Genomic DNA, 288,358 nt, shown 5'->3' with positions numbered 1-288,358 from the left:
TGTACAGAGTAGTTTGCAGAGTACGGGCCGGAAACATAATGTAGACACCAAAGTGAAAAGGCTTGTTTTAATGGAAAAAGAAAACAAAGAAAAAGAATTATAAATGTTTTGGGTTTTCTCTCCTGTTCATGTATTTCACTAGTTAGTGCAGGAGAATCAAGTCCCTAGTATGCTGCTGGAGTTGCACAAGTAATCAATTACAGAAAGAGTATTATAATATCAGCTTTAATGTGGCGCACAGTGTCTCTAAGAACTTGTGTTGGCATATCTGCACCACTCTTTCTGAGGACTATAGCTTTCAGAAATGATGCAGCTCTTAGTATTTTAATATTTATCAAATCATAAAACAAATATTAATTCAAATGCACTTACAAAACAAACCTGAACTTGGGAAAAACAACCACAAGATAGAAAAGTAGGTCTATATTCATTTTACAGATAAGTAGACCAATGCACAGGTGGGTAATGACTTGTTCAAGGTCACAGAAAAACATCACTGGCAGAGGCAGACAGAACCCATGGATGGTGAATTTCAGTCTCCTGCTCTAATCATTAAGATTTTCCTAGTCCCATTTCCAGGTTTTTTCAGCCTAGTTAAGTATTTTCCCCAGAGCTTCACTTGTTCCACTATTTGTCTTATTCCTTCAATGTTTCTTAGTATCAACAGTACCATTATATCTATATCTCTTTTTATTCTGCACGCTTCTCTTACTTTATTAGGTCCCCACATATTTGTCTTTCATTATTTGTCATTTCCAGTATTTGCCTTATTTTACTGTCACATGTTCAGCAGTTCATATTTTCATGATGTCTGTCATTTCCCTTTGTATTTAATTCCAATATTTGAAACATGTCTCTTCTTCTTCCCTTGACTCATCACTCATTTGCTCCCAGTGCATCTGCAAATGGCTGCAGGATATATTCATGTGTAATGCAGATTGTTATAAAGTTCAGGGAGACGGCTCACATTCTTATTAATGTACATCATCTTGATTTTAACTGAAAGGCACATGGGAGCAAAATAAAGGTACTATACAATGCAGCTTTTTAGATTACCATTAGATTATTGTTGTTGGATGATAGTTTTTGACCAATTTCTCATACTGCACAGAAGGATCTGTCAAGCCTTTGATACCTGAACATGCTCAGTACTAATTTTGAGTGTATTTCTACACTATTTCCTTGAATTGCCTGTGTAGGGGCCTGAGCCAAGGTATCATTTGGATAAACTTTTCTAATTGTGCATGTTATCAAATAGACTGAACAACATTTACAGAATTGTAACCATTCCCTGGAATAGAAAATGTGTAAACCCTGCTGCTTAAGGAATGATAGATTTGCTATCACCCTTAAATGAAAAAAGTACAGTTTTGCCCCCAGTTTACAGCACTACTCTCAAATTTGTACTGGTTCAAAGAGATGCTCTGTGTTATTTTACATGTGCATGTTATCAGGACACATTTTGTGTATTACATTTTTAGCTACAGGTTTATAGGTAAATATAATGTCAATATATCATGGAATCAGAATTTAAAATGAAAGAGATTTGTCAGATGATCCTATAATAATACTTAGCTCTTCTATGGTGTTTTTGAAGATCTCATAGCACTTCACTAAGGAAGGTACATATTTCCCCTATTTTACACAAGTGGAAACAAACACTGACAGGTGAAACAACTTGTCTTCACAAAACTGATCAGTAGAAGAGCTGGGAATAGAATCCCAGGAGATAGGGAGAGGGCCAAACAAAGCTGAAAACAGGGAAAGAAATTGTCAGCTTCCTCTGAAGACATCAAAGAAAAACTCAGGCTTTGCACACCTTTGAGAGACCCTTGGCTGGCTTTCAGGTGTTTAACTAACCCCCAGTCCGGTTTATTATAAAAGTGACACCCAAGTCTCATTTCAATGCTTTATAAGCCTAAAACCTTGCGTTGTACACTGCCAGCACATCCATCAGCTGTCTCCAATATTAGTCTTCTCCTTTTGTTACTCACAGTTGGCAGTAGAAGGAGAAGATCCCAAGTTCAACCCTCTTTCCAGCTTTGATTCCACTGAATCCCCCTTTAATTTGCTTCTGTGAGAATCATAATTAACAGGAATTACCCAGAAGAGAGAGATCCTCATTCATTTGGAGAATATATAATTGAATTTTGTCCATTTTGGAGGAAACCTCTACCATCTGAAACCAAAATTCCCAAAGCTACTAGCATTCTTATATTGCATGCATGAATTTCTAGTGTCATTTTGGCACATTTACTTTTATTGCAGTTTCATAAAATCTCTCAAACAGCAGTAGATGTCACTGCAGTCAAGAGAAAGTACACTAAAGCCTTTCAGTAGAAATAAAATTGTTTGGCTAATAAAATATGAATGTACCATTGTTCTCGTTAGACCTAGTCCCAAAGTCCTTACTTAGCTAGACAAAGCTCCCTAGAGGGAGGATTTGCCTCAGTAAGGAATTCAGGATTGGGCCCCATAGTCTTTAAGATTTTCCAAAAATCATCTTTGATGTCCTTTGTAAAGGTGCAATCCTTAAAGAATGAGGATAGTGTTGTTGTTAAGGCCCAGGGCTAGCTGTCAGGAGATCTGGGCTCTCTCTTCAACTTGGCCACTGACTTTTTATTTGACATTGGATTACTCACTATCTACACCGCAATTTCCTCATTGGTCACATGAGGATAAAACATCCCTTCCTCAAAGGACAGCTGCAAGGATTAATGTATTTACTTTTGTAAAGTGCTATGAGATCTTGAGGGGTCACATGTAAATGAAAATTATTATTGATAACACCATATCTGTATAGCAGAAGGACCTATGCTAGCTTCAGATAGATGCACTATATTATAGAAAAGCTCACTGTGGCACAGTATGCGGAAAGTATGTATACGTAACTAGTTTATGATGAGGCAGAGCTTATCTAACCATCTATGCTATCACTGTCAGCTAGATCATGGTTGGAACGAGTGATTAGCCAACTGGCCAACTAAATTCTAATGTCTTAATGATATAATAATTCTGCATTAATCTCATGCTGCAGATTATTTCTCATATAAAACAATTCAAAAACAAAAATATTCAAAACCCAAAATGGACACTTTCAGAATCAGGCTTCCAGACATAGCTTGATGGAAACTTAAATTGCAGTTTCCAATAGACTCAGGTGGATAAGTGAGATAGGAAGAAAAGATGGTGGCTTGTCTTAGATGTAAAAGAATGATTGGGCCCAATCCTCTTCTCACTTCAGGAGTAACTCAATGGAAGCCCAAATGGGTTTAAGTGAGGGGAGAAGCAGACCCTTAGTGTTTCAGTGGTTTAAAAACAACCACGTTTGGGCTTCACTGTTATTGTCATAAGCAAAAGGCAGCTTACTTTTCAGTTGGAGGACGTGGAATTGCACATCACAGCAGAAGGACTGCTGAGTGGGAAAAGGGTTAAGTTCCACATGCTTTCACATGGTTTTTGCCAGATGAATCTTACCATGTGACCGGTATCATTCTAGTAATGGGGGAGGTAGAGCGGGTACAGTGGGAGATCAGGCATATGGGCATGAAAAGAAATGTAAAGAGAAATATATGACCAAATATTATGTATAAATGGGCAGCAAGTTGTTGAACTCTCCTTTCACCTCAAGAGATGGTTGTCTTCAGGGCAGGAGTCTATTGGTGAGAAAATGAGAGGAGGAAACTCGCAGAATGAATGGACATGGAGGGGACCACTGTTCTTTTTCTTTCTGATAGACTCATAGACTTTAGAGTCAGAAAGGACCAATATGATCATCTAGTCTGACCTCCTGCACAAAGCAGGCCACAGAACCCTACCCATCCACTTCTATAACAAACCCCTAACCTATGTCCGAGTTATTGAAGTCTTCAAATTGTGGTTTGAAGACCTCAAGCTCCAGATGTTTGTGTTTTGGACAGATAATTAGACAGGGCTGGCCTTACAGGCAAAACCAGCATTGGTCTACAGCAGCGAAGCATGAACACTCAGTAACAGTGGGCTAGGTAGAGGTGGACATTTGCATGCCTGCTTAGTGCAGCTAAATCCCTAATATTGGCCATGAAATCAGAGGCCTGGAATTGTGAGAAGAGTAAGTGGGTTAAAAGGAAAAGAAAGGGGAAAGGGTAGATGTGGGCTGGAGAGGATGACATTTTCTTCAGCTTAAGAGAGGCACAGCAAAAGTAGAAATAGATGTTACCACAGAGAGCAGCAGGAGTAGGAATAGTTACTGTGTATAAGGACAGATGTTTTAAACAGCAGTTGCAGAGTCAAAGGAAGTTGTTGAAAAATACACTAACAGAAACCATAGTTAGCATTGCACATCTCCTGCTGGTCTCAGCAGAAGGAATGCATGCTCCTGTCAATTTAAAACAAGGTCTAGCACAAAAGTTAGTTCTAAACAACAGTAGTACTAACAACAGTATAGTGGCTTTAAAATTCAGACCAAAACAGATACATAGCCTTCACTTAGTGCATGACCCAAAGCTACTGAAGCCAATGGAAAGACTCATATTGACTTCAATGGGCTTTGGATCAGGGCCTCAACAAAAACGGAAAATGTCTCTGAGCATCCCTCCCAGGGGACCAAATAAAACCAAAAGCACACAAATATATCATGAACAGTCAGGCTATGTGAAGGAGCACTCATCAAGACTTACACACCCAGTGACGTTTCACCTATAAGTCAGAGGATGCCAGAAGTAAGCTTTAATTAAAATTTGACTTTTCCTTTTGCAGTTGCATGGTTAAGCTTTGCTTGTGGTGCTTTTGGAAGCATGCATCTACCACACTTCTTATTTTTATCCATACCTATTGCTGTCTCAACACATTTCATTTCCATAGAGTTTCTATAGAATGAGCACTGCAGTTGCCTTCTACTAACTTGCCAATATGAGAGTCACCCCTTAAGGTCATTTTTAATTACTCACATCTGCTTAATCAGGGGCTCATCATTAATTATCTTATGTAAATCTGACTCAGCCTTTATTCTTGTGCTGACTCATAGAACTGCTAACAAAGTGATAATGCCACAGTCAATAGGTTCAAAGTAAAAAAGACTAGTGGACAGCTCTTGCTGTGGAAGAAGCTGGATTTGTGGGTGATGATGCCCTATAATCAGCCACTTGCTAGGCTCCCCAGAAAATGAGAGCAAAGCTTTTCTTTCCTCTTTTTTCAAAAGAGTTACTGCTTTTTAAAATTTTTGTTGTTGTTTTTGAAAATTAACAAAAAATGCTGCAAAATTTATAAAATGTGTGTTGCCCTTCAGTGAGATGTGAGGAAGCTTTTACACAATATCTGGGGCACCGTTCTGTGTTTCAGTGATGTTTTCACTTTTTCCTATGATTCCCCATCTGCTGATTTTTCTGTTGTCAGATTTGCAGCTACTTTTTCTTTCCCCCAAGCTTCCAAGTCTGAGCTAGGAAACTATGGGTCTGACTGAACCAAAGCCTAATGAAGTCAATATACTGATTTCAGCTGGTGTTGAAACAAGCCCTAAAACAGCAATAAGGGTTGAAGTCTGAGTCCCTCCATCATACTGTGGTGCAGTTACGCATCACACTACAGTCGGTATGGGCTGCTCAGGTGAATACTGCTCACTGACCTGAGTTGGGATTCACAGTCTGGCCCTATGTGAGGAAAGGGAGGGCAGAAAGAAACAACAAGAAGGGAGAGAAAAAAGGAGAGTGCACTAACTGTTACAAGAATAATAATCAGAGTGAAGAATTACTATTGCACTGCGGACCTCCCAACTCACCATGCATCACAAAGGCGAGATTTCTTGAAATTGAAGTTGATTACGTTCAATTGCCCACTCCTCTTTGTTGGGCTCTTGCTTGTTTCCATTGTGGTATTGTCAAATATCACGTTCCTGACAGGTTGGGAAAACTGCTATTGGACTTGGCACTCCTTGTACAACTTTTCATTAGTGTACAGTACAAAATGGAGTGTAACAGTAGTTCCCTAATCCTCTGAGTTCACGAAAAGATGAATTACATGTACTGTATCAGAGGATTTGCCCTATTCTCAGAAGATGTGAAATTGGTTACTTTGAGGGAGTTAGGTAGTAAGGAGAGCTCAAAAACAAATAAAGAACCCCCCCCCCCCAAACACCAGCGGATAGAGATGGAAACAATGTTTAAAGAGATGGTCATTTCCTCTTTAATCTTATTTTAAAACTTACAGTGATATTATAAAAACAACTGAGGGACGAAATAACAGTTTCTGTGAAGGGAAAGGCGCATCAAGGCTTATGATTTTGCATTAGAGCCATAGGGAGCTGGACTTTAACCTAATTAATGTAAGGAATAACAGAAAAAACACAGAATTAATTCAGTAACGCATACAACTGTACATACATTCACAACTGTGTCACACTTTCCAGTGCTCAACAAGGTCAATGCTTTCCTAAGCACTTCTCAAATTGAATTCAGTTTCATGACTTTCCTGTTTTTCTTAATTTCCAGCATGTACTTGACTGAGCAATGACCTTTATTTATTTAAAACAAAACCTCCTTCTCAAAAATCGTATAGACACATGACTCATGAAAACAACCTGTCCCCAGTGAAAGCACAGAGCATCTAAAATCAAAATCACAATTATCTATGCTGACATTTGGGAAGAGATGCCCTGAAGTATATAATTGCCAGAGGACAGCCATCCAGAGGAAAAATGCTAGCTGCCAGTATTCACAGCAGGGTCAGTGTGGCTTAATGACAAAGTTCTCCCAGCATTCAGCAACATACAGACTATTATTCTGATATGAGGGGGGAAATGCTAGACTCGTGCTATGTTTCTATTAGTATAAATGACAACTCACGTCTGGAAGCACTTAAAATAATATTTCTGTGGGACTGTCTGGAAGAAGGGACGGATGATGCAAGTTTTTACATCTGAAACTTTATATTAAGTGGTTCATTTGTTATTTTAATATTGCTTCCCAGTCTTTGCCTCTTCATATTCTGTCAAAATAACCCTCCATCAGCACTTTACAATAAGAGCAGAAAACAATCTTTTTGTTCTCAGTATATCAATATTTAAGGACACTTTCCACCACTTTCTTCCTCTACTGACACAGACAGAAGATTTATCTTCATAGTATGGGCATTTTCCTAATTTATAGACAGCCATCTACTATCAAATGATGATCATATATCTCAGTTGCCAAAATGCACTAATGTCAAGGCCTAAGTCCATTATCAAGCTACCAGAGACTGTGGAAAGCAAGAGTTGTCACAGTATAGCGAAAACCTACGTGAGTTTAAATGGTGCATGATTTGCTATGCTTGGGCTTGACATGGCTAAAAGTCCATTTTACCCCCCTCTTTGTGAAATATAATCAAACTACATCACTTACAACAATACAACCTCTCATGATTTTCAGAGAGCAGTGGCCATCTTTTGAAATCAGAGAGGGCCTTCCACGCCAGGACAAATTCTAATTTGAAGGTCAGATGTTGCACAGATATGGCTGCACTACTTAACATATTTTCCCTTTGTGCAGAATGCAGAAACTGTGCATGGCCTTATACTGAGGCTAAATACTTCTCATGCATAATTCTCTGCTTATTTTACCAGGATGGTCTTGAGGCATCAGCTGTTTTAATGTGCTTGATGGTTCATGGGTGAGTGGCTTGTAATTTGTAACAAGTGAGAGAACAGCCAGCTAAAAACAACTGCCAATGCTGCAAAAGTTTGATGATGATGGCTGGTCAGGATTTTTAGAAATTCAAAATTTTGGTAAAAAGTTCCATCAAATCATTGAATTTAGAGCAAGGTGATTATTTTTGTCCAAGACTTGTTTGAGAAAAATTCTGAAATTTTCATTTTCTTTCCAACCTGTCCTAGAGTTGGATGAAGTTTAAAAAAAAAAAAAAGTCAACTTAAAATTATGACAGAAAAGAGGAATGTCTGTTTGTAGGATTGTGAAAACTTTTCCCAACTCCATTTTTAGACCAGCTTTAGTGGTGTGCACTGCTCATTGTTGGCTACATCATCCATCAAAAACGTTACCCAGCCTCCTAAGCCATGTCACAGCTTGGTAGCTTGAACTACACATATGACATGTTGCATTCTGCTCTAGAATCCAAAAAGACCTTTTAAAGTCCCATTTAAAAAGAAGGCAATTAGATGCAACTACCTATGAATGCAATGTCAAGGCTGAGATTTTAAATCAAATTAAGATGACTGGTTAGAACAGAAACATTTTCACACACTCACTCGTCATGGGGCACTACTGTCAATCTCATCTCACTTTCTCCACTGCCTAATTGTTAGCAATTAGGTAGTGACATGCAGTACACAGGTCTCTGAATTTGATACGCTTTTGCATTTTAAACTGTGTGGGCTACATTTGGAAGGGAGGTAATTGATGGTATGAATGAGTTCAAGCTGGTTTATATTGGAGTCACAGAGAGAGAGAGAGAGAGAGAGTGTGTGTGTGTATGGGGGGGATGGATAAGGGGTGGGAGGATGGATGTAGAGTAATTAGGGAAAGTAATCAAAAGTCATCATTCTTATCAAAGTCTTTGCTCTTCATATCTTCTCCAACACACTAGACAAAATCACTGCCTTCCTTGACCTCATGCTCATACCCTTGGTGCCAGCTTTTACTCCTTTCTTCTGCTCTGCTCACACAAATATTGTCAATAAATCCTGCTGCTTTTTCTGTACAAAAATCTCCAAGACCTGTTCATTCTTTTCCATTGCTACTGCCCAAAGTCTTTTCCAGGACCTGATTATTTCTTGCCTTTGTAACTACCACCAATTGGCTCTATACCATCCCAGACTATCACCTTTCCCCACTTCAATCTATTCAAAATACTGCTGCAGAAACCATGCAACTGGCATGCCACTTTCGCCACGTCCAAACCTCCAAATCCTTCCACTGGCTTCCCTTTGAATTCTGTATCAAAGTTAAATTCTTTGTCCTAATCTTCAAGAGCCAGAACAACTTAACTTTTGCCTACTTCTCCAATTTCATCTCCTTTTGATCCCCCTGCATGGTCCCCTCCTTTGCTTGGTCCAATCTGCAAGCAGACTTTAATTAAAAAAAAAATCTGCACACCTATGCCGCTGCTGAGACTTACTCCTGGAGCACTCATGGCAATCAGGGTCACCTCCTTTGAATCTGACCTTTGTCCTTTATGAATGATGGAAGAGTGTGGTAAACATTTGGGGGCCCCTTTTAACAGAGATTGTCAGCACCTTTGAAGAAACTCTGCCACCCACGCCAACCAATACTAAAGAAACCATTATTCAGTGCCAGTGACATCACACATTAAACAAACTGTTTACAAATCTCCCTTTTGGTGGCAAGGTAACAAATATGCTGGCAAAAAACAGTCCCCAACACCACCTGTCAGTGTTCTTGACCTCTCTCAGTCATGGCATACAAATAAAAGAGAAAAACAACATGAGGATGTGAGACGACAAACTGGTGCTGCTACATTACCTTACTACTTCTCACACCCTTGAGGAGGTCACTTCCTATTGTAAACCTATCCTTCCATCCCAACCTACTGTCACACCAGTTTATGGAAGCATAATATTCACCATCATGCACATCTCCTGTGAATTTGAGTCATGTCTGGAATCATAGCAGTCAGCTGACTGCAATCAAAGCAGTGGAAGGAATCTGCCAACACCCATTCTTGCCTCAGTCGATAGGACGATGAGTTGATGGTGTTTTATTTCAAATGAGGATTTTTTTTAAGTCCAGCTGCAGGAGTCTAGACTTAATTAATTAAACTCTGTATTGGTTCCTCTCTGGGCTGCAGGCTCAAAAGGCACAAGGAAGTGAGGCATTTGCTCACTAGTGAGCATGACTTCATTCTGTGACCCTCCATAAGAAGAACATAAAAATATCATTGACATGTCTGGTTTAGTGCTAAGAAAGAACCTCAAAGCTGAAGTGGGTTTTTCAAACAGCTTCTGATATTAAATTCTGCCCTTGTTCAGATTCAGACGCTAACACATCCATCTTATTGAAGTCTAAATGTACTGTTGGAAAACAACTCTGCAGCTTGAAAATGCAGATGAGCTTGCATTTGAGATGGTAAAGACTCTCTGTATGTGAGGGGAATTGGTAATGGACACTTTCATTTTTACCCTAAGTCCCTGGGTCAGCCCAGGTTGAGATTAGTAGAGCGCTATTAAAAAAGGTGAGTAGCACAAGTCAGTAACATCAATGGAGTGCAACCCAGAGGGCTTGCTCCTGCACTCCTGACCCAGGCATAATTCTCACTTAATTCAGTTGGACCCAAATTTATTAGAGGCTAACTCTCTCACCCCCAGAGGTAGTTCCTCAGGCTCAAGATTGAAGTCATGTTACAAGAAGTCTGCAATGCCCATGCTCTACCTTTTCTGTCGCTAAGCAGAGAACTTCAATCTTTAGGGCTGGCAGGTGAACTCTGTTCACTAGCACGTGAAACCTACACTCTTCCTGGGTGTGGTGCTCTGTCCCATGTAGTGGCACCAAGACCACTTAGAGATTAATAAGTCTGCTACAGCCTTAGCTAAGGGCTGCGTGGCTTTTAGCTCATACAGTAGAGGCTCATCCATTTAGCTTCAGAGTTCCCAGGTTCAATCCCGCCCACCAATGACCAGGATCTGTCAGTATCACACACGCATGCACTCCCCCCCTCTACCATACACAAAAGAGTAAGTCAGTTTCAAGTGTTAGTGTAAACCAGAAATAAATTACTAATACATTCGTAGCTAAATATATGCCTAAAACCCAAATATGCTACTCAAGGTTGCATGTGCAATGACTGGATTTTTTCTTCTTCTTTACTAAGAAAATTCCAGTATTTGGACTCAATTTTATCATCTAAGCTTAGTTTAAATTGGCACTAAAAAGTTTTGGAGACTGTATAATAGTGTTTTCAAAGTGATTACTGCACCATTATGTTATTTAGATGCAGTGACAAACCTTGTTGAGGGACAAGTTAGAAATACTTAGAAAGAAACTAAAAACACATCTCTGCATTAAAGCTTTATTCTGACAGAGGGTGTAAATTATGGTAGTAAACTTGGGAAGAAAATTATTAATCAACACTCCCCAAAATAGTATGTGTTCGCTCTTGGAAGTTATAAAGCCACACATTTGGAGGAATATCTTTTGAATTACCATGATTTACAAGTTCGTACACCATTAGTCCTTTGCTGTAGGACACCACTCATGACACTATGACCTAAAAAATTCTCCAAACCAGTGGAACACTCAGTCCCATGCTTAGTTCACTAGACCATAGTAGAGATATAGACTCACTGTTGAGCTGATGCTTCCTGTGGCCCACAGCTTACAGCAGCTGCTCAGAAGAAGAGCCAGCGGACGGGGACAGGTTTTCCTACCTTGTGGTGTGGATTCTGTCCAGAGTCCTAGATACCATTTGACCATCCCTTTGCCAGCGTTTAAAGACAGAGCCGATTAAACTCAACTGAGAGTCATAGTTTCTGTTCAGTGATTACTAGAGCTAAATCACTGATAAGCAGGTCTAAGGGCTACACCTTAAACCTGGTGTGAGGACAGTGCAGGCAACCTATCAACAACCAGAAAAGAGCTTGCTGTCATCCTAATGCCACTGGTAGCACCCAGTATCCTCAAACTGGTTTAGGGTGCTCTCAAAAATAGAGGGACCCATAACCATGGATTTCACCGATCCTAAAGGACAGCCTTGGATGCCTGTAAGGCAAGCCGAGAATAACCCATGAATGTTAGGAAAAATCACTATGACGAACATTCACTCCTTGCAGTAGGTTTACATTCCCTCTGCAACAAAAAACTTGTCATTTTCTTTAGATGACAGCTGAGGTCAGCTGTGATGTTGATCGACTCCTCATAGTCGGGGGCCTGAAATCACAGGCTTCACAGGAGGCTCTGCAGGAGCACATCACAGCTTGCAGACCTCCAAGTCTGAAATTAGGCATGCAGTTACACTTACCAGTTATGACCATTTTGTACACATTAGCAATGGCCTTACCTGCAGCAGTTTCTTTAGCATAGGGACATATTGAATCCTGGAATAACTGGGTCACTGAATAGCACGAAATGAGACCACAACATGGCAAAAATAAACTCTGCTTGTCCTTTTAGTTAAAACAAAAACAAGACAAAACCCACAAGTGGATATTACTTTGTCTGGTATAATAAAGAACTTGTATGAGCTACAGTCTCTCTTCTGTGTTTCATTATAATTTGCAGTTTATGGCATTTATACCCAAAGACTCCCTGAGCAATTTGCATTTGCTTAATACATACAGGATATATAACAACATTCTACCTGTACAGCATTTTTCATCTTCAAAGTGCTTTAGGGTAATCAAGGAAATCCTCATATAACCTCTGAAGCAGGTAAATAAATATGATCATCCCCCATATCAGAGTCTCTAAGTGGCAGCCATTGCATTTGTACTGGACCCTCTATCCATGGTGTAAGTAGATATGGAATGGAATATCTTTTGTTTTCTCAGTACTGCACCTTTAGATTTGTAAGATCTCTTTCTGTGTGCCATGACAGAGTTGTCCTCAAAGTTGTGTCAGCATGTTATAGAGGAAAGACTCCCATACCACTTTTCTTTCTCTGCTTCTCTGAGGGCTTTACTTTAGTTCTTTCTTGTTGTTTTCCTTAACTAGGGAGTTCTCAGGAATTCATTAACTTTCTTCTAAGACATAAATCTCAGTAACCCCTAGTCACTTATGTAGGCCTTGAGACAGGATACCTGCCCCAAAGGCTTTGCTCAGACTCAGGTCATTAGCAGAAAGTCTCTATTCTCCTGCACTTTTCTTTGCATTTCTTTACTGTTAATAGTATTAATGAGCTATTATTGGCTCCTTTCTGGTAGGTTGAAAGACCCTTGGGTTTGGTCAAACCTATGTGTGCTTCTCCTCTGTCCCAAAATGGACTGTTGGTATTTTCCAAGGACCTATGGAAGATGTCACTAGACCCAAAAGGTAGTGGGGTGGAGAAAGTGAACTTCTCCAACTCACTCCCTCAAGCTAGTAATAAGAAATAGTGAGTCTGGGACTTGATGGAAGGGAGGCTCTTGGGATGTTCCCTTGAGGTTTACAGATTGGGAACTCAAGTATCTGAGCAAACACTTAAGGACTGTCCTAGGCCTTGTCTTCACTGCAAAGTTAACTCAAGTTATAACTTGAGTGTTGCCCTAGCTCAAGTCCCATCAGTGCACAAAAATACTTACCCTAACGGCAGTAGCATTTTTAATCCAAGCTGATGAGCCCACTGGCTGGAGATATAGGCTAAAGGTAGAGTAAGCACAATTTGTAAGCTCCTAACACTACCACCTTACAATGTAGATGAAAGCTAGCTCCGCTCCAATGCTGCTAGCCCTTTGGTGTACCCAGGAAGGACAGACAAGTTTTCTGACAATTAACTGGGAAAAGAATTCATCAAGTGGCTCAGCTATTGTAGCACAAAGAACCACGGGTGTGCCTCCAGAAGTCTTAGTGCCCACAGGTGAGTGCAGCAACTGAGTGAGTGTGTGTCATAAACAGATAGTTAAGGGTTAATGTCTCTCTTACCTGTAAAGGGTTAACAAACAGGGACCCCAAACACCTGACCAGAGGACCAATCAGAAGACAAGATACTTTCAAATCTCATGGGAGGGAAGCCTTTGTTTGTGGGTTTGGCTTTGTTCTCTCTGGGTCCTGGATGGGACTAGAGGTGCAACCAGGTTTCTGCCAATCTCCTTGCTACAGTCTCTTATCTATTCAGAATTGTGAGTAAGAAAAGGTGGTCATAGTCTTTTAATTTGTTTTTTTTTTCCATTTACATATGTGTACTTGCTGGAAGTAGCTTAAATTGTGTTTCTGCTGGAGAAAATTTCTTTCTATTGTTTACAAGTTGAAAGACCCTGTAACTGTTTACCATCTAAAGTGCAGAGATAAACCTTTTACTTTTTCTTTCTTATTAAAAGTTTTGCTTTTAAGACCTGTTTAAGTTTTTTTCTCCTAGTTAAGGTTCAAGGGAATTGGTGGGGAGAAGGGAAGGATAAATTTTCTCTTTGTGTTATATTCACGCAGCTTGTATTGCCTCTGGGTGAGGGGGAAGGTAACACTCCTCTCAGTGTGGTGATTCAAAAAGTTGAATCAGGCAATCTCCTAGTGTTCCCAGGGTGGGAAGAAGAAGGGATGGGGGAGGGAATGGCTTATTTCCCTTTGTTGTGAGACTCAAGGAATCTGGGTCTTGGGGTCCCCTGGGAAGGTTTTGGGGGGACCAGAGGGTATCAGGCCCTAAAAATTCTTGATTGGTGGCAGCCTATCAGATCTAAGCTGGTAATTAAGCTTAGGGGAATTCATGCTAGTACCCATATTTTGGATGCTAAGGTCCAGAATTGGGAATTATACTTGACAGTGTGGTCTCAACAACTCGACTGTTATTTCACAAAGTGGCTGTTCTCACTTGAGCTAAACTATATTGACAGCAACTTGACTGTATGTAACTCGAGGTAACTGCAGTGAAGCCACACCCCCACTGCTGATCCCTGGCAAACCAAACTGAAAAACTGTGGTCAGTTTTGAGAAATTCAGTGATTTCAAGAACACCTAATGATGAGCAATCAATATTTCTAGTGAGTGCCCCACAACCCCCCATCTAAAATCCAGATTCTAACAAATTATGGGCCTGATTTGCTGATGCTGTGCATCCTCACCTTCCCTTGAAGTCAGGGCCCGACTCGTTCTGAATCACTTCTGTGGCTAATGCAGTACTGTAGAGGACAAGTGTTTTTTTCCTGCGCCTTCTCCTGGTGAAACTTTTTAACTAGATAAATTGTTAAATTATTGAAGAACTTGTTAGGGAACAATTCCTTTTTGTAAACTGGTTCAGCAGTAAGCCATTATAATAAATCCATAGCAAACATGTTCCTTATGAGATGAAGAATATGTGTATAAGTAGCAGCTGAAGAGGACACAAGGCAGCTACTGGAACAAAGGCAGTCCTATAATGTGAGGAAGTAGGTTTGGCAAGTGGGTTCTGCTGGCAGATGTATTTCAGTGAGGTGTCTGAGTCATCTTATCACATATCTGTTCCACTCACATTCTTCAGAGGCACTTAGGGCAGTAGATGGTTTGTAATAGCCCTGGGGCTTTGGCTAAATTATACCCTATGGCTTGTACCCTTGTCTGCAGGATAGTAGTTCCACAGTTTGAGAGATTATTATGAGGTTTAATATATGAGTAATTAGAATATTCTTTTAAAATAATGTTGCTGGTTTAGTAGGTTCAATGAGTGGTTTTCATTGAGCCTTAAATGTAATTCTAGAGTGTGAACACTATGTGTGGCACTGATGATGGAAGCTCTGGACTGATGGCCAAGAGAGGTAACTTTTAGGTTTGAAGATGCTGATTTTAAATGCAATTTATACACTTATTTAAGTTTTAGTTCATGTCCTGGCTGCATTTCAACCATTAGATTTTTCAGATCTAATCATCCCTTCTTTGTTTAGTGTGGTCACCTACTAATTAGACCAGTCTTGGTTAAAGATAGTAATAGCTTAACCTTAAGTTTCTACTGCAAGACTTTGCATTTACAGCTGTACTTGTGGCAAACAGCAATACACATAGAACCTCTTGCTATCACTTGTAAAATTATCACATTTGGTTGCCTGCACATCTCTCCATTTCTTCTTTCAGAATTCTACTGAAAAATGAAGTGACTGTTTTTCACCTCATGTGCAATCCACTCCACCTGCATAAAGTCAGAGTAATTAGACCCTGTGCAGGTGGACTACGGAGCAACTGGAGAGAGGAAATTCATACACTTGACCCAGGACCGGGACCTATAGCTGCCCTTCCTCCAACACCTCTCTGCAACCTACTCCTGTTTATGAGATGGGATGGTCTCTGTGATGGATTCAGTCAGAAAGACTTGCCTTGAGACTATCACTCAATGAGTGGGGATACCACTGAGAACAACCCTCCTGCCAGAACAGCGTCCCTCCACTCCTGTCTTGCTGAGTTAGACACTCCAGTCAGATCCAGCACAAACCTAGAGGTTGGGCCATGCCTCTTTTGCAGTTCATTGAAATGGAGATTCACTCAGCCCAGGGGCTTCTCAGTTAACAGGGGCTTTCCCAGTGTTCAGCCTTTCTGGGAGCCTGAAACCCAAATAAATCCATTTTACTCCATATAAAGGTTATACAGGATAAATTCATAAATTGTCTGTCATCTATAATACAGGCAGAGAGATATGCACAGCTGTTTGCTCTCCCAGATATTAATCACTTACTTTGGGTTTATTGATAACCAAAAGTGATTTTATGAAGTATAAAAAGTAGGATTTAAATGGTTTCAAGGAATAATATATCTCACCCTCAGAGATGTTCCAATAAGTTTCTTTCACAGACTAGACTTCTTCCTAGTCTGGGCCCATTTCTTTCCCCTGGTACAGTCTTGTCAGTTCCAGCACACATCTCAGGTGGTAGCTAGGGTTATCTCATGACTGGCAGCCCCTTTTCTGCTCCACCTCCTTCTACAACTTTGGCACAAGGCAGGAATCTTTCATCTCTCTGGGTCCACACCCCTCCTTCTAAATGGAAAAGTACCAGATTTAAGATGGATTTCATTATCAGGTGACATGGTCACATGTCACTGTAAGAGCCCTAGAGTTTGTAAGAGCCCTACACTTGCAGCTGTACAGCACTGGGAGTTAAAGCTGTCTTCATACAGCTGTGTAGGGAAAGCGCTGCAGTGTGGCCACATTTGCAGCATTTGCAGCAGTGTTGGGAATGGTACATTATGGGCAGCTATCCCAGCATTCAAGTGGCTGCAATGTGCTTTTCAAAAGAGGGGTTGGGGTGGAGTGTGACAGGGAGCATGGGGGAGATAGAGAGAGTGGATTTTTGGAGCTGACACTGTGTCAGCTCCCTGCCTTGCAAGTTCTAAGGACTTGAAGAGACACAGCACCAACCTTCAATAATTTAAAAAGTTTTGACCCCTTCCCTCACCCCTTTCTCATTTACTAAATGCAAATAGCCTTCAGACCAGATAAGCAGCTGCTCTAAAATGGACCCCTCCGTCACTCCGGGCTGCTTCTCTTAAGCAAACACTAGGGGATCCCTCCTCCCTGCCTCTGCTCGAGCAAACAGTAGCTGTGTTCATTTTTTAGATAAGCAGCTCCGGGAGCCCCGAGTTCACAACAAAACAGAGTGTTATCTTTACTTAAAAGCATTATGGGAATGTTCCGGAGGTCAGTTACAGTGCAGTAAGATTAATCACTGTTTACACTGGCACCTCGGCACTGCAAGAGCAGCGCTATAGTCTTTATTCCTCAGGCCGAGGTGGAGTACAGCCAGCGCTGTAGCCAGGGAGATACAGCGCTGTATGTGCCTTGCCAGTGTGGATGGGGAGTAAGTTACAGCGCTGTAAAGCCACCACCAGTGCTGTAACTCTCAAGTGTAGCCAAGTCCCTAATCTCCATTCCCCATGGGCTCACCCACACATACATGGGAAGGCTTTCAAGTAACTAAGGCCATTTACAACTGATTGCTTCTGGAGCACCTTTAATGGTCTTCACTTAATATGTTTACATCAGTGATATAAATTTGTATTTTATTCTCCTAACTTCAGATATAGAAATAATATATGCAAACAAATAGGATGAACACACTTAGTAGATTTCAAACTTTTTAATGACACCATACAAGGGGTATTTAGCATGAAGCATATTCCAGTGGTCATATTCATAAGCATATTTCCATAAAGCATATGGAGTGCAACGTCACAGTCTCCACATCGGTCGTGCAGTGTTGGAACCACAGAATCCATGTAATTATCTACTCTGTGGCTCCTCAGCCTTCTAATCCAATCCATGTGGGGTTTGCATGAACATACTATTGCACAGACACCCCATCAGGGTACTCTTCACTGACAAGAGATGCCAAGTTTTGTGCATCTCAGTGGGTGGCATTTTGCACAAGTTACTGTAACAAACTCCACCATAGGGTCAACAAATCCTGCATAGGCTGTGGTAGAAGCAGGATGTGGAGCTGAACAAAACTTGGAAGTTGTGGCAGTGGTGGCTTTCTGGGAGGTAGCTGGGCAAGAGGACACTGAAAGGAAGCAAGGGAATAGCTGGCTGGGTGGTAGGGTTTTTTAGGAGTGGTGGGGTGCCTGGAGATATTGGATCCCTAGGATTGCTGAGGTATCCTGATGTTGTTTGGTGGTTGCTGAGGTGATTGTCTTTGGAGGGGCACATTAGGGTGACTGGTACTGAAAGGGAGGGAGCTACTCTTCTGGGACCGCTGCTGGGAGTTCAGTGGTTGGCTGCTGCGGGTTGCTGCTGGTGGGCTTAGAGTAAGTCCAGTGCACCTTGCTGGGGAAGACCTGAGGGATCCTAGTAGTAGTGCTGGACCCCTGATCTTTTGCTGCTGCTAGCATTGCTTCTTTTGGCTGCTGCCATGGCTTAACACTGCTTCTTTTTAGGTAGGAAGCACTGAGTGGGTGAGGAAGTGTTAGCCAGGGTTTTCAGAACCCAAAGCAGTGGCAACTTTATTGTTTCTCTCAAGGCACTGTCAGGAATAATCAGTGGGGACACAGTTCCTCTGTCTGATCTATGCTTGATACAAACCAGAGTGCTTTTACCTAAAACTACTTTATTAGGTCTCAAGCACACACCCACCCACACGCACTGTAGCAGTAGGTTTAGAGCATTCCAACTATTTATATTTATCAAAGTCTGAAATGGGTTTCAAGTGATCATCAGCTGGTTCTCTGGGGCCCTTCTATCCATCCAGCTGATAGGGAAATTTAGGTGTCATATCGTTGCCCAGAGAAAAGTTTCCTCAGACTACTCCAGAGAACTCTTCCTAACCAAACTTTTAGATGTTTTCTCTAGACAAAACACATAACTCATAATAGCCCTTAATAGGCTAGTACCTTCCCTTGCAACAGCCAATAAAATTCATTATTCTCCTTATCAGCAGAGCATTTCTAGTCACACCAACAATAAAACTTACATGTCAGAGGCACCTAAAACCAAGCTTGGCTGTCCAACCATTCCTTCTGTTTTCATGGCCCATTAACTCCCCATCCCAGTCTCTCATGCTGATTAGCACAGCTGCGAAGATGCAGCTGCATGGCCTTGCCTCTCATGGCCTAAGATTATTCCTAGCTAAGTGATGTTTGGTTTTCAGCTGGCAGTGGCTGAAAACCAACATGATGGCTGACTGCAGTACTGTCAAATTCCAGGCTACATGCAGGAATATCAAATTCAGGAGCTAGAGGAGCATTGAGAGAAAGGTGCCACTGCAGCATGTGGTGGCTGACAGGGGACAACAGCTCCTGAGTACAGCTCAGCAGAGATGCAAACAGGTGTGAATGACATGTCTGACAAATGCATGAGTGTCATGCAGGCCGTGCAAAACTTGGCAGCCCAACACAAGTCCATAATCAACTCAATTAACTGATGCTGGATTCACATAGTACCGTGGTTTTTAAATCTAATGTAGAATTAAAAAAAAATCTTTTACTACCATTCTAGTAACAATGACCAAAAGCCATAATATAACTAAGTTTATTAAAATATTCAGTGCTATTTGGATTTCTATACCGAGAAACGCTTTTAGTAGATTGTGCTTGTTCCTTCCCAACCTGCAGCAGGCATTATCAAAAAAATTGTTTCCTTTAAACAAAGATCGAATTTTCAAAACTGCCTAAATGACTTGTCTTAGGGTGTGTCTACGGTAGGGCTGGAAGGTGTGATTTTCAGCTTGAGTAGACATGCCAATACTTGCTCTGATTGAGCTACGGTGCTAAAAGTAGAAGCGTAGCCACAGCAGCCCAAGTGCTGGTAAGGACTAGCTGCCTGAATATGTGCTTAGGCTCTTAAGGGCTGTCTGAGACCTAAGTCCCTTTTCAAAAGTGACTTAGGGAGTTAGGCAACTACTGGGATTCTCAAATCTCTATCTTTGGATGCCTAAATACCTTTGAAAGTCTTAGCCACTTAAAACAATTAGGTACATTTGAAAATATCCAAAAATATTTTCCAAGTTTTGCAGTAACAAAAATCCTTAATACATTAGCTTTGAGGCATCAAAATAAGGCTGATTATTTTAACCTCTATCATGCCTTTGTAACACATGACCATTGTACTGCTTCTTCATTGCACTTGATTGACAATCTGTAAAGCTGTTATCAGAAGGATGTGTACAGTTTTACACACTGCTGAGGGCCTGATATAATGTTCACTGAAGTCAGTGAATCAGGCCCTAGTTGCACATATTTTATGCACTCCTGCCTGTTGTCACATTGCCTGGTATTGGACACAGCTAAGAGTACCAATTTCAGGTCAGACTGCCAAATACAGGGCATGTACCCCAAACTGGTAGTATATTCTATCATAAGATTTCACCAAGCCAGTAACAAAAGTGAGCTCTTGTGTCATTACACTAGTTCACAGAGAGCCACACAACAGTCCCCTAGGCACTCCAGCCCCTAGTTACCATCCAGACAACTGGACTTGGTGATTAAAATTTATTAGAACCCAAATTCATCACACATTAGGTTTTCCAATCTCAAAGGATCACACACTCAACTTCAGGTCAACATGTACTTTCAGGATCTCACCAAATACCACGCTGCAGAGAGTCATTAATAAACTAACTTTTATTAATAAAAAAAAGAAAAGGGAGTTAAGTGGTTAAAGGAATCATATACATTACAGTTGATTTCAGAGTCTGAAGGTCAGGATAATAGCAGTGATGGTAATTCTGCTAGCTTGCAAGAAGTCTCTCTGGATCACCCCAAAAATTGAGGGTCATCAGTCCTTTGTTCAATGCTTCCTTGTTAGAAAAATCACAGTCCAGAGAAATGGAGCAGGATTGAAGACAAAGAATGTCACTGTCTGCAATTCATACCTCTTAGTCCAGGTGCATGGAAAGTTACTGGCACAAACATGAAGTCTTGGGCCATGAGTGCTTTGCTGAGGCATGAAGCGTTTATTGCCTACATACTCCCTGAGGAATCTTCGGGAGGGGACCACTGGAAGAGCTGATAAGCCTTAATGGGCCATCAACACCTAGCTGGCCAGTCTATATATAAATCTGCCGTGTGCGTGTTACCCAGAAACACAAACAGGTTTGAGATACAAACATAGCAAATATTCATAGCTTCAGAAACAATGATGATACATGGATTTAAACAGGATAAAAATAGACTAACTTTTCTATTGATACTTTACAAGGCACACTTTGTACAAGATTTACCACAACTGTGCAATGATAATACATTAGTGTAAACATGGTCACCTTTCTTTTATACAGCATCGCACCTGTGCACACCAAATTGTCACATGCAAAATCCATCAGCTACATACATATGATAAAGCACAAAAAGTGCACTTGAAATTGTAAGACCACACAAGTGGAGGCTGGGCTGAAACCACATGTACGATATCTGGATTGTCAATTTGAGAATTATTGTGATGACTAAAATTCCAAGATAAAAGTATTATGTCAGCAGATTAATAAGTGGCCACTAGCCGTGTGTGAATCCTATTATAAGAACAACATGCACCAAGTACTTGACTTGGATCTATATTTTCACCTACAGTTGTAATGGATTCCATAGTATCTGACAATGTAGATGTCATTCAGAGGGTAAACTTGCTAGTCTTGCATTTATACTCCTCTAAGAATCAGTTTGGTAGACAAAGTGTTCTTATTAGCTGAACATACTATCCAGGAGGTCACAACAGTGGCTTCTTCAGCATCCAGAAGTCAACTAGATACGCAGTAAACTCAATTTCACTTATGCAGTGCTTGCTACTTCACTGAAATTCCCTGCTGTAGTTTTCAATTGTACTGATACAGAGTTGTCTCAATCAAGTTCAGTCCCATTGCTATTACAGTAGCCATACAAAAAAGTGTATCATATCTTCTTTTGTAGCCTGTTGAACGGAGATGTGCTAAGACACTGAAAACTGCAATTCCAGTTTCCTGAACACAGGGGAATTAACTGTCTAGCCAAACGCAGAAAAGGTAATAACCTTCTATACCTCTGATGAGAAGGACCTCTTATATGCATTACAGTACGTAGCACCTCCCCCAGGATCCCAGTCAAGAAGTAGACCTCTTTGTGCTAAGCATTGTATAATCATTTAGTAAGAGTTCTGCCTAGGGGCCTTCTCTAAAGTCTATTGAAGTCAATGGCAATTCTCCCATTGATTTAAAAGGAATATGGAAGAGCTCCTTGAAGAACTTAATATTTAAATAGACAAAAGAGACAAATCACTGGGGAAAGGAAGTAATATCCCTATATTACAGATGTGGAAACTAAGGCACAGAGCGATTAAGTGAACCCAAGGTCAAACAGGGTTTATCTTTACATGGGTGTTAACTTGTATGTTTCCACTATCTCAAGTCCTTTACACACACAAACCCCTTAGCTAGAGTATGGTGGTGATTTTAACTCAAGTTGACATAGACTAATGCTTGAGTGAGAACTCAGCAGCAACTAACACTCTGCAGAGTAGGCCCAGGTTAGTGCCATGTGAATGATGCTAATCCTCCCACAATTCCCTTCACATGCCCAGAAAGGACAGTCAAGTTCTCCCACAATGTACTGGGAAAAAATTCATAGAGTGGCTCAGCTGACTGGAGCATAAAGAACCAGGGGATATGCCCTGGGAAGTCTTTGTGCCACACACAAGCAACTGCAGTTGCTTCAAATATTCTTTCACACTGTGGCTGCTCTCACTTGAGTTAGGCTGATACCAGAGAAATAAGTTAACTCTACAGTGAAGACATACCATTAGAGAGTATGTAGTAGAGCAGGGAATTAATCACAGATCTCCTGAAACAAGTGGCCCTCACACTTCTCTCCCAGGCTAGTAGGGCATTGGCAGGGATTTCCCCACACCTCTCTAAATTCCCCCCCCCCCACAAGTAGTCAACTAGTTACATGCAGTATACCAACATGTATCTGAAGGTTCAAGTGGTGTATCTACATTCAAACAGCCTGAAGCACAAATACAGCTACCTGCTGAAGAAGTGTCCCCCACAGCCTAAAGGCAGTTCCTGATATTTGTCAGTCAAACTTTTCCCATTTACTGAAGTTAGATGCACCTATAGCCATCTTTTCTCTCTCATAAAAAAAAAAAAAAAAAAAAAGCTTACAAAGAAGGAAAGCTACCCTCTGCTACAATTGGTAAAACTGGAGGAGCCTGGTTTGCCAAACTGATCAGCAATCCACTGCTGACAAACTACGTGAAAAGGCTGCAAAAACACAAAGGCCCTGGACTACATTGACATGCAGAAAGCCTTATAAGCCAGTCACTGTCAAAGCCAATTTTAGAAATACTTAATAAGATTGTTAAGAATGCTGAAGACACAATACAGACTATGCGAACAAACATGGCTGTCACATCATACTTTCTATGTAAGCAAGAGATACCACACACTACAAACTGGAGGTCAGTGTTAAGTGCATTGTCATTGGTTAACCTTGAAGTTGGACACTGATTCCAACCCGACAAATGCTCACTATCTTTCTGCAAGCAACTCAGCCGACTAGTTAGAAGCATGCAGTGCAACCGTGAAGGACTCAGCAGTTGAAAAAGTGAAGAACTCTCTCACCACAATCAAAAAAATTGCATACGTGGCTGATGATGCCAATTTGCATTGGTGCATTCAAGTATTAAGTCATTATGTATGCTATCTTGATGTCAGTGATAGGCTAGTAGATGCATTTCTAGATATTCAGGTTATAGAAGACACATCAGTGGTATCTGTGACAACTCATATTTTAGAAGAGTTAAATGCTTGCAAACTGGACCCCAAACTAGGGTGACTAGATGTCCTGATTTAGAGGGACAGTTCTGATATTTGGGGATTTTTTTTTAAATATGGGCTCCTATTTACCCCTCCATCCCCCGCCTGTCCTGATCTTTCACATTTGCTATCTGGTCACTCTACCCCAAACAGATGGCTGCTTGTGCATTTGAAGGACCTGCAAACTTCTCTGGAAGATATGGTGGAGTACAAGCTTTATTCAGAGAACAGTGTAACACTAATCTCTTCTATGCACACTGCAGAGGCCACTTACTCCAACTAGCATGAGCTGCAGAATTTTTAAAAGACATTAAAAGCTATAAATATAATGTCATTGTTATACTTTTTTCAAAAAAGAGTCCAGAAAGACTGAATATCTTGGGAAAAAATAGAACATACCCTGCAACCGAAGTTCAAATTAAATCAAGCTGGGAAAACTTGCTGGCTCTCTCATGAGCAATCCTTGGCTGTTGTCTTAAAATTATCACAACCATTATTACTGGCTTTGGAAAATATTTACCAGGATGGGACAGATCTAAGCCATGAGGCTGGTGGACTACATTTGCTACTACGTTTAGAGAAGACAAATCGCCATTTTCTCTCATGTAAGCCTATCGTTGAAACCACTTTGGTCATTAAACAATTCTATCCAGCCATCTGCTACAACATTAGTAGATCTTTGTCCATCAATAGGAGTTACACTTGGATCAGAGAGATATCCATTGACAACGTACTTGGAGAATATCACTGTGCCTCAGTGAGAATACCAGATTCAGGACAAGTTGCTGAGAAATAGGGCAGACTCACTCCTAAACTAGTGGTTATTCTTCCATGAGATATACCAAATCAGTAACAAAAGTAAACTTCTGTCTTGCCACAATGGCTAACAAAAAGTCAGAAATGCAGTCTCCTTAGGTATCCCAACCCGTTTCAACATCCAGATACCAAATTTAACCAAATAAAGGGTTCTTCTGATCCCAAAGGACCAGCCACATACCCAGGTCAATATATAACTCACATCACCAGAGCTGACTTTCTGATTTCCCCAGGGGTGTTCGACCCCCACTCTGCCTCCAGCCCTCCCCCTACTCCACCCCTTCTTCCAAGGCCCCACTCCAGCCTCACTTCTTCCTACCTTCTTGCCCCTGCTTCTCCCTCTCACCCTTGTGCCTCCTGCCTGCCTCTGAATAGCTGATCAGCAGCTGATCAGCAGTGGGTGGGAGGTGATGGGGGAGAGGGAGGGCCCAGAGCACCTACAAAATCAGTGCCTATGACTTACATAGTACCCAATAATCACACTGTTTCCAAACCTTTAGTATGTAATAGCTAAAGGTTTATTTATAAGAGAAAAGAAAGGAGCGAGTTAAAATGGTCAAAGGAATCAAATACATACAATAATTGCAAAGTTCTTGTATCAGGTTTGAAACAGTGATGGAATAAAACTGCTGACTTGTATTCTCTCTGGTAACATCGAAAAGATTGGAATGTCCTCAGTCCATTGGTTGTGATGCTCCTGTTAGTGTAAGCTAATACTCCAGAGATCAGAGCAGGAAAGAGGCAAAATGGAGATGTTTCTAGGGCCTTTTATAGCTTCTCTGTTGTGAAGGGAAACTCATTGTTCCAAGCAAAGCCCCCAGCACAGTTTGTGGATAAGTACAGGCACAAGATGGAGTCCAGTGTCACATGAGCTGGTCACATGCCCTTGTATGCTTTGATGAGTCATAGCCAGGGTGATTACCCATATTCTGGCTAACGTCCACAGGAAAGTCCATTAGGTGGGGATAAGCTTCTTCCCTGACACATTGGTTTCCTTAATGGGCCATCAACCTGAACAGTTTGCTCACAATGTGCTGGCTAGACTGGATGTAAAATACCTTGTGGGTGTTACCTCAGAAGCAAATTGAAGTACAGTTATATAGTCAATATTCATAACTTCAGATGTAACAATGATACATGCATACTAATAGCACAGAGTGGAATGTCATCTGACAAATGAATGAAGATTTGACTTCAACTTCTTTTTTATCACTAGTGGCTCGACCTGATCTTTGCGGGGAATAAGAAAATAGGAATTCATTTCTTGCCACTCCCAGTCACAACAGCTATAGTTGAGCATTCTTTTTTGGTACTGAATAGAATTTTGTGTTCTGAAAGAAGTCACCATCTGCCTGATCATGTGAATGAACTAATAAGCATATGAACTGAAGGACTGGAAGTACCGGACATGTGAGAAGCCACCAAAGATGAATGCACTGCATCCGAGAAGTTCATTAACAGAGTTGTACAAAATTACAAGAAGAAACCAGATGTACTGCTACAGTAGAAGGCTTTAATTTGAGTGATGATTTTAAAACATGAATTAAATCTAATAAAATAGTCATGAAACATTTTTCAGTTTTTACTGTGGTGCTATACAGCTCACCTTCATCCTCACGGTCTCATCCCTTGGCCCTTGCCCCCGTGTAAATGCGAACACCATCTTCAATTTCAATTCCTGGGGAATATCCAGGTCCTAACTGCCTACCAGAATGGACCCTGCAGGCAGAATATTCTCAGACCCTGCCTAACTCCAGACAAAATGAGATGGGGAGAGAGAAAGAGAAGCAGCACAAAATGGGGATGGAGGAGGTGGCGGCGGCCTCCCTTATAACCTTTAGCCCAGCAATTAGCTATTCATCCTGGGGGTTCAACTTGCCCTCCCTGCCTGATGCAGAAAAGGGATTTGAATTTGGGTTTTCCTCCTCTTAGTAAAGTACCTCTAACTTTATAGTCTAGTGTCTGTCTCATGCTCTCTCCAATCCAATGCATATGTATCTATCTATCTACAGTGGAAGAGCTTTAACAAGAGAGACTGAGGCAGCCTCACACCAGGATATCCTAGAGCCCAAAGGAAACTAAAATTCAGATCCTTTCTCCGCATCAGGCAGAGGGGGAAAAAATATTAAACCGAGACCTCCCACAGCCTGGGTTAGCACTGAAGTCCCTGGGCTAAAAGTTGTAAAGGGGTGAGGGGGAAAACACGCTCCAATTTCCCCACTGTTCCTTGTAAAAAATAGCTTAGATACTCAACTGCATTAAAGGCTCCACAGCTGAGAATCCCAAGCAGACATCAGTACTTGCCTGTGGCCTGGATTTAGGCACCTAATTCCCTGAGGGGTGGGGTTTAGACCATGCCACTCTTCTCAGTCTTTCCTACTGGCTTAGGTCAGTGGTGTGTAAACTGGGGGGCACAAGAGGTTCTCTGTGGGGGCATGAAGAAACTGGGATCCTGTGGGTCCAGCAGGACCCTCTGCCATAAGAGAGGGAGCAGGATAACAACAGAGTGGTCTTTGCAGGGTGGAATGGTGTGGGATTAAAAAAAAAAAAAAAGTCCTTCCACACTGCAAACAACGTGAGTGCCCCAGGCAGCAGCTGCCGCCCTCCGGCTGCCCAGCTCTGAAGGCAGCACTGCAGCCAGCAGCAGCACAGAAGGGATTACTTCAGATTACAAGTAATAGGGAGGGAGACATGACAAATTCTGTGAATGGTAAGTAGGCACGACTGGAAAAGTTTGCACACCACCAGCTTAGGCGACTCCCTACTCAGTATTTTTGCTTTTGTGGATCCCATTTGCAGCACCTAACTCTCCCCATCAGGGCCGGTGCAACCATTTAGGTGACCTAGGCGGTTGCCTAGGGCGCTAGGATTTGGGGGGGCACCATTTTCTTCGGCAGTGACTGTGGCGGCCGGATATTCAGCTGCCCTGATTGTTACCGGCATTTAGGCGAACAGAGCTGGGGCAGGGGAGCTTGGGGAGGGCTGCCTGCAGCAAGTAAGGGGCAGCGGGGTGGCACGCAGGGGAATTCCCCGCCTCAGCTCACCCCTACCCCACCTCGGCTGCTTCACTTCTCCCACCTCCCAGGCTTGCGGCGCCTAAGCTGATTGGCGCCGCAAGCCTGGGAGGCGGGAGAAGTGAAGCAGCGACAGCGTGCTCGGGGAGAAGGCGAGGCAGGGGTGAGCTGGGGTGTGGGGGTGCCTCAGGGTGGAGGGGAGTCCGGGGGGAGGCGCAAGGTGGAAATTTCGCCTAGGGCGCGAAACATCCTTGCACCGGCTCTGCTCCCCATGCATTGCAGAGGGAGCCTGGGTGCCTAATTTAGAGCTGTGGATTCAAGTGGGTGGCAAAGCACTGAAGTCCCTTTGCGGATCTGGGCCCTATTTCTTCTTTCATCCCAGACCTCTTGAATTCTCTGCTATTGTAATATGGTTCCAATCGTTATTAGCAGCTTTTTTTTTTAAACTGTATTTATAAGCCTTGTGTATGTCACCTGAAGAAATGGCAATACAGAATAGGAGTAAAATTCATCTCTGTGCAGAGGGCCAGGACAAGACTCAGGGCACCATTTAAGTGGGACAGAGTTTTCACAGGGATGAATTTCACTGTAGAAATTTTCAGGCCTAATAGCCCATATTTAATGAAAAATTTGTACATTTCTTATATCCTTCTTTCCCACCCTAGTGTATTATCTTTGTCATAATGTCTTTTATTTAAAAGGCATAATGCTGATGAAACAAATATTTGTGGGTGGAAAATGGTGTGTGTATGTTGTTTAGAAAGAATTACAGAGATTTCTACTTCCCATGGGTGAAACACTATCAAACTCACAGCGATATATGACCGTCTTCATCTCACATTGGATAACTGAAAATATATTCTAGCACACACCAAGTGACAAGGGTAAGTTCATCTCCACTCACTTTCACAGTGATCTCCATCACAGTCTGTATTTGTAGCCAGCGAGTCATGGTTGACCTTGGCCAGCTGAAGCCCCAAATTTGGCATTTTCAAAGCTGACCTTTCCATGTTGTGGCAAATCAACCACAATCACTTCACACTTTATGCCATCTGCCATGTATTTGTATTTATTGTGCTTTAATAAGCAATACAACCTGCGTTTCTAAGTTCTGCTTTAAAAACCACCACAGTCTTTTCCCTGCTGAGCGTAATAAAATCCACAATGGAGATTTAAAGGAAATGAGTAAAAAAAAATTAGAAGAGAACACAAATAATGGTTGAAAATATAAACACATTTGTTAACTGCTGTTCCTTGCTGTTCCATAATGCTGATGAATTACTCAGCCGTGTTGTGTTGCTAGGTGCCCATCAACCTTCAGAAAATCCACACACTTCAGGCACTGCATGTGTTTTAATTTAGAAAGAAATATTTTAGCACCAGCATATCAGACACTTTTGTCTTTCCTTAATAGAAAAACAAAACGGTTCCACAAAGGTATTAAAATGAAAGGATTATAGTTCAAGGAGGAGAATTACAGGTGCGATTCAAAGCAAATTCCAAATGTACAGCATACTCACATTTTCATTTTGCCTTTACTGTTAGTTGTTGTTTTAAAGATAAGTGCTGCTCACTGAAGTGACCGACCTGCAAAAGCAGGACACAATGGAAAATAAGCTTTGTTTAGTTCATGGTTTTTCATAGATTTTTAACAGAGGCAGTGGAAGCTTGCTGAGAATGGTGGTACAGGGAGAGTCTGGGGCAGAGGCGGGAAGTTGGACATAGGTAGCTGTTTCTAGCCCAGGCCCAATCGCCTGGGTTCCTACCTGCTCCCTTGCTTTATCCTGGATGCTGCAACAGTTGCTCCAGACTTTCTGGGTCCTGCTCTCCCCTCAGCCTCCAGAAGCTGCAGGAGCCTAACTGGCGTAGCCTGATTGAAATGGTTTGTGACATGTGCAAGTGTATAAACACAGACCCACCCCACAGTATTCCCATTGCAAGGATGCTAGCAAACATTTCCCCCTCCCCGGGTTCTGCCACCCCTGGATTTTAAGGCCAGACAGGACCATTCTGATCATCTAGTCTGACCTCCTGTATGACACAACTTATAGAATTTTACTCAGTAATCAAACCCATAATCTTTGGATGAGCTACAGCATCTCTTAGCTTGTATTTATGCCATTAGCTCACCCTGTCAGGCGTGCATGGAAGCACTAATCTCAAACTGAACCACTGTTAGCCAGCTAGGGCCACATTTTCAAATTTGGACATAACGAGTTGATCTACAACAACATATGTGCAAACCTGCACATTTCCATGTGCAAAATTGTTATTTGCATGTACAAATCACTGAACTCTGACTACCTATTTGCATACAAACATAACAGATGGGTGTGTGGGGTGGGTTGTGCAACTATATGCCCATAGAAAATATGGTGTCAACAGGTGTATTTGCAGTTCTTGCAAACATCCTTATTGTGAGCACATTTGATGGTTTGCCCCCCACAAAAATGGCAAAATTGCTCCCATTTCAGGCTAGAATGGTAAAATGTCACGATGTCACATTAAGGGAACATGACCTAGTAGATTAATTACTATGCTAGAATTTAGGAGACTTGGGTTGTATTCCTGGCTCTGCAACCGGTCTGCTGTGATATTTTGGTCAAGTCACTTTCCCCTTGATGTGCCTCAGTTTCCCCATCTGTAAAATGGGGATAATGCTACCAACCTCCTTTGAAAATTACTTGAGCTCTACTAATAAAGAGTGTGATATAAGTAGTAGTTATTATTATTTATTTTTATTATATGCTTGTCCTGACTGTAATTGGCAGTCTAAGGCCCTATGCTAAGGATGCAGATGTGTTAAAGGAAAAGTCACTTTCATTCTAAATTTTTGATTTTAGTCATATTGGCTCAATCCAATGAGCACTTTTGGGTCCCAAAATATTATGCACCTCTCCCTCCACCCACAAACAAAACAAACAAAAATAAAAGATATTTGTCAGGAAGCACTAAGAGACTGCCTCTTGTTAGACTCAAATTTTCCTGTGCATTCTTTATCTCCCTGAAGCTTCTTACCCAAGTCCCCTACCCCACTAAGGAGCTGCATCAAAAACCAGTTGTACAGGAGATGGTAAAGTAACTGGTAAGTGTATTCACTAACTTGTGACTCATGATTCACTTTGCATTTGTGAGTCTTTGAGTTTGGTTTTCTGCACACATTCAGATGACTGGCTGTGTGTGCACGGTTAAGCTGCTACAGCTTCACAGTTAACTGCCTCAACTCCTGACTTGCACCTCACAATAGTTATGCTTCTGGCTGACAAGAAAATGTAGCGCACAATAGCTGGATTGTCACAAAATTAATGAAAATACATATATTAGAGAGGCAAGTATGTCAATAAAGATGTGCGGGAGCACCATGAGAATGAAAACACTGTAAGAATGCAGAAATGATATAATATTATGCAGTGTTCCATGTGTATTTTAAAGGCAGTAGAAAACTGGCTGACAGCATAGTGCGTTATTTGAGAAAAGGCCTGGGCTCATGTAACTAAACCATTTTGTAATGAATAAACAAGGCAGCAGAGTTAAGTTTGCATGTGCTGCCTTCACTTTGTTAGTTTGTGACTTTTGAATGCTTAACTGTATAAAGGTTACATTCTCTTAATATAGCATCCTATAGGTAACAAGAAGTGAATCCTCGCAGAGGCATATGAGATGTGGAGAGAGGACACATGCTCTGATGGGTAAAGCAAAAGGCTGAAGTAAGAAGATCTGGATTATGCTCTTTTCTCTGGCAATCAGAACTGGGCAAGTCATTCTGCCATCTTTTATGCACATTGAATTGTAGCTGCCTTGAGAAAGCTGATTGGTTGCAATGGAATGAGGCAGAGTAACATTTAGTTCGTGACCAGCTGCAGTACAAGTGTACCTCACACTAGCCTGTTGCACATTGAGAGAAGGTTTATTCTGCAATTAGACACTCGTGACTGGTCTGTGCCAGCTGACTTGGACTCATGGTGCTCGGACTCAGGGGCTGTTTAATTGTGGTATAGATATTCAGGCTTGGGCTGGGCTTTAGTACCATGTGAGGTGGAAGGGTCCCAGGACTCAGGTTGGATACCTGGGACTCTCCCACCTCATAGGTTCCTAGAACCCTGGCCCAATCTACACCACAATTAAACAGCCCCTGAGCTGGCTGGCACAGGCCACCTACTGTTTTTTAATTGCTGTGTATATGAACCTTAAGTGTCCATGTGGCCCCTGCTGGCATGCATTAAAAGTTCCCTAGTGTGCTTTAATCTACTCCTGTTTCAAAGGATTTCAAAGAGTTTCTTGAGAAAACATATCAAAATTTGTCTCTCTTTCTGTGCCTCAGTTTCTCAATCAGTAAAATGGGGATAATAGTTTCTTCAGAAGTGTTACACAGGATAAATTTAATAATATTTATAAAGCATCTTGAAATCCCCAGATAGAAAATCCAATGGTAGCACAGTATTACCTCAAAAGTAACGTCAGTAAAAAATGAATGAATATTTATATCAGTGATGACCTGGGAGATGTCAGACTTTACTCACATCTGAAAGTTGAGATTCTGTCGGATGGGACATGAATTTTTTAAAAAGTCCTACAGAAATATTGGATTTATAAGACATTCACATTACAAAGGAGCACCTTGTTTTGGACAGTTCTCAAAGTACCACAGGGGAGAAGAAGTACATTAACTAAAGACTCACATACTATGGCAATTTTTAAAGTGTGTATTTTTCTTCTACTTGACAGACTATCCTACCTCTGAAGAATGTCTATATACCCAGGTACTGTAGCATGATGACAGGCAATGGATCAGATTTCTTTATCTTGCTTGACCAGTGAACATTTTAATCAGTTTTAGAATTAATCTTTTCTTTATAAACCTTGAGGATGACACAAGAGCACTGAAACATGAATGAAGCCAAACATGTAGAGCAGCTGCAAAATACCTAGCACGAAATGTATTTAGAAATAAGAAATATAAGGGGGCCGGGGACAGGGTGAAGTATATTAAAGGGCCACACCATCAGATTTCACAAACTAAGAGACCCATGAATCCAACTTAACAGGTGAAAAATCATCATCAAAAAGAGTCATCAAATACTTTCTTGAAGGCTTAGATTTTTGCACACAAGCATGAGTAGGGAGTCATGGCTCATGGAGGACAATGTACCTCACACAGTAGTTCCTGCTTTTAGAACAGTCACCATGGGCATTCTAAGAGTGAAGGGTACTCAACGAGAATTAATATTTCCTTTTTATAGGTCAGTCGGTTAGTGACATCCCAAAACACATTAAACAATGTAAAATTCACAAATGTTGACTCCATCAAAAACAAAAATAGGCCATACATTTTTCATTCCAGTAGAAATGCTCTTATGTGATCTGAGGAAGGAGAAGTGGTCTGCTTCATCTAGTCTCGGGGATGGGGGTATTACCAGGCAGTTATTCAAAACTGCTATGTTTTGCTGTAGGATCAAGTCTGTAAGAGCATCTCTCTCTCTCTTTTTTTTTTTTTATTTTTTTTTATTTACTTACACTCATATCAGAGGGCTGGATCAAACTCTCAACAAGGATTTTATGAGGGATCTTTCTTTTCACTGCACCTCAGCTAAATTTTTAAGTCTTACATCTTTTTATAGTTGCTAGTTAAAAATACATATGCTACTCCCAACTTCAAGCTGGGGGAAAAAAATCTACTCTAAGAAGTGCCTTACTGTTACAAAAAAGACACAAAAATACCAGTGAAGAGCATGGAGAGGGCCAATTTCAGCTCACAGATTGCAGACTAAACCTTTGTCAAAGGCTATTGTGCAGAAAAGAACACAGAGAAAGACTGACAAAGACAATACTCATCTATGCAGAGCAATGCACTTCGATCACCTGTTGGCTAAAACCAAGTGACTGCAATGGGAATTCAGTATGCACCAGTTATGCAGGGACAGACCATGCATATGTTTTATTGGACACAGAACACTAATCTAATTAAACAAATGGTTCATATAGTATTTTTGTCCCAATGCAACATTTTTTTGGACTGAATAAATTCCAACATTTACAATAGCTAGCCACCCACATCTCCCTCAAGATTTTTAAAAATTGATTTATTAAGAGAATGATTAGTGTTTATGATAGTGTTTCCTGTAAAATAAACATTCAACATTTGGTTTGTCACAATACTAGCAAATTATTAAACCATAATCAAATGATACATTTGCCAAGAATGGACTTTTTTTTTTTTTTTGGTGTGTGTGAGGACATGATCAAATCACTCAAGTCTTGTAGTTTGTCGTGACTCATGATATTTGATTAAAAGAAGCAGTTTATTACCAGTCTAAAGTATATTAGGGAAGGCAGTGCTTCCTAGTGGATGGAGCACTAGAGTGGGACTGAGGAGATCTGGCTCAGCCTCTCAATGACACTGGTTAAGACATTTCCTCTTTCTGTATCTCACTTTCCACATCTGTAAAATCCTCTCTAAAGTGCTTTGAGATGTACTGACAAAGTGCACTCTGTGAAAGCTAGGTATCATTATACATTACAACAAAAAGAGACCTTAGCTCACTCTAATAGTTCTCTTGAATCAATGACACTTAAGTAAGGATTTCAACAGGACTAGGCCCTAGTTTCAGTCTGGGCTATATCCACTAATTACATCAGCTCTGGGTGTCTAGGCAGCTTCCACTTCCTAGCTTCAAAAATTGCTAGCAGGTACCCTGACAACAGCAGCAGTAATCTGCACCACCAACCAAACTGTTCATGAGAGAAAATGCATGACCTAGTATGTAGGGAAAAGTGCCTTGCTTGAGTAATTCATACTTTCTACTGGTATATTTATCTAAGGTACTTGTATGGCCTTCACTAGTGTAGTATTTGAGCACCTCACCATCTTTATTGTATTCATTCTCACAATTGCCACATGAAATAGCAAAGTTCTACTATCCCTATTTTACAGGTGGGGATCTGAGGCCCAGATAAATTAAAAAGCACTTGCCAGAGGTCACAAAGAGAGTCTGTGGCAGAGCCTAGGATTGAACTTCAAACTCCTGAGACACTCTCCTGTATTATAACCACAAAACCATTCATTCCTCCCAAATAATGGCAGTGATGTCACCATCAGTTATAGATATGGCAGGTGTAGTAGAAAGAGGGCCTGAGACATAAGGCCTTGTATCAAAGGCATGGTATGAGGCCTAAGCTAAAGTAGGAATCAAAGCTTTGCTGCTATAAAGTAAAGTTAAGTTGTGAGCAAGAGGCAGGCTCTGCCCACAGAATCTGGCAAGAACAGGGCTGATATTGCAGAAACATATATTCTTAAGCACTGCTAGATACAAGATTATACAGGCAAACACATTCCAAAAGGTGGTACCAGAACACTCTGATACCAGCACATTGGAATAAAGATAATAGGAACACACTGACCCATCTTAAAGATAAGGTCAGGATGACAGCATAATGGATAGAGATACTTTGGTTAAACCAACAGGTACAAGGCAATGAGTGGCACCCAAACGTCAGAGGGTGACACATAGATACGTCATAGGAGCAATACTTAATTTGTTTATATTGGTGTATGAAGTGGTTATCTCAGAGGGAGTGTCTCTGACCAGCTGAGGGCATAGTGGAAAGTCCCACCACAAACTTAGCTGCATTCACTGTCATGGGTATACATGCACTGAGTGTACCTGAAGCAAGTATAAGGCACCAATACTGTGCTTCATCGACAATAAACCTGACCAAGTTCCTTCGCTATGAGCTGAGTTTGTGGTTATTGGGCAATTCAATCAAAATCTGCTATCTGTGCAGAGTTGAGACAGCACGCTGAAAGAACACACACACAGCCAAAAATCTGACCACAGCCGGCAGCTAGAAGTTATGTCGAGAGGTATTGCTCAGTGATTATGGTTAACTTTACATTTTTACCTTCCTACCATGAGCAGCTAAGTAAGAAATTTCTTACTAAAAGAAGTCATGTATTGACCAAACGAAAAATTACCCTTTTCCCCTTGCATACTCACACAAATAGAAGTTCTATTTTTTACTTCCCAAAGTTTTCCCCATTGTGGAAGTTAGCCAGTAAAATGCCGATGCCTCTCAGAAAGCTCTGGAAGTTGTTATATTTAGAAAGAAAAAAAAAACTTCCCTATGTCATTACTCTGAAGGGTGTGGGTGGGTCCTTCTCCGTTTTTTGTTTTTAATTAATATCTAAACCATCTTGAGTGAAACCATCTTTGTTTCTGAAGGCTTACAGCAATTTGAAATTAGCTTTTGTGATAACTGGCACTTGGAAGCTCACCAAGAAAATGGTTCTTTAGATTCCATTTCATTATGAGATTTTTTTTTAAGAGTGCAGAATATATTTTATACATGATACCATGCTCTGCTGTGATATTTATCTTCATGGCTACCGAACACTGCTCAAGAGTTATCCTTCTCACTGTTGTGAAGATAAATGCAAGTGCACAATAATCCATCATGTATTCTCTCTCTAGCTATATGGTATAGATGCAGAGAAACATCGTGCACACTTTGCTGACAAAAGAGAATTTGAGAACAGGTATTAAGAATGCTTATTTCATCTGAAACCTGCACAGACTCTAAACAGCAAAGGCAGAGAATAGCTGGGACCAAAATGCAAGTGGCCAGACCTTGAGACCAGCAACACTTGCAGTGTGGGATCTGCAAGAACCACTCGGCCCATGAGGGCTGCATATCTGCATATGCTTGGGGTGGAGTGACTGCCTTCAGCAGGAGACTTAAATGGCTGATGAACTCCTTCCCCCTTCTTTAGTACCAGAGGCTGAGATTTCCTTCAGCTTGACTACCATGCATACACTGCAGTCAAGCATTGGGTCCTGATGGCAAAGGAGGCTGTATGCTTGCTATAGTGGCCTCTGCAGAGGGTCAGGGCCCAGGGAAGGGAGAGGATGAATAGAGTGTGCAGCCCACCGTCCCTTTCTGACAATACCAAACTGGAACTAGCTCATTCAAGGAGAAGAGACAGGAGTTTAATGGGATAATTAACAGTTCCCACCAAGTCAGTAGGGGGAAGTTGCAGCATTAGAGAAAAGGGTTTTAGTGGGAAATTGCCTCAGCACTTTAAAAAAACAGGTAAAAGCAAATAATACTATACACAACTTTAATATCTCTTCCCGCTTTCATCATCAAGGTTTGAATGCTAAATCTTCATCATTACTGCACAAAATGTTACCACTGCAACTACTGGATTAACTACAGTAGCTGGCAGCTATTATCTTGTGTAAACAAGCAACTAAAGGAGGATGCATAACACACAGGAACGGAGTTACCTGTAAACAAGGAGGTCTATTTTACAGGTAGCATAGCCAAGGACAAATACATGAAAGATTCTTTCTAAGCGGAAGTGACTAGGTCTTCAGTACAGAGTTAACTTGGGCTCTCATTCAGGTTTTTCTCCTCACCACCCTCCCAGACTCACACAAACTCCTCTCACCTGAGTTTGGTAGTTCTTTCAACCTGGGCTAGCTGGAATGGCTGAGGATATGCATTAAAGCCCAAATGAGGCTGTCACTTGGTCTGGTGACCTACCTGATTTGCAGTTCAGATATAGGCTACATCATTAGAGTGCTGGTAGTCCTCCAGTGCCTTCCCACAATTTCCCCTTTGTGCCCAGAAGGACAAGCAAGTTTTCTCACAATACACTTGGGAAGAGTTCTAGGATGACTTAGTTTATTTCAGTACAAAAAAAACATGGGATGTGCTCCCACACGTCAGAAGAACTCACATAACACCAGTTTCTAGCTGCACCTTTGCAGCATGGCTGCTCATAGCTGGTACAGGCTAATCATGGGACTGCTCAACTGAGTTAATGCTACAGTGAAGAGAAGAGGTCAGGGTTCTTTTCCCAACAGGTGTAACTTAATTGCTTAATAATGATTGTGAAGGGAACACAGTTAGCATCAATCAGCAGAAGTGGGTCTAGAACTCATGATGTCCTAATTCCCTGTTGTTGCTATTATTTGTATTATGGCAGCACCTGCCCTTATCAGGGATCTACCACAACTTAAGTAGTGGGGACAGGGCATCAAATATACTTGTGTGGGGTGGGTGAGATCATTTAAAAGAGGTATCTGCTCACAAGTAACTCCACATAAATAAGCATGCCCCCCTTCATCATTCCTTACAAACTGGCATGAACATACCCAGGATTGGTCAGGTATGATACATAAACAAAAACAATAAAAGTCAACAAAGGTTTAAAAAGCCACAGAACAGTACAGCAGATGTGCCTTACTATTTCATTGTGACCTTGATATTGCCATGACGAGACAGTGCTCCAAAAGTAATACATTTCATGCTTTCCTATGTTTGGTAGGCTCTCTGAAGAACCTGCATGCAAATAGGATCTTAAGTACTTGTAATCAAAATACTATTATCTTTGAATGGGCTTTCCATTCAGGCTGCTATTCTTGTAGTTTCTAAATTAAGAATAAAAAGGAAATGTTTCAGATTCAGAATATTTCACAAATTCAGCATATTCTAATTTAGCTACTAAGAAATTTCTGAGAAGAGGGGAAGACCTCATTCTACGAAATTGCATGGGGGTGAGGCAGGTGAGAGCAGTTGGCCAGATTGTTTGTTGTATAATCTGATTTTACATAAAGAAGCTTTCCTAGCTCAGCTCTTGTCTACATGTGGAAATTGACCAGCAGAGTAAAGCACAATAAATTATACCACTATCACTATTCCAGAATAACTCCCCATACGGACATGCTATTCTGGATTAATTACTTCAGAAGATTATTCTACTATAGCCCTACTGATCAATTTCCCCATGGAGATAAGCCCTGAAATAGGAAACCTTTGCAGTATGGATTTTATATAACAAAGAGACCAGCCAACCCCTCTGCTGCCCTCTTCCCCTTCTCCATTTTCCTGAAATTCCAAATAACAATTTGTTATTATTATTTTAAAGGAAAAAAAGGTAGTGTTTGCTGGTTAATAATGATACAACGAGCAAGCTTATAGCTCAACTGTTTTTCTCCCCTAATTTTCAATTTTTTAATTACATAAGATGGTAGGGTTAAAATATCCATTAATGCACTTTTGCAAAGGAAGATTTCTCAGAAATAAAGTATTTGCTTCTTCTGAAGAATTCTGATTCTATTCTTAATGCTGTCCAAATGCCACTTACTCTTGAGTATGTTCATTTTATATGCCCTGGGGATATTTATATGCAAGACTCTACAACTGCAAGTGACATTTCACGCACAAATTGCTACCAACAATCATCCTTAATATTGTCTATTTTTGGAGTTTGCATCAGAATATCCCTTCTGGATTAATACATTCATATTAACATGATATCTTTTCAGCAAATAAAGAATACATGTACACACTAGATAGCTGGCGTTTACACATTTACCAGTCTATTAGTATCTAAGACTATAGCACTATGCTACCTGTGAACGCTCCAAAAGAAGAAACAGGAAAAGAATATTTGTGTGAATTATAGCAAGAAAAATATTTAAAGCAAACATGAGCCTCTGAAAATGACAGATTTCTTCACTAAAAAGCTTATGCCCTAATAAATTTGTTAGTCTCTAAGGTGCCACAGGGACTCCTCATTATTTTCTGTAAAATGGATACCTTTGTTGAATGAGTATTGAACTTTGGGAACAGTAAGGAGAAGTTAACATTTATATGAATAATTTTCATCCACTACAAGACATTACTATTAATACATTTCTAGTCACATAGCACTTTGAGGATCTCAAAATATTTATAGAAATTTACAAAGCCTCACAATACACTTCTTGGATAGTTAAATATTACAAACATTTTTGGAAAAAAACAACCCTGAGTAACAATATGGTTGAATCGCATGTTAGAGTTTTGTCTACATGAAGCAGTAATGTGCTCTATGGGAATGTGATTTCTACAGTGTATTAATGTATTGCACATTAATTGGTCTGTCTAGATCCTGCTGGTGCACACTAAGGATTCCTTAGTGTGTTTTAATGTAATACTGTTTGAAACAGGACTATGTTAAAGAACACTAATGAACCTTCAGTGCATGCCAACAGGGTCTACATGGAACAATTAATGTGCAACATGTTAGTATGCTGTACAAAACACACACCTGTAGGGCACATTGTCGACTGTGTATTTGAGCCTTCAGTCAATGACAAAGATGGAAATAGAATCTAGGGGCCATAGCATGACATCAGTGGGGAGTTCTCCTTAAAACTAATGGCATGGTTTGACTCCCAGCCTCCTGCCTCTCATTGCAAGACAAAACTCACCCTTGTCTTTGGAAAATATTATTGAATAATAAATATTTTAGAAAGAAGGTGGATGAGGTAATCTTTTATTGGACCAACTTCTGAAGCTGAAGGTATTACCTCACCCACTTTGTCTCTCTAATATCCTGGGACCAACATGGTTACAACAACACTGCATACAAATAGGGTGACCAGACAGCAAGTGTGAAAAATCAGGATAGGTGATAAGGGGTAGGGGTGGGGTAATAGGTACCTATATCAGACAAAGCCCTAAATATTGGGATTGTCCCTATAAAACTGGGGCATCTGGTCACTCTACATAGAGCAATGTAAAATATTCTAATACATTAGAATGTAATAGGCTATTAGGGACCTCTTCAGCACAGAAATCCTTCCATCTTCTTGTCTTAATAGGCAGCAGGTTTAAAACAAATACAAGGAAGTTCTTCTTCACACAGTGCACAGTCAACTTGTGGAACTCCTTACCTGAGGAGGTTATGAAGACTAGGACTATAACAGCATTTAAAAAAGAACTGTATAAATTCATGATGGTTAAGTCTATTAATGGCTATTAGCCAGGATGGGTGAGGAATGGTGTCCCTAGCCTGTGTTTGTCAAAGGAAGGAGATGGATGGCAGGAGAGAGATCACTTGATCATTGCCTGTTAGGTCCACTCCCTCTGGGGCACCTGGCATTGGCCACTGTCGGTAGACAGGATACTGGGCTAGATGGACCTTTGGTCTGACCCAGTACGGCCATTCTTATGTTCTTATGTCTGCACTGTTTATAAGGAGCTTCTTCTGGCATGCCCAACATTAAACAGAGTTGATTTTTGGCTGGTTCAGAGCCTTACAGATTACTGTGTAGAGAAAATCTCAATATTTTCAGATCTCCTTTGTTCCCTACTTCTTTCTGTTCCTTGATAGCTCCTTCTAAATCAGTGTTTCCCAAACTTGGGATGCCGATTGTTTAGGGAAAGCCCCTGGCAGGTCAGTTTGGGCCGGTTTGTTTATCTACCTCGTCCATAGGTCCAGCCGATTGTGGCTCCCACTGGCCACGGTTCATTGCTCCAGGCCAATGGGAGATGCTAGAAGTGGCGGCCAGTATGTCCCTTGGCCTGTGCCACTTCCAGCAGCTCCCATTGGCCAGGAGCAGCGAACTGTGGCCAGTGGGAGCCACGATCAGCTGGACCTGCGGACGCGGCAGGTAAACAAACCGGCCCAGTCCTCCAGGGGCTTTCCCTAAACAAGTGGCATCCCAAGTTTGGGAAATACTGTTCTAAACGAATAAAAGCCTCATTTGAGGAAGTGGGCAAAATAACTAGACATTTAATAGGTTTTTAGAAACTGGAAGTGCTATGCCACAGAAAGAAAAAGGTTTTATTCCAACTATGAGATCTCAGCTCTTATCAAAAGATATAAGGACTGGATGGAATTTTGAAATTTCTGATTTACTTCCCACTTCACCGTTGGTTCATTTCATGCTGTACTGCTGATCTCCAGCAATGCTCTGTTGTCTAAGAAATAGAGGACCTTTAACAGTATTTGAAGAGGAGGCAGGAAGGGGTGCAACGGTGGCTTTAATGAACCTTTCTAACTCCACCTGCACTGCGAAGACAGTCCTGGCTAGTGCTTAATTTGTCATGGGTTCAAGCAATTATTTTATTTCATAACTGATGCAGCAAGGGCCTAGAGGTGCCAGGGCTATGAACTGCCATACCTAGAGGTGCTGGGGCTTAGCCCTGGCAAGCCCTGGCACAAATTAAGCACTGGTCCTGGGGCCATTTTACACCTATCTGGTTAAAGCATCTGATCTAGAGTACCTAGAGCAGCTGGGCACTGTTAGGGCACAAGGATGCCCCAGCCACATGTTTCTTCCCCCAGGCCTTGCCGTTTACACTGGTCTCAAAGTCACTGTGATATAAGAGTGTATAGGGATTGCAATGGAGATTATAATAATGACATTATATAAAACAATGACTCAGCCTCACCTTGAATACTGTGTGCAGTACTGGTCACCGATCTCAAAACAGTACAGAATTAGAGAGGGTTCAGAGAAGGGTGGCAAAAGTGACTGGTGACATGGAAAAAAATATGAGGGACCACAATAAAAAAGATATGAAATTATGAATGTCTAGAGAAGAATGATCAGGAGCATCTGTTCTCCCTATCTCATAATGCAAATACAAGGGGATGCTCAATGAAAAGTAAAGGTGGCAAATTCAAAACCAATACAAGGAAATACTTTCTCATGCAACATGTAATTAAACTGTGGAACTCACTGCCAGAGGAAGTCCCCGAAGCCAAAATTTAGCAAGTTTCAAAGTGGAATTAGACATTTATATGTACAACAAGAATATCCAGAGTTACAACAGTTAATGCTGACATTTTTGGAAGAGATATTAAACTTCATGCTTCAGGGTTTAAGTTAATCTCTAATTATTAGGGATTAGGAGGATACCTAATATGGAGGCAAATCATCCCATATCTGCCTAATGTGAAATTTCCTGCACCTTCTTCTGAAACATCTGGTGCTGGATTCTGTCAGAGACAAAATACTGGATTAAATGCACCACAGGTCTGTTCAAGTGTTCCTATGTTCCTGTGAAGGCTCTATGTGAGTTCAGGATCTCCCTATGCTGGAGTGATCCTCCTGTGGCCATTTATACTGGTTTTAGGACATCTTTATGCCAGCAAAGGATCTGGCTTCAAGAAACCAATTATCTGAAGTGATACTTTTAAAAAAATATTCTGATAGACCAGAGTGAACTTGCCATAGTAATTACGGCAGTGCTATATTCTAGATCTAATTTTCATCTGACTGCTCTAGTGAATAGGCATCCTAATTTTCTATATTCCTTGCCAGGAATTAAAAAAAAAAAAAAAAGACTGACCACAGACCCAATCTTCCTGTTGAAGTCAACAGGAGTTTGCTGTTGACTTTAGTGGGAAAAGGTCCAGGCCTAACTGTTCTAGAAAATAGTAATGTAATCTTCCCCATACTTAGAAAATAACACTGCACATTGCTGATGACCTTCTGAGAGAGCTGAAAGTCTTTCTGGGAACTGTATGGCATATGTCTTTTCCGAGAACTTTCCCACATTCTTGGCAAGTAGTGCACCTCCTTTTCTGGCCCTTTCTCCTCTGGAGGAAATGCACCAGGGACCTGATCCAACTCCCACTGAACACTTCCCATTGGTTTCAATGGGAGTTGCGTTGCCAGGATTGCTTCTAACATTCCAAATCTCTGAGCAAAGAGCTACCATTTTAAAATCAAAGACCGCCTTCTCCTGCAGGGAAAAAAACCCTCTCAGAAATAAAACATCCTGCCTGAGGATATTTTCTTCTTCCCCCCAAATATGGATTTTGCAATCAAAATGACACTGACTCAAAGACTGAGATTGGCAATATTCAGTTCTGGACCAGTATAAAATTTAAGGTCCAGTATCTCCCTAGCCATCGGAGCATGAAATGAATGCCTCATAACATTAGAAAGCCAGAATTGAACCTGATTATGTATGGAAAAGCTATGTTAGGGGAACTCTGGATGACATTAGCTCTGCTGTTAACAAAGCTGATAATATACAGATACTGGCAGGACAACAAACCTCCCAGAGAGGAACAGTGACCGAATGCAATGACTGATGAAATGAAACATTAAAATATTCCACACAGGATCGATTCTCAGAACCAAGTTATCTCATTTATTATTCTAGTCATCTAACCCTCCTAAAAACAGGAACTTAGATCTGTAAAATTGAAAGAATTAAAAAAATCTAATTTCCTTTTCATTCTTTGTTCAATTTGTACAGTTGACTCAGTTTGGGTACTGAAAATAAATTGGTCAGTTTCATTTCCTTTATATTGAGTGCTGGTGCAGCTTAATATTAAGATTCTATTGGCATTCATTTGGGATGACCTGCATAGCTCTTACATCATAGCTATTTACAAGTAATATGAGCTTGACAAATTTAAGCCAATAAAAACCCTCACAGCACACTGTATACTGTTTTGTGTACACACATACATGTATTCATCAGAAGAGTGAAGTGTTGTCCTTTTAGTACTGCAGCTAACAGCGGCAATATTTAGATTTAATCCTTTAGCACACACATATAGCCTGTAAGAGTAGGAGTGCACTGTCTGAAAAGACTACAGTTCCTGCTAGCTGAGCATAACTTAACCTGCATTGCACATTTAATTGCACTGATTCAGGTGCAAGTTTAGAACACAGGAATTGCCATCTAGCATCACATCAGTGGTGCATATAATCTAATGTCTTGTCTCTGACAGTGACCAGCAACAGCAGCTTCATGGGAAAAATCTTATGGGCTATTTCTCCTTGGGGAACGTTTCCTCCAAACTCCTAATAGTTCGAGGTTGACTTATGCCTCAAAGCTTGAGGGTCTAGCTCCTTTCCAAAGCTTTCTAAATTTTTAATATTTATTATTAGAACTCTGGATATTTGTTATCCAGCATTTGTTCTTTTTATCATAGCTTGTAGGGTGGAAGGGAGAGGGGAATAATATTACCTGCTCAGTATGAACAGTTATTTTCAGGTTTCTGGGTGGATCCAGGATTGCTGCTAGATTTCTCATTCTCTCTCTCTGTCTGTTTCAGAATATAAAACAGATACAAATATTTACCTTTAACACTTCATTTTGCGTATTTTAGTCCCAAACCTGGAGCCCAAATTCACCAAATGCATAGAGGAAGCTACTGTCAAAGTCAATGGGAGTTACATGTGCAACTGAAAGATAATCAGGACCCAGGATTGGACCTAATAAGGATAAAGATACTAAAAATAATAACAAGACTGCTAGCTCAGAGGTGAATCCCTGCCCCATTGAAGTCAAAGAGTTTTGCCACTGACTTTTATAAAACAAGGGTTTCACCGCACATCTCTTTAGACTATGCCAGATTTCCTTATTTTTATAAAATGAGTATATCAATATATATATTGGAGGTGGCGCTTATGCAGCCTTTTAAATTTTGATCTGCTAAAAATAAACAGTTTAATAGTTTATGCCTGTTTGCCTATTAGAAAAGATGGTTTATTTTTATTTATTTGGGAGGTGGGGTAGAGGAAGAGAGAGGATAGTGTGTGTCTGTGTGGGGGCAGAGATGGGGCTGTTGGTAGTTAGCTAAATCAAGTTGTAATGGGGTGTACCAAGCATTTACTTTCCCCTACTGGAGATCCCAGTGCATTGCTGCATCCTGCCCTAGGAAGTTGAGGTGAGACTATGACACAGTTATAAAGGTTACTCAGTTGCTTCATATTATCTGGAGCTGTCATAAACAGATAAGTAAGAGTTAATAGAACAGAAGTACTTCATCTCTCTTTTGCTTGTAAAGGGTTAACAAGTCCAGTGAGCCTGGCTGTCACCTGACCAGAGGACCAATCAGAGGACAGGATACTTTCAAATCTTGAGGGAGGGAAGTTTTTGTGTGTGCTGTTAGATTTTGGTTGTTGTTCACTCTGGGGGCTCAGAGGGACCAGACGTGCAACCAGGTTTCTCTCCAATCTCCCTGATACAGGTTCTTATAGATTTAAAATAGTGAGTACTAGGTAGATAAAGTGAGTTAGGCTTATTTTTCTTTATTTGCAAATGTGTATTTGGCTGAAAGGAGTTCAAATTTATATTTTTCTGAAAGGATTTTAATTTGTACTTGTATACTTAGGCTGGGAGGGTATTCCCAGTGTCTATAGCTGAAAGACCCTGTAACATATTCCATCTTAAATTTACAAAGATAATTTTTACTATTTTTTCTTTCTTTAATTAAAAGTTTCTTGTTTAACAACTTGATTGTTTTTTTATTCTGGTGAGACCCCAGGGGACGGGGTCTGGATCCACCAGGGAATTGGTGGGGAGAAAGGAGGGAAGGGGGAGAGAGAGGCTAATTTCTCTCTGTGTTAGGATTACTGTCTCTCTCAGGGAGAATCTGGGAGGGGAAGAGAGAAGGAGGGGGGAAGGTGCATTTTCCTCTCTGTTTAAGATTCAAGGAGTTTGAATCACAGTGATCTTCCAGGGTAACCCAGGGAGGGGAAGCCTGGGAGAGGCAACGGTGAGGGAAAGGGTTTACTTTCCTTGTGTTAAGATCCAGAGGGTCTGGGTCTTGGGGTTCCCCGGGCAAGGTTTTGAGGGGACCAGAGTGTACCAGGCACTGGAATTCCTGGTTGGTGGTAGTGCTATAGGTTCTAAGCTGGTAATTGAACTTAGAGGAATTCATACTGGTACCCCATCTTTTGTACGCTAAGGTTCAGAGTGGGGAATTATACCATGACAGGAAGAAACCAGAATCTTTAGAGTCTATAAAATGATCCCAAATATTCTGTTCTAGATTGATGGGGTTTAAACACTATACCACTGTCAAGAAAAATTATCTGTGCATCAATTTTCTAAAATTCAGTGCATAGCTTAGAACGAAACCTGACATTTTGCTCCTGGCATCCAAGGTTTTGTGTCACAAATTAGTCATTTAAGTTTAGCCAATAACCTATTGTACAAATGTCTGCAGTTAAACATAGTCATTGGTAGTTTCTCATAACAGCTTTTACTGATGCATTATTCTAACGGGCTTTTCATCTAGCATTCAAGAAAAGTCAGAGAATAATAAACATTTATGGGTCAAAAGCCTTCAATCATCCTGAAAGTATAATCTGTTTATAAAGGAGATAGACATTAGAAATTTGATCCAACACTCATTGAAAGACTCCCACTGACTTTACTGTGCATTGGATTGGGCCCTCATTTAGAAAAGAAAATCTGATCTAAAACTGAGTACAATTGGAGTTATTTTGCATTTACAATCCAATATTTCAAAGGGTCAGTACTTGGTAGTGTCTGTAACCCACACACTTTTCTGTGCTTCCCAAATAGCATCTATTTGTGCAGACCTATGGAGTCATAGAGGCATTTCTGAAAATTAGACCTTGCAGAATGCACCCAAGATGCTGACACACATGGATTTTAGGAGTATGAATTTTGAGAAGTTTTCAGTGTGCCAGGGTGCTTTGCACCATTCTAGGTCTGTGCCTATTTGGGAACAACCTTCTTCACTTTTCCCAGGGCTGTCTGGGTTGAGAGCAGTCAAGGTATCTAACTCTTTTAAAATTACAGTGTCTGACTCAACAGCCAAAGAAGACTGATTGGAGCGCACATTTACATGTGCCTTGTAATCTGAAGACAGGATCATGTTTATACACTAGGCCATACCCTAAACTTGGCCTTTTTGCCTAAATACAGCCTTCAACGCACACACATGGTGCCTTTGGAAATATTATGCTGTGTCACATTTGTGCCCCAGTATGCATGCACATATAGTATGGTATGTGGATTTGTCTGCACAAGTTTTAGAAAACTGCATATAGAAGTGGAGTAGAAATATTTTAACTAAGAATTAAAAAATACATGAAATGTGATTCTATTTCTGATGCTTTGTTAAATTATGGTTACACACACACACACACACACACACTTACTTCAATTTAGAAATGTCATTATGAATATCAATAGCCTGGAAGAAAGATGATGGGGAGTCACCTTAACTGAGAACGTATTTGTGTCCTTGACTACTTTATTTTCAGATCTGAATCGCTGTGCTATTGGAATTAGTTATGAAGCATTATGCATTACTTGAAGGGAAAACCTTACATTTTTATTAAAAGAAAAATACAATATGGATAAGTGCCAGCCTGTTCATTGTATTTATTTTACTGGATTAGAAAAATAAGTAACTTAAAAAGAAACTTCAGATTGCTCCGTATAAAACACACATACATCATGTTATTACACACTGAGAGCAGAGCTGTGCAGGAATTGGAATTTCCATTTTGCAGGAAATTCTGCAATTTCAGAATTGAAACTTTCCAGAGGATTTCAATTTTGTCTCAATTTTTACAAAAGTTTATTTAGAAAAAAACTCTCCCTCCAAAAGATTATAGTTTTTCAATAATGTTCCATTTTAACATTTTCAGAACAGAACATTTCAACCTTTTGTTGTCAAAATGACTTCTTGTTTTGAAATGTATTTTATTTTGCATTATAAAAAACTCAAAATCAAACCATTGAGTCAGGCTAGATTCTCCCCTCTGATACATGGACAAAACTCCCATTGGAATTGCATCTGGGTAAATAAAGGCAGATCTGAGTCTCCGTTTTTTAATGAGATATCACGATAGTCAATCTAGTAAACCAGCTAAACAACTTATTTTTCCCCCTACTAATAATGAATGAACTTTATAAGGCTGAATACAGACAAGCCCAGAAGAGGTTGGATACTGAGACAAAACTTTTGAGGTCTCCCCATCCAAAAAGTAAAATGTATCAGCAGACAGGCCATTAGCAATCGTGTTTTAAAGCTCATGTTTGCTTTGGACTTGTCTCTTGACCCTGGAGCTGGTAGGAGACAACACTATATGAGCCCATCCAGTAGCCTGAATGAAGAGCCCCACTTTTGCTTTGCCCCCAACCCCAACACTGAATGTTTGTGAACATCTCAGGTTGTATTAAATGAGTTCTCCCTTTTCCTCTCTGGCTGCTCCAGCACCACGCCCCAGGCTCCATATACACTGCTGTTATGCAGCTGTGTAAATGGCTGCAAACTCTAATTTTTTTTTTTGCAAAGATACCACATAAATCTGATTGCACTGCTTAAATCCACAGAAATGGTCATTTTCCTGCTATCTTCCAGCTCCTCAGCTTGTCTGCCTGCCTTTTTGTCTTTGGTCTCCATGTCAGTGTGTTTCTCTGTGTTTTCCCCACAAAGTGGATTCTGTGGGTTTCCTGCTCAAGCTCCTGTGTTGCTGCTGATTTACGATGAATGAATGACAGGAGGCTATTGGAGGGAGATCCTTCACAAGTCAGGACAAGGATAGGAGAGACCTTTCCCACTGGACTGTCTTTCGGGGGTGTGGGAGGGTACAAAGGAATTGAAGTACTGTTTAACTAACCACTAGAATTACTATTTTGCCTACAATCAGATCTAAAGAAATAGAACAAAAGCGCAGAATGAAGCATAAAATGCTTGCCTTGCCTTACGAGGGGAGGTAAAGGCCACATAATTCTTTATTACTGCAGTATCATTTGCTCTCCTACAGGCAAGGTTAGGTCAGCACTTGCAGTTTAAACTCATATTTTCAGAGGTTAACAACTCAGCTGTAAAGATTCAGTCTCAGCTTAATACCTGGCAAATAAAGTTGCAGCCTTGAAATAGTAGCTTCTGTTCATATCTACATCACTTCATCCCAGAGGATCACAAAGCATTTTAACACACTGAACCATAGATAGAAGAATTTCACCTACCACTGAAATACAGCCTTTTCTGAGGTGAAACTCAGCAGCTGTTTAGCAGCATATAACTGCCCTATACAACATTTTAGACAGAGAACAAAGACTATATTAAACTAAAAGAGGAGTTCAGGTAGTAAAAATGGAAATATAATGATATATAGTAATAGTCCTATTCTTCACATGCAAATACAAGTTCACCTAAGAGATTTGTGCTCCATTTCACAGCTTCTCTAGTATATTAGGTAAGGACCATGTTTATCATTTTCCATAAACATATTTTTGAGAAACATAACCATGGTGGGGCAAATGCAGACTTCTACTATATGTTTAAAGGGACATAGCCAGCTTTTCATTATTTTGAATTCTTCCAGTCACTCCTGTTTGTAAGTACCTTTCTAGTAGCTTTCTTTTCCAAGAGATTATGCTTTAGGTAGCAAATACTGCTGAGATGCTCACAGTACCTTTCAACAGTTTTCAATGTAGTCAAATCAGAATCAGATCGCAGAAACTGTAATTGAGCTAATAAACATTAAACTCAGCAAAAATTAGCATAGTTGTCTCTATATATTCTTTTGTTTTTACTGCCACAGTATCGGTGTTGTCACTGAACATACAGGAATAATATATGTCAATCTTTCACTGAGCCAGAAGGAGATAAACAGAGACAATTGTGACCAACATTTTCAAATCGAAGCGTCTATAGTTAGGCATCTAACTCCATATTTAGGTACCTAATTAAAAGTGGTCTGATTTTCAAGGATGTTGAGCCTAACTCCCAGTAAAGTCTGCAACTACAAATGCTGGTGTAACCTCACCTATAGGAGTACAAATAAGCGATTGATGTATTCTTCATTCTTGACCTTGATTGAATGTGCGTTCTTCTAAGTACCTGAAAGGGAATGAATTGATTTCAGTGGGTGTTGTGGGAACTCATCACCTCTGAAAATAAGGCCACTTTTATGTAGGTGCTTCAATACAAATGTGGGTGTCTAACTTCAGACAACCAGGTTTAAAAATATGGGCCTTCCATTTTATGTAATTGTTTTCCCAGGAGAAGACAATATATTTAAAATACTTAAAATGTTTGTTTCTGATCTTGCTTATACTGGCATAAATCAGAAGTAACCTTAGCTGCAGAAGACGGAATTATACTGGTGTAAGTAAAATCAGGATTTGACCAATAGCACTTAAGTACAGTACAACCCCAATCTTCTGAACATTGATCTTATGCCACCAAATGTGACTTCAGCCAATGTTCTAGTGGATGTACAGGTTTGAAAAGACAGAGATTTGGCAGCAAAGAAGAGTTTCAGTTCTCTCAAACAAAGAATAATCAGGCACATGGCTGTATATATTTGTGATCATTTGGTATGTCCACTGAGTGATTTATATATTAACTTACATACTGTACCTCCTATAATCTTGAGATGTTCAGTTTTATTTACTTTTCAATTTTATGAGCCACTCAAACCTCAATAAATTCATACAATAGTAGTTCTACCGTATCTGTAGAATTCACCCTGCCCCCCCACATCATACTAGTATAACTCCCAACATTTCCAATGACTAAAGCAAAACACAACTCCACCCAGTTTTGGCCCAACACCCCTCTGAAGCTGGAGGGGCAGCCAGACCAAACATAAGTGGTGCCGTGAATCCATGTACCAAGGCTGCAACAGCATTTTGGAACTCTGGGGCAAACTGCCCCTCAACTGGGACATGAGGGTTGGGGATCAAATAGAGATAGTTCTGTTGTGAATTTTGTAGATAGGCTGGATTCTGGGCTTGAGCCATTTGACAATGTCCCTTGAGAAAATGCTTTTGTGACTACTTTCTCAAAGAAGCTTTCTAGGCTCTGCAGCCATGGAACTACTGATTCTGAAGGCCTGAGGGGGGAGGGGAATCACCCCAAAACAGAATAGCGGATGGTTTCTAGTAATCTAATGTGGAATTGGTTCATCTCTGACAGACTAAGTCAGCATTAGCTGGGGAAGAATTTAAAGGGCCTTAGATCAAACTGAATTTGCCCTGGCTGATGGAGGTGGGAAAAAGAGATGATGATGATCTAAACTTTCAGAAATGACAAATGATTTTGGATAGCTCAGTTTCAAGATGCTGAACTTTAAACATGTTAAAGGGTCCTGATTTTCAGAGGGTGGTTGTTCAGCATTTTCCAAGAAGCAGGTCCTTTTAAAGTGTCATATTGCTACCCTCCACACTCCCAAATCAGACTAGCTAAATCAACAGTCACTTTTGAAAATGTGGGTCAATATACATGGACCAAATATCAGGATATAGGAAGTATGGAGCCTATTTGCATTATTTCTCCTTCCATTCCCACCAAACGTACCTGCACCAGCTCCTAACCAAGATTTTTGTTGTTGTTTCTTTGAGGCTTCTATGCCAGGCTGACCTGTTTCACTTAGTTTCTTAGGTTGGTCCACATGGAACAAGCTTGTTTACTGAGCTTGGAAAGTCAATGATTATTTTGTGCTGGATCTGGACCACTGACTGAAATTCTGTCCTCAACATGCCCTGTTTATGTGAGCAATTGCAGATGTCTCTGGAAACTATATGATCCCACAGTCAGTACCATATGGGATGCAATTACTAGGCTTAATGAGGTGCTTTCTGGACATTATCAACATTATATGGCTTTTGTTGATTTTTGTCATTTTTCAACATTTTTCAAAGACAGACTCATTAAGTTAAAAAAAAAAGAAAATTTCAATTTTAACCAAGATTTATTATGCCCCAGGTAGATAAATCTTGTTTTCGTATTTGAATAATAACATGATTTATTTCCAGTGTAGCTGAAAGGTCAAAAAAAGATCTGAATGAAAAATAATAGTGCCTCATGCAAAAAGACAAACCTTTTCAGGAACTCTGAAGGAAAAAAAAACCCCATCTTATTCAGTTCCAAGAATGACTAGATCAAACTCCCAGCTTCCTCAGTTTAATGATACACTTTGCTTACTGTTAAATACAGTTTAACAAGAAACATATCTTATCTCTTATTGTCAGCTTTCTAGGTGCCAAATATTCCTCTTGTATTCTGTTCTTGCTCTAGTAGAGGGCAGACCACCTTGGAATCATTGAAACATAGCTTAAATTATTTTTTCTTTTTGGTGGTGGGATCATAAACTTCTAATTTTATGTAACTCCACCGGGGCAATGAGGAATAGGCTGTGTGGAATCTGCTCAGGCCCCTGATGGAGTTCATTGGCAAAATTCTGGTAGTGGGCTGTAAGCAGGTGCTGGTACTTCAAATGTAGCTGACAGACTTCTGGTTGTGTCTGAGACTCTTCTCATGTTTGTACAGCACCCAGCACAAGTCCCAATTGTGCTTTTCCTATGGGTGCCACAAAAATATAATAATTATGAATTATAGGGAAGGAGAAACAGAAGTGGCAAGTAGAGAAAGTGGATATCTGGTTGCCTGGGATCTCAAATGTAAATGGGGCATGTGAGACTCTCGGAATCCCACCTAGAAAGTGTGTAAGGAATAGTTTATATGGGAATATTACAATTTTATGTTTAAAGTGGGTTGCAACTTGATTAGATTAAAGTTGATTAGATGAAAGTTGGAATTTCTGCTCCAAGAGAAATTCAATTTTTTTAAAATGTGTTTTGGAATGAAAAAGTATAGTTTCAAAATTTCCTGTGGAAGGGAAAAATCCAAAAAAAAATGTCATTTCAAAATAATAGAAATGTTTAGTTTTGAAACTTTCAAAACAAAATTCTGCCTGGGAGCCCAGATTCACTGCAGGGAGCCTGGAATCCCTGAGACATTCTAAGGTTTCCAGGCTTCCAGCTCCATGGCTGAAAGCCTGGACTCCTGCCATGAAGGGTTCCATCAGAAGACTAATCAAAATCAACCCATGTCTGTGGAATGTTTCATTTTTGATGAACTGGCATTTTCTGAAATTAAAAAAAAAATATTCCACTGGAAAATTTTCTGTCCAGCTTTCATGTTGATGAGTTTTAAGGTAACTTTCATCTGTCAAGATGAAGCTTTCAAAAGATAAGCTGTTTGACCGATAGGTCACTTCCAAAATAGGGAGTTACTCAGTCTCTTCTTAGATATAGGTGAAATTCATATGACAGAGAGCAGAGATTATAAATCCTTTTCTGTACCGGCAAACTCTGCTCCTTCCTAACCACACCTCAGTTTCAGACAGGAAAGTATGCTGCTCTGACCTTTTAGTTCCAACAGTGCTGAGTAATTTATCCCAATTAGCTCAGTGCTGTATCCAGTTTCAAAAGCCAGCATCACACAATACTGTAACCCTGTGGTAACCATAAACTACATCATCCAGGATCCTGCTGAGTACATCAGCATTTAACTAGTCTTTTTTTTCTGTGTCTATAACAGCAGAATTAATATTCACATTGAAATCCCCATCAGAATCATTCTGAATTCTGAAGATTCTCCTTGAATTCTTAACTGCAGCCTACGGTGTCTGAAGTAACAAAAATGGAGGACACACTTAACAAGTCTTTCTTTCTGCAGATCAAAAGCATTGTTTAGCCTTAGAGCTGTATGCAAGATATGGACAGAGGGACTTTCAGCTGAGGCAAACTAAATAACAGCTCCAAGCTGGACAGGTAGGTTGCCATTTGGCTTCTGCTATTAGACTACAGGATTCTTATATTTTGCATACATCAGTCCAGCCCCCAGTTGAAATAGTCAGATAAACAGCTAAAATGTAGCCTCCCATCTGGCCAACAACTGGAAGATATAACTCATTGGTACTTAAATCACAACTAATATTCAGGATGAAGTTTTTCAATCTAGTTGGGATTTGGGTGCCTATCATTTTAGGTTCCTTTGCAAATCCCACCCTAAACTCCCACAGCTATTTACTCTATACACAGATACAAACATACATCTAAAGAGGAAGGGAGACAGGGGAAGGTCTTATGCAGCACTTATGTGAAGAAATAGAAACAACAATACTTTACACTGGGCTAATCAGGCTTTTATTTCATCTATTTGCTTTTGTGCATATGAACCCCTGAAAATTACCTGTCTTACACTGGTGTATCTGTGAGCAGAATCTGGCCAATGAAGTCTAGAAGACAAATAGGGCTGTCAGATGATTAAAAAATAATTGTGATTAATTGTGTGATAAAAAAATTAATTGAAATTAATTGCACAATGAATCATACTGTTAAACAATAATAGAATCCAAGTTATATAAATATTTTTGGATGTTTTCCACATTTTCAAATATACTGATTTCAATTTTAACACAGAGTACAAAGTGTACAGTGCTCACCTTATATTTATTTTTTATTATAAATATTTGCACTGAAAAATATTATTTCTTTTATTTTTGCAGTTCACTTAATACAAGTACTGTAGTGCAATCTTTTTATCATGAAAGTTGAACTTATAAATGTAGAGTTATGTACAAAAAATAACTGCATTCAAAAATAAAACAAAGTCCACTCAGTCCTACTTCTTGTTCAGCCAATTGTTCAGACAAACAAGTTTGTTTACATTTGCAGGAGATAATGTTAACTGCTTCTTTTTTTACAATGTCACTTGAAAGTGAGAACAGGCATTCTAATGGCACTGTTGTAACTGGAGGACATGCGTCCATGCTGAAGATGGGTTCTGCTCAATAGCAAGAAGTGAATGTCAAATGTTGACTAAGTTGTAAAAAGTGATGAGATATACAATTAAATAGGTCTATAAATATTCATAAGTCATGACTTAACCATCTTACTTGATTGAAAACAGATATGTCCATGGAAGCAATAAGACTTGTATGTGAAAATGTGTACTTTTGTCTATATGGGTAAGGCTATTGTATTAAGGACATACAATAGAAGAGATGAAACAGATGGAAGGGAATGGTAGAGTGGTGGAAAAGCAAATGAATGGGGTTATAGGAAAATGAAAATGAACGGAAAATAAAAGTGGATGAAACAATGAAAACAGTGAGCCAGAAGAGAGTTGCATAATTCTAGACTTGTGTAGTTGCCGCCTCCAAGGTATATGAAACTAGAATCATCAACAATTGACCAAACTTTCTTTCTCCCCAAGCTGCAGGAGAAATAGGTTGATTAGTTTATGGATTTTTGACTTTTGTTTTTCCTTGTGTATGGATGTGGAGATGAGGGTCTAATTTCCCACTTGAGTAGACGTACAACACTAGCTTTAATTGAACTAGCGCTCTAAGAATGGAAATGTAGCCATGGCTAAGTGAGTAGCAGAACAGCTAGCCCTCTGAGTACCCATCCAAGACTCTAGATATGTACATGGGTGGCTAGTCTGCCCTACAGCTGCTGCTGTGGCTACACTTATTTTTAGTGTGCTAGCTCAATCAGAGCTTATGCAGGTACGTCTACTCAAGCTGCAAATTATTCATTCTAGCTCCAGTGTAGACATAACCTGAATCCTGGTCCTGCAAAATGTCTCCTACATCCCATTTACTTATCAGTAGTTTCATGGTTCCAGTGAAGCATAGCTGTCCAGGGTGGCCATAGCCATGGAAAGAGAGGGAGATCTCTCTCTTATTAGGGAGCCAAGTAATCATATCACCATAATATCTGGACCTCCTTCTGATAGTTACTGATCTGTCCAGATTTGAGTCTGATAAGGTGGGGCAGAATCTTTGGGCCAGCCACATATGGAAGTTGTTTTTCTGCCATGAAAACATCCAACAAAATTGAGGAGAGCCACTACCTAAAATGTTCACATTGGAGTTACTACTAAAGCTCTATGGAGCAAAGAAATTCTGTTTCAAAGGATTTCAAAAGTTGGTTTCATTTTGAGTAAGAATAAACCCCCAAAATCTTAACATTTTGAAATTTTTCCCCACAGGAAAATCCCCCCCCCAATTAAATTTTAGATCAATCAAAATATTTCAACGGAATCTAAACATTTTGATTTTGACTTTTTTAAATTTTACAGTATGTAGTATAACATAAAATAAAATTAAAAACAAAAAGTCATTTCAAAACAAATAAAAAATTGCAATGTTTCATTCCAGAAATGTCAAACATGGGATATTTTGACATTATTGGAAACTTTGACCAGTTTTTCTCCTCAACAAAATTTCTGTGAAATCAACACAATTTCATGACGTGTTTTGATTTAGATGGAACTGCATTTTCTGATGGAAAAAGGTTCCACTGAATTTTTCTGATCAGCTCTAGTTACTACCACAAATAAGGGGGAAAGTAGCTCCTCATGCAACAGCTATATGTGGAATATGAAAGATTTAAGTGAATGATTTATGCAGGATAATGTTCAACCACAGTCAATTTTCTTACAAAAATGTAAGTGCTTCTGAACAAAACCATCATACAACCCTAATGAGTGTAGCTATTAGCTCATATCACCAGTTATTGCAATGTAACTCTGATAATGAGAGGTCCAAATCATTTAGTAGCAGGGATTAATAAATAAAATTGTTGAAATAAGAGAAGAACCTGAATCAAAACCCTGTCTACAAATGCCTCCACATTTTGAAAGACGGTTTAAAATCTGTATCCAAATTATGCAGCTCAGGTCCATCTCTAATTTAAAAGCATTGAGCAGGAATTGATACAAGTGCCTTTACTTTATTTTCCAGTAGTTCATTAGGTTGATTTTCCTTGGTAATTGCACAAAGAGGATGTTAGTAGGCAAGAGGTTACTAGGAATTATGAATCATCCCAATCCTTTGTCAAGCATAGCCATTTATGTTAGAATTTGACTAGAAAGATGGCTCCATTTTATTTAGACACAGCTAACAGCACATAGATTCATAGATTCATAGACTCTAGGACTGGAAGGGACCTCGAGAGGTCATCTAGTCCAGTCCCCTGCCCTCATGGCAGGACCAAATACTGTCTACACTATCCATGATAGACATTTATCTAACCTACTATTAAATATCTCCAGAGATGGAGATTCCACAACATCCCTAGACAATTTATTCCAGTGTTTAACTACCCTGACAGCTAGGAACTTTTTCCTAATGTCCAACCTAAATCTCCCTTGCTGCAGTTTAAGCCCACTGCTTCTTGTTCTATCCTTAGAGGCTAAGGTGAACAAATTTTCTCCCTCCTCCTGATGACACCCTTTTAGATACCTGAAAACTGCTATCATGTCCCCTCTCAGTCTTCTCTTTTCCAAACTAAATAAACCCAATTCTTTCAGCCTTCCTTCATAGGTCATGTTCTCAAGACCTTTAATCATTCTTGTTGCTCTTCCCTGGACCCTCTCCAATTTCTCCACATCTTTCTTGAAATGCGGTGCCCAGAACTGGACACAATACTCCAGTTGAGGCCTAACCAGTGCAGAGTAGAGCGGAAGAATGACTTCTCATGTCTTGTTCACAACACACCTGTTAATGCATCCCAGAATCACGTTTGCTTTTTTTGCAACAGTATCACACTGTTGACTCATATTTAGCTTGTGATCCACTATGACCCCTAGATCTCTTTCTGCCATACTCCTTCCCAGACAGTCTCTTCCCATTCTGTATATGTGAAACTGATTGTTCCTTCCTAAGTGGAGCACTTTGTATTTGTCTTTATTGAACTTCATCCGGCTGACCTCAGACCATTTCTCCAATTTGTCCAGATCATTTTGAATTTTGACCCTGTCCTCCAAAGCAGTTGCAATCCCTCCCAGTTTGGTATCGTCTGCAAACTTAATAAGCATACTTTCTATGCCAACATCTAAGTCGTTGATGAAGATATTGAACAGAGCCGGTCCCAAAATAGACCCCTGTGGAACCCCACTTGTTATACCTTTCCAGCAGGATTGGGAGCTATTAATAACTACTCTCTGAGTACGGTTATCCAGCCAGTTATGCACCCACCTTATAGTAGCCCCATCTAAATTGTATTTGCCTAGTTTATCAATAAGGATATCATGCGAGACCGTATCAAATGCCTTACTAAAGTCTAGGTATACCACATCCACCGCTTCTCCCTTATCCACAAGACTCATTATCCTATCAAAGAAAGCTGTCAGATTGGTTTGAGACGATTTGTTCTTTACAAATCCATGCTGGCTATTCCCTATCACCTTACCACCTTCCAAGTGTTTGCAGATGATTTCTTTAATTACTTGCTTCATTATCTTCCCTGGCACAGAAGTTAAACTAACTGGTCTGTAGTTTCCTGAGTTGTTTTTATTTCCCTTTTTATAGATGGACACTATATTTGCCCTTTTCCAGTCTTCTGGAATCTCTCCAGTCTCCAATGACTTTCCAAAGATAATAGCTAGAGGCTCGCATACTGATCCTCCAAGAAGTCTGTTAACCTAAAATAAACAGAGCTTGAATGCTACAAAATAGTCATAATTAGAACAGGATGCACTTATCTTTTATTTGAGCATTTTAAAGCTTTTCAATAAGGTGGCTGAGTATTAGCCTCATTTTATGGATGGGGAAACTCAGATAGAGAGCTTAAAACCTAAATTTTCAAAAACTTTAGACACAAATCTTACGTGAGAGTTTGTTTTATAGTGTAGGAGGGACAGGGGCTTGCGTAAGATTTTTAAAAGGGCTTAGAAGGGTGAGCTTTGGGCATGCATAAATGGTCTGGGCCACAGGATAGGTGCCTTCAGAATTGTGAGGGGGCTACCCAGTTGAACTTAGGTGTACAGCAGCTAATTGTAAACAAGTCAGGAGTAAGCTACGAGGCATGTGAGGAGAGAGCCCAGCAGTGGGAGGACTGTACAGTGGCCTGATGCAATGTCTTTGAAAATGTATCCCTATGAGACTTGCATAAGGGCACACATCAAATCAGGGTCAGGAATTGAAATTTGTCTCCTGCCTCTGAAGCCCCTGCTCTAAGCACAGTGCTGTCTAGCTGGGAGCCTTTTTTCCTTTCTGTGCATATTTACTAAAATCATTTACTTTAACAAAGCAAAATGCTTTTCCACCCCTCAATTCTAGTCTTTCTCAGTTGACACATATGATTAGGATAGATGAACTCTCAGTTGACTTAGGCTGCACTGCTTTACTCGGTGAAAAGAAAGCGCTAAAATCGTGTCCAACTGTTGAAAGAACAGTTCATTTAAAGAAACATAACACTTTCTCTCAGCATTTGCTTCCATCAGCCTGGAGCCTTGATTCCTGAATTTTGCACGTAGTTGCCTCAGTGGATTTTGTTTTCATTGTTTGTGATGGCACTGTCACTGTGGCTGATCTGCCTGCAGCTAAAGATAGTGAAGAGGACCAGGAATGCATAGATACAAAGGGGAGATGCAAATTAAATGTCTTTTTTCTGTAAAATGTATGGTGTAGACACAGGGCCGGCTCCAGGCACCAGCTGGCCAAGCACCTTGGGGCGGCACCTTGGGGCGGGGCGGCACCCCGGGGTTTTTTTTTTTGTTTGGCGGGGTGGCACTGGAAGGTTTTTTTTGTTTGTTCGTTTTTGTTTTGGCCAGGCGGTGCTCAGAGGGGGGGGTGTTTCGGCAGCGCAGCGCTCGGGGAGGCGAGGGCTTCGGGCAGCACGGCGCTCGGTGGTTTTGGCGGCGCGGTGTGGTGCTAAGGGGGGCAGGTGTTTTGGCAGTGCAGCGCTGGGGGGGCGGGGGCTTCGGCAGCACACCGCAGTGCTGGGGGGGGCGGTGCTCTTTTTTTTTTTGCTTGGGGCGGCAAAAAAGTTAGAGCCGGACCTGTGTAGACATAAACAAACATCCTGAAAAGAACAGTTTTCTAACAGTAATTAAACATTAAACCATTCACCCCTCAGTATTAATTAAATACCCCATTATAACACTTGATGGAAAAGTTCTCTGATCTTGCTTCCAGCAGATGTTGATGAAATCTCATTATGAGCTCATCATTAGGTGCACTCTGGAAGCTTTTGCCTTCCTCTGAAACATCAGAGGCCTTTGCTGAAGGCAGGATACCAGATTAGATGAATCAATAGTTTGATGCAGTATGGTAGTTTCTATGTCCCAGTAACCTTCATAATACTTTCTTTATAGCACTTAAAATGCTTAGTCCCATAGGATGCTAGTTTAAAAGATAGTAAAATATCTGAGAAGCCTATGTATTTTATTTAGGGATTAGGTGGTGCTTGGCTTAGGCTTGTCCTTTGTATCAGGGGGAATTTCATCTTCACAGTCTACTTAGTCCTTATTCAGGCAAAAACTCCAATTGAGAGCTTCCTGTAGTAATGAGTTCATTGGAAGTTTTAGCTGACTAGGGCCAAATAAAAATTAGAACTTCAGGGTTTGGTCCAAAATAAGCGTAAGTGACTGTGCAAAGACATTTCTTTTCTTTTCTGTTTTTTTTTTTTTTTTTTTTTACCACAAGAAGTTATTAGACCAGCCTATGTGCCATAGATTATGCCCATTATAGGCCTGAGCCTGCTTGATGTCATTAGGACTAGTCCCCTGAGTAACTGGTAATTACTGTATGGGGGGCTGCAGATTCAGATTCTATGTGAGAGTATTATCTCAAGAGAGAATGGTGAAGGAAAGCTAAGTAATACTGGCATCTACTATAAGGTGTGAATGAGACAGAATTCTTATACAAGAGCAGAGCACAAGTTACATACATGCAGATACCTCTATGTGGCATAAAGAGGGAGATATTTTAATTTTTAAATATCTTTCAGTTTATATATATTATAGGTGGAGCTTGCAGTAATGCTGACAGCTAAAGTTGTCCAGCACTGTCCATTATAAGCCCCTGTTTTTACTTATAAACTTACAACATTTGGGCTGAAGTTCCCCACACCATCTGTCTGCCTCAGGCTGAAGTTTTAAGAAAGTTTCAGCAAAAAGGGTTCATCTGTTTCTCAGAACAAGGTTAGGGAAAAATAAGTTGTTTTGCCAATGTTAAAAATCCCTATAACCATCACATTGAGCACATTGAGCACATCCATGCTTTGGAGCAAGGCCTTGAAATTTGACAGAGGGATTGCTCTGATGTTAAGGATGTGCCTTTTGTCATCCCTGTGAAAATTAGCCCATTATAAATCTCTGTTCACACATGCTCAGTGGAGTTTTTGTTAGTTAGAATGTGGCAGCAAGATTCCCTGAAGATTCCCTCTACACTGAGCATGCTCCAGACCAGGGCTGCAGGTTCTGAGCAGGACTTGCCCTGCAATTGCTGCTCCTGGCAGCCAGAGGCAGTTGTGGCACTGGAATGAGGAACAGAAAGTAGTGGTGCGTCACTCTTCTGTGTTCTTAATGGTCCCACTGCTGGTGCCCAGGCAGCAACAAGGAGGAAGACAAAGTAGTGTCACTGGAATGCCATGTGAGGGGGCAGGGAACAGGCTGGGATAAGGAACAGGGAGTAGGGATTGGGACACGGAGATGGACGTGCAGGAAAACTGGAGCTAGGAAGTGGACCAGTAGGGGATTGTGAACTATGATTAGGACAGATTGGAGGGGCTAAGGCAAAAGAGGGCAGGCAGGAGCAGAGCAGAAAGTTCTGTGACCTCTAGAGAACACTCAGATCATGGGACAGACATTCCATCTGCTGTCAGAAAATATCTGTGAAACCCACTGCCAAAATGTGTGCCTCATCTCCCATTAGTGTTTGGCCCACAGATGGCAGCCTACTATTCCTCTCAGTTGCACTGTTAGCTCAAGTGACAGAAGTCTGTGCTGTGAAGCTAAAGGTGCTACCGTGATTCCACATTAAAATATATATTTAAAACCTCAGAAATTCTATAAAGAAAAACTTAGGAAATTATATTAAAAATCTTTGTTAGAAGTACATTTTTCAGGTTGCAGAGTCCAACACTATAAAGTCAGGAAATGCCAGAATTAAGGTTGCTTGTTCAACTTTAGTTTGCCCCTCCTTGTACATACGTGACGCAGTCTTTAATTACATGATCATATACTGTCCCTTTTCCACAGGACCCCTTCCTCACTTGGAGCATAGTATGGATGCTGCTCAATTAGCAACTATTCAATATTGCTTTTTGTCTTGACCGTTAAGTATGTGTCCCCCTGCATTATTTACTGCATTTTACAGATGGGAAACTGAAGCACAGAGACTTGAATATCAAAAGTGTACACTGATGCTTATACAAGTCTGTTGCATCTTAGACGCATTTAACATGCGTGATTTCAGCTTTAAGCGGATGGCAAAAACAAGAAGAAAAAAAAAAGAAAAAAATAATTTAAATACTGTTTCTGTAGTGTGGGCAATTCTGCCCACCATTACACTCAATGTAATTTTGACAATATGTGATTTTCGGTTAACACACTGACCGCGGAATGTAATCCCAGCGTAAGACGAGACAGACCTGTAGCCTGATTTTTCAGAGAATCTGGCATGCTATAGCACTCTATTTGTTCCAATTACAGATCCCACTGACTTCATTTGCAGTTGTGAGTACTCAGCACTTCTGCAAATCAGACTCCAGGTGTCTCAAATTGGGCACCCAGATAATGAGGAACACTGTTAGTGGTCACCTACCATCACGCAGAAACTCAGTATTACAGGCAGGGATCGAATCCAGCTCGCCAGGGCAGCATTCAACTGCCTAACCACGAGACGAACCTTGTTTTCCTGGAATCCCCTCATTCACTACATACCTTCCAACTTCTGCACCACATGAGGGAGGGGTCCTACAGACAACAGCCTAATTCACTACACAAACCTGACTAAGGCCCTGAGCAGGTCTATCTGGTGCACGGAATGAGGCAGGGGTCCCATGGAAAAAATGTGATCATGCAATGTAAGACTGTATTATAGGGAATATGCACAAGGGTGGCAAATTAAGTTGCACAGGCAACCTTAATTCTGACATTTTCTAACTTTTTTGTGCTTGACTATACAGCATAAATATTCTTTTTTTAATAGTTTTTCCTATGCAATACATAATGAGGAAAACTTACCTTCTTTCCTGCCAATCTGGATTTCTCAGTTTACAAAAAACAAATTCATTTAGATTACTGAATACTCCTGGATGTTAATTGTCTGGTTATATAGAACTAATTCATAGCACATTCTCAAGAGTGCTTTTTTCCACAGCTAACAAAAAGTTATCCTTGTTCTTGCACAACACTTCCTTGGAACTACTGTACAAGCCACTGAGCAAAATCAGAACAAAGGAGAGGAGTGAATCTGACAATTCTTTTATGAATGCCCCTTTTCCCTGCAGAACAAATGGTTTGTTACCAGCTATTAATGGGAAGTCAGCTGTAATAAGACTTTGTTTACCAGAATTTTTTAATATAATATATTATATTCAATTCTATCAATGCCAAACTGCTAATATCTGCCAGGTCTTTACAGTGGTACTCAGCACTTTGTTTACACAGGATTTTAGGTAATTAAATATTTTAGTTAAGTGTAACAATTCCTGTATCAAATATATTCCAGCTTTGATGGTTTTTAAAGAAAAATAGCCAGAAGAAATCTCAACTGTTAACTGTAAACATTTGATGACAGTATTTTCTGATATTGTATTTTTTACAGTGGGATACATCCTCAGCTGGGGTAAGCCATCATAATGCCATTGATCTCAACTGAGGACCTGGCCCAATATTTTTTAATACATCTTTTTATTTTTTGCACCTGTTTTTAGTCAAGAAAAAATCCAGGGTGCTTACAAATATGTCTGTACATAAAGTGAATTTAATGCTTATGAATATTACTGTTGACCCAAAAGAATAAATCCACGAATGGCCTTTACTCAGGCAAGCTTCTAGAATCAAAGAACTCCTCACAAATGTATCTCAGTTATGTTTTGAAAGAACCACAGTGACTGAGTAGTTCTCATCCTCCTCTTTCCCCTTCCCCATTTCAACTGCAACAAGGCCTCAGCTCAGCCAGACGCTCAAGTACAGTCTTAACTTTAAGCATGTAAGTAGACTGCTTGAAGCCAATGAGACTACTCATGTAGTGCCTTGAGTGCAGGGGACTGGACTAGATGATCTAGTGAGGTCATAAGTTTTACTCAAATAAACAAAACAAAAGCCATTGCTATGTGATACTGGCACAACTCTTGCCCTTCCTTCCTCCATTGGCCCACCTGTACTTTCTGCATTTGCTTGAGCCTCTGAGGGTTTGTCTATATGAACATAGTTCATGGGAAGCTGGGGTGTAAATCTACCACATGCACTAACCATGTGGACCCTGCTGCCATATACTAAAAGTTCTCTAGTGTATTTTTATCTATTTCCAGGGTAGATCAAAGTGCTCTAGGGAACGTTTAGTGTGCAGCACCAGAGTCCACCTGGACACTTAGTGCACGGCAACCTAGTGCAGGTAAGATTTACACCCCAGCCTGCCATGAACTAAGTGTTTGTACAGACCTGCCCTGAGCAACATCCTCAGCTGGTGTAAAGGTGAGTTGCTACATCAGCTCCAATGAGACGTAAGCATGTGCATAAGTGTTTTACTGGAACAAGAACTTGGGTTACACTCCATGCTCCTGGAGTCAATATATAATCATTGCACCCAACTGAGCACAGGCCGTTTGGTCCCCAAGGCCTCTGAAATAATTTTGTTAAATTGCATGAGAAAAAAAGTACTTTATTGACAAATGGAGCTAATGTGTTGATGGCAGAAATTACAAATAGGAAATCTGGTTTTTGTACATTAATACATTAGAAAAATCTGTTATCTGGCATATTATCAATCATGAGTGATGATTGCATCCTGGCGCTTTATGTGACAAAAATATTGCATACAGAGACTTTTGTACAGGTCATGTATCAACATTCTGTTAACAGCTGTATCTATATGAGCATACTGCTTGCTGACCATATGCAGTATTTCACCAACATGCACAGTGATGTGTATATTTTTATAATATCCCCTTTATTATTTAGAAAGGGAATTATAGAACGTGTTTACATTGGAAAAGTAACTGTTTTTAAGCTACAATGACATACTGGCTCTAAGCTTTTTTAAAGTAGGAGGTACTGTGTGCCATAAAGCTTTAATAGGATGTAAAATGCTTCATTAAGTATTATCTAACATGTCTAAACCAAAATGCAGGCTAAAGATGCGGTACTTTGAATTTTATTACACTCTCCCCGAGCATCATATGTATAATTACAGTCCCAAATGATTAATTTCCACGCTTAAATGTAAGCAGAAAATGAAGTTCGAGGGTTGACTTTGGAATATAAATGTGTTGCAGAGTTTGGAAACAATTAGAGTCCTGGTTTGCCAACCTGGTCTGTGCAGGCAGACTCTCGTGAATGCTTGGAGCCACATTAACTTCAATCTGGGAGTAAGATCAGACTGGCATCTTAGATATTGCCAAGCAGGAGGGCACCACAGTGGTAGATGGTGGTAAAGGGCATTCTCATGGGTACCTCTTGTTGGTTGGGTACAAACCTGCACCCCCCCCTCTGCTCCCAGTGCCCCCAGTCAACTGTTAACCTTGTCAGGTGGGCCTTTGGTGGCCCAGCCGTCCGGCCAAGTCAGACACAGTCAATATGTACAAACAATCCCCTTCCAGGGTAACAAAGGTCCAGCCAGGACTATTACTGAGTCCTTGTTGGTATCTGAGGCCCTGCCTCTAGGCTCAGTTCTCAGCCCCTTTGAGCTAGCTTTAAGTCTGTCCCTCCCTGTTACGGAGCAGCACCCCCAGAGCTTTCTCCATGGAGACTCTTCAGCTTTGTAATTTCCCAGCTTTCCAGCCAGGCCACTTCTTAACTTCAGTCCCCTTCTGGGGGGTAGGAGGGCAGGAGAGATAACAAAGTTCAACAAAGGGTTGACCTTCTTCAAGGTCTTCACTTGTCTTCAAAATGATCTGGACAAATTGGAGAAATGGTCTGAGTTAACAGGATGAAGTTTAATAAAGACAAATGCAAAGTGCTCCGCTTAGGAAGGAACAATCAGTTTCACACATACAAAATGGGAAGAGACTGTCTAGGAAGGAGTACGGCGGAAGGGGATCTAGGGGTTATAGTGGACCACAAGCTAAATATGAGTCAACAGTGTGATGCTGTTGCAAAAAAAGCAAACGTGATTCTGAGATGTGTTGTGAGCAAGACACGAGAAGTCATTCTTCCGCTCTACTCTGCTCACGCTCAACACAGGCCTCAGCTGGAGTATTGTGTCCAGTTCTGGGCACCGTATTTCAAAAAAGATGTGGAGAAATTGGAGAGGGTCCAGAGAAGAGCAACAAGAATGATTAAAGGTCTTGAGAACATGACCTATGAAGGAAGGCTGAAAGAATTGGGTTTGTTTAGTTTGGAAAAGAGAAGACTGAGAGGGGACATGATAGCAGTTTTCAGGTATCTAAAAGGGTGTCATAAGGAGGAGGGAGAAAACTAGTTCACCTTAGCCTCTAAGGATAGAACAAGAAGCAATGGGCTTAAACTGCAGCAAGGGAGGTTTAGGTTGGACATTAGGAAAAAGTTCCTAACTGTCAATGTGGTTAAACATTGGTATAAACTGCCTAGGGAGGTTGCGGAATCTCCATCTCTGGAGATATTTAAGAGTAAGTTAGATAAATGTCTATCAGGGATAGTGTAGACAGTATTTGATCCTGCCATGAGGGCAGGGGACTGGACTCGATGACCTCTCGAGGTCCCTTCCAGTCCTAGAGTCTATGGTTCTATGAATCCCTGGGCTGTTTAAACTCACAGCCCCTTTCTTGTGCTCCCAAAAGAAACTTGTCCCCTTCTCAGGGCTTTTGCCATTGCACCAGTGGAGGGATCCAGGCCTGCCCACTACTCTGGGTCTCAACCCAGGGACTGTACAAATAGCAGCCATGTGCTGCTTCCTCTGATAATTGCTGCTGCTGCTTTATCCTGGGCTGATTCCCATTCTGTCCCATTACCTTTACCTGTTACCTTAGGGTTATGGTCCTTGGATTCATTGTCTGTTCACTGCTTAAGCAAGTTTCCCAAGGTGTCCTCACCTGGAGAGTTTCAGAGTCTTCCAGTCCTTCCTCACCCTTTTGGTCCCAGCCAGCAACTGATCTGCTCAGCCCTTGCAACTCTTTATCTGAGCCTGCTGTGTTCTGATTGGCTGGTTCCCTGCAGCGTTTTTAGGCAGGCCTGGAGGACCCATCTTCACTGCTCCTTTTCTGGGGCAGGGTGTGATAGAACCATGAGGTCTCCAGCAGAGGGACTCAAAAGGCTCAGTATACCCCAACAGAGAGAGCTTGGGAGGCAATGGATCAATGGTGTTGCCACCTTCAATTATACCTGCTAGCTTGAAATGGCACCATATACCTAAAGCCACTGAGAGACAGTCAACTCCCATTAGCTCTGCCAACATATGCCCTTGTAACAATTGTACAGTTTTTCAGGTATAAGGGACAATGCTAATTCAAAATCTAGTCACTTGAAAAAAAGAGATAAATATGGCATTATTTGGGTGAGAGGGAATCTGGCATACTTGCAAAATCTGTAGGCCCAAAATGAGAGGCAGGAACGAGGCTGGAGGGAAATTGACTTGCCAGATCTATGCAAGGCACGTACAATATTCTTGTTAAAAATCAGTATTATGGCCAAGAGGTTGATTGTGCAAAACTGGAGAATAGCTAATAATTGAACAGTGCAGAATGGTTATTAGCAGTAAGTCATCTAGATAACGTAGAGCACATCTCATTAGATAATGCTGAGTTTTTGAGATATATGGTCTTGCTTCCTTGAATTATGATTAAGAATAGTTAGTAACTAAATATTTGACCTGACTTTTTCTCTTGTATTCATTGATATTCTTGTGTAAGTAAACTCACTTATTATGAAGTCAATTTTTCACTTAGAGCGGAGTTTCACTATATGTAGAATAACTGGGGGATGATGCCTCTATTCCTGATGCAGAGGTGAGGAGCATCCAGAATGCCTCTTCATTCTCTGCTCTAAGGATTCTCAGAATACAGCTCTTTACTGCCCAGCCAGGTAATGCTAGCATGTAGTTCCAGAGAGTAATTTACAATGGCTCTCCTAGGCTACTCTTAGTCTTGTGAATAAATTTTGACTCAGTTTTATCCCATCCACATGCACAAATGTGTTAGCAGAGAATGTTTTTTTAAAACTATGCCCCAGTATACATACACTGGTTTGTAATTCCCCTATTTAGCTATATTGTTTTCTGTTTTCCTTTCTGATTTCTTTTCAGGTCTATATTTTGATTTTATCCTTGCTAAATGTCTTTTAAATACTTCTCTATATTCCCACCCGGTGGTACTAAAGTCATGTCAGTTTTCTTTAACTCATTTCCCATTCCTTTGGAGTCTGATTTTCTATAATGCAATACTGTGTCTTTGTTATTGCCCATTCTGCAAAACCTTATCAGCACTTCAAACCTGATATTGTGATCATTAAATCTTCTAGGCTCCTAACTTTCACAATATTTGTCAAGTCTGGCTCATTTCCTGCTACTACATCCAGAATATCCTGTCATCTGGCCTGGCTGGTATTTGACACATAGTCTGCAAGGAAGCAATCCTGCACCCCTTCAGGTCATGCTTCCTTCCTTAGGTTTCCCACTGCCTTCTCAATCAACATTTAGGTAATCGAACTCCTAACATGATCGCTGCACTGGCATTGTTGTAGACTTCCTTTATCTGCAAACATTTCCTGGTGTGCTTTCTCATCCTTTCCAGAAGGTTTCTGGTTACAGCTAAAGAACAACTTTTTCCCGTATTTAATTCTTCACTTCACACCATAAGGTCCCTGCTGTGTTGGCCAAAATCCTAGTATCATTTATTTTTGTTTACTCAATATTCCCCCTACCCATTTTGCTGTCCCTCCACCTACTTTTATTTTACCCAGCCTATCTGTAAACTCTCTATGTTGGTAATTTAATCTTCCAACTGATAACTTGGTTTAACTAAGTCTCTGTCATTTCAATTAAGATCACACTTCTCCCTCAACATATGTTTCTAATTCAGCAACCTTGCTACATATGTTCCTAGCATTTGCAAAACACATTTATCTCATTCTTCTTTGTCCCATCTCCCCCGTTTTTCTTATAGCATTTGGAGTAAGAACAGCCTTCCCATTGCTTTTACTTCCCATTGTTCTCTCTTAGCCCATGGGACCATCACAATCCTTATCTTTTTGTGTGTATGAACTCTGGTTGTTTGAGCATTAAAATAAAATGAAGTCTCCTTCAGTTACTTGTTTCTTCACAATTTAAAGTTCTTCTTACAAACCCAGTCATTTTTGATCCTGAGAAGTTGCTAATCCTTCTGTTCAAGCAAAGATCCTCATCACATTCTTTCCTCTCTGAAACTTCTCTGAATTATTGGTTGGCCAACAGGATCAGTCCATTGCTTTCTTGATCCATAGCCGACCTTGGAAGGATACCTAAGAAGTTTACCTGTATCATTTCTGTTCTTTTCTTCCCAGGTCCTTGAAGTAACCCTTGATTCTGTCAAACCTCCTTCTGAGTTATGGTCTCAGCTAAGACTATAATTACAACATCCTTATCCCTATCTTGCAGGTGGTTGCCTTGAAAACAGCATACTTAATGTATTGGTCTTGGTTATATATGTCCCAGTTTCATTTTCTTCACTATTCAGTCACCAGTTGGCTTTAGGATTCTCTGTGTATTACAAGGCTATAACATTACCAACAAGTCCTTGTGAATAACTTATGAGAATAATCCTAAACTTAGAAGGAAGAAATTGTTCATCTGTAGTAGCAAAATATGTACAATGGTTGTCCAACTATTTTCCAGTGGCCTGTGGAAAGATAGGGGTTTAGGCCAGAACATGGGGATACTTGAAAGCTGACAATTTACTATTCTGAACTGGAGTAGTCTTAATTAACTCTTTTGGCAATGCTGCCTATCAGTGGAGCAGTATCTTTACTATCCAGATGACTGGTTATATCAGTGATTTACAACAGTTCCAAGGATACTAAGGGTCCAATCCATCTCCCATCAAAATCAATGGAAGGCTTTCCATTGATTTTCAGTATGGCCCTAAAGTAATTCCACTGAAAAATAAATCCAATGCATAGCTTCCCGTTTCATCTATTCCCTCCCCACACCCATCTCCTTTATTTTGTCCGTAGCTCTTTGCCTTCCATTTCCCTGTGTCTTACTTATACCTACTATTGCTCCATTTCCCCCACTTCTTTTCACATACTTGCTTATATCTTGTCTGCATCTACTCAGACACCTTCCATTTTCTTATCTTCTTCCCCTACTGTACTATTCCCATCTCTTCTAGTTCCATTCCTGAGGCATTTTGCAGTACACTTCTGCTTAGCTGCATTTTCCCAGAAGAGCACAACTGTCTTGGCAAGTCATAGATGGGGAGTTGGTCCATTGAGTAGCTGGGATGAAGTGCTGGAAAATTCCAGAGACTCTTTTCACTCTTCACATGGCTAGAACACCACTCACGAAATGTCTACTTAGGACACTAAGTTAAACATATCCCATCACAGGGAATTTAGGCAATATATATTTATCCAATTTGGAACATGCTCTGGACACTGGAGAGGAAATGCCTGTTCTTGCAAAAGGTGCTACTAGAACTGAAACCTGAATGGACGTATATTGTGGGCATAACACTGACACTTATTTGTAGAACCTGGGATCTTAATGGCCACAGATGATCAGATCTTCAATTTTATATATCATCTAAAAAGACCACCTCCAGGGGGCCTATTGTCCCTAGCATCATGCTGATTGCTTTGTTCAGTACTGGCTGAGAATCTGAATCTACAGAATCTTCAGCACTACTTTCTACAGCATCTTGGATATTCCTTGGAATGTCCCAATTACGTCCAAGTTGAGACATAGAGTATGTCTACGCTGCAATCAGGAGGTGTAATTTCAGCTTCTGTAGGCATAGTTTTTCTAGAGTAACACTATCAGTCCCTGCAGCAAGAGTAGCAAGAGGGGCTAGACTCTTAAGCACAAGGCTGCTGAGGACTCCGGGTACCTACTCAGGTGGCTAGCCACCCATTCTGTCACAGATGCATTGCTATTGTTACTTAAGCAAACTTTGATCTATCTAGATCAAAGCTATGTTGGATATGACTGCAGTAGATTTACCCATAGTTAAAGCAGAATTAAGAACAAGAAAGTTATCAAAGGGGGAAAAGGAACAAAAAATAGGTGACGATGAGCTACAGTACAGATGGGGTTATAGAAGAAAAAGTCACTCCCAGGATAGCAGGAAAGAAGAAGAAATGCATGACAGAACGAGAGAGGCAGACAATACAGAAAGGAAGTGAATAAATGTAGAGGAACAAACAGAAATAGAAGTAGAGCTGGCTGGAAAATTGAATTCCTCTATTGCAAAATATTCAATTTTTTTATAGTCTTGTAGAATAGGGAAAAAAAATCAAACATTCAAAACTTCAGGAGGAAAAATTCTGAAAAATTCCACTTCAGAAGAAACAAAAAGGAAATTTTCCATGCTCCCTGTGGCCTAACTCTACATGCTCTGCCTCCATGCAGCAGTCTTCTGGGGCTGCCTGATGCCCATGGCAGTGTAGGCAGGCAGCTCCCTGGACAGGCTGGCCAGCCTGCCTGCCTAGTTTCTATTGAAAGTTCTGATGGAATCGATATGTTCCTATGGAACATGTCAATTCCATTCAATCATCATTTTCTGATGAAAGTGTTCTGTCAGAAAAATTCCAACCAGAGCTCAATAGAAGAAAAAACAACAATCTATTTATTGTAGAATTGGAATAAAGGACAGAGGAAGATATGATCAGTTCCAGAGAATGAAAAGATGATGACTACAGAAAGGGAACATAATGTTTAAACACACGTGACTAAATAACCTAGTACTTTAACTTGACAAATAACATGGCAGCAGTGGCAAAAAGTAGTGTAGAACTGTTAGCGTATGTAGTGTTAAAAAGCATAATCACATCAATTGCTTATTTGCATGATTTCTAGTATCTACAAGAGCTGAAATGGAAATGATTCATTCTGTAGCAATAGTATTTTTGCACCTTTGAGAAAAGTCACAAGGCTTTTGCTGCAAAGAGTTCTGTAATAATTCAGTGAGTGACCTGTGAAATGGTTGTATCACTGGCTCTTTTGTGGATTTTACTCTGCCTTATAAAGATTTTGGAGTGCTACATGATTTGGAGTGCACAATTTGGAGTGCTACATGATTATTTAAAAATTATTTGTGCTGGTTTAGAATCTCATCTCACTCCAACAATTAAAGATCTTGAAAGTAACAGTTCTGGCCCAGTGTGTCTGCACAATCACCTTTGGTGTCACCCTACTGAAATTAGTGCAAGCTGAGGGAGCTTAGCACCTTCCACAAGGGGCTCAGTATCTCAAAGGATCAAGCTCACAGTGCATAGGTGATAGTCAGAAGTGAGGTGAAAATATGCAATACTAGTTGATATTACTTGCTAAGTTCACTACTTTCTGTGTAATCATTACAGCCTTTGAAAATAAAGAAATCCAGCCATACAAGTCAGTATGGGCAGGCAATACGTGCACATAGGGCAAAATGTTGCCCTTCAATATGAATGTACATTTATATTTTAGTCTCAATGGGAGCTGCACATACTTTACTTAGGGCAAACTTTGGCCTATAGTGTATCAAGGATTTGCTCACATAAGCAGTTCTTTGGAATATTTAGCCCACTCTGAATGATCTGCATGAGCATTTAGAAGAAATACAGCTTGTCTTCAAAGTTTAGTTAACATTCTATATAGGTTGCTTGCCATGATGACTAATGTACAGCAATCTTGCTGCTATGCATTAAACATCATGAAAACGTACATCTGCATTGGATTTTCTCTTTCCTTTGTTTCTAAAGTGCTGAGTTCTGCTAAAAAAATTGGATGGAAATAAAATCTGAGTAGCCTTGCCAATTTTAGTGAAATAATAGCAGAATTATATTATCCCTTAATGAAACAAGCATAGAGGGCTAATTGATTTATGGAGCAATTTTTTGCATCATTACTTAACTTGATTGTGTACAAATAGTTTTCTACATTCACTACTGTAGTGTCCCTGTATTTCTTTTAATATGTTTATTTCAAGTTCTGATGTCTTTATATGCAGGACTGAAAGATCTGAAGCTTTTAAACTAAACTGTGTTGATACCAGGTGAAGCTGTTTATTAAGTTTTTAAACATTTTAACAACAACATCTCCAAAGATGGCAGACAAATATATATATTTTTTAATTATATGACTCAGTGGATCATAGAGGGAAACTTTAGATGCTCTGAGTTTCTTTCCTTGCCTTTAGGCCTTGATCTTGCCAAAAAGCCTATTAAATCAACTGAGCTCCACATGGATGCAAAATTTGCCTACCTGGAACTCACTGCAGGATGTCAGGTGATCTAGTTACAACAGGGTTAAAAATTGTAGTGTAGTTAGTAACTAACTACATCCTCATAACTAAGCTAAACTTTGGACTGCCCAAAAGTTTTAACCCTGTTAAAAGTATGGTTATGCCCTATCCACTATCATTTAATACTTATATTCCCATAATGGTAAGAGGCCCAATCAGGATCAGATCCCCTTTTTGCGAAGTGTTGCATAAACGTGACAGAAGACAAAAATCACTGCTCTGAAGAATTTAAAGTCTCAGCTAGCCCTTTAGCCACGAGTTATCCCTTGATTTAGTTATAGGTACAGTACAGATGGGTCTTCATTTGTTTTGTCATTTTTGAAAACATATTTTCAAAATTCCAAGATATATAATTTTGATTAGCACATGATTGCTGATCCCTTGCTGTGTGGGCCTGATTCTAATTTATATCAAAGCCACCACTTTACACTACTCTGCTAGAATCAGAGCAATAGATTCAGGCCACGTGCATAAGTGAGAAAGAAATCATTTAAATGAATGGCATGGAGGAATTGTTCACTTCCACAGGAAACACCTCAAAATGTTTAAATATAATGGGCCAAATTCATCTCCAGAGTAATTACATTGTCATTAAAATCTATTATTCAGGGCTGACTTTGGCTTGTTGTAGAAAAAAGTAGGAAGTGCTATTGACATTTTCTACCACTGGATAGTAAGTGTCAAAATGATTCACACGTTCACAATTTACAGTATAGTGTGTGTGGGAATTATTTGTCCTTTGAATTTGTTTCAAGTGTTCATAAATATATCCTTTTCTATATGGAGCTATAATTTCTACCTTGATTTGGGTAGATTTTTAATTCTGAAGGGAGTCTCCTGGACTTGAAAAAGGGACCCCTCTAGCTTCGAAATGGAGTTGGTAAATTCCACAGCAAGCCACAAGCACATGTAGGGTTCTATTCTGAGTGGCTATTGCACAGGTGCTCCAGCAGGAAGCATTCTCTGCTTGTCCTGCTCTCATAAGTGTCAGACAACATCACAGTCTTTTCCATCCCTGTGGAGTGCTCAAAAGAGGGTGGGAGGTATCTGTCCAACAGTCCAACCACTTCCCCAGCAGCGAGTGGGGAGGACCCAAGCCTGTCCACCACACTGGACCCAACCGAGGGACCCTGTAAATAGCAGCCTCTTGCTACTCCTCAGAAACCTCTGTCAATGCTGTTCTGTTTCCCTGGGCCCCTTCCCCATTGCCTCAGCACCTTCTTTGCCCTCACCTCAGAGCACTCAGACTACTGAGTCCCAGGAGCCAGCCACTGCTCTGTTCAAGGTACTTATAGTGCTCTCAGCCCTCTAGGGATTGAGTTCTTACTGGACTCTCAGCAGCAACTGATCCTACCCTGCAGCTTCCTTTTATCTAAGCCTGCTGGGCCTGGACAGGTTGCTCTCTGCAACTCGTTCCTGACTGGCTGCGCTTTATGCAGCCTCTCTGTGTTGCTAGAAGGACTCATCTCCACTGCTGCTTCTGGGGCAGGGCATGATTAACCTCTTCTATGCCTGTGTGCTGTAGGCATCCCATCACAACTGGGTACAAATGAAAGAATAGAAGAGCGCACTTACAGTATGCAGGCACACCACCTTCATATGTCATTTTTTACTCACAAGTACCTTTTATATTGCATAATTTAGGCTGCAAGTCATATAGCCCCAGACAGGTGAACGTGAATCACCTGGTTGTTGCTGCTTACTGGATGTGCTTTCATTCTTCTGAGCTTGGGAGGCCCATGCTCTCACAAGGCCAAGGAGAAAGGCAGCATTGTTTCACTTGGTTTTAAAAATGAGCACACAAACTAATACCTATGGCTTGGCAGCCAGAAGCAGTTTAATAAGTCGTTCACAGCAAGGAGCAGGAAACCAGGCTTCTTTCTTACAGAGGGAAGTAGGAATACTTTGATAGTTTGCAGTGAGGACAGAGGTGTCTTGCTGTGCATATTGCACAAACCTGTTGGTCAGGGATTCTCTCAACACTAGTAGGATGGCCTAATTGGCATTGGCAAAATAATCTGCTGACACTTTTCTCATATAGTAAAAGCCAATAAAAACACTAAAGCTTTGCTAGAGTGGAAATCTCTCACAGAAAGCTAGCTGGAGAAAAAAAAGATGTTGCCAGGAAACTGAATGCTATGTAGAGTATTATATGCTGGAGAGGCTCCAGAGGCAGCAATTGACCGTGTATGATTACCCACAACCAACAAGCTGCTAGTTGCGGATATTACAGCAATTTCAATCTGTATAGCACCTTGCACATCAAAGAAAGACCCAAAGCTATTCACTACAACATGTTCTAATACTGGCACAGTACATTGTGATTCAAGGCAAATAAGATTTCAGTGCACGCTGGCTCTGGACTCAAGCAGGCATTGAAATAGTTGCTAGTCCCTCCACAGCATCAGCATCAAAGGTTAGGTTCTTTAGGGATAGCTGGGAGCCTGGTTGGGTGAATAGGAGTGGTGGAGAGATGGTTGCTAAGGGCCTGGGCAGAGGATCAAAGTGCACTGGGTTCTATGCAGCTGAGCCGTGGGCTTGATAACTGCTTTTTGACATGACTGCAAAGAGAAAGAAGCCTACATATATATGTGGAGGAGTTGATATATGGAAGTGGAAGCGTAAAAGAAGCAGTGAGATAGGTCACAGAGTGTGGGAAAGGGAACTATCAATTCGGTCCAAACAAGATTCAGATGTGCATTTCATTTTTAATGCATTTCATTTGTGTGTGTGTGTGTGTGTACGTACGTACGTGCACATGTGCATTAGTAATATTTTTTTTATGGAACATCTTGAGTTTCATATATCACTGGTCAGGCTATACAAGATGTGGGGATCTGAAGGTAGGGTAGGAGCTGTGATAGGTTGGTAGTGCTTGCTATGCTCACATAGCCCCAGAGCTACTTAGCAATAATATCCTTCCAGAACTGATTATACTCACTTTCTTCGCAGTAAAACAGGAATAAACATCGCTGCTTTAAGAACATGACCTGTGGAAGCTAAAGGGAGTATACATTTAGCCAGGCAGTTTTAAGAAGTCTAGATCATAAAAAACCCAAAACCCATAATCAATCCTGCAAGAAATAGAGGTACACATCTGGGTCTCTGCAGCAGTAGCATCGGCATCTAAATAAGGATATGATCTCATGGGATTTAGCCAGTGGATGTGCTGTACTGTACTGCATGTTGTCTTAGAAACAGAGCAGATAAAGAACTGACTGATTTTGATATAATAAGTGTTAATAAGCATGAGTATGAGATTGTCATTAGAACTGCTCAGGAGACCCAATTAAAATATCCTCTGTGTTTCCAAAATTGTACTACAAGAAAGTAACACTGCTGAAGATGGGGTAGAGGCAATATCTGCAGATCTATGTGAAAAATGGAATTGCTTATGATTATCAACACATGGGGAAACCAACCAAGAGTAATGGCAATGGCAGCCGGATCTATAATAAGTTATTAGAGGCAAATAGTTCATTAAATTATCAGCAATGGTACACAAAAATCTCAGAGCTCCAAATGCATTCATGTATTTCCCCTCACCCCTGTCATAAACAGATAGCTAAGGGTTAATGTCTCTTTCACCTGTAAAGGGTTAACAAACAATGACCTGCAACACCTGACCAGAGGACCAATCAGGAGACAAGATACTTTCAAACCTCGATGGAGGGAAATCTTTGTTTGTGTTTTTGGGTTTGGCTTTGTTCTCTCTGAGGCCTGAAAGGGACTAGACATGCAACCAGGTTTCTTGCCAATCTCCCTGCTACAGTCTCTTATATATTCAGAATAGTAAGTATTTAGTAAGGAAGGCGGTTTTAGTCTTTTAATTGTTTTTTTCCTTTATTTGCAAATGTGTATTTGGCTGGTAGAGTTCTAATGTGTATTTGGCTGAAAGTATTTTAAATTGTATTTCTGTTGGAGGAGGCTTTTTTCTCCAGTTTCTATAAGCTGAAAGACCCTGTAATATTCCATCTTGAATTTACAGTGATTTTCTTTATTCTGTTTTCTTTTTATTAAAAGTTCTGTTTTTAAGACCTGTATGATTTTTTTCCCCCCTTGTTGAGGCTCAAGGGAATTCAGTCTGTACTTAACAGGGAAGAAAGAGAAGGGAGGGGAGAGGAGTGGAATCCCTTTGTTTTAGGTTCACGGAGCTTGAATCTGTATTGCCTCTGGGTGAGGGAGAAGGGGAGGGGGGAAGGAACATCCCTCCCTGTTTTAAGATTCAAGGGGTTTGAATCACAGTAAGGGAGGGAAACCTAGGAAAGGCACTGGTGAAGGAAAGAGTTTACTTTCCTTGTGTTAAGATCCAGGGGGTCTGGGTCTTGGGGGTCCCCAGGGAAGGTTTTGGGGGGACCAGAGTGTATCAGGCACTGGAATTCCTGATTGGTGGCAGTGCTACAGGTTCTAAGCTGGTAATTGAGCTTAGAGGAATTCATGCCGGTACCCCAACTTTTGGACTGTAAGGTTCAAATTGGGGAAAAATACCATCACAACCCCCCCCACAGAGAGTTAACTGCTGTTGTTTCCACCTCAGCTGCTGCCATGCAGTCATGGGGATGGGTGTTTAAATCAAAAGCAGTATGGAATGGGTGGGGAGCAGAACAAAGGCTTTGTGATCTGTAGGCCTGAGGTTAGCTCCCCACAGATCTTTGGCTTTCATTAGTGTGCAGGCCTTTGACCTCTGACTTCTCCTCAAACTTCCCATTCTCACTCAAGGATCATATGAAGTTAACATCATAGGGTTCACCTCATGGCATTTCCAAGGCCATTTCAGGTACAATATGGCCCCATATTATTAGTTCAATCCATGGCAGGTTAAAATGGTGCCTAATGATACATTTCTTCAAATCTACTTTCCAACAGTCAATTTTTTGTTCTGCTTCCACTATTTTAGTATTTACTTTTGCATATATCAAATATAATAAAAATAGTCATTAAGGCCCGAATCCACAAAGGTATTTAGGTTGCTAATTTCATGTATCAGTCTTTTCAGTTTTATTTATCATTTCCTAGATAAAGGTCCAGAATAACCTCTGTCTGTACTGTCTATTTAATAAATACTCTTTAAAAAACCTTATCCCTGCACTCTGGGCTATACTTCCTCTAATAAATTGTCACCTCCTTTGTCTCTGGATAATTCTTATTATAATCAAATATGTCAATAACTAAGTCTAAACTAATCAAGCTCCCCTAATCAGAGTTCTAGCCTTTCTGTAGAGATCACCTTCATATAGCTTGGTCTGATAAAGAACTATATAAACCAAAATTGTTGATGGCCTTCTAGGCTTCTCTTATCCGCACGGCTATTTCCCAGTCTATTTTCTCCAGCTGCTCTCATTTAAATTATCCTTAATTTTCAGTCAAACTGTCTTTGCTATGCCAGCCATAATGCTTGTATAATTTCTTTATTAACATTTCTCCTCATCAGTACTGTTGCTATTTCTGTTCCTGCTTCATTTTGTTTGAACTCCTGTCTCTTGGTAGTTTACTGCCAAATTCTACTTCCTTAAAATCAGTGGGGCTACAGAGGTGTGTGGGAGACAGCAGAATTTGACCTTTGGTTATTTTCTGGGTTCAACCATGTATCTGTTTTTCCAACATTTCCAAATTATTCATTGAAATTAAGCAGTTCAGTTCACATTTTACAGTATTTTCCCATTTTACTTTAGTGCTAACTAGAACTGGTTCTGGAGCCAAATATTTATGAGTTAAGAATATTTATGAATATATTAATTTAAGCAAATAGTTGTCTGCACAAAAAAAAAGTCACATATCATTCCTGATTTGGGGAATGTATTGAATACTCATAAGTATTTCATAGCTTAGACCGGGTTTTCAGAGTATAGATGGATCTTGAAGTGTTCACTACAAATACTTTGGAAACAAGAGCCTGTGCTTTGGAAACAAGAGTACCTGAGTTCTCTCTCCAGTACTGCTGTGACATTCTGAGTGATCATGGTATTGAGCATGCATACTTTTAACAATCAGTTCTGACTATATAGCACCCCTAATATATAAAGGAATGTCTTAGAAAGCATTAACACAAACTAATTGCTGTCTTATTTCCCCTTTATTCAATAGAACTGACCTCCATCTTCTATGTAGGCAGCCCATCATCCCAGGGAAAGTTTCCTCTACACACTTAAGGACTGGTTCAGTCCTTTTTTTTTATTTTCTCATTTGAATAAGGGTGGCAAAAGTAATATTTTGTTCTATGGTCACTGAAATTATGTAATATCTGATGGGAGGGTTACTGTTCTACGTATGATTCAAATGGTCAACAAATGACAACCAATGATCGCTTTAATTGGTGCAAAGACCACAATAAAGAAAATTGACACTGAAAGTGACTGATCATTAATCAGGTTTATTTGTCTACAGCTATTCATCTCAATGGATGTCATCGTCTTCTGACAATTAAAACTGTAACATATGCATAAATCACTCTCCTTTTTTCCCCTTCTCCTCAGCATTTCTGCAAACTCATAAGGGAATATAAATGGTTTTATTGCTCCATGGCATATAACTATACTACATAATAATCTGTTCACTGCAGCTATTCTTCCACTACTCTTTTGTTCTATTTATCCTGTTGTTATTACAGTACATTTTTCATCTGTGTAATATTCCAGTGGGACAGACCGTGTTGTTCACATTCCAATTACATATAGTCCATAAATTAAAGCTGTTAAAAGCAATTGCCACAAATTTGGCATGATCGGTATTCTTGTAGTTGGGAATTTACAAATGTTTAAGGCTAAGCATTTGTTCACTTTCTCTCCAATTCACTTAATTAATTAAAACTAAAAGCCAGGGAAGAATTAAAAAAACTGCAAGATACAGCAGGGGTGAAGATTTTGAGGAAAAAAGGAGGAGTTAAAGTATAATTATCAAAAGCTACTTACTAAACCAATGCTTCTCTCTTCCCTAACAGAAAAAGAGGGCTAGAGAGTTAGGGTCCATTTAGTATTCTTAATACATTCAGAGAACTCCCACAGCCACTAATATTAATACTTGGCTCAGAGAAATTGTTCAGATTAAGGGCCAGATTTATGTGCACACACAGCCTTCAGGTGCATGACTGCAGACCTGTCTCCACACAGATATTTGATTTGCTGGCACATATTTACAAATATACAAGTTTGGCATCTACAAATGTTTGCATGCTCCTAACTTTGAAAATCTGGCCCTAAATTACCTGTTCTGTGTGACCCAGAAAGTCAATGGTCAAGCTGTGAGTGGACACTATGGGCGAAATCCCAGTTCCACTGAAGTCAAATGTCAGTGGGGCCAGGATTTAAACTGCGGTCTCTGTCTCCTTTCCCCATGTTCCATACATAGTAGCCCACTCCTCCCAACAGAAGCTGCAGACATGGAACAAGAGCAGTATATGCAGTATTGCCAAAATAACTGAAAATTCCTGGGGGGAAACGGGAAGAGAAAAATCCAAGTTAAAATATTGTTTCTACATGTGTTCCTTTAGCTGTAGTTTGAACAAAATCAAGAAGACCGGGGAGTGTAAAAATATAAATCTACAGATCATGCTTCTTTAACTCCTGTGACTTGCTATGGAACTGTGTTGTGGCTTCTGCCATGGAGAACCTGTCCATCTGCCTCTCTATGTACTTTGTGTGGAGAAAGAAACAATCTATCCCATGCTTTCCAGGCTTGGTCCCCCTTGCGACTGCTTTATCTGAATTCCATTGCCTTGTGGATTCCTCATATGATAGATTTCAACTTGCTCCAGCAGAAACATTATTCTCTATTGTATAGATGCAGCTGCTGGGCCTGAAGGCAGGTCTCAGCCCAGTTGCTATGCTATACAACGGTATACACTAATTCATTTTATGTTATTTTTATATATAACTTTTGAAAAGTTCTGACACTTTTCTACTTTAAATCAGGCAGCCATTTTAAAACTGACATAAAATTCTCCATGAAGGTTCTAAATCTAGGTTATGCCTAATAATCTACTCTACAAAACTGCAGCTGAAATACAATATTACAAAATATGCTACTAGAATGGTACTTTTTGGGGTCTGTAAAAGATAAAAAAGGAAAAAAAAAGTTTTTATTTATTTTTTTAAATTACTGCAGGCTCCTAAATGCATACTTTGTAAGCCACTTTTAATGTCTACATTATAAATCCGAGACCAGAGATCTTAAAAAAGAAGCTCTGAGAAATTCTTCCATGTGTCTGCATATTCATATACATATCTGTCATAGACAAAGATACAAATAGCACTATTATAATAAAGCTACAGGACCCTGAGCTCCTGCCTCCACTGAGATCCATTAATTCTAAGTGTATCCTTTTTAACACACACCACACTATGACTCAGGTATCATGGTCTCCCAATAGCAGATGAAGCGAGTGGTGTACTCTACGTAATAAGCTCATAACTGGAATATAAAACTGAACTGATTTTGTTGCACCTGCATGGAAAAGATAAAAATTGTATGAATGGCACAGATCTGGTTGCTAATTCCTGAGATAAGAATGTTAATTAGAGATTTGCTGGAAATGAAATATTGGCGCTTCTGCAGTTGTAAGGCATTGCGACACAATGTGAATTGAGTCCCTAACTCCCATTTGCGCTATTGGAAAAAAAAATCTCCCCCTTAAAATATTTTATCCCAGACCTTCACCATGCAAAAAGTAGGGGGTCAGGCTCAGTAAATGCCTGATATGAATGTAATTTAAGTGCCTTTAATATTTTATAGGAATCACCAGCAGCCTCTCCCCAAAAACAGGAATAAATCCTGTCACCTGCTCTGACATCTGAGAGGGAGTCTCCAGGATTCCTTCACATCAGCATTAGTAGAAGCAGGGTCAGGCTGCAGGTGTGACGTGGTGGTGGTGGCCCAGGCTCAAGCACTCTCTTCCTTCTTACATGAAGAAGTCCACTAAGGGGAAGAAGTAGGTGCCATCAGAGACAGGTAAGGTGTACAGGGAACATTTCTTGTCTTGAAAGGGGAAGTGACACTTGGTAGGAACTAACCTGAAAATGACATCACTGCCTGGTGTAAAAGGGAGATTAGAGTATCAGGGAGAGTCATGGCCAAAATGATCACCTTGAGCTCTAAACTAAAGAAGCTGGGAATGGGCGATAGGGGATGGATCACTTGATGACTACCTGTTCTGTTCATTCCCTCTGGGCACCTGGAACTGGCCACTGTCAGAAGACAGGTTACTGGGCTAGATGGACCTTTGGTCTGACACAGTATGGCTGCTCTTATGCTCTTATGTTCCCCCTTCCCTCCCTCCTGATGCAGGCAGGGCCCCTCCAGCTTATTCAATGCTCTGCCCAAGGGGGCCCTTTGAAGAGCTATTGAAGAGAAGAGCATCAGAACATCCCTTACTGAATGAGGGAGGCAACCTAGTGACAGAGGATGTGGAAAAAGCTAATGTACTCTATGCTTTTTTTGTCTCTGTCTTCATGAACAAGGTCAGCTCCCAGACTACTGCGCTGGGCAGCAGAGCATGGGGAGGAGGTGACCAGACCTCTGTGGAGAAAGAAGTTATTCAAGACTATTTAGAAAAGCTGGACAAGCACAAGTCCATGAGGCCAGATGTGCTGCATTTGAGGGTGCTAAAGGAGTTGGCAGATGTGATTGCAGAGCCATTGGCCATTATCTTTAAAAACTCATGGCAATTGGGGGAGGTCCCAGATGACTGGCGAAATGCTAATGTAGTGCCCATCTTTAAAAAACGGAAGAAGGAGGATCCGGGGAACTGTAGGGCAGTCAGCCTCACCTCAGTCCCTGGAAAAATCATGGAGCAGGTCCTCAAGGAATCAATTCTGAAGCATTTAGAGGAGAGGAAAGTGATCAGGAAATCAGCATGGATTCACCAAGGGCAAGTCAAGCCTGACTAACTTAATTGCCTTCTATGAGGAGACGACTGGGTCTGTGGATGAGGGGAAAGCAGTGGATGTGTTATTCCTTGACTTTAGCAAAGCTTTGATACAGTTTCCCACAGTATTCTTGCCAGCAAGTTAAAGAAGTATGGGCTGGATGAATGGATTATAAGGTGGATAGAAAGCTGGGTACATCTTTGGGCTCAATGGGTAGTGATCAATGGCTCTGTGTCTCGTTGGCAGCTGATATCAAGCAGAGTGCCCCAAGGGTAGGTCCTGGGGCTGGTTTTGTTCAATATCTTCATTAATGACCTGGAGGATGGCGTGGACTGCACTCTCAGCAAGTTTGCAGATGACACTAAACTTGGAGGAGTGGTAGATACGCAGGAGGGTAGGGATAGGATACGCAGGGACCTAGACAAATTAGAGGACTGGGCCAAAAGAAACCTGATGAGGTTCAACAAGAACAAGTGCAGAGTCCTGCACTTAGGAAGGAAGAATCCCATTCACTGTTACAGACTAGGGACCGAATGGCTAGGAAGCAGTTCTGCAGAAAAGGACCTAGGGGTTACAGTGGACAAGAAGCTGGATATGAATTGACAGTGTGCTCTTGTTGCCAAGAAGGCGAATGGCATTTTGGGCTGTATAAGTAGGGGCATTGCCAGCAGAACGAGGGATGTGATCATTCCCCTCTATTCGACATTGGTGAAGCCTCAACTGGAGTAGTGTGTCCAGTTTTGGGCCCAACACTACAAGAAGGATGTGGAAAAATTGCAAAGAGTCCAGTGGAAGGCAACAAAAATGATTAGGGGGCTGGAGCACATGACTTATGAAGAGAGGATTAAGGAACTGGGATTGTTTAGTCTGCAGAAGAGAAGAATGAGGGGCGATTTGATAACTGCTTTCAACTACCTGAAAGGGGCTCCAAAGAGGATGGATCTAGGCTGTTCTCAGTGGTACCAGATGACAGAACAAGGAGGAATGGTCTCAAGTTGCAGTGGGGCGGGGAGTTAGGCTGGATATTAGGAAAAACTTTTTCACTAGGAGGGTGGTGAAGCAGTGGAATGGGTTACCTAGGGAGGTGGTGGAATCTCCTTGCTTAGAGGTTTTTAAGGTCAGACTTGACAAAGCCCTGACTGGGATGATTTAGTTGGGAATTGGTCCTGTTTTGAGCAGGGGGTTGGACTAGATGACCTCCTGAGGTCCCTTCCAACTCTGATATGCTATGATTCTATGATCAACTTCCCTCCACACCCCCTCTTATGTGGAATGCTTATTTCATGGAATCTTCTGAGCACCCAGGAGACATTGCATTACTAAGTCTTCATTTCCCTAGAGAGAAGTACAGGGAAATTGATTTTATCGGGAGTTAGGCACCTAATTACCTGTGAGGATCTGGGCCACAGTGACTGTTCCTAAATTGTGAGCAAATCTCTTTTTAATGAGGAGTTTTGATGAAAGCAGGGTCTGAATGAGCTTTCTCTGACGTCTACTGATGAACTGGGGGGGAAGACTTCAAGCACAGACTGTTTTTGCATAGACACACTTACGCTGCCTAGGTGCACAGCATAATAGAGCTGTTTTGCCAAAATGAGCGCTTTTGGCTGGTGTTGGGTTACAAATCACTATAGTAGAGTGCAGGGGTAATAATTGTATGAGTAAAGGGCAGCAGAGCTGTACTTAGCCTGCCCTGATTAAGGGGTCAACTAAACTTTCTTTGCTAAGCATTGGGCAGGGATGCGAAATCCCAGTAACGGAGCGAGGGGGTAGTCGGCTCTGCCTAAAGAGTCCTAGATGGCATTTGATCTCCTTCTCTCCAGTTTTTAAAGACTGAGCTAATTAGACTTAACTGAGAGTCATTGTTTCTGTTCAGTGATTAGTAGAGTGGCATCACTGATAAGCAGGTATAGGGGCTACACCTGGTGTTGGGACAGGGGTAAAAGGATAACAATGCAGAGGCTGTGCTGGCAGGGAGGTTCCCTGCTACCAGGTGAACTCACAAAGAGCTGAAATCACTAACGACCTGCGTTATGCAGTGGGACCTCAGAATGTGGCATTGAAGAAGAGGCAGTGAGAGTCAAGTGGCAGCCTGTGACCAGCGTTAGTAAAGCAATGGCAGCAGCAAACAGCTAGTTGCAGAGGAGCATAGCAACCACAGAGATGTTGCTCAATGCTTCTCCCTTTTTTCTGGGGTGGGAGGTGAACCCTTGCAAACACACCTCTGAGTCTTCAATAACCAAGGACAGCCAACATGAGTGGGATGCAGTGGAGTAAGAGTGGAGTAATGTGTTAAAGGGACAGTAATTCATCAGACTTTCCCACCACAAGATGGGAAACTGAGGGAAAAGACAAATGTACTGTGGGAGTGGGTTTTGTTTATGGTCACATGCTTTTGAATGTGGTTTTAGTGTTTTCCCAAACTAATGTTTGGTTCCCTTTCTCTTTTATTATACACAGACTCCCTGCTTGCAGTGGGGAAGTATTGCCTCTTAGGGGAGGACAGGCGTGGTGTTAAGTTTTCCCCGATTATAGGTTGGGAGCTTAAGCCTGTTCTGGTTTGTATTGTTAAGAGGAGCCCCTAGATATTGAACCTGCTGACTCCACCTGGCAGAAGGGCTACATCCACATCTCTGAAACGGTCCTCGGCACTGCATCTCAATCATATCTTTCAAAGGTTTCTAGGACGAGGCAGTTGTGCAACAAGTCATGGCAAAAAAATAAATTAGAGATCTTTTCAAGAACAGAATTAGTTCAACATCTGTTTTATAATTAGCTAAGATTTGGGTGCGGAGGGGAAGGGGGGATTACATTATCAGCTAAGCATAGGCCCTCCATGCAAAATCTAAAGTGGAAATTACCTTTTTGAGGATTATAGAAAGGAGTCAAAATCTGGCATTTAATGACAAGCATGTTTCAACCTTAACTATAGAGGGAATATACCCTTTTCCATAGTCACAATTTGTTCACTGATTTAACCTCATCTTTTAGGGCCTAACCCTGACATTCTGAAGTTAATGACTAAGTTCCCATTGATTTTCATTGTGTAGTATTAGGCTCTTAGTGTACAAACATCAATTCTTAAAATTCACTGCTGGTTTCTTGACTTTCATGTTAAAAACAATTATCATTTATGTCTGCTTTTAAAGAATTGAGATCAGCTTCTGGTTCCCTGGAGGACAGATTTTAAATAGTTATTTAGCAATGCATCCTTTAGCCAGCATAATTTCTGATTGCCATCTAACTAAGGCTCGTTGATTTGACAGGCGAACGTTTTTAATCCATTTTTCAGTTAATCTGCATTTTTTGGTAGAGCACTTTTAGTGATATTCTATTAGGTTACATGGTTTGGAGTAGTCCTCTAACTGAAATGCATTTTAGAGACCCTTATGCTCATTTTCTTTAAATCCTGGTATATTTTAATAGCAGCATTTTGAAAGATGGATATTATGTGTCATGGAAAAGATAGTTCAATTTTACATGCACAAAGGTAGATAAAACCCCCATATATTAGTTCAAATCCTGCACTAATAGCTTGAATTTTTTAACATGAAAACCTAATCTGTTTTTGAAATATTGTAATACAAGGATAGATCACAAACTCGCAGACAGATAGTACCCATAAAATTGTGTCTGTCAGCATTTCCATGACGAACTTCTTCTTTTCTGGAGTATGACAGAAAAACTAACAGCTACTGTTATAACAAATATATCCTGCAATATTTTACAGCAATTTCTGTAATAACATTCCTACAGTGTTTATGCTACCTGGTAACAGAATGCTAAACATAATGTAGATCAGTTTATTTGAGAGAGTGAAAGAAACTGCTGCATATATGACTCCAGTCTAAGGCCTTGTTTTCAGTTGCTCATAAATTTCTGAACATTTACCTTTTGATTTGATATTTTACAGGCATGGTCTTTATGGAGATTTGTGTATAAACTGTTCAGCCACTTTGGAGCATGAGCAAAATGAAAAGTAATATTATGAAAATAAAAATACCCATTGCAACTCTTTTTCACAGAAAATCACTGCAATCTCTCACTGAAATGACTGGAGGCAGGAAATGGAATTGGGGCAGGGAAACAGCCCTTGTCAATTATTTCAGTTCCTTTGTGTATTGTAAGGTCCTCCTAAAGTGTGCAGAAGTTGAGTTCCTAACATGGGGCAGTGGAAGGCCTTCTTTCCAGTGAACTTTTGTAAGCTCTGGAGGAGAGGAACTTTTCTCTGCACCTCCTGGTGAGACACAAAGTCTCTCTTTTACAGACTTCTTGTGTGTAGTAGAGTTCCTTTCCTCCCACTCATTATATAGTTCTCAAGAGGTGGGATGTTGTAGCCAAGGGGTTGGCAACCTCTGGCACGCGGCTCACCAGGGTAAGCACCCTGGCGGGCTGGGCCAGTTTGTTTATCTGCCACGTTGGCAGGTTCGGCGGACCGCGGCTCCCACTGGCCACGGCTCAATGTCCCAGGCCAATGCGGGAGGCAGGAAGCCGCAGCCAACACATCTTGGCCTGCGGCGCTTCCCACTGCCCCATTGGACTGGGACGGTGAACCGCGGCCAGTGGGAGCTGCAGTCCGCTGAACCTGCCGATGTGGCAGGTAAACAAACTGGCCCGGCCCGTCAGGGTACTTACCCTGTAAGTGAGCCGCGTGCCAGAGGTTACCAACCCCTGTTGTAGCCAGTTGAAGCTTGGCAGGGGGGCAGCACAGGATGTATAGATGGTCTAGTGAGGCAGCTGGAGGCAGAATGGTGGTGGTGGTGGAGCGTCTTGTAGTAAAAGATGCCTGCCCTGTGGAGTTCCAAGCTTTGCTGACAGGTACCTACCCTCACTTGTGCAAGAATAGCATCCCTTTCCTTATCTATGAAGACTCGTGACTTATTAAGAAAGTGTGGAAGAGAGGGAGCATAGAGTGGGGACATGATTCCTCTTGCCTTCACCCTTCTAAACTATGGCCCATTCCTGCATTTGGCTCAAGTGGGATCAATTGCAGAATCAGGGATAAGTTTGTACACCAGAGTAGGAATAGTGCACCCCAAATCTGGGCAGAGGCCTAAGGGGGAAACCTCCAGATTATCAGATTCCTGAACATGAGAGAACAGGCCAACACAACATTATATGGCATGGAATTTGAGAACTCTGGAGGAAGAAACTGCTGTTACACCTTTACGGTAAATGCTAAATTCATTGAGCTAGGTTCACAAAGTGACTTGGGTGTTGTAACAGTCAGAATTGACATTCTGGTCACCTTGTGGAATTCACAACCCCGAGTTAGGTGCCCAGGCTACCTATACAACACATGGGCAGAGTTAGGCATCTGACAATGGGATGCACAGAAGCCAGAACACTGAGCAAGGATCTGCCTAAATTAGCCAACAGGAAATGCTGAGGAGAGGGGGTGGGTCCTAAACCCTGCTACTCAAAGGGACTTTGGTGTCTAAGTCTAGGCCAGAGAGAGGTGCCTACCTCTGTTTGGGATTCTCAGCCATGAATTCCTTGCCTGCAGTTCAGCATTGATGCTATTTTTGCAAGAAATGGGGGCAGGAGAGGGATGGGGCAGAAAGGAGGCAGCAGTAGCCTCCCTTACAATAGTTAGCCCAGTGGACAGGGCTATCACCCAAAATGTGAAAAATAGGTACAATTGCCCCCTCCTCATGCTATAGAGTCATTTTCACTTCCTCTGTGGCCCAGTGTGTATTTGGTTATCTGTACACAGTGGAACAGCTTCAACAGGCGAGACTGAATGAAAGCCACACTGGAATAGAGATTTTTAAGGCCTGGCTTGACAAAGCCCTGGCTGAGATGATTTAGTTGGCATTAGTCCTGCTTTGAGCAGGGGATTAGACTGGATGACCTCTTGAGGTCTCTTCTAACCCTAATATTCTATGATTCTATGAATATCCCATAGTCCAATGGCTAGAACAATCACCTGAGAGGTGGGAGATCCAATTTCAAACCCATCTCCTCATTAGGCAGGGGGAAATGAAACCTGAATCGCTTACATCCTGAATGAGTGCCCTACCCACTGGGCTAAAGGTTATAAGGGAGGGATAGGTGGGAGAATGCCTAGTTTGAGGATCCTGCTGAGGCTTTGGTGCTGAGCTTCTGGGCAGTGTCAGGACTTAGGCAGTTGCGTGCATGCTCAGTTGATGAAATTTAGGCATCTTAGGGCCTTTAACTGCAGTAAGTTAGGTGCTGGGAGCTGTTAAGTGCCTAAATTAGCAGTTAGGAGCCGAAGTCCCTTTGTGACTCTAGCTCTTATTTAATTTTAAATGCTCAATTTTAAGAAGCCACTTTGCCATCAATTACTTCTGTAAACTTGGACCCCAGTTAAGATAGGTCTGGTTTCTTTTAGAAGTGTTGCCAGTTTGGAATCATGCTCTGGGGATTTGGGCTTTCTGCTGTTGGATGCCATGAGAAGTAGATGCTAAAATACAAGCAAGCAATAGCATTGCGAGATATCTGGAATTCTATCTCTAGTTTTCTGAAACAGCCTTTTGCACTCACCTAGGTTCAAACTGAGGACAGCATAGCGTTACAGCAATAGAAAATATGATGTACTTTGATCTCAAGCTCCAAGCATCACAACATTACTAATAGTTACAACATCAATGGAAAATAATTATCAGAAGAGAAGTAAGTGCAGGGAAACGTCAATTTGGTATCCATTTAAAGTGGAACATATCTTTGTAGTCTTTAAAGTTTCTGTAGTTAGTTATAGCTGTTGTTTCAATGGAGAGTTTGTGAAGAGCTGCAATTTATAAACCCATAATGCACATTCTTATCTTATAGAAAAAAAGAGATATTTCTATATAGGGAAAAATTACAAACTGCTCATTGGTCCACATCTGTTGCTCATAACAGCTATCAAGCCCATCATTGATATTCCAACAAAAAAAAGAAAGTGTGAATATATTTAAAAAGTTCACAAGTTTGGTTGATAAAGGTAATAGTGTTGATATAATATACTTAGATTTCTGTAAGGTGTTTGACTTGGTACTCTGACATTTTGATCAAAAACTAGAATGATATACAGCTAATATGGCACACATTACATGGATTCAAAGCTGGCTGACTAATAGATCTCAAAATGTAATTGTAAATGGGGAACTGTTATCATGCTGGTGTTTTTGTAGTTGGGTCCCGCAGGAATCAGTTCTTGGCCCTATGTTATTTAACATTTTTGTTAGTGATCTGGATTGATAAAATTTGCAGGTGACACAAAAGTTGGAGGAGTGGTAAATAATGAAGAGGGCAGGTCACTGATAAAGAGAGAGCTCTGGATCACTTGTTAAACTAGGTGCAAGCAAACAATATGAATTTTAATATGGCTAAATGTACATGTATACATATAGGAACAAAAGATAGAGTCCCTCATCCTGTAAGTAAGGCCTACATCCTAGGAAACAGTGATGCTGAAAAAGACTTGAAGGTCATGGTGGATGAACAGCTGAACATGAGGTCCTAGTGTGCGGCTGTGGCCCAAACAGCTAATGTGATCCTTGGATGCATAAATGGGGAATCTTGAGTAGGCGTACAGAGATTTATTTTACTTCTGTATTTGGCACTGGTGTGACTGCTGCTGGAATATCGCGTCCAGTTCTGATGTCTACTATTCAAAAAGGATGTTGATCGATTGGAGAGGGTTCAGAGAAGGATTGAAGGATTTGACAACATGCCTGATAATGAAAGACTCCAGGAACTCAATCTATTTAGCTTTACAAAGAAAAGGTTAAGAAGTGACTTGATTACAGTCTAAAGAACCAATTATCAAATATTTAATCTAGCAGAGAAAGGTGTAATATGATTCAATGGCTGAAAGTTGAAGCTAGACAATTCAGACTGGAAATAAGGCATATTTTTTAAAACAATTTTTACATCAGGATTGCATGTTTTTCTAAAAGAGATGCTCTGGGGATTATTTTGGGAACATTCTATGGCTGTGTTATGCAGAAGGTTAAATGAGATGATCACAATGGTTCTTGCTGGCCTTGGAATCTATGAAAAAAGGTTTATGTTTTTTTGCAGTGCTTTGATGAAAATTCTTCTGATCATGTGTGCACTATATGGGCCTGACTCTCTTCTGCCTTATGCTTCGTGTAGTGATTTTGAAAACTGGGTATAAAATGTTACCATTTAGCACAAGAAGTGGAGAATCAGGCTCTCTCTATTGTTCGTTTTAGACCATAGTTCCTTGTGCCTAAGGCCATGTGTACACTAGCAAGCTTGCAGCTGCACTGCTGTAAGATCATTTGTGTAGCCACTCTATGCCGATGGGAGACAGCTCTACTGTTGACATAATTAAACCATCTCAGTGAGCAGTGGTAGCTAAGTTGGTGGGAGAAGCTCTCCTGATGACAGCGCTGTACTCACTACCACTTATGCAGGCAAAACTTATGTCATTGAGGAGGGTATTTTTTTCACATCACTGAGCAACATAAGTTTTTCTGGCGTCAGTGGTAGTGTAGACATGGCCTCTCTTTGTTTTTACAACAAACTCAATAAACAAAAAACCTGTAGCCAAAGAGAGAATTTATTGATATGATCCTACAACTATTGATTTTCACTTATTTCCATCTTTGCTAACTACAACAGAGAAACCATCCAATGTGCTGGTGCTGTTGTTGTGATTTAAAATACACTAATTAATCAAATCATTAATCAAATCAAAGAACCCAGGTTGTTGTGGTGTGCTCCCTTAAAGCAGGGCCACCCAGAGGATTCAGGGGACCTGGGGCAAAGCAATTTCGGGGGCCCCTTCCATAAAAAAATTGCAATACTATACAATACTATATTCTAGTGGGGGCCCCTGCGGGACCTGGGGAAAATTTTCCCACTTGCTCCCCTGCCCACGGGCGGCCCTGGGAAAAATAAACCTTCCATATCTCGGCACAAACCCAGTTTTGAGAAAACTTCTTTACAAGATATCACTGGTTCTCAGTATCAGCAAGTGCTAAAAGGTACTAAAGCTCATTAAAAGGGTTGGACAAATATTTTCCATCAAAACTTTTTTTGGATCAAAAACTAGGGGTTTTTAAAAAGCAGAAAAAAATCACGGACAATGTCTGCTTTCCTTCAAAATTTGTTGTGGTTTTTTTTAATTGAAAAGCTGAAATTAGTCTGCCAAAACCTGAATATGGTCTAGGGTTTCAGAAGTGTGTGGCCAAATATTTGCTGCTTGCTGTGTTTGATTGCTTAAAGAAACAATAAAAAAATTCTGCTTAAAAAAAATCCAAAACTTTTTGAACCACCTCAGCTTGTGACCAAACATCTGAGCCCATCCAGTCAGAGATTTTTCCAGGTTTCTGATACTGTGCTGGCTTCCTTGACTCATATCTGTCTCCATAATTTTGGGTTCATTTAGGTTATAATATAAGAACAGCCATACCGGGTCAAACCAAAGGTCCATCCAGCCCAGTATCCTGTCTACCGACAATGGCCAATGCCAAGTGCCCCAGAAGGAGTGAACCTAACAGGTAATGGTCAAATGATCTCTCTCCTGCCATCCATCTCCACCCTCTGACAAACAGAGGCTAGGGACACCATTCCTTACCCATCCTAGCTAATAGTCATTAATACACTTAACCTCCATGCATTTATCTCTTTCCTAGAGACTGGCTCCATGGGGTCCTACACAAACTGGAGACAGTTACTGTGGGTTTGTCTTTAGTATAGCTTATGTACATACTCCACGAACTGAGCATTTGAGCTTGTCCAGAATCTGGGTTGAGCCTATGTTGTGAAAACTGAAATGGTCAAAATAGCACATGCATGTGAATGGACACAGGGTGCTAAAATTAAATTAACCCACAGGTTTTCAAACTGTGGGTCGGTACCCCTCAGGAGGTGAGAAGGTTATTAGTGGAGGTCATGAGTTGTCAGCCTCACCTCAAACCCTGCTTTGCCTCCAGCATTTATAATAGTGTTAACTATATACAAAAGTGTTTTCAATGTATAAGGGGGAGGCTGTCACACTCAGAGGTTTTCCTATGTGAAAGGGGTCACCAGTACAAAAGAATCCCCAACCCATCCTGCTCCTTGTCCCCTCACCGTTCCCCAGAGACTCCTCCAACCACCGCTCCGGGACCCCATCTCTGATCCCTGTCCTCTGACTGCCCCAACCCCTGTGCACCCCTCCCCCGAGTCCTGACAGACCCCTGGAACACCCATGAGCCAACCCCCCCATTCCCTGTCCCCTGATCGCCCCCCCCAACCTCTGCCACCTCCCTGTCCCCATGACTCCTTGACCCTTATCCAACACCCCCCCTAGCCCCAGCTCCTTATCCCCAGCTCCCCTGTCACCCGGAGCCTCTGCACACCGCATCCAGGAGCATCCCTGAACAGCTGCAGCGTGGCTCCAGCGAGGCTCCTGAGCTCCTCCTTGCTCAGAGCCGCATGGTAAGAGGGGCGGGGCTGCGAGCTCCAGCTCCCTCTGCTCGGTCTGGAGCTCGCAGCCCCACCCCCTTACCATGTGGCTCTGAGCGGGGCGGAGCTCAGGAGCCCTGCTGCAGCTGTTCAGGGACACTCCTGGGTGCGCTGAGGTTCCGGGAGAGGGGCAGAGGCGGGCTCGGGGCCGGAGAGGTAGCCTTGGCCATTCTTGTGGGGGCCCCTGCGGAGTCCTGGTCCTGGGGCAAATTGACCCACTTGCCCCTCCCTCTGGGCGGCCCTGCCTTAAAGTCTTTGTGCACAGCAGAATACTGGAAGTGTCCAGATTTTCCCAATAGATGCTGAGCCAGTAGCTATCCTAAATCTTATTCTGCACTGTCATGTATGCTTGACTAAGAGCGGGTGAAGCAAGCCAGCCACAAACTTAAGGGAGGTAAAAGGTAATTTTGAAGAAGGGAAGAGGTGTGGAAGGACTTTGTGTACTGTATGCAGACCATGAGTGTGGAACTGGTAAAAGCATTTATGTGGAACTATTCATGTCCTGTGCTCCTGTTTAGCAAGGAGAAGGTTCCTCTGTCTGGCAATGAATCCAGAAACAACTAAATAGTGACCTGTGTGAAAAAAGTAAAATTAACAAAAACAGCAATAGTTTGCAGTCCAAGATTCATTGGCATGAGGTGGACATTGTAAGGAGAAATCACATATTGCAAATCACTGTTGCAGTTTGCTTTTCGCTAGTGTCACAGGTTATCCAGTCCTACCTAAATATGTAAAAACTAGAATTTGTTTATTTTATTTTGATATGTTGAAAGTGTGCTTATCCACAGCTCTCAGCATATATACACAACATTTGATTAGTTACATTCATAGTAACTGTCTAAATGTAAACACCTCCTAATTCGTTCACTCTAGGACTTGTCAGCTAATCACTCACTAAGCCCACCTCACAAACACTAGGAAGAACAGAGGAATTATGTAGTGTGATCTGAAGGCTACATAATTCTAGCTCTGGAAAACTGGTGAGAGGAAGGCAGTTCCAGTGTCAAGGAATAATCACTGAAAACGCCCTGTTCTTCAGCTCCCTCCTGTTTAAATTGGGGCTGTTAGCTCAAGTCCTAGTATCACACAGAGAGAGGCAGCCTCTGAGGTACTCTGGCTTTTGTTCTGCATTTGATAGGATTTGTGATAAAAGGTTGCTTTCTTGATGATTTGAACTTGTGTACAATAGACTAATTCAGAGGTCAATACCACACTTAAAAAGTATTTTCAAACTCCATTCTGCTATAAATAGCTATGCTGAACATCTCACTTTATTTCAGGAAACCTACTTTGTGTGCATTAAGTGGATTATCAGGAACGTAAAAGAAATGGAGAGTCAAGTGTTTTCAAGCTTGAGAGTACTGGTTGTGCTGGTGTTCATAAAGGATCTTTCCAGAGCACATACCTACAAAATCCCCACAGAGAGATACTACCCCATTCTCCTGGGGGTGATATGTAAGTGGTCTTCGTTAACCATTTAAGGGGTTTACAAAACATTTATAAGACATCATGCTTGCTTTTTTCCCTTATAATGGTTTCCTTCATTAATCTAGAGCATCCCTTGTAGCATGTCTCCCTTTCTGTTCCTCAGCAAGCTCTATACTCTGAAAGGTGAAAAGATTCTACAATGCAAAAGTTGGAACTTGTGGATTTTGCATCCATTTCAATTGGCAGCATTGTAGGCAGAGATGACCTGCTTAGATATCATTAAAATATAGATAAATATATCTCGAATGCACAAGCATGTTTCAGGATGAATAACTTTACAACTACAGAACGGACATCACAGCCTTTATATATGTTATGTTTATGGTCCCTCTTCTCCCTCCTTTATTCAATGTTTTCTTTTTAATCCCTTCTTCATCCTACTCTAACCATATCCTTCTACTTTGTTTTCTTCTTCCTATAGCCTCCATTTTCACCTCCCAATCCCCAATATCTTTTTCTTAAAATACAAATCCTGGCTTATAACTTCCTGCACCTCATAACCGTCTCCTCAACCTTCAACATGCCCATGTCCCTGCTTCTTCTTTACTAATCTATAACAGTCTCCCTAATGGAACCTGGGTTCATTTCTCCAGATGACACACTCTCTAATGAATGTATTAGTAGCCCAGAGTATTTCTATTCTATCAAGTCCTATCTATTTTAGATATTCTTATGATGCCAATCATGGTAGTGTGTAAGGACTAGCCTTTTAAAGCTGTTTGACTTCCTAGACATCCAGTGGGATTTTGCAAAGCGTCTAGCTCCCAGGGAATAAATAGGAGCTTGCCCAGACACTTTAGAAAATCCCACTGAGAATCTAAAAGCATCTTTAGGTGCCTAAATACCTTTAAAAATCTGTCCCTGAGTTCTAGTTAAAGGATATCCAGGATGCACTTAATCAGAGAACTACAGGAGGTTACTTTCTAAAAACAAAGCTTTCAGTTCATTCTCTATTTTTTCTTTTTTATTCTTCCAAATGTTTATTACATCACCCATAATTTGACCTGTTAAAACACATCTCCTCTTAGCTTTAATGAATGCTGAGTCAGTGCAAGTTATTTAATAATTCTACTTTAAAGGTTAGATGAAAAAAATCCCTGAGTTATTAAAATATAATTTTGAATTTATGATTTATTATGGGTTGTTTTCAGGCATTTCCAACTGTTTTTAGTTTGTTTTTTAAAAGCTAAATTTTGAAATTAGATACCATTTTGAAATGAAAAGTTTAAATGTTTCAGTTCAAAGTTGTGAAAAAAGTTTCAAAATGGAAAGTCAAAACTGTTTCAAAATGGCTGAAATGAGCCATTTAGACTTTTAAAAAAAATAATGTTGCCCCCAATTTCCTTTTTAGGCAAAATCTAGTCACTAAGTTCAACCCAAATTCACACACAGTTTTGGTGCCCAAAATGCATTTTTTGGCAAATTGCAAGTTTGAATCTTTTTCGCTCAGCTCTAGATGTAAAACAGGAAAAAAAAGATACAGAGGCAGTAGTGGGGAAGGAAATGAACAGGGAATCAAGACAGACATTGTTGGCCCTGTGGAGGGGTCAACAAATCAACAGATTAGAAAACAAAGTATAATGACTTGTGAAGGGCTTAGAAATTGAGAGATTTAAACTTAATACAAAGTTCAAGGTGGAGTCAATGGAGTGATTCAAAGATGAGTGTTACCTGGTCAAATTAAGAGACAAGGAAGATAACATTAGCGGCCACATATTGTAGAGACTGGAGAGAAGGAAGGAAGATGATCTGAGCTTGGACTGGCATTTTTGTCATCAGGACATAATGGAAGAGACAGATTTTCAATGTTGTAAGGAGAAAATGTGGTGAGATTTGGATGTGGTCTAGAATTGAGCAGAGAATGAGGTGGGAGAGGGAAAGATAACCATGCAAGTCTTGAGCTTGGATGGTTGGGAGGATGGAAGAAGAGAGGGTTTAGCATTTTGAAACTCTAAAACAAAATCACCAGTACACTCACTCATTCCATAGCCACACAAAAATCCACTGAAAGTCACATTTTAATGGAAACAAACACTTCAGCGGGTTTGCTGCAAACACTTTTCAAAAGGAAACAGTGAAATAGTGCCCTGTGAATGAAAAAGACAGGAAAAATACAACTCACTCCTCAATCAGTTTAACAGATTACACTGAAATTTGCAAGGCTATTTGGTTTTGTAACATGAGTATATGCAGAATGAAAATTGATAGAGAGATGTACATGTACAATTTGTAGGAGCTCACAAAATATTAAAAGTACCCCCACATCATGAAGCTCTTCTGTATGGGCAGACCCTTGCGTCTGAGCAGAGTAGCTTACAGGATCAGAGCCTAAAATAATATCCAGTCTCAAGTATGTATGAATTTAAAGTTATTTAAATTAACACCTGACAATGAAATTTGGATCAGGAGCATTTTTATTACTAGTAAAAGATGAAGAAAAGTAGTTCTCACTTTTTTCCTAGTGTACATTGTAATTGTCTGAGGTGTAGTTTTTATAAATTGAGATAAATAAATCAGGCTGCACCAACCTTTTAGCTTCAACAGATTTTTATTATGTAATGACAGGTGTATGCACCCAAGACACCTCTACCGTTGTTCTTGGTTACTTTATGAGCAATAAGGTATGAAGTAAAGCTATCCAAGAGCAACCTGTGAGTTGTTGTTTGTGTCTCATTTACTGCTTCAGAAAAACAGTGTGAACAGCTAAGGTCAGACTTGAAGGTCTGACTTATGTCTGCTGCCTCTGTGGATAAAGCATGCAGAATTAGCAATATAATAAAACTTGTGCTGAACTCCATGTCTGCTTTCTCTTCCTTCTTTATATTTCCATGTTAGCCAGTTGTCCTTATGTTTTCTGAACATAATTTGAAAACATAACAGGTGGTATAGATGCTGCTTAAACATTAAGTAACAAAACCCCATAAATAATAAATAAAATAAGATATATTAGTGACTATAATAACTTCCATTGAACCTGCCCCTAGAAATGAGATTTTTGTCATTGAACTTCAATGGGAACGAGATGGAGCTCTACTGGGCCAGGATAGCTATTATAGGAAGAAAGTTGTGCAAGAAAAAGTATATTGAAAGAAATCCAGATTTACTAAGTTATGTGAGTGCCTACAAATTGTACATGTACATCTTTCTATCAGTTTTCATTCTGCATATACTTGTGTTACAAAACCAAGTGCAATCTGTTAAGGAGGAGTGAGTTGTGTTTTCCTGTCTTTTTCACTCACAGGGAACAATTTCACTGTTTCCATTGGAAAAGTGTTTGCAGACCCACTGAAAAAGTATCTGGTTTTGATTTTTGTTCTAAACTTGAAAATTGGACTTTGTTCACTGAAAACTCTTCAAAGGCATATAGGATAGGTGGGTGCAGTGTCAAATATGCAAGTTTGCAAGACTTCTGACCAATATGTCCATATAACTCCATCCATATATACCCTGTTTGCAGAGTATAATCTGAACCTACAGATGTCCGTTTGCTGTGGGCTGCCTCCTCCTGTTTCTCTTCTTCCTCCTCCAGAGCAATCACTGAATCACTGACATTACCCAAAATGTTTATGGAACTTCACAATGACAAACCCCTCAGGAAAATGGGTTTACTGAATTCCTGCTTGCCTCTGTCTGCTCCATAAAATGAACCCGGGAAATGAGGCAATATAGGTTTCAGAGTGGGAGCTGCTCACTATGTGCAGATGACCATGAGTACAAATTCTGGAATGAACAACATAGGCCTCTATGACCACTTGTACCTTTGTGTAGTTGTCTGAAAATTCCACAGGATAAGCATTGCTATAGCCACACACCAATGATGCATTTTGTGGGCATAACTCACTTGTTCCACTGCTGTGATTACCTTTGAAAATGTTTCATGAATGTAAATTACACTCACACTTGGTATTAAATCTGGTGCTTTGAAAGTTTAGCCCATTATGACATCATTTACCCAGTTTTGGATATATAATCTAGATAGTAAAACTCTATAGGCCAGATCTTCAACTGGCATAGGCAATGCAACTATGCCAATTAATATCAGTTGAGTATCTGGGCCTTGATATCCCATAATTCAAAATGGCTATGTTATGTTTGGTACCAGGTCTCTATGTATGGTTTGATAGTTGATGAAATATTGAATGGTCCTAAGGTCCTTTAGAACTTTTTAAGACGCTCTGGCTAGACAACACTCAGTTTGAAAAATCCTAGAAGTCAAAGAATAAATTAAAAAACCACACACTCTGTCTAGACAGTGAAATGTCTTAAAATCTAATAAACTGTAAAGCAGTGAGTCACATTTTTATTAATCTGACCCAAATAGAAGTAATAGAATAACAATAGTTTACAGTTACATCTCTTGAGTAGGGCCAATATATCAAGTCATTCAGCTATAACTTTTGATAACCCCTTTTAAATCTTCTAAGATGCAGTAAGAAATACTGCATACTAAACTCCCTATTGAATTTTTGGGTAGTTTGCTTTGAAAGAAGAGAATATTTTACCATTTTACTGCTACTTGAACAAGCTTTGGACTGACAATTTAATTCTATATTCATTTAGTTTGAATGACATGGGAAACATATGCAATGATTCCTAACAATAACTACATTTCTAAGCCATTACATAGTAATAACTAGAGCTTCAGGACTATGTCAAAGCAAGAAAAGAAAAAAAAATAATAGGCACACATACTAGGCTTTACATGAGAAATTAAATTCAAATCTTAATTGGGAACATGGAAGTTTATCAGAGAGGAGGCTTTGAACTACTAAAAACAGAATATGTGTACTGCAATGTAATAGCACCTAGCTTATCCTTTTTCTTTTGCTTGGTGCTACGGATAGGTACTACATGTGTAAGGGGACTGTTATCCCCTTAATAACATTCAGTGGGGGTGTTTGGTTGCTAGCTCTCAGCACTAAAAGGGGAGGGATCGATGGCAAATCAGGACCCTGAGACTGACAGTCCCCAGGAACAATGGCGAGAGGCCAATGCTCCAGGTCAGCCTGATTGACAGGGTGGGCAGGCTAATCAAAGAGACAGAAGGCCAGGGTGGGTCCCATCCTCTGTGTGAGCTGAAATTGCCCGGGTCAGACAGAGTGGGGCCGAGCTAAGCTGCTGGGAGCAGAGCTGCAGCCCAAAAAGCCAGAGCACAGCCCAGAGATAGCAGACCTGCCCTGGGAGGGGAGCTGCAGCAACCGGAGCCAGAGGGGCCAGACAAGCAGCCCAGGAAGCAGGTGAGAGCTGAGAGAGAGTCACAGAAGCAGCCTGCAGAGCAGACCTGCCCTGGGAGCAGAGCTGTAGCAACTGGAGCCAGAGAGGCAAGAGAAGCAGCCCATGGAGCTGAAGGCAGAGCAGCAGCAGCAGCCATGCTGAGGCAGTGTGGAGCTGGGGCTGGAGCAGTCCGGAGCTGGGTGCGGTGAGCAGCCGGGGAAAGCGAGGGGGACCCTCGGCAGTGGGCCCAGCACAGGGAGACGTCTCAGCCAAGAGCCATGCAGGCCAGACTTGGAGGGGGATCATAACCCTGACAGAGTGGGGGTGACACTGAGGAGAAGGGTCCTGCCACCCAGAGCCTGAGAGTGTGTGGCCAGTGCCAGAGCAAGTGTCCAACCCGCAGCATCCCTGCAGCACAGCCAGGACCTGAGAAGGAGGCCTGGGACCTGCAAGGAACAGACTGTGAACTGCCCTGACATTCCAGAGATACTATTTGTAATGTTCTCTGCCACAGAGCAGGGTGATGTGTTTTCCTTTAACCTTTTCCATTTTTCCTTATTATTTTTTAAAAATTAATTGTTAATTAAATAACTTGTATTTGTTTTAAACTGTATGATGTGATCAGTGGGTCAGGGAGGTGCGCAGTGCAAAGAGAGTACCCTGGAGTGGGGACACCCTAGCCCCTGCCCTGGGTGACCACAGCAGGGTTGGGGGTTGAGCCCCCCCAGGAATCCTGGGCCTAGCCTTGTTGGGGTTACGAGGACTCTGCCAGAGAGGAGAGTGGAAGGGGAGTCCTCAAGGGCAGGGAGGCCTCCGGGTAAAGGAAGTGGGAGCAAGGACTCAGATCCTTTCGCCAGCCCACTTCACCAGGGTAGTGCAGAAGCCAGGAAAGTTCCCCACAATAGTGGGACCATTCCCCTGCTTACACATGCAATGATTTTTGTGTGTGTATATCTATACTCAAACAACTGTGTGAATAATGGATTTTTCAGTTTACTGGTCAAATGGAAAAAAAATCAGATCAACCTGACACCGAAAATTTTGGTTTTCTCAGGGAAAAAAGCTGGAAAAAGTTATTTTGAGTTGAACAAAACATTTGTTTAAATTTGGGCATTTTTTACCTTTTTAAATTAAAAGCAGAGGAAATCTGGAAATACTATTAAAAAAAAAAAAAAAAGGGCTGCACCGCCACCTCTTAAATGATGTAGGAGGTTGTGCTCCCCCCTACTAATTAAGAAGTGTTCACTTTCCCTATTGACATGATGTTTCCGTATATGAAACTGGTCCGATATTTTAAAGAACTATTTTGGTATGCTCTAATAAATGTCTCTTTGGTTGTAATTTAGATATTCAAACTGTTCACTAACATCATGTTGCATCAGATGTTACTGCTTAACAAAAATGTCATTATAACAAAATCATCTGACTCACAGTATAATTTTTCCAGAGAATTCATCAAAGAAAAGAGATCTTCATGAGATTCTGCTCTCATTTATATGAGTGTCAGTGAAAGGAATGGAGTTACTGGCATAAAGGAAATACAGGATTGTACATGATATCAGACTTTGGACTTTGATGGGTTTTTTTAAATTGCAGTTAGAAACACATTTGATTAGTTATTAAAAAATAAAATAGTTCATATTTGGTTTTCTGTGCCCCAAAACTTTTGTAGAAAATTAACAATATACAGTAAGCATTTAAATATCTGCATTAACATTTCCTTAACTACCAGCCTCTAGAAACTGCATCATATTTGCTTGTCAGGTATATCACTAGCCAGTACAAATCTGAACAGAATAGAGACTGATAAAACTGTTTCTTGTGATTAGAAGTCAGACTAAACGATTAAAAAAAAGAGACTGGAAGAACTGATTTTTTTCCAAAAATAGGTGAACGTGTGACTCTAACTGGCAAGAGACTCATTACTTTGTTATTAAGAGGCCACGTTTTCGAAAGCACTATCTAATTTTGGATGCTTCTAGTTTAGGGCATCCAGTATGTGACATCTTTGGCCTGATTTTTAAGTGCTCCAACCTGCAGCTTCCAATAACTACAAATGGAGCTGTGGGTGTTTAACACCTCTGATGATCAGGCCCTCAGTGTCATAAATTGGGTTCTCAGAATCTGGGACACCCAAAATAAGTAGCTGCTTTTGAAAATTTGGGCCTTAACGCATTGAAATCCTGGGGCTAAAATCTGACCTTATCTAGCATAACTAAGGATATGTCTATACTGCAATTGAAGGTGGGAGTATAGCTCAGGTAGGCATAGCCACTCTAGCTGTAATCTAGCTAATTTGGGTACCAATATCAGAGGAGTAGCCGTGTTAGTCTGGATCTGCAAAAGCAGCAAAGAATCCTGTGGCACCTTGTAGACTAACATGGCTACCCCACGAAAGCTCATGCTCCAAAACGTCTGTTAGTCTATAAGGTGCCACAGGACTCTTTGCTGTTTTTGGGTACCAATAGTGTTGCAGCCATGGTGACACAGACTTCAATGTGGACTGTAGAAGCCCATCTGAAACCCTAGGTAGGTTTTTGCATTCCTAGCCTGCACTGAATACCCTTACTATTGAGGCTTCACTGCTATTTTTAGAGGTGCTATGTAGATTACTGTTAGAGCAGGTATCGGTACCTGAGCTTCAATCAAATCTTTGACTTCAGTGTCACCCTTCTGCCAGGGGGACTCAGTATCTAGGGGTTCCTCTTAACAGTACAAAAGAGAACCATCTCGAGCCTCCCCTTAGTGATCTGGGAAAACTTACCACCTCTGGGTGCCCCTAAGAGGCAATACTTCCCCACTTGCAAGCATGAGTGTGTATAACAAATGAGAACATTTAATAAAAGGGAATCCAAGAATTAATTTGGGAAAACACCACAACCACATTCAAAAGCATGTGACCATAAGCAAAAACCAAACCCACAGTGCACTGGGCAGTGTCCTTTGCCTGAGTTTCCCACTTTGCAGTGGGAAAGTCCAACAAATGAACTCATCACTTCCCTCTGCTGTACCCCACTGACAGTGGGCCATCCTTAGTTAGCTCATAGGTGACTTCAGAGGGGTTCACGTCTCACCCCAGAAAGGGGGGAGGCAATTGAGCAATGTCTCTGTGGTCACTGTGCGTTTCTGCAACTGGCTGTTTGTCACTGCCTCTGCTGCTTTTCTCTGCAGCTGCTGGCCGTGGGATATTGCTTGACTCAACTGTTGCTGGTTGTCTGCTGCCACCGTTGGATGCTCATTGCCACTTCTGCAATGCCATGTTCTGAGGTTCCACCACTTAACCCAGCTCTTCAGTGATTTCAGCTCTTTGGGAATCCACTGGCTAGCAGGGAATCTCACTGTCAGTACAGCCTCCGCATCATCTTTCCTCTCACCACTGTGCGATACCAGCTCTAAGGCACAGCCCCTGGACATGCTTCTCAGTGATTCAGCTCTGGTAATCACCGAGCAGAAACAATGACTCTCAACTGAGAGTAATTAACTCTGTCTTTAAACACTGGAGAGGGGAAGGTCAAATAGTGTCTAGGATTCCTGGGGCACAGACCACATCACCAGATAGGAACACCTGTCCCCACTCCCTCCCTCCCTCTTTCACTGGGATTTGGCATATCCACCCCCTGGCAAGTTCAGCTGACCCCTCAATCAGGGCAGGCTAAGTACAGTTCTGTTGCCCTTTACTCATACAATCAGGATAACATTTCATTACCCCTGCACTTAATAGTTAAGTGATTTGTAACCCGGCACCAGCCAAGTGTGATTATTTTGGCAATGCAGCTCTGTCATGCTGCGCACCTTGGCAGAGTAGGCATGTCCATGCAAACATGGTGTGTTCCTGAAGTCTTTTCCCTTAGTTCATCACTAGATGTCAAAGGAGAGCTTATCCAAACCCACCTACAGTAGTACGGATGTATCCTAAGATGTTGCATAAGATGTACGCCAGGGTAGGATCTGGCTCATATTTCAGAAGAGAAGAAAGAGTAGATGACAGAGAGAATCATATTAGAAGTACTGTTGCATTACAACACCACCTGCTAGCACTGTGACTTTGTGATTAAAGGTCTGTCACATTTTATTATCGGGGTTATAACTGAATCTGAAAGAATTCACTGTAAAAAGAAACTTGGCCTACATCTCAGCCCAGATGCTTTCAGATTGGCTTCATACAAATGTGGTGTCAGATTTATGTTAGTTTTTTAATCGTCATTTTTACCAACTCCGTCAATGAATTGCGAGGAATGTTGTGCCCGTGGTGCTTTTCCCCCTCCTTGCTGGGAGATGCTGTGTGGATGGGGATCAATGTAGGGAGATGAAGGTGTGGCATGAGCTATGGAAGCTGCTTAGTGCAGCAGCCATTCTTTTCTAGTGCATCATCCCCCTACTCTCACTGCAGGGATTTCCCAAAGTACTATTGTCACTGTCTGGATTAACTATGGCATTCACCTCCTCCAGGCAGGAGAATGCCATTTGAGGAAAGAGGTGTTCTGAGCAATCATGCAGGCTGGAGAATCTTTTTGTAGCACAACTCTATGCAAGCAAGAGGGATGGGTCGGAAGGCAGAGAGTATCCAGTACAGATAGTCCTGGCCTTCAGGGGAGGCTCCAGGCACCAACACAGCAAGCGCATACCTGGGGCGGCAAGCCACGGGGGGCGGCCTGCCGGTTGCAGTGAGGGTGGCAGTCAGGCTGCCTTTGGCAGCATGCTTGCAAGAGGTCCGCCGGTCCCGCAGCTTCAGCGGCAATTTGGTGGCGGATACGCCGAAGGTACAGGACCAGCGGACCTCCCACAGGCATGCCGCTGAAAGCTGCCTGACTGCCATGCTTGGGGCGGCAAAATACGTAGAGTTGCCCCTGCTGGCCTCTGGCACATTTCTCCAGGATCTGTGGGTTTTTCAGGCCACATTTCTGCTTATTTCCCCAGAAAGAATTTCTGCTCTCTTTACAGAATAATCAAGGGGAAAGCTGGGTGTGCAGGTGGGAGGAAAGGTGGAGGACAGGCTAGGATCATCTCTCTCTTTTTTATTTAGGCGGCAGTATAAATTATATCTGGTACTGAAAAGCAAGTAACAAATGATTCTTACTATTTTATCAGAAGAATAAGAGCTAAAATTATCTCAAACTCCAGGGAAAAATAAATTAAAGTGTTTAGACCGTTTTTTCTTCTGAAAGTGCTCCAGAGCTATAAATATGTTTTTAAAATGACATCCACTATTGCTGGCATGAGTGTGAGAGTAACCTGCCAGAGATAATACTCATTTTTCAAACAGAGCTAATAAAATATTGAGTTTTTTTAAACAACAATTTTTGAAATAAGGAGGCATTGGCATAGGTAAGCATAATATGGTACTCTTTCATGAAACATCTAAGAACTTTTCCACCTTGGAAAGATTACATTAACTGTTTACTCTTCTGATCTAGCCTACTTTTAGACATGATATTAAGTCTGAATCATATTATTCTGGATTTCTTTCTGAGTAAAGTCTAAGAATTAAAGACAAACCAAAATAAAACCTATGAATCCAAATATTCCTGAACTACAAGGAAAGTAATATCCAAGTTGGAATTAAACTTTGTGGCTGGCTCCAGTCTCTGCCACAGTCTCTAGATATGAGCATTCAGCATCTGGATCCAGATCTAGGCCTTACTCAATGTCCACTGCAATCTGTGGAAAGAGTTCACCCTTGATGTCAAGGGAAAATAAATCAATATCTGTCCTTTTACAGAATAAAATCACATAGATGTTTTTGAAAATTTCATGCACAGTTGTGTTGAATAATCCCATCCACTTGACCCATTTAAATGCTTTTCTGGATCAGGGTGTCTCACTTTTTCTATGGGGAAAACAAACATTATCCCCTCAATGGAATTCAAAAGAAAGTGTGAATTGAAACTCCTCGGGTCTCCACTCTTCTATTCAGGTTATTCCCATACAGGGCATGAATGAAGTCCTAAGTGTTCAAGGATGTAAGTGGTGAACACAAAATGGCTTGATTACATTTTAAAAATTCCCCTCTAGTCTTTTGGTATCCTTGTATCTTTAAGACATTTTCCCAACTGGGACCTTGTTTCAGGACTATTTTTGGATGTCCTAATCCTTTTGGCTGCCTTCACTACGTTTGCCCCATTTTCCTAAATACTTTTTCTTCTTCTACTGCTGCAGCGTGACTTTCTCAGCTTCTGCTCCTTGTGTTGCATCCTACAGTTGACATTTTGCTCTATGGACACTTTAACCAGACCTGACTTACCACTGTATTACCTACCAACATGATGAAACTCTTAGCCACAGTAGCTTTGCTTTACTTTGCTTTACTGATGAATTCTCCTGACTGTACTCTACAAACCACTTATTTTCCAGAGCAACATGCTGCTTTTGTGCCCTGAAACAAGGGCTAAACTGACCTTTTGTAGGCTGCAATTATCCCACTCACCAGGATTCCAAATAGCTAGGTGGCAGTAAGGAAGAAGGGAAGAAATATTGAGCCATCACTCAACCTCTCCCATGTCATCCTTTACAGAAACACTATAATGTCTGAGCAAAATAGTTCAGCACAAGCCATTCTAAAAAATAGTTATGTGCCTGTGTAATGGGGTGGCACTCATCTCTTGTGAACACCCCCTAGGTCGAGTGCATGAGCCTTCACATTCTCCCTGCCCTTCTGTGGAGTCTTCAGCAACTCAGTCCTCTGGACAAGTCACAGTCTGTATGGGACAAAAAAAATGAAACCCTTCCCCTTCCAGGGTATAAGTCCAACAGGGGACTTACCTCATAGCCCTCTATACGGTCCCTTTATCTGCAGCACTATCCCTAGGCTCAATCCTCAATCTGCCTAGCAGGACTTATCCTAGTACCCTGGTTCAGACTGTCTCTCAGCCCCTTCTGGGCTCTTAGATTGTCCCACTTCATCAATGGCTGTGAGGAAGGGGGGGGGGGGCTAAAGATAGCAACCAACCACTGTATCCCTTTAACTAAGCTGTGTTGCTGCTATGCTTCCTTGGGTCACTTCCCTGCAGCCCCAGCAATTTCCTAAGGGCCTTGTCCTGGTTGAGTCCCAGCCACCAGCTTGGAGATCCTTTTCACTTCCACTGGCCTCTGCCATCACTGCTCTGTCCAAGGTCCTGTAGCTCCATCAGCCAGCCAGGCACACCATCCATGGTCTTCCTGCTCCAGCAAAGAACTGAACTCTGTTCGGCACTGTAGCTCCTTTTATATGGGCCTGCTGGGCCCAGTTTGGCTGCATTCCATGCTGTTACTCTAGGCAGCTTGGAAGATTCTCTTCACTGCCCTTTTCTGGGGCCGGGTGTGGCAAGGCCGAGAGGCCTGGAGCAGGGGGAACTCAGGGCCTAGTCCATCCTGTCACAGCATTTCTATGGCTTTGACAGGTGGACTCTTGAGAATTTCTCATTTGGTCATTCTTGTCAATCTTTTATCTAAAGATCCTTTATATATTTGCATCTAAGTATCCTTTGTACGAGCATGTCCCTTTGGCCATTTTTCATATCTGTTAGGTTAGTTACTGACTAACCTGAACAGACATTTTTGGAAGAACTACTCCCCTGATCATGAAAGCAACTTCCATTTAAGTATCTTGCAGAAGCAATTCACACTATTTCTCTACTTGAAGTTCTGTCCCATCACTCCTAGAAAGACACTGCCTCATACATCTAATGTTCCTTTCTTGTTCAATGATTATGCCATACTTCCTATTTAATAATGCCCAATAATCTAATATATAATTAAAATAACACTTCTTAATCACTAAACTCTCCAGCCATTCTTATAACACTTCTCAAATAGTGTTAGCACACCAAAAGTCTAATACTTTGGGATATTACTACTGCTAGTTCAGTGCAGTAATGATGTACCAAAGAACAGCCCTTATTGCTGCCACAGTGACGTAGGCATGCCTCTTCCCTCGTTCACATAAGTTAAACCCAACTTTACATAGCCCTTTGCTATTTCATTAAAGTCAGTTTTGCAACCAGACTCATAAGGAACAAAGCAGAATGGAATTGAGTAAACAATTTTATTTTACCATAGCCTGCTGTTACTGTTATTTTATATACTCACTCATGCAGCTGCTCCAGGGGTGCCAGGTTGGATCCAATTACAGTAATTACCTACTGTAGTATTTTGCTCAGAAACTGCATTGCTCTTTTTCATTCTCTAGTGACACAAGCCAATTAAGTCAGCCCACATCACTGTTCGAAGTGTCGACCTGTTTAATGTATTCTAGTACATTTCTTTGCTTTCATGATTCACCTCCCCACATTTTATGGAACTTTAGGAGGCACACTAATATGGCAATCAAGGCAAGTCTCTCTTCCTCTGTGGTAGCAGTAATATCACCATAATGACGTTTATATTTCCTTGCTAAATGTTTAATGCTCATGAAAGTGACAGACCAATAACAGTGATGGAAGCAAGGCATAATGCCAGAAGATGTGAAAGTTTCCCTGTGCAGCTCTGCCAAAACACATCTCTTGATCTGCAATACCCCTGTTAATTCAATGTAGGTTAATACTTCCAATCCAAGATGAATTACACAAAGCTGGATAGTGGTTGTCAATTCGGGGAAAAAATCCAGAAGAATGTTTTTCCTATGCCAATAATTAAGCACATTTAAGAAATAACTTCACAGAAGAAAGGGAAGTTACTCTAGATTTACAACAATGTAAATGAGATCTGAATGAAGCCCCAGTGCACTAACACTATCCTACTGTACCATTTTGTCTTCATCCAAGTCCTCTACAAATATGTTTATTCAGGGCCTGATTCTATAATATGTTCCCCTCATAAAGTCATTTACACCAGTGTTAGTTGAGTTTAAGATATTATTAAATCAAAATGGTAGCATTTTACACCCAGTTTACAGATGTAAAGTGACTACACATGATGCAAAGCAAATGCAGACTTAGTATAAATTATTAGGTTGCTCTTACTGTTGGTGTTCTTAGTGTTACACAAACTACCTTTGTTTTTCTATAGTTTTGCTGCAAAGCTGATTATGTGTTTGGAAATGGTAGAAATCTGCATCAATGTCTACACTGGGATTTAGATGTAAAAGTCTGTGAAACTGGGGAAACTTCTGCTAACTTCCTTATACGTTCTCAGAGTATTGCACAAAAGGGTTTTGCTGTATGAATCTGATTAGCGTTAATGGGAGTCAAACAGCTAAGACCCAATGCAGTGCTTTGAAACTGTGCCCCTTAATGTGTAAGTATAGCCTACAGAAAGAGAACACATTATTGTTCACTGTATAATTAACTGGGAAAAAGTCTTCAAAAGAACCCAGACCCAGTGGCCACAGATGGAGTGGAGTAGCTCTTTCCCCTAAAATGATGCTTTCTAAAAGAAGCATGTTGCCCCTAGATTCTCTGGGGCCATTCTGCCCTTCCCATGGACACTTTGCTTGACTACTAACATTTTAATCCTTCCCTTGCTATGTATGACAAGAACAGGATGTCATCCATACTATCCAGTCTTAACTTACCATCCAACTCATCAGTAATGCAAACAAACAGCACATAACACAGCCTAGCAGATAACACAGCCTACATTGGGGAGGATGAAGACAACCCTGCAAAAGCAACCAAACCCCTCCGTATGCACAGTAAATGTAGGCATTTCAGAAAGTCTTGCTTTAGACTCACAACAACTCTTCCCATCTGCAGAAGTCAGGAATGTTGGTAAACTCATGCTACATACAGCTCAAAGCACTACATGCACAGCAGGGCACTATTTTACTTTCTTTCCAATAAGACAACTCCAAGATATGTAAAAACTCTCCAGACACCAGTACTCTAGGCTTTCCGAGCATCTAAGCATTCTATCATTGCTATTTTGGCCAATAGGCTGGCTGCTGAGTACTTGTATGGATTGGTGCTTATTGATCAGGTCCAAGTTTTCAGATGATGTGACTAGCGTTTTTAGATGCCTCAATTTTTAGGTTCCCAACTTCACACACTGTACAGGGGCCTAATTTTCAGAAAGTGCTGAGCATCCACCCTTTGAAAGCCAGGCCCCTTTCAGGTATGTGAATTTGAGCACTCAGGAATGAGGCATCCAAAATCACTAGTCACTTTTGAAAATTTAGGTTTGTGTGTCTTTACTACCAACTTCAATAAGGAGCATTCCGTTCTTCTTCGAGTGATTGCTCACATCCATTCCAGTTAGGTGTGCGCGCCGCGCGTGCACGTTCGTCGGAAACTTTTTACCCTAGCAACTCCAGTGGGCCGGCAGGTCGCCCCCTGGAGTGGCGCCGCCATGGCGCCCAATATATATCCCTGCCGGCCCACCCGCTCCTCAGTTCCTTCTTACCGCCGTGTCGGTCGTTGGAACTGTGGAGCGCGGCATAGCTGTCCTCCACGTCCCTAGCTCTCCTTGTTTTTCTATCGTTATCTCTATTGTAGTTGTTAATTAGACTGTTAGTTAGATAGTAGTAGTTAAGTGTTAAGTAGTTGTAAATAGTTTTTCGCCGGGGGCTTAGCCCTTCCCGGCACCCGGCACCGGGCTCATGCCTGGTTCGCCGGGCTTCAAGCAGTGTGCGGCCTGCAAGAAGCCTATGCCCACGAGCGACCCCCACGACGCGTGCCTGAAGTGCCTGGGGGAATCGCATAGATCCGACAAGTGCCGCATCTGCAAGGCTTTTAAGCCAAGGACTAAGAAGGAGAGGGATCAAAGGCTCCGGACTCTCCTCCTGGAGGCGGCACTTGACCCGGCGGCTTCGCAGGCCGTGATGTCGGCGCCGGCACCGGATCGCACCGGCACCGAGAAGACTCCCCGGCACCGACCTTCTCCGGCACCGGGGACAGAGCCTAGGCCGTCGAAGTCCACTACTCCGGCCAGGCACACCCGAGTGGAGCGCCCAGCCTCAGTATCGGCCGCGGCGCCGCCGGCACCGTCGACTCCGGGCCCGGCGGGTCCGTCGAGTCCGGTGCCGCCAAGCTCCCCCATGACATCTGGGGTTGAGATAGTGGTGCCATCTACACCAGAGGCCTTCGCCTCGGCACGGGACCTCATAGCCCTGACCGAGCCCACGCAGCTACCACCCCCGGTACCTCCGGTGCGGGTTGTGTCCAGAGGCAAGCCTATGATGTCGGCACCGTCCCGGGACTCTCGTTCTCGCTCCAGGTCCCGACGTCAAGGTCGCTCCAGATCCCGCCGCCGCTCGCAGTCCCGGCACCGCTCCCCTCAGCGGTACCGGTCGCACTCGCGGCGCCGGTCGACACCGAGACGATCGCGGTCGGACTCCAGCCGCCGTTACCGGCACCGCGAGTCCAGGAGCCGATCCAGACGTTCGCCGCACCGGTCGACCTCCCGGCGCCGAGCTGGTGGCAGGTCCCGGTCCCGGTCGACCTCCCGGTACCGAACCGGTGGCAGGTCCCGATCCCGGCACCGAAGCGGCGCCCGGTACCGATCCAGATCCCGGCACCGTGGCAGAACTCGGTCCCGCTCCCGGCACCGTTACGACTCCCGGCACCGGTCCCCGGCACCGAGACGATCGCCCGTGCCGGCCCGCGCGGACCATTACCATCCAGGGTCCGCTCCGCCATGGCCCTCGAGGCAGCCGTCCGTGTCTTCGCTGGCGGACAGTGGCTACGCGCTGGGCACCGACCGGCAGGCGGCGCTGTTCAGCGAGCCTCCACAGCAGGACGCAGCCCCACAGCAATGGGGTTTCTGGACACCCTGGGCGTATCATCAGGCCCAGGGCCCCCAACAGCTCCCTGCTAGGCCGCCGACTGCAGAGCGCAGGGCACCTGAGGCCTCGTTGTCTCGCCCCCCTCCCTCCCCGGATGGGGAGGAAGGATCCAAGCAACAGGACTCCACTTTGGCTCCTGAGGCAGAGGCGAGGGCCGAGGGAGACCCCCCTTTAGACACCCTCTTGCCGGGGGTCTCCTCATCTTCTTCCCCTGATGAAGCGGTGGCTGGGACCTCCTCCAACAGCCCCCCCCCGCTGGACCTCAGGGCGCACCAGGACCTCCTCCGGCGAGTAGCCCAAAACCTGAGTCTACAAGCCGAGGAGGTCTCGGAGGTAGAGGACCCTATTGTCACCATCCTCTCCGCAGACGCTCCCACCAGGGTCGCCCTGCCGTTCATACGGACCATCCAGGCCAACGCCACCACCATCTGGCAGTCCCCGGCCTCCATTCCTCCCACTGCGAAGGGCGTCGAGAGGAAGTACATGGCTCCTTCTAAGGGCTACGAGTACCTCCACGTACACCCGACTCCGTGTTCCCTGGTGGTCCAATCTGTCAATGATAAGGAGCGTCATGGCCAGGAGGCTCCAGCCCCCAAATCCAGGGAGGCTAGGCGGATGGACCTCCTCGGCCGTAAGGTGTACTCGGCGGGGGCGCTGCAACTCAGGGTCTCCAACCAACAGGCCCTGTTAAGTAGATACGCCTTTAACTCCTGGGTGGCAGCAGACAAATTCAAGGAGCTGTTGCCACAAGACGCTCGTCAGGAGTTTGCGGCCATCTTAGAGGAAGGCAAGAGGGTCGCACGCACGTCCTTGCAAGCCTCTCTGGACGCTGCGGATTCGGCTGCCCGTACCCTCGCGTCGGGTGTAACAATGCGTCGCCTCTCCTGGCTGCAGGTTTCCGGCCTTCCGCCGGAGCTCCAGCACACAATACAGGACCTTCCTTTTGAAGGCCAAGGGCTGTTTTCGGATAAGACAGACCCTAGACTAAAGAATCTAAAAGACAACCGCGTCATCATGAGGTCACTGGGGATGCACACTCCAGTGACGCAGCGCAGACCCTTCCGGCCGCAGCAACAGCAACAACAGCGCAGGCCGTATCTCCAGTTCCGCCAGCGGCAGGACCTTAACAGGCGCCGCGGCAGGAACGGAAGGCGCAGGCATTCGGGGAACCAAGGGGGCCAAAACCAAGGCTCCTCTAAGCCCCCGCCTGGTCACAAGCCTTCATTTTGAAGGTGCGCCCGAGGGCGCAGTAACAGTTTCCCCATTGGATCCTTTCCCCCCGTTTTCCAACCGCCTTTCTTTTTTCCTCCCGGCGTGGTCCCTAATAACATCAGACCGCTGGGTTTTACGCACGGTGCAGTCGGGATACCGCCTGCAGTTTGTTTCATTTCCTCCTCCCCGCCCCCCTTCCTCGTCCCTCTTCAGGGACCCCTCTCACGAGCAATTCCTTCGGCAGGAGGTGCAGACGCTCCTCCGCAAAGGGGCTATAGAGGCGGTGCCGGAGAACGAGAAAGGCAAGGGGTTTTATTCCCGCTACTTTCTGATCCCCAAGGCCAAGGGAGGCCTCAGGCCCATCCTCGACCTGCGAGAACTCAACAAGTACCTGGTGAAATTGAAGTTCCGCATGGTTTCCTTGGGGACCATTATCCCATCCCTGGATCCGGGAGACTGGTACGCCGCCCTCGACATGCAGGACGCGTATTTCCACATTGCTATCTGGCCACCCCACAGACGTTTCCTTCGCTTCCTTGTGGGGTCTCTGCATTACCAATTTGCAGTCCTCCCATTTGGCTTGTCCACGGCCCCGAGAGTGTTTACAAAATGCATGGCAGTTGTTGTGGCGCAGCTTCGGCGCAGTCGTATCCACGTGTTCCCGTATCTAGACGATTGGTTGATTCGGGGCACGTCGGAACAACAAGTCTGCAACCATGTCCGTGTGATCACCGACATGTTCGCCACTCTGGGCCTCTTGGTGAACACAGACAAGTCCACCCTGGCCCCCACACAAAGGGTGGAATTCATCGGGGCCGTCCTGGACGCCACTGTGGGCAGGGCCTTGCTGCCATTGCAGCGGTTCCAGGCCTTGTCGGCAATCGTGCAACGACTACAGACAGCCCCCCTGACGTCAGTGAGGACGTGTCTAACCCTGTTAGGCCACATGGCGGCCTGTACTTTCGTGACCAATTACGCTCGGCTCCGCATGAGGCCACTCCAGTTGTGGCTCATCAGTCATTACAGGCCGACAAGACAGCCACTAGATATGTTAATCACGATCCCCCAGAGGGTCTTAGATTCTCTCGGCTGGTGGCTGGACCAGTCAGTGTTGTGTGCGGGTCTCCCCTTCCACCCATCTCAGCCCTCGGTGTCCCTAACAACAGATGCCTCAGATCTCGGCTGGGGGGCCCACGCAGGGACCCTGAGGACGCAGGGCCTGTGGTCCCAGGAGGAGGTGGGGCTACACATCAACATGCGGGAGTTGAGAGCGGTCCGTCTTGCTTGTCAAACGTTCTGTCATCAGCTCCAGGGTCGTTGTGTCGCGGTGTTCACCGACAACACGACGACCATGTATTATATCAACAAGCAGGGCGGCACCAGATCCTCCTCCCTGTGCCACGAGGCGATACGACTCTGGGACTTTTGTGTAGCCCACTCCATTCACCTCATGGCTTCCTTCCTCCCCGGAGTACGGAACACGCTGGCGGATCGATTGAGCAGATCCTTCCTGTCACACGAGTGGTCCCTTCGCCCGGACGTCGCCCTCTCCATCTTCCGGAGGTGGGGTTATCCCCGGGTGGACCTCTTCGCGGCCAAGGGGAACAGGAAGTGCCAAGCGTTCTGCTCCTTTCAGGGCAGGGAACCCGGGTCGATAGCGGATGCCTTCCTCATCCAGTGGTCGACCCACCTGTACTATGCATTTCCCCCATTCCCGTTGGTCCACAGGGTCCTTCTGAAGGTGCGCAGGGACAGGGCTCATGTGATCATGGTAGCCCCGGCGTGGCCCAGACAGCACTGGTACCCCATGCTGCTGGACCTGGCCATAGCCGACCCAGTTCCCCTGCCCCTTCATCCGGACCTGATTACCCAGGAGCACGGGACCCTCTGTCACCCGGACCTGCAGTCGCTGCACCTAGCGGCGTGGCTCCTGCGTGGCTGACTGGCTCTGAGCTGCGCTGTTCCACGCCGGTGAGGGAGGTGCTCTTGGGCAGCAGAAAGCCGTCCACAAGGGCGACATATTTGGCCAAATGGAAGCGATTCTCCTATTGGTGCGTGGAGAGAAATCTCCGCCCTATGGAAGTTTCAGTAGCCAACATCTTAGACTACATTTGGTCCCTCAAAGGGCAAGGTCTGGCCATATCGTCGTTGCGAGTCCACCTAGCGGCTATCTCCACCTTTCACCCGGGTGCGGATGGTCACTCTGTTTTTTCCCACCCGACGGTGTCTAGATTCCTTAAGGGGCTGGAACGTTTATACCCTAACGTCCGTCCCCCTGCTCCAACCTGGGATCTTAACCTGGTGTTGTCCCGACTCATGGGGGCCCCCTTTGAGCCGTTAGCTACTTGCTCCCTGCTTTATCTCTCTTGGAAGACGGCCTTTCTAGTAGCTATCACCTCAGCTAGACGGGTGTCGGAACTCCGGGCTCTTGTGGTAGACCCCCCATACACGGTCTTCCACAAGGACAAGGTGCAGCTGAGACCACACCCTGCTTTTCTCCCCAAGGTGGTCTCAGCCTTCCACGTCAACCAAGAGATATTCCTCCCGGTTTTTTTCCCGAAACCTCACTCCTCAGGCAGGGAGCAGCAGCTCCACTCGCTTGATGTCCGTAGGGCTCTCGCGTTCTACGTGGAGAGGACCAAGCCCTTCCGCAAATCCCCCCAGCTTTTCGTGGCAGTAGCGGACCGCATGAAAGGGCTTCCTATCTCCTCCCAGAGGTTATCCTCTTGGGTAACGTCCTGCATCAGGACCTGCTATGACTTGGCCCACGTCCCTACGGGCCGTGTGACTGCGCATTCTACCAGGGCGCAGGCGTCGTCGCTGGCTTTCCTCGCCCGTGTGCCCATCCAGGAAATCTGTCGGGCAGCGACCTGGTCATCGGTCCACACCTTCGCGTCCCACTACGCCCTGGTCCAGCAGTCTAGAGAGGATGCGGCCTTCGGATCTGCTGTGCTCCATGCCGCGACTTCTCACTCCGACCCCACCGCCTAGGTATGGCTTGGGATTCACCTAACTGGAATGGATGTGAGCAATCACTCGAAGAAGAAAAGACGGTTACTCACCTTTGTAACTGTTGTTCTTCGAGATGTGTTGCTCACATCCATTCCACACCCGCCCTCCTTCCCCACTGTCGGAGTCGCCGGCAAGAAGGAACTGAGGAGCGGGTGGGCCGGCAGGGATATATATTGGGCGCCATGGCGGCGCCACTCCAGGGGGCGACCTGCCGGCCCACTGGAGTTGCTAGGGTAAAAAGTTTCCGACGAACGTGCACGCGCGGCGCGCACACCTAACTGGAATGGATGTGAGCAACACATCTCGAAGAACAACAGTTACAAAGGTGAGTAACCGTCTTTTTCAACCATCATATACAGTATTTGAAGCTGATCTAAACCACACTGGCTGACAGGTCCCTAGCAGGCCATCCATCATTTAGGGATAACTGAAGCACAACACACTGGCCACTCACTCCCTGCTCCTGCACTAGGGGTTTTATGGGAGGGATGAAGTGCAAGCCAGGTATGCCAACCTGGGTCATTCCTGCTAATTTTAGAGGGCAAAGAGGGATGGAATTTTGAATCTCACTAAACTGATGATACATGTGGCTCTGCTTAATTCTCTATGTCAGAGTGGCCGCATCTGTATATTTTTGAACTGATACTATAACATCTACTTCCCGTAACTTCCAGTCAGAGAACAAATGTGCTCTCATACTGGGTGGCTATCAGAATCACTGTTATTTCCCTGTATATTTAAGTCTTGCTTTGTGATACTGGCGCTCTGAGTTCTATGTTAGTTCAGCTGGATTTATTTTCTTACACAGCATTATAGATTATCTCTATGCCTCTGTGGACTTGGGTATGCTACCTTTTATCTATATAATATTCGGATCTGTTTGGTTGTATCCACAGTTTTTATTAGAAAAATCAATAAAAAGAAAGTTAATGAAACTTCATGCTCTTTCGTCTGTGTCTCAGAAGACACCAATTCCCATCAAAAAATAGCAAACACTTTCAGGTGTATGTGGGTAAAACCTTCAGGTCAATAATTTGATTCAGTTTATACATATGCCTGTCAGATAAATGAACTCTGCAAAATCTCTTGGCAGTTTTTATTTATTTATTTACTTTAATGTACTGTAATAAAGTCTTCAGTTACTTCAGATAGTCCAGCTGTGGGTACAAGAGACTGCAGCCAATGGACCCCACTTGACTGCTATCTCTCCAAAGCTATTTACTGGTTTAAGATAGGTCTGAAAGTCTTTATTGGGCTAGTTATTTTTTTCATATCTCCTATACTAAAGGAATTTCCCAGAATCAGATGTGTTCTATCAAAGCTCAGGATTCGTAAGAACTGAAATCAGATGTTGGAACAGTATGGATGCCAGATCATAGAATTATAGAATCATAGAATATCAGGGTTGGAAGGGACCTCAGGAGGTCATCTAGTCCAACCCCCTGCTCAAAGCAGGACTAATCCCCTAGATCTCTTGAGACGATCTGGTAGATTTGGAATATCAGTAAAATGGTGGAAGGATCTAGGCAACATACAAACATTGGCTCAAGAAGGGGACGTAAGAGAAAGAGAAATAGAGAAAGGAGGGGAGTCACTACTTCTAGATGTATAGGGGTGAAGCAGATGATAGCCAGAAGAAAAGTTGAAGAAAGAAGAGTGAAGCAGAGAGTAGAGACCAGATTTGGATTTCACTTTCATTCCTGTAACTCAGGAGTAACTCTGCTGAAGTTAATGTAAGTTAATGGACTTTCACCAATGTAAACTCAGTATAACTGAGATCAGAATTAGACCCTAAATGAGGAGAACTGGGAGAAAGTATCCTGTTGACTAGGAGGAAGAGAGAGAGAGAGAGAGAAAGTGGGAAATAGAGGCAGGGATCAAGTCTAAAAATGTATTATTCCAGAATCTTGTATAGTTTCAGTACATGTCATTCTGGGTTTCATAATAGGTCATAAAACTGTAGCAGCTAAGTCACACAAGGTTCTCTTCTACACATAAGCACATATATAAAAAACCTTAAATTATACTTTACTTTCAGATCTCAGATGGTTATACATGCAACTCTCATCAGTTCCAATGAGCTATCTGTGCTTGCAAATCTTGAGTACGAAAGTGTTGATGTGAGCCTGATTGTCCTCTGACACCAGAGTAAGTCAGTAGTTAACTCCACTGATGTCAGTGGATTTACAGTAGTGTAAAACTGATGTGAGGAGAATGAAACCCCTCTAAATATGGAACCTGAAACATTAATTCATTGAATGTGCATCTCAAACCAGTAAGGCTAATCTGAGCAATTTGGGCTAATTCTGCTTTGAGTAACTTAGATGCAGAGAGAGACTAGAGTTCACTGGAAAGTTAAGTTACAGTACTACAGCTATTGTATATAAACTTGGCCTCCAATTGCTCTCATAATTAATTTGGCATGATAGTCTAAAACTAAACAATAGCAGAGCATATTTACAGGTGGAACCTCACATTCATACATTTTGTAGCATTCATCTTAGTTTATAAGCCTTATGATCAGTTCAGTACTTCAGTTCAAATATGGAGGAGGACTGGAAAGATTACAGAACAGAGTTGAGTGTGTAAAATAATAAGAAAGTAAAGCAGAAGAATGAAAGGATGACTGCACACCAGCTTAATTTAAAAATGGGAACATTTTCAAATACATAAAAGGGGCAGAAAGGACTAAAGGGGACAGTATGGATTGTAAGAAATGAGAAGACAGGAGAAACAAATTAATTAATGGAATTATTTGCCTAAATGTTTAGAAAGGGACATAAGGAACAGATGCCAAAAGCCATTATAAATCTCCCAGGTTAAGAAGAATCAGCGATGAAGAAAAGTAGGGTCTTGCCAGAACAGGAAAGGAAGAAATTAAACTCTCAAAAGGCTGACATATCTATGGCCAAAGGTCCCCATCTCAGAATTCTGAATAATATATAGGTTTAAAATGGACTTAGCAGAGACATGTTAATGGGTCTAAATACTTTGTGACTTTAACAGCAGGATCATCATAAGAGGGGAATACACAAAATCATCATTGTTTTCAATGAGAGGATAGGGTGTTGCGTCCCATTCCCTGACTCCCAGCAGCGAACAGGAGAGCAAGTCACTCTTTCTCCCAGCAGCTAGGACTAAAGGCATCCTAGAACGATATCAGTAGGACCGCCACATACAACATAATTCCCACTTAGCAAACTGCACACGTTTCCGTAGGAGGAGATCGTGGGCTCACGTCATACAACCAGACCAGAATGCTGTAATACCAATGCAAAGTGAAGAGGTGTGGCTGAGGTGGAGGAGTGAAATTGTGGGGAGGGGAGAAATGCTGGGAGGAAGATTCTGGGGTAGGTGAGTGATTGTCTGGTTGAGATTTTGGTAAATTTATGACAGTTATTCTGAGTTCAGCTCTGACTCCAGGCACCACGTGATTCAGTACCTTACATTGCTCTGTATATTAATAGAGCATGCAAACACAGCCTGGCTGGCCTGTTTTAATGTGATTATAATGAGGAGGTCTGCTTTTTCCATTCTTTTAAAAAACATTAAATATCCAACCATTGTATTTTGTTGTCTTCTCCTTCCAGTGCTGAAAATATTTAATCATGGAAAGGACTCCCTCCCCCCCTCAAACTGGTGAACGTAATAATATAAGAATGGCTTTACTGGGTCAGACCAAAAGTCCATCTAGCTCAGTATCCTGTCTTCAGACAGTGGCCAGTACTAGGTGCCCCAGAGGGAATGAACAGAACAGGTAATCATCAAGTGATCCATCCTGTTGCTCATTCCTAGCTTCTGGCAAACAGAGGCTAGGGACACCATCCCTGCCCATCCTAGCTAATAACCATTGATGGACCTATCCTTTATAAATTTATCTAGTTCTTTTTTGAACCCTGTTATGGTCTTGGCCTTCACAACATCCTCTGGCAAGGAGTTCCACAGGTTGACTGTGCGTTGTGTGAAGAAATGCTGGTACTTCCTTTTATTTGTTTTAAACCTGCTGCCTATTAATTTCATTTGGTGACCTCTAGTTCTTGTGTTATGAGAAGTAGTAAACAACACTTCCTTATTTATTTTCTCTACACCAGTTATGATTTTATAGACCTCAGTCATATCTCCCCTTAAAAAGTCCCAGTCTTATTAATCTCTTCTCATAGGGAAGTGATTCCATACCCCTAACCATTTTTTTACCCTTTTCTGAACCTTTTCCAATTCCAATATATATATGCACGCAGTATTCAAGATGTGGGAGTACCATGGATTTATATAGAGGCAACATGATATTTTCTGTCCAATTATCTACCCCATTCTTAATTATTCTCAGCATTCTGTTCACTTTTTTGATTGCTGCTGCACATTGAGTGGATGTTTTCGGAGAACTAACCACAGTGACTCCAAGATCTCTTTCTTGAGTGGTAACAGCTCATTTAGACCCCATCACTTTATTTGTATAGTTGAGATTGTGCTTGCCAATATGCATTACTTTGCATTTATCAACATTAAATTTCATCTGCCATTTTGTTGCCCAGTCACCCAGTTTTGAGAGATCCTTTTGCAGCTCTTTGCAGTCTGCCTGGGTCTTAACTATCTTTAGTAATTTTGTATCATCTGCAAATTTTGCCACCTCATTTTTTAACTCCTTTTCCAGATCATTTATGAATATGTTGAATAGAACTGGTCCCAGCACAGACCCCACTATTTACCTCCCTCCATTCTGAAAACTGACCAATTATACCTACCCTTTGTTTCCCTTTGTTGTGGGGAATATTGTTGCAAATTACCATTTATTCACAATAGTTATTATAAAGATTTTGTATTTAACACATTTTCATTTTATCCCTCCCCCTCTTTTTTTTTGGTTTTTCTGTTCTGTGACTAACTCTGCTGCTGAGACTTCATGACCCTCTGCCCAACTTCCATCTCTAGAACTTCCCAGGTGCCCAGGCACTCTTAACTCTGTATTTTAAGCAGAAAGCAGGAGCTGCTTAATGTGTTCTCCTGATTCCAAGCTGACCTTTCTTCAACAAGAACTGAAACCTGAATGAAGCTCAGCCATCTCTGAAGTGCTGATGAGGGCTAGGAAGAAAGAAAAAAAAAAAGGGGGGGGATAGACTGCAGAGTTAAAAGAAATGATGTGTTGTACTCTGCTCTTGTTTCTAGCGACCATAGTTCTTTTAGTTTAATCTCAAACAGCAGCAGAAAGAGCCTTCTCTTCTTTTGTCACTTATTTTACCCAATTCATTTTATTTATATATTGATGCTGCAGTGCTGACTCAGTCCTAACTACCTTTAAAGGAACATATTCTGAAAGCAAAGGGAGTTTTGTTAAGCTTAGGAGGAGAGGATCAAGCCTCTAAATTAGGCCCCAGGGTAAATAAAAAAAGATAATCAACTGATGTCAGATCCATGTTTGAAGGGAATTAAAACATGCTCTCAAATGTCTTAGCCAATGAATCATTGCTCAAAACACCATCGAAGCTGGTCAGCCCAAATTACATGTCTTATTTAAGTCTGTCTGATCAACCACTATTTTGCTATTATTGGTTTTAAAGGTACTCTTAAAAGAAAAATTAAGGCATTGGAATGCAAAAAGCTCTTGCCTTTTTATTCTCTATAGAAGCAGCACTTCTATACCTATGGTATTGGCATAATACCCATACATACTTTGTAAAAATTGTGTAATTTCTGCAAAATACATATTATAATATTTATTAAGCTCAGAGTTTCTTTGGTGTAGAAATATGCTGCAGCCCCAAAAGAATACTAAATATATTCCCCAAATGAATTATAAATCCTCTGTTTGCACTTGTCTTTGCAATTGAGTAGAAGAGAGTTCCTGAAGATTTGCTCTCTGCACTTGTCAATGGGTTCCAATAGGAAGTTGCTGTTACTCTAAGGATCAAAGCATGTTGCCAGAGTCTGGCAAGCTTTGGCATTTACCGTAGGGCCACTCTATGGTTGCTAGCCCTGTCTGTAGGCTGGAGAGTCCATTCCCCAATTGGCAGCAGAACAGAAGCAGTTCTGCCAGAGTCCTTTGTTATAGGAAATGCCTATTGGATTACACTGAAAATGATAAGCATCCTGCAGGGACAGGTATTTCATTCTGGTTTGTATAGCTCTTGCACAACAGAGTCCTGGTGCACAGCTTGGGCTCCTTGGTGTTATGGTAATACAAATAATAAACAATATGTCAGTGTTTGAAGCAAGGTGTAAAATTTACTAGAGAATTATATTCTTAGTATAAAGTTCTACAGTATAGTTCAAAACTGAAACTACAGAAAAGGTCTCATTCTCTATTAAATTCTATAGGATTTTAGAGTAGAGTAATTTCTATGGAATCCAATTTACTTCCTATAGAAATCTACTGCTTTCATTCATATTCATTTTTATAGGACTTTCCCATAAATGAGGGGCTCTCCATACCCAAGAAAGAAGGAACTGCATTTGGGGTTTAATCGAATCCCACTAAAGCCAGTGAGAACTTACATGAGACTTCTGTTTACAGAGTTCAGACTGAAGTTACTTTCCCATATATATTTCTGCAGGGGTTACATTTTTCTCCTATAATTCAACTGCTATTAAATTTGTCTTTATCTTATTTTCCGATTTTTAGTTTAGTTTATCTTTTTGGTTACAGATAGAATATTTGATAGTAGACAGACAAAGCTTGTTCACTGTGGGTTGCTTTGTTTTTAACAGAGCTAACTGGTCCATTTTTCAATATTCATTAGTCACTATGGAGAATTAACTATTTAACTGATTAATCAGTGGTTGAATCATTTAGGGTATGTCTACACTGCAATAAAAACAGCCACAATTAGCCTGTGTCAGCTGCCTTGGGCTTATGGAGCTCAGGCTGAGGGGCTATAAAATTCCAGTATAGATATTTGGGCTCAGGCTCTGGTCTGAATGTCTACAATGTAGCCCCACAGTGCAAGCCTGAGGCAGCTGACACGAGCCAGCTGTGGATGTTTTATAGCAGTGTAGACTTGCCATTAATGGCCTTGGAATACAGTACGTTTGGTTAACATTATTAATTAGCTTGTTTTTTTCCTATCCTCTATTACTAATGAGCAAAAAAAACCCAAAACAAACCCAGAGTGCACATTAAGTTTGAGATCCCCATATGTGCCCCCAGAACAGATGAGAGAACATAGCCAAGCCATATTCATCCCAGACTGCTAGCTATTCTCTCTCTAGCCAAGTATTTTGTCAGAGGTTATAAATAATGCCTGGTTCATTTTTCATTTCTGAGGAATGAACAGGTTCATTGTTCATTTTTCAAAGATGAAAAATGAACCAGGTATTATTCCATAACAAAGTACTTGGCCAGACAGTGTGTGGTTCTATCCCATGATAAAGGCATTTTCACTCTGCTTTAGCATGTGTTTGGCAGGTAAATGTAGGAGTTATATTGGGGTCAGAAACCTGTCAAATTTGGTAGTTTGTTTTTCACTTAGGAAAAAAAGGGGCAGGGGGAGAACAGATTTGCAGCTTCCAGTAGCCTTCTGACTGTTGTCATATTCAAATAAATTGTCACTATACATCCGGGAATCATCTTCAGTTTAATGAATTTGGAGAGGGAAAGTAAAGTGGGGATTTTTTTTAGTTAGAAATAAACATCATATTATTGCATCTCTCAGATGGAACCTGCTGCCTTTATTATGTTCTCAACTTCTAGACAGCCTTGGGTCTACCTATGTACTTATAAGGTTTTCCCATCGCTTTTGCATATAAATTCCTTACAGACATTAATTAATCCTTACTACACCCAAATGTGGTACTGTATTATCATCCCTGTTTTAAAGATGGGCAAGTGAAGCATATAGAGATTAAACAACTTGCACAAAGTCACACAGAAGGTCTAGGGCAGAGCTCACAATTGAACCCAGATTGTTTAAATCCAAGTCCAGTGCCTTTACTATAAAATTTTGTTGCTTTGTAGGCAAGTCCTGTCATTGTTTGAGAAGTATATAGACTGTTTTGTGCACTTTTCCAAACGAGCTATAAATGTTACCTTCCTTATATTTCTAATATCCTAGAATCATAGAAATGTATAGCTGGAAGAGACCTCGAGAAGTCATCAAGTCCTGCACTGAGGCAGGACCAAATAAACATCGTCAGATATATTTAGGGATGTTTCTGATTTTTCTTAAAAAATGTTTACACTGTAGGTTACATTGTCTTTTTTAAAAAAATACATTATTCTTTGTTCACACAGTAGCAGCTCCAACTGAGATCTTCTTCTGTATCATATAAAATCTTCCAGATCCTATTGGGAAGTTCTATTCCTTTAAAAGAACATTACTAATAGTATCTAGCTCTCATTATCAGGAGATCACAAAGCATTGTACAAAGGAAGTCAGTGTTATTATCCCCATTATGCAGATTAGAAAACTGAGACACAGAGACTTGTCCAAAGTTACCCAGCAAGTCAGGACAGAGTAAGGAATAGCACACAGGTCTCCTGAGTCTCAGTTCAGTGCTCCATCCACTAGGCCACACTAAGTTAAACTCATTATTTCTCATTAATAAGATTGTGCCTAGACATAGGTTGTTTGGTTCAGATAACAGCAATGAGCATTTGTTCCTATTGAACCTTCATCACAGCACAAGTTGAAGATTTTCTTTACAGTTTGAAAATGTGTGGATAACATTTTTTGTTACATTTCATTTTTGCAGCGTGCTACCTTTCAAAGGTCTATTTTGGATTTGAGAAGACACATGAAATACCCTGAAAGAGATTTCCTGTTTCTTTCAAGCAAGAAGATGTAAGAAGTGCTTGAGAACTCATTTCCATGTGACTGCCAGGCAACTTTTGCAGGGACAAGATGTTTGGATATTTCAGATGTACTCAGTATACGAGAGAAGGTAGGTGAGGCAATATGTTTTATTGGTCTAACTTCTGTTAGTGGAAAGTATAAGCTGTTAAGCTAAACAGAGTTCTTCTTCAGCAGAACTGCACCCAAAGAGAAATCGAGACACCATGCCCCCACCACATTGACACTACATGACACCTCAACATTATCAAGAATACTCCCACCCAAAACTGACACATCTGTACTCTCCAAGGGACTGAACTTATACCCCAGCAGAGAACCTGACAAAATACTACCACATGGAGACTAGAAGAATTCTTCTGCTGACTCTGTCTCAAGAAATTCTTTCACAATAAAGGTGACACCACCCAAAACCACTAAATCGCCATCAGCCTTTAGAAAAAGAATAATATAATTTCATTCCCCTGCAATGGAGGAAACTACTTATTGGATCATTATATCGATTGCTTTGGGAGGCCGGGGGAAGGAGAAAATCGACTGAAATTCTCAGACATCACATCCACCACAATCTCTCTACCACTGAGAGGATAACTATACAGTCCCTGAAATCCAACCACCATATAGTGGGATAAAACATGCAGACAAAGGAGGATGTTATCATAGTCCTTAATCAGGATGACTTTGTCAATAAGGCCAACAGACAACTCTCTGACACCTCCTATTATAAAGGATTCAAAGAAGACTTCACATCACAGTTCATATAGGAACTTAAAGAAATAATCAAATCCTCCTCCAAACAACTCCAAGAAAGACTCGTCAATCTCATCCCCCACAAACCCACCCCAAGGATATTCTACATGGTTCCCAAGATAAAAAAGAGAACCTAGACAGACCCATCATATCTGGCCATGGCACTCTTACTGAAGGAATATCAGAGTTCAGAGAAACCATCCTTAAATTGCTTACTATCCGAAGGACCATCCTCCTTCAAGCCACTACCAACTTCCTCCAGATACTCCACAACACTGAAAACCTCAGCCAGAACACCATCCATTACACCATGGATGTCACCTCCCTATACACCAATATCCCTCACCATGACTGCATCACTGCCTACCTCCAAAAACATACAAATCAATGCACAATATTCAGAAATCCACCCAAAACACATCACCAAACTCACCCATTTCATCCTCATCCACAACAACTTCACACTTAGGCCTAGTCTACACCAGAAAATTAGATCAGTTTAACTATGTCAGTCAAGGGTGTGAAAAATCCACACACCCCTGAGCAGCATAGTTAAGCCGACCTAAATTCCCATGTAGACAGAATTCTGTTGACCTAGCTACCGTCTCTTAGGGAGGTGGATTACCTTTGTCAACAAGAGAATCCCTCCCACTGATATAGGTAGTGTCTACATTGAAGCACTACAGTGGTGCAATTGTAGCCTTTTAAGTGTAGCTAAGTGCTTAACAAACACTTTGCTGAAACCACAGGAGCAGCCATGGGTACTAGGATGACTTCCCAATATGCCAGCCTCTTCAAGGGCCACTTCAAGGAAAATGCAACACCACAACATGGCCAAAAAAAGAGAAATTAGTATAAGCATCCAAGCTTTGCATGGGCTGAACCTCAATCAGGAGGCTTTGTTCTATTCCCAGCTCTGCCACTGACCTTGTACAAGTCACTTGACTGCTGTGTGCCTCAGTTTCCCCATAATTAAAATAGGAACGTTTCTCTCACATACAGGTATATCAATAGAAAGTGCTATGAAAGCTCAGTATTCATTATTATTGTTATTAATATTAATCTTTAAACAGTTTAAGGTTTGTCTTCCACTAGCTGTGTCAGGAATAGACAGAAGGAAGGAAATTCAGAGTGAAAGTTTACACTATTCATCCTTCACTAGCTCAACTGTGGCTAGGCATACAGGGTCATCAGATCAGCACTGTAATATTAGGTACAAATAGGTGAATAAGTACTGAGCCTCAGCAGTATTATGTTACCATCACAATATTACAAAGTTAAAAATAAATTATTAAAATCAATTTTCCCCTTAGTAGTGATGCAGCTGCTTCAATTATTAAAATTGAAGGAATTTTTGAAGTGCAACTACCTCTAACTATTCAGGCTGATTTGTTACTTTTGCCTTTAATTCAGCAAGGACAAAGAAAATAGACTAGTCAAGGTTCACTGCTGAGTGCAGCACAACGTTGTATGCTCACATGGGCTTAATGCTGCACTATCTGGGTTCCAAATGCTGTACTTGGAGATGATTAAATCCCAAAGCAAAAAAGCTTAATTGGAATTAAAAATAAAATTTTAGGCACATTTTTATTTACCGGTGGTTTTGTAAAAACAAGGGTTTACAAAAGCAAAAATCATCGTGTGACAATGTCTTTTAAACATAGGGGAGAGGTTACATTTTACATACAAATTGAACAAGACAGAGGTATAGATGGCAAAGGCTATTTTATAGGATTCCATTAATCTAAACCCTGAGCACAATAATTAACAGTGACAGATAATTATACTTGTTTGAATAAGACAGACTGTTTTATTGGTTAAATTTGTGTTGCTTGAGCAGCATGGTATATCACTGCTTCTTTTGTCTCTCTAACAGTTCATCAAAGCAATTAACCCCTGATTCTCTCCTGCTTAGCTTTCAATTTCAATCCAACCACTTTTATATTTAATGTTGGACAGTGGATCAGATGGCACAGTTTCAGATGTCCATTTTCTTTCTTACCAGCCAAATCTGAGCCAGGTTATTTATGATTTGGAGACATTAAATGCACTTAATAAACTAAAGCTATGTCTTCCCTTTATCAGATACTGATTGAAGTTAGAAGACAATTATCCAGATCAGATCTGTTGGGTATTGTCTTGACTCATCCTTTTTAATGGAGTTAAGTGAACTCTTTATTTCAAGCAATTTCATATGTTAACCCTTAAATTTTTATCTATGTATCTTCTTTAGAGAAAAAGAACTAAGCTTTATTTCATAAGTATAAAATAACTATTTAATCACTATCCATTAAATTACCCAAAGTACAGAGGGCTAGTGAAAGGTCTTCCACACCACTTAAGCCTCATCATAAGACTTGCATGTATTTTCATTCTGGATGAAATCTTTATTCATTTTATTTGGTTTCTACATCAGATAATCAGCAGCTATACCATGTGTGTGCAACTGAATAATGTTTGGGAGGCCTGTAGAGAATGTTAGGGTATGTGTTGCACAAGGATGGGTAATGTCAGACACCCTAACAGTAACACTGATCTTTCTCAGTAATATGGACTCCTTTTGTGCTGATTTAGACACTGAAGAACTGAAAGAAGATATACATTAACTTACACCTTCTTCCAGCCCTTTACTGTGCATAAACACTACCTATGTAAGAGTGAGGGTGACAAGGTACTGAGGTGTCTAAATACTTCACCTTACATATCACCTCTGGATTTGCCCTTTCCTGCCATCTGTGTTTACTGTTTATTGCAGGGATTGACAACCTTTGGCATGCGGCCTGTCAGGGAAATCTGCTGGTGGGCCTGGACGGTTCGTTTACCTGCAGCGTCTGCAGGTCCGGCTGATTGCAGGTCCCACTGGCCACGGTTTGCCATTCCAGGCCAATGGGGGCTACGGGAAGTGGCGCAGGCTGATGGATGTGCTGGCCGCAACTTCCCACAGCCCCCATTGGCCTTGAACAGCGAACCACAGCCAGTGGGAGTTGCGATCAGCCAAACCTGCAGATGCTGAACGTAAAGAAACGGCCCTGGCCCACCAGCAGATTTCAATGACAGACAGTGTGCCAAAGGTTGCAGATCCCTGGTTTATAACAATAACTGAGATTTTCACATCCAGTTAGGGAATGTAACCACACGGGGTTAATATTTTCAAAAGCAACTACAAGATTTAGGAGTAGAGTTGAACTATTTATCCCCCAAAATGTAGCCTATTCACCAAAAAATGCCAGATTTGCCAAATAGTTTTAGCCCTATTTTTTCATAGACTATATCCACAAGGGGACTGTGATGAGGTGTACTCCCCACACTGACCCTAGCAGAGTAAGTTAGGCCTTATTAAATGACCAGGCTGCACCTGGACGTGGAGCCAGGGAGTGGGATTGATGAATTAGACATGAGGCTCAGCTGGGCAGGCAAGGCCTATATAAGCCAGGAAGCTGGCAACAGAAAGGGGCTGCAGAAAGGTAGGTTCCTGTCACCCCTGATATGATGGAATTGGGATGCTGGTGAACCTAGAAGGTGGGCTGGCCAGGAAGGTAGGAGAAGGCTCCAGGGGGAAAGCGTCAAGGTAGGACAGTGTAGACCTTGGTTACTGACTGGAGGGCCCCTGAGCTGGAACCCAGAGTAGAGGGAGGGCTAAGATTCCTCTACCAGCCACTGGGGATGTGGCACAGGCCAGGCAGAGGACAACGGACTGCCTGGGATGGTTTGTCTGGGAAAGACTTAGTTACATCAACCCTGTAAGGGGAACATGTATGGTTACCCAGCTTGAGGGCAGAGTTACAAATAAGATGCTGCAGCTTCTGGAGCAAGAGGGGCCGCAGAGTGAGAGGATGATGGGGGAAAAACACTGCCAGAGGAGGGTTCAATGCCGGCCAGATCTAATCCTCAGGATGGCCAGCAGGAGGCAACACCACCAGCAGAGAGTGAACCCCATGATAGGGACTTATATGTAGTCACAAAATAGGAGGAAGTGGTGGTGAAAGTGGCATTTTGGGTCAAATGAAATGTTTTGTTTGACCCCAAACTGACTTCTGAGTTGCCAAGAATTCAAAAAAAAATCAGATTTGGTTTGAGCCAAAACCAAGCATTTTTATTGATATTTCAGAATTGCCACCAAATTAAAAAAAAAAAGTTATATTCTCATCTCTACTTAGGAGTATAAGTCCCATTGATTTTCAGTGGACTTGTGTTTTTCAGTCAATCCCAGCCACGTCTCCCATTAAGTGTTATGTGGCTAAATCCCTTAGTCAGCTTTAAGGGGGGATAAAAGCTCATAATTCCTCTACGTTTAATACCTTTCATCCAAAGAGATCCTAATCAATTTTACTAACATTACATATACGTTTATGTTCACATTGATTACATTAAACAAGTTTCCTGTGTCATGCTAATGAATGGATTTCCAATAGGACAATGCTTCTTATTACCATAGCATAAGAACAAAGGACTCACAGAATTTGAGGACTGGTGACGAGAGACAGCTGATATTTATATAAGTGTGGACAGTTTCCCTCAGCTAACCAGTACTGAAAAAAAGTATTCAGTTGTCTTTCAAGGCATATTCAGAATGTGTTGGAGTGAAGCCCTGCTTCCTTAACTGGGTTGGGTTGTACCTGTACCAGTAAGCCACATCTATATAAGCCACTGTTCTCTCTGTGTGGAGCAGACATCAAAAACAAGAACTCAGGTGATGTTTTGAACAAGGAGACAGGGTCTGAAGATTTAGCCAATCTAAGATTTTTTGTAAGCAATATTCAATATAGTTTTGCAAAATGTTGCAGTGATTTGGAAGGAATTTTGTCATTTTGTTGAATTAATATCACAACAAATACGACAAGCCATCCAGTTTTGCTAGTAAAATTGGCACCCCTAATGCATTGCCTTTTTTGCTATTGTGCAAAAATGTACAAAAATGTACTGGTTTCAAATTATGCTTAACACTTGTGCAACAGCATTTACACCACTAGCCAAGATAGCTGCAGCTGCACAGTTTAAACAGAGGGACGACAAAGCTCATTAGCCAAAATATTAATAAAAACAGAAATTGACTATTATTTTGCTAGCAATAGATCAGCCCAGTAATCAGGTTTCAACATGAATGTTTTCAGGGAAGGGAAAAATCCCCTTTATAACGGCAATTTAACTTAAATCAGGAAAGATCCATGACAGAGCAAAAGAATAAATACAAAATTACAAATAGCTACAGAATGGAAACAGTGTAATTATAGATGATTTATGTCCAACTAGGGTTGAGAAAATGAACCGGGGATTTAGGAGGGTCATTGCTTATTCTGCCGTTTGCAATTTGTATAAATGAGATAGACAGTATGTCCAATTATAAACTTGTTAGTTTGCTGAAGATATATAATTTAGTGGCACCTTGAACTTAGAGCAAATTGCAAAGAAAATGGAAAAAAGAATGAAATATGCTTGGTAACTAGCCAAACACTCAAAGTTAAAGTTATGTTGATAAATGGAAAGAACTGCTAATTGTTCTATGAACACACAGAATACAATTATAAACCTAATGAGAACAAATTATGGTAAGAAGCTACTGAACATTTTGAAATAGTACCAGCAGCACAGAATTGTCTATAAGGACACATGCAGTGTCAAGTAAACAAAATACTGAGGTAGAAGAACACAAATTCAAGAGTAGCTTCGTGGGTCAAGTTTCTGGGCCTTATTCTGATCTATGCTGCACTGGTGTAAGTCCTGAGTTGTTCTACTGGAATCCACTAAAGTGAACACATCCCACAATGCTCACTGTGAACTACTGCATAAATCCTTTCATGATACCACTGACATCAAACAAGGGGGAAAACTCAGGACTTACACCAGTGCAGCATAGATCAGAAAAAGGCCCAGAAACTTGCCCCATGAAGCTACTCTTGAATTTGTGTCACATTGAATTAACCTGTAATTTACCTCGGGCACCAGGATCTATAAACCAGAAGTTCAGTGTCTGGAGAGTAAAGGTTTAATTCTATGAAGTCAGCTCCACTAGCAGTCAAATATAAAAGTACAAACTAAGGTCCTGATCCTGCAGAGGCATGTGCTTAACTTTATGCACTGTGGGTAGTCCCGTTGACTTCAAAGAGATTAACCTGATATCACAAAATATCTTTGAACCCAGGAATTAAATAGGATTCAGAATAGGATTAGACATTATAATGCTTCCAGGCATAGGACAACCACCACTGACGGCAGGAGTTAGGAAGATATTTTGGCTACAGGCAGGGTATTCCAGTGTTGTGTGTTCCCTTGCACTTTTTTCTGATGTATCTGGTACTTTCCACTATCAACAGGGGCGGCTCTAGACATTTTGCCGCCCCAAGCATGGCAGGCAGGCTGTCTTTGGCGGCTTGCCTGCGGAGGGTCCGTTGGTCCTGCAGCTTTGGTGGACCCTCTGCAGGCACATCTGGTGCATTTGTAACCCACATGCCTGTGGGAGGTTCTCTGAAGACGCGGGACCAGCGGACCCTCCACAGGAAGCCGCAGAAGTCAGCCTGCCTGCCGCCCTTGCGGAGCCGGCAGAGTGCCCCCTGCGGCTTGCCGCCCCAAGCACGCGCTTGGCGTGCTGGGGCCTGGAGCCACCCCTGACTATCAAAGATAGGGTAGGAAACAAGAGAGACCTTTGGGCTGCAGCTCCACTATTATAATACATCAAATATTCCTATCAATCCTAGATTTAATAAATAGTTATTTTGTGGAGTCTAAAAAGGAGCCCCACACTCTGCTGTTCCCATACGACAATGGGAGTGGCTGGGGGGCTGAGCACTTTTGTGGAAGTCGGGCCATTTCATTTAGATTATTAAATTGGAGTGGAGCTCTATTGAAAAGTGAGCCACTTGTTGAGTTCCCTAAATCCCTGTAGGCATTGACCTTTTTCAACAGCTGGCCCTGAAGTGTTAGAATTCTGCAGTTAGAATACAATAAAACCTGCCTTAGCGACCAACTCTGAAGAGAGACTGCCTGTCACAAGTGACAACTTGCAGAGCATGGAACATTTTCCCCCTATAATTTAAATGTGAGGCGCAACAACCTATCTTCTGTGACCAGCAACCACGCTTTCTTACTCCCATCCATAAAAACAAACCTGTAGCAGAAACCCATCTTCATTACTTCCGCACTACTGCTGAAGGCAGTGTTACCTTTAATGTTGGGGGCCTGGCCAGCAGCTACTGCGCTCTGGTGTGTAAACCTTTGAAGAGAGACCACTTCTTAGAAGAAACCAGTTCTGCTAACTCCATGAGTGGTCGCTCTTGGCAGGTTTTACTGTATATCTATGCATATGTTGCTGAAATCTATTTTCAAAGCTTGGTAGAAGGCAGTTATGTTCCCTGTGTGGATATATTAGTGATATATGTTTTTGAAACAAATATTGTTTTCTAATTGTTTTTGTACAAAATTAATTGCTGTTTGTTGATATCATATGGGTCAGATGAAAGGTTTTTACTATAATGTCTAATAAATATTTTCACAATTACCAATTTTAAAGAAAGCCTAGGAACAGTATACTTTAAACATGTTTAAATAAGGGAAGTCAAGGGCCTTGTACTAGGGGCCCTCCCACAGAGGAATTTTTGCAAATCTGTCATTTGTCATCGTCTGGTGCATTTGTAACCCACATGCTTAATAAGGAGATATCTCTAAAAGATCTATTGAGGAGTGGGTAGGAATGAGTTGTCTGGCTCATTGTTGCTAGGCAGATGCACAGTTAGCTTTCCACACTTAGATGTTCCTGGGATTGGGTTTGGTATCAATAGTTTCCCTGTTGCTGGACTCAGACTCCATGAAGACAGCTGCTTTGCAAAAGGCCATGTGCACTGTGTGAGTTGGGAGAAGCTGAGCCACAGGACCAGAAAGCAGGCTGTTTTCCCTAACTGTGAAGCATTTTGCAGCAGGTTAGTGATATTGTTAACTCTCCAACAGGGATGCTCTGGCAATGTTAACTGTAGAAAGTGAAAATTGGGAGGGAAAAATGTATTTTAATTCTATACTTTGAATGTTTGATTTTAGCCAAACTGTTTCAGTTAAATTGTGTCAACTAGTATGATTCACCAATTCTTCTTTTATTTAAATGTTATAATGGGGAAAGTCATTTATATTTTGATATTCTCAGTTGTGTCTTTTCTTGTAATAGGGCTTTTAAAAATCTACATACTTAACTGAATGATTAGTTAGCTAACTAGCCAACTGAATGATTTCAGCAGAGGAAGAGGAAGAGTCTGCATGGATTCCTGCTGAAAATTTCTACAAGCAAGTGGAGGGAAGAGGTTGCTTTTTGAGTCAGCAGACTGTATAGATTTGGTGATCGAAGACTCTAACTGAGACTCAGGTGAATTTAGCCTAAGCTTTTGGGAACTCTGAGTTTCTTCTCACTGTGTTTTTGTGGGGACTGACTTGCTTAGATTATTTTTTTTAATTTATGTTTATGTATAACTGTGAAGCTAATGTATGTAGCTTATAAAGTAGCCATGTTATGTTGTAAAAATTCAGTTATTTATTATGTTTCTTTATCATAAGATTTTGTCAAGCTAGTACTTAAGATTCAAGTTATTCCTGTTGTTCTTTTGGACTTGGTTGTGGGGAGACTGACCCCTGTGCAGTCTTTGCTGAAAATCCTGAGTGATTGAATTCTGGGTCTCCAGGTGCTTTTCTATGGGAATTGGGTTTTTAGCACTGCAGAAGGGCAATGAAGTAAACTCTTGCCCACCTCAAGGGTGAACATTCAAAATCCCCCTGCTCTTCTTGGAATCTAAGGCATGCTCTGTCCCCTTCAAAAATTGTGTCTCTTATCCACCCCAAAAACTCTACTTCTACCCCAAAATTCCTTTTAGTTTTCTTATCCTCCACAAAAATCACTCAAGATGTCATCTTTCTCTTCCCTCCACGTCAACAAAAAAGTCTTTTCTCCCATCCAGGCCCACAAATTCTATATTACTTCCCTCCACAATTCCACCCTATTCCTCCCCTCCAATGCAAGGCCATGTTTCATTGTATCCAGCCTTCTTATGTTCATCACACCCACCAACTTCATATTTGCCTTTGTTTCCTTCCTCCCTTGTACTATCAGTTGGCCTCTGCATATTCACCCCAATATTTCCATGTGAATCTAAGACAATAGTTTTCAAAAATTTTGATTCTGCAATTCAATTCCCAAGATCTCCCTCTCATAGACCCCATGCTTTAACCAATACTCTAATCTCCTAAAGCTTGGTTCCCAAAATATCTCATTCTGGGTACCCCCAAGGAGGACTCTAGGGAAGCTACCTGCCTAAGGACTAGTAGAGTGTAAGAGGTTTATTTATGTTCTTTAAGATGATGAAATGCATTAAGACACAAATTAATAATGTTGATGCATGTACCCTTTAATAGCTTATAGAAAGTTCCTGATCAGCTGTGTAATGTGTGTTAATTTTTGTCAAAAGGTGTTCAACCATGGCAATAATTCTATGTTAATCTCTGCATTTGTTAATACTAGGCTTTGGTGGAAGGGAGCCAAAAATATCTCTTTGTAATGTGATCCCACAGGACTTTACCTAAAGGACAGGAACTGTATGCATGCTTGCCAGTTCAGAGTATCTTTGTTCTCAGCTACCCTGAAGCAGTGTATGGAATCACACCAAGAGCAAATAAAAGGGAGTTAGGTTCTTGACAATAGTCACTGAATCTGGAATCTGTAAACAATGATGTTTCTAAGATGTACTAACACTGGAGTTGCTTTCACACTTCAGGTGCCATTCTGTGCTCACAATGTATAGGACCATTTTTGCCATTATTATTTACATAAGGACAACAGTGATTTCAGTGTTACAGAAAGGCATCAAGTCACCGTCTGAGTTTAAAATGTAAGTAAAAAGCAGATTCAGGGCTAGGTTTTGCCTTATGCACCTGCACAAGAATGGGAAGGGAGTAGTCAGGAATCTCTCATTCCCTACTGTGTGATTTGCAAAGCACGGGGGTGGGGGTCGAATAACAGGCACTTTAGGGAAGCAGTTACTTAAAATCTGTAGTTAAATAAACTTGTTTTATTCTTTAAAAAGAACTAATCCATGGTTGTGTTTAAACTGAACTGTTTGGTAACTCCAATTCAAGTAGCAAATTGTTCTAGCTTGACCCCTTAAAGGAGCAACAGGCCAATATATTGACCCCTGATAGGAACAATGGATCTATCATATCTGAACCACCCAGGAGAGGACTGGACAGTGCAGAACACATGTTTTGGGGAAAATTCGGGACTGGGAGTGTGTTGGAGTCACCCTGCAGGTAGTAATCAAGGCTGCTGGAAGCCAAAAGGTGGCTGGCGTGCCACTGACTGGTTGCTGGGGTCACTGTTGCTATACACAGATATGCAGGTATGTGGTATGTCCTGCACACTGATTGTGAGCAGCCCAAGTAGAGAGCTACAACATCAAAACATTGTGAGGCACCCAAGGTTGCAGGGCAGATGGTGACAACACCTCACTGTGATACATATTTTTCCCCATTCATTGCTCGTCTGACCATATCTGCCCCACTGATTATTTTACATATTAATAACCGATATCACCAATTTGTCCAAGGTGAAATGCCTTTTCCATCTCTTTATTTCCTTTTTTCTTTCAAGGGGTGAACTTGCTCAGAGAGGCTGGGATCAAGGCCAGAACTGTAGGAGCAAATTAACAATTGGTGGAGTTACATCTGTGATTATCTGATCCCTTAAAGACATTAAAGGGTCTATCTACTTTAACTTATGAACACATGTCTCCTCCACTGGATTTTAATCTTATTTCATAATTGCCCAGACCTGACTGTAAAACCAGTTTCTTCCAGACTCCTTTAGTCCTCCACTTACACAGGTTTCCCACAACAAGCTTGCTTTCATTCCTCTTAACTCATTCAAAACACACTGTCTGCACCTTATAGATGAACATTATATCTGAGTCTTTTTAGTTCACATTCATCTGCCTCCACTCAATTCTTCTTTCCTACCCTTCAGACTGTTGAACTTCTTTTTAATATGGACTACCTGGGAAGTGCTGCAGAGAACATGTCCTCAGCTACAAAAAAACCAGCCCAGCAAAGACTTCTCCATTCTGATAGTGGTGTATGTAGCTTGTTTCATAACCTTAGTATGCAATGGATTTGTAAATAGAGAGAAAGTCACCTTCCTGCTGCAAAGGCAAGGGCCATTTTGTGTTCAGATGTAGCCTTTTGCCTAGGAGACACGCACACTTTGTCTCATAGAGACCTTCTAGTGATTCTTTAATTTTGTTGTTCTATTAATGAAAAATAATAGTAATTCTGATTATATATAAAAGCTGTTCTTTGTGTATATATATAAAAAAACCTCCCTCCTTCCTTGGTAGCTCCAATGAAATGATTTTTAAAACTGAAGAGCTAGTAGCATGAGGTGGGCTGACGTGTGATTCTGCTCCCTGTATAGTCATTTAGACCAATCTAAAGAGAGGGCAAAATGCTATCATTCTGATTTAGTAGCCTATTACACCCACTTGGTAATGGTGAAGATGACTTCATACCATGCAAGATAACAGAGAATTGAGCCCAGTGTTTGTAACTATCTAGGTAAGGCAGGACTCAAGCTGCAAATCGTCACAGACAGAATGAATGGCTTACTCAGACATTCTAGAAATAGAATGCAGTATCTGAAAGTAGGAAAATAACCACTTGAGGAAGTCTGGTTGACAACTGAGCCTGATTAAAATTGAGAAAAGTGCATACACACAAAGGTTTATGAAGCTGTAGGGACCTTAGTTAAAAATCAGTGGAAAATAACAATATTTTGAAACAAATAACCTTTTGTTGCTTGCCACTTTTCTTTTCTACCCACCGTTACATTTAGAGAATATTCAAATGTTTGTGATCTATTGTCAGCTTATTAATTATTTCAAGCCAAAGGCACAATAAACTTGAAAATATGGAGATGTTTTGAATCTCTGGCAAAAACATTACATGACCTTTTCAGTTGAGGTGCTATTCTACATGCATGACCATGGATGGGCACTAACTTTGTGTGTTAAAGAAGCAAAGTGGTACAGTTAGTTAATTTACTAGTGTGACAGAGCTAATTTGTGATTGGGAGAAGAACCACTAATGTGTCTTTCAACAACCGCAATCATAGTTTAATAAAAGAGCCAGGTGAAGAGCATACACGCTTACCTGGCTGTACAGCTAGCTAGGAATTTTCTGTTGACATATTTTTTTGGTTGGGAAAATCTAAATGAAATATTTCATTTTGGGTTCAGGTTGACATCAATCTGTGTTTTCATGAGCTGCCATAGTGCTTCAAGGGAGCTGTAGTTTGGACACCTCCTGTCTTCCTTCTCCTCTATGGACTGGGTTCCTTGGTTGGACTACATCTCCCATGGAGCATCAGTCTCCCCTCAGTTTGAATTGACATGGTACATCATGGGAGATGTAGTCCAGCAAGGAATCCAATCCATAGAGAAGAAGGAAGGCAGAAGGCACCCACATTGCAATTCCAATGAGGCACCCTGCAGTTCACAAGACCAAAGAATAATGTTGATCGAAGCTGAAAAGTTTCAATTTGGTATAACAATCCAAAACAAAATATTTCAATTTCTCCAGAAATGAAGCAGTCGAAAATGTTTCAAATTAAAAATGTGAAACTTCCCACTCCAAAACCAAGATATTTCAATTTTTCATCCCATTTTGGTACAAAGACGAATGTTGACGTGTTGGACTTATTAATTAATGGCTTGTACAATGGGAGTGGGGTGGACTTCCATGCAAATGTGCTGAGAACCATTCCTCTTTAACAGGTGGGAGGAACACTAGCAAGCACCCACTAGTGATACGGTGGTGTATGAGATACAGTAGTAACAATGTGAAGTGAATACGTAAGAAATGCTATTGCTATACATCACTTCTTTTCCTGCAGGGCAGAGATGCTGGAACAATTTTTGTAGTGGGGGTGCTGAGAGCCATTGAACCAAACTGTAAACCCTCTATATGATGGAAATCACTTTAAGCTGGGGAGGGTGAAGCAGCAACCCCAGCACCCCTAGTTGGTGGTGGGTGTGAGTGAACCGGACTGGAAATAACAAGTGTGTCTAGAGGGAGTCACATAATATAACTCTCATGCTGAGGACCCAAAAGAGAGGAACATGTAGTTTACAAAAAGTAAAAGGGTCTTAGGACATGTAAATTAAAGCAGCCTCTACCATACTTTAACTTAATGGTTCTTCCAGCTGCTGGGCATAAATTACAGCCATACAGACTCCCTTATACAATGGTAAGTGGTACAAGGAGGTGTGAGTCTGAGTGCAATGGAATCTACTTAACACCTTTTATATATATATCACATCTGATGAATACTGCACTTCAGCTGTGCTCCTCCATCTGCTACTAACTTGTTCCCTTTTTTTTGTGTCTATTTTAAATTCCCTGATAGGAAGGGCTTAAAGGCCATGATAGTGACTGAATCTATTTAATGGATATAAATCTACACTTTTAAAGCTTTGCGCTTTTTTTTTGGTACCAAAATGGCACTATAATTAAATTGTGACTGCAGTTTTGGACCTGCAATTATTTTTAGTCATAAGCAATGGCCTTTAGATGTCTAACTGTCCAGCGTGTGGGTGCAGTCAGCTACCTAAACATCCAAATGTCTCATTAGGTCAGAAATGCAAGCATCATGGATGTGACTAGTTAATGCAGCATCTGCTAGATGGCCTACTAAGTGAAAGTGTTGTTTATGATATCAGTTATAATCCTCATAATGTTGAGGCCTGCAGCAGGAACATCAATAGCAAATCAGAATATTTGCTTAGAAATCACAAACAGCAAGACCCACACAACAGGAAGAGCCAGGATGATTCATTTTTCCCACAGAGTTGATTCATGGCTCAGCTTATCCATGGCAAACACCAGTCACAATTGTGATAGCCAAACAGAGAGAGTTCTGGGTTGAAGAAACTTGGCTCATTTTTATTGCAGGTCAGCTGATTCATAATTCATTGCAGTTCTATCTGTTCACTATTAAATGCACATATGCAAGATGGACAATTTTGCTAATCTAGAGGCCAGAGATATTGTTGGTGTCACTCTGGCATAACCCTAGGTAACTCGGAAAGGTGATAGACCACAAGTGTCAGTGAAGCCCTCCTGTTGTAGGCCTCAATGAACCAGTGTTGCTCCATGTTAAACACTTTGTGTAACCTAATGTACTAACAGCTGCAAAAATGTAGTGTTAGCAGTTAGTTTTGGTTGTAACAGCCAGTTCTCTACTGTAATACACTGAAGCTCGGCTAAAGCCCGCTCAAGGCCGTTTTAAGATACTGTGTACATGTCTCAGCAGCAGAGAGGGGGGAGGAAGGGGGAAGTCAAAAGATTGACTGAGAAAGGATACTGCAGCTGGATGGGAAAGTACAGGGGAGTGAAAGATCAGCTAGTCAGCATCAGAAGAGGAATACAAGAAGAAGGGTATAAATATTCCTGCCCTGCCTGTGTGCTGTGTGCAGGATCTGAGATTGTTATTTCTCCCTGGCACCTTATTTGAGCTCAAATAAATTTGGTTGTTTGCTTCTCAACCCTAGTGTGTTTATTGGCGCTTAAGCACTCTAGGCAAGGAACCACTGTTGCTTGCCTCTGGCACTGCTGTGTCTGCAACAATATGATCAGGCATATTAAGTGTAATTGCCCAAATGAAATTTTTGGCCTCATGATGCAATATGTCATTCTCCAACTGCTGCAGCATAGAAGAGTTTGTATTGAGAGAGGAGAACTAAAGAATGGAATTTTTCCAGCTTCCCAATATCTTTTTCATAGAATATCAGGTTTGGAAGGGACCTCAAGAGGTCATCTAATCCAACCCCCTGCTCAAGGCAGGACCAATCTCCAATTATTTATTTAGCTCCAGGTCCCTAAGTGGCCCCTTCAAGGATTGAGCTCACAAGCCTGGATTTAGCAAGCCAGTGCTCAAATCACTGAGCTATCCCTTCCCCCTAGTATTTATTATTGTCTTCCAAAAATCAGTTGTATACCAACATGTCCCACACACCTGGGAATAACAGCACTCCAGAGCGTGGGAAAAGATGACAATGTATACATTTTGTGGGGGGTTCTGAAGAAGAAACATCTACAGTCATTGCCCATTAATCAGAGTGAAACAAATAACTGGCCTTGATCTAGTCCTATATTCCATTGTAATGGATATTTCTAAATAGGGTAAGAGGAAATGGGATAATGATGTTTCCTCCTTGTCTTTATGAAATCTTAAAACAAGCATGTTTTCAGACCAGACTGAAGTCAAGGCAGGTGTCATGGTACAATTCCCCACTCTGAACCTTAGCGTCCAAAAGATGGGGTACCAGCATGAATTCCTCTAAGCTCAATTACCAGATTAGAACCTGTAGCGCTGCTACCAACCAGGAATTCCAGTGCCTGGTACACTCTGGTCCCCTCAAAACCTTGCCCGGGGACCCCGCAAGACCCAGACCCTCTGGATCTTAACACAAGGAAAGCAAACCCTTTCCCTCACCATTGCCTCTCCCAGGCTTCCCCTCCCTGGTTTACCCTGGAAGATCACTGTGATTCAAACTCCTTGAATCACAAAACAGAGAGGACAATTCACCTTCCTCCCTCCTTCTCTTTCCCCCCCGAGAGAGAAAGTAATCCTGACACAGAGAGAAATTAGCCTTTCTCTCCCCCTTCCCTCCTTTCTCCCCACCAATTCCCTGGTGAATCCAGACCAGTCCCCTGGGGTCTCACCAGAATAAAAAAACAATCAGGTTCTTAAACAAGAAACTTTTAATTAAAGAGAGAAAAACAGTAAAAATGATCTTGTAAATTTAAGATGGAATAGGTACAGGGTTTTTAGCTATAGGCACGGGGAATACCCTCCCAGCCTAAGTATTCAAATACAAATTAAAATCCTTTCAGCCAAAGGCACATTTGCAAATAAAGGGAACAACCATAAGCCTAACTCGCTTTATCTATCTAGTACTCACTATTTTGACCTTTAAGAGCCTGTATCAGGGAGATTGGAGAGAATCCTGCTTGCACATCTGGCCCCCAGAGTGAACAACAACCAAAATCTAACAGCACACACACAAACTTCCCTCTCTCAAGATGTGAAAGTATCCTGCCCTCTGATTGGTCCTCTGGTCAGGTGACAGATGAAGCAGTTTTGTTCTATTAACTCTTACTTATCTGTTTATGACAGCAGGTCATGTGATTTACTACAGATTTACTGTTAATGATGAACAGCCAGGGATTTGCATCTCTCTCCTTCACTGGGTTTGTTCTGAGGAAGTTATTTCTAAATACTTTGGACCTTACTATCAATGCTATCAAAACACCACTATCCCGAAAGAGTGGGTAGTGAAGCCAGCAGCACACCACACTTAGACAATAATCAAATCACCTGTTAACCTATCTACATGTGGAATAAATATTTAATAATGGACTCTTCAATCTAGCAGACATAGTTATAACATGATCCAATTGCTCGAAGTTGGAGCTAGACATATTCAGATTAGAAATAAAATGTAAATTTTTAATAGTGAGAGTAAATTAACCATTGGAACAATTTACTAAGGGTTGTGGTGCATTGTCACTGACAATTTTTAAATCCAGATTCAATGCTTTTCTAAAAACACACATTCTAGGAATTATTTTGAGGAAGTTCTAGGCCTATGTTACACAGGAAGTTGGAGTAGATGATCATAATGGCCTTAGACTCTATGAAAAGGCTAAAATGTCTGGATTCCACAAAGTACATTTCCCACAAACTTGAGAACAATCAGAAAGACCTGGAATGGTTCATTAATGTTTGGATTACCTCACAAGGTATTTTACAGTAGCTTTCTCCATTGCAGACAGTTATAACAATAAAAGCAGATAGGCATTTAGCTCTGACTTCAACTAGTGCTCAGGGAATAATTTGTAGCAAATAATTTATTCAACTAATTTTGCAATTGCTTCAATTCACAAATTGTCCACAAACCAATTAATATTTGCCTGAATTTCTCACCCAACTTTGTTCACAGAATAACTTCAATAAATAAATAATTCTTAGTATATATATTGCTCCAGAGTCGTTTACTGTAGCTATTTCATTATTAAAATTAAGCTATTTGGACTGAGTTTCATTGAACACAGGTTATAATTTATAATTGGTGACCACAACTCTTAGAAATAAGTCACTGATGTTTGTATAGATAAATTCAAAGTTGTTTGTCAGTGAATGGCTAAAATTTGCTTAAAATTAATTTTTCTGCTAGTAAACGCATTCCCTGGATTATTTATGGAAAGCAAACCCAGAAAGGGCATGAACACATTGGAAGCAATCATTTTGTTTTAGTGATTATTTGGACAGGAGGGAATTGAGTTATTCACCCAGCTGTAGTTACATCCATTAATTTGGCTATTGTCTTAACCTGCTGGTGCATGGTTTGCACCTATTTTAATTATGTTAAAAAAATCTCATGAGGCTGTTTTGGGAAAACCAGAAATCTCCTTCTTCTGGCTCTTCAAAATGTACAAATAAGAGGAAATTTTGTCACCTGAATCAGTACATATATCTGCATCAGGACAGTTAACATTGACCATATTACCTACAATGACATCAGAAAGAGTTCCTCGTGCAGAGCTACTGCCACCACAGAAGACAGCGCTGAAGCAGCTCTAGCCTTATTCTTCATTAGTATTAGGGTAGTGCCTAGACTCCCCAATCCAGCTCAGAACACCCCTATATTAGAGGTGGAGAAACACATAACAGGCAGTTCCAAACTCAAAACCATACCATCTAAATAGAGGATACACACACAGGATGTGAGGACACCACAGAGGTAAAGTTCATACACCAGAGGTGGCTGACAATAAAACCCATTTCACCTAACTCTCAGCCCAGAACTTCATCCCCATGATCACACTGCCTCTTCATTTGTAAAACCTATTGGCTGGTGTGTGTTGTGTTATGCGTTTCCCCCTCTCCCACTGCCACTATGGTCAATATGTCTACACTACCCTCCAGATCGGCGAGTAGTGATCGATCTATTCGGGATCGATTTACCGCATCTAGTGTAGATGCGATAAAATCGATCCCCAATCGCTCTGCCCTCGACTCTGGAACTCCACTGCGGTGAGAGGCAGAAGTAAAGTCGACCAGGGAGTGGCAGCAGTCGAATCGCCGCCATCCTCACGGCCAGGTATATCGGCGTAAGATATGCCAACTTCAGCTACGCTATTCGCGTAGCTGAAGTTGCGAATCTTAGGTCAACTCCACCACCAATGTAGACCTAGTCTGAGAGTCTGTCATGGCCCCTAGCTACAGGGCCTGGTTCTTTTGATGATGATGTAGAGACTCATGCTTTTAGCTCTGATGGTCCCTGCTCAATCCTTGGTGTTGGCCAAGATAGCAGCTTTCCGTTACACTTGTACACACTTGCACACGTATGACTCTGCCCCACATGTATGTACTGAACTCCCACACAAAGGAGGAGGGGCAACTCCCCCCCCAGCCTCTTACTTTGTGTGTGTGCGTAAAGGCCTAGGGCAAGCGTTGCCGTCTCATCAGCACTGCAAAAGAGTTTCTACTCTCATTCTACTCGTGCACCTCCTGAACCTCCCTATGTCATCTGCTAAGTAGTAAAGAATAATGAAAGACACCTTGCCAAGCATATTACCAGTGTCATTCTGCATGGAACAGAGAAGAAAGCTCTTCCTATCAAAGGCCAGTAAGTCAAGCTATTTTATTCATCTATCAACTGAAAACTCAGAGAAAGTAAAGCTATATCCATTTATATATACGCATTACATAATTTGTTGCTTGTCTATCTATATGCCAAATAGCTTCTTATCATTTTCATAACTTCCCAAATGATTATTAAAATGATGTAATAAAATAATGACAAATCAGCCAATTTTCCCCTCAGAGACACACTTATTTTATAATTTTAGGATCTTCTATTGATTCTCTTAGTTTCCAAGAGAGATGCATACACATGTCAGAGAATTTCATTTAACAATAATTACATTTTGCCTTTCATTCAGGATCATACAGAGCATTATAAAACAAAGGGTTGTCATTAGCCCCAATTATTGAATAGGGGCAGTGAGGCACAGATTTTAAGACTAAACTTTTTAAAGAAGTCCACTAATTTCAGATGCTTTCGTTTTTAGGTGCACGAGTCATGACACTTTGGGTTTGATTTAAAGAGGTGCTCATCATTCACTTCAATGGGGTACAGAGGTGGATTAGCCATTGGGCCAACAAGGCCTATGCCCAGGAGCCCCAGCCAATTGGGGGGACCCTGGAAAATGGGTGCCTCCCCCCACACCTTGACCACACTCCTCAGCAAGAGTGCCAGGCAGGCAGAGTGGGGCAAGCCCCCATGCCCCAACCCCACTCCCTAGCAGGAATGCTGTGGGAGTGAGAGGGACTGCAGGCAGAAGTGGTGGGGAGGGGCCTTCATTTGCTCAGGCCCAGGGCCCCACAAAAAGGTAATCTGGTGGGCTGCCTCAGGTGGGGTACCTTGAGTTAAGCATAGAGAAAATAATCACAGGAGATTTTTGAAAATTTGCTCCTAAATGAATTGCCTCAGGTCTCACAGTCACCAACAGAACTGGAAAAAGGCACTGTTTCCAGGATAATCATGTAATGCTATATGCAGAGAAGTTGTAACAGTGTTGTTCCCAGGATATTTGAGAGACAAGGTGAGTGAGGTAATATAAGGTCTCTGTGTGGCTCAAAAAGGTTGTCTCTCTCACCAACAAAAGTTGGTCCAATAAAAGATTCTCTCAGACAACTTGTCTCTCTACTGTGATGCTACAGATAGATACAGATTTTGGGAAATTTTTACCTTGGGTGGAATCTCTGAAATTTTCATTGAAGCAAGTTTTTTCTTTCCCAGCCACAGAGAACCATCTGAAATATAGTACACTACCTCTACAGTTTGGATAAAAAGCAAGTATGGGCATCTAAAACTGCTTAGAAATTCAAGAGTAAAAATGGTAATAAAAATAATATAATATAATACAGGCAATGATATATAAGAGAAGGAGGAGGGAAAAGGAACTACTTCCTGTAGTACTAGAGGAATAATTAGATTAAAAATAGTATAGGGAAATATATTCTGAATATCAGGAAACGTTTCCTTGTGGTGTTATCTGCTTTTGACTGCCCACTTTTGGAGACTTGGGATCTCCGAGATAAGAATTGCAGTTTTGATGCAGCTTATTTGAACTAAGCCACTAGATCTTTCATCTATTTAAAATGTCACTGTACTATTTTTACATACAGTAAATATGTTCCAGGGTACTTATAGTTCTTCTCATCCCTTTTCAACATTCCCAACTTTCACTGTTTGTGCTTCTCAGTCGTTTTCTGATTGTACAGAAAGTGAACATACTGGTTTGGTGTAAATGTTTAGTTTCTAGGACTGGACTTACTATCTGTAGGTATGGAACACTAATTTTCAACATCCTTAATTTTAAAGTGACTTCAGAGTTTTCTATGAAGAATAACATTTAAATTTTTCTTTTAAAAATAATTTTTGTTTTTTGGACTGAACTGTTTTGGGTCAAATCTGCTAAAGTAACTTCTGATCCTTTGTCCTCAGAATCTGGTGCACACCAGTTTGAGTGTGTTGCTGTGCCTCTATGGGTCACAACCGAGAATACCAAATTCAGGACAAAATGCTGAGACATAGGGCAGACACTCTCCAAAACTTGTAGTTATTCTCCCATGAGATATACCAAACCAGAAACAAAAGTAAACTTCTGTCTAACCACACTGGCTAACAAGAAGTCAGAACAGCAGTTTCCTTAGGAATTCCAGTCCTGGATTCAACGCCTAGACACTAGACTTAAAGATGAGTTGTTATTTAAAACCAAATTTCATCAAACAAAAGAGTTCTTCTGATCCCAAAGGACCAGCCAAACACACAGGTCAATATATAACTCAGATCTTACCCAATAATCATACTGTTGCAAATCCTTTAGTATCTAATATTGATAGATTAGATAGATTAGATAGACAGAGTTTAAATTGGTTAAAGGAATCAAATACATACAGTAACTGCAAAGTTCTTGGATCAGGCTTGTAGCAGTGATGGAATAAACTGCTGGCTTAAGTCAAGTCTCTGGTTGCTTCTAAATCATTGGAAAGTCCTCAGTCCTTTGGTTAGAATGTTCCCATTAGTATAAGTTCATAGTCCAGAGGTTTGAGCAGGAAAGAGGCAAAACTGAGATGTTTCCAGGGCCTTTTATAGCTTCTACTCAATGCAGGGAAACCCATCGTTCTCACCCTGGAAAATTACAGGTAACAAGATGGTTTTTGTAGTCACATGTCCATGTGTGATTTTGCTTAGTCATAGCAGAGGCCACCACAGGAAAGTCCATTAAGTGTAGCTAGACATCTTTCAGGGTCCATTGTGAATTAAGTGTTCCTTGATGAGCCATTTAACTTGAATAGTTCCTTCAAGATGTGCAGGCTAAATACGATGTGGGTGTTACTACAAGAGCAAACCTTTGAAATACAGGTACATAGTTAATATTCATAACGTCAGATACAAAAATGATACATGCATACAAATAGCATAATCATATTCAGCAAATCATAACCTTTCCATAGACACCTTACTTGACATACCTTGTACAAGATTTGTTGCAATTATATAACAGTAGTAGCAACAATGATTTACATGGTCATATTTTAATCAGATAACATCACAGAGTGCAAAAGACATCCTTGTTTGCACATGTAGCTCTCACAATTAAGTATCTAAGCTCCTGATTTGCATTTGCAAATATCCACTTCATTTGCAAATTCTTGCTTTTACAATTTAGAAGTTGCAATTGGAGGCTACTTTTAAGTGCCGGGCCATCATGTCCAGTTTGAATTTGTATCATTTATTCACCAGCAAGCTCAGAAGTATTGTTGACACTAACAACTACTATAGAATTACCTGGCACAGTATATTACTGAGAATGAAATGTATACAACAGAAGACAGAAAGAAAGGGGGCAGTGGTGGTGGGGGGAAATAGAGGAGGTTCCTTCTGAAGAGGGTCTGAATGTGGCTCAGGAGTCACAGCTATTGAAACAACAATATTTTGGCCTTAGAGGTAATACAGACCTTGGTAAAATTACTGTACAGTCTGTGTCTTGTCCTTTGTGACCCTCTTTTTGCTGGCAGAATATGAAGTTGTTAATTAACTAGTCAGTGACTATACATTATATGTTGATTTACAACATTAGGAGGCACATGAATGCCTTACTTTGCTCAGCTCAGCCAATTTCAGAGGGGTTTCTTTTAATCTTCTTTTACAAGAATTTCACTCTACCTCTTACTAATATTTATGGCAAGCTGTCTGCTGCAGTGATGGGTTGCAGCACCTTATGAAAGATGTAATATGGACTTGGCAGTCTTGATTTTCAGAGCACAGAATCAACTCAGTGAGTTTAGGCACTACATAGGTGGCTATGAACTGAACAGTCGTCCTACACTGCAATACCTATAGCTAGGACACTGGTATTTAATTTACAAACAGGTTAGTTTATATAACTCACTCTAGAACACAACCAAAACAATGCTGTACATCAAAATCGAGTCTAGAACAAAAAAAAATCTGCTCAAGAATATTTATTTCCCTTGCTTTAAAAGCCTTATGATTCATTAAAACAACGGACTTACAACTGCTAATGACTCTCCTGTTGCCTCCAAGTAGCAAGATCTAGTTACTTCAGTCTCTCGTTTTGAGCTAAAAATTGAGTTCTTAATTCACTGATTGTACTGAACACATTTTAACAGAGCACTTTCCATTGAAAGTTCCAAATACTAAGCTAACTTAACAAATGTTTCCATGATCATTTGCAAATTTCAACATAAACCTGTGCCTCCATGTACGGTAATAGTGATCGGAAAAGCTCTTTAACAGATTGTATTAGATTTTAATGTTATGCTTCTATCATACCTGCCACTGGTGAAGCAGCTCAAGGCAATTCTGAAAAGTTAATTTATTGTATGCTTCTACATGGAAGCCAAAGTAATAGGATGACATGAGTAAATTCATTTGGTAACTGCGCCACCATGCTGACATACTACAGCCACATTAAACTCTATTTACTTCTAGTATTCTTCATCAGGTATATGGCTGCTGTATCCATTATGAACACACAACCCCATTTTAAGATGCATGAGGGAAGACAAGCATACATTGCAATATTTATCTGTTTGTTAAAGTAAATGTAATAGTAAGAGCATATCTTTTCCTAAGCTTTGTTTTACTACAGTAGAGAAGTCATGTAATTGTTTCTGTTCTTTATGCTGCCACTGTTTAATACATACATTCTCTTTGAATGGCTGAGCAGCACAATGGCTTGTGAAGGTTAATTGTGAAAATTGATAGGATTCTTTATAGTGATTTTTAACATCATAGCTAGATGAAGGAAACAATAACACCATCTCATTAGCTGTAATCATGTATTCACACTATTATTTCCCCTGACATATTGTGAAGGGACAGATATAAAAGGCAAAAGAACAGTCTGTGTCACCAAATGACTTGGAAAAGAGGAAATAGCTGTTTTCAGAATAGGCTAAATGCAAAAAGCTGATCCAGTGCCACAGTGTTGCATTATGCAACTTTCCAAGGTCACCCATCCTACTGCAAGAGTTCATACATGAGAGCATTACTGTACATGTACACAGACAGCTAGGAGTGAATAGATTACATTGTGGATAGTGATAGATACCTAGCAGTCAGACACCAGGGTTATGAATGTATTAAATGTGCCTAAATCGATAGAATATATAATAGAATTTGTAAGGTATGTACATGGTAACATTTTCAAAAACACATAAGTAAGTTAGGGGCTTTTGAAAATGGGACTTGGGCTTTTAAATCAGCTGGGTGATTTAGAAAAATATTACCCATAATTACTAAAGCTATATTAGAACCTAACAAAATCAACATGTCATCTAAAAATAATTCAATAAATACCCTACCAAAGACACTCAAGCCCCCTCAGACCAGTGCCTATATACCTACATAAATGTTGTGATGTATCCTGTAGGTTGGTAGGCTCAGACTACACTTCCCTAAAGTGGGAAAATAAGTTCCAGAGTCTAGGGACCTCTGTTAAGGTACATGCTTCTCCCAACCATTATGTGCATGAATCTCAGTACCATGGGTAAGAGAATCCCACCTAATATCAGTTGTCATGATGTATAATGAGGCCTGGGTTTTCCCCACTGAAGAGACACAGACAATGGATGTTGTGGTCTGACTTATAGCAACTACCACCCCTCTATCCTTCCCTCACATGCCAGGTGCTTTATTAGAACAAAAACACAGCATCCTCTTTCCTAGGGCCTTTACAATAATCCAACTGCAGCAATCAGAAAAATGAACTTTCCACTATGTATGTAAAACCATGTAACAGGGCACACTCACCAATGGAGGCACACTCCTCTGGCTAAGTCTGGGGATCTGCTCTGATCTGGTCTAGCACACTTACCATCTTTTGCTTGTCCCATGGCCCCTCTTGCTCTCTGGGACTTGGGGTGCCCTCTCTTCAGGACTCAACCCTCCAGTCATGCCACTATGTAGTTTCCCCTTTCCAGGGTATCAACATCTTGCTGGACCAACTGTCCAGACACCATCTTCATCAGTCTGTGCTACTTTCCCAGTTTTTAGAGTAATGAGCAGCCCTGGTTCCCTACATTCCAGCCGAAGGACTCTATAATCAAAGGCCAATATCTGCATAGTCTCACTCCTCTCTGTTCTTTCCCTAGGCTTCTTCCTATTCTGCTTTCCAAGGGCTTCCCCAACTCCCCTCCAATTCCTCTGGGTAAAATCCTTCCACCAGGGACAGGGCTTTTGCTCCTCCTGAGTTTCCTCCTACCCACCTCTTGGTGCGAGGAAGCAATTACAGATTCTCCCTACAATCCCCTTCTGCTTGCAACTTCCTATATAATCCACCCCCAGCTCCTTCCCCAGCTATGCTTCATCTGCAATTAGAGTTTCTCAGTCAAATCTGACTCTCTCCCTGTTGTGGCCTATAAAATTAATTGGCCTCTTCTAACCCACCTTAACCCCTTAACACCTGAACACCCCATCACAAACTCCCTTTCAGTTATTTGGTTAAGAGACTTCACCACTGACAAATTTTTATGCGTCTCCCTCAGTCCTACCAGCACCAACCCAACACTTCTATATCTTAGCCTAACCTAGAGATAGCACTGTTAAGATAGCACAAAAGGACACCACTTATTGGCAACTATTACCAGATGGGTGCTAAATATTGTATCCATTGCCTCTTCTAGCATACCATGAGCATTTTGGTCACTGTCAGATGATAGGATAGGTGTGTGTGGAGGGGCAAGGTGGCTATGAGGGAGGGAATATATGTTAAGGGGGAAGGGTCGGAGTCAGGGTGAGTTCAGACATCCAGAACTCCTAAATTTAGAGGGCATCTTGTATATAAGAATGGACCTCCTTCTATCATTTGTGGCAACTTATAAGGTAGGGGCTTCAACCTCTTCCTCCCAATCCTCTTTTGTGATCTTGGCACTATTATATCAGTGGACCCCAACTGTTTGTTCTTCACCCATCAAAGACAGAGCCTTCCCAGGGCACATAGCCACTGTGTGTACCCCCTAATATTAAACAGTAAAATCCACAGGATATATGCAAGTTAATATTCAGTTATGTAACCCTTCTGCCAGGTGGAGCCGGGCAGCAATAAGGGCCAGGTTCAGTATCTAGGGGATCCTTTTCAACAATACAACAAGAAACAAGCTCGAGCCCCCATCCAGTGACCTGAGACAATTACACACCACTCCCTAGGCCCCACTAAGCGGCAATACTTCACCTCTCACAAGCACAGAGTCTGAGTGTAGCAAAAACTTTTAATAAAAGGAGAGAAGTAACTCAGTATTAATTTGGGAAAACACTGCAACTAGGATTCATAAACATAAATCATGAGCAAAAGATTCACCCCCAAGTAAGTTGGGCAGTGTCCTTTTCCTCTCAGGTTCTTAAGCCCAGCAACCCAAAAGTCTCTTTAATGTGCCCGTCCCATCTCTGTACCCCACTCACAGTTGCTGTTCTTGGCCAGTGCAGCCCCAGCATTCAGAGGTTCATCCACAGAATTCACCTCCCACCTTGGGTAGAGGGTGGGGGAAAGGAGGCGCCTTACATGCTCCACTGCTCAGGCACTCATCTCCCTGCTGGCCAGTTGGCATGCCTTTCTGTGGGGCTCTGCTCTGGCACTCTCTGCTAGCCACCTGTTGGCCGCTTGCCATACCTCTCTGCCAGCTGCCCAGCTGGCCACTCACTGTGCCTCTCCGCCAGCCTCCCTGTCCTGTAGTAGGTGACTTCTGGGTACCCTATACCGGAAACCTACTGACCACTATACTTCCCTATATGCCTCCAGCTTTCATCCAGACCACATCACATGATCCACTGTCTACAGCCAAGCTCTAAGATACAACCACATTTACTCCAATCCCTCAGACAGAGACTACAGGATCTCTATCAAGCATTCTTAAAACTGCAGTACCCGCCTGGTGAAGTGAAGAAGCAGATTGACAGAGCCAAAAGGGTACCCAGAAGTCACCTACTACAGGACAGGCCCAACAAAGAAAGTAACAGAACACCACTAGCTGTCACCGACAGTCCCCAACTAAAACCTCTCCATCGTCAAGGATCTACAACCTATCCTGAAGGATGAGCCCTCACTCTCACAGACTTGTCCTCACTTACAGACAGCCCCACAACCTGAAGCAAATACTCACCACCAACTACACACCACACAACCAAAACAGTAACCCAGGAACCAATCCCTGCAACAAACCGCGTTGCCAACTCTGTCCACATATCTATTCAAGGGACACCATCATAGGACCTAACAACATCAGCCACACCATCAGGGGTTCATTCACTTGCTCATCTACCAATGTGATATATGCCATCATGTGCCAGCAATGCCCCTCTGCCATATCCGGCCAAACCGAACTATCTATACGCAAAAGAATAAATGGACACAAATCAGACATCAAGAATTGTAACATTAAAAAACCAGTAGGAGAACACTTCAGTCTCCCTGGACACTCAATAACAGACTTAAAAGTGGCAATTCTTCAACAGAAAAACTCCAAAACCAGACTCCAATGAGAAACTGCAGAACTGGAATTAATTTGCAAACTGGACACCATCAAATTAGGCCTGAATAAAGACTGGGAGTGGATGGGTCACTACAAAAAGTAATTTTCCCTCTGCTGATACTCACACCTTCTTGTCAGCTGCTAGAAATGGGCCACCTTGATTGCATTGGCCTTGTTATCACTACAAAAGTAATTTTCCCTCTGCTGATACTCACCCCTTCTTGCCAACTGTTGAGAATACACCTCTTCCACCTTAATTGAATTGGCTCATTAGCACTGACCCCCCACTGGGTAAAGCAACTCCCATCTTTTTGTGTGCTATCATATATATTCTTCTTACTATATTTTTCACTCCATGCATCTGATGAAGTGGGTTTTAGCCCACAAAGGCTTATGCCCAAATAAATTCGTTAGTCTCTTGTGCCACAAGGACTCCTCATTGTTTCAACTGAGTTTAAATTTGCTCTTTTATTATAACATGGAGAGGGTCAAGTGGTGTCTAGGACTCTTAAACTGGGTCCACACCACCCAATACAAGTACCTGTCCCAACCCACTCTCAACTCATAGGGCTTTGGAACCCGTGTCCCCAGCCTAGCAAGTGCCATTGAGTTGAGGGTGAGTCCCTCCATCGGGTATGCCAGGTTGTAGTGGTGCGGACTGCCCCACTCCCTGTGAGTGTGGGCTGCGGCAGGCCAGGGCGCCTGTGCAGACATGGAGCCAATCAGAGAAGGGCTTGTGGTGAGCCAATCAGGGCCCAGTTTGGAGACAGCCAATTAGGGCCAGGTTTAGCCCTATAAGAAGTCTGCCCAGGAAGGGAGTCTGCCCCAGGCCTTTGAGAGGGGAAGGTCAGTCTCCAAGGGTGGAGACTAGCACCACGGACAGTGCAGTGCTGACCAGGCTTGGGGAGGCTAGAGAGCTTGAGCCCACAGCCGCCAGGCTGCAGGCCCTGAAGGGAAGGGCCTAGCAGGTGCAGGGGGCCGTAGGGGAAGCGGCCCAGGGAAACAGACAAGGGGAGAGAAGGAGGACAGCGAGGCTGATGCCAGAGGGTCCCTGGGCCAGGACCCAGAGTAGAGGGCGGGCCTGGGTCCCCCCACCACCTTCCTTGCAGTTCACCCAGCCATTGGCCATAGGGAGCAGCCATTATACTACGCCAGATCCCTGACAAGAGGGATTGGACTCAGAGGGCAGTTAGACATGGTGGCTGGAGTGGAGGACTGCTGATCACCACCCCCCCGGAAGGGGGTGCAGATGGACTAAGGGACACTGCCAGAGGACAGTGGCCATGAAGAGGACGCCTCTGAGCAGGGAGCAATGCGAGTCCAGAGACAGCAATGGAGGGCAGAACAACAGATGGGACACCACCAGGAGGGGGTGCTCCACTGGACAGAGCTAATTCCCAGAGTCACCAGCAGGAGGCACCAGCTGGTGAGTCTCAACCTGTTACACAGGTACAGTTCTGCTGTCCTTGGTTTACACAACAAGGATAACAATGCTTTATTACTCCAGCCCCAATAACAGGGAGACTGGGGATCCAACACCAGCCACAAGTGATCATTTGGGCAAGAAATCCATGATGCTGAGCATCTAGGCAGGGTAGGTGTGTCCATGCAAACACAATCAGCTCCTGAAGTCCTTTTCCACAGCTCACCATTATATGTCAGAGGAGAGCTCATTCAGACTCTGCTTACAGTTATATAAGGATAAGAAGAGAGAAACAAATGGAGGAAAACATTTACTTATATCCAAGTGTAAGCACAGTTTGGGTCACAGCTACTTGTGCTGCCATGGGTTATAAAAACATAATAAGTTTTGTGAAATGGCAATGATTTCTGTAACAATCTTGAGGTTCGTTAACTAACAAACCAGTGAATGAGAAAGGAATAAAACTTTAACAAAACAAATGGGAGGTGTGACAGACCCAAACCAGTGGGGTACAGGAGTCTGGTAGAGGGCAAATATACTGGTCACGGGATGAGTAGTTTTCTGTTCCCTGAGTGACCAGAGCAGGGGCTGCACTAGAGTAATCAGGAAACTGCTGGAACCAATTAAGGCAGACAGGCTGATTAGAACACCTGCAGCCAATCAAGGCAGGCTAATCAGGGCACCTGGGTTTAAAAAGGAGCTCACTCCAGTCAGGCAGGGGGGAGCCAGAGAAGAGAAAGTGTGTGTGAGGAGCTGGTAGCAAGAGGCACAAGGAGCTGAGAGTAAGGGCTGGTCTACACTACGGGGGAAAATCAGTCTCAGATACGCAACTTCAGCTACGTGAATAACCTAGCTGAAGTCGAAGTATCTAAGATCGAATTACTCACCGTCCTTACGGCGCGGGATCGATGTCCGCGGCTCCCCATGTCAACTCTGCAACTCTGTTGGGGTTGGTGGAGTTCCGGAATCGATATAAGTGTGTTCGGGGATCGATATATCTCATCTAGATGAGACGCGATATATCGATCCCCGAGCAATCGATTGCTACCAGCGATTACGGCGGGTAGTGAAGACGTAGTCTAAGAGGGTGTGCTGCTGGAGGACTAAGGAGTACAAGCATTATCAGATACCAGGAGGAAGATCCTGTGGTGAGAATAAAGAAAGTGTTTGGAGGAGGCCATGAGGAAGTAGCCCAGGGAGTTGTAGCTGTCATGCAGCTGTTACAGGAGGTACTATAGACAGCTGCAATCCACAGGGCCCTGGGCTGGAACCCGGAGTAGAGGGCGGGCTCGAGTTCCCCCCCAAACCTCCCAACTCCTGATCAGACACAGGAGGAGCTGACCCAGACTGTGGGGAAGATCACTGAGGTGAGCAAATCTGCCAATAAGCGCAGGACCCACCAAGGTAGAGGAGGAACTTTGTCACAGAAGGTATAGAAGGTAGAGCATGGCAGCTGGATTCTTACATGGTCTTAGCACTGTCCCAATTCCTAGTTGCTCCATGAACCTTTACTTTTACCCCAAGGTGTCCTGTTTCCAGAAAGGACTGTTATTCTCTCAGAATACATGCTTCTGTCCTCTATTCATCTCTAGGTCTGGGATGTTAACCCTACTATACTTCTCTCTCAGGGTTGTTAGCACTTGTCCCAGAATCTCCTTCTTTGCAAGGTGAAGGTATCCAGGACAACATTGTATATTAGTCATCATACAGCAATATGTCACAGAATTATAGAAACTCAGTAAAACCTGTGACTTTGGTGAGCTCCCAGAGTCTCTGGTCAGAGATAACACATTGTCTTTAATGCCACAAATGAGTCTAAGAGAGAGACTGCTCCATGAAGGAGACTTAACTTTAGAAAAAGCTCCCCAAATATGCAGGGCAGCAGAAAACATGAAAGCACAAGCCAAAGAGCCTAATTCACTAGAAGGCGCTATCCATGTTCTGAGTACAAAATATATAGCCAGAATAGGTCAAATCAAAGAATGGAACCTTTCACTATGAAAACCACTGCTGGGAGGAAGACTGGGTATAGACAGTCATCTGGAAGGCGTGGATCCCAGCATGGCCCCAAACAGTGCATTGCCTTTGGGAAAGTCTGTCATAAATGTGGGGAAAATAATCATTTCGCAAAATGCTGATGATCTCAAATGCAGAAAAGTCAAGTGCATTCAGTTAAAGACAATCTATTTGAGGAGTGTTTCATAGAGGTGCTGGGATCTAGCAAGCTTGATGAGAGGGACTGGATACTGCCTAAGACAGTGAATGGAACAATTATTCCACTGAAACTAGACACAGGAGCCCAGGTTAATATTTTGTCTGAACAAGATTATGAGAGACTGAAAATAAGATCAACACTGGGACCAACAAAAATAAAAATAACTGATTATTCTGGAACAAATACACCAGTGACGAGGAGGTGCATTGCTCATAAAAACACCCTGTGCAAGCTCCCATTCATTGTAGTGCCAAAGGAGGTGACACCAATTTTAGGCCTGTCTGCATATGAGAAACTCAATCTGGTAAAACGGATGCTCTCACTACAAGATTGTACTTAACCTGGCTATGAGGAACACTTTCAGGAATATCATGACCTTTCTCAAGGCTTGGGTTGCCTGCAGGGTGAACATACTATACGGATAAACAAGCAGGTCCCTCCAGTTATCCATCCATGTTGAAAGGTGCCATTTGCATTCCAGGATAAGCTCCAGGCTGAGCTTGCAAGGATGGAAGCAATGCAAGTAATAAAAAAAAATTGAGGAGCCAACACAGGTGAGCACCCTAGTCATTGTGGAGAAAATTAGTGGCATGGCCACCCGGGGGGGGGGTGGGCATGTGGGGCAATTTTCCCCAGGACCCGGGACCCACAGGGGCCCCCACGAGAATATAGTATTCTATAGTATTGCAACTTTTTTTTATGGAAGGGGCCCCCGAAACTGCTTTGCCCCAGGCCCCCTGAATTCTCTGGGCAGCCCTGAGTAGCGGCCAGCTACAGATATGCTTAGATCCCAGAGACCTCAACAAGGCTATAAAAGGAGAACATTTCAAACTACCAAACAGAGAGGACATTATGGCTCACTTTGCAAATGCTCAATATTTCAGTAATTTGGATGCATCCTCAGGTTTTTGGCAGCTAAAATTAAGTGAAGAAAGCTCAAAACTATGCACATTTAATATCCTGTTTGGAAGATACAGATTTTTACATTTACCTTTTGGCATAACTTCAGCATCAGAAATGCACCACAGAATGATACATATGATCTATGAACATATTAATTGTGTTGACATCTCGATCGATGGCGTCATCATCTGGGGTTCAACGAAGGAGTAGCATGATTGTAGACTTCGGTAAATCCTGGATGCAACTAGAGCTGCAAATCTCAAACTAAATAGGGAGAAATGTGTTTTAGGGGTTACAGAACTGACTTTTGTTGGGGACATTATATCCCAAGAAGGTGTAAAACCTGGAAAGAGGAGTATTTCAGCCATTGAAATGATGCCACTTCCCCAGTCCAAGAAAGGTGTCCAGTGGTTGGAAAATTCATACCAAATATATCTACCAAAGCAGCAGCTTTGAGAAAACTCCTAGAGAATAAAAAGGAATGGTGCAGAATAGAAGGAATCATGGGAAGGTTTAAAACAACTGATGCATGAACCAGTGTTTAAGTGCTATGCACTAGGAAGGCCTGTAAAAATTTCAGCAGATGCTTCACAGCCTGGGTTAGGTGCAGTGATTTTACAGAAGCATGAGGACTGTTGGTAACTAGTGGAATATGCATTCAAATCACTGACTTAGGCAGCAACCAGATACACATAGATCGAAAAGGAGTTTCTAGGAATATTGTTTGCCTGTGAGAGATTCAATCAGCATATTTATGGGCAGACAGTGGAAGCTAAAATAGACCACAAGCTCCTGATAGCGCTATTTAGCAAACTGCTAAATTACTGTAACTTAAGATTTCAAAGAATGATGATAAAGTTGCAAAAGTATGATTTGGTTGTGACCTACATGCCCAGTAAATTCATATTCACTGCAAATGCATTTACTGGAGCAGCAGCTCCGACAAAACCAAAGAAGACCTTAGAGACAGAGATGCAAACCTTTGCAGATCTGATTATAAAGTCAATTCCCATACCTAACAGGAAACTGCAACAAATAAGAGAGGAAACAGAGAAAGATAAATCTTTGGGAATCCTTAAAGAACTGATCATTAAAGAGTGGCCTGAAGAAACAAGCAGTTGCTGTCCCAGCATAAAAGACTATTGGAACTGCAGACATGAATTTACTGTGATAGATGGAGGGCAGGAGACTGGACTCGATGACCTCTCGAGGTCCCTTCCAGTCCTAGAGTCTATGAGTCTATGGAGTGATTTTAAAGGGCAGTAAGGTTGTAATTCCAATGAGCCTCTGAAAAGAAATGCTACAGAAGATCTACCAGGGTCATTCAGTAATGGAGAAATGCAAATAATGAGCACGAGAGGTGCTGTATTGGTCACGGATCAGTCATGACATAACTAATGAGGTAGGAAACTGCTTTTCCCACTTGAAATACAAGCCGTGCCAACAAGCAGAGCCACTAAGACTTTCTCCAGTTCCACAAAAGCCTTATGATAAGATTGGCACTAACTTATTTACCTGGCAATCAAAGGATTATTTAATTGTCACTGATTATTATTCTCTGTATCCAGAAACTTGCACTGCGCAGTCCCAATAGTAAATCAGTGATAGCCAACATGAACGGAATCTTCTTCAGACCTGGAATTCATGGAGCATTTAGTGATAATGGACCACAATTTTCCAGTGCAGATTTTAGGCAATTTGCCATAGATTGGGATTTTCATCACAAACATTGAGTACAAATTACCCCCCAATCAAATGGATTTATGGAAAGATCTATACAGATAGCAAAGAACCTTATGAAGAAGACTTTTCACAGTGGGGGTGTTTTGTATGAAGTGTTATTGGATTACCAAAGTACGCCCTTGGAGAATGGCTTTTCTCTAGCTCAGCTGTTAACGGGAAGAAGGATCAGATCTAATTTACCAATTACTGATAACTTACTGAAATCTCTTAACAATGAAATAACATGGAAGATGAAAGAAAATTAGAAGTAGAAGCAGAAATATTATTCTGATAAAAAGGCCTGTGACTCGCAACTCTTACCCAGGTGATAGAGTTTGCCTGAGGAATCATATCTCTGATACTGGGACCAAAGTGGTACCATTAAAGAACAGCTGCACCCAACGTCTTATGTAGTCCAGACAGAACAGATTATTTGACATAATTGAAGAGATTTACAAGTTATCTCAGAAATTCCAACCAGGGCCAGCTCCAGCTTTTTTACCACCCCAAGCGGCGAAGAAAAAAGAGAAAAAGAAAAAGAAAAACCTGATTGAGCTGCTGCTGAAAAGGAGGAGATGGAGTGAAGGACCCGCCGCCAAAGAGCTCTTGAGCTGCCGCCGAAGTGCTGCCGAAGACCTGCACATGCCAGCCCTTTCTATTGGCTGTCCCAGGCACCTGCTTCCTTTGCTGGTGCCTGGAGCCAGCCCTGATTCCAACACATTGACAGCTGAGGTGGACTCTGGTATTTCCCATCTGACTGATCCTTTATCATCAACACACAAAAGAGAAACTGTCAAGGAACAAGAGAACAACTCAAACTCTAATGAAATGCTGATACTGAGAAGATCAGAGCAGGAAATTAAACATCCTGAAAAATTCATAGAGACTTGCTAACTTGCCTGGAGAAGGGATATTTGAGGAAAGTGAGTGGTAAAGACTCACATGAGAGTGATGTGCTGGCAACCTCTCCTCTATAGGTACCGTAGTTGACAAATTGGGTTTATGAAAATGTAGTAGATGGGTTGAGAATTTAATGTATGTGTTATTAGATTGTTAACAGTTTATATAGATGTATATAAGAGTTAATTCATTTTTCTTTAAAAGGGAAGTTGTAGGGATATGTTTATGAAAGACGGTAATTTGGAGACACTCCTTCATATGGGACTGTGTTGTGTGTGTGTGGGAATTTGCAGATGTACCCTGGAGACGGGTGTTGAGAACACCTCATGGCTGTGTGCAGCAATTCACCAGATATGCTGTCCAGTTTGTTTTAATTAAAGTTGAACTCTTTTCTCATTCACTGGTTTGTTAGTTAATGAACCCCAAGATTGTTACAGAAATCATTGCCATTTCACAAAACTTAATATAATACCTGATTATGTTCCCACTGAAATCAATGTGAAAAGGATGAGTCCCTAATTATAGTTTATGTTTTTCAAATATAACCAGAGTATGAGTTTTCCAGAGGGGTTAACAGTACTGAAAGTCTGGAGAAGTAGTAATCAGCTGTTTTTGAACTAGAGGGAAGAGAACAAAAAAGTTAGAGATAAGTCAAAATTGTATATTTAATTATTTTAAAGCATTTTGTAACTCAAAAATGGCCTTATCTGTTTTCTTAAGACTTTGCATCAATATTCTCCTTTGCCACACCAAAGCTATTGGTGGATGAATGTAAGGAAGCTATTTAATGGAAGTTGGTTAGAGACAGAACTACAGATAATATTCCTCCATGAACTTGTAGGAAACATTTCCCCCAATATTAAAAAAAATTCATTTGCCTAAACATATACATGTAAAACATATCGTCTACAGAAATGAAATTTAAACCAGACCAAGGTAGAACAAATCATGATGTCCATACTCACTTTTTACATTGCCTTTAGTAAGGCAAATTACCAGCTGAAGTCAGTGGGCCTTGCCTGAGTAAAGACTTCAGGATTTCCTCCAATAAAAGCACACTAGATATCACTTAGTAATAAGACTAGTCATAGCTACATAATTCATTCAGTCCAACTGAACATAACATTCTACCCACATGCCTGATGCAGATATTCTATTTTTAGGCTAGCAGTAAGCATTACAAATTCTAAATGTGTATAATTTGGCTTTGTACTGGCATATATTCTGTTTAAAGCATTCACAGTGAAGATATTTTAGATGAGGCCCTAAGTCAATGGGAGTTGAAGGTGGTCAACACTTTACAGGATTTGTAGATAATCTTCAGGTATTTGAAATATTTTCTTATGATGTAAATGAGACATCTTAGTAGCATGAGGGAAGGATGTACTCTATAGCTAGTTTACAAAAATCTAAGAGATTTAATCTTCCTCTTCAGCAAAGTACCACAAATGTCCTACCAAAATGATAACTGTCTTGAGTGTGATCAAAAACTTAATAGCTGTAGCTTGTTAATACTTATCTGCATATTAAAGCAATTATGTTTCTTCTGGTGTCAGAAAAAATCTTTCTTACAAATGCTGGCATATAGATGAGACCTCTATTAAAACACATATTATACTTCTATGCTTGAAAGAATAATGTCATCCATAAAAGAAAATTTAGATGAAATTTACTTCATTAAGATCTGGTTTGGTTTTAAATAACAGTGCTTGCATTTTAAATTTCTTTACAGTATCAAAATTTTGCTCAGAGATGGAGGAAATTAAACCTTTGTAACCTGTGAGAAAACAAATCTGTCACAGTGAATGAGCCAGTTTCTCAGCACAATGTGCATCCTCGAGGACAAGTTAGCATTATTTTCATTTCAGAACTTTATAGACATTAATTCTGAAGTGTCTATTGAACTTAATTAGTGTAATTATTATGCTTTACTTTGACTTCTGAAAAATGCCAGTGAATGAAACATTAGACTTCAGCAAGAACAGTGTTAGTCATTGTGAAGGGTCACGTATATCTCTCTAGCTCATTACATTTTCATCAAGCCTAGACAACAAGATGATATGAGGGTTCTTACATTTCCCTTTTTGCCTCAGATTTGATGAGCTATGTTATCTCATTTCCTAAATCACTTCAGGCTGAAGTTAGACACTCTACTGTGTGCTTCTGATAGTTGAGAGTAATATTATGCCTTGGATGCAGTGAAATTATGAAGTGTTGCAGTTACTGTCTGTTCCCAAATTTCAAGTAAATATTCAAAACTATAACAGAGCAATTTAGAGAAATATGCTGATACTAATCTCAATGCATTAGAATTTGGTTGGGTCATGTGATTTGATTGTTCATTTTTAAAGCAATTGTTTATATTTCTGGTGCCTTGGATGTGTTAGTTATTTGGAATATTGAAGTTTACTTGACATGCTCTTGAACAAAAGTCAAGTAAGTTATTTGACCAATGTTTTCAAAAGTGGTCTATACTTATGGGTAGCCCAGTTTTAGATGTCCAACTTAAGGTGTGTTACGTTGAGCACCCAAAAACTAGAGTACTCAATCCGAGGCCAGTTTTGAAAACGTTGGGCCTGCTAACTAACTTAGGAGTCAGTCCTGCTCCCATTGAAGTTGGCAAAGAATTTTATGGTTGTCTTTAACAGGTGCAGGATTAGATCAAGCACTGCAAGCGTTAGGTGGAAATGAAAGATTTTACAGGGGCTTTATTCATTCTAAGGGATGGAACAATCCGTGATCAACTGAAAGACAATCTTACAGTCTAATTTCCCTTTGGATGTTGTTCATTGGCAATATTGGTCTATGGCAATCCTAAAAGGACTGCAAGAGCTTGGTAGCATTCTTCTCACAGCGAGATTAAAAAGAGTTCTACAGATTGTAATACACGGTAACTACAGTGGGAACATCTACTAGGAAAATAAAATAGATTTGATTAATCACAAGGTAAAGACTGTTGAAAACCTATGTCATTGCAGCAGTTTGTTACCCAGCCATGATCTTTGTTTGCCCTCTTTCAAACTAACTAGTGTAGCAATGAGTCATTTTCATTTTCTTCTACTGCACAAGAAGAAAGCAAGATGGTTAATCAGCCAAATTACCTTTCTTTGGAATGCAATTGTAGACCTAGAAACCAATTAGTAAGGCATCACAAAGCTATAGTCTGGCAGTAAGAGGGTGCTGAGATTCATGGCCTGGGAGGACAGCAGATCTTTTCCCCTTTACCAGGTCATTCTGACAGCACAAGCTGTTTTTTGATTACAGTTAACACATAATGATATTCAGGATGAGGATACACATGCTTTCTATCACTGAGAGTGTAAATTAGCTGCTTGCTCACTTCTGACATGCGTGGGTTTCATTTGAAATGGAAGTTTGATTAAACTCCTCTTAACAAAGCAGTCTGTGTAATAACAACCCCGTAAGAATGGCTGACCAAACAGAGAGCGAAGATTCGTGAGAGGCTATTGAAAGGTTTAAAGAAGAGTCTGTTTTCAACAAATGCTGTAAAAAGTAGAAGCCACCTGTAGTATGATGTGGAGGCCTTATGGTCCTGATCCTATGCCCACTGAAATCAGTGAGAACCAGAAGGGACCACCAGATAATTTAGTCTGACTTCCTTTATATCATAGGCCACCAACACCACAGAGTTGCCAGGAGTGCGGTTTTCGACCAGAAAGTCATGTCGAACAGGGACCTGATAGTGTCCAGTCAGAACTATTGACCGGACACCAGAAATCTGGTTACCTGAGTAACTGTCCACAATCAGCTTCTGTTCCGCTGCTGGGAAGGTGAGAAGAGCAGCTGCTGCTGGAGCTGGAGGAACACTCAAGAACTGCACAGCTCTGGCAAAAAGAGGTACCAGCAGCCAGAGGGAGCGATCCTGAAGCACACGGTGTTTGAGGAGCAGGGCCAGTAGCTGAGCTCACTGCCTGGGCCCCCTTCTCAGAGTCCTCTGTACCCCACCCCTGGGGTGCTGCCCCCTATCTTGCCCCAGTCACCTCTCCACCCCCAGAGCATGGCTCTTCCTCCCCAGCCCTGCCCCAGTCACTCACCCCTGGTGTGTGGCTCTCCTTCAAAGGTCCTGCCCCAGTCAGCCCTCCACCCATAGACCCTTGTTCAGTTGGCAGGTGGAGGGACGTGGAGAGAGCAGCGAGTGATAAGTGGGGGGGGCAGGGCTTCGAGGGAAGAGTCGAAACAGAGGATTGGGGAGGTTCCAGGGCTCAGTGTCCAGTTTTCACAAATTAGAAAGTTGGCCACCCTAGCCACCCAGCACTAAACCCAACCACTGAAATTCAACCAAAATATTACAGTCCACAGGAGACTAAACTATTCTATGCCACAGGCAATGAATAGGAGGAACCATAGTACACCAATGCCAAATCCAATGTCTATTAAATCAGGTACTACCTAAGCAGCAGCAAGCAAGAAAATAACTCTGCTCATGCCTCTGGCAGATGTCAGAGTTGATAATGAAGGAGGGCTTCAGACTGTAGACCTAAAATCAGAACAGGGGTGCTGGAATGGGGGGGTTCGGGGACTGTGACCTCATTACTTTTAAAAGCCCTCTCACTTTTTACCAGCCATAAGGGCAAGCGACAAGGAGAAGGGGCAGAGAGAAGTGATCAGGGGGCGGAGTCTTGGGAGGGAATAAATGGAATGGGAGCGGGGCCATAGTTTGGGTGCCAGTGGTCCCCCCACTTTTAGGGAGCTTCTGTTGCTCCTGATTCAGAAACAAGCCCTGGAACAAAGTAAACCGTGGCTCTCATTGTCAGAAAATGGAAGAATCTTTAAAGATTCTTGGGATCAAATGCAAAGTTCAGAGGTGCTTGGATCTGTCAGTATGATTCTAAACCACTAACTCAGCTCTAGTTGTTGTCCTACCTACATGCTATAGCATGGGAAGGCTCTTGTCCACTTCATATAGGGTTATATTAACTGACAATGCCTGAACAGTTAGTATACATGCTAATGGGGAGAGGGACAAGGTGGGTGAGGGCTTATCTTTTATTGGATCAACATCTGTTGGTGGAAAAGAGAAGCTTTTGAGCTCCACAGAGCTCTGCTTCAGGTTTGGAGATGGAAACCAGAGTGTTCAGGGCAAATACAAGGTGGGACAGATTGTTAAACATAAGTGGTTCACACATGTTGTAGGAGACCACTTAAAAGAAGTGGGCAATTAACATCTCTGCCTGGCATAGAACAATGGAGAATTAGTAGGCAGCAGGATGTGTTATAAATTGTTGTAATGGTCCATAAAACCACTGTCTCTGTTAAGTCCATGGTTTTTAGTGTCCTGCAGAAATATGAATTTGAATTCCGTGGCTTGCATCTGAGAACTGAACTGTACCCTCTCTATGTAACAGTAGTTATCAGTTACCCCATTTTTATTTCTGCATATTGAGGACTACTATGTTATATGAGCTGTCTAATGTTAATTTTATTGCAAATACTCTTTAAGCCATGTGTCATCTGTTACACCATTTTCTTAAATCCTTTCCAGTTGGCTTTTGCTGTGTGCTTCGCTTCCTCTTCAGTCAATTCTGGTTGTTTTTTTTTATGTTTTTCTTTTTGTGCTTAGTTGTTTCGACAATTACAGTTCAAGAGTTTAATTTAACTATGAAGTAGCTTTTGTCTTTGATCTTCAGATCTAATTGTAATTCAAGATGTGGTTGAAACTGAAAACTATATTTTCCCAAGTGTAAAGCAAATAAAGAAGCAAAGAACACTAAAGTAATTTAGTTTAAACAATCTTTACATAAGCACTTTGCTGTGACTTCAGTTGTGCTATTATACATATCCTTCCTCATGCTCTGAGGACTCTGTGCTTTAAACTATAATAGATTTACCAAATAACTATAATATTGCATGCCAAAGAAAATGGATAAGACTTTAGAAAAAAAGGACTTGTTAAGCGATTACAAGAACCAGCAATATTGTCAAAACACTAAGGGCTCTGCAATAGAGGTAAATTATTTTGAAGTACTGCATATATCTCTGTGCCAACTTCATTTACAAAATGTGCCAGATTAAAGGAAGAAGATCATTAGATTTCTGCTCCATGGCCCATGGAAACTCTGCTATGCTTCTTGCATATGCAGCCTATTCTACTTACACTCATCCCACACATTAATGTCCTAGTGGTATATTTACTAAAGATTTGTAATGCTAGCAGAGGTACAGCAAACCATTAATCAAAGGTGTCTTTCACGCTCAGAGGAATACAGATCTATCTGAAGTCTTAATCTGTGAAAATTTCACCCACACTTCATTTTTCCCCTCTAAACTTTGTGAAGGAGAAAAAGTTTACCAAGTATTTAAAAGCCTGATACGAGGTAATCATAGCTAAAGGTGCACATGTAGCTAAAGTGAAGCAAATTTTTGTGTTATTCCTCTCATCTCCAATGCTATCCTCCAGTAGTGGATCACAATTAATGGAGGTAAACCTATGAACATGTACTTATTCCTGTCACAAACTATTGCCACATGAGAATCCATTTATGATTCTCATCCCAACTTCTTGACTGTTCTGTGCTTACCAATAAGGTGTTCAACATACAAAAAGAACCCTATTCAATTTTCTGTTATGCCTACCCCCACACCAAAGATGTCAAGACACATAATAGAAGCGAGACAGATAGGTTTAAAGTTAAGCAAATAACTAGGATTTCCATTCTGCTAAGGACCTGATTCTACAGTCTTTACTCCAGCAAAGCTCCCATAATCTTTAGCGGGAGATTTTCCTTGAATAAGGACTGCAGTGAGTGCCCAAGTATCCTGGTGATGGGCAAATTGTAGACTGGTAGATAGGTTTAGGCTCTAATTTTCCCCAACTACATACATGAACAGACTTTCAGATTTAAGGCATGTTACCATTTTCAAACCCAGTAAAACTGAAATTCTCCGAAAATAACTTTCTCCAAGGAGTAGTATTCAAATATTTGTGCAATGTTACAAGAACCATGAGAATAAGTGATGACAATAATGTGATCATTAGGAATGTTTGAATATTCTTCTGTTGATTTTATTGCTCTCTGAGAATAGTGCATTATTCTAGCAGTACTTCTTCTTTTGCCCCTTTATTGTGTGATAATCTACAGATGCAAATAATTGCCAGGCTACAAAAAATAGGCTCTGACTGTGGCAATGTTCTAAAGAGATGCAGGAGGGGTTTAGACACATGACTTTCACTGACTTTAAGCAAGATGTGTAAAGCTAAAGTTATTATTATTAATATCTTGCAGTACCCACAGAGCCAGATCTTCAACTGGTGCAAGCTGATGTAGCTCCATAGACGTCAATGGAATTATATTGAATTTCACCATCTGAGGATCTAGTTCACAGCATGCTGTGTGCTTTCCAAACCTGTGTAACCCTTTTGGGATTTAGAAAGTATTTGAATCTTTGTCCTGACTTGCGGGGCAGGGGAGGTAAGTGCTGTTTGTTCCAGTGCTGTTTTTTTGGGGAGTTGGGGGCTGGAAGGGCAGCAGAGAGAGAGGGAGAAGACAGGGTGTGTGTGTCTGGAGCTCCAGACAGAAGGACCGCTGGGCTGCTGTAAGCAGGCCCTCACATAGTGAAACAACCAAGAACATGCCTGAAGCAGAGAGAGAGCAGCTGAATGGAGATGCCCCAGGATGGAGCACCATGCCATGGAGGAATCTCTTGAGAAGGACAAACCAGAACTGGATCCAATATTCCTGCTGTCCAGAGCTGTATGGGGCCATGAGTACTAGGACTTTTGACTTTGCCTTGGGAATAAGGAGTGAGGCTGTAGCTAGCTAAATGGGGAGGTTGTCACTCTGTGTGGGTTTGCAGAAAGTGGCAGAAGGCGGCACTGGAGGGATTTGTTGGGGAAAGTTTCCTGGTGCTGACGACCCAAGCCTCACCAGTTTCCTGGTGCACCCAAGCCTCACCACTGGATTAGAACTTTGCCCAGGACTCCTGAACTCTGTGTGCAGACACACTGCTTGGTGTCTGCCTTTCAGACTGTGGTACCACTAGGCCTGCGGGGTCTTGTGTTGAATGTAACCCTGGTTTACCGCTTTCCTTATCTTTCTCCCTGTTGTTCTATAAATATTTCCCTTACCTATATTCATTGTACTTTTCCAGTATGTGTGTGTGTATTCACTCTTGGGGGTTTGGTGTGTGTATGTTTGTGTTCATTTTGGGGGGTTTTGAATAGGTGCTCCGGGGTGGAAGGGACATTCCTTACTGTGTTTCTTTAAGTGCCTTTTCTTGGCTAGGACTGCCTGCAGAGCAGACTCCATCTTGGCCATGAGGGGACTAAAGTTACACATGGAAGAAGAAACAAACCCTATCTCAGAGTTGAAGGACTGACAAATAAACAGGCAGTGGATAGGAGGAAGGGGAGTACCAAATAAGCTGTTGTGTTACAGATAACTAATGCCAAGTCTACACTACAGACCTATATCAGTACATCACTCAGGAATGTGAAAAATCCACAGCCCTGAGAGATGTAGTTATGCCAACCTACCACCACCTACCAGCCATGACATAGCTACCATCTCTCGGAGAGGTGGATTAACTATGCCAGAGGGAGAAGGTCTCCCATCAGCATAAAAGCATCTTCACTTATGTGCTACAGTAGAACAGCTCCATCGATGCAGCAGCTCCAATGCAGCATTTTAAGTGTAAACTTGCCCTAGGCCAAGAAAATTACACCCATGTTATTCCTCAGATGTGACAAGGTCTATTAACGAGTTTCTTATAAATCAATGTCAGTTAACAAGTTTTGTCTGCATACGAGGAGAGTTGTAGTTTGTGTTTACTTTTACCTAGTAAGGGCCTGATTGTCAGACCTGTACAAATGCCTTTTAATGTATGCATGGAATTAGTTTATTTGCATGTTACATTAGAGGAATTCAGGTATTAGAATCTGAAAGGAAGTTGTTTTCCTCTCTTGCAACAAGGCTCAAAGGAAGAGTAAACAAGAAAGTGGCATAGCTAACACTTACAATTTTATCATGTACATCATATATGTTTTTTTCTATAAACCCTCAACTACTGGAGTCACGTGATTATGTAAAATTCTTGATTAATGGTTTGCTGAACAAGAAAGAAAGAAAGAAAGAAATCAAAGTTGGCAACTCAGAGCATGGAGCTCTGTAAGTCTGTCTTTTAGCCCATAAGTTCTTACAGGTTTTTCTTAAATGCTGCATCTTGTACAGCACTGACACACTGACAACATTTAAATAAAGAATAATTAAATATAACAACTGAAGCTTTGTGTTATTTCCTCAGTTGCTGAAATTACAATGGCTTAGGCTTCTGAACACAGGCTTTTTCAAATCCAAGTTGCCATTTAAGATATTATTACAATTACTTCTATTGCTATGTATTATTAGTATTGCCTCAGCATTAGTCAGTCTGCTCCTTTAGGTTCATTATCTGTTCCTTAATGCTACTGGATATATGTATCTGTGACAGAGATGAAATTACTAGTGATGCCACTGGTGTTAGGCCATTGGATCCCAGCTCTCCCCCATCTCCAGTGTCCCTTGCCAGCAAAGACTCTGATGATATGGCAGCCTCCTTTCCATTTAGTAGGACTCAGCCCTCTGGCCAAGTCACAGGGTAACAGAGTCCAACTATCTGTATATATAGGTCAACATTCCCAGACAATGAAGGGCCCTCAGCCCACCTCCAGACCCCTGTGGGGGGGATGCCCTTGACTCAGGATTTACAAATGTCTCCATCCCCACTTTTCTCCAAGATGGGGGAAGGGGTTAATGCCCCCTTCACAAATAAGCGGGTGGTAGGGAGGCATACCTACCAAGGGTCCTACAGGAGGGATCATCAGCAAACACCTCATAGGGCTGTGGGGTTGTCTCCCTGGGCCACTTCCTACCACTTAGTTTCCAAGTCCAAGGTGTGGTCAAAAGCCTTGCAAATGATCCACTAAAAGTTAGAGTGAAGGGTTCCTTAGATCTAGGGAAATGCTAGTTCCTACTCTGGAGCTTGAGATGTCTACTGCTTGGAAACCTCTCCCCAGCAGCCAGGACTCCAACAGTACCTTTACTCAGGAGTTTCCAGGGTAGGTCTTCCCCCTTTTGAGGTGTCTGGCTCTCTTAAGCCCCTCCTCCAGCTGGTGTAGGCTTTGCAGGTGTGGCAGGGCAAAGTCCCCTGAGAATTGCTCTTTAGTCTCTTCTGACCCAGTGTGTAGTTAGTACACTCCATCATAGATAACATTTTTTCTTTTAGTGTTGGAGCAAATTAGTAACACTGAAATGATCAGCAATACTTATGTATGGGGTTTCTTTGGTCTCTTTATTCTTTACAATCCTAATAAGCATTTAACTCAATTTCACTCATTCCTGTTCTGCAATTGCTGACAGAGATTCAGAAACACTACACGGGGAGGCTGCAGGTATACTGTGATACTCCTAATAATATGGTCCTTATTCTCCCAGGCATATTAGTGGTTAAATTTATATGTTCATTTTCAAGATTACTTGTACTTTGATTTGTGGCACTAGTTTCTCCTCCATCTGAAGTAGTATTAACTTCTGTCTCTAATATTAATGCTTCTTTTCAGCTATTTTCATCAGAGCCCTCCTGCTCTGCAATGTCTTGATCAGATTAATCTCTCTGGAAAGATTCTCTCTACCCTTGTGACACTGATTCAATATGCTCCTCATTTGATGATTGTGAGACGATACAGTTTGAATCTCTCGCCCTTTCTTCACTAGAATGCTCAGCTCTCTTGGTGTTACTATTATATGTGCTCTGTATAATCATATATTTGATCATCACTAGATTGGGCATGCCTGCCAAGCAGTTTGTATGTGATCTCTCTGCAGGTGAGCCACAGAGGAAGTAATACGAAGAGCCTAGCATTCTGGGCCATACTTTTATTAAATAATTTATTTTCAAATTAGCATAAATTATCTACATAAAAATTATTTATAATTATATAACCACACTAGCCCAATCTCAAAAAACCTATACATTTTTTTCTAGGCAATTTTACAATCATTACTTGGTACCCTTGATCAATTGCAGCTTTCTTTACGTCTGATACACAATTTTTTCTTCTGTGAACTCTCTATACCACCCTCCCTGAGAAGCTCCTCTTTACTTATCAAAATCTTTTAATCTTTTGTTCTCAGCACGAAGGTCTCTTGACTACTCTTGAACCTATTTCCACCTGATGAGTTTGCACAGACTTCTATCTCCTATGCTGAAAGAGCTTGATGTGCCTTGATTTTCCTCATTCTTCTGTCACTAAAGTATAAATTCTCTCAGAAGTCACTCACTCATCTGTTAACTACTTTTCTTAGCCAAACATTTCACTGGTATTTTCCAAAAGTCTCATAGCTATTCAGTGTTGCCTTATTTTTTATTCCACTCCAAATTTAAAAAGAGAGAGTGCACTTTTATGTTTTAAATTTCCACTTTTTTTTAAAGGGGCTTCTCAGCCTGACCAAAAAACTAACAAACAAAAACACCCATATATGTGAATGATGGAAAAGATTCAAGAAGCTGTCTGCTCCAAATTCTGCACTCAGTTACACTATGGTAAATCCTGACTAACAGCAGTGACATCAAGGGACTCTTCACTTATAAGCAGAGTCAGGATGAGCTCTACCCTGACATCTGATGGTGAATTATGGGGAGTGTGGAAAGAATGTCAGGGAGTGTGGAAAGGAATTTCAGGTATTTGCATTGGCACACCCACCCCACCTAGCGTAGCCTGGGATGGTTATTTTGACATCTCTGGGATCCCCAATTTCTTTGTTATTGGGGCAGGAGGAATAAAGTGTTGTCACCCTGATTATGTGAATGAGGAACTATGAGACTGCTTTATGACAGAGATGACTCAACCTCAATTAAGTAGTACTTGCTAGACAAGGGACATGGGTTCCAACTCCCAGTGAATGGAGAGAGGTTGGGGACTGGTGTGTGTGTGTGTGTGTGTGTGTGTGTGTGTGTGTGTGTGTGTGTGTGTGTGTGTGTGTGTGAGAGAGAGAGAGAGAGAGAGAGAGAGAGAGATGGTATGGGCACCTTTTGAGGGCCTGGAACACCAAGTGCACATCCTCCTCTCTCCACTGTTAAAGAGTAGAGCTAATTTTGATTCTATTAGGAGTCCATCTAGAGGCAGTTGAGCTGAATTCACATTGGGCCAATGGTGCACCAGCACTGGGGCTCCCCTACTACAAGCTGAAAGCACTAAGAGCTGAAATCACTAAAAGAGCTGAGCTGAGATCACTGAGTTCTGTAATAGCTAGTGGGGGAGCCTGAAGACCTATCGCTAAGCAGCTAGCAGAGAAGAGCAGTTTGCAGCATGTTGGAGCAGCCCATGGAACAGTGAGCGGAGTGGAGCAGTTTGCGGGGGTGGCTAGTGTGGCTCACGGGTCGGCTGGAGAAGTGGCACAGCTGGTGTAGTGGAGCTGGTCATGGTGAAGGCTGCAGCAGAACTCCACGGAGAGGCGGAGCAGTTGGCCCTGGCCCATGTAAAGTGCCCCTTAACACCCTGTGTGGGCCCCCCGCCCATTTCCACCCAGGCTGGGGAGGGTAAAACTCTGCAGATAAACTTTTGAACTCTGGGGTGGCACTGACCGGAGACTTTCGGGTTGTTGGACTTTGGGGTGATTGGACTTAAGATCCTAAGGGAGAAAGGACATTGCCAAACGTATTTGGAGGTGGGATTTTGCTTATGGTTTGTGTTATAATCCTGTTTGTGGTGTTTATTCAATGTGATGCCGCATTGTTTCCCTCCTTTATTAAAAGGATTTTGCTACACTCAGACTCCGTGCTTGCGAGAGGGGAAATATTGCCTCCTAGAGGCTCCCAGGAGGGTGGTATGTAAGTGTCCCAGGTCACTGGGTGGGGGCTCGAGCCGGTTATGCATTGTGTTATTGAAACGGAAGCCCTGGATACTGAACCCGGCCCTTGTTGCTGCCAACTCAGAGGGGCAGAAGGGTTACATTTTTGGGGGCTCGTCCGGGATCCCTGGGTCAGTACCCCTCGCAAGCACCTGTTGAGTGTTCCACTGTATTGGGAAATAATTGTGTTTATATTCTGAGGAAATTACTGTTTGTATAATGGTTAATATGTCGGGTTTGTTGGGTCCCAGTCCTGCAGCCTCTAGCTCAGGGGCGGCACACGCAGCCTATGATTGGGCAAAAGCACTGGGGCATATATTGGAAAAGATTGTGTTGGCCTATGCTACGTCAAACTCTTGTCATAAGTTAAGGTTATTTGCTGGGGAAGAGGAGTTTGAACCCAGGTTGGAGCATACCACTGAACTGCTGCGGGAGTGGGCCGTACCCAATGTAGAAAAGCGAAGATGTCTAATAGAGAGCCTTAGTGGCCCAGCATTAGATGTCATTCGCACTCTGAAGCTCATTGACCCTGGGGTCAGTGTGAAGGACTGCCTAGAGGCCCTTGATAATTCCTTTGGGAGCGTAGAGGGTCCTGAAGACAGTTACTGTAAATTCCTTAATTCCCGACAGCAAAGGGGTGAGAAAATTTCAGCCTATATACAGAGGCTGGAGAGACTGCTTCAGAGAGCTGTTATGAGGGAAGCAGTGACTGCTGAGCAGATGGATCAGAACAGACTGGCTCAAGTTGTAAGAGGGACTCAGTATCAGAACCCGATCCTACTTCATCTCCGACTAAGAGAACGGCAGGAACATCCCCCAAGTTACTCCCAGCTGATAAAGGAGGTCAGGGAAGAGGAAAAAAGGAAGGCTGCCAGCGAGTGTTGGGAAGCCCTACATTGGAACCAGCCAGCACAATGCCACTGCAAATGGCCAGTGTACTGATGGTGAGCACCACAGAGGAACTTGCCTAACAAATGCAGGTCCTGACGGAACGGATAGCTGAGCTGCAAAGCACCATTGACCGAGCTAAGTTTTCTAGGAATAAGGAGCCTCAGACTGTGATGATGGAGAAGTCAGTGTCTAGAACCAACGTCCCACCCCGGTGAAGGGGGAAAGGACAATTCTTTTGCTATCGGTGTGGTCAGGATGGGCACAGTGTTGCTAACTGCCATAAGGAAGAGAACCCCTCCTTAGTGTATGAAAAGCTGAGGGTCAGTTGGGAGAGATCCAGTAGCTGCCAGAAGGTCTGGAGACGGAGACCACCTAGGCCTACAGGATTTGAAGATTCCCCCAGAAGAGACCGTCCAACTGGGATCCCTGCAGGACTGAAAGGGCCTCGAGCAGAGGTCATGGTGAGGATTGAAGGGGCGGAGTGTAAAGCCGTGCTTGACATTGAATCTCAAGTGACTATTATATTTCAGTCATTCTACCAACAGATGTTTAGGCACCTGCCTATACAGCCACTGGCTGGCATTGGTCTGTGTGGCCTCAGCATGGATGAATACCCCTATCAAGGGTATGTCATAGTGCACCTGGAATTCCCAGAGGAGGTTGCTGGGGTAAGAGAAGAGGTAGACACAGCTGCCTTAATATGCCCTGACCCTAAAGGGACCTCTGATGTGTCTGTGCTGATAGGGACCAACTCCAGTCTCTTCAAGGTGCTTGCGGATTACTGCAGACGACAGGCTGGGGACCAGTACCTGAGTACCCTGATGATCCATACGCTTTGTGCTGAAGCCTATAGGAAGATTGAGAGCGCTAAAAAGGAGACATCTGAGCTACCGATTGGGGCACTGAAGTACATGGGCACAACCCCCTTAATAGTGCCTGCAAGGACGGAGCAAGAAGTGCTTGTCATGAGTACCAGGCTGAAAGGCTGTAAAGGGGCATTAGCAATGATAGAGCAGCCGGTTGAAGGAGAGCTTCCGGAAGGAGTGCTGGTCCCCAGTGGAGTCATAACCCTACCTGCTGAAGCCTAGGAAAAGGTGACTATACTGATTGCTAATGAAACAAATAGAGATGTTCTAGTGGAGCAAGGACAAAAGATAGCAGACCTCTTCGAGCCTGAATCAATTGTAAAACCCCAGTTTGAGACTCAAGTTCCGACAATAGACCCAGCAAAGTTTGACTTTGGAGATTCACCATTGTCCGAGGAGTGGAAAGATCACCTGAGGAGGAAACTTTGTGAAAGATCCAAGGTGTTCTCATTGCATGAGTGGGACGTGGGATGTGCAAAAGGAGTGGAGCACAACATCAGACTACATGACTCTCGACCTTTCAGAGAGAGATCTAGGAGGCTTGCTCTCTCCGAGATGGAAGATGTGCGACAACATCTTTAAGAGCTGGCTGCAAATGGCATCATTACAGAGTCCCGCAGCTCATATGCCTCACCCATTGTGGTGGTCCGTAAAAAGAATGGGAAAATCTGGATGTGTATTGACTACTGCACCTAAACTGCCGTACTGTGGTTGACCAGTACACAATGCCTCGAGTCCAAGATGCCTTAGACTGTTTGCTGGGAAGTCAGTGGTTCTCTGTGTTAGATCTTCGGAGTGGATACTACCAGATCCCCCGGGTGAAGAAGATAAGGAGAAGACAGCCTTCATCTGCCCATTAGGGTTTTATCAGCTTGAACGCATGCCCCAAGGGATTTCTGGAGCACCTGCCACATTTCAACGTCTTATGGAAAAAGTTGTGGGAGACATGAATTTACTGCAAGTGTTCGTTTATTTGGATGACCTGATTGTGTTTGGAAGAACTTTGGAGGAACATGAAGAAACACTTCTTAAAGTGCTTGATAGGTTGGAGGATTATGGTTTGAAGCTTTCAATTGACAAATGTCAGTTCTGCAGGACCTCGGTGAAGTATGTGGGTCACATAGTGTCCCAAGAGGGTGTGAGTACTGATCCTGATAAAATAGAAGCACTCACTACATGGCCACGTCCAAGCAACTACAGAGAACTCAAGACCTTCCTTGGGTTTAGTGGCTACTACCGCAGATTTGTGAAAAACTATGCTACAATTGTAAAACCCCTCAATGATCTTAGCAGGGGATATCAGTCCAGCAAGAACAAATCTAAGAACAAGAATAAGGGGTCTTCCGTGCAGAGACATTATGGCCCTTTCGAACCCTTTGGGCCACGGTGGGATGAGAGACGTAAAAGGGCTTTTCGAGAAATCATTACTTGCCTAACTCATGCCTCAGTCCTAGTCTTTGCTGACCCAAGCAAGCCATTTATCCTGCATTCTGATGCCAGTTTGGAGGGTCTGGGAGCAGTACTGTACCAGGAGGTGGAAGGCAAGCGTAAACCTGTAGCCTTTGCCAGCCGAGGACTGTCTGATAGTGAAACCCGCTATCCCACCCAGAGTCTGGAGTTCTTGGCCTTGAAATGGGCCATCACTGAGAAATTTCGAGACTACTTGTATAGTGCTCAGTTCCAGGTGTGGACAGACAACAACCCACTGACTTATGTGTTAACAAGTGCTAAACTGGATGCTACAGGGCAAAGATGGGTGGCCGCTTTGGCTAGCTATGACTTCAGCATTCAATACCGATCAGGGAGAAGCAATGTAGATGCAGATGCATGGTCTAGGCGTCCACAGGCACCAGGAGTTGCTGTGATACCCACGGATGGAGTGAGAGCTATTTGCAGTGTGAGTCGCCGAGAGCCAGAGGCCCATGAGAGCCTTCATGGATGTGTTGCTGAAGCTTTGGGCCTGCCCCCGAATGTGTGCCTTCTACTTCCCTCCTTTATTAAAAGGATTTTGCTACACTCAGTCTCAGTGCTTGCGAGAGAGGAAGTATTGCCTCTTAGAGGCTCCGGGTATATAATGTATATAAGTGTCCCAGGTCACTGGGTGGGGGTTCGAGCTGGTTATGCACTGTGTTATTGAAACGGAAGCCCTGGATACTGAACCCGACCCTTGTTGCTGCCAACTCAGAGGGGCAGAAGGGTTACACACATAATTAAAGTTAAGCACATGTTTAAGAGTTAGCAGGATCAGGGCCCAACCTTGTGACAGGTTCTTGGTAGGTAGACTTTTATATTTCAGTAAATATTATTTCAATAAGACTTTTATTTTTGTGACATTTTCTAGATTTAGTTAAGAGGATATAAGTGAATTTCTCTTCTCTTTTAAATTAAATGTAGTTTCAATAAGAGATGGCTTTACTGACTGATACTTGGTTTCACTTTCAGCTCTGGATTATTCACCTTGCTTACCACCCAACTGTTCCCAGTGCAAAATAAGATTATCTTTTACAAACCTAAAATCTCAATTACTCATTACTTTAGGGTGGCATTTTCTTCCATAGTTTCCTAGGAGGTATAACTAGAGTTCAGGTGCAATTGCAAATTTGTAGATTTCCTGCACTCTAAAATCTTTGTCTGCATCACTAGATTTCGCAGCTTTGATTTTTTTTTCTCAGTATTAGGCTGGAATTTATCTTTTCTCTTCCCCCTTCCCACTGCTCGCAGAGTATATTCTATTCTTCACTTTATTAACTGCTGGTCTCAGTCTCAATGCTGCATATTTATTTTTGGTTTGGCTTCTTCTCTATGATATTACATACTGTCCTCAGTTTAAACTTGTAAAATGAATATGTACTATTACATTAAGTAATTTATACAGCACCATCAATTTACACAGCACTTTATATACCTTAGCCAATTCACTGACTCAAAGAAACCTAAATAAAACAAGGCAGGAGAATGCGAGGGTGGGGATTATTGATGAAGAGAAGGAAGGAGGCATTGCTTGAAGAAATGGGATCCAAGGAGAGATTTAAGGGAGGAGAAAGACTGGGAAAGTATCCCAGAGTTAGGAAGCTACATGAAAGAAAGCACAAAATTGATAGTGGGAAAAGCTGAATAATTGAGATGTAAGGCAAAAAGATTGGGAAGAGGGCACAGCAAGTGGGAGAGCCTATGAGGAAGTGAGAGAACAGAGAGAAGGAACCAATCCAAGGAGAGAGTACTGTGGTGGGATGTGGAGAGTAAGATGACAAAAAGCAGCCATTTTAGATAGACTAGCAAGGGGAGAGGTGAGTGATATAGAGGCTAAAGATGAGAATGTCAGAGGTGAGAGATGACATGGGCTTGGACAAGTTTCTTAGCAGTGAAGTCAGAAAAATAAGGGTAGATTTTGGTGATGTTCAAGAGGGAGAAGCAACAGGATTTATCATGAGGTTTGCTATGAAAAGCAGAGAAAAAAGAGTCAAAGATCACACTGCGATTACAATGAAACTTTGGGTCTGGGAGATTGGAAGTGTTGTGAAGTTGTCAGTGAAGAAAAAGAAGGAAGCCAGACATTAGCTCTTCGGAGTGTATAGATACTTCTGGGCAGAAAAATAATATCCCCTTGTGTATTAAAGACTGTGTGCACATGGGGGAACAATTAAGGTTACACTGGGCAATGTTAAGATTGTCATTTCCTGACTAAGTGTTTCACTTTGCCACCTTACTGTAATTTGTTCAGGGGATATATAGTTGGTTTTATATGGATATTCATACTTTTAAAAAAAGGAAAATGAAGAAACTGAGAAATACACCATATTCTCCTATTTGCAGAATAACAATAGAACATTCTATATTGTTTGATATCTGCAGTCAATCAGGAGTGAGCCCCTCCTCTTTCTATACACACCCCAAACACAGTGTTGATCTTCACCTACACTGGCCAAGACTCTTTTCAAAACCTATCTTCTATGTGCTCCCACACACATCACGTGGAAAGCAGCAGATCTTCTTTACAGTACTTCCTTCTTTCATGTGCACTGCCACCAACCACCATAACCCTGTATCATGGAAAGAGACTCCTGAGCCCTACCTCCTTCTATGGAAGAGGGCACAAATCTCCCCACTCTGAACCTCCTTCCATGTGCACCATTACATATCATTCTTAGTTTATACATGCATGCACTGCCAATTGAATGCTGAGGCAAAGCTAACTTTACCATGTAACATAATCCAGTATATAATCCAGTATATATGTGTGAAGTATGTTTTTAGTACAGCTGAGTGAATAATGGGATTTTTGGTTTTCTGGGGGAAAAATGTTTTGGTTCAAACCCAAATCAAATATTTTCAGTGAATTGAGAAGTCAAAAAATGTTTCAGTTCAGATCAAACTAAATGTTTTGTTTTGACATTTTGTTTCAAGTTTGATCATTTTAAAACTTTAGAAAAAATTAACCAAAGTAAAGGAAGTCACCTGGGAGAATTTGCGGCACTCCCCTGTTAGTTGGCAGCGTGTACCTCTGTGCTGCACATGGTGCTCCCCTGACCATGGCACCCTGGGTGGTTGCCCATGGGTCCCACCCATAAGGCTGGCCCTGTCCATCAACATAGGTAATCCACCTCCCCGAGAGGCAGTAGCTAGGTCAGTGGAAGAATTCTTCCATCAACCTAGCACTGTCTGTATGGGGACTCAGGTTGTCTTAAATATGCTGCCCAGGGGGGGTGGATTTTTCACACTCCAGACTGACTTACTCAACCTTTTTTTAGTGTAGATCAGGCCTAAGACATACACACATTGTGTTGCCATACTAGATTGTTGCATTTAAATTGAGATCTCCCAGATAAGAGATCAACTGAGTTCAAGACTTTTACTTCTTCCTTCCCAGGTCAGTAGGGGCAGAAGGAATGAGCAATGCAATGTCAGACCAGAGACATGGATAATGATTTGCTTAGATTTTTCAAATATCCATTGTTTCCAAACTGAAGTTGTCATTAAAGTGAATTTCTACATAGAAATAACTATAATGACCAACATTTTTATCATGCAATATTTATGCAATACCCAGTCACTCCAGCCTATGTTTGAGTATCACAAATGAGGGTGATGTTTTCAGTTTGTGTGTGCATGAGTAAAAGAAAGAATTTGGTGATTATTTAAATAAGGAATTAAAAGCACTCTTTGGAGCCAGGAATAGCATGGGCCAGCACTATGTGAGCACTTCAGCCCTGACCTGCAGTAACCTGGTTTTTCTAGCCCTGAGTTTCTTTTGAGGATAAACTGTCAGGTGTGCCAAATTGTGAGCAGATTTATTTTTCTGTGGGAGCATTTATTGCAGATCAGAATGAGCCTATTAATATATTTTCCACTTGGGTTGTCCACCCAAGGACAGGCTAGGAACCAAAGCCTCAGGGAGTGATACTAGAGGATTAAGCCCATGGCACACTGTGACAGAGCAATCCCCTGTAGTATCTTTTGAGGAGATCTTACTGTATTACATTTATGCCTCATTGTGGGCCAGGGCTTATATGTAATTTCAGAGGGGAGGGTGACCACAGTTCTCTAGGCAATAAGAACATTGGGTGATGATTAGGCAAATTCACTCAGGATGTAACACCTTCAGAGAAGTATCACCAACTGGAAAGGCTCACGTATATTAGTTCAAAATGGACTCTCCAGAGACCAACAGACAAAGAAAAGACTTTTGTATAAATAGCCTGAGTTTAACTGGAGTCAGGCCCTTCTTTTTGGTCCAGCAAACAGACAGGACCTTCTATCTCCTGGGAAGGACTGGAAGGACTTTGGACTATTGAGGCCCCATATGACTGAAGGGTGACCTCTGATGGGCTTTAGTTTGTGGATTAGACCTTTCATTGGTTTCTACAGGATTTGTCTGGAATGCTTTTACTTTAAGAATAAATGTTCTTATTTAGAGCTATGTGGTAACTTATCATTGCTGAGAATTACATTGTTCATAAACCTCTGGAGAGAAAACAAAATGCAGATGCTCACCTGTTTAGGCAGCCTGGCTTGCTGGGAATATCAGTGTTGGCAGGGAACCTTACAGCCTGCAAAAAAACCCAGTCAGGAGGGAGAGAGACATGGGTCTTTCTCTCAGAGAGGTGATGGCTGAGAAGGTGGGAGCTTGGCTTGAGTTTCCTTGAGGGACCACGGATGGGGCATACAGGTGCAGTTGTCCTGAAATGTGACACACATCTTAACCCTCTGATGTATAGTTACTCTAATGATTGGATATGCTACACAGCTGCCTTAAAGCTTCAGACCCTGGAAACCAGGGTCTCTTTCATTCCAGTGAGCTAGCTGGTTTACCATGGACTCCTACTGTTGATCAACCCAAAATGTACCAAGCCTGAGCTGTGTTCACAAAACATTTCAGGTTTGACAAATTGGCATTTTCCAATTAAACTCTGTTCCTCAGTAGCTCGTGTCTTTATTCTTCATGCCAGGGCCGCTCCGGGGGGGGGGGGACAAGTGGGGCAATATGCCCCAGGCCCCGGGCTCTGCAGAGGTCCCCATGAGAATGGCTGAGGCTCCCTCCCTGGCCCCAGCCTGACCCAGTCTCTGTCCCTCTCCCGAAGCCTCAGCGCATCCAGCAGAGTCTCTGGACAGCGGCACAGCGTGGCTCCGGCTGCAAACTCCAGTGGGGCCTGAGCTCAGCTCCCTTCACTCAGCCTGGAGCTCACAGCCCCGCCCAACTCTGAGTGGGGCGGAGCTCTCAGCCTCGCCTCCTTACCACATGGCAATGAGCAGGGAGGAGCTCAGGCCCTGCTGGAGCTCGCAGCCCTGCCGCCTTACCATGCGGCTCTGAAAGGGGCGGAGCTCAGGGGCCATGCCAGAGCCACGCTGCCTCTGTCGAGGAAAGCTCCTGGATGGGCTGAGGCTCCAGGTGAGGGGGGAGCAGGAACTGGGGCCAGGGCCAGGGGGATTGGCTGCGGGGCAGGCAGTCCCAGGGACAGTCAAGGGACAGGGAGGGGGCAGAGGTTGGGTGGGGACAGGGAATGGGGGGGTGGATTGTGGGCCATCTGGGGGTCTCTCAGGAATCAGTGGGGGATGGGGGTTAGATGGGGTCGGGGCAGTCAGGGTGCAGGGAGCAGGGGTGGGGTCCCAGGGTAGTGGTGGTGGTGTCTCTGTGGGATGGTGAAGGGAAAAGGAGCAGGATGGGTCGGGGATTCTGAGGGGGCAGTCGGGGGGCAGGAAGTGGATGGGGGTCGGATAGGGGGCAGGGCCAGGCTGTTTGGGAGGCACAGCCTTCCCTACCCTAAATCTTATTCAGCAGTTTGAGGCTTGCAGAGGAGCCAAGCTGTTAGCTTTTCCATTAGGGCTACCATCCTTTTCATTTCTCAAATGCCAAATTATAATCTATATTTGTAACCCTTCTGTCCCTCTGAGTTGGCAGCAACAAGGGTAGGGTTCAGTATCCAGGGGTTCTGTTTCAATAACACAATGCAAAACCGGCTCGAGCCCCTACCCAGTGACCTGGGACAATTACATACCACCCCCCGGGCGCCTCTAGGAGGCAATACTTCCCCACTCGCAAGCACAGAGTCTGAGTGTAGCAAAATCCTTTTAATAAAGGAGGGAAACAATGCGGCATCACATTGAAGAAACACCACAAACAGGATTATAACACAAACCATGAGCAAAAAACCCACCTCCAAGTACGTTTGGCAATGTCCTTTCCCCCTTAGGGTCTTAAGTCCAATCACCCCAAATCCAACAACCCAAAAGTCTCTGGGCAGTGCCACTCCAGAGTTCAGAAGTTTATCTGCAGAGTTTTAAGGGGTACCTTACGTGGGTCAGGGCCAACTGCTCTGCCTTTCCATGAAGTTTTGCTGCAGACTTCACCACGACCAGCTCCACTACACCAGCTGTGCCGCTCCTCCTCCCGACTCGTGAGCCACTCCAGTCATTCCCGCAAACCACTCCACTCCGCTCACTGTTCCATGGGCTGCTCCAACATGCTGCAAACTGCTCTGATCTGCCAGCCACTTTGCGATAGGTATTCAGGCTCCCCCACTAGTTAACACAGCAGTCAGTGATTTCAGGTCTTAGTGCTTTCAGTTTGTAGTAGGGGAGCCCCACTGCTGGTGCACCATTGGCCCAATGTGAATTCAGCTCAGCCGCCTCTAGATGGACTCCTAATGGAATCAAAATTAGCTCTACTCTTTAACAGTGGAGAGAGGAGGATGTGCACTTGGTGTTCCAGGCCCATACCATCAGGTAGACACACCAGTCCACAACCTCTCTCCATTCACTGGGTTTTGGAACCCATGTCCCTTGTGTAGCAAGTACTACTTAATTGAGGTTGAGTCATCTCTGTCATAAGGCAGTCTCATAGTTCCTCATTCACATAATCAAGGTGACAATGCTTTATTCCTCCTGCCCCAATAACAAAGAAATTGGGGATCCCAGAGCTGTCAAAATAACCATCCCAGGCTACTGTGGGCTATGCTAGGTGGGGTGGGTGTGCCAATGCAAATACCTGAAATTCCTTTCCACACTCCCCATAATTCACCATCAGATGTGAGGAAAGTGGACGGTGGAAGCATGTGACTAGGGGAACCAGGCAGAGGAAAAGACGGGCCAGCGATGGAGAAGTAGAACTCAGAAACAGGTTTGCTGAGTTGGAAAATGAAGATGGAGCACAGCAGGCTGCTGAAGGAGAAAGGGCGAGGAAGAAGAGGCGAGCAGCTAGTCCTGCAGAAGGAGGGGAGGAGTCAATGGAGGCGACACCAAGTACGAGCCCTAGGAGGATTGTAAGGGCGAATACAAATCGAGAGGAATTGCGGCCAGCTGCTGTGGGGGATAGACTGCAGAATCGCACTGTCGCCAGGAAAAGGCAAGTCTACGTGATTGGAGACTCTTTACTGAGAAGAGTAGACAGGCCTGTAACTAGACCTGATCGGGAGAACAGAAGGGTGTGCTGTCTGCCAGGGGCTAAGATACAGGATATGGACCTGAGGCTGAATACGATCTTAGCGGGAGCGGGAAAGAATCCGTTGATTATCCTTCATGTGGGAACGAATGATACGGCTAGTTACTCGCTGGACTGTATCAAGGAGGACTATGCCAGACTGGGGAAGACGCTCAAAGGAATCGAGGCTCAGGTGATCTTCAGTGGGATTCTGCCAGTTCCTAGAGCAGGGCGACGAAGGAGTGACAAGATTATGGCGATCAACAGATGGCTCAGGGAGTGGTGTTATAAGGAGGGCTTTGGGATGTACGGTCACTGGGAAGCGTTTACGGATAGATGACTGTTCGCTCAGGATGGACTTCATCTAAGCAAGGAGGGAAATAGAATTCTAGGATGGAGGCTCGCCGACCTCATCAAGAGAGCTTTAAACTAGGAAGTTGGGGGAGATGGTTGGGAGATGTTCGGGAGATCTCCACGCCGGAATATAACCTGGAGAGGGAAGTAAACAAAGTGAGAGGGGATACCCTTGTGGTCCAAAGAATTGATCCAAGGAGGAATAGTGGAGTAGAAACCAGAGTAACGGGTGATGTTGGTGGTAGAAGGTCTGTGCACGACGGGGGAAAGAATGTCACTGACGCCAAACGCCGAAAATTAAAATGTCTGTACACTAATGCGAGGAGCCTAGGTAACAAGATGGAGGAACTGGAGCTACTGGTGCAGGAAGTGAAACCAGATGTTACAGGGATAACCGAAACCTGGTGGAATAGTACTCATGACTGGAGCACGGGTATTGAAGGCTATGTGCTGTTTAGAAAAGACAGGAAGAAAGGCAAAGGTGGTGGAGTAGCCTTGTACATCAATGATGAAATTAACTGTAGCGAAATAAGAAGTGATGGAATGGATAAGACAGAGTCTGTGTGGGCAAAAATCACACTGGGTAAAAAAGCAACTAGAGCTTCCCCTGAGATAGTGCTTGGGGTGTGCTATAGACCGCCGGGATCTGATTGGGATATGGATAGAGACCTCTTTAATGTCTTTAATGAAGTAAACACAAAGGGGAAATGTGTGATTATGGGGGACTTCAACTTCCCGGATATAGACTGGAGGACGAGTGCTTGCAAGAATAATAGGGGTCAGATTTTTCTGAATGTGATAGCGGATGGATTTCTTCATCAAGTAGTTGAAGTACCTACGAGAGGGGATGCCATTTTAGATTTGGTGTTGGTAAGCAGTGAGGACCTCGTAGAAGAAATGGTGGTAGGGGACAACCTTGGTTCGAGTGATCATGAGCTGATTCAGTTCAAACTAGATGGAAGGATAAACAAATGTAGATCTGGGATTAGGGTTTTCGACTTCTCAAGGGCTAATTTTAAAGAGTTAAGGAAATTAGTTAGGGAAGTGGATTGGACGGAGGAACTAGTGGATTTAAATGCGGAGGAGGCCTGGAATTACTTTAAGTCGCAGCTGCGGAGACTGTCGGAAGCCTGCATCCCAAGAAAGGGGAAAAAAACCATGGGCAGGAGTTGTAGGCCAAACTGGATGAGCAAGCAACTCAGAGAGGGGATTAGACAAAAGCAGAGGGAGTGGAAGAAAGGCAGGATCAGTAAGGAAAGCTACCTTGGTGAGGTCAGAACATGTAGGGATAAAGTGAGGAAGGCTAAAAGCCGCATTGAACTGGACCTTGCAAAGGGAATCAAAACCAATAGTAAAAGGTTCTACAGCCACATAAATAAGAAAACAAAGAAAGAAGAAGTGGGGCCGCTATACACTGAGGATGGAATGGAGGTTAAGGATAACCTAGGCATGGCCCAACATCTAAACAAGTACTTTGCCTCAGTTTTTAATAAGACTAGTGAGGAGTCTAGCGATGATGGAGGGATGATAAACGGGAATGTGGATATGGAAGTGGATATTACCGCAACTGAGGTAGAGGCCGTACTTGAACAGCTCAATGGGACGAAGTCAGAGGGCCCGGACAAACTCCATCCGAGGATATTAAAGGAACTGGCGCGTGAAATTGCGAGCCCATTAGCGAGAATTTTTAAGCAATCGATAAACTCGGGGGTTGTGCCGTATGACTGGAGGATTGCTAATGTAGTTCCTATTTTTAAGAAAGGGAATAAAAGTGATCCGGGTAATTATAGGCCTGTTAGCTTGACGTCTGTAGTATGTAAGGTCTTGGAAAAAATTTTAAGGGAGAAAGTAGTTAAGAACATAGAGGTCAACGGTAATTGGGATGAATTGCAACACGGATTTACTAAAGGTAGATCGTGTCAAACCAATCTGATCTCCTTCTTTGAGAAGGTGACGGATTACTTAGATATATTATATCTAAATATATATAGATATATATTAGATGGATTACTTAGGAAATGCGGTAGATATAATTTACCTAGATTTCAGTAAGGCGTTTGACACGGTTCCGCATGGGGAACTGTTAGTTAAATTGGAAAAGATGGGGATGAATATGAAAGTTGTAAGGTGGATAAGGAACTGGTTAAAGAGGAGACTCCAGGGGGTCATATTGAAAGGTGAACTGTCAGGCTGGAAGGAGGTCACTAGTGGAGTCCCTCAAGGATCGGTTTTGGGACCGATCTTATTTAACCTTTTTATTATTGACCTTGGCACAAAGAGCGGGAATGTGCTAATAAAGTTTGCGGATGACACAAAGCTGGGGGGTATTGCTAACATGGAGAAGGACAGGGATACTATTCAGGAAGATCTGAACCACCTTGTAAACTGGAGTAATAGAAATAGGATGAAATACAATAGTGAAAAGTGCAAGGTCATGCACTTAGGAATTAATAATAAGAATTTTAGATATACATTGGGGGCGCATCAGTTGGAAGCGACGGAGGAGGAGAAGGACCTTGGGGTATTGGTTGATAGCAGGATGACTATGAGTCGCCAATGTGATACGGCTGTTAAAAAAGCAAATGCGATTTTGGGATGCATCAGGCGAGGTATTTCCAGCAAGGATAAGGAGGTGTTAGTGCTGTTATATAAGGCGTTGGTGAGACCCCATCTGGAATACTGTGTGCAGTTCTGGTGTCCCATGTTCAAGAAGGATGAATTCAAATTGGAACAGGTTCAGAGACGGGCTACTAGGATGATCCGAGGAATGGAAAAACTGCCTTATGAAAGGAGACTCAAAGAGCTTGGCTTGTTTAGCCTGGCCAAAAGAAGGCTGCGGGGGGATATGCTTGCTCTATATAAATATATTAGGGGGATTAACGTTAGGGAGGGAGAGGAATTATTTAAGTTTCGTACTAATGTAGGCACGAGGACGAATGGGTATAAACTGGATATTAGGAAGTTTAGACTTGAAATTAGACGAAGGTTTCTAACCATTAGGGGAGTGAAGTTCTGGAACAGCCTTCCGAGGGAAGTAGTAGGGGCAAAAGACTTTTCTGGCTTTAAGACAAAGCTTGATAAGTATATGGAGGGGATGTTATGATAGGATCGTTAATTTGGGCAATTGATCTTGGATTACCACCAGATAGGTCTGCTCAATGGTCTGCAGGGAGATCTTGGATGGGATGGGAACTGAGTTACTGCAGAGAATTCCTTCTTGGGTGCTGGCTGGTGAGTCTTGCCCACATGCTCAGGGTTTAGCTGATCGCCATATTTGGGGTCGGGAAGGAATTTTCCTCCAGGGCGGATTGGCAGGGGTCCTGGAGGTTTTTCGCCTTCCCCTGCAGTGTGGGGCACGGGTCGCTTGCTGGTGGATTCTCTGCAGCTTGAGGTCTTCAAACCAATTTTGAGGATTTCAATAACTCTGTCCTGGGTTAGGGGTTGTCATAAAATTGGATGGGTGGGGTTCTGTGGCCTGCCTTGTGCAGGAGGTCAGACTAGATGATCATATTGGTCCCTTCTGACCTATGAGTCTATGAGTCTATGAGATGTCAGGGTAGAGCTCATCCTGACTCTGCTTACATCTTTAATTTCAGTGCCATAGGGAGATTCATGGTAGGGGAGGGTAGCTTCATTTAAAATTAGCCACTAGGGGAGGGATCACATGAGAAGAGCAATATCCTTCCCAACCCTACCAAAGGAGACCTCCCACACACATTCCCTGAGGCTCCAGAGGGGTTAATTCAGTGGTTCTCAAACTTTTGTCCTGGTGACCCCTTTCACATAGCAAACCTCTGAGTGTGACTCCCCCCCTTATAAATTAAAAACACTTTTTTATATATTTAACACTATTATAAATGCTGGAGGCAAAGCAGGGTTTGAGGTGGAGGCTGACAGCTCGCAACCCCCAGTAATAACCTCGTGACCCCCTGAGGGGTGCTGACCCCCAGTTTGAGAACCCCTGAGTTAATTTAATTTTAGCACCCTGTGTCCATTCACATGCATGTGCTATTTTGAGCATTTCAATTTTCACAACATAGGCTCATCCCAGATTCTGGAACAAGCTCAAATGCTCAGTTCATGGAGTATGTACATAAGCTATACTAAAGACAAACCCACAGGAACCATCTCCAGTTTGTGAGGGATCCCAAGGAGCCAGCCTCTAGGAAAAAGATAAATGCATGGAGGTCAAGTCCATTAATGGCTATTAGCCAGGATGGGTAAGGAATGGTGTCCCTAGCCTCTGTTTGTCCAAGGATGGAGATGGAGGGCAGGAGAGAGATCACTTGATCATTACCTGTTAGGTTTACTTCCTCTGGGGCACTTGGCATTGGCCATTGTCAGTGGACAGGATACTGGGCTGGATGGACCTTTGGTTTGACTCTGTATGGCTGTTCTTATGTTCTAACCTAAATGAACCCAAAGTTATGGAGACAGACATGAGTCAAGGAAGCCAACAGAGTATCAGAAACCTGGAAAAATCTCTGACTGGATGGGCTCAGACATTTAGTCACAAGCTGAGGTGGTTCAAAATTTTGGATTTTTTTTAAGCAGAATTTTTTTATTGTTTCTTTAAACAATCAAACACAGCAAGCAGCAAATATTTGGCCACACATTTCTGAAACCCCAAACCATATTTAGGTTTTGGCAGACTAATATCAGCTTTTCAATTAAAAAAATCACAACAAATTTTGATGGAAAACAGACATTGTCTGTGATTTTTTTCTGCTTTTTAAGAACCCCTAGTTTTCGATCCAGAAAAAGTTTTGACGGAAAATATTTGTCCAATCCTTTTAATGAGCTTTAGTGCCTTTTAGCACTAGCTGATGCTGAGAACTAGTGATACTTTGTAAAGAAGTTTTCTCAAAACTGGGTTTGTGCCAAGATGCAGAAGGTTTATTTTTCCCAGGGCTGCCTGTGCGGGGAGCAAGTAGGGCAATTTGCACCAGGCCCCACAGAGGCCCCCACTAGAATATAGTATTGTATAGTATTGCTATTTTTTTTCTGAAATTGCTTTGCCCCAGGCCCCCTGAATCCTCTGGTGGCCCTGCTTCATGCACTTGTGGAATCTCCATGTATTTACTCGGGCCCTGATCCAGAAAAGTACTGAAGCACAGGCTTAAAGTTCAGTATGTGCCTAAGAGTTTGCTGCATTTTGGCTTAGAGTGAAAGTCATGAGTGCTATGCATAGTCTTTGAATCACAGTTGTTAGGAAGCTTTTTGTAAAATCTAGTGAAATACTAACTTTCTCAGCCCTGAACTCCTCACCAAACTGCTCCATTTAGTTCAATGACAGTCTGACTTTTCAGAATGTAGTTTGAAATACAGCATCAGTTATTGCTATTAACCTCACACAGAGCATCAGCTCCCTTCCATCGCAAGATTTTTCAAAGAGTTAAATGCATCTGAAAAATCATACTTTTTCGTTGGTGGAAGCGTGCCAGGCTGTGATGATCTGTCACAGCTGAGTTTGGATTCCTGGCAGGTGGTGGTCATAAGATGAGCTGGAGTTTTCCCTGAAGTGCTTGGATTGTTAGAATTCAGTCCAAATGGACATCACACTACCACTCGGGGTGAATCCAAACTCTCCATTAGATCTCACTGTATCATGAATAATGTCAGAGGAAATACGCATGAGATAAAAAGCAAACAAACATGATCAAAAGAGTATAAAACAAATGACTTTACTCTTACTACAGAAAGGTGAAATCATTCCTATATAATATTCATTATACATTTTAATAAAAGAATGGCACATCAAGACCCTAAAGACTAAAGAACCGGATTTTGTCTTAATTAAGTCAATATGTACTTTTTGCTAGCTCAGCACTGAGGATTGCAATAAGTCATGCATTCAGATTTCATTGTCACCTTCAAGACTCTATTTTTTCTTTTTCTTTTTCTCCTCTCCCCCATTCTAAACTCTGTGTGAACCACTATGATGGATTATGTCAGTGCATAATAGAAAGTTACTGAGAGGTTACTGTTTCCTCCGCAGTTCGTTGCTCTGCAGGCTTCTTTCATTGTAACAAGAGGATTTGGGAGTCAATAATAGCAAAAAAAGTGTATAACAACAAAGCATTTACATGGCCAAGGGATTCATAGACAGCCAAAATTTGATACAGGCATGAATTAGAGGAACAGTTAGCCAGAAACTAGCATGGTAAATGTTATGTTGTGTCCTTAAATAATATATTATTTCTTACAATTAATACCTAATCATGTGGAATACTACTGTGTGTGGTACAGTACCTCATGAGTTAAAGCAAACTTTATCTATTGGCTTGGATAAGGAGGACTCTTTTGCTGTGCAGCGTTTGAAACCATGAAAGAGAAGATGGGGTTTTGTTTGTATGCAGTACCATTAATGGAAAAATAGCCATGACAAGCTCATGAGATTTAGCTGCAAGACAAGAATATTCACCATATTATTTTCCCACCTCAGTTTTCTGCAGCTAACAAAACCAAACAAACTTCAGAGGACATCTAAAATCTTTTCCATTATTGACATTCTAACACCTAAAAAAAAAAAAAAGCAGTTGTTCCTCTGAGAGGGAAAAAATTACAGCTACAGGAGAGGCAGGGTCATATCCTTAGACTGTTGACTTGGCCAAAGTAAAGGAAACTTAATCTAGTGGTTGCATAACAAATGAAAGATGGCAAAGGATTCTTACAGTTTGCCCAAGATTTCTGGTTTCATTTTGTCAACCATGTTCCGCGTGAATTAAATATTTCCCCACATTGAATAATATTTAACATTTATTCAGTATTTTGTATTTTCAAAGTACTTCATTAATCAACTAATCCTCATAACATGTCTGTGAGACAGATAATTACATGATGTTGTCCTCATTTTCCTGATGGATAAACTGAAGCCCAGAGACTAAAGGTGACTTGGCCAAGATCATTGACAGAACTGGGAGTACAGCTCAGGAATTCCTAACTTTTAGTTCCTTGCTCAATCCATTGTTTCTATATAGTTATTGTGATGTGCAAGCACCCTCATTAAGAACTACTGGACTCTTATGAGATCAGGCTTCAGAAGGGTGGCTAGAAAGAAAAGCACATCACAATCAGGAGCGGCATTTCTGGTGCCCTAGGCAGAATTCGGGGGGTGGCATTTTGTGTTCTCCCCATGGGGCGACCGGGAGCTTCCAGTTCTGCTTCCATAGCGCTGGAGTCTTAGCGCTGCCAAAGAAAGACCTTCCACTGAAATGTCGCAGGTGTCAGCGGCAGTCATTGAGCTGCTCAATTGCCTGCCACTGTTTTCCACGGCACGTCGGCAGAAGGTCCTTCTTCGGTGGCGCGATGGGAGTGGAACTGGAAACTCCTGTGCACCCTGTGGGGAGTGCACAGAATGCCGCCCCCCGAATTCTGGCACCCTAGGTGACGGCCTAAGGTTGTCTAATGGAAGCGCCGGCCCTGATCACAATGGAGCATGGGAGCTAGAAAATCTTAGGGCTTGATCTAAAGCCCTCTGAAATAAATGGGAGTCTTTCCATTTACTTCATCAGGTATGGGATTAGGCACCTAGTTTAGAAAAGCTGCTCGAAAACCAAATAGGATTCTCCATCCTAGCTCCAGATACACATCTGTCTGTCTGTCTATCTATGTCTAGGTATTTATGTGGCCTTAATCACTGTAGCATCTAAATGCCTCACACTGTGTTAATAAAATCATTTCATTTTCTATGTTCAAGCATGCCAGTACCTACACATATACATTTTTTGTATGGAGAGAAATAGTCAACATCATGACCACTGTTCAAGGTGAAATTGTAAATAAATTATTATGACTAAATAGCAAACAGCATGATTCCATTGTTTGCCACAAGATGTGATATTTGATTACATTGAAAAGCATAGACTTAGATAAGATCTTTCTTAACCTTTCTTTGAAAAGAATCAGTTAGCTAAAATAGCTATTGCATATTTGAGTCAGTCAGTGAACTTGTTTGCTAACTATTATATTAAAAAAAAGGAACGTTTAGCCAATGTTTTCATGTTTGACCCCAATATTTCAGCTAATTAACTTTTTTTCCAAAGCTACCTTTAGTATGTTGAGACTTCTCCCCAAAATCTGACCATTTAATGTGCAGCTACAAAATAGGCACAAGTAAATATATAATGACTTGTATAAAACAGAAATGTAGAGATAATATTTTCTGCTGGCATGACTCGAGTGGCCTCAGTGGAGACATGTCAGGAGCAAGTTTGCCCCTATATGTGGAAACAGGTAGTTGTATGTGTATGTACTCTTTGGTTGTTCACAGTTACCTGTCTTGTGGCCATATATTTTGTAAGTGTAGTTTCAGATTCCTAAATTTGAACATTTGACCAAAAATGTTCAAGTGCATGCAATTCATACAACTGATGTTGACTAATGAGCCATATAAATAGCTGTCCTATTATCTTTTACTCCTTTTGTAAAATTAATTTCCAGAATTCTTGTTCTACTTAAATATAACAGCTGCAATGTAACACCATTTTTGGGTGCAGAGTTTTCTTCCATTAATTAAAGATTGATGGTGGTTGGGGGATGAAATCATGCTTTTATCCATTTGAGGATAGATGATTCTGTAGCAGCTGTCTTTTACAAGTTATGCTGCTCTCTAGACTAGAGTTGTGCAGGATAAGACCTCCCCCCCACATACCGCAAATACAAAAATATTAACCTCATTGCCTGAATATCTAGTAAAGAAAATCTTGTTTTCCACAACTTTGTAACAATGCAAATAGTTCTTATCATTTTGAATTTTTCACCAAAACATAAGGATGGCCATATGGGTTAGACCAATGGTCTATCTAGCCCAGTATCCTGTCTTCCAACACTGACCAATGTGAAGTGCTTCAGAGGCAATAAACAGAACAGGCAACCATCAACTGATGCAGCCCCTGTCATCCACTCCCAGCTTCTGGCAAACAGAGGCTAGGGACACATAGAGAATGGTGTTGCATTCCTGCCCACCCTGGCTAATAGCTGTTGATGGACTTCTCCTCCAACGTATCTAGTTCTTCTTCTTCGAGTGATTGCTCACATCCATCCGCGCGTGCACGTTCGTCGGAAACTTTTTTACCCTAGCAACTCCGGTGGGCCGGCAGGTCGCCCCCTGGAGTGGCGCCGCCATGGCGCCCAATATATATCCCTGCCGGCCCGCCCGCTCCTCAGTTCCTTCTTACCGCCGTGTCGGTCGTTGGAACTGTGGAGCGCGGCATAGCTGTCCTCCACGTCCCTAGCTCTCCTTGTTATCTCTCGATTATCTCTCGTACTGTTATAGTTAGTTAGATTGTTAAGTGTAGATAGTGGTAATTAAGTTAAATAGGTTGTAAATAGTTGTTCGCCGGGGGCTTAGCCCTTCCCGGCATCCGGCACCGGGCTCATGCCTGGTTCGCCGGGCTTCAAGCAGTGTGCGGCCTGCAAGAAGCCTATGCCCACCAGCGACCCCCACTACGCGTGCCTGAAGTGCCTGGGGGAATCGCACAGATCGGACAAGTGCCGCATCTGCAAGGCTTTTAAGCCAAGAACAAAGAAGGAGAGGGATCAAAGACTCCGAACTCTCCTTATGGAGGCGGCACTTGACCCGGCGGCTTTGCAGGCCGTGATCTCGGCGCCGGCACCGGATCGCACCGGCACCGAAAAGACTCCCCGGCACCGACCTTCTCCGGCACCGGGGACAGAACCGAGGCTGTCGAAGTCTGCTACGCCGGCCAGGCAGACCCGACTGGAGCGCCCGGCCTCAACATCGGCTGCGGCGCCGCCGGCACCGTCGACTCCGGGCCCGGCGGGTCCGTCGAGTCCGGTGCCGCCAAGCTCCCCCATGAGATCTGGGGTTGAGATATTGGTCCCATCCACACCGGAGACCTTCGCCTCGGCTCGGGACCTCATAGCCCTGACTGAGCCCACTCAGCCGCCACCCCCGGTACCTCCGGTGCGGGTCGCGTCCAGAGGCAAGCCCATGATGTCGGCACCGTCTCGGGACTCACGCTCGCGATCGAGGTCCCGACGCCACGGTCGCTCGAGATCCCGCCGCCGCTCGCAGTCCCGGCACCGCTCCCCTTGACGGTACCGGTCGCACTCGCGGCGCTGGTCGGCCTCAAGACGGTCGCGGTCGGACTCCAGCCGCCGATACCGGCACCGCGACTCCAGGAGCCAGTCCCGACGTTACTCGCCGCACCTGTCGACCTCCCGGCACCGAGCTGGTGGCAGGTCCCGGTCCCGGTCGACCTCCCGGCACCGAGCTGGTGGCACGTCCCGGTCCCGATCCCGGCACCGAAGCGGCGGCCGGTACCAGTCTAGATCCCGGCACCGAGACAGAACCCAGTCCCGGTCCCGATCCCGGCACCGTTTTGACTCCTGGCACCGGTCCCCGGCACCGAGACGTTCGTCCATGCCGACCCGCGCAGACCCTTACCAACCAGGGTCAGCCCCGCCGTGGCCTTCTAGACAGCCGTCGGTCTCCTCCCAAACGGACAGCGGGTATGCAGTGGGCACCGACCGGCAGGCGGCGCTATTCAGCGATCCGCCACAACACGACCAAGGCCCGCAGCAATGGGGGTTCTGGACACCCTGGGCATACCATCAAGCCCAGGGGCCCCAACAGCTCCCTGCTAGGCCTGCGACGGCGGAGCACAGGGCGCCGGAAGCCTCATTGTCTCGCCCCCCTCCCTCCCCGGATGGGGAGGAAGGGTCCAAGCAGCAAGACTCCACTCTGGCTCCTGAGGCAGAGGCGAGGGCCGAGGGAGACCCTCCATTAGACACTCTCTTGCCGGGGGTCTCCTCATCCTCCTCCCCTGATGAAGCGGTGGCTGGTACCTGCTCCAACAGCCCCCCCCCGCTGGATCTCAGGGCGCACCAAGACCTCCTCAGGCGAGTAGCTCAGAATCTGAGTCTGCAAGCCGAGGAGGTCTCGGAAATAGAGGATCCGATCGTCACCATCCTCTCAGCGGATGCTCCCACCAGGGTCGCCCTGCCCTTTATAAGAACCATCCAGGCCAACGCCAATACCATCTGGCAGTCTCCAGCCTCCATCCCCCCTACTGCGAGGGGCGTCGAGAGGAAGTACATGGCCCCTTCTAAAGGCTATGAGTACCTCCATGTACACCCGACACCGTGTTCCCTGGTGGTTCAATCGGTGAATGACAAAGAGCGTCATGGGCAGGAGGCTCCAGCCCCCAAATCCAGAGAGGCCAGGCGAATGGACCTCCTCGGCCGTAAAGTATACTCGGCTGGGGCGCTGCAGCTCAGGGTTTCGAACCAGCAAGCCCTGCTGAGCAGATACGCCTTCAACTCCTGGGTGGCAGCAGACAAATTCAAGGAGCTGCTGCCGCAAGACGCTCGCCAGGAATTTGCAGCCATCTTAGATGAAGGCAAGAAGGTTGCACGCACGTCCTTGCAAGCTTCTTTGGACGCTGCAGACTCGGCTGCCCGTACCCTCGCGTCGGGAGTAACTATGCGTCGCATCTCCTGGCTGCAGGTTTCTGGCCTTCCGCCGGAGCTCCAGCATACCATCCAGGACCTCCCTTTCGAAGGCCAGGGCCTGTTTTCTGAAAAGACAGACCCCAGACTCAAGAGTCTGAAGGATAATCGGGTCATTATGCGGTCCCTCGGGATGCACACACCGGGACCGCAACGCAGACCCTTCCGGCCACAGCAACAACAGCAGCACAGGCCGTATTCCCAGTTCCGCCAGCGGCAGGACCTTAACAGGCGCCGCGGCAGGAATGGAAGGCGCAGGCATTCGGGGAACCAAGGGGGGCAGAACCAAGGCTCCTCTAAGCCCCCGCCTGGACCCAAGCCTTCATTTTGAAGGTGCGCCCGAGGGCGCAGTAACAGTTTCCCCCATGGATCCTTCCCCCCCGTTTTCCAACCGCCTTTCGTTTTTCCTCCCGGCGTGGACCCAAATAACATCGGACCGCTGGGTCTTACGCACGGTGCAGACGGGATACCGCCTGCAGTTTGTATCATTTCCTCCTTCCCGCCCCCCTTCCTCGTCCCTCTTCAGGGACCCCTCTCACGAGCAATTCCTTCGACAGGAGGTACAGACGCTCCTCAGCAAAGGAGCTATAGAGGCGGTTCCGGAAAACCAGAAAGGCAAGGGGTTTTATTCCCGCTACTTTCTGATCCCCAAGGCCAAGGGAGGCCTCAGGCCTATCCTCGACCTGCGAGAGCTCAACAAATACCTGGTGAAGTTGAAGTTCCGCATGGTATCCCTGGGGACCATTATCCCATCCCTGGATCCGGGAGACTGGTACGCCGCCCTCGACATGCAGGACGCGTATTTCCACATTGCCATTTGGCCACACCACAGACGTTTCCTTCGCTTCGTGGTGGGCCCCCTTCATTACCAATTTGCAGTCCTCCCATTTGGCCTTTCCACGGCCCCGAGGGTGTTTACAAAATGCATGACAGTTGTTGTGGCGCATCTTCGGCGCAATCGTATCCACGTGTTTCCTTATCTAGACGATTGGTTGATTCGGGGCACGTCGGAACAACAAGTCTGCAGCCATGTCCGCGTGATCACCGGCATGTTCGCTACTTTGGGCCTCTTGATAAACACGGACAAGTCCACCGTGATCCCCACGCAGAGGGTGGAGTTCATCGGGGCCGTCCTGGACACCACTGTGGCCAGGGCTTCGCTGCCGTGGCAGAGGTTCCAGGCTTTGTCGGCGATCGTTCAACGACTGCGGGCAGCCCCCTTGACATCAGTGCGGACATGTCTAGCCCTGTTAGGCCACATGGCGGCTTGCACCTTTGTGACCGGTTACGCTCGGCTCCGCATGAGGCCCCTCCAGTTGTGGCTCATCGATCATTACCGGCCGGCAAGACAGCCGCTAGACATGCTGATCACAATCCCCCAAAGGGTGTTAGATTCTCTCGGCTGGTGGCTAGACCAGTCCATGCTATGTGCGGGGCTCCCCTTCCACCCACCTCAGCCCTCGGTGTCCCTGACAACGGATGCCTCAGATCTAGGCTGGGGGGCCCACCTAGGGACCCTGGGAACGCAGGGCCTGTGGTCCCAGGAGGAGGTGGGGTTGCACAACAACATGCGGGAGTTGAGAGCGGTCCGCCTTGCTTGTCAAACGTTCTGCCATCAGCTTCAGGGTCGTTGTGTCGCGGTGTTCACCGACAACACGACGACCATGTATTATATCAACAAGCAAGGCGGCACCAGATCCTCCCTCCTGTGTCACGAGGCGATGCGACTCTGGGACTTTTGTGTAGCCCACTCCATTCACCTCACGGCTTCCTTCCTCCCCGGAGTACGGAACACGCTGGCGGATCGCTTGAGCAGATCCTTCCTGTCGCACGAGTGGTCCCTTCGCCCGGACGTCGCCCTCTCCATCTTCCGGAGGTGGGTTTATCCCCGCGTGGACCTCTTCGCATCCAGGGGCAACAAGAAGTGCCAAGCGTTCTGCTCCTTTCAGGGCAGGGAGCCCGGGTCGATAGCGGATGCCTTCCTTATCCAGTGGTCGACCCACTTGTACTATGCGTTTCCCCCGTTCCCTCTGGTCCACAGGGTCCTTCTGAAGGTGCGCAGGGACAGGGCTCACGTCATCATGGTAGCCCCGGCATGGCCCAGGCAACACTGGTACCCCATGCTGCTGGACCTGACCATAGCCGACCCAGTTCCCCTGCCCCTTCACCCGGACCTGATTACCCAGGAGCACGGGACCCTCTGTCACCCGGACCTGCAGTCGCTGCACCTAGCGGCGTGGCTCCTGCGTGGCTGACCGGTTCTGAGCTGCGCTGCTCCACACCGGTGAGGGAGGTGCTTTTGGGCAGCAGGAAGCCTTCCACGAGAGCGACATATTCGGCCAAGTGGAAGCGTTTCTCCTGTTGGTGCGTGGAGAGAAATCTCCGCCCTATGGAAGTTTCGGTGGCCGACATCTTAGACTACGTTTGGTCCCTCAAACAGCAAGGTCTGGCCATATCGTCGCTGCGAGTCCACCTGGCAGCTATCTCCACCTTTCACCCGGGTGCGGATGGTCGCTCTGTTTTTTCTCACCCGACGGTGACTAGATTCCTTAAGGGGCTGGAACGTTTATACCCTAACGTCCGTCTCCCTGCTCCAACCTGGGATCTTAACCTGGTGTTGTCCCGGCTTATGGGACCCCCCTTTGAACCGTTAGCCACTTGCTTCCTGCTTTACCTCTCTTGGAAGACTGCCTTTCTAGTAGCTATCACCTCAGCTAGACGGGTGTCGGAACTCCGGGCTCTTGTGGTAGACCCCCCATATACAGTCTTCCACAAAGATAAGGTGCAGCTGAGACCACACCCTGCCTTTCTTCCCAAGGTAGTCTCGTCCTTCCACATCAGCCAAGAGATATTCCTTCCGTTTTTTTTTCCCGAAACCTCACTCCTCAGGCAGGGAGCAGCAGCTCCACTCGCTTGATGTCCGTAGGGCTCTCGCGTTCTACGTGGAGAGGACTAAGCCCTTCCGCAAATCCCCCCAGCTTTTCGTGGCTGTAGCGGACCGCATGAAAGGGCTTCCTATCTCCTCCCAGAGGTTATCCTCTTGGGTAACGTCCTGTATCAGGACCTGCTATGACTTGGCCCACGTCCCTACGGGCCGTGTGACTGCGCATTCTACCAGGGCACAGGCGTCGTCGCTGGCTTTCCTCGCCCGTGTGCCCATCCAGGAAATCTGTCGGGCAGCGACCTGGTCATCGGTCCACACCTTTGCTTCCCACTACGCCCTGGTCCAGCAGTCAAGAGAGGACGCGGCCTTCGGATCTGCAGTGCTCCATGCCGCGACTTCTCACTCCGACCCCACCGCCTAGGTATGGCTTGGGATTCACCTAACTGGAATGGATGTGAGCAATCACTCGAAGAAGAAAAGACGGTTACTCACCTTTGTAACTGTTGTTCTTCGAGATGTGTTGCTCACATCCATTCCACACCCGCCCTCCTTCCCCACTGTCGGAGTAGCCGGCAAGAAGGAACTGAGGAGCGGGCGGGCTGGCAGGGATATATATTGGGCGCCATGGCGGCGCCACTCCAGGGGGCGACCTGCCGGCCCACCGGAGTTGCTAGGGTAAAAAAGTTTCCGACGAACGTGCACGCGCGGCGCGCACACCTAACTGGAATGGATGTGAGCAACACATCTCGAAGAACAACAGTTACAAAGGTGAGTAACCGTCTTTTTTTTGAACCCTGTTATAGTTTTGGCTTTCACAACATCTCCTGGCAAAGGCTGACCATTATCTTTTTGACTGCTGCTGCACATTGAGCAGATGTTTTCAGAGAACTATCCACAGTGACAGCAAGATCTCTTTCTTGAGTGGTAACAGCTAAATTAGACCCTATCATTTTGTGTGTATAGTTGCAATTACATTTTCCAATGTGCATTACTTTGTATTTACCATCAAGAAACAATATTGATACTGTTTCAGTGTGTGAGTAGCGTAATGTTTTATGTACCCATATGGAATCAAATGACCTTGTTATAATCTTGTGAGAGGCTACACTCTCCACTGGGGAGCCTCCCTGTGACCACATGTGGGAATTACCTCCATTCAGGTCCTAACCACTCCCCCCCCCCCCGCCACTTCCCTCATTGCTCATCTTGTGTCCCCTCTCACTCTGCAGGACTTGCAGTAGTCGGTCTTCATGACTCAGCCCTTCAGATAGGTCACTGTATAGTCCTCTCATTCTGAGGTATCGAAGTCTCAATGGATGACTATCTCAGGTAGTCTTCTGGTCCACTGCCCGCTTTGTGCCACTTTCCCAATAAAGGTAGGGGAACCCAGTCTCACCTTCTACTTTGGATTCCAGCTCAGGAACCCAACAACCAGCGGCCAAGATTTGCACTATACCAAACCTTTCTATTATTTCCCTGGGTACTTCCTACTTCAGCTCAGTCAGTCTCCTTTTCCACCTCCTCCAGGTACACACTTCCTTCAGGGCCAGGATCCCATGGCTTCTGTTCTCCTCCTGGTTTTCTCCTTTCCCTGTTTAAGCCCAGAGAGCAACTGCAGTCCTCCACACTAAAACTTCCTTCTTACACTCTAGTTCATGGTTTTAAAGCAGCTTAGCTTGCCTTCATCATCAATTAAAAGCTTATCAGTCCTGACTCTCTCCCAGGTGTAGCCTGTCGCAGGGTTAATTGGCCCTTTCTTCCTACTCAGGCCTTGTGTGACACAGACACCCCATCACAAACCTATTATTAATATGAGAAGCCATTGGAGTGTAAAAATATTCATATTAATTGGGCATTTCAAATTTCAGGAGCAACAAGACCTGTAAGAAGAGCAAAGAAGCCACAATACAGCATCAAGAAAAAGCAAGCTTCCGGCCCAGCACAGCTGCTGTGACAGGATGACATCACCAAGACTTCAACATCAGTGGTGAGGTGGTGTCTGCAAAATCATTGCCAAGGGATTAGATTTAAATTCATATTTAATAATTTTAATGGAATATTAGGATCCTACTGTAATTTAAGGTATTAAGAACTTCTGTTAAACACCAGATTGTATAGTCTATGTACTCTTGGAGAGAGGGCATAAGATAACCTTGGTAAACAGAGAGAAACAGTGGAATTTAATGGAGTTCAAGATTTTTAATATCCACTGATTTGCTGTCTCAAGACCATTCCTTAAAGTGAATTGGTGAGGTTATAAGAAATATTTTGTTTTTTTAAATGACTAGTTTTTAGATGGCTTCTTTTTAAGAAACTGAGTTAAATACTTCCTTCAGATTCATAGTACTTAGTTAAGATCACTTAACTCTGCCCATTTATAAACTGTTCAGGTTATTCATGAGTAGGGCTTCTGTTGGTGGGTGGGGAGAGTTATTAATTAATTGTTCAGGGTTATTTTTAAGCACATTTTGATTTATATGTTAATGTCCAAAAATCAAAAGCTTTTAGATAAAAGTCAGGGAATATAAACACCTGTATAAACAAACTTCATTGGGAAAGGGATTAAGTCAACATGAACTGAAAAAGCATTTCTGGTGTTTTTCAAGTGATTATTGGTTAAACATAGATTTCATTTTTTAATTGGGGGTCTTTTATTGGTGTTTATAGGTTAAAACCTAAAATCAGAAGCCTTATTTATGATAAATTCAACAGGATTCACTAATCCTTAAATAAAATTCCTTTTGCTCACCCATAAACTGTTTTAGTTATCCATGGTACAATGAAACAGAAAGGATTTACTTCTGATTTGGGGAATAAGATGCTTTCATCTTAACTTACCTATAGGAAAGTGACCTCTCTCCAATATCTGTTGAAAATATCTGTTGCTGTGCAATATTACTGTGCAATATCTGTTGAAAAGTCCCCTTTGAAAGACACCCTGAAGAGATAATTGAAATAACCATTGTTTGGTGTTTGTGCACGTGTTCTGTTTTAGTTTTGTTAATTTTACTTTTTTAAATCTTTCCTTATTAAAAAAATATAATTGTGTTTTGCTTGACTTTAGTCATGGAGTCCATGGTAAGAACCTCATGTGATTAAAATAGCAAGTGTGTGTGTGTTGGTGGGGGGTGGTCACATTTCTGAATCAGCATGAGGAGAGAGAATCATTATTTCTCTAGACTAGACACTTTAAGTAATTTTGGGGCTAAAATTACTTGGCAGTGAATGCTTTGAAAATATCTCTTTTACCCCTACAGTGGTATTTATGATGTTATTGCTAATTCTGGAAATGGATTACCCTTTAATAACTTATTAATGATAGCTTACTCTTTAAAAAAATTGTAGTGTACACCTTCTGATAGTTTTGAATGAGCATTTTGACTCTACTGCTGCATAGGCAACCTCTAGCAAGGGTTTGGAGGAAACAACCTAGACCACAAGACCTCCAGAAACAGAGATATGAAGGTTCGGTTATTTGTCATCACAGGATAAGAGGAGATAAAAGAGTTCAGTATTAGGGATACCACTATCTAACACATGCAGTGAGAGGGAATTGGTTCATGAGGCATCACTGAGTACTCTGCTAAACAATAAAGATTCCAGTGTGAGAAGGCTACTTGTGTTTACCTTATAATATATGAGGTGCATGAAGGCAGTTCTCTCACCTTATATCTTATTCTGTCCCCTTCTTCACACCAACATATAAAGGCTTCTCTTATCATTAGTTTTTCCCCCTAGGGTTTTAAAAACTATGACCCACCACACATAAGAAGAAAGATGGTCTTGTGGTTAAAGCTCAGCTCTGGCAGACAATTTAGCTGAATTCCAGTCTTGGCTCTAACAGATCCTTCCTCTGTATCCTTGCGGAAATTACCTAAGTTTTCTATGCCTCAGTCTCTTCATCTTTACAACAACAATACTATTTCCCTATCTCACAAGACTATCTCTGAGGCTAGATTCATTAATATTTTGTATCCCTTGGATGGAAAGCACTATGGAACCACAAGGTGCTATTATCTATTGTTCATTCATGGATTAATGATAATCATAATTATATGAAAAAGTTATGCAACACAGAGTTGGGAATCAATACCTTGTTTAGAACAGGGTTGCTCTCCTGCATCTCTTCTCAGACTTCATACAGTTACTGGGTAGTAGGCGGATTTGTATCTGCAGCTCTTGGAAGATTTCAAGGATTCTGATCTCAATGGTGGTTTTCACTTTCTGCAGCCCAATCTCTAAAAGTTCAGAATCTTCCATATAACGATTTTCCCCCAAATAAGCAGAGAGGAACCGTAATGCAAATTAACCAAATTAGGGTACAATATGTAGTATATTTAAAAAGCTAATCTGAATAACCATATTGCTGCTAAAGGCTGGATTCAAAGTTTATTGAAAGCAATGGGTTTTTTGTTTTTTTTTAATTAAATGGTCTTCAGATCAGGCCCTAAGTATCTCTTCCACCAGATATTTGAGCTGTGTCTGCTCTGATCAGTTACATACCTTGAGCAGTTGAATGAACCAAACAGAAATGTAGGCAAAGATTATGGAAGAGGGAGAAAGCAAAGCCAGAGGAAAAACAGATGTTGTCTGAAGTCTCAATAGGAATGTGCTTTGTGTGTCTGAAGATAGAAAATGCTAACAGGATTCTACATAACCATCCCAAAGATCCCCTAAAGTGACATAATTTGAAGGGGACTAAAAAGAGTGCTAGATCTGTTAGCCTATGATGGACTTTCAGAGTCCCCTGTCAATTTGGATGGACCTCTGGAGTTGGTATATGGACCAGCCTGGCACATACTAAATTCCAGTTATGTCAGGAATGATCCTGCACAAAATAATGTGGTTGTGGCCCTACTTCTGACAGCTGAATGTTTGTACTTCACTATTTTCAACTCCCTTTTAAATGTCCTGTTCCTGTTTTTTAGGATCATTCTGCACAACTTGTGTGATTCAGGAATTACATCCCCTCCCACAGGGATCTGGACTAAGATTGGAAAATCTGGACCAGGAAAAGCTTGCTCTGCAAACCAGAAGTCCCCTTTAAAATCATGTTCACCCTTTAAAAAGGATGCCAGCCAGATTGTTGCATGTTGCCTTGTACATAAGGTTTTCATCCTGAAATAGCAGTCTGAGGAAACAGACAAGCAGAACCAGTCTACCTAAGAAAAAAAAAATTGAAAGGAAACTCCATTAATGCTAGAAGAACAAATCTATGGCACATAAAGCCTTCTGTTTGCATTGTTTGATTATCATATTACTGAATTCAGACTACACCTGCATCCCCCTCCCCCCCCCGCTTAATTTCAATTATAACCTGCTCCATTGTGTTGCACCATTTATTCTAAATGAATAGAGTTCTGGGGACATGCATGCAGCCAATTTATCATTAGATCTATTGAAGTGGAACTGAATAAAAGGTTTTATTATCAATCTCTTAAATTTCAGGATAGGATTTAGTGGAAATCAATATCAAGGAATGCATAATTGTTAAATCTTCTTAAATTAACAGACTCATTCATTAAGAGCCCCCCCCCAATACTTAGCTGGTATTTCTTGTGATGTTCTCTAATTAATTAGAAAGTAGCAACAGACAAAGCTGATCTGTTTTTGGCAATGGCATAGTGATCTATGAAGACCAGTGTCAAAGAAGAATTAATTTGGATACTTACATATAGCATTTCCAGCAATAAATTGATTAGAGGAGAGCATACCATACAAAAAGATAAATGATAGCTGTGTGCTGATGGTCTGCAAAAAATCTGGTAGCCTGCAGGTGGAATTAAACCATTCAGACTGGGATGTGTACCAACATGTAGTCACTGACGAATAGCAGGCAGTTTTAAAAGTCTTGGAATTAAAGATAATGTAATCTGTTTAAAACTATATAGCATGTAGGCAGTATCGGTCAGACATGGAGATTTTCATTTGTGCCTAACAACACAGGTTTCCTGGGCCAAAAGAAAAAAAAGTCACTCCTAAGATATATTCCATTCTGTCTGTAGGTGAGTATGTACTACCCATCTTCAGATCTAGCAGCATTAGTATTTATTTTGTCCCAAATTTTAAGGCTTATGGGAAAGTACATTCTACACTGCTACATGTGAATATTGATTTATTGTCAGACCTATTACTTCAGCTATTGACTTCAGCAATAACTTGTTAACTTTTCTAGTGAGCCTATTGGTGACTGCCCTGTGGGATGGAGATTGAGTCTAGTTGTCACATTACAACTTCAGTGATAGTTTCATATGTCAAGACCATGACCCTATTAAACCCATTAAATTAGATTGTGCCTAGCCCTAAACTGCTGTAAAAAAGGGAGAAAATACAAGGAACCGTCACACTTTCCCTTGCTACAGGCACCTTCTTGTTCCTTGTGTTCCCAGCATATAAGAAGTGGGCTCTTGGTGTCTAATGGAGGAGCTAGAAACCCCATAGGGAGCAACAGAGTAGGAGGGGTTAGTTTAAGCTCCCCTTCTACACTGGCCAGCAGAGGTGGACAGATACAGAGAAGAATACACATTGCATCCTGATAAAAACGACAAAGAGTATCCACTTTGTCAGACACATGTGGTGGAAATTTCCAAGGGCTGTGTCATAAACAGATGGTTAAGGGTTAATGTCTCTTTTACTTGTGTAAAGAGTTAAGAAGCTCAGTGAACCTGGCTGACACCTGACCAGAGGACCAATAGGGGGACGAGATACTTTCAAATCTTGGTGGAGGGAAGTATTTGTTTGTGTTTGTTTGTTTTGTTTGTTGTTCGCTCTTGGGGCTAAGAGGGATCAGACGTACACCCAGGTGTTCCCAATCTTTCTGAATCAGTCTTTCATGTTTCAAAATTGTAAGTATAGCCAGGCAAGGTGGATTAGTCTTATGTTTGTTTTCTTAACTCGTAAATGTGTCTTTTGCTGGAAGGATTTTTATCTCTGTTTGCTGTAACTTTGAATCTCAGGCTGGGGTGGGGGAAGTCCCTCTAGGCTATATGAATCTGAGTACCCTGTAAGCATTTTCCATCCTGATTTTACAGAGATAATTTTTACCTTTTCTTTCTTTAATTAAAAGCTTTCTTTTTAAGAACCTGATTGATTTTTCCTTGTTTTGGAATCCAAGGGATTGAGTCTAAACTCACCAGGGATTGGTGGGGGGAAAAGGAAGGGAATGGTTAATTCCTCTTTGCTTTAAGATCCAAGGAGTTTGGATCTGTGTAGCTTCCCAAGGCAACCCAGGGAGGGGAAAGTCTGGGGGTGGGAAAGGAGGGGGGATGGTTTATTTCTCCATGTTTTAAGACCCAAGGGGTTTGGGTCTTGGGTTCCCCAGGGAAGGTTTTGGGGGAACAGGAAGTGTGCCAAACACTATATTGGCTGGTGGCAGCATACCAAATTTAAGCTAGTAATTAAGCTTAAAAGTGATCATGCAGGTCCCCGCTTTTTGGACGCTAAAGTTCAAAGTGGGGAAAAAACCTTGACAGGCAGGTATAAATATGCAGGCAAGACTCAGTCTAGAGATAATGAGGTTAGTTCAATCAGGGAGGATGAGGTCCTTTTCTAGCAGTTGAGGTGTGAACACCAAGGGAGGAGAAACTGCTTTTGTGGTTGGGTACCCATTCACAGTCTTTGTTTAAACCTGAGCTGATGGCATCAAATTTGCAAATGAACTGAAGTTCAGCAGTTTCTCTTTGAAGTCTGGTCCTGAAGTGTTTTTGCTGCAAGATGGATACCTTTATCATCAATTTATCCAGCTACACACTCAACCTAGCAGAGGAATCTGTCCTATCTCGGGGACTCTCTTTTTGCCCCACCACCCACATGAACATGATACAGTTCTGCGGCAATCTGGAAGCCTACTTTCACCATCTCCGACTCAAAGAATTATTTCAAGATAACACTGAACAGAGCACTGATACACAGATACATCCCCACCAACAGCACAAGAACTTCGCATGGACTCCTCCTGAGGGTCGAAATGACAATCTGGACCTATACATAGAATGCTTCCGCCGACGTGCACAGGCAGAAATTCTGGAAAAACAACATCGCTTGCCTCATAACCTAAGTCATGAAGAATGCAATGTCGTCCACAGCCTCAGAAACAACCCTGACATTGTAATCAAAGAGGCTGATAAAGGAAGTGCTGTTGTCATCATGAACAGGTCTGAATACCAAAAGTAGGCTGCTAGACAACTCTCCAACACCAAATTCTACAGGCCACTTTCCTCAGATCCCACTGAGGAATATACTAATAAACTGTACCATCTGCTCAGGACACTCCCTATACTAACACAGGAACACATCAACATACCCTTAGAGCCCCAACTGGGGTTATTCTATCTACTACCCAAGCTCCACAAACCTGGAAATCCTGGATGCCCCATCGTCTCTGGAATTGGCACTCTCACTGAAGGACTGTCTGGATATGTAGAAGCAGAAAAGAGTCCTGTGGCACCTTATAGAGTAACAGATTGTCATAAACAGATAGTTAAGAGTTAATGTCTCTTTTACCTGTAAAGGGTTAACAAACAGGGAACCAAACACCTGACCAGGGGACCAATCAGGAGACAAGATACTTTCAAATCTCGGTGGAGGGAAGCCTTTGTTTGTGTTTTTTGGGTTTTGCTTTGTTCCCTCTGGGCTCTGAGAGTGACCACACGTACCTACAGGCTCTCTAATCTTCTATTCCAATTTTGTGAGTACAAAGGTAGCAAGGCGGTATAGTCTTTTTATTTGTTTTCCTTTATTTGCAAATGTGTAGTTTGCTGGAAGTATTTTAAATTGTATTTTGCTGGGTGGGGGGAGGCTTCTTTCTAGTTTCTATAAGCTGACAGACCCTGTAACTTTTTACCATCTAAATTGTAGAGATAAACTTTTACCTTTTTTCTTTCTTTTTATTAAAAGTTTTGCTTTAAGACCGGTCTGATTTTTTTCTCCTACTTAAGGCTCAAAGGAACTGAGTCTGTACACACCAGGGAATTGGTGGGGAAAAGGGAAAGAGAGCAGGGGGAAGAAGGGAAAAGTGAATTTCCTCTTTGTTTTAGATTCACGGAGTTTGAATCTGGATTGCCTCTGGGTGAAGCGAAAAGAGGAGGGGGGAAGATATCATTCCTCTCTGTGTGGTGATTCAAAGAGTTTGAATCACGGTGATCTCCTAGTGTACCCAGGGCGGAAAGGAGCTGGGAGGAAGAAAGGAGGGGGAAGGGAAATGGTTTATTCCCCTTTGTTGTGAGACTCAAGGAATTTGGGTCTTGGGGTCCCCAGGGAAGGTTTTGGGGGAGACCAGAGTTTATCAGGCACTCTACTCTAAGTCCTGATTGGTGGCAGCACTACAGGATCTAAGCTGGTAATTAAGCTTAGGGGAATTCATGCTAGTACCCATATTTTGGACGCTAAGGTTCAGAATTGGGAATTATATTATGACACAGATGTTTTGGAGCATGAGCTTTCGTGGGTGAATACCCACTTTGTCGGATGCGTGGACTCTCTACTCAGACCCTATGCCACCAGCATTCCCAGCTATCTCCGTGACACCACTGATTTCCTGAGAAAACTACAATGCATTGGTGATCCCACACACAGATGGAATACAAGCCGTCAGGAACAGTATCCCTGTTGATATCACAGCATCAACTTTATCCTCACACACAATTATTTCAAATTTGATGACAATATATACCTCCAGAACCGCTATGGGCACCCACATGGCCCCACAATATGCCATCCTTTCTATGGCTGACCTGGAACAGTGCTTCCTCAGCTGTCGTCCACTCATGCTCCTTCTCTACCTACACTACATTGATGACATCTTCATCATCTGGACCCATGGGAAGGAGACTCTGAAACAATTCCACCACAATTTCAACAGTTTCTACCCCACCATCATCCTCAGCCTGGACTAATCTACACAGGAGGTCCACTTCCTAAACACCAAGGTACAAATAAGTGATGGCCACATTAACACCACCCTATACCGAAAACCCACTGACCGCTATGCCTACCTTTATGCCTCCAGCTTCCATCCTGGACACACCACACGATCCATCATCTACAGCCAAGCACTGAGGTACAACCGCATTTGCTCCAACCCCTCAGACAGAGACCAACACCTACAAGATCTTCACCAAGCATTCTCAAAACTACGATACCTGCATAAGGAAATAAGGAAACAAATCAACAGAACCAGACATACACCCAGAAGTCTCCTGCTGCAAGAGAAGCCCAAGAAAGAAACCAACAGAACTCCACTGGCCATCACCTACAGTCCTCAGCTAAAACCTCTCCAATGCATCATCAGTGATCTACATCCCATCCTGGACAGTGATCCCTCACTTTCACGGGCCTTGGGAGGCAGGCCAGTCCTCGCCCACAGACAACTCGCCAATCTTAAGCATATTCTCACCAGCAATCACACACTGGACCATAGTAGCTTTAACCCATGCAACAAACCTCGATGCCAACTCTGCCCACAGATTTACACCAGAGACACCATCACAGGACCTAATCAGATCAACCACAACATCACCGGTTCATTCAGAAGCACATCCACCAATGTAATATATGCCATCATGTGCCAGCAATGCCCCTCTGCTATGTACATCAGCCAAACTGGACAATCCCTACATAAAAGGATAAATGGACACAGGTCAGATATTAGGAATGGCAATATACAAAAACCTGTAGGAGAACACTTCAACCTCCCTGGACACACAATAGCAGATTTAAAGGTAGACATCTTGCAGCAAAAAGAACTTCAGGACTAGACTTCAAAGAGAAACTGCTGAACTTCAGTTCATTTGCAAATTTGACATCATCAGTCAAGATTAAGCAAAGACTGTGAATGGCTAGCCAACTACAAAAGCAGTTTCTCCTCCCTTGGTGTTCACACCTCAACCGCTAGAAGAGGACCTCATCCTCCCTGATTGAACTAACCTCGTTATCTCTAGACTGATTCTTGCCTGCATATTTATACCTGCCCTTGGCAATTTCCACTACATGCGTCTGATGAAGTGGGTATTCACCAATGAAAGCTTATGTTCCAATACGTCTGTTAGTCTATAACAGGGGAAGGCAACCTATGGCACATGTGCCAAAGGCAGCACACGAGCTGATTTTCAGTGGCAGTCATGCTGTCCGGGTCCTGGCCACCAGTCCAGGGGGCTCTGCATTTTAATTTTAAATGAAGCTTCTTAAACATTTTAAAAACCTTATTTACTTTACATACAACAATAGTTTAGTTATATATTATAGATTTATAGAAAGAAACCTTCTAAACGTTAAAATGTATTACTGGCAAGCAAAACCTTAAATCAGAGTGAATAAATGAAGACTCGGCACACCACTTCTGAAAGGTTGCTGACCCCTGGTCTATAAGGTGCCACAGGACTCTGTCGCTTTTTACAGATCCAGACTAATACGGCTACGCCTCTGATACTTGACATTCTGATACATGGTATCTGAAATGCCACCATGGTGTACTCTTCAATAAGCATGGTGCCTGGCTTAGGCAATGTTGCTGGCAGCCACTGACAAATTGGTGTGCTTATGAACACTGCACATTAGGCCTTTATAGAGCCCTTGATGCTTTTCCCACAAGCTAACAATGTACTGTCTATACTATTACAAAACACAGTCAGGAATGAAATACAGTAGGGTGTGCAGAATAGCTAGATGTCCCTGTACCACAATGGGATAATTTAACCTGAAAAGGCATGAAACCAGACACATGTTATGCTGGTTGGGAGAAGAAAGTATTCTGAACTCTCCATCACCATAAACACATTCCACTGAAAGGAATCTGACCTCTCACTATCCAGGTCTACAGCATCTTTGTAGACCACTCATTATTAATATATTCTCCCAGTACCTACCACTGCTAAAAGCACCCTTTTTAGCATCTGGCTGGTGAGGAGACTATCCCATTTTCTCAGATTTAGATGTGGACCTGGTGACCCACAAATTCATGACATCCAGGCTTGATTACTGCAAAGCATTATACCTAGGAATGTAAAAGCCAACTCTGAAAAAGCTCCGGTTGGTTCAGATTGCAGCCAGGCCACGTACTTAACAAGAGTCACCAAGAGCATGTTACCGTAGTGCTCCACCCACTCCCCAGTCATGTTCAAGGTGTTTAGTTACAAAAGTGATGAGTGCACTGGAAATAGAACAACAGATTGAAGTTGGCAAATGATTGTGTCATGGCTATGATGATCATAATGTGTGGAACTCACTTTTCTGGGCTATATCTTCCAGCTAAAACAAAACAAAAAACCTTTTTTTCTCCAAAGATTTTTTTAAAATTGAGCCTAACCTCTGCCTTTGTATTTATTATCTTCTCTTCTACCAGCATGTTGCATTTTATCTTGTATTATACACTCTTGGTAAATTTTATGTTAGAATTAGAAGACGGCGTTTTGTATCATGTCTCTGCTCTTTCTTAGAAGCTGTTCACTATGTTGCAAAAGAGCTTGAAGCTGTCTTCTCACTAGAGGATTGATCTGTTTGAAATTGATCTGATCAGATAGAACTGGGTTTAGCCCAAACAATTAAATAAAGCCATACTAGCCATAAAACAATTTAAGAATCTTTAATATTTTCCTTACTTCCACATAGATACAAACCATTTCAATTTCAGTGACCTCTGGGTACCTGTCTTATACTACCTGCTATAGTTCAAAAAAAGCAATGGGATTCTGGGAGATTTTGAAAGGCATGGTGGGATCATAATAGGAGAACTAGCTGAACTGTTTTGGCTAGTCCACATTGGTTAGATTGAACCAATTCATAGACCTGCTGGAATAATAATCTACTCCAAAATGGTTCTTAGGAATGCATTGTAAATGGGGTTCAGCACTGTTATGGGTGGAGGTGATATGTTTCCAAGTATTCTAGGGAGTTAGAATAGTTCTTTATATTGTCAGTTTCTCTAGGGTAGACCAGTCTTCTGTGACTTCACAGATGATTGGAGTGGAATGGACATTTCCAGGACTCTTGACTTCATAGGCTGTAGCCCAGTTTCTTATCTGATTTGTACTAGTGTAAATCCAGTTTAATATCACTAAAAGGAAAGGCATTACTCCAGATTTCTATCAACCTCTACCAAATGAAATCAGAGTCTGGCCTAAATGTTTAGATTAGTCACTGTATGTTTAATCATTACGGACCATATTCTGTCATCCTTATTTATCTGTAAGTAGTTGCACAAAAATGAGTTAATCAATCAATACCATACTTAATACTCTAATATTTAATACCCTTTTCATGCAACCTGAGATCATATCAACCATTTGGTTGTAACTGAACATCATGGCTGACATCTTAATCTTATTATTTGGTAGCATTAATGTCCTCCTGTTGACACAGGAAAAAAAATGTACCCCTTAGGTACAACAACTCATCACAGAGAGTAAGTGAAGGCAAAATATATTTTTTTTGATTTAGGAATTACATAGCAAACCTATAAAATAACATGACAGTAAGAAACGAATGAATCCCTGTCATAACTTTCCTACTCAGATCTGAACCTTAGAGTTCAGAACATGAGAAGCTAGCATGAAACCTCCAAACTTAATTACCAGCTTGGATCTGATATCGCTGCCACCAGCCAGAAAATTCCAGTGTCTGGCTCACTCTGGTCTCCCCAAAACCTTCCCTGGGGGACCCCAAGATCAGATTCCTTGAGTCTCACAACAAAGGGGAATAAACCATTTCTCTTCCCCCTCCTCCCCTCCAGGTGTTCCCTCCCTGGGTTCCTGGAGAGATATACAGATTCAAGCTCCGTGAATCTAAACAAAGGGATTCCACCCTTCCCCCCACTTCTCTATTCCTGTTAAGTACAGACTCAGTTCCCTCGAGCCTCAACAAAGGGGGAAAAAACGAAACAAACAGGTCTTCAAAAGCAAAACTTTATATAAAAAGAAAGAAAAAGACATAAAAATGGTCTTTGTATCAAGGTGACAATATACAGAGTCAATTGCTTAAAAGAAAAAATTAAGAAACAGCCTTATCCAAAAAGAATACAATTTAAAACATTCCAGCAACTACACACATGTAAATACAAAAAACAATATAAACCTATTGTCTTACTATCCTTGTACTTACAACTTTGAAACAGAAGATTAGAAAGCCTGGAGGTAGAGAGATTACTCTCAGAGCCGAGAGGGTCACCGAACCAAGACAAAGAACAAAGAACTCACATCCAAACTTCCCTCCACCCAGGTTTTGAAAAAGTCTTGTTTTCTGATTGGTCCTCTGGTCAGGTGTTTGGTTCCCTTTGTTAACCCTTTACAGGTAAAAGAACATTAACCCTTAGCTATCTGTTTATGACATGCCCCCCAAATTGCAGACGTGGGGAACCTCACTGGCGGCGATTTCTTCCTAGAACTTTAAATAAACAGATTAATACAACACATGCACCTTTACATATACCAGTAAGTATATAACTAACAGACTTTTACCTATGAAGGACAATTTTTTAACCAGTGTGTTGTGGGAAACTCTCACAGGAGAGTGCATGAGCTACTTTATTAGAAGCCCCTGAAATGTGCTGAATTTCAAAATCAAAATCTTGGAGAGCTAAACTCCAACGAAAAAGTAAAGGCAAAATATATATTTTTTTATTTAGGAATTGCATTGCAAACCTATAAAATAACATGACAGTAAGAAATGAATGAATCCCCCTTTGGATTAATCAGGAACAATAAAATATACCGATGCCATCAGAAATTTTTTAAAAAATCCCACAAAGTTTAGATTTTCCAAGGGAGTTAAACATTTAACATTCTCTTTCCTTATCTTTATTATTCATTATATGTATTATACTGGTGCCCAAGAGCCCTAGTAATGGAGCAGAAGCTCCGTGTGCTAGGCGCTGTACAACCACAGAAAAAAAGACAATCTCTTGCTCAAAAAGCCTACAATCTAAGTATAGAACAAGAGACATCAGATGGATACAGGCAGATAGGGGAGTACAAGCATAAGAGGAGAGGAATTTGGATCAACATCCTGTTCAGAATGCAATTCTCCGTTTTGACCATGTATCTGAATTAAGTTAACACCTTTACTATAACACTATTTTAAGATATCCTAACACAACTTTATTTGGATTCTTAGGACTTTTTGGTCTATTCAATTTTTAAAATAGATATGCTTTTGTTAAAGAAACAAAACCCATGTTTGAAATGTTTCCATTAATTTAAAAAAGGAAAGAAATCTTCAACTTTCTTTTGTAATTTCAGGAATAAAGACTTACTTTGTATAAAGTGGAATATTTTGCAACATGCAAAATAAGGTAAAGAAGAAAAAGCACCTGACATCTCTTAGCAAAGCTATCTATAGTTGGTTTATTTTTAGCTAATACAAAGAACTCAAAATTTCATCAGATTTTTAATGGAAAAGAAAATAATACCTCCCTTAAATCCCTATTTTTCGCCAACCCAGACAGATCAGTATATTGGATTCTATTTATTATTTTTAGAACTTCTTGCCATCTCAGATGCCTATTAGCTAAATACAATTAAACTATATATAGTGAGATGCTTTCACTACTTCTGAATACGCAAACACTTACTTTGACTATTTAAAAACAACTATTATCCAGGTGGAGAAAATAACTTCTTGTGCATACAAGGGCTCAGTTTCTTTGGATTTCTTGGTCTCAGTGTTAAAGTTGAACAAAAATAGTTTTCAAAATTTAAATGTTTCTTTTTCTATTGCAAGCAATTGCACAGTCCCTTGTCATTCAAATTCATTTTACTTTCTAATGTGTCTATTTAAAACGCTGCAAAACAGCAACAATAGCTGTCATTTCCCAAGGAACATGGCATTTAGAATATCTTTAAAGAATGTAGTGCATATGATTATAAACATGCCCAAATACAGTATTTAATTTTATTTATAGTTCTGACATATTGCATAAGGAGTTTAGTCTTCCATCACTGTGCAAAGTTGACATGCACATCAAGAGGAGAATAAAGCATTTACAAAAGGGAAAGCTACTTGATCTTCAAAGACTCTCAAAAAGCCACAAAACAATCAGGGCATGATGTCCTGATAATGCATTGTTTACATTATGTCTTTGCAACATTATTTGAGATGGACCTCCCCTGCAAAACTGCAGGCCAGATTCAAATATCCGCGGTGTCTGAGAGCATGTGAATCCTAGGACTTAGTTCACGGTTATCTTTTATTATTGTGATGATGCTGTGCTATGGACACACAACGTCATAGCATACATTTGACCAAAAGCACCCCTGTATTCACACCCTACACACTATTGTAATAATCTTTGTATAAAATATGCCTTAAGGCATCATTTGAAAACTAATAACCTGTTTGTCAATATGGTAAAATGTATGTAGCAACTTTATATGTAAAGTTATGAATTCTCCCTTAAGATATTGTTAGTACATGTTCAAACCCACACAGCCAGGGCCGGCTCCAGGCACCAGCTTATCAAGCAGGTGCTTGGGGTGGCAACTCCGGAGTGGGGCGGCACTTTCAGGTATTCAGCAGCAATTCAGCGGAGGGTCCCTCACTCCTGCTTGGAGCCAAGGACCTCCTGCTAAATTGCCACACATCGCGATCGTTACTTTTTTTTTTTTTTGAGCTGCTTGGGGCGGCAAACCCCCTGGAGCCAGCCCTGCACACAGCCCTGACTAGACGAAATGTATTAAATATGTTTATCCTAAACAAAGGAATGTTTACCTCAATTTACAAATAAGTAGTAAATAGGGTCTTTGAGATAACAAGAGAGGGAAATGATAGGAGACCAAGCAAATCTGCATTTCAGTATACACAGAAGAGTAGGAAGAGCATGGAGCCATCTTTACCACCAGACTCCATGTCAGTTTTTTACTGTTTAAATAAACTTTGCTTTGAGTCGTATCCTCAGAAGAATCCAGTTCAGTGGGTGACCGGACTATTAAAGTAAAGGACGAAAACAACCCTGAGCATCTCTCTTTCTCTCTCACTTAAGATGAAAAAGGAATCAACCCTTTGCCTTTCAGGGAGATCGTGACCTAAGAATTTGGTCAGCAGTGTTGTTGGGAATCTGTGGTAAGAATTTTATCTTGAACCAAGTCTAGTTTGTTAAGTTGTAGGTACTAGGAAGCATTTTATCTTTAGTTCACCATTAACCATTTCTGACTTTAATACCTTTTATACTTCCACTAACTTAAACCCTCTCTCTTTGTAGTGGAATAAACTTGTTTAATTTTTTAATCTAAACCAACCCAGTGCTGTGTTTAAGCTGAACTGTTTGGTAATTCCAGTTAAAGTAGCAAACTGTTGAATATTGATCCCTTACAAGAGCAATGGACCTCTAATATCTGAACTGCCCAGGACAGGGCTGGACAGTGCAGAACATGCGTTTTTGGGGAAATTCAGGACTGGGGGTGTGTTGGGGTCATCCAGCAAGTGGTAACCAAGTCTGATGGAAGCCAGAGTGTGACTGGCTGCTGGGGTCAGAGTTGATGGACTATAGATATAGCTGTAACTATACACAGACACTCAAGGTGTGACCTGCATGCTGTTATGCTGGTTGCAAGCAGCCCAGGTTGGAAGCTACAATACCAAAGCATTGGGAGGCACCCAGGGGTATGAAGCAGGCAGTGAAAAAACACCTCACTGGTTTAGATTTTACCCCAGAATGTGACAATACTGATTACAAACTGTTCAAGTAAGTGATGTTTGCATCCAGACTATGTTTAGGCTGAGTCAAATTTATCATTGAGATTCAATGGAGTTAAAATCTCACAAGCTGTTCTTGCAAGATTTCAGCCCCAAATTGCAGACATCTCCTTCTACAGGGAAAAGCTGCTCTTGGTGCCTGTCATTTTCTCAGTGATATTTTGTCTGAGTTAAACAAAGTGGGGAACACTTATGAATTGAGACCTCAAGTGACTGACTGATATCCCCTTCCACTCCATAACCCCTACAGAATCAACACCATCTAAAGAAAAAAAGAAAAGTCCTATCCCAAGCACTAGGAAGGACCGGTATAAAGATCCTCAGCCATAGGTGCCAACTTCCTCTCTGCCCGGTGGGTGCTCGACCCCCACCCCGCCCTGGCACCTCCCCTCCTCTGCCCTTGCCCCACTACTGCCTTCACCCTGCCCCCATTCTACCCCTTTCCTCCAAGTCTCCGCGCTGCCCCCTGCTTCTCCACCTCCTCCTATGAGCCACGCTGGGGCAGGAAGTGGTGGGAGGGAGGGAAAGGAGTGGGGATGCAGTGCGCTTGGGGGGAGGGGAAAAGGAGGCGAGGAGGAAGGAGCTTGGCTGCCGGTGGGTGCAGAGCACCCACTAATTTTTCCCCGTGGGTGCTCCACGGAGTCAGCACCCATGTCCCCAGTTCCTCTCTGCAGCCCATTTAGGGAAGCTTTATGAACATGACCCTTCAGGTACACTGCAACAACTCAAAGAGCTCTTAGCATGGGCCAGGATCTGGCCAGTGAAGTGACACAGAAGGGCTAAGTATTTTTCTTCTCTGGCTCTGACTGTCATTGTTGGAAATTGTTAGCCTAATCATTTACCTCAGAAAGAGGTAAAAACTAGAGCTGATTCAGTAATGGTTTTCTATCCTGCAAGAATTTGAGATTTTTTTCACATTTTTTCCTAGCCTAAATTGGAATGGAAAGTTGAAGTCTCAAGTGTTTGTGAAGTGAAAATCCAAACGAAAAAAAAAATAGGTCAATTGAAACATTTAGTTTCAGTAACTGCAAAATGTTTCTTTTCCATTTAGATTTTTAAAATTATTTTTACTTCTTTACTATAAATTACATTTGTAAACAAAAAATCATTTTGAACCAAAAATTGATTTATTTGTTTAGAAAAATGTAGAAATGAAACACTACAAGAATATTGAAACTTTTCTTTTCATTTTTTTTAAATGGGAAATTTATTGACACTGAATCTTTCCTGTGAACATCTTTGGTTTGGATGAATTGGCATTTTTTGACCCCTCCCACCAAAAAAAGTTTTGTTGAAAAATTCCCAACCAGCTCTAGTAAAAATGTCACTCTGCACATGGGACCTTAACAGTTAAATCCCAGACATGGATGTTTCCCTTCTAACAAAAGCCCTTGCCCAAGAGTAATGATTTTTATGAGTACGCTGGCTTGTAGTAATGCTTTCTTGAACACAGAGATGTGGCCTGAAGAGGAACAATTGAGCTGTATGGAAACTATGCCCATCCTGTGTATGAGACTCTGGAGTCTGTTCCCCAAAAGCGGTGAACACTAATGTCTTGGGCTTGTAAAATCTAAGCACCACTGGGAAGGTTCCCAGATACATATTTAATTTAAAATTAATAAGACAGTTACTGCCTGTTAAATGAATAATTAAATATTAAAATGTGCTTATTGGGGTTGAACATAATAGCTATTTGAAAGCTATCTACACAATCTATGATGGCTAATTTTCATCACACAGAATTTAATTAGGACTTAACATGCCCTACACATCTTATTAAATGTAAACAGTTATGTTTAAGAGTAAAGCTGAAGTACACTGTCCTGAAATATAGTATAGTAAAGTATCTGTATACATTAAAGAAATCACACTGTACAGAACTTGTTTGGTTGAATTTAAAAGTTTATTTCTTTCCCAAATTCCATTTCATTAATGTATATCAAAAATAGAGAGGGATCCAAATGAAACCCTGGATCAGAAAAACCAGGCACTGTGGGATGTTTGAAATCTGAACCTGGATAAGTATTTCACAGATAGAAGCATCTCTATCCAAACAAAGGTATAGTCATTAAGGAGATCCTGTGCTTACCACTTCTGAGTAAGAGAAGCAGTGTGCATGCATGTGTAAGCACGCAAGCGAGCGGGATGACACGTGACTTTTGGGGACCACTCAAATGGATGGGCATTTGAAGTTAGTTTCATGTCAACAACTGTCTTGGGAGGAGCCTCTCCCTGCTTTGAGGTGTACTTGAAATTGCAATACTGCTCATACATAGATTCATAACCAGTCTGCATACATAGCTCATAATGACCATCAAATTCAGACCAAGACAAGTTTTCATAAGAGACCTTACCTTGTTACCTGGGGTTCTTTCAACCCAAAACTTTTGGTAACTTTACTCTCATACACTCATAGACTCTAGGACTGGAAGGGACCTCGAGAGGTCATCGAGTCCAGTCCCCTGCCCTCATGGCATGACCAAATACTGTCTAGACCATCCCTAATGGACATTTATCTAACCTACTCTTAAATATCTCCAGAGATGGAGATTCCACAACTTCCCTAGGCAATCTATTCCAGTGTTTAACTACCCTGACAGTTAGGAACTTTTTCCTAATGTCCAACCTAAATCTCCCTTGCTGCAGTTTAAGCCCATTGCTTCTTGTTCTATCATTGGAGGCTAAGGTGAACAAGTTTTCTCCCTCCTCCTGATGACACCCTTTTAGATACCTGAAAACTGCTATCATGTCCCCTCTCAGTCTTCTCTTTTCCAAACTAAACAAACCCAATTCCTTCAGCCTTCCTTCATAGGTCATGTCCTCAAGACCTTTAATCATTCTTGTTGCTCTTCTCTGGACCCTCTCCAATTTCTCCACATCTTTCTTGAAATGCGGTGCCCAGAACTGGACACAATACTCCAGTTGAGGCCTAACCAGCGCAGAGTAAAGCGGAAGAATGACTTCTCGTGTCTTGTTTACAACACACCTGTTAATGCATCCCAGAATCACGTTTGCTTTTTTTGCAACAGTATCACACTGTTGACTCATATTAAGCTTGTGGTCTACTATGACCCCTAGATCTCTTTCTGCCATACTCCTTCCTAGACAGTCTCTTCCCATTCTGTATGTGTGAAACTGATTGTTCCTTCCTAAGTGGAGAACTTTGCATTTATCTTTATTGAACTTCATCCTGTTTACCTAAGACCATTTCTCCAATTTGTCCAGATCATTTTGAATTTTGACCCTGTCCTCCAAAGCAGTTGCAATCCCTCCCAGTTTGGTATCGTCTGCAAACTTAATAAGCGTACTTTCTATGCCAACATCTAAATCGTTGATGAAGATATTGAACAGAGCCGGTCCCAAAACAGACCCCTGCGGAACCCCACTTGTTATACCTTTCCAGCAGGATTGGGAGCCATTAATAACTACTTTCTGAGTACGGTTATCCAGCCAGTTATGCACCCACCTTATAGTAGCCCCATCTAAATTGTTCTTTCCTAGTTTATCTATAAGAATATCATGCGAGACCGTATCAAATGCCTTACTAAGACTCTGTGAGAGGTGGTGTCAGGAAGTAAATCCAGGGAGACACCGCTGTCCAACCAATAGATGTCTGGCACAAACAGGACAACACAAAAGTACTTTCACTTAAAGCTAAACTTTACTTAGTCTCAAGCACTTACACACATCTGCAACAGGTTAGTAAAACACCCCCAACCCTCTGAATAATTACTAAAGTTGGCTGTGGCTCTCAAGTGGCACAGCGGCAGTCTTCCCGAATGGCCAATCTTCCATCTGCCAGTGGGGACCACAAGATGTGTCCAGAGAGAGAGTCCCTGAAGAGTCCAACTACCCAAAACTTTCTTCCTTTATTTATTCATTAGTATTACAATAACACATCACTCACAGAAAACTTGTTAAGCAAGCAATTTCAAAGGTTAAGCAAGAAGTTTCCTTTTGATCATCAATTAGCCACATGTGTTTTTTAGAGATTGCATGCCTTGAGGCATTGACAGACACATCCCTGAGGGCACATATAGACAAGCTTCCTGCTTTCCTAAAATCCATATCTCAGCAATTTCAACAGAGATCACAGAGTAAAGTTACCAAGAATGCGGAGTCAAGCTGCCCTTCTTGTGGCACCTAAACCCCCTCCCCTCCTGACTCGGTCATGCTAAAGCTGCTGCATAGGCCCACCTATGGCCTGCTAGCTTGGATACTTTCAGCAGTATGCAATAGTGGTTCAGGCACTGGTTTGCCAAGATCTCCCCTTACAACCTGGCATATTTTCATATGCAATAACATTGTATACTACCAGTTGATTCAATTGCTTATTCTTTGGGATTCAGACCCCCTGTTCTCCCCTTGTGGTGTCTGAACCGATTGTCACAAGGGGACACAAAGGGGCACCAAGCAGGGTGTGCACACCCAGGCATGGAACACATTTCCCTCAGGGCTACCTGTGTAACAGCAGGCAGGGGATGATTAGATGTAGGGGAAGGAAAGAGAAGGTTTGGGTCTGAAGTATCCACCTCTGTCCCTTCTGTATTGTCACGGCATGTGAGGTTTATTAGGGCCACAGAATCTACTCCAGCCATTTGAGTAATGCTAACCCACATGTTCAAAATTCATGAGATTTTAAAACAATAAATTCTGGATTCTTTTGATTTGTCTTCTGGTTTTTGATCCTTTAGGGGTCATGTTTTCAAGCTTTCTCCACAACCATGAAGGCTACAAACTTACGTTTAAAAAGTAAGCAAATAAAAGCTGACATTCTTATGCAATCTCCTGTCTCCAGAAAGAGAGGAAACAATATTCAAAACTGAGAGGTGAAAAACTCTTAAGAGTTGCCAACAGACACCCATACCCCATGCATGCTGGCTACACTACCCCTCTGTATCTTTTAGGGGAGGATTCTTTCCCCATTCATTGTGCAGATATACCCAAGAACCACTACTACTTGGACTTATTTTCCTCTAAGGATCAAGACCTTACATTTTTACTCAGCCCTTTATTTGGGCAGACTCCCCTTTTAGGACAAAGATCTGAATAAGAACACAGGAAAATTAATAAAAGCCCAAGGAATGTCACTAAAGGGAATGAAATATCTTCACAATGTTTCTTGTGGAGTTCTCCTGAAATCGCACACTATTGTTGAAGGCTGGGTTTGCCGTCACCCCGCCCAATCCCCATATGTAGCAAGGGACTTGCAGAGGGTTGATGTATTCATGGCACCCCTGCATGAACTTTGTGTCTCTAGCATCTGTTCATACATATCTGAATACTCCCTGCCAACCTGGCTGCATTGGTTGTCAAGACCTCCCCAATCAGTGGCTGCCATAGGAATCGCCTTTAATGAAGAATCAGTAGAACAGACAGTGATCTTGGAAAGATAACATGCCTCAGCAGCATTGGTAGGGAGAAAAACTTCCCAAGTTTGGCCCACTCTCTCCTCTTCTGGTCTGTTTATTCCCAACCCCCATGTGGTTCTTTTGATGAACTGAGACCTTTGTGGAGTATGGAGAAGAAGGGAATGTTTCTGTAGATCTTGGTGGCCTTCCCTTTCACATAGAAGGATGTGTGCCACCTGCCTGGAGTGCCTCCTCTACATGTGAATGAAGCAAGTATGATCAGGCACTGAGTAAGAGCCTCAAGATTTGGCCCTGTTTAAATACAGATGAGATTCATGTTTCTGGTGGAGCTGGTAGAAACAGTAATGCACAGGGTTTAGGCAAGAATTCACAATTATATTTCTGAACACATGAATGTTATCCTGTGGTGTTTTTAAAGGTATATATTTTGATAATTTATCTTTACATGGGGTTAGCCACATGAGGAAAGAAGTTGAGGAGTTTAATAAGGAAGCCTTTTAAAAGCTTTAATATAAAAAAATCCATCTCTCTATTACAATCAAACAGAAGTTTTTTAGCTTTTATTATTTGTATTAATTATATAGAGATTTCTTATATAATAACTACATACCTAAAAATATGCCCCTCAGCACCAGAATATCCTAGTGCCTCACAACCATTAATAGATTTTCCCCTTGCACTTTCCCCTTTGAGATAGGGCAGTGTTATCCCCATTTTACAGATGGGGAATTAAGGCACAGAGTAGTTTAAGTAACTTTCTCAAGATCACAAAGAAAGGCTGTGGCTGAGCCAGAAACTGAATCATCTTTTCTCAAGTCTCAGTTCAGTACCCTATCCATTAGACCATCTTTCCTACCCTAACAAACTCATCTGACCAAAATGGGGTGCGCCAGGTGCGATCAGTGTTTAATACATTATCTGGGAAAGGGAATATATAGTGAAATGACAAAATTTGCAGAGGATAGAATTGTTTTGATTAGTTAGGACTAGAGGACACCGATGAATATAAGGAAGATCTAACACACCTGTGTGAAAGACGGTATGCTGGCAGACAAAATTCACTATTGACAAGCAAGATAATGTACATTGGAAGGGACAATCTGAACTATTCAAACACATTGTTGGGCTTTACATTTACCATTGCTCCTAACACAAACATAAGTGAAAATCAATGAAACTCAAAGACAAGTGATTTAAAACTGATCAAAAGAAATATTCTTTAACAGAGCTTATAATTAGTCTGTGGAACTCATTGCCAAAAGATATACTGAAAGCCAAGAATTAAGTAGGATTTTTAAAAAGTGATCAGTCATTTTAAGGATAATGAAAGCAGTTATACTACTTCAGATTATATATTACAAGGCCTACAAGTCCTCAAGGATCAGAATATAAACCATCCACTGACACGGGACTAGGAAGAAAATTTCCCAAAGGGAAGGTTATTTTATAATTGTCCATAAAGGGGATTCTTGCACTGTCCTTTGAAGTGTACTTGAAAGCTATCACAGCCACATGCAGTATCTTTTGGGACCATATCGTATTTTATGTTTAAAGCATGAAAACCTCAACGTGCCATTCCCTTGAGATGGGCCAGACAGTTTGAGCTGCAGAACGTGCACAGCCCGGTGTGTCAATACAGGTGACGTGAGATATGTGTTCCTGGCTCAATGGATATGAGAAGGGAATGTTTCTTGTGGAACCTAGAATCACTAGGGGGTGATTACTGGAAAAATCCCATCTGCCTAGCCAGCCTATGAAGCTTGACCTCCTGGAGAATCAGAGCAGACACAGATTTTACCTGTTTTCAGGAGGCTGGGAGGAGACAAAGCAATACTTTTGGTAAAAAAAGGCTGAGTTTAAACAGACTCAGGGCCTTCCTTTTGATTCAGCTTTATGGAAGTGTTGGAAAGATTTTTGCCTACCAGACTCCATGTGGAAGATGGGTATGTTTAATGAGCATTTGCATCCTTTTATTTATTTTAATGTTTTTTTTGTGATACCTTTGTCCTAAGGAGACAGGACACTGGATCAGACATGCCATTGATCTGAACAGATATGGCAGTTCCGATGGTTTTATTTCTAATAGGTGGTAGTGCTCACACCCTATAATGTAATCTAAATGGAAATATTATAGTCAATAAAGCAATAAAAAGTTCTTTACTATCATTCAAAGCTCTGGAGTACAGTGACCACTTTTTAGAATATAGTGAAGTCATTTCCTTTGCTAAATTATTATAGATATTCATAGTAAGACACCATATGCCTCAATATATTATCAGATTTAATACCATAGACAAATGCACAATTATCAGGTTATTTTGTAATATTCAGGGTACAAGACTTATGAAGATCAGAACCACAGACCTTGAACTATAAACAAGATAACATTAATTTCTTCTCATTTCAAAATCTCATGTGGCTTGATTGCCAATAATACACTCATGCTTATGCCAACATGCAAATGTTTCAGTTAGATGAATGTTGAAAATAGGAGCTGCATGGCAAAGCTATCTTTATGCTGTCTCATTTCTGATTCGGGCTTTTTCTACATATGTAGAGCAAATAAACTCACCCATCTTCTATTTTAAACACCAAGGCGATGAGCTGCAGTGCTGGGACTGAAAACACTGCCATTACCATCAAACACAAAAGGTCCATTTGAAGTTGCAGAATCTTTAGAGTTGATTAAAATAAGAAAGCAGGATTTAAATGTTAATATGTTGTCAATATCCATCTACTTTGTAGATAGCAAAAAACGACCTGTAAAAGAAGGAGAGGGGGAAGCTGAATCAATAGTTTGACTGGAAATCCATGACACATGAGGTATAACTAGAAATGATGTCCCTTATACTTGAGATTGAATGTAATTACTGGCAGCAGTCTCTAAACTGTTAACTTCACACACCCAACCCAAAGTCCACTGTCGTGAATCAGTATAATGACTTGCAACATTTTCTGTGCAATAGCCCTCTTGCTCCCAGTCCAGCATCTACTCGCTTTTCAAAGAAGAGCTTTAGTGAGTGACCTACTTTCTGATATTTTTCTGTAAAAATCCCTTTGCTGATGTCTTCCTCAATATATCCCAGAGGGTTTAGTATCAGAACATGGCGGTGGCCTATGGGAGTAGATGTGACACAGAAAACATCCAAATCAAGTAAGCAGAGAAAAATATATTGTTGGTGTCATTTCTCCTGTTAATACAGAAAAACAAAAGAGAATAGCAGTATTTGTAAGGACATATATTGGCTAATAAGACCAGCAAAAGATTGACTGACATTCTAAGATATGAGTCATAAGAAACCACAGCTTTTCTGAATTCTTCTGTGGTTCCCTGTGTTAATTTGTGAGTGTTCAAAGGCTGTGTATTTTCACAGAGCTGCAAGCAGTGAAACACTCATATCTAATGTGAATGTGTTTATCATCATGGCTGTTTGCTTCCATCTGCAATGGAAAACTCCTCTTGTCACATACTTTTAACTGTCTGATGTCACTTCTGGTGCTTATTTGGGGCCTGATCCAGTTCTCACTGAAATCAATGGGAACATTTCCATGGACTTCACTAGGAGCAGAATTGTGTCCTTTATGACAAAACTTTAAGAAGGTTTGTAATTTAAGGCTACAACAACACAAATATGTGATTATACCATTCTTATAGATAAGTACCCTGCGTACTGGATACTTATTTTTCAACAGCTCCATAAATGAGTTGGCAATGGAGGAGGTGAAAGCTATTTTATCCATTTCTTTTGATTTTTGATAAAATAATTGTGTTTTTTTTTTAAAAAATTCTGGTTCTATCCACAATTTTGGAGTTCTTATTGGAAAGCAAACCCCCACCAAAACAATTTTTTACCCATTTTTGGTAACCAGAAACTGAAAATGTTTGGTTTTACATATTGAGAAAAGAAACTCTGCTTTTTTAAAGTAATAATCCAGAAAACTACAATGAAGTACTTGCTAATTCAACACTTCAGTTGTAAATGCTGAAGAAATATTTAACTACCCAAAAACTTAAATTGTATCAGTGACCATTCTTAATTTTATGAAACATTTCTCCAAATGTTAGCTAAGGTAGAAGATCCATTGTGAGCACAAATTCATAGACTCACAGAATATCAGGGTTGGAAGAGACCTCAGGAGGTCATGTAGTCCAACCCCCTGCTCAAGCAGAACTAACCCCAACTAAATCATCCCAATCAGGGTTTTTTCAAGCCGGGCCTTAAAAACCATTAAAGATGGAGATTCCACTACCTCCCTAGGTAACCCATTCCAGTGCTTCACCACTCTCCTAGTGAAATAGTGTTTCCTAATATCCAACCTAGACCTCCCCCACTGCAACTTGAAACCATTGCTCCTTGTTCTGTCATCTGCCAGCCCTGAGAACTGCCCAGCTCCACCCTCTTTGGAACCCCCTTCAGGTAGTTGAAGGCGGCTATCAAATCCCCCCTCATTCTTCTCTTCTAGAGACTAAACAATCTCAGTTCCCTCAGCCTCTCCTCCTAAGTCATGTGTCCCAGCCCCCCGATCATTTTTGTTGCCCTCTGCTGGACTCTCTCGAATTTGTCCATATCCTTGCTGTAGTGGGGGGCCGAAAACTGGATGCAATGCTCCAGATGTTGCCTCACCAGTGCCGAACAGAGGGGAATAATCGCTTCCCTCAATCTGCTGGCAATGCTTCTACTAATGCAGCCCAATATGCCATTAACAGTGTTGGCAATAAGGGCACACTGTTGACTCAGATCCAGCTTCTCATCCACTGTAATCCCCAGGTCCTTTTCTGCAAAATGGCCAGTTAGCCAGTTTGTCCCCAGCCTGTAGCACTGCATGGGATTCTTATGCCCTAAGTGCAGGACTCTGCACTTGTCCTTTTTGAACCTCATCAGATTTCTTTTGGCCCAATCCTCCAATTTGTCTAGGTCACTCTGGACCCTATCCCTCCCCTCCAGTGTATCTACCTCTCTCCCCAGTCTGTACCTTTAAAAAAAATCTGTTAAGTCCCTACACACTCCCAATGCCCTCAGCACATCATAAAAAAAGATTTAAAAAAAAATTCCACACAATCAATCAAGAAAAAATTATGGTAGTATTAAAGTCCTTCCTTTTAAGTTTATTTGTAGTTACAGACAGCTATGGACAGAGGGATTCTTTGTCTTCACCACAGGCCCCTCTTCCTCTCAAATGTAGTGTAAAACTAAATTCTAGTTCTACCCCAGTATAGCCATACTGTACAACTGTCTGGCACATACAAGTGGAAACAGCTTTAACAACAAAGAGGGGCAGTGGATCATCAGCTGAAACCAATGCATCATTGATTCTGTGAAATGACGACATAAAGTAAGACTATGACCAGTGATCTGACCAGGGCTCTCTCAACAGAAAGGCCAAGAGTAGCAAATGATGTATATACAATGTACTGAAAGGTTTCCGCTGGAGCTCTGCAAAACTAACCCACCTCTTTCAATCATTTTTAATGCCATCGCCTCCTGTGTTATGTGTAAGGCTACAATTATGTCACAGAGATTGCAGAAGTCTGGAAGTCACAGGTTCCATGAGACCTCCATGACATTAAGGGCCCCCGCAGCTGACTAGCCACTGCAGGTGGAGAGACCCCTAGGAACTGACCGGCTGTGGCTGCCAGTGGGAACCCCTGATCTGTCTAGCCACCGCGGCTGGCAGAGCCCCTCACACTTGCTCAGCCACTGTAAGCATCCGGCTCCCACCTCAGCTCTCAGCCGCCACCAATGCTGGTGGAGGGATCCCAGAGCTGCTCAGCCACTGCCAGCAGCAGGGGGGACCACCCAGCTCCCAGCCCCACAGGGCAGTGGCCCCCCTCCCCTCAGCTCTCAGCTGCTGCAGGCAGAGGGCAGGGTGCTGGACCTTCCTCCCTCCCCATTTTGTCAGGGATGTTTTTAGTAAAAGTCAGGGACAGGTCGCGGCTTCCATGAATTTTCGTTTATTGCCCATGACCTGTCCGTGACATTTACTAAAAAGATCTATGACAAAATCATAGCCTTAGTTATGTGAAATGTACAGTAAATACAATGCAATGTGCAAATTTATATAAAGGAAGAGGTTTGCTGTGTAACTTTGGATGTGTGGTATACCCTGTGCCCATCCCTACACTTGAGTCCAAGCAACTCAACATAGCTTTGCTATATGCAAAATAAAGGAACCCGAGTGACAAGACTGGATTCTTGGGGAACCAAGTAGAAGATGTATCAGAGGAACCTCAACACCAAAATGTGCCACTCCTTGAATGATAGAGCACCTGTTAACAGCACATGGCAACATCACACAAATATTTAAGTCCCCAGTTCAGGAAAATATCCCTATATAGGGATATTTATTCCCTATATAGGGATATATATTATTCTATATAGGAAGGGTACTTAGCTTGAAGCATGTGTCTAAGCCTCATTGAAGCCAATGATACTTAACTACACGCTTATGAGTTTTCCCAAATAGTGGTGGATTTAATACATTTAAGTGCTTTTCTGAATTGAGGGCTAAAATGGAAAATGGAGAATACAGTAGCTAATTGAAGCAGCAGAGTGAGTTTTAAATGGGTAGAATGTAATTACCTGGAATTTGGCCAGGAGACTGTATTAGTGTCCTTTTTGTATTAAAAAAAAAATCCAATGGCACTTTTTGATCATTATTCAAGGTCAGGATCTTGATATTTCTGTCTACTTGTTGTGCCCCTTCCCCTAACCTCTGTCTACCTGTGTTTCTAGCCATAGACTGCAAGCTTCTTGGGAAGGAACTATCTATTCCTGAATGTCTGGAAAGTATGTAGTACATTGGAAACCATCTACAAAAAAAAAAAGTATTATTATCCTCCTGCAGGTCTCCTGTCCAAATACTGATCAGACCCACCTGTGGTTGGCTAGTGAAACCTGATGGAAGCACAGTACAATGTGGCATGTTTGTAGTCTAATTCAAATGCACATTAGAACCTTAACTGAACAAAGCACTTAAGCATGTGCTGAAGTCAATGTGACCACTCAGACACTTGAAAAATATGCATATGCTCAAGTACTTTGTTGCACTGGGCACCTAGATTGCCATACATTCCACTTCCATTTCCTTGTTGCTTGCCAATACTTCACCCAAAGCTGTCTGTCATTCAGTACCAGTGCCTCCCTACTATCTATCATCAAGTTCTTAACTAAGTCATTATGAGCTTTCCAGAGCGCTGAGTGCACACCCACACTAATAATGAAAAATATCAATCCTTCCTGCTTACCATGCTGCTGTGTGTCTGACATCAGCGCTCACTGAACTAGGGCCTATTGTGATCTGACCACTACTACTGTTCTCAACTGTAGTGAAAGGTTATGTCTACACTGGATTGTAAGCCCAGGGTTTGCACTCAGGCTCAAGTCTAACCCACTTCTCCCCTTTCCATCTACTCATAAATCACAGTAACTAAGAGCTCAGGCTCACAGGACTCCCTGAGGGTGGACGGTCCAAGCTTGAGTCAGCCAGGACCCAGGATTCAAGCCCTATTGCTTTGCAGTGTAGACACAGTCCCACTGGACATATGCTCTGGGAGTCCATCATAAGAATCCCACAATCCCACAAGCTGACTTTCTTTGTCCTCTTGACAGTTTGGTGGACAGTCAAGTTTTCCCTCATTTCACCAGGAACAAAGAGCAGAGAGGCCACATTTTGGGAGGGCACTAGGAAGTCTGGGATATGGGTGATTGGACTCAGGCCTGCATAATGCAGTGTAGATACTGGAGCTCAAGGTTGGGAATCAGGGTTCAACTATTCCTAATCTGAGGTTACAAGTGAGTATTGACACTCTAGCTCTAGGTTAACAAACACAGGGTCTGTTAATTCAAGTTCTAACAACCCACAGTTTATACTGCAGTATAGATGCAAAGAGAAACTAATGGCCCGTACCCTTATATTTACTCTTTGCACACCATTGTAATGATCTTTGTACAAAGTGTGCCTTGTTAGGTATCATTTGAAAACTCGTAATTTCCTGATCAATACTGCCTTGATGATAAAATGTGTGGCAACATGGTACATGTCTTAGTAACACCATACAATGGATCTTATAACTTTACATACAAAGGCTGGGGAGCAGCCAAGCCAGTTCCTCAGAGACAAAGGACTAGCAGATGTCCCACCCAGATGTAAAAAAGGTCAAATGGGCCATCACCTACTTAAATGGCCATTAATGGGCAGGAAAACAGACATGGTGAAAATCTACATCTTAACAGACAGCACAGGATTCGCATACACAGAGACATCTTGTCTCCTGAACTTTAGATGGAGATGCTTCTCAAAGAAGAGAAAGGGCTATGGGTGGAAGGGCAGATGCCACAAATGATCCTGCCCTTTCTCTCTTCCCATGGCATTCATGGGTTCATAGCAACTGAAGGACAAAGGAAGCAGGCTAGACTGGGGGAGGGATCCTGACTGAAAGAACTTCAGTCAGTAAGAATGCTGAAAGATGTAGGGTTTGGCTACACTTGCAGGTATACAGCGCTGGGAGTTAAATCTGTCTTCGTACAGCTGTGTAGGGAAAGCGCTGGAGTGTGGCCACACTGACAGCTACCAGCACTGCAGTGTGGCCACATTTGCAGCATTTGCAGTGCTGTTGGGAGTGGTGCATTATGGGCAGCTATCCCACAGAGCAACTCGTCCCATTTTGGCGCCGTAGGTTGTGGGAAGGGGGCGGAGGGTGCGGGTCATTCTGCTTCCTGTCCCAACTCCCCGTGATGCATCGCTTCACATCCCAGCAATCCCTGTTTTTCCGTCCACGTTTGGCGCCATCTTGCCTCTTTCAACAGTTTCTGTGCTGCGCGATTTCTGTGGGAAATGGAGCCCGAACTGCTGAGGAATATGCTGACGAGTCTCGCCAGCACATCATGTTTGACAGTTGAGCTATTCCTTAAGAACCAAAGTGATGAGGAGTCCGATGATGATAGCGAGTCACCTGACCCATATGACACTAAATTGCTTCTGGCATTCATGGAAATGCTCAGCACCATGGAATGCCGCTTTCGGGCTCAGGAAACAAGCACTGAGTGGTGGGATCACATCGTCATGGAAGTCTGGGATGACGAGCAGTGGCTGCAGAACTTTTGGATGAGAAAAGCCACTTTCATGGGACTGTGTGAGGAGCTCGCCCCCACCCTGTGGCGCAATGACATGAGATTGAGAGCTCCCCTGCTGGTGGAGAAGCGGGTGGCTATTGCAATCTGGAAGCTGGCAACTCCAGACAGCTACCAATCGGTCGCAAACCAGTTTGGAGTGGGAAAGTCGACCTTTGGAATCGTGTTGATGCAAGTTTGCAGGGCCATTAGTCGCATCCTGCTAAGAAGAACCGTGACTCTGGGGAACATGCAGGACATTGCGGCTTGCTTTGCACAAATGGGTTTCCCTAACTGTGGAGGGGCGATAGATGGGACCCATATTCCTATTCTGGCACCACCCCACCTAGCATCTGAGTACGTTAATCGGAAGGGGTATTTCTCTGTGGTTCTCCAGGTGCTTGTGGATCACTGTGGGCATTTCATTGACATTAACGCAGGCTGGCCCGGAAAGGTGCATGACACACGCATCTTTCGGAACACTGGCCTGTTCAGGAAGCTGCAGGCCGGGACTTTTTTCGCAGACCGCAAGATCACAGTAGGGGACGTCGAAATGCCCATTGTGATCCTTGGAGACCCTGCTTACCCGTTAATGCCATGGCTCGTGAAACCGTATACAGGGAAGCTTGAGAGGAGCAAGGACCGGTTCAACTACAGGCTGAGCCAGTGCAGAATGACTGTGGAGTGTGCTTTTGGCCGTTTAAAAGGGAGCTGGAGATGTCTTTATGGGAAGCTAGACTTGGGGGAAAGCAGCATCCCCGTGGTTATATCTGCGTGCTGTACCTTCCGTAATATTTGTGAAGGGAAGGGTGAAAGATTCAGTCAGGCATGGACCTCCGAGGGTCAACGCTTGGACGCTGAATTTGCACAGCCAGAGAGCAGGGCTACTAGAGAGGCCGAGCACATGGCTGCAAGGATTAGAGATGCCTTGAGGGAGAAATCTGAGGCTGAAAACCAACACTAATGTTTGGTCCCTTGCACGGGAGTGAATGCAGTGGTTACAATGTTAGTAGGAATCTGTGTTTTCTAAGCTGATTTGCAGTGCCTGTTTCTTTCCTGAGCTAAGGTATCTTTGACTTTCTGCAATAATAAAGACTTTTTTCAAAGCCAAGAATTCATTTATTGAAAAGAAAATTGACAGACACACAACTTTATTGACAGACACACAACATTTTGGGAACCTAAAAGGGCAGGGGTGTGTGGTGGGGAACTGTACAGTCACAGGCTTGAATATGTCCTGTCTGGAGTGCTGTGCAATGACTGCTGCACTTCAGGATGCCTATACTGCATGGTGATGGGGGTTGAGTGCAGAGGGTAAGGGTCGTAGTTCTCAGGGCTGGTTGGTGAACATACAGGTGTTGGAGGCAGCTGGTGGTGGTAAGAACCTGGATGCTGAGGAAGGGAGTTTTGAGCTGACACAGGAGCACAAGGGAAAGAGCTTTGAGACAAGGGCGGCGGGTTGGGGGGCACGGCAGTGCTCTACTTGCATGGCTACAAGCTCCTGGATAGAGTCCGCCTGGCGCTCCAGGATGCTTAGCAGCTGCTTCGTGCTTTTCTTCCTGTTCGCTGCATTTTTCTTGTGGATCCTGCTTTCCCTTTCCCTCCAGTCCTGCACTTTTTGATTTTCTGCAAGAAATTGCTGCATCACTTCTTGCAGCATGTCTTTGCTTTTTCGCGGCTTCTTTTGGAGGTTTTGTAGTCTCTCAGCCGGTGATAACACGTTCAGCCGAGATCTCAGGTTTGCATTTGTAAAGCCAAAATGCAACACTTACCAGAGGCAGCATTGTTTCTACCAGACAGAGTTATTTCCCCACAGTACAGTCTTCACAACAGTATAATTTTCCCATACCAAAGAGAGCGCACATAACCCATGGGAACCCGAAATGGTGAGCAAGGGGGACTGGTTCAGGGCTGTACTGGGGTTTCTGTGTGTTGGGGAAAGCACACAGCTGCAGGGGGCACCTACACTGAACACTATCCCAACATTTTCCACAGGAGTTGATCCTGGAAGATATCTCGCTGTTGCGGGTCACCCGGGAAGCGCGGGAGGGTCTTCTACTGCAATGCGGATTCCGCCCTGGCCCCTATGCAGCTTGCCTGTGTGCAGCAATGGTCCCCCCACCCCTCACGGCACAGTGGCGCGGACGCGATAGCCTGACTGGGACAAGGATCACATTGGCTTTCCCAATAAACTTGCGCAAGCGCATTGCCCACGCTCTGGCTGAAACTTTTGAAGAGATTACCAAGGCCGATTACTGCGACGTGATAAACCACATCAATGCACTATTCCACATCTAGGCATGCATGTATGCAGCCCTAACCCTCCCTCCTCTCCTGAAAAATTTCCATCCTGAAAATAAAAGCCGCTTACCGGGAACCCGATTCTCTGTTTGTCCTCCACCAAGTACCAGCTGCTGCGACTGGCTACCTTCCTCCTGGCTTGAGAAGAGCTCCTGGCTGCATGCCTCCAGGGACTCCGGGGTGTCTCCCCCCACCCCAGTACCCTCACTTTTGCTTTCCTCCTCCTCCTCCTTCTCCTCCCCGTGCTCTGAAGTGTCCATTGTGGTCCTTGGAGTGGAGGTGGGGTCACCCCTAAGTATCGTGTCCAGCTCTTTGTAAAAACAGCAGGTCGTGGGGGCAGCGCTGGAGTGGCGGTTTCCCTCGTGGGCTTTGCAGTAGGCACTCCACAGCTCCTTCACTTTAACCCTGCACTGCAGCGCTTCCTGGTCATGGCCCCTTTCCATCATGGCCCTTGATATCTGCCCATAGGTATCATAATTCCTACAGCTGGAGCGCAGCTGGGACCGCACATCTTCCTCCCCCCAAACACTGATGAGGTCCAGCAACTTGCCATTGCTCCATGCTGGGGCTCGTTTGCCACATGGAAGCTTGGTCACCTGGAAAGATTCACTGATTGCACTCCACACCTGGCTGAGCAAACAGGAAGGGGATTTTTAAAATTCCCAGGGCTTTTAAAGGGCGGGTCATCTGAGGCCAGGGCAGTAGAGTTCAAACTGATGAGCAGAGTGGCTGAACAGGCATTCTGGGATACCTCCGAATACCTCTGGAGGCCAATAACATCGCTTTTAGTGGCCACACTGGCGGAGCAGCACTGCATCACCAACGCTATAGTAGTTATTCCCCAGGCCGAGGTGGAGTACAGCCAGCGCTGTAGCCAGGGAGATACAGTGCTGTATGTGCCTTGCAAGTGTGGATGGTGAGTGAGTTGCAGTGCTGTAAAGCCACCACCAGCGCTGCAACTCTCCAGTGTAGCCAAGCCCATAGTGAGAAAGCTTGGCTTTGAATTTAACATGGTTTGTTAAGTTAGGCATCAGTTGCATTTGTATCTTTACTTTTCTGGTGACCATTTCTGACTTTTTATGCCTCATGACTTGCATTCACTTAAAATCTTTCTTTGTAGTTAAACTTTTTTATATTATTTATTTAATCTGGTATGGCTAGATTGAAGTGTTTGTGGAAACTCTATTGAGGTAACAAGATCTGTGCATATAATTTCCACTGATGAAATAACTGACCTGTACAAATTTGTGTTGTCCAGGAGAGGTCTGGACAGCACAAGACATACACTTCTGGAGGAAAATCTGAGACTGAGCGTGTGTTGGGTGTCACCTTGCAGTGTAATTTAGGCTTGTGAGAGCCATTGTGAAGCTGGCAGGCTGTATTGCATATACAGATATATCTGGGAGCTTTTCTTATCTGACCTACCTTCCCTGGGAGAGTAGGATTGTAAATTGTAATTAAAAACAATATAAAATAGAGCTACATAGATAAAGTTTGGCTGAAGGGAAAGTCTTATGAATAGGCCACTGGAAATCTTGGGAATTTTTGCCAAAATCTACAGAATTAATTCCATATATTAAAAAAAAACCCACCACATTTGATAAGTTTGATAAGACAGACTAGGTCAACTGGTCCATCTGCCTGCAAATGCAGGCTTGACCTCTACAGTACTTAAATAATGTGACCACTCTATTTTGTCTATGTCCCCAGCAATGTAATGAGGCTTCCAGTACATCTCCTCCTGTCTGCCAACTATCACACAAACGTAATACATGTTACTGGGGGGACAGAGGTATAAAGGGCTCCACAGTTGGAGCAGAGACACAAGGACACGCTTAGTGTAGGCATCCAAAGATATTTGAGTCCTCCAGTGGAACCATGTTTACCATATTTCAGATTCCCAAAAAGAGGACACTGGCAGGGGAGGGGGGAAACTGGGAGGGTAAGAGTGTATAGTTAGGGATACTGGAGGGGGTACCTGCAGTGGGTACTCACTGGAGGTGGGGGTCAGTGTCGCTTCCTGTCACAGGGGCAGGGTGGCTGGCACAAGCCCAGGACACGGTGACAGTCATCAGTCAGCACCTCCCTGCGTGGCCACTTCCCCAGGGCTGGAGGCTGGGGCCTGGGTGGCTGGATCTGGTAGCTGTGGCTTGCAAAGGAATGGATCAATCAGCTGTGGATGCAGGGGAGGGACCAGTTAGGGCTCTTTCTGAGCTGCAGTTTGTTTGCTCTGCAAACACCCCAGACATTTCCTGTTATTTGAAAAATCTGCACAGACAGAGAAAGAAGCTCAAAAAAGAGGCTGTGTCTGGGAAAATCTGGACAAATGGTAACCCTAGATCAGTGGTTTTCCAACTTTTTGAGCTGAGTTCCCCCCCACCCTTTGAGTTACAATTTTTGGTTGTGATCCCCCAACCCAGACAAAAATAGACACATGAAAAAAGTATGCTTGATAGCCTACTCAAACACAAGAGACCTTTAACACAACTTTAATTAAAGTATCTGTGTGTCTGAAACATACAGGAGTAGGCAATTTAATGAAAGGGTGTGCCTGTTTCTCTGCAGACAGTATCAGTTTGTGGGGAGATTTTTGAAAGAAACACTCTGAGATTGTCCTCTACTTCCAGTCTTGAACAGTACTTTGTCTTTAGCACAGCCAGTGAAGAGAATCCCATCTCACATAAATAAGATGAACTAAATGGTAAAAGAGCTTTGATGGCACAGAATATCCAGTTTTGTCAAAGTCAGCAAACTTTCATCCAAAAATCCCCCCAAGACTGGCTTTTTTAATTGAATGTCCAGTGTCCTATCACTCTGAAGTTCAATCAGCTTTTCCTAAATGTCATTTGAGAGATGGGACAAGGTTACTGCCTCACCTACAAAAGGTTGGATAATCCAGTCATACAGGGGTGCATTTCCTTCAGGAAAATATTTATCCAAACTGGCTCTGAGAGAAGTCAAGTGATTCTTGATTGGCTCCACAACACTCAATAGTTCAGATTCTGTTTCCTCAATAGCATCAGTTAATGGAAATGGAATGCTTAAACTGGTTTTGATCTTTGTTTTCCAGAGATCTAGCTTTTTCTTGAATGCTGATATCTTGTTGTGCAGGTCAAAAAAATAATACTTTCTGCTACTTGCAATGAAACATTTAGAGAATTCTGTTTGTCACAAATATCGGCAAGGTAAGTCAAAAGCACAAGCCAGTGGGGATCACACAGTGTGTCTGCACTGCTGAAATTAATATCCTCTAGAAAAAGTCTAACTTTCTCAGTACATAGACACATTGCAACACTTTCCTCTTGGAGAGCCACCTGACTTCCATGTGAAACAACAAAGCATCGTGCTATGCTCCCATCTCTGTACAAAGCATTGCAAAGAGATGCGTCTTTGTGGGCTGCATCTTGATAAAGTTCATGATTTTAATAGCAGAACTCAGAACATCAATAAGTTGCCGATCCACATTTCGATTTGCAAGAGTTTCACAGTGAGTTAGTCCAAAATATATACAGAGCAATTTCAAATACTTTGGCTTTCAAGCCTTCCTTACCTCAAGACATAGAAGGGATTCCAATAGTGCAGATTCCCACTTCAGCTCCTCGGAAGTTAGAAAGTCTTTAAAAATGTTAAACAGTTCAGTTTCAGTTGCACGCATCTTAGTTGGCTTGCCCAACAAATTGGCTTGTTCCTGCTGTCTAGCCATAGCAGGCCACATTTAGGACCTTATCACTCAACAAAATACATAATCCTTTGTCCATTATGTCTGAGGCCAAAAGAAGGAAAAAAGCAAGTTTTTAAAAAGACTTTCTTTTTTTCCCTTCAAGGTTAGCGAGAGGCAGAGAGCATGCACAGCAGGTGTGTGTGTGTGTGTAGGGGTGTTAACTGCAATGGTAGCTGAATCTTTCCCTTCATCAACTCATATTTTCCTCTCCTCTGCCTTTCCTCAGAACTTCCAGCAACCCTGAGCTGAGACTAAATTTGCATCATGGGCATAACCAGCCACAGCTGGTCCTAAGATCAATGTTTAGGGGGGTGAGGTGTGGCTAAAGGTGGAATACAGCCAAACTTGTCCCAGATTCCTTAGCTGCATGATACACAGCTGAGAACCTGTCCCTAACAGTTTAAATAGATGTTATTTCCTAGTGCCTAAACAAGAAGTGCCACTCATAAAACAAGGAGGGAATGGTCACACAACTCTTCAGTTTTGAAAGAACTCACTATCTGCGTGGTCATAGGCTCGTTGAATATGCTTACACACCCAGAGTTTCTACCTCTTCTTGCAATATGAGAAAGACACAAAGTAACTTTGAAAGAGCAGAAAAGAATCTTTAAACTCTCAATCAAATACAACTGTCTCCATGAATGGACTATTTCCTATGAATCACCTTTGATATTTTCATTAGCAAAAGGAAGGAAAAGGCTGCAGGCACAGATGGCACACTCATGAAACAAAATGGTCTTAATTCTCCAAACTATAATTTGAAATCTATTTTTTTTAAATGCCAGGACCCTGCTGGGGATGAGGTGGATGTGGAAGAAGGGCATGAGAAGCTGAAGGAGAAATAATGCCACTTGTAGACTGCCCCCATCCTCAAAGTACCTGGCTTCTGCAGTTTTCAAGCCAACCTTGCCTTCTGTGCTGCTCTCAGTCAACCCCTTTTGTCTATCCTGATACCTTCATTTTTTGGATTTCATGGTCACTCCCCAATGCTATCTCTTGTCCTTCACCTCTATACTCCTCTTATTCACTGCTCTACCTGCCCAACCAATCCCCAGGCTATGCCCACTCCTCACCTTCATTATCTCTGTAATTGCAGTCTCTCTGCTGAGCGTCAATGGAGAAAATTCTGGCACTTTGTTGACTTCCTTCACTATAAATTGCCCTTTCTTCCAACATCGCTGGCCAAGGAATCTTTCTCCTCCTCTTATCCTCTCTCATGCCTCAAATCTTTGACAAGTCTACTTTGCAACCTTTTCTTCCCTAATGAGACCTCCTCCTCCATTACTTTCTGTGTCTCAGCTCAGGACTTTGCTAATGTTGTCAATGACAAAATATTGTGTGTCCTGTTCTGAGGCCTCCAAGCTCTGCAGGTGCTGGTACGTGGTCTCCCCCGCCCCCCCCCCCCCCCCCCCCCCCCCCGGTCTGCCTATTATGACATGCCTATAATGTCCATCTTCATTATCAATTCTTCTTTGAAGTAGTATGGGGTAAGGAGGTTGCTTCATCTTGAGTAATACTCCCTCTCTCTCAAACTTTACATGGGTCTTTCCATCCATTAATCTCCCCTCCAGGCTGGGCCCTTGTTCTTCCCTTTTGTACTTTAGTCTTGTCTGGAGTACGTTTTGGCAACAGAGATTAGGCCAATACTATTTTGGAATACTCAAATTCCAGTGAGGCATGTCACAGTAGATGAACGTTACAGTTTCTTTCCAGAATTCACCTGTGGTTTGTTTGACTACATCAGAAATATTGCATTCTTTTCTGGGCACCACATTACCAGAAATTATAGGAAGTTCTGAGGAAAGAATAAAAAATGAAGGGTGTGGAGGCAATGACTTATGAGGAAAGGGTAAATGACTAATTCAGTTTAGCTGGGATAAGAGTTACCAAAAGGGGGTGGGGAGAAGGGGACATAACTGTCCAAACATCTGAAGAGTGCATTGACTGAGAGAAATTATGAGTGAGTATGGCTAAGGGTAATGTAATGAACTTAAGAAAGGGAAGGGTGACAGGACCCAACCTCCTCTGGCAGGAAAAGCCACTGGAGGAAACTAAAGCAGGTTAGAAAAACTTTGTAATGTCCCTCTTCTGGGATTATCCTCAAATAGTTCTATTGGGAGGAAGGTGACAAAGTTTGTTCACCATCTCTGCAGAATGACACAGGACTTCACCTGGGGAATAGGTTTTCAAACTGTGGGGCATGCTCCCTTGTTGGGGTCCATGGAGGAATGTTTGGGGGCTGCTGCCAGCTGCCACCAGTTGAGCCTCCCACTGTCAGCTCTAGCTGTTTCCTGCTGTCAGCTTCCTGGTGGGCAAAATTGCAGTGGAAGCCACAATCAATTCTATAGCTACAGCTACTGGTACCTTTCCTACCTTTTTACAGGAACAACTACCTTTCCCACCTTCTGATTTAATATATCATATCCTGTCATTACAACAAGCAATTATGCTGTGCTTATTCTGCTGGTGAGTTTGATGTTTCTTTCATATTATGTGGTAAAAAATGGATTGGTACTTATTGTTTGTGCACAACTCTGATATTGTCTAAAAAAGGTAAAACTATCCAGTCAGAATACAGCTTTGCAATATCAAAGTCCAAGTAAGTGGTAGACAATCTCGGAGAGATTTTCTGCTCCAGCACAAAACTCAGAGCCAAAGGGCAGACAGGGGACAGTTATGGTCCCTTGAAATCCCCTCTGTATCTGTCAGGTCTGGACTGTTGTGGGGGTTGAACAAAGTCCAGGCAATCCTAGGTTAGCAACCTAAATCATAAGCACATCAGATTGTGTTGCTGTAGGGGACAGCACTGCCCAGAAGCACCATAGTGGTGTCACTACAGCTCTGACTTCTCCCACTCCTGGTATGTGCCCTACAACAGGGCTTGCAGATGGACAACATAAGACAGCAAAGTGGCTGCCTTACTCAGTTTCTGCACCAAAAGAATTCTCTGCAGATCCAGTCTGGGGCTTTTCTGACCCTTTTCCCATAGAATTTTCTAAAACGGAATCAGAAGTTTAACACTTTGGCACAATGCATTAAGACCATTGTCTATAACAATTTACTGTTGGAGTGCAGTTAAAGATTCTTCATCCCTACAAAAGGGAAAATATCAAATTTGCAATTACTGTGATGAACACCATTAAAGCTCTGCCTCAAGTGACAATTTTACAACAGGATTCACAATAATTCTCTTTCCCTTTTTTCCTGTATTTAACATGTCCACACTAAAAAAGCCATTTGGGGCAAATAAGTCTGGAAAGAGACAAAATCAGTAATTTCTATTCTATTCAGCCTTAATGGGAAAAAAAAAGTTCCCGTTTTGTTCAACCCCAGCACTAGGACATTATGAACTTTCAGGTAAGAACCACTTCTCACGTTGAATACATTATGAAATATATATTCTTTGTCATGTCTGAAGTCTAATGCAGATGATCATATTGCTATAAAATGAGACTGTGACAATGACAGTCTGAGATCCCAGTAAAAAAGACCGTAAATAAGCTTCCAACTTGTTTTAATAGTGGTTTCACAATCAGACAGCTAAACACTTTGCAATTTTTAAGTTTGCGTAACTTAGCTCCAAATTTAGGTTTTGATCAATATTCTCACAGATGAATACTGATTTTGGGTGCCTTAATTTTTCAGTGCCGTGTCAAGCTGTCTGGAGTGGCTCATAACTGTGAGTGCCAAAGTGGACTGTTAAGAAGCAAGGCACAAACCCCAAATTGGTTGTGAGTTTTATACTTTGATTTCACCAACCAATCATCAAGCATAGTGCCTGAATGCCTTGGGCGCTATAAAGCCTTAAAATGGAGTCACAGACAGTCACCTTGGGTACTCCGGACTATCTTGTCACCCAGGCAAGCTTGGCTTTCTGATAGATGGTCCCTTACATCGAACATCACAACAATATTAAGGTTACTCCCAGTCCCAAAGGAATGGTTACTTACTACCAGGTCTCAAACCAAAGACACTAGTAGCCAATCCTATAATAAATTAACTAAAGATTATTTTAATTAAGGGAAGAGAAATAAGAGCTATTTGTAAGGTTAAAGCAGGTAACAAATGAGTTACCGTCTTAGGTTCTGAAAGATAATAGAAACTGTTGCAATATGCAAGCTTTCTATGTCCTCTAGACTTAACCCAAGCCAAGCAGCTTGGGGATCCCTTACTTACTGCCTTCTCCAAATTCCAAGCAGCATAGTGATACAGTTCTTTCTGGTCACACACACAAAGATGAGAGGGGCACAAAGCCTTTGTGAAATATCAAAGGACAATGGCTCATTTGGTTTGAGTGGGCCTTCTAATTAATGTTTCTTTGCTGTTTGAGTTGCACAGTTACAGAGGTTTACTATGCAAACACTCAATATAACCTTATACCATAGGATATAAATATAACAACATAAGAACGGCCATAGTGGGTCAGAGCAAAGGTCCATTCAGCCCAGTATCCTGTCTGCCAACAGCGGGCAATGCCAGGTGCCCCAGAGGGAGTGAGGCTAACAGGTAATGATCAAGTGATCTCTCTCCTGCCATCCATCTCCACCCTCTGACAAACAGAGGCTAGGGACACCATTCCTTACCCATCCTGGCTAATAGCCATTAATGGACTTAACCACCATGAATGTATCTAGTTCTCTTTTAAACTCTGTTATAGTCTTAGCCTTCACAAGCTCCTCAGACAAGGAGTTCCACAGATTGACTGTGTGCTGTGTGAAGAACTTCCTTTTGTTTGTTTTAAACCTGCTGACCATTAATTTCATTTGGTGGCCCTTAGTTGTTACATTATGGGAACAAGTAAATAACTTTTCCTTATTCACTTTCTCTACATCAATCATGATTTTATATACCTCTATCATATTCCCCCCTTAGTCTCCTCTTTTCAAAGCTGAAAAGTCCTAGCCTCTTTAATCTCTCCTCATATGGGATCCATTCCAAACCCCTAATCGTTTTAGTTGCCCTTCTCTGAACCTTTTCTAATGCCAGTATATCTTTTTTGAGATGAGGAGACCACATGTGTACGCAGTATTCAAGATGTGGGTGTACCATGGATTTATATAAAGGCAATAAGATATTCTTCATCTTATTCTCTATCCCTCTTTTAATGATTCCTAACATCTTGTTTGCTTTTTTGACTGCCGCTGCACACTGCGTGGATGTTTTCAGAGAACTATCCATGATGACTCCAAGATCTCTTTCCTCATTAGTTGTAGCTAAATTAGCCCCCATCATATTGTATGTCTAGTTGAAGTTATTTTTTCCAGTGTGCATTACTTTACATTTATCCACATTAGATTTCATTTGCCATTTTGTTGCCCAGTCACTTAGTTTTGTGAGATCTTTTTGAAGTTCTTCACAGTCTGCTTTGGTTTTAACTATCTTGAGCAGTTTAGTATTTTCTACAAACATTGGCACCTCACTGTTTACCCGTTTCTCCAGATCATTTATGAATAAGTTGAATAGGATTGGTCCTAGGACTGACCCTTGGGGAACACCACTGGTTACCCCTCTCCATTCTGAAAATTTACCATTTATTCCTACCCTTTGTTCTCTGTCTTTTAATCAGTTCTCAATCCATGAAAGGACCTTCCCTCGTATCCTATGACAACTTAATTTACATAAGAGACTTTGGTGAGGGACCTTATCAAAGGCTTTCTAAAAATCTAAGTATACTATGTCGACTGGATCCCCCTTGTCTACATATTTGTTGACTGCTTCAAGGAACTCTAATATATTAGTAAGACATGATTTCCCTTTACAGAAACCATGTTGACTTTTCCCCCCACAATTTATGTTCTTCTATGTGTCTGAGAATTTTATTCTTTACTATTGATATATAAGTGAGATTAATACTTGAAGCATCCTACAAGCATTTCATCAAGTCTAAACACATTCCTATAAACTTAAGATCTATGTTAACAATGCTTACATGCAGGTGAGCCATCCTGGTTTCCAGCTGTGCATTTTGTCAGTGTTCACTAAGAACTAGGGGCTTCAGCATGAGCGGGCACCTCATCTGCCAGAATCACATGTCCAACTTGAGATACTATGTAGGGGGCTGATTTTTAGAAAGTACATAGCACCCACGCTCTGAAAAACAAGTCACATTAAGGTGTCTCAAGTTGACACCAAAACATGGTACACTAGTCACTTTTGGAAATCTTGGCAACTGTACACACAGGGTTTCACATGCATAAACCCTGTTATGTCTCCTTGAGCTTTTCCAGAGACCATTAACTGAAGGTGAGAAGTTGTTGGAATTGCCCAAGCACTAAGCCAGAGAACTTTATTTTTCCAGGCAGATAGTCCTTATAAATGTGCTAATTACTGGAATATAGACAATGGTATATCATTTTAGTTTTGTAGACAGGGAAGGAGGAGAAAACGCTTTATGGAATTCCCAATGTACTTTCTTTGTGTCCTGTTTTCAGTGCACTTTCTGCTATGACACTGTCACAGAACAATCCTGATGTGAATGTGAAGACTTTACAAGATGAGGTAACATCTCTTAGGAAAATAGAGTGCTTACTCCGGAATACTGGTCTGTTCTTTGTTGTGGTGGGTGAGGAGGATCACAGCATATCGGGTTACCAAGTGATTGGGTGTTCTAAATGTTGAATTCAAATTGTCAGAAAAGTGTGCACGCATGTAAGCAAAAATAACCTAGCCTTCAATGTCACTGGACTGTGCTGCCACTGTCACAAAATGACAATTTTCAGTAAGATGGGTGCCTCCAGCCCTTGGTCTGGACATGAAAAACTGTAATTCATTTTTAAAAATGGAATCCATTTCACTGTTTAATCACCCTGAGAAGTGCTTTTCACCTTTTGAACTTTCAGATGCTAGGTTAAGCAAAATGGGTGCAGAGTTTCTTTAATCATGCAAAAATATAAATCTGATTAATGTATAATGAAATAATTGAAACAAAGAATGAGAATCAGAACTTCACCATAAATTTGCATATACATTGGTACAAGATATCACAACATAACCCAAGGGAATTAAACTAAGCAAAATTAATCATGTTCAGTCTTTGCTGGAGCTTTTTTCCCCCCCCCGCATAACATTATCATCTATCGGAGATGTCTGGGCCGAGACTTTCAGGAGTTAGAAGGTTGGTATTACTGTTGCCTAATGTGACCTGTTAGCACTTCTGAAAAATCAGCATATTTACTTAGGCTATGTAGGGGTCTAATAGTGGAACTTCAGGTTCCTATTCTGAAAATGTTGGCCTCCTGCTTCTTCATTGATTTTCCTGTTGTTCAATAACAGCTGCAAACACTGACTGGGTGATTTGTTCTCATTTTTGAATTCATAAAGTTTCTCCCATGTTTCACTGAATATCTAGTTCTTTAAGGGTTAAAATAAGATGTTGTATGACAATATTGAAACTACCTTTCTCACATCCTCTTGTTAAGTTTTAACCTAATTAAGCAGTCAAAATTCAAACTCACATCCTGCATTGCTAACAAATAGACAATTTAATCTTCAGAAAAGCAGTCCCAACCCTACATTCTCCTTTTGATCTCACATTATCATTGCCAGCCAGCAACTTAAAATCAAAGTTATAGCTCTAGTACACTCCATGTGTTGCTAATAGAAATGAATTTTTCCCCAAATACGTATTAAACACCAAATTCATATCAGATGTAACTCTATTTTAGTATATGGTAACGCCCTCGATGTATTTGGGAATAAGGTTTTATTATAGAACACAAATTTAGAAAAACATCCCTCTACTGGATGGGGATAGGGAAGGATAAACTATATTCAAACAGGAAGAAGAAGCATAACAACAACGTGCAAACAAGATGGTGGAAAATCATGAATACAATCTATTTACACATTCAAGTTCCAGCCTACTCCTCAACCTGGGAGGATTTTTCACTCCCTGAACTTGCAGTTTCCTTGGCATCTTGCCTCAAGAGGATTCATGCTCCTTGCCTGTACTACATCCACCCGACACTCCAACCTTGGCTCTCTTCTTGCCACCTGCAGAGGTGGAGCTGCCAAGGGCTCCCTTCACAGAGGTTGACCCTGAATGTCTTCCCTTCAAGGAATTTTTCTAGATCATTGACACTCACAATTATTGTACCTGTCTGAAACCCTCTTCCTTGCAGAGGATACTCCATCCATATTTTAAAATAAAAAACAATAACCACATTTTTCTTTTGTGACTAGATCACTTTTTGAAAGAAAAATATTTTAGGCTGGAACAACATCTTTGGAGATTAGATGTCTAATGTTTTACAAGGGAGAACAACAACAGTGGGAGCAGTACAGTTAAAATACAGCATATGGATGTACATATTTCAGTCATACAGTAATAGTAGGGAGCCACTGAGCTTTTATTTGTAGGGAAAGTATTTATCTTTAACCTGGAGACTGCAGCCTCCCTATGTTAAATGCCAGTTGTTACGTTAATTGTAAAAGTAGAACTAGGGGAAGGTGGGACTGGATTGGCATGAGATCACAGGAAGGCTTTGTAGTGTTGCATAGTTAAAACTCATTCTTAATTCCATAATGATTCCTTTCTTATGAGAAGAGAAAACATTTAAAAAGCCAGTTATAGTGCTTTGTCTTCCCTGAAGCAGCCCAATCTTAATTAAGCTTGCTTCAGTTAATTAAAACCATTATTCAAATGTACTATCTTGCAATAAAGTTAAGAAACAGGAACATTTCACTCCCCTCTCCCCCTCTCCTCCCATTTTTATTGACATTAACTATGGTCCTGGGATTATGCTGCTCAGGTAATGGAGTGCTATACTCTGCTATTGTGAAATAAGCACTGTCAGATTCATTGGGGGTGTCCTAACGCTTAAAAAGCTATTTCTATATGATTTGAAATATATTGATGGTATCCAAAGTAAATATGTGGTTTACCCTGATTCCCACAGATTTGGAAAACCAGGTGAGCTGAAAGCTGCTTCCATTCTGATTGGACTGTCCACTTGAGAAACACCTGCTTTTCACATGAGGCTGGCGATTGCCATAATTTAATAAAAGGCTGGTGCCAAAGTGATGTCATCAGACTAAAGCAGCTGGATGGGTCTATGGGTATTGAGAATTTTGTGCAGATGACAAGTTTAGCACAGGAAAATGCACAATTTAAGACTACTCTGTAGCAATGGGAGATTTTACGCTATGGGAAAGAGAAGTGTATGCAGTAACCATTGGTATGAAATACCTATACAGGTTGCCGCCTCCTTCATGCCTTTGCATATTTTGCTGGATGCATATCATGGTTATGGCCACAAAACCTTCATTTTGTGTGCACTTTCATTGCTGAAGTCTCTGACATTTTGGCTGAAGATGAGCATAGGTACCTGCGAAATGTCTCAAACATTTCAAACATTTGGGAGAGACTTCAGATACAGATTATTCATTTGATATTCTTGTCTGCACTGGACTGAAGAGATTTTTAGTAACTGCGCCTCCTACAGCATGTAGCATGCTGTCAGCTTGCAACAAGGAATTCATAGTTATAAATTCTTTTATTCCATCAACACATCTAGACTTTGTGGCAATCTGGCCTGAAAGACACAGTCCTGATCTTCACTCTCTAAATAGCTTCTGTTTCTGAATCCCTTGAAACTCGTTGAAACCTGAAATTCATCCCTTCCATTTTTCACAGCCTCTTCTCTGTTACATGCTATTTTTCAATCACTGAAACTAAATACATGCAAATAGCAATGGGTTTGTTGTAGTACATCTCAAGAAATAGCTCTGTAACTGTATGTTCTAGGCCATGGACTTGCTGGTGATGGTTTTGTGAAACTTGAATGAATACATGTATTTAAATTCCAGAATGGCCTTTGCTTATGTCCGATTTATCAAAATGTATAAAAATTATTTTAAAAGCTGGGGAAAATTCTGGTATTTAGGCTGCATGGGTGCTAGATATTACACAGTAGTTAAATTTTAACCACTCCCAGCTTCCTCCCCACCCATAAAAAAAAGACAATCACAGTCACAGAAACTAAGTGTGTGAATGCTTTTCTTGTTAGAAAAATATAAAGCCTGTAGACCATTCCAAATAGGCCAGAAAAGGCTTCTACACCATTCCATAGCTTCACCATTTTCTTCTTCTCTGCCCTAGGCTTGTATTTCTGTTCAGACCTCTCTCCCTCATTGCACTAGAGACATTAGTTACATCCGCTAGGAAGGTAAGACATCCATCATTACTACAGCTCACAATACCACAGAGTTTAGAGAAAACTTTTTGCTTTTATATTGTTTTAGAAAAAATCATTTACACTACTACTCTGATACAAAAAGGAATAATCAGTAGAAACCTAGTAGAGGTAGCAGTACATGGTAGTTTCACTGCATGCTTGCCAGTTATTAGTATTTGGTGCTGAGATCAGTTTTTGAGAAAATGGATTCTCATGCAGAGTAGCAGGACATGCACTTCTTCCTTTTCCGTGGTTACATTGATTAACTTCATTCGGTTCTATACACTATAAGACATAAGCTCACCTAAGCTGAAATCTGAACTGTACCCTGTTCAGAATGAAACCTGTCTTAAATATTCACTCAATGAACCATGATAAACTGCTGTTATATTGAGTTTTATCTTCTGATAAAGACAGAGCAGAATCACACTCAATATTTCAGGATACTTTGAAGAGGTCTCTTCAAATAAGGTTGCCTAATCAGGCCAATTCCTGTTCAAGGTTCACTTCTGGAGGAATTTTAAAAGATTTCTAATGATGCACAAGACTTAGAACATCCATTAGGATTTCCATAACCTGGTCCAGATACACAGTGCTAGCTGACTTTAACAAGTGGGTGCTACCGGCCAAATCCTAGCCTGGGTAACCTGTTAACACCAGGGCAGGCAGCAGCATGGGATGACAATCAGTTTCCATGGAACTGCTATGTCCCAACCCTGTGCAAGTGACTGAGAGAACAGGACCTGGGCTTCAGCCCCCAACATCCACTGATGTAGCTATGTCAGATATACAGCGGCTGCAGTATACTTCCTTCCTGGAGCACTGGGGAGATTGGGAAGGAAATTGTGATTCCTTGAGTCAAAACCTCCTTCTGAGATGTTCTGGGGACAGTGCAATAGTGAGCTGCCCTTACAATGGGTAGATTGTAATGTCATGGTCTAACCATTAAATATTAATTCTATTCTGTGAGTTGGTTACAATTTGCATATGTCAGTACTCACCACTGGGGGGTGGGCAGATGAGCTACACAAATGACAGAGGTTGCAAGCTATGTGGTTATATGATTTTTTTGGTTGATTGGCAGTTTCCTTCAATTTTCAGGTCTTCATGTACTCTGGTCTGATTCACTTACTTTTAGTTTTATTTCCAGATTGCCTGTATGAAGACACCTTCTCCTTTTATTGGCCCTACACAATATATCTTAAGGAATTTTCTAAAATTATCCAATTTATTCCTCTCCAAGGTATTTTAATAACCACTTCCAGTTAAAATGAGTAAATAAGATCTGACTTTCAGTTGTCACTTCAGAGATCTGGACAAATCTTTTAAGGTCTTTGTTATCCAGTCTACGCCAGTGCAGTTCAAATCAGCATAGCAACATATTAAACTTCCCATAATATCCAGATCCTGCATTTTTCAAAAGTTTCTAGTATTTTCAGTTTTTGGTTTTACCTGGTGACAGAACAGATTCTTGTGATTCACTTCTTCTCTTTGCTATTGCAGAACTGGTTTCCCTGCCCCTCCCCATCCCCAGTACATGTAAGTTTTTATGAAAGTTCCTGGATAATGTTTAACCCAAACATACTTCCTGTTTTGTCCTTGAAAAGAGAAACTGAAAACATTTCTTCTATATAGGGGCTCCTTAACAGGCCATGTGATTTTTATTTTACTTCAATTAAAGTACCTAAGATAGATAAATTTACTCTTCCACCAGTTGCAGAATATATTCTACCACAGCAGATCATGGTTTCATAGTGTCAGGGATAGGATGTAGGTGGCAAGGCCTAGTGGTTAGCATAGGACAGGGGAACTAGGGTCTCCACACCAACCAGGAGTCAGAACCAGAAGGTCAAGAGCAGAGGTCAGGAACCATGTGTCAAATACTAGGAAACAGAGGTCAGGAGCAGGAGAAAGGAGCAGGTAGCTGTGGGTGAACAATCCAAATCAAGATGGAGCCAGCAATATAGACAACTTCTTGTTCCTCCCTCTGGCATCAGTAGGGGGAGTGGGGCAATTGAGAGCTCTAGTTTTCCATCAATCAGGGCCCAGGGGTGGACCCTCCTATCTGAGCTGGGTTTCAAGGAGTCTTAGTTCTAGCTGACCAATAAACCATTGGATAGACAGCTGGAGTGTGACAAAGCTCCAGGAATCCTGAGAACCTGGAATTGAGACCTGTGTGTCATGACTCATGGATTCTAAGGCCAGAAGGAACCACAATGATCATCTAGTCTGACATCCTGTATAACACAGGCCATAGAGTAATTTTTAGAGCATGGCTTTTAGAAAAACATCCAATCTTGATTTAAAAATGGTCAGTGATGGAGAATCCACCATGACCCTTGGTAAGTTGTTTCAATGGTTAATTACTCTCACTGTTAAAATTTTATGTCTTATTTCTGGTTTGAATTTGTCTAGCTTTAACTTCCAGCCATTGGATCATATTAAATATTTCTCTGCTAAATTGTAGAGCCCATTATTAAACATTTGTTCCTCGAGCCTGAAGGAACAGAGAGTTGTCCCTACAACTGCGCTCCAACCTGCTTTGGACTGTTCATTCCGTACTTAGTGACTATAATCAAGTCACTCCTTAACTGTCTCCTTGTTAAGCTAAATCAATAGATATAAGGAGCTCAGTCATTACAAGGCATGTTTTCTAATTCTTTAATCATTCTCATGGATCCTCTCTGAACATTCTCCAAATTATCAACATCCTTCTTGAATTGTGGGCATCAGAACTGGACACAGTATTACAGCAGCAGTCACACCAATGCCAAATTCATAGGTAAAATAACCTCTCTGCTCCTACTCAAGATTCTTGTTTATGGATCCTAGGATTGCATCAGCCCTTTGGCCATAGTATCATACTTGGAGCTCATGTTCAGCTGATTATCCACCACAACCCAAATCTCTTTGAGAGTCTCTGCTCCCAAGACAGAGACCCTGTAGCAGGATCAGCAGCCACATGAGCACTCCCTCCCGGCCAGGGATCATGCTGTAGCACTCTATCCCTGTTTTCTCCTTCACAAGGTTCCTGAAATAAATTCAAGACAGTCCAAAGGAAATTAAAACATTCCCCACTGGTGGTCAAATGTATTCTCTCAAATATACACTGGTCCTCCAGGTCCCAACCCAAGTTCACTGTCTCTCTTCCACCAGAGGGTTTCCAGCCCCCTTTCCCAGATATGGGCAGAGCTGAAAGTCCAAAATGGCCACTGCTTCTCAGGCTTCTGTTTCCCACACATCCCTCAGTTTACTGCAGCCACCTGCTGCCCTTTATAGGGAATTTCCTAATCCCACTCAGGTGGGGCTCATCCAGTAATCACGATTGTTTTAGCCACAGACTCTCCAGTCCATGGGGCAAACCACCCTGTTACAATCCCCCATTGCATAAGTGGGCCTACATTCTTTGTTCCTAGATGTATACATTTATATTGAGCCATATTAAAACACATATTGTTAGCTTGCACCCAGGTTGTAATCTCACCAAAAAAAGATACCAAATTAGTTGGGTAAGATCTATTTTCCATAAACCCATTTGATTGGCATTAATTATATTACAATCCTTTAATTCTTTATTAATCCAGTCCCATACCAGCAGCTCCATTATCTTGGCCAGGATCAATTCAGACTGATAGGCCTAGAATTACTTGGGTCATCATGTTAAACCTTTTAAAACATTTGTTCAAAGAATTACACTTTCCTGATTTAAATCTGGGTAATTCTAACCTTCTGTCTTAGATCTCTAGAGTTTGAAAGATTTGCAGGATAATAAAAGACTCTCTAGAGCAAACAGCTACTTGTAAACCTTAGATTCTGTCTTAGGTTCAAATGTGGCCTTTTCTCTGACACACCAAGTTTACATATAACAACTGTGATACTCTTCATCAGAAAATTTGATTTACTGACAGAGAATCAGTATAATTTATTCCTTCCTTTATTCTATGGCCTTATAAGGGTTTGTCTAGCTCTGTTGGGCCATTCTGGCAACATAGACTATCTGGAGCATAGAGTAGTATAAATAATGCACACAGGGTGAGGGAGTAGGAGAATGAAGCTGACTGTAATCAATTGAATAAAATAGCACAAGCAGTTCCATTAAAAATCAAACAAACAAAGTGGAACCTCTCTCTCTATTTTTTTTACAATGTATCAGATTAAGGTTTATAGTTTTGGATAAATTCTAGTTTGGGTATTTTGCTTTCTAAAATGCATTCTCTGGTGATTGGTAATTACAGTTCTGGTAGATGCTATGTCAGCTGGAAATTCTTGGGTTTGTCGAGTTTGAAAGGTAGTTTACTCCAGCTGCATATTAACATATGATCTCCCATTAAATTATATCAAAAAGCATAAACACTGATCAAAAACAGCTGCCAACACTTAAAAGGGCCTATCATTCTGGTTTCATTTTGGATTCAGTGTAATAACAGTAATCAAAATGAATTTGTATGGCATTCATCATCTCTTTACATAGGTGCTGTATTGTAATTTAGTGTTAATTAATGGAGATGTTGTTATAGAAGCTCCATAATGCACTGTGATTCTACAGATTGAGAGCAGCATTGGGATGTTGGTCTTATGAGCTGGATGCTTATTGCTGTCGCTGTTGTAATGTAAATGCCTAAGGGCCATAAAGAAATTAGGACTGTACATGAATATGAATAACAAATGACACAAATATCATGGTATTCAGAACTCCGCTGTGGAATCTGAGTATCCTGGCTGAATGGCTGAGATGTATTTGTTATTCCAGGAAAGCAGACTGGTAGACTGGGCTGATGTGGGGTGATCAGCTAGAAGAGAGGGAAAATATATGAAGATTAGAGAAAGGAATTCAGCTGGGTGTGCCCGGAGTACAAAATTCACTTTTGGATTTAAATAGGTCTAAAGTTTGGAATATCTGAATGCATACAAAGAACAGGCCTGAACATACTGCAGACTGCTGCACTCCATTGGCATGTACAGGTGACTGAATAGTACTGCTTATGCAAAGAGAGCTATACAAAACCAAAACCTGGCTAATTTAGCTATTGTAATGGATATTTTTCTTTGGGATTGTTTGAGTCTTCTTGGCCTTGGGCAGCTGCTGAGAGCAGAGAAGACAGATTTTAGGAGAGGGAGCAAATAAAAGGAAGATTGAGACATAGGGTAATGGGGGTCAGGGGAGATAAAGCATTGCAGTGTGCTTGTTAGGGAGAGAGTAATGTGCTGCCACCCAGTGGCTATACACATCTATGAACTAAGTTTGATGTAGTCAATGGAAATTAACATTTCCCAAACTGTTGGGTTTGATTAACATTCATTAAAGACCCAGGGCCGGTGCAACCACTTAGGCAAACTAGGCGAGCACCTAAAAGCCCGCTCAGGCGAGGAGGTGGAGTGGAGGTGAGCTTGGGCGTGGGGAGGGCCGCCCGCAGTAATGGGGGAAGGGGAGCGCACAGGGGAACCGCTTCCCACCCCAGATCACCTCCACTCTGCCTCCTCCACTGAGCACATGGCCTCCGCTCTAATCAGGGCCAGCGCTACCATTTAGGCAGCCTAGGCAATCGCCTAGGGTGCCAGAATAATTGGTGGGCGCCGTTTTGCCGGAGGGGGCAGCAGGCGGCTCCGGTGGAGCTGCCGCAGTGGTGCCTGCGGAGGGTCCGGTGCTCCGCGGCTCCGGTGGAGCTGCCGCAGTCGTGCCTGCGGACAGTCGGCTCCTCGCACGGCTCCGGTGGACCGCCCGCAGGCACGACTGCGGCAGCTCCACCGGAGCCGCAGAGCACCGGACCCTCCGCAGGCACCACTGCGACAGCTCCACCGGAGCCGCGGGACCAGCGCGCAGGGTGGCAAAATTGCCTTGTGCCTAGGGCGCTCAAACCCCTAGCGCCGGTCCTGGCTCTAATATCCCTCCAATCCGCTCCGCAAGCCTGAGAGAGGAGGAGAATTAGATCAATGCCGGCTTGCTCAGCAGAGGAGGCGGAGCTGAGGTGAGATGAGGCGGGCTCCCCAGACGTGGTTAGCTGCCGCAGACGGGGGGCTCCCAGGGTGGGGTTAGCTTCCACGGGCGGGGAGTCTCCCCAGGAAGGGTTAGCTGCCACAGGGAGGCTCAGTGGGTGGGGTTAGCTGCCGTAGAGGGGGGCTTCCTGGATGGAGTTAGCTGCAGAGGAGAGTAGCTGCTGCAGGGGGGGAGGGGGCTCCCCGGGCAGAGGAGTCTCCTCTTGTGTGGGGGGGCTGGTGGGCATGGTTAGCTGTCATGGGGGGACACGGGTAGGTGGGTTGGGGGGTGGCGCAAAGTGGAAGTTTCGCCTAGGGCGTGAAACTTCCTTGCACCAGCCCTGCCCATGCTGCATTATTTATTTTCCTTTTTAGCTTCATTAAATTAATAATGCTTTTACAATCATGCTATTTCCAAGTCCAAATAATAAAATAGATCTGTGTCTGATTTCTCCCTTTCCCCCTACAAAATCTAGATCTGAAAATGAATGTCAAATGCACCCAGATTGATCTCTAGCAGAGACCAGAAACAGGTATCAGAAGCCAGTCCAATATTGGCAATGGACCCACCTCTGGTTACTAGTCTGTTCAGGATCCAGTATCCAGATTTCTGAAACACAGTGCTATAGCAGCAAAGAGTCCTGTGGCACCTTATAGACTAATAGAAGTTTTGGAGCATGAGTTTTCATGGGTGAATACCCACTTCGTCGGATGCATGTGCTATATTATCACTCAGTATGTCCCTCTACCTCTTTCACTCTGCATCATCTAAGACAGGTGTCCTGTGGAAATAACTGTATGTCATTGTGTATTTACAAACTGGTATACTGTACAAATATTTGGAAAGTTGGATAGTTTCTTGTCCCTACAATCAGATCAGCTGCTACAGGTGTGAAAAACTATACATATGGTCAGCACTATGTGCACGGTCATAAAAAGTAAGATTGAACTGAGTATAATTTTTAATTAATTCACTCACAGGGCTGTGCTAAGCTGGGCTTTCATGTTTTATGAAGTCTATTAAACCCTTGAGTTGGATTACAACCTTCTACTCAACTGAGGACTACATACTGTATATAACAGTTGTCATTATTTTGGTAGAAAGCGTTTTAATATGTCCAGAAATGTCAAAGCTGTATTTCAAATAATTTAAGAATGTAAAGTTCCATTTAAAAAAAATCTTGCAGTAGATTGCGTTGCAGATAAGCAGAAACATGTCTTTGAGTTGAATGTAGGGCTTCGCGTGAAGCCCAATAAAATAAAAGAAACTTAGCTGTGACCCAAGGATTGCTTGGTACCAACTGACAGAGCCATAGGTATGCTTACTTGTTACAGTTGTCTGCTGGAGGTGGTATCTAAACAGTAGTTTGTCAGAGTGTCACACAAAGTCTCTAATCAAAGCCTGTGTTATACTGGTTTTCATAATCATTGTGAATTTTTTGGGTTGTTTTTTTTTTTTTTTTTGCAATGTATACATACCAAAAAGAGCTACTGCAAATAGGATGTATTCTCAGCTTTTTGTCTGTCTGAACTGCACAGATGATGCCTTTGGGAAGTGGTCACAATTCTCCAGAAAGCTTTAATCTTCAAAGTTTAGGTATTTGGCTGTACTGTTAACTTACACAGTGATCAGACTAGGAGTTTATTACTAGTAACAGTTTAATATATGGACTGATAGATACCTATTTAGGTTGCTATTTCCTCAGACCACAAATGACTTGCTTTTGTGTTGAAATGCACTGTATGAAAAAATATGTTTATTAGATTTTTAAGATGCCACAAAGAGGTGGTATTTGAAAACATTAATGTTACACAAGAGCATACAGCTGGTTATATTAGTTGCTATCCAGCAGCTATTATGTTGTGATATGGCTAATGCATATATAGTATATTGCATGTGATAACAGTCACAACAACAGAGTAGAGGATTTGGTAGTCCCTTCTGGCTTAAACTCTGACCAAATATCATATGGTATTGTAATGTATATAATGGCACTTTGCTGTATCTATGATGCTTGGTATAAGGGGAAGAATTCAAAAGTCTAGTGAGATATATAAAGAACTACAGGACATAGTAATGTCATTATATTCAGTATAATATTGCCTGACATAACAAATCAGCTCCAACGTACAAATAAACCATTCTGCAGGTATCCTGTAACTAGGCGACAGTCCAGTTGACGCTGCTTGCTTTTGTTTTTGACTAGTCTCTCTTTGTTCATTTGGAATTTTCTCATAAAAATGACAGCTCTAGCATTCTTGAAACTGCCATTTTACTACATATTCCAACTCTTTTATTAAGTATCCAGCCTATTTCCCCCCTCCACCCAGGTAATTAGTGGTGTGGACTCATTATTAGTATACCATTTTTGTCCCTCTGAGGGTCTGTATCTTTGTTATTATAGTCCCTACATATTGATAGCTGAAATAAACAAGAGTCATTCACTGATGGCACATAAATATTACTCCTTTAAATTTTAAAACAATTGTTTTAGCATTTTTTTAATGATTCATTGACATGTATTATTAATACGCATACATTATTGAGCTGGCTCACTCATGCAGCTACAGTGTGGAGATGGACTTCTGATCTGTGGGGAGCTTCTTCTCCCATGTAAAATTATACTCTGCCAGCTGGCCAAGCAGCAATATTGTGTCAGCTGCAAGAGCTGATTTTCCTCCTCTAAGATGAAGGAGAGTTAGCAGGAGGCTGTGGGATGTGTGTGTTTATGTATACGTGATGTATACCTGGGGGATGGGAGCAGAACAAACCTTAATCTCTTGAAAGCAACCATCAAAAATTAAGTTAAAATAAGACTAGTCAGTGAGAGCAACTCATTGGTAATAGAAAGGAAGTAAAAGATTGTCCCCTTCATTTAAGTGTCTCTGCTTTGGCTTTGGCACCCACTCATTCTGTGTTCCCTCCTCCACCATGTAATTTTGTGTAACAAATCCTGCTCACTTTTTTCAAGTAACTGGACCCATTGAAAATTTCTTGGACAGGGACATTTTCTAATGTTTGTAAGAGGTCATACATACTATCATAAAAATAAAATAATAAATAGTATCTTCCTTGTGTAATTTCTCATAAGAACCATTTAAAGCTCTGAGAGTGAAATATATGTCACAGTTTAGAGCAACACACCTGTATTCCTCCTCTGTAGGGTCCAGTAAGGGCATCTAGGCTACCAGCTCCTCGGCCATCACCATTCTTAGGAAAGACATGTCTCTCCCTCCTGACTGGGTATTCCAGGCTACACCCTGATATTCCCAGCAAGCCAGACTGCCTATGCAGGCCAGTGTCTCTGCTTTATTTTTGTCTGTGTAATTGCCAGCAATTACAAGTTACTGCACAGCTTTTTATAAGCAAATATATTTATTCTTAAGATAAAAGCATTACAGAGAAAACATATAAAATTATAAATGGTCCTACATGTAGGCTAAAAACTTACCAGAGGTCACTTATCAGCCTTGTGGGGCCTCAACAGGACAAAATCCTTTCAAGCTTTCCAGGAAGGACTGGGGCCCCTCTTGGACAGAAGGTCCTGTCTGTTTGCTGGATCAGAAAGAAGGCCTAGAGTCAGTTTAAACACAGGCGATTTATCTAAAAGTCTTTTCTTTGTCTGTTGGACTCTGAAGAATCCAGTCTGAACTAGCATATGTGAGCCTCTGGAGACGTTAAAAACTGAGTGAATTTGCCTAATCATCTCCCACTGTTCTTATTTCCTAGAGGGCTCCATGTGTTCACCCTCCTACATGGAATTACGTATAATCCCTGGCCCACAATTATACATAAACTTTGTACAATAAGAACTCCCAAATATATTGCAGGTAATTACCATGTCTGTCACATCCTGGTACCAATGAACTTAATGGGAATCTTGCCATTAATTTCAATGGGGCCAGAATTTTATCTTATTGCAACAGCTATAGCAGTTGTCCTGGAATTTATAGATTAATAGATAAGGCTAGAAATGACCATTGTGATCTTCTCATCTGACCTCATATGTAACACAAGCCATGAAACTTTCCTGAAATAATACCTGTATGAACTGGAGTATATCTTTTAGAAAAAATATACAACCTTGATTTTCAAATGGCCAGTGAGGAAGAATCCACCAGAACCCTTGGTAAATTGTTCCATTGGTTAATCATTGTCACAGTTAAATGATTGTGCCTTATTGTCAGTCTGAGTTTATCTAGTTTCAGCTTCCAGCAATTGGATCATGTTATATGTCTGACAGAATGAAGAATCTATTTCAATGGTGAAAATCTGGAGTGACTTCACTGCAGTCACTCCAGATTTACATCTTGTAGATGAGAATAGAATCTGGCCTTAAATGGCCATGCCAAATTACTGTAGTGAAACAGACAGATGTTTTTGTTTATATTTTGAAATGTTCCCTAAGCATCATGTACACTTCTGATTATGGAAAGGGTTCTGTGATGATATGTTTTGCTGTATCTTCCAGACCTTAAATCAGAATATAAAGTGCAATAGAATAAGCCCATTTTGGTAATGCTTCTCTATGCGTCTAGTTGAATTGAAAGCAGCCAATATTGATTATAGGTGAAAGGCAATTAAAATAATGGGCCTGTACCTGGCAACCAGTGCCAAAAGTATTCTTGGCACTCATAACATTTACCACATAAGCAATGACTGTCAATTTTAATGAGCAAACATATTTTCCAGGAATAAGCATTTAATATTAATTTGGCTCTATTTTGCAGAACACATGCTTTATTAAATTTGTGTGTTAACACCGTAAAAGTGAGCAGACTATTTTTTTAAAGGAAAAAAAAGGAAAGAATAGCCAAGGCTTCTAATTACAGTTGGAAGTGATTCATAGTGTAAAAGAACCACGTGGCCAGTAAATTACAGTGAAACATGAGAGAAGAGTGGGTGGTTTAGGTTATCAGTATCAAAAAGTTATATAGACACTGATTTCTACAGAAGTCTTAGCTGTACTAAGCCAAGGCTGCCTTCTATTTTATATACTTAAGCTATTCCTGGCAAACATGAGCCTTTGTTTTTAGCTGAGCCTGCGCTAAGCACTGCTAATTCTGTGGAGAGTTGTGGCTCTGCTACTGCCCTGGGAGCAGAATGGGAAGAAGATAAAACTCAGAGTCACAATATGCCTCCTGGTTTCCCCTCAGCTCTAGTGGGGTGTATCCTGTGCCAGTCCTACATCTATCTTAGCCTATATCCAATGGTGTGCAATGCAGCTGCACTAGATAGTATGTTTGGAGGTAAAGCCAAGGTTCCATCTCTTCCCTACCTTTCCCCCACCCCTTCTGACCCACATGCATGGGGCAGGGGGACATAGTAGCTCCACAAAGGCTGATTTATCCAGTGTGGGAAGCCAGCCTGTCATAAATAGATAGTTAAGGGTTAATGCCTCTTTTATAGGTAAAGGGTTAAGAAGTTCACCTAGCCTAGCTGACACCTGACCAGAGGAACCAATGGGGGAACAAGATGTTTCAAAAGGAAGGAGGGAAGTTTCCTTTGTTTAGTCAATTTCAGTTTCAACCTGAGTGAAAAAGATCAAGGAACCAGCCTCTTATCAGAGTAGTAAGTTTTAGAAAGGAATAAATAGGTTTATGTTTATTTCTTTGTAACCTGTCTTGTGCAATTAGAAGAAGAATCAAATTGGGTATTTGGGTATTTTTTTGGTGTAACTAAGGTATTGCCCAGAGGAACATCCTCTGTGTTTGGAATCTGTTGTCTGTGAGAGTAGCTGGTATGCTAATCTCTCCCGGAGGGTTTTCTTTTACCTTTCTTTTCTTTAATTAAAAGCCTTCTTTTTAAAAACCTGATTGATTTTTCCTTGTTTTAAGGGGATTGGATCTGGACTCACCAGGAATTGGTGGGGGGAGAAAAGGGGAGATGGTTAAATTCTCCTTGTTTTAAGATCCAAGGGATTTGGATCAGTGTCCACCAGGGAATTGGTGGAGGAGTCTGTCAAGGCTACTTAGAGAAGGGAGTGTTTGGGGGTGGTGGCAGCCAGACAAGATCTAAGCTGTTAATTGAGCTTAGAGCTTCTCATGCAGGTCCCCCACATCTGTACCCTAAAGTTCAGAGTGGGGAAGGAACCTTGACACAGCCCAAGGAGAAAAGGAAGGGCCTCATGTCATACTATTCCACAGGAATAAAAATAGTGGGTGCACAGCACCCACCGGCAGCCCTGTGGATCAGCTCCTCCCCCTCCCTCCCAGTACCTCCCGCTCATCACAATCAGCTGTTCAAAGGCCTGCAGTAGGCTTTGGGGGAGGGTAGGAATTGGTGGAGGAAGGATAGGAAGAGGCAGGGCAGGGATGTGGGCATGGGCTAAGGGGTGGAGTGGGGATCAAGCACCACCTCCCTCAGGAACTGGGGAAGTTGGTGCCTCTCTGTGAGAGACTTTCTCCTTATTATTTGTACATTTTTTCACACTGAAATCAACTCAAGCAACTCCAAGAGCACTAGCTTCTGGAATAAAGAGGAATTGAGTAAAATTCCTAAGACTTTCTGTATCTTCCACGTAAAGAGAAGTACTCTGTATATTGGAAGATGTATCTTTCTCCTGTTTTGCAAAGATTTACATGCATAACTTCCTCACATTAGGATTAAAATTTACTTTTAAATCTGTATTGTTCTGGGAAATATTATCCTATAACATTCATTTTAATCTATTTATGCTTATTTTTAAGCACACTCCATTGTGATATTCAGAAAGAACAACAAGGTATCTTGTTAATAGTTATGAAACAGTCTCTTTAATAATTATTAGGGCTGTCAAGCAATTAAAAATTAATTGTGATTAATCATGATGTTAAAAAATAGAATACCATTTATTTTAAATATTTTGGGATGTTTGCTACATTTTCAAATATATTAATTTCAATTACAGCACAGAATACAAAGCGTAGAGTGCTCACTTTATATTTATTTTTTACAAATATTTGCACTGTAAAAAACAAAAAAAAATTTTTCAATTCACCTCATACAAGTATTGTAGTGCAATCTCTTTATCATAAAAATTGAACTTTCAAATGTGAAATTATGTAAAAAAACCCCTGCATTCAAAGATAAAACAGTGTAAAACTTTAGAGCCTACAAGTCTACTCAGTCCTGCTTCTTGGTCAGCCAATCACTCAGACAAACAAGGTTGGTTACAATTTGCAGGAATAATGCAGCCTGCTTCTTGTTTACAATGTCACCTGAAAGTGAGAACAGGCATTCACATGGCACTCTTGTAGCTGGTGTTGCACGATATTTACATGCCAGATGCGCTAAAGATTCATATGCCTCTTCATGCTTCAACCACCATTCCAGAGGACATGCGTCCATGCTGATGATGGGTTCTGCTTGATAAAGATCCAAAGCAGTGCAGACTGATGCATGTTCATTTTCATCATCTGAGTCAGATGCCACCAGCAAAAGGTTCATTTTCTTTTTTGGTGGTTTGGGTTCTGTAGTTTCTGCATCAGAGTGTTGCTCTTTAAAGACTTCTAAAACATACTCCACACCTCATCCCTCTCAGATTTTGGATGGCACTTCAGATTCGTAAACTTTGGACCGAGTCCTGTAGCTATTTTTAGCAATTTCACATTGGTATCTTCTTTGCTTTTTATCAAATCTGCTGTGAAAGTGTTCTTAAAGCTAACATATGCTGAGTTGTCATCCAAGACTGCTATAACATGAAATATATGCAGAATGCGTGTAAAACAAAGAAGGAGACTTATAATTCCCCCTTCAAGGAGTACAATCACAAATTTAATTAACACTTTTTTTTTAAAATGAGCATCATCAGCATAGAAGCATGTCCTCTGCAATGGTGGCCAAAGCATGAAGGGGCATATGAATGTTTATCATATCTGGCATGTAAATACCTTGCAACATCAGCTACAAAAGTGTCATGTGAAGTCCTGTTCTCACTTTCAGGTGACATTGTAAACAAGAAGCAGGCAGCATTATTCCTGCAAATTGTAACCAACTTTGTTTGTCTGAGTGATTGGCTGACCAAGAAGTAGGACTGAGTAGACCTGTAGGCTCTAAAGTTTTACACTGTTTTATTTTTGAGTGCAGTTATGCAACCAAAAAAAATCTGCATTTGTTAGTTGTACTTTCACGATAAATAGATTGCACTTCAATATTTGTATAAATTGAAAAAATACTACTTTTTTATTTATCATTTTTACAGTGCATATATTTATGATCAAAAATAATATGAAGTGAGCACTGTGCACTTTGTATTCTGTATTGTAACTGAAATCAATATTGAAAATGTAGAAAAATGTCAACAATATTTAACACATTTCATTTGATATTCTATTGTTCTAAGTGTGAATAACTATGATTAATTTTTTTAATCCTGATTAATGTTTTTGAGTTAATCATGTGAGTTAACTGTGATTGACAGCCCTAATAATTATATTTCAAAGGGTCTGGAGTTTGAGTGGGCAAAATATTTAAACCTGAGTCTGAGAAATCGAGCTGGAAATTTCATGAGTACCGGCTTTCTTTTGAGATTTCTACCATTTCAGCTTCTTATCCCAGTTAGAAACTGAAGGGATAAACAGTTCCATACCTTAGGAAAGTTTTGTTCTAATGATGATTCAAAGAGTGTTGGAGAGTGAGATGGGCAGGTAATTTAAACTGTTTTGTCTGTAAGCAGAGTCAGGATGAGCTCTACCCTGACATCTGGTGGTGAATTATGGGAAGTGCGGAAAGAATGTCAGGAATGTGAAAGCTCAAATATTTGCATGGGCACGCCCAGCAAGGCAGCCTGGGATGGTTATTTTGACAGCTGGGATCCCCAACTTCTTTGTTATTGGGGCAAGAGGAAAGGAAAAGTGCTGTCACCCTAATTATGTGAATGAGGAACTATTAGACTGCTTTATGATAGAAATGACTCAACCTAAATTAAGTAGCACTTGCTAGACAAGGGACATGGGTTCCAAAAACCCAATGAATTAAGAGAGGATGGGGACTGGTGTGTGTACCTGATGGTATGGGTCCCTTTTGAGGGCCTGGAACACCAAGTGCACATTCTCCACTGTTAAAGAGTAGAGCTAATTTTGATTCCATTAGGAGTCCATCTAGAGACTGCTGAGCTGAATTCATATTGAGCCAATGATGCACCAGCACCAGGGCTCCCCTACTAAGAGCTGAAATCACTGAAAGAGCTGAGCTGAGAATCACTGAGTGCTGTGTTAACCAGTGGGGAAACCTGAAGACCTACCACTAAGTGGCTGGCAGAGTGGAGCAATTTGCAGTGTGTTGGAACAGCCCATGGAACAGTGAGCAGAGTGAAGTGGTTTGCAGGGACAGCTGGAGGAGCAGCACAGCTGGTTGTGGTGAAGGCTGCAGCAGAACTCCACGGAGAGGCAGAGCAGTTGGCCCTGGCCCACGTAAGGTGCCCCTTTACACCCTGTGTGGACTCTCTCCCCCACACCTCAGTTCCATCCACGCTGGGGGGGGGGGTAAAACTCTGCAATTCAACTCTTGAATTCTGAGGTGGCACTGAACAGAGACTTTTGGGTTGTTGGACTTTGGGGTGATTGGACTTAAGACCCTAAGGGGGAAAGGACATTGCCAAATGTACTTGGAGGTGGGCTTTTGTTTATGGTTTTGTATAATCCTATTTGTGGTGTTTCTCCAATGGGATGCCACATTGTTTCCTTCCTTTATTAAAGGATTTTGCTACACTCAGACTCCGTGCTTGCAAGAGGGGAAGTATTGCCTCCTAGAGGCTCCCAGGGGGGTGTGGTATGTAAGTGTCCCAGGTCACTGGGTGGGGGCTCGAGTCGCTTATGCATTGTGTTATTGAACAGAACCCTTGGATACTGAACCCGGCCCTTGTTGCTGCCAACTCAGAGGGGCAGAAGGGTTACATGTCTAATCCAAATTCTCATCTACACAATCACTGTCAGCAGCATGTAGGTTATGTGTAACTACATGCCACAGTGAACAGTTGGCTGTGTCCACACTGTAGTGTATAACTACATGTGTTAGTGAAAGACTCTGGCAGGGGAGGCAGTGGGGGAAGGCTTCACCCATGGGGAGCTAGCAGAGGTTTTCCTTGCTGCCTTCCTGATGCAGAAGCCTTTCCCCACTGCCAGAGTCTCTCCTTGGAGCAGGGAGTTGCTGGAGTCTTTCCCTGTTGCCTCCCCTCTGCCAAACCCTTTTCCCACTGATGAAGCCTTTCCCTGTGGTGGGGAAAGACTACAGTAGTGGAGAGGCAGCAGGACACTTTATTGCTAAAAACAGCAGTGTAGTTAGGGGATTCACAGCTTGGGCTGTAGAGAGCTGTGTAGGGCACATACCCAAGTATACGCCTACAGGTTTCAGGCCTGTCTTTACAATGCTGACAAGTGCAAAGTAAAGCACACTGGAAAAAATAAGCCCAGCCATATGTACAAAATGATGGAGTCTAAATTATCTGTTACCATCAAGAAAGATGTTGGAGTCATTGTGGATAGTTGTCTGAAAATGTATGCTCAATGTGCAGCACCAGTCAGAAAAAGCTAACTGAATGTTAGGAACCATTAGGAAAGGGATAGATAATAAAATATCATAATGCCACTATATACATCTGTGGTGCATTCACACCTTGAATACTGTGTGCAGTACTGGCCACCCCATCTCAAAAACAATACATTAGAATTTGAAAAAATGCTGAGAAGGGGAACAAAATTGATTAGGGGTATGGAACAGCTTCCATATGAGGAGAGATTAGAAAGACTAGGACTACACAGCTTAAAAAAAAGAGATGACTAAGAGGGGGATATGATAAAGGCCTATAAAATCGTGATTGGTTTGGAGAAAGTGAATATGGCAGTGTTATTTACCATTTCACATAACACAAGAATTAGGGGCCACCTGATGAAATTAATAGGCAGCAGGTTTAAAACAAAAGAAGTACTTCTTCATACAATGCACAGTCAACCTGTGGAACTCATTGCCAAGAGAAGTTGTGAAGGCCAAAAGGATAACTGGGTTCAAAAATGAATTAGATAAATTCGAGGAGGATAGGTCCATCAATGGCTATTAGCCAAAATGGTCTGTGATGTAACCCCGTGTTCTGTGTGTCCCTAAAGCTCTGACTTCTGGAAACTGGGACTGAACAGGGGATGGATCACTTAATTGCCCTGTTCTGTTCATTCCCTATGAAGCATCTGGAACTGGCTATTGTTAGAAGACAGGATACTGGGCCAGACGAACCATTGGTCTAACCCAATATGGCTGTTTTTACGGTCTTACTATATACTCACCTAAGCTGTGCCTCACCATCTACATTGCTATTTATACTCATGGGTGCTGGAACAATTTCTGTAGTGGGGGTGCTGAGAGCCATTGAACCAAACTGTTAAACCCTGTATATAATGGAAACCACTTCAAGCCAGGGGGTGCAGCAGCACCGTCCATACCCTTAATTCCAGGACCTATGTTTATATCCATGCTAGGGGGGCTAGTCATGTACATACTCTACACACAGCCATAAAAAGTGTGCAGTGTAGATGTATTTATAGAGGCACTTCCATGCCTTCTTCCACATAGCCCTTTATGCATAGTAAAACCTCCCTGATTTCATCTGCAAGCCCCCTACACTGTCCACATGTTAGTTCTTCTTAAAGAGCTACATCTGTGGTGCTGCCTATACTGAATCTAGCTGAAAAACATAAAATCCCCATTTTCTGCTTCCTTCCCATAACTTCTATTTGCCTACCTCTCCTTAGACTTTGAGCTCCTCAGGGTAGAAATCATCCCTTTTTGAATGTCTGGAAGATGCCTAGCACAATGTGGGCCCACTATAAATAAATATTAAATGATAATATTTTGGGGTTACTCTCAAGAGCATAGGTCCCCAGCGAGGACTGTTTGGGGCGGGGGTGGGGGTGGGGAAAGAGACACTGGGGCTGGGGCAGTTCCCACAGGAGGTGGGGAGGGAGCGCCACCCAGCTATAATCCTGGCCTCTTGCCCCCGTCCATGTGCTCCCCCCAGAGCCACAGCCCCTCTCCCAGCCCTGGCTGGGGAGGGGAGGCGCATGCACAGAGAAGGACAAGGGGGGGCATGATCCTGAAATGTTTGGGGACCACTGCTAAAGAGCATCCATGTTACCATTGAAAGTATCTTTCTGAACTGACTTCTAAGAATTGAATTCATTGACAATGTCACTCAGTTATGGATGCCTATATATCCGGGGATGCCTGTGCAAATTTATACAAACTATCCCCCCATAAATCATTCTGAGGGTTTCCAGAGCAAAACAAATGACAGAGATTCTTCCTTTAAATCTCACTCTGAAATGTTAATATTTCTCATTCATACTTCATTTATTTATTTGAAAAGCACTTCCAAAAGAGACAACAAAATGAAGTGAGTTCCTGCCCACAAAAGCCTATACTCTAAAAGAAAGACAGAAAAGACAGAGACAGTTTATTCTGAACTCTCAATTTTTTGAAGTCATAAATGTTGACAAGAAGATTGTCTGGAGTAACATCTTGGCAAGTGTTTAAGTAATCCCACTTAAGGCTTTATTTCTGAGTGTAAAAATCTATTTGGTGTAAGAGTTAGATGGAGTGAGACTATTCATTCTTGAACTAGAACTGACTTGAGACATTATATATTATTAAAAATAAAATGACTGAGCATAAGGAAAGACCTTTCATATAAAACAAACATTTCCATTCAAAATACTACTAGTTCCCACAGCCTAGACACACTTGAATTACAGCTCTAAATGATAGGTACTAATGGACTAAATTCATCCTTGGGGTAACTCCATTGACCTCAGTGGAGTTACAGAAGGGATGTATTTGGCTCAATACGTTTAGCAGGTATGTTTTAGTTCGGTACCAAAGAATTTAAGGAGAAAATAATCGGTCTCATAGTACTATGATGAAAAGCAAAAGGAATTTTGTAATGAATCTTGACATAAATATTTCCAGCCTTATTAATAAAATATTTTGAGCTGTTTTCCTCTGCTGTGCTATTTAAACTCTTTTTAAGCAACACTTTTGTGGGACTCTGAAGTACAAATTATTGAATTATAAGATGTTTGACAGATAGAGGAGTGTGAAAGGAAACTAAGCATACCAAATGAGAGGACCTAGAATTCAATTATAAATACCATCAGTGACCTTATAGTCACAATTTAATATCAGATGAGATTGATTTTAAAATAAAATATCTTTGATTTCACACAAAGATTTGGATTCCAATATTTGTTTGAGGCACCTTAAATTGTACATGGTTTTATAAGGTATGGGTGGTTCCACTCCGCTAGAGCTGTGAGTGTTTGTTTTATTGCTTTAAGTTCCATTCGGAAAGGTACTTAAGCACATACTTAACTTTAAGTGCTTGGATTAAGTACCTTTCTGAACTGCAGTATTGCCAACGCTCATAACTTTATCATGAATCTTGTGACATTTGGTGCATTCTTAAAGCGCCATTTCCTGGTTCCATTTGATTACATAAAAATCTTAGTTTTCTAGCCCTCATGGTTACAGAGAACAAGCTTGGAAATGTGCCCAGAATGCACCCTAAAAAGGCTCAAAAACCATAAGACAAACTCCCATTCTTTTTAAGCTTATGATTTCTAAGACAATGTCATCATTTTTTTGATGCCTGACTCATGATTCTTGCACACTTGGATTTGACAATACTGGAATCGAGGCCTTATTATGTAGATGCATCTTACTGCCTTGTATACAAGCAGCCATAACACCTTGTGATGTGCTTCTGTTATAACTCATAAGTGGAGTTGGGACAGGACTTGTAAGACTGAGTCAGGTGTTACAGGAAATGGTGCTGATGATTCATCAGATGACACATTTCCATATGAGAGGGTAATGAACTAACGCTCCAGCTTGATATTAGGGAAAATCTTTAATGGTTTGAAGATGAGCTCTAAACTGAGGTTTTAACCACTTCTAATCCTTCATGCCATTTTACAAAGATGAGGAAATTCCATGCAAAAAACCTACTGCCATTATAGCTGAGATGCAAGCCACTCAAAAGGCAAGGCGGGTGAGGTAGTATCTTTTATTGGACCAGCTGCTGTTGGTGAAAGTTGGTCCAACAAGAGATATTACCTCACCCACCTTGTCTCTAATATCCTGGGAGTGACATGGCTGCAACTACCACTGTAGAAGCCACTCCGAAAAAACCCAATCACACACCCAACTGTCATTCAGCTCCCATTTTTCTTATTCCTCAAAACGTTGTATCATTTTATGTTATTTCGTAAATACTATAACACAATTTGGCATTATTTTACCTTGTATACATAACACATATACTATGCTGTGTTACCATATGATACAAATTATGCATCTAACCTGGTGACATGACAATTATGTTGAAAATAATTGTATTAGAATTTTAGAGAATTTCACTCTTGCTCCTATTATTGTGTTCAGTTTTTCACATTTACCTTCAAAGCATTGTATTGAGGAGAGCAAACATCACATGACCTGCTACAGAGCCTCCATAACTTTAGCCCAGGGAATGTGAGTTGAAAGCTTGGGAGGAGCGGGGGCGCTGGGACAGAGTTTAATGTAGTGTTTGGCCATGTAACGGACTTCTCTACCCACTGCTGTAGTACCTCCTTATGGTCACACCTGGGGATTAGTTCATGGTGATGACCTCTCCTTTGGTGTCTCACCTCATGGTCTCTCTTTCTGGAGTCTGGTTACTCCCTCTTCATCAAACAGCGTGCAGCCTCTTCATGGCTTGTCTCTCCAGCCAGGTCACTGTAGTCCTCCCCTTCTGGGATATCAAAGTGCCACATGCTTGATCTGTCTCAGGAAGTTTTCCATTCCATTGCCCACATTGTGACACTTCCCTAGTGGCTCGTAGGGGAACCTGGGCCTACTCACTGTTCTGGTTCCCAGCCCAGTGACCCTACAATCAGTGGCCAAGGTCTGCACTGTCCCAAACTTTGCTATTGTTTCCCATGACTGCTTCCTACTTTGCCTTAATCAGGCTCCTTTTTCACCATCCACTGGATATGCCCTTTCCTCAGGGCCAGGACCTCAGGGCTTCTATTCTACCCCTGGTTTCCCCCTTACCTTCTCTAAATCCAGAGATTGACTGCAGGCCTTCACACTGCAGCCCCCTTTTTACTTTCTATTTCCTGGGTTCATAGAAGCTTAGCCTGCCCCTTACCTAGCTGGGCTTCATCAGTTAAAAGCTTAACAGCCCTGATTCTCTTCCAGGTGAAGCCTGTCATGAGTTAACTGGCCCTTTCTCTATACTCAAGCCTTGTGTAGGGTAGGCACCCCATCACAGGGCGGCAAAAAAGCAACCCCACACATCATTTTGGTCTCAATCATGAACACAATAGTCAGAGAGAATCAGCAGGTCAGCCTTCATTTTATGCAAAAGGTTACACATTCTATGTAGTTTCTGGAACCCCTTTCTCCCTCACCAAGCTAATCCTGGAGTGCACTGAAACTCAGCTCAGTGTCAGTGGTTTGTTGTGGATCTGGGTCTACATGTCTGTTCTGAAGTGACCTATTTTTCACATAAGCCTTCCTGGGTCAATAATTTGTCAACAAATCAAATGCTACTTTTGTATCAAACAAGACCGCAGGGTACTGTGATCTACTGGTCTGCGTAGCAATCTGCATGGAACTTGGAGGGAGGAGCCCAGGATGTAGCTGGGAGGCAGTTGGAGGAGGTATCAGGAGCCTCTGTATCCCTGTAAATAGTTCTCTTTCAAAGAGCCAGTTTAGTTTAGAAACAAGTAGTCGTTTCATGGCATTGTCCAGCATGGTTTAGTGAGACCCACAGAAAGGAGAAGACTAGGATTAACAGGAAAAGAAAGCAGCAACTAAAAACAGAGCAAACAGGCAGCATGGAGAGACTCAAATCACTGGAAATGCTGAATTTCCAGACAAAAATCCTTGTGCGAGCATGGAAACAGTGAATGAAGAATTGAGTCTATACACAGAACTGACCATAGGGTATAAAGAGAAAAAATTAAAGCTTTTTTACCATCTTATTGCTGGGAAAGAAGAAGTGAGTAAGATACTGTTGCCAGGAATAATGCTTGCAACATTAGAAAAGCTGATAAAGATGTGTGATCAGTACTCTGACCCCAGACAGAATGAGGCTGTAGAGAGATACTGCTTCTTGTTTTCAGGCAAAAATACAGAAGAGGAAATGGAGACTTATGTTACCCAACTAAGAACTCTGGCATAGAGCTAGGTGAAAATGTTTAGACAAATATTTTATTCACTGAAAAATGCAGTTACTTGCACATTCATGTCAAGTTCACTGTATAGTTTAGACTAGACTGAAAAAAATTGATACATTTTGATAATTTCATTTAAACTTTCAAGCATTTTGACAAAAGCAAGCAAAAAGATTAACAAAATGGCCAGAGGAGGATGTGCTTCCCTTATAACATTTAGCCAGGGGTTAGAGTACTCATCTGGGATGTGGGAGACCCTAGTTTCATTCCCCCTATCCTATCTCACGTGGAGAAGGGATGGGAACGGGGATCATCTACATTACCCTACTAGTAAGACCCTCTGTTTTCAGCTTTTACCAATTTTTACCAATTCCCAGATTTTACAAAAGCTATTTGGTTTATACCAATTTTTACCTGAACTTTGGACCTCTCTAGTACAGGAGAATACTTATTATGTTAAATGAAAACCCAATACATTAATTAGGTAGATAAGTTTATGTTAATAATAAATTAGTCTAAGTGTAAATGCAAAGATGTGTGTTAAGTAAGGCAATATAGCAGAAGATACATGTGCATATGTACACACTGTTAATGTACAGTTTATGAAACAAACTGCAGTATTAAAAAAAGTCTTACATGTCTCTTTTGTAGTTTTTTCCCCCTGTTCTCCATTCCACAGTATTAACTCTGATATTTATCCAGAAAACTGATTTTTTCCCACCAATTTTCACCAGTTTCCCCCCCTCCCCACACACACAGACATTTCTGTAATATACAGCTTTAATTTCCCAGGGAATTTTAGACAAAATAAAAACTGAAGAGCTTTGGCTAGGGATGCTGTGTTATGGGGCTTTCTCAATCTTTCTTCTTTAAGTGGTTCCACTTTGTATAAATAATTAGTCACTAGAGTATAGACTTGAGTCTCCCACGTCCTGGATTAGCACCTAGCTAACTTGCTAGCAAACTGAAAAATCCATTATTTGCTCAGATCTACTCTGGCATCCATATGTAACTTCGGAGACAGTCAAAATTCCCTGGTTTGTGGAAAACATGATTCCAGCTTACAGGAGATTGTTGAGATGAACAGATCTAACCCTAGAGAAATGTATCCAAATAGACTCAGCAGTTGAACTATCCAGGGAAAGGTTCAAAAGAATTGCAGCCTATAATGGAGAACAAATACACAGATTCAAGCTAAAGGAATCCAGGAAGCAGGACAGAGAGACTAACCAACAATGCATTCATTATGGTCTAATGTATCTACAGGGGACGGCAAACTAGAAGGCAGAAAGAAAAGTACCCAGCCTATGAGCAATAGCACAAGATGTGTGGGAAATGGAACCACTTTACATCCCCATGTTGCAGATACCCCAGAAAGAAAAAAAATTAGCAATATAGACAGTGATTAAGGATGTAAAGACTTCCAATAAGGACAAGGGTAGCTGCAGTTTGATTTTAGCAGATTCAAAGACTTCCAATGTATACTCACAGCAAAAGAAGGCTGTCACACATTCAACTGCCATATTTGCAACTATGCTATTAGCTAAAAAAACCAATTTGATTGCATCTGGATTACTCAGCTATCTGCACTGGAAACCAGAAACACTGATAAATAGCATATTAGTCTGGAGAACTGTGGTCAGGTGCTGATGATGGAAAATAAAACCATTCTGAGGCCAGTGAGCAAAGGCAGGCTGTCGATAAGAAACCCATGAGGGAAAAAAAGTTATTATTGTATGGAGATTATAGTAGTTGAGATTTAAGAGTACCAGCTGCTGTTGGGAGGTAGGACAGTAAAACACCAGACTATCCTCAAGGTGAGAGTGGAGAGAGAACAGACACCAAGAGCTCTGTCCAGCATTTGAACAGAATGTATGGACATATTTAAAGGAGATGGGCACTTAAAGGGCAAGCTGAAGTTAGACAAAGACTGTTAGGATATAGATATTCATGACTGTCTGCAAAGGCCTGTACTTTAAGAATTTAGGTATATTCTTATCGCTTAGCTAGTTATAGAGGTATAAAAGAAAGAATCAAAATCACTGTCTGTGGAATGGCCTTCTCTTACTGTGACAGGCTAAGGCCGTCAGCGAAGATGTAGTTAGGCAGCCATAAGCTGGGAAGTGTATAGTCACATCCTCACATTCCAAACTAGTCACATTGAAATAAGGTGCTATTGGGCTATTAGGAATACAATCTTGTAGATGTAAAAGGAAACTTAGTTTGATAGCATCCTGTCTTGCAAGAACTCACTTACCAATAGACACAGCTGGAAAACCCTTATGTCTGTATAGATGTAGTTGTGAAATCCTCACTTCTGTATTGTTTTGTATGTTTATTTGCATGGTCTCTGTCTGGTTCTGTAATTGTTTCTGTCTGCTGTATAATTAATTTTGTTGGGTATAAACCAAAGAAGGTGGTGGAATATAATTGGTTAAATAACCATGTTACAATATGTTTGGATTGGTCAGTTAAATTTCAGTAAAATGATTGGTTAAGGTATAGCTAAGCAGAATTCAAGTTTTACTATATAGTCTGCAGTCAATCAGGAAGTGTGAGGGGTGGAAATGGGAACAGGGACTAGGGATGGGGGAATTGTAATCATGTTTTGCTAAAGGGGGAATGGGAACGGAATGGGAACAGGAACAGGGACACAGGCAAGGCTCTGTGGTGTCAGAGCTGGGAAGGAGGTGTCATAAACAGATAGTTAAGGGTTAATGTCTCTTTTACCTGTAAAGGGTTAACAAACAGGGAACCAAACACCTGACCAGGGGACCAATCAGGAGACAAGATACTTTCAAATCTCGGTGGAGGGAAGCCTTTGTTTGTGTTTTTTGGGTTTTGCTTTGTTCTCTCTGGGCTCTGAGAGTGACCACACGTACCTACAGGTTCTCTAATCTTCTATTCCAATTTTGTGAGTACAAAGGTAGAAAGGCGGTATAGTCTTTTTATTTTTTTTTCCTTTATTTGCAAATGTGTAGTTTGCTGGAAGTATTTTAAATTGTATTTTGCTGCGGGGGGGAGGCTTCTTTCTAGTTTCTATAAGCTGACAGATCCTGTAACTTTTTACCATCTAAATTGCAGAGATAAACTTTTACCTTTTTTCTTTCTTTTTATTAAAAGCTTTGCTTTAAGACCTGTCTGATTTTTTTTCTCCTAGTTAAGGCTCAAAGGAACTGAGTCTGTGTACACCAGGGAATTGGTGAGGAGAAGGGAAAAAGAGCAGGGGAGAGAAGGGAAAAGTGAATTTCCTCTTTGTTTTAGATTCACCGAGTTTGAATCTGGATTGCTTCTGGGTGAAGGGAAAAGAGGAGGGGGGAAGGTATCATTCCTCTATGTGTGGTGATTCAAGGAGTTTGAATCACGGTGATCTCCTAGTGTACCCAGGGCGGAAAGGAGCTGGGAGGAAGAAAGGAGGGGGAAGGGAAATAGTTTATTCCCCTTTGTTGTGAGACTCAAGGAATTTGGGTCTTGGGGTCCCCAGGGAAGGTGCTGGGGGAGACCAGAGTTTATCAGGCACTGTATTCTAAGTCCTAATTGGTGGCAGCACTACAGGATCTAAGCTGGTAATTAAGCTTAGGGGAATTCATGCTAGTACCCATATTTTGGACGCTAAGGTTCAGAATTAGGAATTATATTATGACAGGGGGACACTAAGGAAGGAAACTGGAATCATGCTTGCTGGAAGTTCACCCCAATAAACATCGAATTGTTTGCACTTTTGGACTTCGAGTATTGTTTCTCTCTGTTCATGTGAGAAGGACCAGGGAAGTGAGAGGGTGAAGGAATAAGCCCCCTAACAAAGACCCTCACATGCATCCCGTGGGACTACTAAAATGCAGAGTTCCAGTAGCCCTGGTGAAGCCACAAAAGAAAAAAGTGTCCTGCAAAGAAGAGGCTTCATTATAGCCCTTGAAACTACTGCAGAGTGAATCAGTAGTCTGGCAGTGGTGAGAAAACCTTCAGATAAACTGAGGAGCCGCACTAATCCAAAACAGCTGAACTAAGCATTGAAAAGAAGCCACTACCCATTATCAGTGATTGAGGATATACTATCTGATTTATCCAAGGCAAAAGTGTCTACCAGCAGACGTGCAGTCTGATCGTAAGTCAATAGCAAACATCATAAAGAAACCACAAGTGACCACAAAATAAGTTATTGAGACTGCGTCACTATGATATGAGGCTAAAGCCCTACACAGGCAAGTCACTACTGGTGGCAGGTCACTGGGCAGAGCATCCCTTCCAGAGCACCACACAGTCTAACAGCATGCTACAATATCTTTGTATCTCCGGCCATGTCTACACTAAGAGCTAGGGGGTGTGATTCCCCTGTGTGTGTATAGACACTTGTGTTAGCTGGATGAGAACTAGCTTACTTATAAATAGCAGTGTAACCACAGTAGCATAGGTAGTGGCAACAGAGACATGGCTGAGCCATGCAGAGTACACACTCACCTGAAAACAGTGGATAGGTACTTGATAGAGCTCATCCATGTCTCTGCTGCCACTGCCCATTCTATCACGGCTACTCTGGTATTCATATGTGCACTACCTCTCATTGAGCTAGCATGAGTATGTGTTCACCAGCTCATAGAATAGATATAGCCTCTGATGGGAGGCTCCTCTCAACCCAACAAAGCATCAAACAGGATGGAGTACTAAAGGCAATAAAACAAATTCTCACTCCGGGGCTGGCCATATCAAAAGGTACAAGTGCTACAGGACATTATCCCCTACTACTAGAAGAGGGATGAGGTGTGTGTGTAAGGTGGGATTTTTGTGTAAAGGTGACTGAATAGTAATCCCAGAAGCTTTGAGAGCTGACCCGATAAGATGGATACAGGTTTCACACCTGGGTACAGAGGCAGGCCTGAGAAATGTCAGACATGAATTCCCAAATGAGTGCATACATGGAGCAGTGCAAGGTGTATAAAGAGTATGGTGACTGACAACAAAAGGAGACATCTACCACTTCACAAAATCCCAACCTGACCTTGGGAAGATCGAGCAGTACAGGTTGGAGGAAGCATCAGAATGCCAGTCTGTGTGCACATGGCTTGAATGCAAACTGCATTTGCAGCACCACTGTAAATAGCTATCTGAATAGAGATCCAGTTTAGCTTAAGAAACATGGAGTCCTCACATCTCATTTCCCAGCACATTAAACAGTTTCCCTCTTTTGAACTCTTGCTCTGTGTCTCATCTTGTGTTCACACTCAGTGGGAGAAGGCTTGAATGGTGCTGCATGAATCCAGGTCCCTGTCACATAATATATGCATAATGTGTCACATTGGATTCAGGGCCTTGACTACAAATAAAGGATCAAAGCCTGCATTCCTTGCTTACCTGAGTAGTCCTATTCACTTAAATGGGAAAAGTCACATGATTAAGGTAGGCAGGATTTGGCTTCCACAGTGCAAGCAAGCTAGCAGACTTTTGTTCTATTTTCACTTGTGACGGCTACACCAAAGGTCTCATATTGCACCCAGTGAAGTCAATGGGAGTTTTGCAATTGAGTTTGATCAGGCTCCAGGTCATTGGTTCTGGCAGGCAATTCTGATTCTGCTTAAAGCTGTGTGCTATGCGGTTTCAAGACATCTTCATTGGCTTTTCCCCAGTTTGGGCTGTGCATTTTCACCCTATGGATGACAAATCATCCCTTGGGGCCCTATAAACTCATGCACAATGTGAAATACATCACAAAAATATCCTGTAATAGTGGGAGCAGGGAGATTTTCCTAAAATAACTTCTCTATGAGTCCCAAGACCATTAGGAGTCACCAGAGGCCTTGAAAGTATCTTAGCATTTTTGTTACCAGCAGATAGTTACATTAGATGAAATATGTTTAGTTGCAATTTTGTACAAAGATTCTTATTCGATTTGACAGAGCCTTAGAGAGGCTTCTGTAAGAAACCTCTCTCAGATTAGATTTTGCAGCAAGCAAATGTACTGAAATCCAGTGAGTCCTATATGTACTGACAGGATTTACTACCAGCACTGACACTATATGAAGAGGATTAGGAGTAACATTCCTGCTAGAGTTAGACTTTCCAAAATGCCATTTAATCATAAAATAAATACACCCCATACAAAGCAATATTTTCAGAGCATTGAATTTTCTTTCCTATGGCTTTTGTTCTATGTATGGAATAAGCACGACACCCTCCTCCAACCCCACATGCCCAAGTAGCATGATTAATATACCGTATAGTATAAACACACAAAGTTACATTCATTGAGGATATAGGTAGATATTAATTTATTATAAAATAACAAGATTAGCCCAGCTTTGCTGACTAATGGAAAAAAAGTCCAAGTTCTTGTTTTTAATATCTTTCTTTTTTAATGACCCGATCCTTTATCTTTGAAGTCAATGGGCATTTTGATATTGACTTCGTTACAGAATTTCTCTTAGCTGCACAGAGAGGACCTTATTCTGATCTCATCTACACTAGTTTTACACTACTGTAGCTCTACTGACTTCAGCAGAAGATATGTCTACACTTGGAGCTGGGGTCTGACTCCCTGCTTGAGGAGACAGACTTGCACAAAAATAGAGTGCACCTGCTGCAGCACAAGCAGTGGGAGGGGCTAGGCACCCCAACCATGGACCCCAGCTCCAAGACCCTAGGCAGGTACTTGGGATGGCTAGCCCATCCTCACCGCTTGACCTGCTGCAGCTACACATTAGTTTTAAGATATTTGCTTGATGAAAGCTAGTTCGAGTATGTCTTCTGGAGCTGGGCAGACCTCCAGCTTGAAGTGTAGACACTGATGTAATGACATAAAGATTAGGCCCAACTGTTTTGTGCTACTAGGTCATATTCATGCCTGGTGTAAATACAGTGAAGTCAGTGGAATTACACCAGAGTTGAATTCTGCTTAGTATGTCTGTAAGAAGGTGAAGTTTTATGATCTGTGTTATATGGGAGTTTAGGTAAAATTATAGTGATTGTAGCAAATTGAGAATGCCTGGTTTTTTTAATTAATATTAGTTACAACATGGTTTCCTAGTTCAGTTACATATTACTTCTTGTCCGAATGCATAGAGTTAAACCAAAGGAGGCTATCAAGTGGGGTTGTTAAGGAACACAGCAAGGGTAAAACAAGGACACAGATAAGACAGTCTCTCAGGTACTCACTTCAGAGAAGTTAAGGCAACAATGGCTGGGCCATCAGTTGTGCAAAGGACCTACCTGGACGGCACTATCCAAGTGAGGGTGTTTTTCCTCTTCTCAATGCTAGGTCTGAGATGCAGAAGCTCTGAGGGATTAAAAAGATGCTCTGTCACAAAGGCTGCAGGGGGAGTTGTCAGTTCAGCTGGAATCTGACAGAAAGACAGAGAGTCTTGGGGTACATCTACACTACAGGATTATTCCGATTTTACATAAACCGGTTTTGTAAAACAGATTGTATAAAGTCGAGTGCACGCGGCCACACAAAGCACAATAATTCGGCGGTGTGCATCCATGTACCGAGGCTTGTGTCGATTTCTGGAGCTTTGCATTGTGGGTAGCTATCCCATAGTTCCCACAGTCTCCTCAGCCCATTGGAATTCTGGGTTGAGATCCCAATGCATGATGGTGCAAAAACAGTGTTGCAGGTGATTCTGGGTAAATGTCGTCACTCATTCCTTCCTCCATGAAAGCAATAGCAGACAATCATTTTGCGCCCTTTTTCCCTGGATTGCCCTGGCAGATGCCATAACATGGCAACCATGGAGCCCGTTTTGCCTTTTTTCACTGTCACCGTATGTGTACTGGATGCTGCTGACAGAGGCGGTACTGCAGTGCTACACAGCAGCATTCATTTGCCTTTGCAAGGTAGCAGAGATGGTTACCATCCTTATTGTACCGTCTGCCATGCCATTATAAATTGGTGATGAGATGATGGATATCAGTCATTCTGTACCGTCTGCTATGCCATTGTAAATTGGCGATGAGATGACAGTTATCAGTCGTTCTGTACCGTCTGCTGCTGTCATGGGTACTCCTGGCTGGCCTTCGCTGAGGTCGGCCGGGGGCGCAAAGACAAAAATGGGAATGATTCCCTGGGTCATTCCCTCCTTTGTGTTGTATCTAAAAATAGAGTCAATCCTGCCTAGAATATGGGGCAAGTGTACTAGAGAACCAGTGTACCAGAGAACCAGAGAGCACAGCTGCTCTGTGTCAGATCCTGCAGAAATGATGAGCTGCACGCCATTCTAGGGGATGCCCCAGCAACAGCCTCACCTGTTGCTTCCCTCTTCCTCCAACCCTCCTGGGCTACCATTGTAGTGTCCCCTCATTTGTGTGATAAAGTAATAAAGAATGCAGGAATAAGAAACACTGAGTTTTTAGTGAGATAAAATGAGGGGGAGGCAGCCTCCATCTGCTATGATAGTCCAGGCAGGACATTAAACGGTAGCGGGGGAGAGGAGCCCAGCCTCCTGCTGCTATGATAGTCCAGGCAGTACAGAATCTTTTCTTTAGACATGAAGGCGGGGGGGCTGATGGAGCTCAGCCTCCAGTTGCTATGATGAAGACAGTTACCAGCCGTTCTGTACTATCTGCTGGGAATGACCAGGAGTCATCCCTATTTTTACCCAGGCACCCCCAGCCGACTTCACCGAGGCCAGCCAGGAGCACTCACAGGATGATGAGGACTCACAGAATGATGAGGCTATCAGTCATTTTGTACTGTACCATCTGCCACCAGGGAGGGGAGAGGATGCTGCTGTTCAGTGCCACAACACCGCATCTACCAGCAGCATGCAGTAGACATACGGTGACATTGAGAAAAGTCAATAAACTTTTTTTTCCCTTTTCTTTCACAGGGGGGTAGGGGGAGTAAATTGATGAGATATACCCTGAACCACCCCGGACAATGTGTTTGACCCTACAGGCATTGGGAGATCAGCCAAGAATGCAAATGCTTTTCGGAGACTGCGGGGACTGTGGGATAGCTCCAGTCCTCAGTACTCCCTCCCTCCCTCCATGAGCATCCATTTGATTCTTTGGCTTTCCATTACGCTTGTCATACAGCACTGTGCTGTGGCCTCTGTCTATCATAGCCTGGATATTTTTTCAAATGCTTTGTCATTTCGTCTTCTGTAACGGAGCTCTGATAGAACAGATTTGTCTCCCCATACAGTGATCAGATCCAGTATCTCCCATACAGTCCATGCTGGAGCTCTTTTTGGATTTGGGACTGCATCGCCACCCGTGTTGATCAGAGCTCCACGCTGGACAAACAGGAAATGAAATTCAAAAGTTTGCGGGGCAATTCCTGTCTATCTAGCCAGTGCCTCCGAGTTCAGATTGCTTTCCAGAGCGGTCACCATGGTGCACTGTGGGATACCGCCCGGAGGCCAATACTATCAATTTGCGGCCACACTAACCCTAATCTGACATGGCAATACCTATTTCAGCGCTACTCCTCTTGTTGGGGAGGAGTACAGAAACTGGTTTAAAGAGCCCTTTATATTGATATAAAGGGCCTCGTTGTGTGGATGGGTGCAGGGTTAAATCGGTTTAACGCTGCTAAATTCGGTTTAAACGTGTAGTGTAGAGCAGGCCAAAGTGGCTGGACAGTCGGGGTGTGCAGCAAGCAAGCTGTACTGTGGTGCCCAGAGAGAACAGGGGACTCCAAGGCTAAATCCTGTCTAGGCAGGCACTTGAAGAGAATGCCAAGCATAGGTAAGACAACATGAGTATAGTTCTCTGTTATTTTTAAATCTACTTCTCTAAGCTCTGTCCACTGTTTGAGCAAATAAATCAGTTTCTTCTGGAGAATCTGCTTCTGTGTAACTGCATTACTCACTTAGTAATGGTGAAAGAACTCTGGCAGGGTCCAAGCCCAGCTGGACCTGCTAGGTCACACAGTTGGCAGCCAAGGAGGAGTAACCTGGAGATCCAGTTGAGGAGTGGTTGAACTGTAGATGTGATGGTTCTTGGGGTACCCAGGACTGAGAGGCATCTCGTTACCCCCCCTGCCTCCAGCAAGAGGAATATTTGCTTGAGTTGAACTGGATGTCAGCTCCTTGATACCACCAGTCTGTGAGACGCCCAAACAATCTCCTCTAGACTATGCCAACCCTTAATTTGCCTTGCAGGTTAACAATAGATGTACCCCACTCTCCAAGCCCCTTTGAAGTGTGACCCTGTAGTGTCCAAACCTTTATCTACTGAACACTCACTCACAGAAATACCAGGTCTGCTGTCCTTAGAGGGAACAGTGTACACACCAGCCTGAATGATTCAACTCAGGATCAACTCCTTGTAACACTACAGCACTGAAATATGTTTATAGTGAAAACAACAATACATTTGTCATCAGAAGTTCAAGATTCAAGAGATAGTGAAAAAAGCTAAAGGAAACAGGGTTACATATAAAACAATTGTAACTATTTCTTGAGACTAAACCTGGCTTAATAGATTTACCTTCTGTCTAAAGAAGTCATATCTCATCCCAAATATCCTTTGCAGTGTTTTCTGCCAAACCTAGTTGAGATCCAGTTTTCACGAACATAATCACACTGCCCAATTACACCTAGGTGCAGGATAAAAGGGTGTCTTCCTCACCTTCTCTTTATATTTCCCAAAGTTCATTGTCTGTATCTCAGAATCAGGATAACCTCCATATAGCTTATTCTGTGATGTGCAGCCTTCCTATTGTTTTCACATCCCCCTCATTGACTTCATATGTAAATGACTCTCCGTTGTGTTGGTTTATACTACTTAATTTACATACTGGAGAGACAGGTGAAAACACAGCTTTTGTCTGATGTAAAACTGGTTTGAATCACTGTTTTAATTCAAACTCTGGCATTGAGGGGTTCTTGAGTCACAATGGTATCCCACCCCAAAAAGATGTGGTGGAATGGGATTGGCACTTGAAAGGTGTGCACTCAAGGCACTGGTAAATAGTTTCAGAGGACCCAGGGGCTGTGACAGGGTCTCATCTGTTATATGACTCCGCAGAAAACTATAGCAAATCCAGTATTATATTGTTTTATAATCACATTATAAGCCATCTGCAGATTTTGACTTCAATGAAGAAATTTGATTTAGAAATAGTAACATGAGTTCCACTCCTTGTTGTGCTAGTATGTGATGTTTTAGATATATTTTAATAAAAACATGCATTTATCTAGATCACCACGTGTCGCAATACACTGCAGCCTAGTTAAGAAGAGCTAGCTTGGCTTGCTTCCAAACCCTGCTCACTTCTGGCCAGGATCATGCTCCTGTACATACAAGATCACATTTTAATTTCACTGTTTACTCAGATTCCTCACTGAGTCAATGGAGTTTCATGCATGTAATTTAAGGCAGAATTTGCCCCACATACTTTATTAAGACATTTAACATATCAGCATATGCGGTAAGACAGAATCTTAAATATGCACAAGGATACTGAATTAAATGTGCCAGATTCACTCCCTAGGTTGCAGGCCACCAGAATACTGAGTCTGTTGGAGCAAGAGAACAGCAGCAGAAGCTTCCTGCAAACCACAGTCTACCACGGGCCCAGAACAACACTAAAATCAGGGTGATGTTGGCGAAGGCGAGGCAATGCCCAGCCAATCAGAAGAGGTGCTTGTTCAGTTTTAAATTCACATGTGGAAGCTTAACCACATCAAGAGTAGTTTTGCAGAGGCACTGGTCACAATTCCATAGTTAAGGCTGAGTGTTGTTTTGAACTTAAAAACAGGGATTCAATTTTTGTGTTGTAGCGAAAATAGAGCACAGCCTCCACAAATCTAATTCCACCCTGTAGTGATGGCAAGAGGGGAGAAAATATGAAAAAAAAAATCTAATAGGTCTTTAAAAATCAATTTAATCTAATATGGATCAGCAACAGTAGAATGCTGTAATCATAATTGTGTAGTTGTAGTATGGTATCACAGCAGGGCAGAATTAAGATTGTCCAAGTTCCTTAACTGTACATGTGATCTTAAAACATTTGCATTTCTTTTAGGCATACTCTAAAAAATGAATTTTCTGGGTTATAATGCTTGGTTTGGGGTTAATTACATCATCCCCGTAATTTTTTTTTCTTTTTTACTTATTGATTGGTACTCTCAGATTTAACTCCATCTTAATGCAGTTTGTCTGAGAATATTTGGTAGGGGGCTAGGACACTGATTAGCCATATTCCAATATCCTTATTCATGTTGAGAAGTACTTCAGTACACAAGCAGTCCATTCAGATTGCTCAGTCTGCTTCTAACATAGCAGGGGAGCAGAGTTCCCCAAATCCCTGATCAAAAGCCCGGATACAAAGGCATTAAGTAAGACAGAGAAGGATTTGAAGACACTGTATACAACTAGGACTATATATGCACATGAAACTACTTTGTGAATGTGATGGCAGAAAATGAAATAGAAATGATTTCTAGACAACGTATCTTACAATAGCTTAGGTTTTCTAGGGTTCATGCCTTGAGCAAGGTCTGTATGACCCTGAAAGGAAAATGTGTCTATCTTCTAAAATTTCCTAAACCTTCTTGTCTATACACTACTTGCTACAACTTTATTAATAATTCACACCCTAAGAGGCTTCTTCAGACCTCCATGTTGGTTATAAGAACTATGCTCCTCCAAACAGGATGGAAAAAAATAAATCACGACTTACTCAACCAGTCACAATGAACTAACAGCTCATTTAAAATATTTAGCATTGAAATCACTAGTCCAGAAGACTCAATTTAATCATGGTTTTCTACATAAGAGTGCATTCTTGTTAGTTGTTATAACCTTAATACATACTCTTCACAACTCAGAGATAGATGTAGGTTTCATTTTTAGAAGGTATACGCTATAAATTTTTAAACAGTGATTTATTTTGAAAATTTTTTAGATTAGTTTTACAGGCTGTATCAGAAAATGAATGATTGGTTATTTCATTTCCCTAAGGTAATTGAAGCAGATATTTATGAAGTCACTGGGAGGTGAACTATCTCCAAGTCAACAGGTTAATCATTAATATTTGGAGGATTTTCTTGCTATACTATATTAGGAGAACATCACCAGACAGACATTTAAATTGTTTTATTTAACTAAAACAAGAACATTATGTATTCTGGATTTTTTTCTTCAACAGCAAACATAATATTTTAACAAAAAAGCGTATGTCCCTCACTTCTCACATTTATCCCCAGGCTTTATCTCCTTGTCCATATCTATTCTTCCCCCAACAATCTTCTATTCACTGAATTCTTTGAAACTTTTCACTTTTGAAAGAGGCACCGATATAATGCTCTTCATCTGTACATCTCCAAGGGCTTTACAAAGAAGGTCAATATAATTATGTCCATTTTACAGTTCAAGAAACTGAACCACAGAGATGGGAAGTGACTTGCCCAAGGTTACCAAACAAACCAGCGGCAGAATCAAGAATTGAATCCCAGTCTTCTAAAACCCAGTGTAGTACCCTAACCACAATATAGAACTTCAAAATATTATTATTATTATTATTATTATTATTATTATTAGATGCTGCTTTCTAAAGCTTTTGGGCCCAATCCAACCCCTATTGAAGTTAATGGCAAACCTCCAATTGACTTCAGTGGGAGCAGAATCAAGTTTTGTTGTTGCTTCTCTGATAAATGACTTAAAATAACCGTTGTTCACAGTTATTATATATATGACCAGATTAATTCTGCTCTGTCAGCATTACATTTCTATGATGGTGCTACTCTTTACCTTTAAATTGTGCTGCTGCTTCGAGCTAAGCTGGATTCTACCATGTAGAAGCCACAGTAATAGACAATGCAAATGAATCACAATTTGAATTTAACTATTTGCATCTCCCCCTGTGCATATACATCAACTGCACTAGTCTAGGTATAAAACAAATGGAGACTTCTCCAGTGCCTCCAAGACACATAATATACCTCTAAATATTATTATTGTTCCGAAATCCAAATGAAAACACGATTCCCTTCAGACCTGCTGTAATACTGTGTCTAAGCCAATATTAAGAAAAAAATTAAAAGCAGAAAGTTTTCATTGCCATAGAGGGTGACTGTAAGAGGAGCACATAGTAACAGTGACTAAAGTGCCTTAATAGTAATGTGTCACTCACACAAAACTAATGCAAAAGAGAGAGGGTTTAAAAATATACATTTTATAATTACATTTGTCTCATTTTCAATTTCCTACTACAGGAAATTAATAAATACAAGGTCATTGGGCATTGAAGTAATTACAGCTGAAATGCTAAAATTCTGTGGCATTTTTTAATTTATTTATTTTGAGTTAAAAATAAATGTTGGGGTGAAAACCTGGCCCCATTGAAGTCAATGACAAAACTCACATTGACTTCATTAAAGACAGGACTTCAATCATAAAGTCTATTCTCCTCTTCCAGACCATTTAAAAAAATACAACTGTATTAAGAAATAAATGTTACAAAACTAACTCAAAATGTGTAATTGTAGTACAGGGCTAGAGTCTGTCTTTTGCAGAGAGATGCATGTCAGCAGCCGTAGTAGTGATGAACTCCTCTGGCTCGCTCCAAAATATTCTTGATGGGAGCTTATTGGTTAAGGAAATGTATATGTGTTGTAAAGAAGGGCCCTGACTAGCAAGTAGAAGGAAGGCCTTGAAAATAATGACTTATAAGGCCAAGAGGAATGAAGTAGGGAGGATGTCTGCTTCAAAGAATAAGTAATGAGATAAGGGAAAGTTTCTAAAAGGAAGGCCTCTGACTCATAGGGGTGATTGCAGATGGTTTTCTAAAAGGAAAGCCTCTGACTCACAGGGGTGATTGCAGATGGCTTTGAATCAGAAAATCTGCTTTAAAATGAGCCAACATGGCCTTTCCCCAATCCCACATACCAGCGTTATCGCCTGTGTGAGCTCAGGTGCAATAAAAAAAACAACCATTGGACAGCAAGGAGGAGAAGAGGAAAGGCTTTGGGGAAAAAGGAGATTGTAAATCTGGTCTGGATTAAGACTGAAAATAAGAGTAAATTGTCTCAGATTGGTTTTTAACTGAAGTTAGTAATTGGCAATGACAGCACTTGTTTGTTAAAGGATATAAAAAGTCAACTATTAAAGGTTCATTGCTAAAACTGCCTGACCATTCTGGAGTCAACCAATATGGGCGTAAGCACCCCTGGGTTTATCCCATTTGTGAGTATCTTGATCAAATGCTTATACATATTTTGTTACTGTTTGGATGTAGTAAATTGCTTATTATTTAGTCTTTTTAGGCATGTTTAGAGCAACTCTATAAAAGTACCATTTGGCCTTTGGGTTTAATAGAAGAATTTATGGTTAAATTGGTGTTTTGTGATTTCTCATATTAATAATTTCACATTTTAATTCCAACATAATAAAACAGTGCTACAATTTAAGATCATTTTAGGATCCCTGAATGTAAGACATTCCCCATACACCTCTATCTCGATATAATGCTGTCTTACCATGTTATAGGTGAAACCGTGTTATATCAAACTTGCTTTGATCCACCAGAGCGTGCAGCCTCAACACCCCTGGAGCGCTGCTTTAACACATTATATCTGAATTCGTGTTATATCGGGTCGCGTTATATCGGGGTAGAGGTGTATATTGTCAAAAGCATCATTACTGCTTCTTTAAAAAAAATAATCTTTGGATAAGTATGATTGAAACAATCTGAAAAGTATAAAACAATGATAGACTTGCCATGAGACATTGAGGGGAAATTTATGTGAAATATAGTGGCAGTCACTGAGGAAGTACATTCTCAAAACACTGAATTGGAATTTCACCACATAATATTAAGGGAAGCCACATGTCTAAAGCCCCATGTAATGCTTTGAAAAGCGTTGTCCCTAGCAGGTGTGCCAAAGGCTTCCAGCATTCGGTTGGAATATATGGGAAAATACAATCAAATTCTCAAAGGTGCTAACCAGGATTGGGCCTTTCCAATGCATATTGCTACATAGTACTGTCATGCTTAAGGTAATGGAGGGGCTGCTCCTGACACATTCCATTGAAGCTAAGCAGAGTATATCCATGGTTGGGAGGGTGGACTTCTCTTGATTCACAATGATGTGAATCTCCTCACAGAACACCAGTTTGTTGCAGTTTTAAGATGTGGACTGACAAGTTTGGGGCTTCAGCATATGAATTTGGTTCCCATTCATTCAGGACAGCAGGGCCACCCAGAGAGGGGGGGCAAGTGAGGCAATTTGCCCCAGGTCCCAGGCCCCATAGGGGCTTCACAAGCCCCGGCCTGGTGGTGGTCTGGGTCTTCGGCAGCATTTAGGAAGCAGGGGGCCCTTCAGTGCTGCCAAAGATGTGGAGCAACTGAAGGGTCCCCTGCTGCCAAAATACCGCCCAAGACCTGGACTGTTGCTGGGTGAGTACAAGCGCTGCAGCTCCCCTGCTTTGCCCCAGGCCCCCTGAATCGTCTGGGTGGCCCTGCAGGACAGGAGTGGCAACAGCAGCAGCCCAACTGGACCTAGGGGCTAGCAAGTTTAGGTCACTGAGCATTGGTATTCTGGAACATACAGAACACACAAGACCCCAGGTGGGGAATCAGTGTTAATTTTCATTTGTGTTTGCATTCCAGATGCTGGCAGACAGCCCAAGCAGGTGTGGATTTACAGATATAGTATCATTTACTGGGCACATAGGCAGCCTTCCAGGTTGTCTGGAGGTTCTCAACTGGGCCTCTGTGGTGAAACAGTTCTGAGCTAGCATAGGAGGACGGACATGTTATGGGAGCAGCTGATGCCTCTTCTGGCACCAGATATGATTTTGTGGTTTATCTAGGGGCAAATGATTTGAAAATGTGTAAAGGGTTGGATTTAATGCTCAGAGCTAAGAGGAACTGGGGGCAGACTCTGGAACTATTCCCAGATATATTGTAACACAGGGCAGAGGGGGGAGCTGTGAAGCCCCATCAGGTCAATAAGACTAGGAAGTATGTGAATAGGGAGGTTGCCAAATTCATAGGTGTCATAGGGGTGGGAGAGGAGCCAGTTAGTTCTTATCCAGACATAGCATAGAGAGCACTGGAATTATTTAGGCAGGATGGCTCCACCTCTCAGACGTGGGAGCTGACATTTTCGGCCAGTATCAATGGGGGCATTAATATATGTCTGGGAACCCAGCTAGGTATGGGGAGGAGGCAGCCAAGGTAATTGCTGGCACCTCATTGTGGTGGATGTGGAGTGCAGGTACTCAGTAGGGGAGGGATATGGTGATCAGATAAAATGGATTGGTAAAGGATTTAAAGGAGGTGCTCTTTGAAGAATCAGAAACAGTTGGGGCTCCTATGACTGGTACAGCAGGGAGTCAACCCACTGCTTCTTTATAAACCTCTGTTCGAGAAGGGGGAGGAAGGCAAGATTCCATAGTTGGCTGTGGACCAGGACTGCTAAAGGGGAAAGTCTGACAGGATCCTGCCTGCCCTCAGGTATATGTAAATGATTATAGAATTACCTGCACTGTACAATTTTATCTGCCAGATACTCCCAGACACTTAGGAATAAAGTTGCAGCCTAATTAAACCCCATCCCATGGCTCATATCCTTCTTCCAGCATAAGTGGACAATACACACATTTGTGGAACCTGCTACTTATGTACAATATAACAGAAAAAAAATAACCCTTTGGGGCCAATTTTTAAAGCAAAGCAGTTCTATAATGAAAAACGTGCAGAAATTTGAATTTTCTAGCAAGTTGTCAGGGGTGAAAAAAATAGCCATGCTGTCAAAATTCCCCAATAAAACATTTTTTGGGGAAGCAGGACACAAAACAAAATGGTGAAAGTTTTCATGTAAGAGTCAGTGAGAATTTTTTACTTTCATTTGAGGTAAATCAGAATAGCTCTATTGATTGAATGGAACTACAGCAACTTCTGCGAGTTGAGAATCTGGTTCTCAATGGATTCATATAGAAGTGTCCTTATTGCTTTGTTGTACTTATCTTTGAAAGATAAAGATTTATTTTCTAAGAAATAGGAGAGAGAATGGGAATTGAAATTTGACAAATGGAAAAATCTAAAGCAGATCTCAGGACAAGTCATTATTACAGTTGCAGGATTCGGACCTTACTTAGAGGAGGGTAGTAACCAGCCTTTAGGTTTTTTCCCCAGTTGGTAAACATTTGGTGTTATGTCTAATAAATATGGGAGTTAAATACAGTTTTATCTATTTACTTATTTCTACATCAGATTTGATCCTGCTCCCACTGAAGTTAACAGACATTTTGTAAATTTATTTCAATGAGAGCAAGAATGGGGCTTGGAGTTTGGTTTCTGCAGCAGATAGCTGATGAAGTTGCCAACTCTAGTGATTTTATCTCACAATAATTGATGGTTGTCTTAAAGCCCCAGGTCCTGGAAGCATGTGATTATAGGAAAGTCTCAGCTTTTGTTTCCAGCCCTCACGGTTGCAGAAAAAAGTCTGAAAACATGAAACAAGTGCTCTTAATCACTGACAAAACAGGAGGCAAATAAAAAGAATCCAAAATATTTAATAGCTCATGATTTTTGTGGCCTGATTCATGACTACTGAAACTTGGCAATGACAATGCTGAAAACCAGCAGAGGGAACACAAAGGCACAATATTCTGTTTGTTAGGTATTAATAATTAACTGCCCTTGTTTGTTTTTATTTGATCACATTGAATTAAAAAAATATTTAGTAGTGAAGCCTTCCCACATTAAGTTTTGGCCCTGTTTTTGTTTTGTTAATCTCTGAGACCTAACCTTTTCTGAGATTCCATAATGGTTGGTGTCACAGGGTGCTCCACTTACCACTGGTCCTGCACTTCCTCCTGATTACATTGTGGATTAGCTCTGGAGGGCAATGCCCCTTCTACGGTTTGCATGCTGTCACTGACTCTCTAGTCTGCACTCCCTCTCTCACTCCAGGAACTGCAGCATCTTCTTCATGACTTAGTCCTCTGGAAGTGGGTCCTCTGGAAGTGGGAAATGCTGAGTGACCTAGCCAGGGTATATCAAAATCTTTCCTTCAGGAGTCCTAGGCAGTTGTCCCATTCACTGATTCCAGTCTATGCCGTGCCCTTGGTGGTCAGTAAGGGAACCCAGGCCCATCCACTACTCCAGGTTCCAAGTACACTCAATGCAGCAATTCTGAGCTTTCCTCTCTCTACCCTCACTGCTTCTTCCTTGGATTGCTTCCTACTCTGATTCCCCTCCCCTCTCTGGGTGTATCAGCACCAAACACTCCTCCCTCTTCCCAGGGAGTTATTACAGCTTATACTGCTTTTCAGTACATAAATAAGTAGTTTAAAATAAATAAATAAAGTAGGGGGCCTAAATTAAAGCCACAAGGATCCTGACACTCGGCAGTTTCCAAACTGGAGACAAGAATGGCTCTTCTGCTTAGATTTAACAGCATCTTCTAAAACATATTTTTCATCTCTTATCTCAGAGAAAGCACAGATGCACAAGTGAGAAGTACATGAGATCTCTAAGGAGGAGTTAAGGGGGTGAGGTGATAGAAAGTAGCAGTCCAAGACTGTAGAGTGTTTGCCTGTCTCTGGAGCATGTTCATATTTCAAGTTATGTATAGTT

Source organism: Gopherus flavomarginatus, chromosome 2, assembly GCF_025201925.1.
Source record: "Gopherus flavomarginatus isolate rGopFla2 chromosome 2, rGopFla2.mat.asm, whole genome shotgun sequence".
NCBI classification, from domain to species: domain Eukaryota; kingdom Metazoa; phylum Chordata; order Testudines; family Testudinidae; genus Gopherus; species Gopherus flavomarginatus.
This window is presented reverse-complemented; position numbering follows the sequence as displayed.